The 288,358-nt window shown below is 40.9% G+C and overlaps 2 protein-coding genes and 2 long non-coding RNA genes across 7 annotated transcripts; 3 read left to right on the top strand and 1 right to left on the bottom strand.

Annotated features, from left to right (window-relative positions):
- Positions 1–43,123: 43,123 nt before the first annotated feature.
- On the bottom strand, positions 43,124–178,393 carry LOC134542646 (Golgi-specific brefeldin A-resistance guanine nucleotide exchange factor 1). 4 transcript variants are annotated; one of them, XM_063387052.1, is made up of 34 exons: positions 178,189–178,393; positions 174,702–174,801; positions 173,165–173,263; positions 169,840–169,958; positions 168,598–168,706; positions 162,375–162,481; positions 153,660–153,792; positions 150,136–150,285; positions 148,394–148,543; positions 147,464–147,696; positions 145,287–145,464; positions 143,365–143,480; positions 141,478–141,589; positions 135,608–135,741; positions 134,962–135,164; positions 132,146–132,269; positions 126,978–127,186; positions 125,296–125,532; positions 121,774–122,050; positions 119,176–119,296; positions 118,962–119,104; positions 117,823–117,938; positions 115,469–115,628; positions 108,439–108,658; positions 108,111–108,286; positions 89,951–90,164; positions 84,644–84,816; positions 82,462–82,620; positions 81,180–81,377; positions 72,716–72,829; positions 66,506–66,674; positions 65,653–65,801; positions 60,117–60,236; positions 43,124–48,564 (listed from the first exon to the last, which is right to left on the bottom strand). In XM_063387052.1, exons 1-34 carry the CDS (start codon positions 178,285–178,287, stop codon positions 48,457–48,459), a joined length of 5,229 nt encoding a protein of 1,742 aa, XP_063243122.1. In that variant the 5' UTR covers positions 178,288–178,393; the 3' UTR covers positions 43,124–48,456. The 4 variants fall into 4 exon arrangements, with proteins under 4 accessions (XP_063243122.1, XP_063243123.1, XP_063243124.1 ...); XM_063387053.1 differs by lacking the exon at positions 43,124–48,564 and having other exon boundaries at positions 60,123–60,236; positions 65,636–65,801; positions 148,394–148,561; XM_063387054.1 differs by lacking the exon at positions 43,124–48,564 and having other exon boundaries at positions 60,128–60,236; positions 65,653–65,747; positions 66,506–66,711; positions 148,394–148,561.
- A 31,063-nt stretch (positions 178,394–209,456) lies between these two features.
- Positions 209,457–212,211, top strand: LOC134542625 (uncharacterized). The gene is made up of 2 exons (XR_010076831.1): positions 209,457–210,220; positions 211,304–212,211. It is a non-coding gene; the product is annotated as an uncharacterized LOC134542625 (long non-coding RNA).
- Positions 212,212–216,564: 4,353 nt separating this feature from the next.
- LOC134542690 (uncharacterized) lies at positions 216,565–226,925 on the top strand. Its single transcript, XM_063387154.1, has 2 exons — positions 216,565–217,066; positions 217,190–226,925. The coding sequence occupies exon 2, from the start codon at positions 217,664–217,666 to the stop codon at positions 219,269–219,271; it is 1,608 nt and encodes a 535-aa protein (XP_063243224.1). The 5' UTR covers positions 216,565–217,066; positions 217,190–217,663; the 3' UTR covers positions 219,272–226,925.
- A 25,113-nt stretch (positions 226,926–252,038) lies between these two features.
- LOC134542575 (uncharacterized) lies at positions 252,039–254,880 on the top strand. Its single transcript, XR_010076818.1, has 2 exons — positions 252,039–252,620; positions 253,265–254,880. It is a non-coding gene; the product is annotated as an uncharacterized LOC134542575 (long non-coding RNA).
- Positions 254,881–288,358: the final 33,478 nt, after the last annotated feature.

A 288,358-nucleotide genomic window follows, 5' to 3' on the forward strand; every position in this document is an offset into this window, starting at 1 on the left:
TTTGGCACATGCACAGAAAAACATTGCATAAGCCTAATAGGCTACTTTAGGTGACTTCTTTTCCGACAGATGTGCGAGCGTGCATTGGCAATATTGAAAAATTACAACTCCCTAAACGATAAGATGTAACGAGTGCCATTAGAATATTTAATTTTCATTCTTTGTACATGTGTTAATTTTAGCGCTATAGCAATAATTGTTTGTTAAGTGGCCTTACATACAACGATATTGCCTAAGCTTGAAAACAATTTACACTTACCTAAATCATAGCTATTTATTATTTGTAATTACACTAATTTCTTACAATAACTGGAAAATAAATATTTATATTTGTTTTCTTACATGTTAAATAAACATTCATAGCATTCATTTACTTTTTTTTATCAAATGTCGGTCAATATGGAATTCCTACACTTTCGTCAGGTAATATGGAATAGAAAGTATTCCATATTACCCGACTCGCCTTGTTTAAAATTTGACGTTCTCCTATCTTTATATATACATATATATATTTCTTGTGTGCGTGTGTATGTCACTGAACTCCTCCTAGACGGCTGAACCGATTTTGATGAAATTTTTTGTGTGAGTTCACGGGGATTCGAGGATGGTTTAGATTCACAATTGGATATTTTATCTCGATTCTGAGTTAAGAAAAAATTTGAAAAACACGCTTTAAAAGCAAAAACACTAAGCATTGTTGATAATTAGCCTCCATGGCAACGGGCTTTTGCATTGTTGTTGCCTTCTGCGTAACCATGGGAAAGGTTTTTGGTAACGGCAGTGGCGTGCCCAAGAGGAGGGGTATGTATAATGAGAAGATACAAAATGTCCAGCGTAGAAATACTTACCGCCATATCCATATCTCACAAAAAGTACATTTGGGCAGGACAATGTCTGTCGGGTCCGCTAGAAAGATATATAGAGATATATATGCAGAAAGTTATATAGAGAGATAGAGATATAAATAGAAAGATAGAGAGAGTTATAGAGATATACATAGAGAGATAGAGAATTAGAGAGATAAAGAGAAATGCTTAGTATACGTTAAAAAAATTAAAAAATTGATTGAGGCATTGCAACGCATGCAGGGCATTATATATATATATATATATATATATATATATATATATATATATATATATATATATATATATATATATATATATAAATTCAATACTAATATTATAAATGCGAAAGTAACTCTGTCTGTCTGTCTGTCTGTATGTCTGTTTGTTTGTTACCTTTTCCCGGGTGAACGGCTGAACGGATCGAAATGAAATTTGGCAAGGAGATAGATTATATTCTAGGGATGGACATAGGCTATCTTTTGTCTAAAAAATAATCTTTAAACGGGTTAAAAAATATATTTTAATTTTATGTAATGTGTGTATAGATATACAAACTGTTAGTGTCATTTCTCTATGTCTGCCGAGCAATAGCTTTCAAGCCATTACGTTACGTTTTTCTATTGTAAGGAACTAAGTAGAGAGTAAGAAAAATATAAAGATCTTGACAGTTTGTAGTGTCGCCATTTTTGTTTAAATTTTAAATACCGTTTTTTTATATTACAATTTAAATTGCAGAAAAAAATCATTATTCATAGGTAGGTAATAAGTTTTTCTATTTGTCAATATTGTTATTATGGTATATAGGAGTACAGTAAATGCCTACATTCTTATATTACTTTATATCTCTTTCGATTTGGTGTGTTTCCGTGCCATTCGGGGTCCCTTCCCCCCCCCCCCCCCCCAGGTGGTTAAAGCCCCAAAATTTCGAAAGTTTAAAATTTTTTAAAAATCTTTCTCTTTCGATTTTAAGTTTTTTCGAGCCATTCAGGGTCCTCGAATTCCCCCCCCCCCCCCTCTGGGAAAAAGCCCCAAAATTTCGATAATTTTAGGAATTTCAAATATCATTTCTTTCGAGATGGAGTGTTCCGAAACATTCCAGGTCCTTAACCTCCACCCCCTCCCCTTCCACAAAAGTGAAAGCCACAAAATTTCGAAAAATTGGAGGAAATTGTATTAAAATTAAGTCATTACGAACAAAAGTGTCTGGGGCATGGTGGAACTTTTACCCAAAGTCGACTTCCCATCCAATTTTGATGGAGGGGGGGGAGTGCAAAACCCCAAAATTACGAAAACTTTCAAAAATTTCTTAAATTTAAGTATACTTTTTTACTGTGTGGAGTGTTTCCGAGCCATTCGGGGTCCTCAAACTACCCTCCCCCCACAAGGAGTCAAAGACCCAATAATACAATTTTTTTCCAAAATTTCGGTCCTCAACATAACCCCCTCCCCCCTTCTCAGGGGTGAAAGCCCCAAAATTTAGAAAATTTCAAAAATCATTCTCTTTCGATTTTTAGTGTTTCCCTGCCATTCAGGGTCCTTAAAATCACCCCTCCCCCTCTGGGAACAAAGCCCCAAAATCTCGAAAATTTCAGGAATTTCAAATATCATTTCATTAGAGATGGAGTGTTCCAAACCATTCGAGGTCCTGAACATCCACTTTCCGCAAAAGTGAAAGCCCCAAAATTTCGAAATATAAGAATAAATATAATTGGATGTTGGCACGTATGACGTCGATAAACTCTTACACCGTTTGACCGATCGCCATGAAAGTTGGCACATGAATGTTTTTATCATGAAGAAGGTTTTTATGCTATCCATTTTTTTGTAACTCGCCGCTAGATGGCGCTGTAGCGCATCAACTTATAAACCTATCAACCGATCGCCATGGGTAAACAGAAAATCATAGGTCACAGATACACAAACAGTAATTATGTGTCATTTCTTAATGTCCAACACACTGGACATATCGCTATCCATTTTGCTGTAACTCGCGGACAATATATCACCCGGTGTTCAGCCCGGGCAAAGCTAGTACTATATGAAAATGAAAGACTACATTCTTGGAAATAACACTGCGGTCTCTTACTCTTAATCATACATCATGATTAACAGTGTTAAGAAACTTCTAAATACTGTTAACATGTTTGAAACATTCACCTGCACAAACTTTCCAATTGCAAAAACCAAACAATTGATTATAAAACTGCCCATACACGACCGACGTTCATGCGACTGAATTCATAGCCTCTAGCGAGCACAGGGATGTAGTTCGACCGCTCTCTCACAGGTTTCAGCACCTTACAGCTGAGATATACACCTATTCCATATTACCCGCCTACTCCATAATACCCTCCCTCGGAACCAGACGGCACCACTGTCGTTTTTATTTTCTCCAAAATCTCTCTCAGCCAAGGATAAGGACCGAACCCGAGATCATCAGATGGTAGACCAAAGATAGTTTCCGTGTTGTTTATTGATGTTATGTTTACAGTTGGTTTTATGTATTCAGTTAGGTATTGGATACTGATACTGATACTGTTAGTTCTTTATTAGGGAAATTTACCTATCACCTAAGTAAAATATAGTTAAACAAGTCTTACTCATGTTACCGGTATTTATTAATTTATTCTGTTTCACTCAACTCGAACCACACAATTGTGATAAGGACAGTATGACAAGACACTCACATAAAACATGTGGTGCACATTATTGTTTTTTTCCAGGGACTGGGTATTTTTTAAACGAATTAACCAGAAAATAAAATAATCATACAATAATTTCGCTTATTAAAATAACTGCCAGAGAAGCAATATGTAAAAAACAAGCAAACAAAAAACTTGCTAACAGAAAAGTTCAACAGTGTTTAATCAGCTAAACAAACTTATTTTAAGTTTTCTAGCCATGTTTAATGTTCGAAGAGTGTGGTAGATAGATAGAGATAGAGAGAGCTAAATTTGCAAGCACTTCCTATTTCCAAAAATAAAGTTATTTTATACCAAATGACCAAAAATTGTTTGGCCTAAAATCATTTGACCTAAAATAATTTCGCCTAAAGGCGTTTGGCATAAAGTGACATAAAATAATTTTCTGAAACTTATTTGATCTAAAATTATTTGGCCTAAAGATGTTTGGCCTAAATGTATTTGGCCTAAAGCCATTTTACATAAATTTGTTTGACTTAAAGTCATTTGACCTAAATTTATTTCGCCTAAAGTCGTTTGGCATAAAGATATTTGACCTAAAGTCATTTGACCTAATATTGTTTGGCATAAAGTCACATGGCCTAAAAATATATAGCCTAATTTTAGGCCAAATTATTTTAGGCCTACTGGCGGGTACCCAAAAATTACGTTATATGATAATGCAGGGAGTCGTATATTATATTTGTCTTTCAATTAATCTCAGACGTCATATATCTTTACTAATAATAAAACTGTTCTAGGCAAAATGTCTGTACATAAGATGAAATGATGGAAAACTATTGTAAATAGCTTTTTACATTGTCTATAACTCACAAAATATGTATTTTTTATATGTTGTCTGTTTAATCAAGCATCAAAAGAAAACTACTTTACCTACTTTATTATGTTTTTATTAGAAAGATTTCTCTTAATTAAAAACTAGGATAAATTAAAATACAGATTTTCACCTCCAAAAGGATAGAAAAGGCATAAATTAGGTTTTAATATAATTAAATAAAATATTAAATAAAATATACAATAACCAACATTAACAAACAACTAAAAATAATTTTTATGTGGTGAAAAGGAGTAATAATGATTATAGCTTAATAATTATAGTTGTATATGATAGTATGTCCTGACACAGGCGTCAGGCGGTGGTGGTGGTGTTTTTCCGCCATTTATGATTGTGACGTCACGGCAGCCATCTTGGATGGCCTTGAACTTTGACCTTTACCTTGACCTTTGACCTTCCAAATTTGCCTATATTGGTCACAATTTGCCAAAATTTGGCTACAATTCGCCAAAATTCACAAAAATTTCCAGTTTACTGGAAAAAAAAATCCGCCAAAAAAATCTCAAAATTTTTGAAAAATTATAAATTTCTATTTTAGAGGGAAAAATTCCCGTTTCGAGGGAAAATTTACCGTTTTTAGTCCTTAAAAATCCCAGTGGCTATAATGTCCATATTGAGGCTTAAGCGTCCATGTATACAGCCTCCGATAAGCCTACGACGTCATTATGGAATATGTCATCATGGAATATGACGTCATCGTTGCAATTTCCGTTACGGCCGCCATCTTGAAAATCTTTATTTACTATCCGATTTTAATGAAATAATTTAAAAATTATAAAAAAATAATTTTATTAGATTTTAATAAAAAATATTTTTAAAAAACATGTACCTACGACATGGAGCTCGGTGTCCTCGGTTCGAACCCGGTGAGGCAAAAACAAATTGGCGAACGATCCTTCCTTCATGTTGGCAGCAGGCATACTGACCCCCCCCCCCCCCCACTTATGTCAAGGTATATATATCGTCAGCTAGTATGACGTCATGTCCGCCATCATGAAAATCCGTTATTTTAATGATAGAAAATTAGAAATAAATTTAAAATTAATAAGAAGTTAATTAAATAAATTTTAATAAAAAAATCTTTAAAACTCCGTTGCACTTTTGTTACGGCCACCATCATGGAAAACCGTAATTTTTATGGTAGAAATTTGGAAACAATTTCAAATATTATTATAAAATATTAATAATTAGTTCTGACGATGTGAAGCAAACTGTTAAAGACGGTATCCAGAAACTCTCTCAAGAAGAGGAGGACTATGTCAGTAAAGGTTCTGGATGGTCTCTGTCTAGTATAAACTGGTTGGAGCTAAGAATTAGTTATTTCATGTCTATGCAGGCCTAAATGTTTATAAGATTGCTGGCTTTCGCAAGTGTTCCTGTAGTAGAATAGAAATAAAGTAATAAATATTACGTTTGTAAAAGAACTTGTGGTGTTTTATTTCTCGAACCTGTCACTTTTGTGCTATTTTTGCATTAATTTTTTTTTGCATCGACCATGGATCGAACCAAGTACAGGAACTGATCGAATCAATAAGTAAAATAATAAGTTTTTTTTTTAATTTTGAGCTTTTTCCCGAATTTCTAGCTAAATAATTACGAATTTCCAATATGGTGCCCAAATGTCAAGATGGCGGGTGCCACAATAATAAAAAATTATTGCTTCACTCTAGCAGGTTAATTTTTAACTAATATGAAGGTAGTGCACACTAGGAGCCGAAAACAAGATGGTAGTCTCTAGCAGACGAAAACAATATGGCTGACATGATGTCATATCAGCTGATAATATATCTATACCTTGGTATTGGTGGTGGGAGGTCAGTCGACAGGTGGCTCCTATGGAAGAAAGATGTATACCGAATTTTTTTTTATTTTTGATTATACCGGATTCGAACCAAGGACTTCATGATGTAAGTGCGTTTTTAAATAGTATTTTATTAAAATGTGATTATTAAAATTTTACTATAATTTTTGAAATTTTTTCCAAATTTCTACCATAAAAATTACGGTTTTCCAAGATGGTGGCAGTAACGAAAAGTGCAATGGAGTTTTAAAGATTTTTTATTAAAAATTTTTATGATTAACTTTTTGTTATTTTTTTAATTATTCCTCATTTTCTATCATTAAAATTACGGATTTTCACAATGGCATACTAGCTGACGATATATAGGTAGCCTATACCTTGACATAAGTGGGAAGGGGGGGGGGGTCAGTATGCCTGTAGCCACCATGAAGGAAGGATCGGTCGCCATTTTTATTGTTTTTTGTACTCACCGGGTTCGGACCGAGGACTCCGAGCTCCATGTCGTAGGTGTATGTTTTTTTTAATATTACGAAAGTTTTTTTCCCTATCCTGGATACTTTGATTCAAGGTATTGATCAACGGTTTAGTCAAGAAACAACTGCGATCGTCACAACGGTAGGAAATGTGTTTAAACTGGACATAAACAAAGGCGAAATCGCTATTCTGTCGAAGAAATTTGATCTTTCTCCAGATGAATTGGAAGGAGAAAAAAGACTACTAAAAGCACGTGAAAGTGACACAGACAAAGCCCTTTCTAAACCATGTTGTAATGAATGGCTATACTGGATGAAACATAATGGTTTAGTAAATGTATTTACACAATTCAAGAAAGTTGCTACTGAGTTTAGTATCATTCCTGTAAGTAGTGCATCCTGTGAACGAACATTTTCCAAATTAGTTCATGTGAAAATCAAACTGAGGTCAACAATGAGCCAAGGATGACTGGACGACCTTATGCTTCCGTTCATTGAAAAACAACTTGCGACAGAGGTAGATATGGACTAAGTTATTGAAGAATTATAAAAGAAATTGTAACCTTTGAGCGTCGATTGTGTCTGTAATTTAGAACTTTGAGTAAAATTGTGCTTAAATTAGCAGTAAGTATTGCCAGATAAATAAAAATGCTTGCCGGTTTGTTTAACTTACAATTGCCTGGATATCATTATATTTCTGTTCATTGGAAAACAACTTAAAATTATGATAGATGGTTCCAAGCTGTTGAGAGAAAGTTACCTTGACTTTTTTGCGTGTTCGTAACAATAACTTTGGGTTAACTTGGACGTAATTAAATACAGTAGAATGTTTCTAAAAATTAATTTTTGTAATCAAAACTGTTCTCAATTTGTTTTGAGTCTATTAAATTTAGTAATTTATTGAAAAAAAGAGGATGCTTTGCAGGTTTTTAATATTTGTGTTTGTGATTGTAATAAGAACTTTGAGATATAACGTTTGCGTTAACGTAATTTCGTAGAATTTATTAAAATGTAAATGAAAAACTTTTGCAGTTTAATTTAAAATGTGTGTTTTTAATAAGAACTTTATGTTAATTTCAACATAAATAAGTAGAATGTATTACCATGTAAATAAGAATATTTTTCAGGTTTGTTAAAATTTGTGTTGGTAATCAGTGCTTTGAGTTAACTTGAAAATACTTGAGTACAATATATCACCACATAAATCAAAATATTTTTTAATGTTTTTAAAAGTTGATGGATTGAACAATCATTCATTGTAAAACAAGGTCAGTTGAAAATTCAAGCTATTTTGTTTTAAAAAACATGTACCTTTTGAGTGTCCTTTGTGTCATCTAGAATTTTTATTTAATTTTTTTTACGATGATGTATGTATCTCAAAGCAAAAAAAAATTGAGAGGTTTGTTAAAGTTCTGTTGTCTGAATTGCTGTTTTTGCATTCACTAAAAATAAATTTATTTCAAGGTAGATATGGACCAAGCTATTGGAAAATTCGAGGGGTAAAATGTGTAAGTACCCTTTAAACATTGTCTATAAAAAACATATTTTCAAGATTGTTAAAATAATACGGATAAAAATATTAACTAGTAAACATATCTCGTTGATACTGCACAAAAATATAAACAAGTCAATGAGTGAATGTATTTTGGCTATTTAACATTCTAAATTCAGCTTCTGATTAAAAAATTTAGCAGCCCCCCCCCCCCCTTAATGGAAATGTCAAGGGCACGCCTATGAATGTAAATAGCCAACCCTATATTATCGTATCCTAGTGATGAGATCGTATCCTACTGAGTAAAATTTTCAAAAGAAGCTGCGTCTTTTTTGTTATGTCCTTCCTTTTTGTCTATTGTGCTTCTAAATGTGCTTCCTTTTTTACTAATGTGCTTCTTTTTTGTCGATTGTTTTTCAATTGTGATTCTTTTTCGTTGATTGTGATTCCGATTATTATTTGCTTAACTTTCTATTTAATATCCATCCATAAGTCTGTAGTTAGGCCATTATTGTCCTCGTGGTTCCTAACATTGTACATGACCTGTTTATAATGTAGGTAGAGTTTCAACAAAAATATCTCTTTGTTCGGAGAAACTTGGCCAATGTAGTGACCGGGTGTTTCTGACCTCCTACTGAATGCGCCTGGCTACCAACTGAAGATGGTCTGGCAGCTACTGGACATGCGTTCCTGGCTACAGCATGGATGCGATGTCAGGCCACCGACTGACATGCATAGCCTACATCAAGACGTCACTGACCACTGAATAGACATGCCTAACCACCAGCCAGTTGTTCCTAGCCACCTACTGGAGGTGCTCTCCTGGCCACTGAATACAAGTGCCTAGACAACCAACTGTATGTGACTGGCCACTGAATAGACATGCCTAACCACCAGCCAGTTGTTCCTAGCCACCTACTGGAGGTGCTCTCCTGGCCACTGAATACAAGTGCCTAGACAACCAACTGTATGTGACTGGCCACTGAATAGACATGCCTAACCACCAGCCAGTTGTTCCTAGCCACCTACTGGAGGTGCTCTCCTGGCCACTGAATACAAGTGCCTAGACAACCAACTGTATGTGACTGGCCACTGAATAGACATGCCTAACCACCAGCCAGTTGTTCCTAGCCACCTACTGGAGGTGCTCTCCTGGCCACTGAATACAAGTGCCTAGACAACCAACTGTATGTGACTGGCCACTGAATAGACATGCCTAACCACCAGCCAGTTGTTCCTAGCCACCTACTGGAGGTGCTCTCCTGGCCACTGAATACAAGTGCCTAGACAACCAACTGTATGTGACTGGCCACTGAATAGACATGCCTAACCACCAGCCAGTTGTTCCTAGCCACCTACTGGAGGTGCTCTCCTGGCCACTGAATACAAGTGCCTAGACAACCAACTGTATGTGACTGGCCACTGAATAGACATGCCTAACCACCAGCCAGTTGTTCCTAGCCACCTACTGGAGGTGCTCTCCTGGCCACTGAATACAAGTGCCTAGATAACCAACTGTATGTGACTGGCCACTGAATAGACATGCCTAACCACCAGCCAGTTGTTCCTAGCCACCTACTGGAGGTGCTCTCCTGGCCACTGAATACAAGTGCCTAGACAACCAACTGTATGTGACTGGCCACTGAATAGACATGCCTAACCACCAGCCAGTTGTTCCTAGCCACCTACTGGAGGTGCTCTCCTGGCCACTGAATACAAGTGCCTAGACAACCAACTGTATGTGACTGGCCACTGAATAGACATGCCTAACCACCAGCCAGTTGTTCCTAGCCACCTACTGGAGGTGCTCTCCTGGCCACTGAATACAAGTGCCTAGACAACCAACTGTATGTGACTGGCCACTGAATAGACATGCCTAACCACCAGCCAGTTGTTCCTAGCCACCTACTGGAGGTGCTCTCCTGGCCACTGAATACAAGTGCCTAGACAACCAACTGTATGTGACTGGCCACTGAATAGACATGCCTAACCACCAGCCAGTTGTTCCTAGCCACCTACTGGAGGTGCTCTCCTGGCCACTGAATACAAGTGCCTAGACAACCAACTGTATGTGACTGGCCACTGAATAGACATGCCTAACCACCAGCCAGTTGTTCCTAGCCACCTACTGGAGGTGCTCTCCTGGCCACTGAATACAAGTGCCTAGACAACCAACTGTATGTGACTGGCCACTGAATAGACATGCCTAACCACCAGCCAGTAGTTCCTAGCCACCTACTGGAGGTGCTCTCCTGGCCACTGAATACAAGTGCCTAGACAACCAACTGTATGTGACTGGCCACTGAATAGACATGCCTAACCACCAGCCAGTTGTTCCTAGCCACCTACTGGAGGTGCTCTCCTGGCCACTGAATACAAGTGCCTAGACAACCAACTGTATGTGACTGGCCACTGAATAGACATGCCTAACCACCAGCCAGTTGTTCCTAGCCACCTACTGGAGGTGCTCTCCTGGCCACTGAATACAAGTGCCTAGACAACCAACTGTATGTGACTGGCCACTGAATAGACATGCCTAAACACCAGCCAGTTGTTCCTAGCCACCTACTGGAGGTGCTCTCCTGGCCACTGAATACAAGTGCCTAGACAACCAACTGTATGTGACTGGCCACTGAATAGACATGCCTAACCACCAGCCAGTTGTTCCTAGCCACCTACTGGAGGTGCTCTCCTGGCCACTGAATACAAGTGCCTAGACAACCAACTGTATGTGACTGGCCACTGAATAGACATGCCTAACCACCAGCCAGTTGTTCCTAGCCACCTACTGGAGGTGCTCTCCTGGCCACTGAATACAAGTGCCTAGACAACCAACTGTATGTGACTGGCCACTGAATAGACATGCCTAACCACCAGCCAGTTGTTCCTAGCCACCTACTGGAGGTGCTCTCCTGGCCACTGAATACAAGTGCCTAGACAACCAACTGTATGTGACTGGCCACTGAATAGACATGCCTAACCACCAGCCAGTTGTTCCTAGCCACCTACTGGAGGTGCTCTCCTGGCCACTGAATACAAGTGCCTAGACAACCAACTGTATGTGACTGGCCACTGAATAGACATGCCTAACCACCAGCCAGTTGTTCCTAGCCACCTACTGGAGGTGCTCTCCTGGCCACTGAATACAAGTGCCTAGACAACCAACTGTATGTGACTGGCCACTGAATAGACATGCCTAACCACCAGCCAGTTGTTCCTAGCCACCTACTGGAGGTGCTCTCCTGGCCACTGAATACAAGTGCCTAGACAACCAACTGTATGTGACTGGCCACTGAATAGACATGCCTAACCACCAGCCAGTTGTTCCTAGCCACCTACTGGAGGTGCTCTCCTGGCCACTGAATACAAGTGCCTAGACAACCAACTGTATGTGACTGGCCACTGAATAGACATGCCTAACCACCAGCCAGTTGTTCCTAGCCACCTACTGGAGGTGCTCTCCTGGCCACTGAATACAAGTGCCTAGACAACCAACTGTATGTGACTGGCCACTGAATAGACATGCCTAACCACCAGCCAGTTGTTCCTAGCCACCTACTGGAGGTGCTCTCCTGGCCACTGAATACAAGTGCCTAGACAACCAACTGTATGTGACTGGCCACTGAATAGACATGCCTAACCACCAGCCAGTTGTTCCTAGCCACCTACTGGAGGTGCTCTCCTGGCCACTGAATACAAGTGCCTAGACAACCAACTGTATGTGACTGGCCACTGAATAGACATGCCTAACCACCAGCCAGTTGTTCCTAGCCACCTACTGGAGGTGCTCTCCTGGCCACTGAATACAAGTGCCTAGACAACCAACTGTATGTGACTGGCCACTGAATAGACATGCCTAACCACCAGCCAGTTGTTCCTAGCCACCTACTGGAGGTGCTCTCCTGGCCACTGAATACAAGTGCCTAGACAACCAACTGTATGTGACTGGCCACTGAATAGACATGCCTAACCACCAGCCAGTTGTTCCAACCACCTACTGGAGGTGCTCTCCTGGCCACTGAATACAAGCGCCTAGACAACCAACTGTATGTGACTGGCCACTGAATAGACATGCCTAACCACCAGCCAGTTGTTCCTAGCCACCTACTGGAGGTGCTCTCCTGGCCACTGAATACAAGTGCCTAGACAACCAACTGTATGTGACTGGCCACTGAATAGACATGCCTAACCACCAGCCAGTTGTTCCTAGCCACCTACTGGAGGTGCTCTCCTGGCCACTGAATACAAGTGCCTAGACAACCAACTGTATGTGACTGGCCACTGAATAGACATGCCTAACCACCAGCCAGTTGTTCCTAGCCACCTACTGGAGGTGCTCTCCTGGCCACTGAATACAAGTGCCTAGACAACCAACTGTATGTGACTGGCCACTGAATAGACATGCCTAACCACCAGCCAGTTGTTCCTAGCCACCTACTGGAGGTGCTCTCCTGGCCACTGAATACAAGTGCCTAGATAACCAACTGTATGTGACTGGCCACTGAATAGACATGCCTAACCACCAGCCAGTTGTTCCTAGCCACCTACTGGAGGTGCTCTCCTGGCCACTGAATACAAGTGCCTAGACAACCAACTGTATGTGACTGGCCACTGAATAGACATGCCTAACCACCAGCCAGTTGTTCCTAACCACCTACTGGAGGTGCTCTCCTGGCCACTGAATACAAGTGCCTAGACAACCAACTGTATGTGACTGGCCACTGAATAGACATGCCTAACCACCAGCCAGTTGTTCCTAGCCACCTACTGGAGGTGCTCTCCTGGCCACTGAATACAAGTGCCTAGACAACCAACTGTATGTGACTGGCCACTGAATAGACATGCCTAACCACCAGCCAGTTGTTCCTAGCCACCTACTGGAGGTGCTCTCCTGGCCACTGAATACAAGTGCCTAGACAACCAACTGTATGTGACTGGCCACTGAATAGACATGCCTAACCACCAGCCAGTTGTTCCTAGCCACCTACTGGAGGTGCTCTCCTGGCCACTGAATACAAGTGCCTAGACAACCAACTGTATGTGACTGGCCACTGAATAGACATGCCTAACCACCAGCCAGTTGTTCCTAGCCACCTACTGGAGGTGCTCTCCTGGCCACTGAATACAAGTGCCTAGACAACCAACTGTATGTGACTGGCCACTGAATAGACATGCCTAACCACCAGCCAGTAGTTCCTAGCCACCTACTGGAGGTGCTCTCCTGGCCACTGAATACAAGTGCCTAGACAACCAACTGTATGTGACTGGCCACTGAATAGACATGCCTAACCACCAGCCAGTTGTTCCTAGCCACCTACTGGAGGTGCTCTCCTGGCCACTGAATACAAGTGCCTAGACAACCAACTGTATGTGACTGGCCACTGAATAGACATGCCTAACCACCAGCCAGTTGTTCCTAGCCACCTACTGGAGGTGCTCTCCTGGCCACTGAATACAAGTGCCTAGACAACCAACTGTATGTGACTGGCCACTGAATAGACATGCCTAACCACCAGCCAGTTGTTCCTAGCCACCTACTGGAGGTGCTCTCCTGGCCACTGAATACAAGTGCCTAGACAACCAACTGTGTGTGACTGGCCACTGAATAGACATGCCTAACCACCAGCCAGTTGTTCCTAGCCACCTACTGGAGGTGCTCTCCTGGCCACTGAATACAAGTGCCTAGACAACCAACTGTATGTGACTGGCCACTGAATAGACATGCCTAACCACCAGCCAGTTGTTCCTAGCCACCTACTGGAGGTGCTCTCCTGGCCACTGAATACAAGTGCCTAGACAACCAACTGTATGTGACTGGCCACTGAATAGACATGCCTAACCACCAGCCAGTTGTTCCTAGCCACCTACTGGAGGTGCTCTCCTGGCCACTGAATACAAGTGCCTAGACAACCAACTGTATGTGACTGGCCACTGAATAGACATGCCTAACCACCAGCCAGTTGTTCCTAGCCACCTACTGGAGGTGCTCTCCTGGCCACTGAATACAAGTGCCTAGATAACCAACTGTATGTGACTGGCCACTGAATAGACATGCCTAACCACCAGCCAGTTGTTCCTAGCCACCTACTGGAGGTGCTCTCCTGGCCACTGAATACAAGTGCCTAGACAACCAACTGTATGTGACTGGCCACTGAATAGACATGCCTAACCACCAGCCAGTTGTTCCTAGCCACCTACTGGAGGTGCTCTCCTGGCCACTGAATACAAGTGCCTAGACAACCAACTGTATGTGACTGGCCACTGAATAGACATGCCTAACCACCAGCCAGTTGTTCCTAGCCACCTACTGGAGGTGCTCTCCTGGCCACTGAATACAAGTGCCTAGACAACCAACTGTATGTGACTGGCCACTGAATAGACATGCCTAACCACCAGCCAGTTGTTCCTAGCCACCTACTGGAGGTGCTCTCCTGGCCACTGAATACAAGTGCCTAGACAACCAACTGTATGTGACTGGCCACTGAATAGACATGCCTAACCACCAGCCAGTTGTTCCTAGCCACCTACTGGAGGTGCTCTCCTGGCCACTGAATACAAGTGCCTAGACAACCAACTGTATGTGACTGGCCACTGAATAGACATGCCTAACCACCAGCCAGTTGTTCCTAGCCACCTACTGGAGGTGCTCTCCTGGCCACTGAATACAAGTGCCTAGACAACCAACTGTATGTGACTGGCCACTGAATAGACATGCCTAACCACCAGCCAGTTGTTCCTAGCCACCTACTGGAGGTGCTCTCCTGGCCACTGAATACAAGTGCCTAGACAACCAACTGTATGTGACTGGCCACTGAATAGACATGCCTAACCACCAGCCAGTTGTTCCTAGCCACCTACTGGAGGTGCTCTCCTGGCCACTGAATACAAGTGCCTAGACAACCAACTGTATGTGACTGGCCACTGAATAGACATGCCTAACCACCAGCCAGTTGTTCCTAGCCACCTACTGGAGGTGCTCTCCTGGCCACTGAATACAAGTGCCTAGACAACCAACTGTATGTGACTGGCCACTGAATAGACATGCCTAACCACCAGCCAGTTGTTCCAACCACCTACTGGAGGTGCTCTCCTGGCCACTGAATACAAGTGCCTAGACAACCAACTGTATGTGACTGGCCACTGAATAGACATGCCTAACCACCAGCCAGTTGTTCCTAGCCACCTACTGGAGGTGCTCTCCTGGCCACTGAATACAAGTGCCTAGACAACCAACTGTATGTGACTGGCCACTGAATAGACATGCCTAACCACCAGCCAGTTGTTCCTAGCCACCTACTGGAGGTGCTCTCCTGGCCACTGAATACAAGTGCCTAGACAACCAACTGTATGTGACTGGCCACTGAATAGACATGCCTAACCACCAGCCAGTTGTTCCTAGCCACCTACTGGAGGTGCTCTCCTGGCCACTGAATACAAGTGCCTAGACAACCAACTGTATGTGACTGGCCACTGAATAGACATGCCTAACCACCAGCCAGTTGTTCCTAGCCACCTACTGGAGGTGCTCTCCTGGCCACTGAATACAAGTGCCTAGATAACCAACTGTATGTGACTGGCCACTGAATAGACATGCCTAACCACCAGCCAGTTGTTCCTAGCCACCTACTGGAGGTGCTCTCCTGGCCACTGAATACAAGTGCCTAGACAACCAACTGTATGTGACTGGCCACTGAATAGACATGCCTAACCACCAGCCAGTTGTTCCTAGCCACCTACTGGAGGTGCTCTCCTGGCCACTGAATACAAGTGCCTAGACAACCAACTGTATGTGACTGGCCACTGAATAGACATGCCTAACCACCAGCCAGTTGTTCCTAGCCACCTACTGGAGGTGCTCTCCTGGCCACTGAATACAAGTGCCTAGACAACCAACTGTATGTGACTGGCCACTGAATAGACATGCCTAACCACCAGCCAGTTGTTCCTAGCCACCTACTGGAGGTGCTCTCCTGGCCACTGAATACAAGTGCCTAGACAACCAACTGTATGTGACTGGCCACTGAATAGACATGCCTAACCACCAGCCAGTTGTTCCTAGCCACCTACTGGAGGTGCTCTCCTGGCCACTGAATACAAGTGCCTAGACAACCAACTGTATGTGACTGGCCACTGAATAGACATGCCTAACCACCAGCCAGTTGTTCCTAGCCACCTACTGGAGGTGCTCTCCTGGCCACTGAATACAAGTGCCTAGACAACCAACTGTATGTGACTGGCCACTGAATAGACATGCCTAACCACCAGCCAGTTGTTCCTAGCCACCTACTGGAGGTGCTCTCCTGGCCACTGAATACAAGTGCCTAGACAACCAACTGTATGTGACTGGCCACTGAATAGACATGCCTAACCACCAGCCAGTTGTTCCTAGCCACCTACTGGAGGTGCTCTCCTGGCCACTGAATACAAGTGCCTAGACAACCAACTGTATATGACTGGCCACTGAATAGACATGCCTAACCACCAGCCAGTTGTTCCTAGCCACCTACTGGAGGTGCTCTCCTGGCCACTGAATACAAGTGCCTAGACAACCAACTGTATGTGACTGGCCACTGAATAGACATGCCTAACCACCAGCCAGTTGTTCCAACCACCTACTGGAGGTGCTCTCCTGGCCACTGAATACAAGTGCCTAGACAACCAACTGTATGTGACTGGCCACTGAATAGACATGCCTAACCACCAGCCAGTTGTTCCTAGCCACCTACTGGAGGTGCTCTCCTGGCCACTGAATACAAGTGCCTAGACAACCAACTGTATGTGACTGGCCACTGAATAGACATGCCTAACCACCAGCCAGTTGTTCCTAGCCACCTACTGGAGGTGCTCTCCTGGCCACTGAATACAAGTGCCTAGACAACCAACTGTATGTGACTGGCCACTGAATAGACATGCCTAACCACCAGCCAGTTGTTCCTAGCCACCTACTGGAGGTGCTCTCCTGGCCACTGAATACAAGTGCCTAGACAACCAACTGTATGTGACTGGCCACTGAATAGACATGCCTAACCACCAGCCAGTTGTTCCTAGCCACCTACTGGAGGTGCTCTCCTGGCCACTGAATACAAGTGCCTAGACAACCAACTGGGTTTACCTGGACATGGCTGGTTAATCGACTGGCATGTAGAACTGCCCTGAAAACCCATGTCAAGTCATGCAAAGAACTCGCTTCGCCTTCTAAGAAGACTGTAGTCATCGAGAAACGCTTGTAATTTGATTGTTTTTTATATACTTATATAACGTCTGTAATAATTTTTTTGTTTGAATTATGGTTATATTAATTTCTCGTAGGCCTAACTGATTTTTTTTTTGGTAATTTTAATTAACTTATCTTTTATTGCATCAAGCAAGGATCAAACCAAGGTCGGATATCAAACGAATCAAAAATTGTTTTAACAAGGGAATTTTTTATAATTTTGGGAATTTTTCTCGAATTTCTAGCTTAAAATTTATAAAATATCTATATAGTGGCCAAGATAGCTGCAATATAGCGCCTTGGTAATAAATACCACTGCACTCTATGAGGCAAAAATTAAACTAATATGGCGAAAGCGCCCTCTAGCAGACGAAAATGAGATGGCGACCTCCAACAGACGTCAACAAGTTGGCGGATCCAAAATGGCTGTTATGACGTCATACTGACTGTCGTAATATCTGCTTTGGCACCAGAGGTTGTGGGAGGTCAGGCTGCCGGCGGCTTTAAGGTAGGTAGGATCTGTCGCCATTTTTAATCGAATGTCCTCATCGGATTAGAACCAAGCACTCCATGAAGCAAGTAAATATTTATTAAAATTTAATAAATAACATTTTTATAAATTTGAATATATTTTCTGTTAAGATCTTATAATGTTAATGAAATGTCAATATTTCTGATGAATTTCAAACTGGCGGAAGTTCTTTTATTTATAATTAAATTACATAATATTTTTAATTTTTACCATTTTTTTAGCTTAAGTATTAGATTTTCAAGATGGCGGCCATACCTAACAAAAATTGTAACCAGGACCGCAACTAGGGGGGCGCAAGCGGGCCATACGCCCCGGGCGCAAAGCTGTGGGGGCGCCGAAATCGCCGGCTTGCATTGTAATTTCTACTACAACTGGTAGTGGGTTCATACATGGAAGTTACAGTAGCACAGAAACTGTTATATGTAGGTATGGCAAATGCTTAACTAACACAATGTTTCCGTGAGAGGGCCCCCGGACCCCCCCCCCCCCCCGCTTTATTGGTGTGGTATGTGCAAAAAAAGTGGGGTGGGGGGGGCCGCAAGAATCCATTCATGCCCCGGGTGCCAGAGACCCTAGTTGCGGCCCTGGTTGTAACGATGGTGGCCGAGGTCTAGGTCAAGGTCGAAACTTCCCCACCAGAGGCTTATTGGAGGCTTGTAAATGGGGAATTCAAGCCTCAATGGGGACATTTTTAGCCTCCGGCATTTTTGAGGAATATAATGGGAAATTTTCCCTCAAAAACGGCGGTTTTAATTTTAAATGAAAAATTTTGAGGAATTTTGACACCAAAAATGTCCGCCACGACTTCACAATCCTCATGGGCTCAGGCTAGTCTAGGGTTGCCAACCGACCCGTATTGTACGGGATTTCCCGTATTCTGTGACTAAAAGAATTATCCCGTACGTAGGCAGGACGGGACGTGATATTTCCCGTATCTTGTTTAAAGTTCAATTCACACACCTGCATAAAATTGAAAAAGTATTTTCCCGCCTGCGCCGCACCACTTGTTATATGTATTGCGACAATGCGAGGCTCCGTTTACTCCGCAGTTCACTGGCCACCAAATAGTTCATGTTGACGCCGACAGGTGGCATCTCTCGTCCGCGCTTAGGCTGTTATGTTTATGTTGATATTGTGTCGAGTTTAAAACGGATAAAGTTGAGTAAATCGGGTAAAGTTGAGTTGAAAAAAATGTGCGATTCGCCACCGCGAAAAAAAGAAAAGGCTGTGCGTTTATTTAGTTCGATGGGAACATAACTATAAGTGACTAACATGTACTGATAATAGTTACAAAGCCAAATGTGTACTTTGCAAAAGAGAGTTTGCAAAAGCACACGGTGGCGAATACGACGTAAGGCCGGGTTTATAGAAAACTCAAGAACGCAGAAACGCAAGAAACGCAACTACGGTAAAAGTCCAACCTTAACTCTTCTACCAGCACGTTTATAAAAAACACAAGACACGCAAGAACGCAAGAACGCAACGCAGAAGTTGTTCAACTTTCTACTTCTTGCGTTTTCTCCTTGCGTTTCGGCCTTCTATACTGTAGAGGTGGGTTGTTACAGCAATTTTCGGTATCTGTCCCAACCTGATACTGATACAGTAATGTATCAAGTTACAAGTATCTGATATTTTTGTATCAGAGCAGTAGCGGCATAGGCGTGCGCACGGTAGGTGCCACAGGTGCCTTGGCACCACCATTAGGGTTAACGTTATTTTATTTTTTACAAGCAGAAATAATACGTACTTACAAAAAACCGTATTATTTCTAAAAAAAAAATATGTTTTCCAATCGTGTCAAGTTACAGATATGTGCTCATAACACTATCAGTATATCAATTATCAATCGAACCAACTATACACACGGAAACAAGCCAGGTGCAATTACTTGTGTTGTACACGCGGGCCGCAGCTACGAAACTTCTTAAATGTAAATACTTCTCCTAGTTCTCCTCGAATTACATAGAATGCGCGCTCGGTGTCCACTGTTCACTACACTCGGCAGGCACACGGAATAATAGCCGCCATCCGCCAGGTAGCACTACTGTGTAGTGTTTACTCTTACTGTTTACTCATCAGTTTACTGTTCTAATGAGTACACGAGTACAGCCTGTGTTTGTTACGTGGATCACTCATTAATTAATTATCATTTTGTTTTCACTAGTGGACAGTTTTTATGGTTCGTTAATTGCTGTATATATATATATATATATCTGTCTGCATTATGTATAAATGGGTGATTAAAATTAAAAATCCCGATCCCGAAAAGAATTACTCTATGACTTATATGCAGTCGCCGACAAAACATTTTTGTTGTATTCCAAAAGTTAAAACTTTTGCCCACTCTTATTTGTGTATTTTCATTATTTTAATATTTTACTTATTTGAGGTATGTTACAAAAAGTCCCTTGATTTGTTGATTTTAAAACTTAACATTTGAAAATGTTAATTTCTAGCATTTATTTGGCGTCTTCAGAAAACATGTAAGTACGGTTTTTCAAAGCCACCAGCATGAATTCCGTGCAAACAATTTGTGCAACTTACTTTATGGCTCAACAAAGCTTAAAACTGTAAATAGTTTAGTAGTTTTCCTGGCGATTATAACGTTCAAAGCCATAATTTGTCACAAAAAATGTTAAATTTTTTACATCTGTGTATTTAATGTTTTTGTTCGGCAACACCTTAAATAGCACCATTTTGCGCTTTCAAATCCCAATTTTTCCGGGGGAGGACCCCCGGACCCCCCTCTTTAGGCTCGGGGTCCGTGAATGATAGGGCTGTTGTGTAATCTGGCACCACCACTACTGAAGTCCTACGCACGCCTATGAGTAGCGGTCCCAGGAAGCGACAAGGTATCAGCATTCTCGTTACAGGGTAAACATCCTCCGTGCCGTCATCACCAGCGTAAAAAGGTATCGGTGTCTCTGATACATTATTCATCACGCCCGGTAATTCTCTACCTCTGTTACTCTCATGCCCGCCTGATACAGCCAGTATCAATCAGTTCAACATTCACTGCAGTTCGTCCTGGCCGTGTATTAATTACCACCATGTACATTGTTGCGGGCTGTCATGTTTTGTAGTTAGTATCTTTATAGTGAAATAAGGAATGGATAAGTGCAGGAAAAAGATTTCATTTGTGTGGATTTTTTTACGGAAAATAATGAGTTTGCTAATTGTAATTTGTGTAAACAAAAACTGAGTTATAAATCATCATCGACTAATCTAAAGAAACATTTGAAACGTAAACATTGATATAGTATGCTCACTAATGTACGTATCTGTTTTTTTTTATTTTTAATTTTTGATAAAATCGTAATCTTTTAATGTATGAAAACACTGGTTACTAATTGTTTTCGGGAAAAAAAGTTTATATGTTGATTACATCTGTTATTAGTGTCAACTGAGAATTTATTTGCATTTTCATAGCTGTTAGGTGCACAAATATAAATATTATATCTTGTATTAATGTACTTTTTTAATATTAAAATTTCATTAGTTTTATTATTGAACGATACTGTGCACGCACTGCGCACTGAGCGTACTTTGATGTGGGACAATAACCAAACGACTCGTAACAATTTCGCTTTGCGCCTCTCCTTCAACGCCTTCCCCTGCGCTTCCTCCCCTACATTATTTCCCTTCTTTATCCCTTATTCGTCGTTCCTGCTCCCTCCCTTTTCACAAGCTCCGCCCAAGTGACCGTCATCTGCGATCGGGTTCTGCGCACATTGGCCGTGGTGTTGTTCCAGGCGGATTCTGAACTGATACTAAAGTTCCTGATACTTTTCAAGTGTACTCGTTTGCAGTGGCGTAGCCAGGATTTGTGAATGGGGGGTGTTAATAAGCATGGCCCCCCCCCCTCCGTATTAAAGCGGGGGGTCTGGGGGTCCTCCCCCGGGAAAATTTTGGATTTTAAGGTGTAAAATAGTGCTATTTAAGCAGTTTTCGGTACTTAAATTTAAATATTGTAATGGTAAAAATTTTATTAATTTTAATATGAAATTTGTTTGAGTGATGAATAAGAAATTAATTAAAGATTTGGTGCTAAAGGGGGGGGGGGGGTTTGAACCCCTAACCCCCCCCCCCCTCCCTGGCTACGCCCCTGCTCGTTTGCCGTCCCTGATACAGGCGCGTATCAGTGACAAAGTATCAGGTTGATACTTTTCGACCCACCTCTACTATACTGGTTGTTTTAGTATGTGGAAACTGAAACTGTCATGTAATGCATATAGAAGGCTCTGCGATTGTAATCGTTACGCTTGTGTTTATTTATTTATGTTTTCGGCTGGCATTCTTCTAGTGAATACAGCGCAATGGAGGAAGCTGATGAATTTCTTGTTCAGCTTATCCAAAATTTTCCCTGCCTGTATGATAAGTACAACAAAAATTTTAACAATAATCATGACTTATTCCTGAAATTTTATTTTTTGACGTTGGCGATGGCCGGCGTCCTTGCGTTTTTTTATAAACGACTGTGAATTTCTTGCGGTTGTCGCTTCCTGAGTTCTTGCGTTTCTGCGTTCTTGCGTTTTCTATAAACCCGGCCTAAAACAGCATGCTTCAACATTGTTACATATAAACACGGTTCGACAAGCAAATGCAAGTGAAAAAACTAAGATAAATAGTTATTTCGTAAAACAGGGCACTAGCGATCAAAATTCTGTTGTAGCATCTGAACTAGCTCTATGTTATCACAATACGAAGCATGGTTTAAGTTATAACAGTTTCGATTGTAATACAAAATTGATACGGCATGTTGTTAAGTTTTTTTGTGAAACATTGTTTATTGTGTCTTGCATCTTGTATATTGTGTACTTTATACCCGAGATGACATTTAATTTAAAGTTGGGTTTGTTTGGTGAAATGAAAAATGAGAAAATATATCTTAGGCATGCAATTATTAAAATATATTTTTTTAAGTTGCTTGTTATGGTGTCCCTAGAGGTGGTTCTAATCTAAGGGGGGCGGGCGAAGGGCTAAGTGGCTTTAGCAACCTCCCTTTTCCGCACTTTTTTCCTGATCACATTTTGCATTGGAGAGAATTGAAGTTAGTTTACCATTGTTCAATCACACATGAGTTGTCTGGAATTTTTATACTTTGTTAACTAAAAATATCTTTATGTATTAAATTCATCACTCAAAAAAATTATTAGGCCAATACAAAAAAATTTAATATTTCAACCAGGTGCATAATTTATTTTCAGATACAAAAACTGCTAAAATAGCACCAATTTGAATCTAGAAATTCAAATTTTTTCCTGGGGAGGACCCCCGGACCCCCCGCTCTATTAGGTGGGATTCAGTGTCCCTTATGGTCAGGGTTGAATAGTTGGTAACCCAAGGCTCGTCGACCCAGACCCAGACCCTGTCCCCGGAACCCCTGTCTCCTACTACTGACGGCAGTTGTGGTTTACAAAACAATGTTTATACATGCACCATTCCCTGTCAGCACAGCCTGCAGGAGTACCTACCTATTTCTTATGGAATATTCTGAAAAATTCTAGAAACATTCGTAACAATATACCAAGATGATATATTAGATACTAGCTGAGGATAACCCGCTTCGCTGTGTTATCATCTGTGATGTACAACTGTGCATTTAATTCCAAATGTACAACAAATGATAATGACGTAATAACATCTAACTAAATTCGAAAGTAATCTACTTTTGACGAATGAAATAAACAAAAAAATTACCCAATTCTAGAAAAAATATATTTAATAACCTAACCCAAAAACTTAAAGTTAATTGTATTTCTCGAAGAACATTAATTAAATAAACAAAAAATCGTGTGAGCAAATCGAATTGTAATAAATTTGCAGTGAATAATAATGAATTTGAAGCGGAAATATTCATTATTCGCATGCGTGTGGCCCAGTCGTCTGCCCTCACGTGTCTGCCCGCTCGGGTGAGCACACTTAGGCATACTTCCCCACCTCCACCGCGCCGTACCACGTCGCGCTACAACACCCCCCTTCCCCCCTCTCCATATGCTGCACAGCGCTCATTGTGTACGGCGCAGTGCTTGGCAAGTTAACTTCAGTTCCACATTTTGTAATGACCCCGTAAATGTTACATCAGAATAGCTCTAATACTTTGCCTCTTGTCGCAAACTTATAAAACATTCACATAAACCTTACATATTTCCATACAAACTTTCATCCCCTATTCCCTATTGTCATTTTACACTCTTGTGGGTAAAACTTTTACACACTTTAAATGTCATATTTATTTATATCGGATCAACAGCCTAAAAAATAAGTTTCAAGTTTCTAGCTCTAAAAATGACAATACGTCCATACAACCTTTCATCCCCTTACAACCCTTTTTCGCATTAATTTCATTTAAATCGTTTCTGTAATTTTGGCTTGAAAGCGCTACAGAAAGACACACAGACAGACAGAGTTACTTTCGCATTTATAATATTAGTAAGGAAGTAAGGATTAACTTACATTCCATTTAGCGAAAATACTTTGAATGTTTTGATTCAAATTATTCAGCATTTAAAAAAATTAGAACTAATTAGAACTAATTAGAACTATAACTACTACGAATTTGAGGTGTCCATATCAAGAAATATTTTGTTTTAAAATCTAAACTCCTGTATTCAAACCCCTTGCAGCTTAATCTCACCTCATTAAACTTTTATTTTTAAAAAAGTTTTAGATACATTTTTAGAACGTCTAAAATAAATAAGAACGGATCCGATAGTGTATATGGCACAGAAGACGTGAATTTGTTTCAGATGAAAGTTTCTGATACTATCTAGAAGATTTACAATAATTTTTTATAGGTTTGATAATTGACCTTATAAGGAAGTTATGATTTTTTTTGTCCTTTAAACTCTGTTTTACACCCTTTGCAATAATGCCTGGTTGCATCAAAATTAATTTCATATAAAAGGTTTTAGATAATATTTAAATGTTTCAGAATAAATATCAACAAATTTGATACTGTACCTACTAAGGGAGTTATAGGCTAAATATTTTTGTCCTTCAATTCCTGATTTTTCCAACCCTTGCAGTGAAGGTTGGTCGTATTACCAATTATTTCAGCCGAATGTTGTAAATAATATTAGGTAAGCAGTTTTACAATAAATAAGAACGGATTTTATTGTGTACATGGTATAGAAATTAGTTTTTTTTTTTTTCAGTTTAAACTCCTATTTTTTCAACCTCTTGCAGACTTGGTTCGTATAATCGAAAAATATTTCAGACCGAAGTTTTAGATAATATTTATGTGATTTACAGACAGTTTGAACGGATTCGTTGGTGCGCCTACTGAGGCAGCTGTGAAGTGTTCGTCCTCGGACTCAATTTCATTCCAACCCCCCAACCCCCCTTGCAGTTATAGTTAGTTGTATGAAAAATTTATAACAAGATTTTTTTTCGTATTCATCCAACAAAATATAATATTTCCATGGGTGCGAAAATTGTTATATTCAGTGAGTTTTAGCGATTTTTAAATTTTTCAAATAAACCATCTGCATGTTTATCCCACTGGTTTGTCTTTTTTCCCATTAGCAAACTTTACCGAAGATATTCATTATATTTTATGTATCAGTTTGGGAGTTATTCGTTCAAAATTATGTTTATTATCGTGTGCATAAAATGCCATGTATATATAAACTTTTGATTAGACAATGTTTCTTGGGGTCTATGGACCACGAAACAGAAACTATGTAACCATGGTAACGACCACAATAGCAACCATGCCTAAGCTGTAGTCTACTCACCCTCCAGCAGTCACGTGACATCTCCCAGGCGTTCGGCGGCGGACTGCGGCCCTGCGCTCCAAGGTCACGAGAACTACCCCTCCCCCACCCCTCACACGACCCCCGTGGGGTGGAGATATGCACACTCACAAATAACACGCGTTTCCTTAGGCACACTTATGAGTTTCATTTCACCGATAAAGTAAGGCCACACAACTAGTTTGTTACATGTCCACCAACAGTGGTGGGCACGACATATAAGAGTACATAGTCATCACTAATAGTATAAAGAACCCCCCCCCCCCACGACGGCTTCATAGCTGGCTACATAACCGCATATGATCAACATACCGCACACTTTCAGTGATAAAACAATGTAAACAGTTACAATACAGTAATCAAGAAAAAACCAGACGAAGTTGACAGAAATACATAAATTACAAAATTACACAAAGTTAAATACGTGGGGAAAAAAAAAAAAAGGACACAGTACTAAGGACAGATACAAACAAATACCACAATAAATATAATTAATAAAATTAAGAATTTAACGAGCGAATTATGAAAAAAATACAAGTTTATTAAATTTGTTGACTAATAGTTGAAAAATATTGTTAATCATGGCATTAGAATACTTCCGAGTAACATAAGGAAATACAAAATTTAAATTAGTAAATTTTGTTGAAGCATAATATATATGAGAAGTTTATGTAATGACAGAAGATAATATTTTTTTTAAGAATAGTCTTGTTGCTGTTTGGTGGTAAGGGACTCTCATACTTGTTGAAATGGGTAATAAGTTTCTAAATGATATCATTGTTTTTATAATAGTGAATGATTACAACTTATAAATGAGGGAATTTTGATGGCTGTTGTTTCAAAAATATGAGGACAGTTTATATTTAATGTATAGCAATATGTATCAATATTGCATCTAAATATTTTTGAAGTTATACTTCTTTAGGCGCGTTATGAAAAAATGATGAGAGTGAAATTTTAAGATGCGCGCGCATCACTGTAATACAAAATTAACAGGTTGAAGCTGCCCGCTAAATCGCTCATTAAGTCTCGAAAAAAAACTACCAACAAAATAGAAATAGAACCTCTATTAGTCGCGCATATTGGCACACTCGTCGCCTCTGATCACTGTTTTCATATTTATAATATTTATCCACATGTTTCTAGTTTCTACATTCACAACACGTGTTTTAGTTTCTTACAAGTGCGAATCATATATGCGCTAATAAATTATATTTAATACCTAGTGATTAAAATTGATTATTTTGATTAATATTATTTAATATTAGTAAATATTAGTAAAAAAATTGTGCCTTTATACTTTTTCAAGTGCTCCAATATAATTGAGGTTAACTATCCGTATGTATTATTTATTTATATTAATTAAATTATTATTATTATTTAATATAATTAATACCATATATTATTAAATTTTTTATGTTACATATATATTATTGGTTATTTAATATTTACAAAATAAAGAAATAAATTTAATAAAACATTTAATAAAAAATTGTGATAAAAATTAAAAATGAACATCAAATTAAAATATTAATTTTTAATATTTATAATTAAATTGAATAAATAACAAATATTTATAAAAATAAAGGAACAAATTAAATTAAAACTTTTTGATGAAAAATGAATAGTGAATATTAAATTAAGAAAATAATAAATATTTAAAAAATGAATAAACAAAAATTATTTTTTTTAAATTTATTTATTTTCTTTTAAAATATTAAATAATCAATAATAAATATTTAAAATTAAGAATCTTATAATATTTAGTACAAATTATGTCATATATTTATTATTACCTATCTAAAATTATTTATTTAATTTTTCAAAATAAACTGAACTTTATTTACTGTGTTGACTATATTTTTCCAGCCCTTTTACTATTTTATTGTAATTAATTATTTGCATGCAATTAAAAATTATTTTTTAATGATGCCAAAGAAGTATACATTCTCACGCGCGTACATAAGTACACGTATCCATTTTTTCTCTCTGCAAGAGCACCTAGACGGGATAAAATATATAGTATACATAGGTTTATTTAATTTACGAAATATGAAATTCTTTAAAATAGTTTGAATTCTGTTTAGTTTGTCAATAACTGTGTTAGTAATGTTTTTCAAGATTATTGATCAGTATTCAAGTTTAGACCTGATCAGATCAGTACATAGAGATAGAATGGAATCTTCAGTGGTATCATGATACGAAATAAATTTTATAAGACCAAGTATTCTGTTCGAATTACTCAAAAGTGAACCCATATGTAAGTGGAAAATAGCTTGGACTTTGAGATAGGTATATTTTCAAGAATATATATGAAAAAGATTGGGTGGACGTTTCTAGAGAATGTTATTATAGTAATATATCGCTGTTTATACTAACCAAATTTAAAATATAACAGTTAGCAACAGTTAGCAACCGCGGGGATATCACATTGGAGTAAATAGCGATCATGATAAGATAATATTGTGACGGATTATTAAAATGAAATAAAATATTAATCGTCGTGGGAAAAACTACAGGGGTTGTAAATGGATAGCCCAATTAAAGATTTTACTACACAGTTTTATTTATTGCCAATAACAACAAATAATCTTCTAAAATTCCTAGTAATCAATTACACTTATAAATGTCTATTCCCCAGTCACTCGGTTCTTACACACCGCACACCTCGCTGGGCCGCACCTCTGGCGCAACTCTCGCCGCAGCACCCCTCGTGGACCTCCGTCGCCGCCGCACTTCCCTTCGCCGAGGATCCGCTCGACGCTTCGCTCGGAACTGAACTCACCCGCCGAGGAACTCCGCCGCACCCGCGGCACTATCGCCGCGGGAAAAAACTGAACTGCCCTCTCGAAGGCCGGCGTCCTGGGCTTATATAGTATAATTAGACAGGTTAATTCTCGAAATGTTATTCCAGAAGCATTTTAATTCTGCGAATGTACTTTGAAAATGTTTATTAAAAGTTGTAAGCGGCAGATGTTTTCAGAATGACGTAGGTGCGTGCAATGAGAAGTCCCACTGAAGGACGTGACAGGTCGAACATGGCCGACCCCAGGGTTGTTTGTCGCGTGAGCTGAAGCTGAGGTCGAGTTTCTGGCTGTTGAGATAAGCAGTCCCTCCAGAGAACCATGTTGTTTATTTGCTGGGTAGGTCTGTCTGTTTTCAAAGACGCTGTCTGTTCTTCGGCAGTTCACACGTATGAGAATATTCCTTGTGTTCCAGAACAGGGCCGAGCCGGAACGTGTGGTTTATGAGCCAATACCCGTCCACCAGTCGCCTTCTAAATGAGGGAGGCGTGTGACGTCACCAAGAGAGGTTCTGTCTCACCCCCCCCCCCCCTCTACATCCCCCCCCCCCCCCCATCCAGGGCGAGGAGGGACACAAGGCCAAGAGGACACACGTGTTTCTTCCCTCCTGTAGCTCAGCAGATGTCACTTTTTGTCGTGATTTATTATTGAACGGTATTTCGATAATTCACCTCGTGTTCAGGCACATATTAGGTTTTCCTTCAAACGAGTATGGAAGAAGACTATGGTTGTGCGAAATTCGCCGTGCCAAATTCAAATCATAGAATTCTTCCAGGATCTATTAATTTAAAAAATATATATATATTTTACGTATTTAGAGAAAATTTTAATCAAAACCAGTTTTCGGGGATTCTAACTATGCACATTTTAATTTCCTAGTGGTTTAAAAACATAATCTCTCATTAACATTGAACAGATTTTTCGCCGATGCATTTCTTATGCCAAAGGTTGCTCTATTGTCTCATTTGGTAGGTTTTTACGACAAAATATGCTTAGATGCTTCTCCATTACTTTGCAAAAGTTCTTGTTAAAATAAAATATATATATATACAATACAGACTGTTAGAATTACATAAAACTCTCCTGCAATAGATATTAGAAGTATGAGTTCTAACACTTAGGCTATAAAAATATATATTCATTCTCATACTTTTAAGAAAATAATAACTTATACTAAACTATTTTTAAACATGCAAGATTAGGCCTTCAGAAAAATAATCTATTCCTGGAATATAAAAATTGAATTGAAATATAATCTGTGAAGGAATTAAAAGTAAACCAAAGAAAGACCAAATTTCAATTTCATACTTGTTATACATAAAAATTTTGACGATAAATACACAAAATATTCTACACATCCATTTTATAAATATTAACGGGCAATATAATGCATGGCGCAAGCGAACATAGTTTGTTAAGTGATTATATTAACGCTACAACTTGAGACAGGTTTAGATGTCTGTAAACTACTCGCCATGGGCACTGCTTCCACCCGCCAGCCAAGCGACCTCGAAGTAGGATTTTAGTCATTCGAATGTGTATTTAGCTACGAAGAGGGGCCGTTTGGACAAATCATTTGGTTGGGAGGAGAGGAATGTATCTCATTTGACGGTACTGAATGTTTTTTTATATAATCTTTTCAACATATTTCTCAATAATTGTTACATATCATAACGCTCATTATAAAAATTACATAATTTCCTTAGAAATATTACATTTTATATCATTTAACGAGAGTGTTAAACACACGATTAATTTCTCTATTTGAAGTTCCTCTTCTTCCACATATTCAGAAAAATTGGAATATCACACTTCGTTAGTAACAGCATCGCGTGACATGCAATAACACCCAGAAGCTCTGCATGCGTGCACACTGCTCTGAGCAACAAGTGTAGGGACAAACATGCACAAAGGATTGTTCAAGCTTCAGCAAAAGAACACATGCTAACACTTTTATATCAGCAGAAAAACTTTACTGTTGATCGCCTTATTAAAATTGTAGGATAACCCTGTTACAATTATAAATCTCGGAAACAATTGACACCTCCTCTGACCCACAAAATATTAAGAGATGACGCATTACAGCAAATAATTCCCAAATCAGCACAGTGTAAAATACCTGAAAGGAAAAATAAATTTGTATGTGAAATGATTGACGCAACTGTTTGCGAACAATAACACTTTAAAAAAAAGATAATTAATTCATTGTCGAACTAACTTAAATAAAGGGGAAAAAAGAACGCATATCAAATTCATTTCGGACGGTCTGAGAAAAGGAATATTTAACCATATTTGCAAACATAGCAGTAGTGTATACATGTAGGTCCCGCACCAGGAGACAGTGCTTAAATTAAAGATTGTCGATCGCCATCTTGAATTATGATGTCACGGAGGTGATCTTGGATGACGACCTTTGGCCTTGACCTTGACCTTTAACCTTGACACTTACTCTACTATCAGCTTGGACTCTGTATTCTGTCACAGGCGCCATCTTGTTTTATTCCTGCTAGAGGTCTCTATTTTGGATGTCATAAAGTCCGCCATCTCTGTTTCTGTACTCCAACATCGATCTGCCTCATGCATGTAAAGTCTATGTTCTTTTACCTAGCAGTGTTTTATGTCCCTTATAGACATATCAATTTTTATTTATTTTTTTATACAAAACACATTGGAAGCGAAGTGATTCGAACCATGACAGCTCTGACCTCTGTAATGGAAAATATACAACTTTTACCACACTTACAGACTGAGAATTAAATACGATATAAGTAAAAAAATAACACATTTTTGGAATTGTAATTTCTTTAATATGAGGAATATTAGCGAGACCATTTAGAAGACCTTGCCGCCATCTTTATTTCAAGATGTGGTATTAGGACCATTATTGTAATGTAGTACACACATCGTCTGCTAGACTGCGATACCACCATATTGTTTTTTTACCTGCTGAGTGCAGTAGTATTTATTACCAGACAAGCCTAGCATATACCATCTTGTCGGCCATATTGACCACCATCTTGAAAATTTGTAATTATTAACCAAAAATTCGGAAAAAATTCCAAAAATCGTTTTAAAATATCAGCAATTAATGTAATGATTGATTCTATATTCCTGTATTTGGTTCGATTCTTTAACAATGGAAAAAAATAGATTCAAAATATTTATTTCATTAAATAACACTTTATTTTAACATTTACCCATAAAATTGACTCGTAAAGAAATAAAATAGCACAGTTTCACAAATCAAAATCGATTACATAAATTCTACACTAATACAAGTACACACAAAAAATTAATAATATATTTTAGTATTTCTCGTTTCCTGAATCTGCTACCCAAGAATTAAAGCAAAGTGGGAGGCCCACCACTTGACAAAGGAGCGTTCATTTCTTCGTTTGAAAATATTCCGCGATACATCGTAAGCTAAATCTCTTCTGCATATAAGCCACGGCGAATATGCAAATGCTTCAATCTTCAAGGTAGTATCCAACCACTTTTAATTTAGGTAAATATTTACAATCGCGGTAGATGCCAAACAAAAAATTCTAAAAATATGAAAATACTTTTATTCTGTGCCCTTTCACTTCCTCTTTTCAAAACAACCGGCGGAGGTAAGAAATTCCAAATACTTTAGGAGATATAGAATTTTTTAATTTCATGATATGTAGAGTCGCGGTATATGCCAAAAAAAATGCTAAACATCTGAAAATACCTTTATTATATGCTCTTCAACTTCCTCTTTTCATTAAAAGCGGCGGAGATTAGAAATTCCAAATACTTTAGGAGATATCGAATTTTTAAATTTCAGCACAAAACCAGCGCATTCCTGTGGCGTGCGTGCACCATTGTTTCTTGTTTACGTACGAGTATCTATTTTTTTATTGGATAATGATGTCACGTGATTGTTCGTGATAGGCCAGAATTCAAATGAACTAATACGTGATTATTTAGTTCAATTATTGTTTAAAACGGTGTTTAATTACCGCCTCCAACTTACGTGAGTTTTTAACGTTTCTAATTTTAAAGTCTTATTTGTTATTTTGATATTGTTGCGCAAGTAATAAGTAACAAAAAAAAATTTTTTACGTGAGTTGTTACTGTACATCCTTTGTTACGGGTTTGTTAGGTAAGGTCAGTTACATTATAAATAATTTAAAACTACAGAATAATTAAAATTAATTCACATTATTTTTAATATCACCTTAGTTTGAAAGTATTTATAATGTAACTGACCTGACCTAATCGACCATTTTAGTTTACTGTTCACCCTCTGTCCGGGTTTGTTTGGTCAGGTCAGTTACATTATAAATATTTTAAAACTAAACAGCCATTAAAATTAATTCACAAAATAATTTTTAATGTCGGCTTAGTTTGAAAGTATTAATAATGTAACTGACCTGACCTAATCAACCATTTTATTAATTACGCATTCACGATTCACGTATTGACGAACACACGGCAAAATAACAAAAATGGCGCCGCTCGAATGGTTCCACAGGTCTTGTATTGCAAAATTAAAAAATTCAATATCTCCTAAAGTATTTGGAATTTCTTATCTCCGCCGCTTTTAATGAAAAGAGGAAGTTGAAGAGCATGTGATAAAGGTATTTTAGGATTTTTTACATTTTTTTTGGCATCTACCGCGACTCTACATATCATGAAATTAAAAAATTCGTTATCTCCTAAAGTATTTGGAATTTCTTATCTCCGCCGGTTGATTTGAAAAGAGGAAGTGAAAGAGCATAGAATAAAAGTATTTTCGGATTTTTAGCATTTTTTTTGGCATCTACCGCGATTGTAAATATTTACCTTAATTTACATTAGCCATGAACAGACACCACATCTTAGTGCGCAATGTTCTCTTAAAACTTTCGACTACATAAGCATTAACATTAATAAATGGAGTAAAGTTTGATGTCAAACTTCTTCATAAAAACCTTGAAGGTCGCATTGTAGAAATCTATGCCGGTATCAATTTGAAGGTGCGATAGTAATGTTACAAGCGCGGGAGGCACGGCCTGTGACGTCACGCGTTCATTCCTTCATGGCTGACAGTGGGACGGCCTCGCCACCCCTTTCCCCCTCCTTCCGCGGCGCTGTTACCTATTCCCTGGCGGCCTGGGGGTTCCGCGTGGAGTGGCGAGAATAAGCGTCGTTATTCTGGATGCTTCGAGCATCAGGTCAGCCCAGGATGACGCGACATGTCACAACCACTCCAGTCGGTTCCAGGATGACTCCAAGGGTATAAAAGCGGCGAAGCTGGCCTCCGCAGGAGTTCCGAGAGTTCGTACAGGTGAGTTGAGTGAAGTACGACTTCAGAGAGGACGAGAGACACCCCCCCCCCCTCCCTCCTTGCCAGCGGCGAGACCGTGCGAGTGCGACTGTGTGTGTGTGTGTGTGGACATGTGTGTGGACATGTGTGTGGACATGTGTGAGGTGAGGGGTTGAGCCTAGCTCCAATGAACAGTGTGAACTGAGGACTTGACATATATCTAGAGATTCGTGAACAGACATTTTTTAGTGTGAGTTATTTGTGAACAGACATTAAGTGTGGTGATTTACTTAGTAATGTAAAAATTAGTAGTAAATAAAAATATATAAAAATTAATTGTGCTATCCCCTTATGAGCCTGTTTTCCAGCTTGTAATATTTGTTGTCAGAAATGGGATAGCCCCAATTAAATTTTTTACGAATAATTAATATTGATTTTAAAAACAACACTAATAAAAGGTTAAAACACATTATAATTTAGATTTTCTAGATTAAAATTGGTCTTTTGATCTGTAGGGAGTGGCAAGTATAGTAAAGTTAGCGTAAGTTTTGAGTAGAAGTTTAGATTAGCCATATTTAAAGTTACAGCATAGTAATAGTACACTAGTGATAGTGACAGTTTAATAGTGTAGGTACGTGGATAAGGATGATGCCGATGAACTTAATAACACAATGGCTTTCTTGGCCGAAACGTGCAATAACTAAGAAGAAATAATGAATATAATGAAGAACTAACAAGAAGAGATAAATAATGCCTGAAAACAAAAATCGTTGACATTAAGAGGAGTCAGGAAGATATGTGTAATGAACTCGTGGCAGCCCAAGAAGAATTAAAAAACGAGATGGTTGAAACCAATATTCAGTTGGACGGCAAAGTACAGTGTTTGGAGAAACATCTAGCAGAAAATGAAGAACTGACTGCACAAGCTAGCTCAACTCGAAAAGGCCACCGAACAGCGAGTAGCAGCTGTAACTGGAGAATGCCGACAAATGATCAAGGAAGCTACAGTTGCTACGATATGGAGAAATTCTACAGGGGAAGTGAAGGTGAAGTAGATACAAACGCAGCTACCCACGCAGCTACCCAAATTCCAAGTGCCACAGCTTTGATCGAGTGACAGTTCGAGGCAGCTGCTGAAGGGGAGGAAAGAACACTCGTCTTGGCCCTGCAAAGATCTCCACTAGAGCTGCTGCAGACCATACCAGTTACAGACCAGTAAGAATATGGGTATTAGTAGAGGCCCTTGAGCTGAGGTATGGTGACCGACCCATGGGCGAGGTGTACAGAACAGCCCTGAATACACGTCAACAGAGATCTTCGGAAACCCTTCAAGAGTTCGAAGCCGACATCGAGCGACTCGTGCATCTCGCCTACCCAGAAGCACCAACAGAGTTCCGCCAGCAGCTAGCCACTAGTGCTTTTATAGACGGGCTCCGAGATGCGGAGGTTCAGCAAACTCTTCGTTTGGCCCGACACAAGAAGAGCTGCGAGGCCTTGGTTCATGCTCTGGAAATCGAGGCAGCTCGCAGTGCCGTAGAAACACAAGCATCAGGACAAGGAGAGTGGTACTGGAGATATACAATGGAGCAAATTCCAGGTAAACCACAAATTAAGGAGATATTACCAAGGCATTGAACAAGTAGTAATGGTACAGCCGCCCTCGCTTCAAACACCGCGTGGCGCGGACATCTTCCCCCTCCCACCCCTTCAGAGCCACACCTCCCCCTCCTGTGTCGCCTGGTTTCCCTCCTGCTCGGCGCATGCGCGCTGGCTTTTGTTTCTCTGCTTTTAAATAGGCTCGCAGGAGCTAGCTCGCCCTTCTTAAGACTATTTATGACCATGAGATAGAACCTGACCAGTTACTTAAATCTCCTTCCTTAGTTTCTACTTGTAACTTCACTTGTCCTGGTCAGACAACATGTAGCTTCATAATTTCTACTTTAAATATTTTCTGATGAAGTGTGAAACGCGAACGACTGGCTAGACATGAAAGGTAAATTGTAATTGTGTTGGTTTGTAGCTTCACTGACAGTGGTGGCTCTGTATTGTGTTTCTATTTCATCAAAATTAAAGTTTTGATCAGCCACTGTAAATTTTGTTCTGGTAGTATTCTGTTTTATTTACCGAATCGATAAAGTGGCCTGTTCACGTTTGTCATGTCCCGTCGTCTCGGGGTTTTTCTTCCACAGTTTACCATTTCATTTAAATTAGATTGTCGACTTAATGTTAACATGTGCTATAACTGCACTCGTTCTTTGTCTTCGATTATGGTTTATATTCCGCCAGGTATTCTGAGCGTGAACACGCACTAGCTGCACACTTTGTTTCTTGTCCCTGTTTCACGGCTTTGTTTGAATTTGACTTATCATGGCTAGCATTGCCTTGCGTCTTAAATTGCGTTCATGCGTGAACGAATGTTTCCCCGGGATTATACTGTGCTCCAGCATTTGTATATCCTTCTTGCATACCTATTTATTTATGGAATATTGATATTTATGGAATATGAAATTGTATTTACAACCGCACTTGCTATAGTTTTGAAGTGTAAATTTGAGCAGTTATATGTGTTTCGGACCGGCGTACGGGCACACCTCGGGCGCCACCACGTGGATGGGCACGTGGACCCGGCTACCGTGACGTGACCCGTGTGGAGCTAGCATTCACCTGCTTGCTCTCAGTGGCAGCACGCTATGTCACTGCTCGTGGCGAGGTGAAGACAAGCACCGAACACGCGCGGCTGCCGCGGATGCTTCCATAAATTAGGATATTTAGGAATTTAGAAAGTATAACAATTTCTACTAGATACAAAGACTGCCTAATTACTGGTTAAGATAAAAAATTTACTAGCCGACTACATTTTCGAACGACGACCGACTGAAGTCTTGCTGTGTGCTGGCCGAGGATCCGAGGTGGTCAGTCTGCTAGCGCGGCGCGGAATCCCTTTGCGGCGGCGGGAGCTACTCTTAATTAAAAAGGCGCTTGCTTTCGAAAGAAAGGGGGGGACTTCTGCTTCCGGACCGAAAGGTTCTGAATATTTTTGAGAGGGTGGTCTAGAAATACTGACTTCGATATTTCGACGTTGGTGTTAGTGGCCGAACGCAGCGCGACCTACTAAGTGGCCGAACCAAAAAAAAAAAAAATCGACTCGCACGAGGTGAATTCGAAAGCATGGGGCTTATGGGGGAGACTAGTGCAGCGCTCTGGAGGCTTACAGGGCACTGCTTGTGGCGTGAGTCGCCAGGGGACAGGCGTTCAAACACCCACGGGAAATAACACGTAAATCCGCCGCTAGAGGGCAGAGGCGATATTTTTGGAGACAGATGGCTATCCTTGATTAGGCCTGGGTTTAGTGGCCAGAAGTTCTCTGGGCAGTGTTGCCAGGAAAGGCTGGAGAAAGAGGGGGAGGTGGAAACTGCACGACGGTGGTAAATTAGCTCTATATGGGGCCACAGAAGTGCCGGGTCGTTGGGTAAAACGACTCGTGATCATGTCTTGTAGAGCTCGCGTCAGGCGGACTCTTAGGACCGAGCTGGTCTGACAGCTTGCAGGGCATAGCAGTTCTTGTCACGGCTGCAGGGGAACTACAGGCGACGGGCATGCCTCGAAGCGGGGATAAGACGAGACACATGCTGGCTCGCAAAGACTCGGCAAAAATCATATCTGGCCCTGGGAACAGATTGGGGAGGCTAGCCTTACAAAGATTAAGTGGGAGTGTGCAGAGAGCGGAAAAAGTTTAAGTTTTAGTTATAAAATTACTGGTAAAATTATGGTAAAAAGCAAATTTAAAATTGTGCCAAAAATGCTAATTGGCGGCACAGTTTTTATGCTAATTCTACATTTTTAGTGCCTAAGAAGTCCCATGGGAAATATTTTTTGTTTGGTGAATTTAGGAAATTGATATCTAATATTGTTTTCATTCCATACCTCATTCTTATGATTGATTTAGTTTTTCAGTATGTCAGCCAAGCCAAGTACTTTACGATTTTTGATTTCAACTCTGCATTTCATCAGTGTGAAATCCATGCGGATTCTCGTGAAACATTACCTTTTTTAACTCCATGGGGTTGGACTAGGTTATATATGGAAGTAATTTGTGGTCCTCAAGCAATGTCCAGAATATTGTATAAGGTGTTAGAAACGTTTGTACATGGTTTTGTATTCATCGGTATTGATGATGTGTGGATCTACATTACAACTTTTGAGAAACATATTAATCATATCGGTCAAGTACTCGAAGCTTTGCAGGAGGCAGGATTGACTGTCAATCCAAACAAAGTTGCTTGGGCAGAAAACCATGTTCGTTATCTAGGATTTATTATTTCTAATGGCGAGTTAAGGACTGATCCTGACAAGGTCAAATCAATGTGATATTTCCCTTGAAGTTGAAAGGATTCAGACTTTTTTGGGGATGGCTACCTTTAATGCTAAATTTATTCCAAATTTTCTCAGCTAGTAGAGCCTTTGAATTATTTAAAGAGGAAATATGTATTTCAGTGGAAAGCTCAACAGTAACAGGCTTTTGTTAAACTAAAGAATGATCTTATTCAACCTCCTGTTTTACAACTTCTCAATTTCAAAAATTAATTAGTGTTGCATGTAGATGCTAGTTCCAATGCTCAAGGTGCAGTGCTAAGTCACATAATACATTGTCATATTGCACCAGTTGCTTTTGCTAGTCTTCTTTTGACTCAGAGTGAATGGAAATGCACCATTTATGAGGAGTATTTGTCATGTATGTTTGGGATGGATCATTTTTCGGAATACCTTGAAATTTTCCCTTCTCTGTTGTATATAGACAATCAATCCTTAAGCTGGCTCCTTGCTTCGAAGAAACCAGTTGGTAGATTAGCACGTGGGTTGGTTCGATTGTCTGCATTTAATTATGAGGTGCATCATGTCCAGGGAACTGAGAACCTAGTGGCTGATGCGGTCTCATGTATGTGTTGTGAGAATGAATTTTTAAAAAATAATGTTTCAATGATTTGTCAACTTGATTCTATGTTGAATACTGTTGAGGGAAGTTTTGTGTCGGTATTACAGCATTTCCCAAAGTAATTTGTAAACATCAAGGAATATCAGTAGAGGGATAAGGAGTGTCAGAATATTTTGGGTACCATTGTGAAAGGAATATCTGAGGATGGTTTAAATAAAAGTTTAATAATACTAACTTCCAAAATAGGCAATTTTAGTATTTTTAGTCCAGTAGAGGTTCATATGGTATTTTTTTTATTATTATCTAAATTCATTTTTGGTGGTCATGTAGGGCATGAAAAAACCATAGTTCGGATTAATGAATTGTTTGCTTGGCCAGGTCTGTGTAAGGAGGTAGAGAATAAAGTTAATACCTGCGTAAATTTCCAGGAGGCAAAATCGCATAATGTTCACAGTGAAGGTAAATATATGGCAAACATAGCTAATTATCCTTGGAAATGTTTGCATTTGGATGTTGTTGTTCTTTGCCACGAACCACCTCAGGTTATACAGTCATCATAGTATGTGTAGACAACTATACTCTGGGAAACATTAAGGCTATTTAAATATGTGGGCACCTGGGACAGTTTTTGTTTCCCAAATTTAGATCACCTGTTTCCATAGTATGTGATAACACCGCCTATTTCTTATCAGTAGAGCTGAAAAATATATTGTTTACATTGGGAAGTACGCAAGTACACACTAACCAATACCATACCCAAGGTAACATCGTGGAAAGATATATCAGGACTTTGAAGATACCTACCTCTTTGGATGCTCTTAGATGATTCACAGCGCAAGTGGGACGAATCCATGTATTAATCGGCATTATGTTTTGATAGGTAATGTAGTAATTGATACTACAAATCATACTCCCACATAGCTGTTTCTAGGGAGATTCCTGTTTCACCCCTTGGTGAATATGTGGTCCTTGAACACACTTGTGTGGGATTCAGAAAGTCTGTAAAAGATTTGAGGATATTTGGTGTGAGGTCGCTAAGAATTCAACAAAGTACCACAATAACCTAGTATTGAAATACAATGTAAACATGCGAGAATCATGTGATTTTCGTATTTTTTTTTTAACTTCTAAAGTGTGACCTCTATTGGCACCGGGTGTGTGGGAAGTTCATCAGCCTGACCCCGGTGGTAGAGGCCAGGGCCATGACAGTACAATGCTGGTGTTAGGTACACACCAGCACGTGTGGTGCCACTGTAGTGCGCCTGCCAGTACCTAAGTGTGGGCTCGCATCTCTCATCAGCTGCGGTGATGGCAGTGTGTACGGGGTCGTGCTGACCACACGTGGTGATGCCGAGTGCCGCCGTCTGTCGGCGTGGTCGGTGTGGGCGAGCCTCCGGCGGGGTGAAGGTGGGAGGAGAGACAGAGGAGGCACTGGGAGGGGAAGCTCACGGGGGATGAAATTGGGGATCTCCGGGAATTGAGGTAACAGCGAGCATTATATACGAATATGTCCAGTGGAACAGTGTTCAGGTAAACGAACAGGCATCAGTGGGTGGGAGGGGAGAGGTAGCTTGGATTCATAACATGACGAGGAGCAATAGAGGCAATATGGGTCCCTCCAATTGTCCTGGCTGGTGTACGTACACTTTTCTGCAACGTCCGCACAGTTCTGTTGGCACACTTAGTTTTCCCGTAGAGTTCTGATATTCGCCACACGTACAGGCCTTAAATGCCTTCACTCACGGTTTCACAGCTGAAACCCAGGGTGAGCTTAGTGGGTGCTCGAGTGAAATTATGTTATTCGTCTGGGAGGGCACCAGGCTAGCTCTCGTATCCAACTACTGATGCGGAGTGGGTCGTGGGCCCTAGTGTGGTCCACTGGTCCACTAGGCGCGGGTGCTGTTGGAGGTTGCGGAACGAGTTTACCAACTATGAGAACAGGTACACACTCACTAACAGCATAGAGGACTGATTCCTGCATATATTAGGTTGCACATACTAAAATAAAGATGTATTAAAAAATAATTTGTTTTAATAACACATGAAGTTTTGAACAGTTTAAGAATTGTCCTGCGGTAGTCTCGTTATGAAAATGATGTTTTGGAGTGAAATGCTCTGCTTCATGAGCCGTGAGTCCTATAGTAAATGGCTGAAGAGAAGTTGCATTTGATGCCAGCAGGTTTACGTGTGACTTCATGAAGTAAGGTTCTGTTCTCTTGAGTTGGCCAGTGCCATAAGCAAGAAAACACATGACAAAGAGGTCACGTGGCAGGTACGTTGAAAGTGGCTGGGTTATGCCCTGCACTATAAAAATTATCCGAGGACAAGTAGGGAGTGAAAATCAAAAGGTTTAAGTTTGATGAAGCATATTTACCAGAATGACAAATGGTTGCCACGGGATCGTGACCTGATCAAGACTGCCAGAGAAGAATGATAGAGCAGCCTGCAACAGGTGATGCTATTATTCCTTTATTTTAAAACATTGCATGTCCGAATATGTGTTTTTAAAAACCTTATTTAGTTCTCGTCTGAAAGACGTTTCAGGATGGAAATAACTATGTACAAATAAACGACAACTATCCACTGTGCGCTTAAGCCTCAATACCAGCCTGAGTCGCCTTCCTGGTTCCTTGCATGTACCTCGCTTCCAAAATATTTGGTTGAAAATTTTTAATGTTTAATGTTCATATGGGTCATAACAAATCACTGGTAAGAAAAGTAACACGGACCTTGTGTGCATAAGACAAGGCGATGGTGGAGGTCAGCATTAGCATGATGTATTGTCCGCCATCTTTCTTACCGCTGGATTAGGAAAACTTACGATATTGCAGTTCTTTGTTCCCTTTGGGCGGCCTCCTTTGACTCGTACCTCTGGTATAGAAAACATACACCTTCACCACATGGCCATAGAGACATTTACCAGATTTCACAATGAAGCATGCAGAGGCGCACACACAACACATATTTCCTAAAGGTCGATAACCGCACGGGCGGCCATTGCACTAGGCTGCCTCAAGGGCACGTTCGTAGCACACACTCATCTGAGGCACAAGGCATAACAGTCTGTGCAACCAGACAACCTGGCAACAGAGGCCTCACTCGACCGAGATGCTGTGTCTGAATAGCAGCCTCGTCCTAGATGGCAGGATCCAGCAAAGGAAAACAAGATGCCGGCTGTGATGGAATTGAAGATGACAGCCGGGGCCAAGGTCGTGATATCACGTAGCAGAGAGTGAATGCGGCCTTGGCGTGGTTAAAGCCACGTTGGGCAGAGGCGTCCCACCTGTAGTGACATAAGGGTGACAGCAGGTTGGTCAGTGTAAAACCATCAGCCAGTTGATGCTGTAGCCGCTTGCACATCCGTGGCACTTCGGCAGTCGGCATCAAATGAAATAAACTTGATATTGATAAAAATTAAATGATCCAACATATTTATTGGATTGTCAAAAATATGAATAATACTTTTGTGTTTGTGCCAAACAGCAATTCTATCGATTGCTACAGTAGTAGAAAAAAAACATAAATTTCAGACTTAATTGTCCGCTGAATTAAAAATCTATCAAGTCCAGGCGACCATTCCAAAATGGCATCTGCTCCAGTTTTTTGAGACGTGGATAAATGGTTTTATTTCTCGGGCAGTGTAATTTTGTAAAATTAAGTCTACTGTAAGAAAACTGTGAGAATGTAAATAAAATATATAGCTGTGAAGTGATTGCAATAAATGGTACATGTTTTTATGCTTGTTGCACATGTCATCAGAAAGTGAAATTTGAGCTGAGTCGAGCTTCAGCTACTCGCTCGACTTGGCTCGAGTTTGCGAGTGTCGGCCCATCCTTGCCAAACAGCTCATCAGAGCATTCAGGCTGGTCTGCACCCAGGACACTGCCAATACTGGTGGCCTGCAATCACCCTTTTATTACTCACTTGTCATGTTTTTGTTTTATAATTTAAAAGTAATTTAATCCAATTTCAATGAGAATATCAAAGGGTTTGAAAATAAGTTAGCAAAACCGTAGTCTGTGTGGGCTATTTCATACCCCCAATTCCCCTATTAAAAACAAGTGTAAGAAAAGGCGTACTGCCTTAACTTCGCCACCAATAAAGTCTTGCTACATAAATAAATGTCAGGCCTCTTAACAAAACATAAGCGACCTTGCATAGTCTACGCCCACTGCTCACCCATGAACTGGGGATAAAAGAATACTCTTGGCTTAACATCCTTTAAAAGATATTTGTTAGAAATTTGTGCTGGTAAAAATTGTTCATTTTAATATTGCTACATTTGAATAATATTGAGTGTGACTTTATCCCCAAAAAGGCACATTCCTCCGTGTGCTATTCAGGTGCAGACGTGAGTAGCCATGAGTAGCCACTGTGCTGCCGTTCAGGCGCGGCTTACACTGAACAACGAACCAGCAGCACTGATGTCATGATGCTCATGTGAAAACAGTTGTGGATTAACTTAATGCAAGGTTATCTTCCCAATAAGTACTCATTATGTTTATGTACAAAAATTACAGCCACAATTTATTTGGTACAGAACACAACAGTTTAAGTATTTATAAACATCCAGCCAGCCAACAGCTTCCACACACAATGGAACACAGTTAACCTTCCACATGATCACACAGACTTGTTCCCTTTGGTATGTACATCTATACAACCTACCCCAATTTCCCCTTTACACATATACATCGTAATAACAACAATAAAAAACAAAATAAAACCTAATTAATTCTAACACATTACCAATAATTTTAATAATTTCCATTTCAAACAGTGTTTAAAACACACAAAGTTTTCATCCACAACCATTTGCAAAACAAAATATAAAAAAAAAACTAAAAAGCTTCAAGAAATTATCACAGTTATGTACCGTAAACTCTCAATGATATGGGCCCGGGCTATAATGTTTTTGGGGTTTAATTATCAGTTTCTTGCATTATAAAACTGTTAAAAAAAAAGGGTTGTCTGTAAAGTCGGTTTCAGACAATAATTTTACGTGATAACGTCATATAAAAATTTTTTAAATTGCTGCTTTTAAAAAGCCTGCTTTAACCTGTTTGATATTATAGAAGATTTCTCGCACGGTGGTTGGCCTGTTCTTGCACGCTCTGCTCAGGCGGAACGTGACAATTAGTCATGCTTTTTCGTGCGTGCAGCCGGCATTCATAGATTTCTATGACGTTATCACGTCAAAAAATTTCACTGCTCCGGCAAACAAAACTGTTAACCACCCTATCAATGTGTCAGAAAGCTGTTAAATTAAACCATTTGGGTCTCCCATCCCTCTGATGCAACACTTGTCACACTTTAAACCCGACTGCTGCTTCACGGGTCCGCCCGGGGAGTACCTATGTCGCTGTCTACCACACAGGTGCTCAGCTGGAGCAAGGGACACTGGGGAAATATAACATAAACCAGCCAGAATTAGCGTGGGCGATCATGTCCTGAGCAGGGGTGAGTTAGCTTTCTCTCTACGGCCGTTGTAACTGCCTGCGAACTAGCGACGTACATGCAAGCAATATCAACTTGTCCCTGACGAAAACTGTGCCTCAACAATATAGTTTTAACTTTATATTTATTTCCCACCCTTTTAATTGCAATTCTCATAATGAACATGCAACCATCAGTCTGAAAGTTGAACACATATTGCAGCGTCCATCAAACTTTTGTGTGTTTAGTCTGTGGAAAGCACGCCTCTAAGAATTGATGTTATGAAGAGCGAGTTTATATTCTTACAGCCAGCCCAGGTTTCTCGTTGACTGTAATGTACGTGCTAGTTTTATAGGTTTTATACAAGGAACTGACATAGACTAACAAGCTGCCTAAGGGTAGAAAAATTAAACAGTACTTTAGACAGAAGTAGAAGTGTGCCGTGCCTGTGATTGCAAGCCCGAGAGCCTGCAAACCTCCTCGGTCTTGTAGAAGAAGGGGGGGGGGGGGGGGGATTGGGCAACTGCCACCCCTTCCCTCCCGCAGCAACGAAGTACGACACAGTGCCGTATTGTTTACATTCCAATAAGCTGAAACCCTGTTTACTAAGTCTTCATTCGCATTCACAGTCTACTGACTACTGACAACCAATATACAGTACGATCCATATCCGAGGGCAACCCTTAACTAAAATGTTATATTTTTATGCCCAGAATATAGATGCCACCCATTTGCAGGGGCTACCTTCATTTTTAAGTGGTAAAATGGATTACTCAGCTTTTTATGGAATTACAGTTATCAGGAAATTGGTTGGTTCCAATTAACATGGATAATTGAGAGTTTACAGTATTTTCAAAAAAAGTATTTATTTAACATGTACAAAACAGATAGAAACCAAGTGTCTCGGAAACAAAATCCGCACTTACCAGAATCTTAGACAAAGGTATGAAGTGATTAGAGATATGTGATATATAAACTGTTAAAATGAATGTATAAACACATGACTGTTAAGTAAATGAAATGAATATGGGAAAACTGACAGTGATGGTAAAGAACACAACAGGAATGCATGGGAACTTAGAAGACAGAATGTATGTGGATCAGAAACACAATTTCTACTATGGTGCATCACACCCAAATTTATGAACAAAATATATTTAGCATAAAAGGTGTTCCAAACTTCAAAAAACTCAAAGTCAAATCGAAGCATGCCATTTTTAGTTTAAGTTGACACCAATAATTCTTTTCAAAGGAATCACTGAGCTGAATTCTTGTAGCTTCAATGAATAATGGCATAAAAATGATTGATGTAAATAAATATCACTTTATTATACATAATAAAAGTAATTACTGTATTTTTTTAAAATTTGAAACAAAAAAAATTAAAAACATTCATAATACAGTTTACAGTGATATTCAGCATCAGCAACCTGATGTTTATGCCAAGGAGTGACAATTTATGAACTTAAAAAAAATTGGTCATTTGCACTTTGCAAAATAGTAAACAATTACAGTAGAACCCTGTTATAATGTTCCTGCATATAATGTTTTCCTGCTTATAATGTCATATTTTTAAAGTCCCAATATTTCCCCCATAAGGACAATGTATTTATTTCCTGCATATAACGTTCATAAATAGTGTAATTTCCTGCTTATAATGTTTTCTTTCTAACATTCAATAAATGGGGAAAAAATGTTTTAAAACCAAATCATTCCAACACTTAAGATAAAAAGTTTCCTTTATGTATGTTTATGTTTACAATCACTGCCATACAATACATGAAGTTTGTTAAAATACAATTTTATGCAATATACTGAAGGTACACAATGTTCATAGTTACGTGTCAGTTGGCACCCTTAGTCAACTCTTCTCTTCCTTGCCATTCCAGTGGGTATTCAGATGCACGTACATAGTCCTGCGATATTTAAGTTGCCAACCATTGAGCGAGGGCATAACTAAAAATGTTTTTCATTGCTTACAAATAATTTTTTTTTCATTCATACGTAGGAATCCCAAAATTAAACATTTTCAGGTGGCGAAGGAGTAGACGTTCTCACTCCTAATGTTGTCATCATGAATTGTGAGACAATTTTACAAAAAATGTGGCAGTGTATCTTTAAAGACAAACAAAATTTAACCAGGGAACAAGACAAAGTTGAAAAATTGTTGGCTTGTTTCAGAAAATTCATGTATCAAGTATACTATCTTTGGTTTTAACATTAAAGTTGTTTACATAGCTTGGTGAGTCCATTGGTACAAAGCTCGAACATTGTTAAGTGCTAAATTGAGATTTCCTGCTTATAACGTTTTCCTGCTTATAATGTTTTTTTCTTGTGCTCCCTTGAAAAACATTATAACAGGGTTCTACTGTATTAGCGAAAAAATTTATTTACCTAATCATGACCAAATAACAATTTAGGCTAGCATTACTTACAACAGTCAAAGTATGTTTGTAAATTATTCATCTACTTTTGAACTATAAGTACATCTGAATTACCCGTTTTATAGCATAATCATTGCACATTTTATGCTGAAATTAAGTTTGAAAAGTAGGGGTACGACTTTAATGCGAGAAAAGTATTTTTTTCTTATGTAAAGTTTTTCATATAAACAAAACATATTGCATGGAATGTACGTATAAAAAAAAGCATGCAATCGGCAAGCTATCAATATTGATATTCGACTACGTGCCCGCACTCTATATGAGCATCAACGTAAACAACCACAAATGATGTCAACTAGCACTGGATACACTTTTATGTGCACTACACAGCGGCGACGAACAGATAAAGGCTATAACGTTTGAAAAGTCTAGAAAATGTACACATCAGACATCTTTGTATTTCTTCTAATTAAAGAAGTAAGCAGTAATATCCTATGATAATGAATTTCAACTTCAAAATAAGTCATTTTATACAGGAATATAAGTTTATGGCAACATTTTACAGGGGAAAAATTACTGTCCACATTCATGGAGATACAGACGACAGACGAGACCAAAAAAATTTGCTGTATTGGATAGAAAAACTGTGTACTGCACTGTCATTACTGTACTTCCCCATTACAACTATCACAATAGCTGACAGAAACTTTAAAAATGATTATTGTTGCATGGTGCTTTGTCCTGTGATATTTGGCAAGATCATGTTTACTACCTGCACAAAATGCTCGGAATATAAAAGCGAAACCAAAAACATCATTGACTTTACCACTTTTTTTTTTATTCTTCAAATATTGATGGCCTAGAATAACAGTGTGACAATTATGCGAATGTGACGATTATGCGATAAAACACGGTACTTCAAATACAGTAGTTGGCATACCCTGGTAGCATTAACAGTTTAAGTGTTGCCTTTGTTTCCATGAATGTATCTAAATTTATTAATCAACTTTAAAATACATAAAAATTAACTTCAGTTTAAAAGTTATAAATTTTAGAATGATTAGATGATAATGCTGTATTGACAGTGTTAAAAGGCAAAAGTTTATTGTATTTCAAAAATAAATACATCAAAGTTAGTAGGTTAAGGAAATGGTAAAAAATTGTTTGTAAAGTTCTTCATACAAGGTTAGGGGTCACTCTAAAAAACTGAAATAAAATTTTTCAAAATGTGGTTTTCTTGTTTTAACTCATGAATTTCTACTGCGTACATCGAAACTGGTAAGTAAACATTTTTCTGTTAGCATTTGTTTAAAATTGAATCACACAAAATGGCATGAGTTTCTTTCCTGTATGTATACTAGTCACAGTTTGCTTCTTATATATAATATATAAATCCATACAATAGGCAAAATTATTCTGATTAGATGCATATGAATAACTAGTTACAATGGACATAATAAATACCAGTTGCAAGCAAGTGTCATTGTAATTAAGATCTTCATGATATTCCCAGTATTTACAAACAGTTTCAAAGAGTACGCCAGTGAATAATTTGCATTTATTTTTCGGTGGGGCTGAAGATTAAAAAAAAACTTGATATCTGCAACACTTACGGAAAGTTCCTAAAAAGAAGTGTGTTATTATGTTTATTCATTCAATGTAGGCATTATTTTACCAACATGTACCATTTTAATCATCTTTTTATATATTCATAATGCAGTATTGCCTAGCCTTTTTTCGTTTAAGTTTGTACAGATGGCTTTCAAAAAGGTTAATCGATTTTTTTTTTTTTTTTTTACTTTTCTGGCAGTAAAATCAAGAATTTTTTTTAAAAGGCTAAAGACACTGAATGAACAGCACCTTCCAGTTAGCAATATGGAACCGCTATGTTTGATACATTAAAAACACTGTCGAACCATAGATATTGTGTATTACGCCAGAGTGTTGACGGAACCGGGTCCAAGAGTCGGCGCTCAGCGCTCGGAGCTCGGCGACAGGAGGGGCAGCGCGGCGACGCTGGCACCCGGGTCCAGAAGCAGCACGCTCTGTGCGGGCGCAGCCTCCGGGAACAAGTGCTGCTGCTGCAACACCAGCCCGGCTCTGCAAGTCTCCTGCCCCTCTGCCTGCCTTCACAACTGGACATTCCACCGCATCCACGTGTTGCAATCGTGTCTCACATTTACATCTCAACTAATTTTTTTTTTTAAATTGTGAAGGACGTCATGACATACTAAAGAGGCTGTGAAGATAAAATAATACGTTCACACTTTTAAAGAGATTGCAGAACATTTACCACACTATGCAAGAGTTCACACAATTTTCAAACTATGATTGTTCCAGTAACTAAGAGAAGAAATAAAAATCATGAAATGTTAACATTTATACCCAGAACTGTGATTATCGTTATTATTGTTGTTATAGGTATTGTTATCTTCCTGCACGCTGAGAGTGGAGCTGTAGCAGCCAACAGATATGCAATGAGTGTGTGTGCGCCACGCACGTGAGCTTAACATAACACGCGAATTTCTGCTGTACCCACGTGCGAAGTCATCCAGGTAGCAGCGACTGCGTGTGGCGACATTAACCAGTATACATCCACTTATGTTTTTAAAATTTATTTATTTAAATTTGAAAGAGACCCACCAACAGAGGGCAGGGCATACAAACAGATACATGTGACGTGGTCCCTACAGGCATGCATGCTCCAGACCCAGGCAGGCACTAAGTGCAGACAGCCATCTGACATACCTGCAGGGACTACAGCACACAAGACAAACACTAAGAAAATACAATATAAAAAAAGACAACACTAGAACAAGCAAATAGATACAGAAATTATAAAATAAAAAAAAATGAGGATTTATCAAAAAATAACAAGAGCATAAGTATTGGAACCTCAAGTTTAATGATTATGAAGCGGATACCATCTTATACAAAAATTGTGGTAAGAAATAAAAAGTAGTTAGTTATGTACTTCCTAATAAACAAAAACTGATTGCAATTTGGTATTTAAGTTAACAAATTTCATAACTTTTTAAAGCCAAATTTTCTGTCAAAAAGATTGGCGTGTTTGTCTATGTCATTGAAGTTATTAATTAACCTGCATAAAATATCATTAAAATTGTTCAGGCAACAAAGTAATGTTCGAGAGCTACTATTAAATTAAGGTACGCTGAGCCCAGAGTTTTCAAGGAAAAAATAACAGTTTATTTTAGAACTATAGCAGTTACGGAAAACGAGATGGGTCTAATAGCTTTCTGCGGTCTACTAAGGGAAGTAAAGTAGATTTTAAAAGATGCTTTTGTTTAGTAATTTTAAGTAATTTAGATTGTATATATTTGAGTTGATTACTATCGAAGGAAATGATGTTCCAGATCATAAAGCTATATAACTAAACTCTACTATATAACTATATACATATTTGATACTATATTTGTTCCTAATATTACTGAAAGTATTGTACTACGGGGTATTAGGGCTTCAAAATCTTCTAGATCAGCCGGTCTTGACGGGATTCCCAATTTCATTCTAAAATGTCATTCTCATTTCGTAGCCTCTCTTTTAAGACATATATACATTTATAGTCTAAAATCTAAGGTTTTTCCTTGTAAATAGAAAATTGCAAAAAAAATGGTTCTACATTATCTATTTAAAATTAAGGCCTGATCTTTTTGTTTAATGGTTTATCAACAGTTTTCGAAAAAAAATTACCATATTTAAATTCTTAAATGTTTAACTCAGTAATAAAATATCAAGTATTCAATATGGTTTCAGGCCTGGAGCTCTTCTAATCTAATTACATTTCTAAATCCCATCCGTAGTGAGGTTATAAACAGAGGTCATTAAAAAAATAATCACAGGCAGATTCGGGAAACCGTTGGAGCTGCACTTAAAACCAAGGCCACAATTTTGAATCAACTTTATTCACGGAGGTGTGTTGGTTACTGGGGATACAGAAACCGGGACCACAGCCGTACCACCGGTCTGATGTCATGGTGGTAGGGTTTAACAGAGCCCTAAATCAACACATCTAATTATTCCTGGTGGCATAATGGTCTGCTATCATGACTCCACTGGGCAGTATTGTGTTTGCCCTGTGATAACAAGTTTGGCCGTCCTTCCAACAGCCGACCAGCGACACGGACTATGTCAATATTCTGGAGGAGCGCATGGCACTCATACACGACCAAGCTCGTAAAAACCTTTTATTAGCAACAAAAAAGATGAAGATGAGGTACGACCTGAAGGCTAATTGACCGGATTTCAGGAAGGCGATTTGGTGTGGTTGTACAACCCGCAAGCTTCAAGCACTGCAGAAAGACACATTTGAAGAGTATAAATGGCTAAATGTGGTCTACTGCATTCCAGAGGAAAGAGAGGATGAATGAAAGTGGAACATTTGGCCCGACTGAGGGAATACGCCAGGAGAGATAGCAAGGGGGCAGTGTCACGAACACACTGGAGGCAGGGTCGTGAGACAGGCCAGTGGCCCCGGGCGGGACGCGGCGCATTCCCTGTCGGATTAACAAAATACTCGCCATCCCCTCTACCCTTGATCCTCCCTTCCTTCCTTGGTGCTTTCTCTTCGATCCCTCAGTCCCTCTGGAGAACTCTGCAGGCTCCCAGAGTCCATCACGTGGAGTGGCATACTGTGCTGGGAGCTTCGAGTTCCAAACAATTCCATAAGGTGGCTGAGGGCTATAAATATGGCCATGCCAACCTCCGAGGCAGTGAAATGAAGATGCTGAGTGAACACGGACGGTGTGCGGAAACTGGAACATCAGGACACAGACGAGTGTGTGAGGCAGTGTGTTAGAGAGAAGTGCACGGTAAGAGACCAGCTATAGGGAGAGCGACTGTCGAGTCGAGTCGAGCTCTAGTGAGGAGAGTAGACTGTGAACCAAACTGAAGAGTGTATCCTCCCCGGAGACAGGCTGCAGGTACACGGGCAGGAGTGACTGCTCTACAGGAGTTAGTGGTGCTACTCACTGCGCCCGGGGGGTCCTGGCTGAAGTAGTGGGCGGGGATTACCACACCGGGGGGCGGAGCCTCCTCCCCAGAGACAGGCTGCAGGTACACTGGCATGAGTGACTGCTGTACAGGAGTTAGTGGTGCTACTCACTGCGCCCGGGGGGTCCTGGCTGAAGTAGTGGGCGGGGATTACCACACCGGGGGGCGGAGCCTCCTCCCCAGAGACAGGCTGCAGGTACACTGGCAGGAGTGACTGCTGTACAGGAGTTAGTGGTGCTACTCACTGCGCCTGGGGGGTCCTGGCTGAAGTAGTGGGCGGGGATTACCACACCGGGGGGCGGAGCCTCCTCCCCGGAGACAGGCTGCAGGTACACTGGCAGGAGTGACTGCTGTACAGGAGTTAGTGGTGCTACTCACTGCGCCTGGGGGGTCCTGGCTGAAGTAGTGGGCGGGGATTACCACACCGGGGGGCGGAGCCTCCTCCCCGGAGACAGGCTGCAGGTACACTGGCATGAGTGACTGCTGTACAGGAGTTAGTGGTGATACTCACAGCGCCCGGGGGGTCCTGGCTGAAGTAGTGGGCGGGGATTACCACACCGGGGGGCGGAGCCTCCTCCCCGGAGACAGGCTGCAGGTACACTGGCATGAGTGACTGCTGTACAGGAGTTAGTGGTGCTACTCACTGCGCCTGGGGGGTCCTGGCTGAAGTAGTGGGCGGGGATTACCACACCGGGGGGCAGAGCCTCCTCCCCAGAGACAGGCTGCAGGTACACTGGCATGTGTGACTGCTGTACAGGAGTTAGTGGTGCTACTCACTGCGCCCGGGGGGTCCTGGCTGAAGTCGTGGGCGGGGATTACCACACTGGGGGGCGGAGCCTCCTCCCCAGAGACAGGCTGCAGGTACACTGGCATGAGTGACTGCTGTACAGGAGTTAGTGGTGCTACTCACAGCGCCCGGGGGGTCCTGGCTGAAGTCGTGGGCGGGGATTACCACACTGGGGGGCGGAGCCTCCTCCCCAGAGACAGGCTGCAGGTACACTGGCATGAGTGACTGCTGTACAGGAGTTAGTGGTGCTACTCACAGCGCCCGGGGGGTCCTGGCTGAAGTCGTGGGCGGGGATTACCACACCGGGGGGCGGAGCCTCCTCCCCAGAGACAGGCTGCAGGTACACTGGCATGAGTGACTGCTGTACAGGAGTTAGTGGTGCTACTCACAGCGCCCGGGGGGTCCTGGCTGAAGTCGTGGGCGGGGATTACCACACTGGGGGGCGGAGCCTCCTCCCCAGAGACAGGCTGCAGGTACACTGGCATGAGTGACTGCTGTACAGGAGTTAGTGGTGCTACTCACAGCGCCCGGGGGGTCCTGGCTGAAGTCGTGGGCGGGGATTACCACACTGGGGGGCGGAGCCTCCTCCCCAGAGACAGGCTGCAGGTACACTGGCATGAGTGACTGCTGTACAGGAGTTAGTGGTGCTACTCACAGCGCCCGGGGGGTCCTGGCTGAAGTCGTGGGCGGGGATTACCACACTGGGGGGCGGAGCCTCCTCCCCAGAGACAGGCTGCAGGTACACTGGCATGAGTGACTGCTGTACAGGAGTTAGTGGTGCTACTCACAGCGCCCGGGGGGTCCTGGCTGAAGTAGTGGGCGGGGATTACCACACTGGGGGGCGGAGCCTCCTCCCCAGAGACAGGCTGCAGGTACACTGGCATGAGTGACTGCTGTACAGGAGTTAGTGGTGCTACTCACAGCGCCCGGGGGGTCCTGGCTGAAGTCGTGGGCGGGGATTACCACACTGGGGGGCGGAGCCTCCTCCCCAGAGACAGGCTGCAGGTACACTGGCAGGAGTGACTGCTGTACAGGAGTTAGTGGTGCTACTCACAGCGCCCGGGGGGTCCTGGCTGAAGTCGTGGGCGGGGATTACCACACTGGGGGGCGGAGCCTCCTCCCCAGAGACAGGCTGCAGGTACACTGGCATGAGTGACTGCTGTACAGGAGTTAGTGGTGCTACTCACAGCGCCCGGGGGGTCCTGGCTGAAGTAGTGGGCGGGGATTACCACACTGGGGGGCGGAGCCTCCTCCCCAGAGACAGGCTGCAGGTACACTGGCATGAGTGACTGCTGTACAGGAGTTAGTGGTGCTACTCACTGCGCCTGGGGGGTCCTGGCTGAAGTAGTGGGCGGGGATTACCACACCGGGGGGCAGAGCCTCCTCCCCAGACACAGGCTGCAGGTACACTGGCATGTGTGACTGCTGTACAGGAGTTAGTGGTGCTACTCACAGCGCCCGGGGGGTCCTGGCTGAAGTCGTGGGCGGGGATTACCACACTGGGGGGCGGAGCCTCCTCCCCAGAGACAGGCTGCAGGTACACTGGCATGAGTGACTGCTGTACAGGAGTTAGTGGTGCTACTCACAGCGCCCGGGGGGTCCTGGCTGAAGTCGTGGGCGGGGATTACCACACTGGGGGGCGGAGCCTCCTCCCCAGAGACAGGCTGCAGGTACACTGGCATGAGTGACTGCTGTACAGGAGTTAGTGGTGCTACTCACAGCGCCCGGGGGGTCCTGGCTGAAGTCGTGGGCGGGGATTACCACACTGGGGGGCGGAGCCTCCTCCCCAGAGACAGGCTGCAGGTACACTGGCATGAGTGACTGCTGTACAGGAGTTAGTGGTGCTACTCACAGCGCCCGGGGGGTCCTGGCTGAAGTCGTGGGCGGGGATTACCACACTGGGGGGCGGAGCCTCCTCCCCAGAGACAGGCTGCAGGTACACTGGCATGAGTGACTGCTGTACAGGAGTTAGTGGTGCTACTCACAGCGCCCGGGGGGTCCTGGCTGAAGTCGTGGGCGAGGATTACCACACCGGGGGGCGGAGCCTCCTCCCCAGAGACAGGCTGCAGGTACACTGGCATGAGTGACTGCTGTACAGGAGTTAGTGGTGCTACTCACAGCGCCCGGGGGGTCCTGGCTGAAGTCGTGGGCGGGGATTACCACACTGGGGGGCGGAGCCTCCTCCCCAGAGACAGGCTGCAGGTACACTGGCATGAGTGACTGCTGTACAGGAGTTAGTGGTGCTACTCACAGCGCCCGGGGGGTCCTGGCTGAAGTCGTGGGCGGGGATTACCACACTGGGGGGCGGAGCCTCCTCCCCAGAGACAGGCTGCAGGTACACTGGCATGAGTGACTGCTGTACAGGAGTTAGTGGTGCTACTCACAGCGCCCGGGGGGTCCTGGCTGAAGTCGTGGGCGGGGATAACCACACTGGGGGGCGGAGCCTCCTCCCCAGAGACAGGCTGCAGGTACACTGGCATGAGTGACTGCTGTACAGGAGTTAGTGGTGCTACTCACTGCGCCCGGGGGGTCCTGGCTGAAGTCGTGGGCGGGGATTACCACACTGGGGGGCGGAGCCTCCTCCCCAGAGACAGGCTGCAGGTACACTGGCATGAGTGACTGCTGTACAGGAGTTAGTGGTGCTACTCACAGCGCCCGGGGGGTCCTGGCTGAAGTCGTGGGCGGGGATTACCACACCGGGGGGCGGAGCCTCCTCCCCAGAGACAGGCTGCAGGTACACTGGCATGAGTGACTGCTGTACAGGAGTTAGTGGTGCTACTCACAGCGCCCGGGGGGTCCTGGCTGAAGTCGTGGGCGGGGATTACCACACTGGGGGGCGGAGCCTCCTCCCCAGAGACAGGCTGCAGGTACACTGGCATGAGTGACTGCTGTACAGGAGTTAGTGGTGCTACTCACAGCGCCCGGGGGGTCCTGGCTGAAGTCGTGGGCGGGGATTACCACACTGGGGGGCGGAGCCTCCTCCCCAGAGACAGGCTGCAGGTACACTGGCATGAGTGACTGCTGTACAGGAGTTAGTGGTGCTACTCACAGCGCCCGGGGGGTCCTGGCTGAAGTCGTGGGCGGGGATTACCACACTGGGGGGCGGAGCCTCCTCCCCAGAGACAGGCTGCAGGTACACTGGCATGAGTGACTGCTGTACAGGAGTTAGTGGTGCTACTCACAGCGCCCGGGGGGTCCTGGCTGATGTCGTGGGCGGGGATTACCACACTGGGGGGCGGAGCCTCCTCCCCAGAGACAGGCTGCAGGTACACTGGCATGAGTGACTGCTGTACAGGAGTTAGTGGTGCTACTCACAGCGCCCGGGGGGTCCTGGCTGAAGTAGTGGGCGGGGATTACCACACTGGGGGGCGGAGCCTCCTCCCCAGAGACAGGCTGCAGGTACACTGGCATGAGTGACTGCTGTACAGGAGTTAGTGGTGCTACTCACTGCGCCTGGGGGGTCCTGGCTGAAGTAGTGGGCGGGGATTACCACACCGGGGGGCAGAGCCTCCTCCCCAGAGACAGGCTGCAGGTACACTGGCATGTGTGACTGCTGTACAGGAGTTAGTGGTGCTACTCACAGCGCCCGGGGGGTCCTGGCTGAAGTCGTGGGCGGGGATTACCACACTGGGGGGCGGAGCCTCCTCCCCAGAGACAGGCTGCAGGTACACTGGCATGAGTGACTGCTGTACAGGAGTTAGTGGTGCTACTCACAGCGCCCGGGGGGTCCTGGCTGAAGTCGTGGGCGGGGATTACCACACTGGGGGGCGGAGCCTCCTCCCCAGAGACAGGCTGCAGGTACACTGGCATGAGTGACTGCTGTACAGGAGTTAGTGGTGCTACTCACAGCGCCCGGGGGGTCCTGGCTGAAGTCGTGGGCGGGGATTACCACACCGGGGGGCGGAGCCTCCTCCCCAGAGACAGGCTGCAGGTACACTGGCATGAGTGACTGCTGTACAGGAGTTAGTGGTGCTACTCACAGCGCCCGGGGGGTCCTGGCTGAAATCGTGGGCGGGGATTACCACACTGGGGGGCGGAGCCTCCTCCCCAGAGACAGGATGCAGGTACACTGGCATGAGTGACTGCTGTACAGGAGTTAGTGGTGCTACTCACTGCGCCTGGGGGGTCCTGGCTGAAGTAGTGGGCGGGGATTACCACACCGGGGGGCGGAGCCTCCTCCCCAGAGACAGGCTGCAGGTACACTGGCATGAGTGACTGCTGTACAGGAGTTAGTGGTGCTACTCACAGCGCCCGGGGGGTCCTGGCTGAAGTAGTGGGCGGGGATTACCACACTGGGGGGCGGAGCCTCCTCCCCAGAGACAGGCTGCAGGTACACTGGCATGAGTGACTGCTGTACAGGAGTTAGTGGTGCTACTCACAGCGCCCGGGGGGTCCTGGCTGAAGTCGTAGGCGGGGATTACCACACTGGGGGGCGGAGCCTCCTCCCCAGAGACAGGCTGCAGGTACACTGGCATGAGTGACTGCTGTACAGGAGTTAGTGGTGCTACTCACTGCGCCTGGGGGGTCCTGGCTGAAGTAGTGGGCGGGGATTACCACACCGGGGGGCGGAGCCTCCTCCCCAGAGACAGGCTGCAGGTACACTGGCATGAGTGACTGCTGTACAGGAGTTAGTGGTGCTACTCACAGCGCCCGGGGGGTCCTGGCTGATGTCGTGGGCGGGGATTACCACACTGGGGGGCCGAGCCTCCTCCCCAGAAACAGGCTGCAGGTACACTGGCATGAGTGACTGCTGTACAGGAGTTAGTGGTGCTACTCACAGCGCCCGGGGGGTCCTGGCTGAAGTCGTGGGCGGGGATTACCACACTGGGGGGCGGAGCCTCCTCCCCAGAGACAGGCTGCAGGTACACTGGCATGAGTGACTGCTGTACAGGAGTTAGTGGTGCTACTCACAGCGCCCGGGGGGTCCTGGCTGAAGTCGTGGGCGGGGATTACCACACTGGGGGGCGGAGCCTCCTCCCCAGAGACCGGCTGCAGGAACACTGGCATGAGTGACTGCTGTACAGGAGGGAGTGGTGCTACTCACAGCGCCCGGGGGGTCCTGGCTGAAGTCGTGGGCGGGGATTACCACACTGGGGGGCGGAGCCTCCTCCCCAGAGACAGGCTGCAGGTACACTGGCATGAGTGACTGCTGTACAGGAGTTAGTGGTGCTACTCACAGCGCCCGGGGGGTCCTGGCTGAAGTCGTGGGCGGGGATTACCACACTGGGGGGCGGAGCCTCCTCCCCAGAGACAGGCTGCAGGTACACTGGCATGAGTGACTGCTGTACAGGAGTTAGTGGTGCTACTCACAGCGCCCGGGGGGTCCTGGCTGAAGTCGTGGGCGGGGATTACCACACTGGGGGGCGGAGCCTCCTCCCCAGAGACAGGCTGCAGGTACACTGGCATGAGTGACTGCTGTACAGGAGTTAGTGGTGCTACTCACTGCGCCTGGGGGGTCCTGGCTGAAGTAGTGGGCGGGGATTACCACACCGGGGGGCGGAGCCTCCTCCCCAGAGACAGGCTGCAGGTACACTGGCATGAGTGACTGCTGTACAGGAGTTAGTGGTGCTACTCACAGCGCCCGGGGGGTCCTGGCTGAAGTCGTGGGCGGGGATTACCACACTGGGGGGCGGAGCCTCCTCCCCAGAGACAGGCTGCAGGTACACTGGCATGAGTGACTGCTGTACAGGAGTTAGTGGTGCTACTCACTGCGCCTGGGGGGTCCTGGCTGAAGTAGTGGGCGGGGATTACCACACCGGGGGGCGGAGCCTCCTCCCCAGAGACAGGCTGCAGGTACACTGGCATGAGTGACTGCTGTACAGGAGTTAGTGGTGCTACTCACTGCGCCCGGGGGGTCCTGGCTGAAGTAGTGGGCGGGGATTACCACACCGGGGGGCGGAGCCTCCTCCCCAGGGACAGGCTGCAGGTACACTGGCATGTGTGACTGCTGTACAGGAGTTAGTGGTGCTACTCACTGCGCCTGGGGGGTCCTGGCTGAAGTAGTGGGCGGGGATTACCACACCAGGGGGCGGAGCCTCCTCCCCAGGGACAGGCTGCAGGTACACTGGCATGTGTGACTGCTGTACAGGAGTTAGTGGTGCTACTCACTGCGCCTGGGGGGTCCTGGCTGAAGTCGTGGGCGGGGATTACCACACCGGGGGGCGGAGTCTCCTCCCCAGAGACAGGCTGCAGGTACACTGGCATGTGTGACTGCTGTACAGGAGTTAGTGGTGCTACTCACTGCGCCTGGGGGGTCCTGGCTGAAGTAGTGGGCGGGGATTACCACACCGGGGGGCGGAGCCTCCTCCCCAGAGACAGGCTGCAGGTACACTGGCATGAGTGACTGCTGTACAGGAGTTAGTGGTGCTACTCACTGCGCCTGGGGGGTCCTGGCTGAAGTAGTGGGCGGGGATTACCACACCGGGGGGCGGAGTCTCCTCCCCAGAGACAGGCTGCAGGTACACTGGCATGAGTGACTGCTGTACAGGAGTAAGTGGTGCTACTCACTGCACCTGGGGGGTCCTGGCTGAAGTAGTGGGCGGGGATTACCACACCGGGGGGCGGAGCCTCCTCCCCAGAGACTGGCTGCAGGTACACTGGCATGAGTGACTGCTGTACAGGAGTTAGTGGTGCTACTCACTGCGCCTGGGGGGTCCTGGCTGAAGTAGTGGGCGGGGATTACCACACCGGGGGGCGGAGCCTCCTCCCCAGAGACAGGCTGCAGGTACACTGGCATGAGTGACTGCTGTACAGGAGTTAGTGGTGCTACTCACTGCGCCTGGGGGGTCCTGGCTGAAGTAGTGGGCGGGGATTACCACACCGGGGGGCGGAGCCTCCTCCCCAGAGACAGGCTGCAGGTACACTGGCATGAGTGACTGCTGTACAGGAGTTAGTGGTGCTACTCACTGCGCCTGGGGGGTCCTGGCTGAAGTAGTGGGCGGGGATTACCACACCGGGGGGCGGAGCCTCCTCCCCAGGGACAGGCTGCAGGTACACTGGCATGTGTGACTGCTGTACAGGAGTTAGTGGTGCTACTCACTGCGCCTGGGGGGTCCTGGCTGAAGTAGTGGGCGGGGATTACCACACCGGGGGGCGGAGCCTCCTCCCCAGGGACAGGCTGCAGGTACACTGGCATGTGTGACTGCTGTACAGGAGTTAGTGCTGCTACTCACTGCGCCTGGGGGGTCCTGGCTGAAGTAGTGGGCGGGGATTACCACACCGGGGGGCGGAGCCTCCTCCCCAGGGACAGGCTGCAGGTACACTGGCATGTGTGACTGCTGTACAGGAGTAGTGGTGCTACTCACTGCGCCTGGGGGGTCCTGGCTGAAGTAGTGGGCGGGGATTACCACACCGGGGGGCGGAGCCTCCTCCCCAGAGACAGGCTGCAGGTACACTGGCATGAGTGACTGCTGTACAGGAGTTAGTGGTGCTAGTCACTGCGCCTGGGGGGTCCTGGCTGAAGTAGTGGGCGGGGATTACCACACTGGGGGGCGGAGCCTCCTCCCCAGAGACAGGCTGCAGGTACACTGGCATGAGTGACTGCTGTACAGGAGTTAGTGGTGCTACTCACTGCGCCCGGGGGGTCCTGGCTGAAGTAGTGGGCGGGGATTACCACACCGGGGGGCGGAGCCTCCTCCCCAGAGACAGGCTGCAGGTACACTGGCATGTGTGACTGCTGTACAGGAGTTAGTGGTGCTACTCACTGCGCCTGGGGGGTCCTGGCTGAAGTAGTGGGCTGGGATTACCACACTGGGGGGCGGAGCCTCCTCCCCAGAGACAGGCTGCAGGTACACTGGCATGTGTGACTGCTGTACAGGAGTTAGTGGTGCTACTCACTGCGCCCGGGGGGTCCTGGCTGAAGTAGTGGGCGGGGATTACCACACCGGGGGGCGGAGCCTCCTCCCCAGAGACAGGATGCAGGTACAAGGGCTGCACACTAATGCTGGCAGCAGCTGGCTGCAACATATGTGAACAAAGTTCCCTCTCACATTCGCAATTACTAACATGCATGATCGTGGCTTTCATAAAGTATCAGTACGGTGCACACGGGATTTATAAACAAAATACCAATTTCAATCATAAATAAAAAAAGTTAACACCCAGGTAAAAATTTATTATTATTTACATCCCTAATTGGAGGAATGATATTTTCTTTAATAACTATACTGAACTATCTATATGGTATGTAATTCAATGCATAGTAATGAAAACATCTTGATAAACAACATTACCTGCCAGGTTTTTTGTTTACATAAATATTATATTTATATGGTTTATTCAAAGCAATTGACAATGTTGTTGTAGTTCTTTTTTATAGGCTTTATGATAAAAAGGTATTGTTCGTTTGCATTAATCATGGGTAGGGCGGGGGGGGGGGGGGTTGAAATGAACTGAAAATTTCGGAAAACATCTATTACGACCCCCCCTCTATTACAACCCTATTCCTGGGAACCGTGAGGGGTCGTTTCAGAGAGGTTTGACTGTAGTTAACTCGGCACTCAACAGAGAGCGTGCGTCGCATGCAATCGGCAATATATCGATATTCGACTACGTTTGCTGGCTACTACAAACATGTGTTTGGTTGTGACGGGCACTCAGAGAGTAAACAACAGACCACTGGGAGAACTGTGTCGAATGAAGGGGAAAGATGGATCAAGGAGATAATGCGATGAGACAGACGACAGCAGCTTTGTAATTAAGTTTTGTCCTGAAAACTTGGCAAAATGCTAGTTGTGTTTGAACGCAGTAAAATTGAAATGAATCTACGAGTTGCAAGAAAAATACATGCTGTTCTCAAGAAACAGAAAGAAATTGCAGTTCGTACTCGATTCATTATATCTGCAATCTATTTCTTCATTTTTGATAGGATTTCAAATGCCAGAATCAAGAGAAATTTGAACGTAATTGCCTCAATTGGAACAAGCTAAAGCTCAAAAAAGTAGAGCCAAAAAGGCCAGAATACGGAGACCACACTGCACCTGTCTCTCTGAAGTACGCAAAGTGAGGGGACAGACATACCACCAACACTAACACAGCAATTCACTAGAAGCAATTCCCAATGTGTGAAATGTTATCTTTAATTGGCAAAGCAATGCATCTTCAGTTAAGCAGTTATAAATAGCTTTAAATGTGAGTTTTCATTGACATGTGTTGCACACAAGTATATAAGTTGACTACCGTATTGGTCCAAATACAAGGCGACCATTTTTACATAAACGAGAGATGCAAAAATTGGAAGTCGCCTTATTTTCGCACCCAAGACGTCAGAACCGCAAACATTAGTTCCAAGCTGAAAGCTACAGTAGAAACATTGTTAAACAAAATGTTCACGATTTTTTATATTAACTAAAACTTCGTTACCTCACACGGGGAAAACGTTAAATCCACCCAATATTGCAGTAATTCACAATTGTTTAAAGTTGAAGATTAAAATATTTTTTCTTCAGTAAAAATGTGAATGTTGAAGCATCTCAAAATGGCAACCTTTTATTACACAATTCATATTTGTACTTTGTGTACAATCGCGTGTTAACATTTACGGTAATTTATCTTCAGATTTTTACCGGAAATATTTGTACTAAAATATCACAGCTATTTTCAGAACGATTGTTTACATTTACAAACATTTCGGATGTAATGTTTGGAAATTCACGGCTGCCAACTGTCTTTTCAAAATATTTCTTTGTTGTAAAACGAACATTGCAGAACACACACAAAGATGCCATATTAAAAGGAATTTAGTACATTGCTTCAAAAGCTATTTAAATATTCCACTCTTTATTTATGTAAAAACCTTTCAAACAACATAATTATCTTAAATTATTCTTTAAAATTAATATGACAGAGACTCTCTGTTAGTGAGTAATATGGACAAATATTCGCGGTCATGTCACCGAAGTTATTCATGGCCGTATGCTTCACCATGGCAGCTAGCCACTTGTTTTGTTCCGGTTAGCTGCATTCTTTGTTTGCTTTGTTACGTTTAACACACTACTAAATAGTAATACGCCTTGTTCTGTGGTAATACCATACCTGCCAACTTTGGCCAGGCCAAAAGCGGGAGGTTTTTTAGTGGAGTAAATACTTGTTCCCCGCAATAAAGCGGGGGGCCCGGAATTTTTTATTTTTATTTTGTAAATTTTGAACATTTTTTTAAAGAGTAAACCAGCATGATCAGCACAAGCAATGGGCAAATTGTGTTCCAAAATAAAATACCGTAATCGCTCGCGTAATGTCCGCAGTAATTTGACCACATTTTTGGCCAAAAAAATGGGGTGCGGACATTATGCGAGGAAAAATACAAAAATAAAAAATTTTGTGTTCTATTCAAGTTGTGCGTCTTTGTTCCAATGAGGTAGGCGGGGGAGGCAGCGACGCGGCAGGAGGGAGAGAGAGAGGCAACGACTCCGCAGGGGGGAGTGGCAGCGCTAAGACAGGGGGGAGAGAGGCAGAGGCATGGCTTAACCTCCCTCCTGCCAGCTAGCCAGCCAACCAGACAAAGGAGTGTTAGAATCCTTGACCCACTTCCCTTCCTCCTTCACTTCCCCTCTCCTTCTCCGACAACACTCCACATCAACACAGCGCGCGAGTCCAGCTTTCTTTATCTTTGGGCGCGGTTACACGGGACCCTGAACTACTTCAGGTGAACATGTTTAAGTAAACACGTTTACAAACGCGAAAGTGTGCGGTTACACGGTAGTTGCTGAAAAGTGTGTTTAGCTCTAAAACCGATTGTCTACTGTCAACGAATGACTGTGTTGTTGATCTCTATTTTTTAATTGCATCCAGAAAACGCGGGATTTTCTCACTTGTTTATACAGAATTATCAGCAGAAATGAAATGTGTTTACATATTGCTCAATATTTTTTTACAAATCGGGAATTCAAACATGCACAGTAAAATTTTTAAACTTATTTTTTATTACTTTCTGAGCGAGAGTACGTATCTCAGTTTTAAGAAAATTAAGGTCAGGATAAATTAAAAAATATGTATAATTATCTGTTGGTTTTTTTGTTGCATTCGGTAAAATATTACTCGAACTTGTGCCAGAAACACTTTCCATCTAGAATTTCTGCAAAAGACTGTTTATATTCTAACCAGCCAATCGGAGGCTAATGTAGAAGATATGTCGATCTGAACTACTTTGCCAACCTGTTTAAGTTAAATGAGAAATGGCCTCGAACGAAACATGTTCAGACTGTGTGTAACCGCACTCAACAGCTGAACATGTTCACCTGAAGTAGTTCAGACTCCCGTGTAACCGCGCCCTTTATGTCGTTTGAGATAGGACTAACTGCTTACGTCTGGCATGCCTCACGACGGTCATACTGAGAACGGACAAACTATTAATACCAGTCTCTGTATCACTGCCGCTTCCAAAATCACCTCCCGCCGCTCACAATACATGGCTTGTTGTTTGATGCATGCCAAGCTGCCCTGCCCTCAGATAAACCCAGAAAAACACGTTTTTACATTTTTTCTCAAAAATGTTTACAAAACAAGGAGGGGGGCTTATACGCGGGCGGGGCCTTTACGCACTCATGCCTTGAACGTGCGTGCGTGTTGGTCATTGGTCAGCTGTGTTTACCGTTACCGTGCTTTGTTCAGTTCAACGAATTTCCCCACCCTTTCAGAACAGGAGAGAAAGGACAGCTCAAGGTCACGGCTTTGTTTACAGAGCCGTCAACTTTCCATTCGTACTGCGTCCTTTAGGGGTGGCCAAAGTTGTGTTGCCCATCGTAGACGACTGGTGCGGACATTATGCGAATTTTTAATTTTTTCTTTTAAGGATATATAAATAAAGGGTGCGGACATTACGCGAGTGAATACGGTACGTTAACAAACACTCTGCTTTTGTCACACTATCTTCTTTCCGACTTGTGTCACGAAAAACGTCTAATTTCTGATTTGATGTCATAGCATTGACGGCATGTTTCTTCGTATTTATATGCTTCACAATGTCGCCCTTTCCGGCATGCGAGGCGGAAAAATCACGACACAAAGAACAAAATGCAGCATGTTCACCTTTATTCAATTGCAAAATGCACGGAAATTCGTCACTAAATGTCTTCTTGTACACAGCAAGATACTTTACTGTAGGCTTACTTAGCGCAATTTCTATTAAATCCCTATTGCACAGTAGGCCTACAACTAAACAACGCGTACAAAATACTCATCACGCAACTGCTTCCACAAAATAATATTTTTATGAATACATCGTTGAATAAATTCGAAGACTGTACTATAATGCTACCTCTACACTTCATCTGTGAGCACAGACGCGAACAAAGGCGAATTTGTTCGGGGACGAACAAACAATTCACACATAGCCGGCTTACAAACCGAAGCGAATTTGGGCACGAATGTAAACAGTGGTATCATAAACTCATTATTAATCCACTCCGTCTTTAGTTCAAACCAACACCACCGAAAACACAGTTTACAATGTTGACAAAACACGACATCTTGGAAAACATATGAATCCTTTTTCTGGTTGGCTAATAAACACCAATGACAAACGTGTACCAAAACAGCTCCCATAATTATCGTAAATAACTACGTTTCTTTCTTAGATGTACGCTTAACCTAGCGTTTTAGCCGACAATTGTGGGCATTTAGGCTATTAAAATAACTACACGTTATGGTACGAACCGTAGTTACTATACGATTGTACGGAATAATGGTACAAAAACATTAATTCTATAAATTTATTGCATTTAAAAACTTCAAGAGAAACAGAACCAAAAAATGGGAGATTTGAATGACAAATCGGGAGGGCGGGAGAAAGGGTATAAAATCGGGAGTCTCCCGCCTAAAGCGGGAGGGTTGGCAGGTCTGTAATACGTAGCTTAAGTGAAACGGAAAGTTAAATGCTGTATTTTAAGAGTGATTAATAGCAATTGTAAAATTGTAAAAATTTTAAATTCATAGATTCATAGATAAATATGAACAATCGCACATCGGTGGAACGGCAGGGAATGAGCTCTAGACAAATAAACAGCTCTGAAGATGACAATCACGCAGCTTCATTAGAGTAAAGATACGAAAAAATTTCTAGTGTAATACGAAAATGTAAATATTTTCTAATTGTTTTCTTTTTACTTTTAGGGTAGGCCATTCAAACTTTTTTTTAAATAAGTAATGTGATTAATATAAATTAATTGTTATACATAAATGCAAAAAGGATTGATCAACACAAAATGTATGTCTAATGAATTTTCACATTAATTTCTACCAAAATTATTTTTACATTTGTTTGGCCTCCTGAAACTGCAGGTCGCCTTATATTCGGGCCAAAACGGTAGTATTTCACATTAAAGTGTCTGGTCGACACGTGTGTTGAACAACAGAAATACCAGCGGAGCGGGGTCACCTGGGGTGCGATGTGAGGGTAGACGACCGGCTGCTGAGCGGGTGCTCGGGGCGCGCTCGGCTCTCCCGAGACCAGCCCCTCGGCCCGGGCCTCCGCTGCAACACGCGCGCCATCACCGTCCTTGCCCGCTGCTTCGTGCTTCTTGGCATCTGGCACACCAAGGTTTACTCAAGCATCATTAACATTAGTACTTTGCAACTGATTTAACCAAACACCAAAAAATTACATAATTTCATTTCAAGGTATTGTTTTCCTTCACACCCCTACCTTTTAGCACTACTGCAGTTTAAATTATCTTTGAGACTGCAATCACGAATGGCAACATTCAACTACAATCAGTGGAAAAAAAAACTCCTGGTAACCAAATAAAAAACTCAGGAACAAAAACAATGTTTGTACAAAATAAATATTTACATTGAGAGAAAAGGGTTTTAATTTGATTTCCACATTAAATAGAGGTATTTACAATAACTTTTTCAGTGAGTAGAGAATATATCCATTTGCTATAAACTGTCGGTACCTCTAAGTAAGTTAGCATGGGAATGCAATAACCTTACACAATAAACAAAATAAAGTATAGTACATCGACAGTGTAGAAGTTAAACCTAAACATCTGGAATGGCAGGTCACGTGGCAGCCAAAGCATTCACAAACAAGAGAAAGAAATAAAGCAATTCTGCTAAATTCTAAATAACCGTGGAATGGTACGCGGAAAAAACAAATATTTCAGAGGCTAACCGCAAATGTATAGTTGAGAAAATGGACATCGTCGGTGGTGTTTCGAAGCACAGAAAAGCATAAAGTGGTCCCATGAAAGAGATGGAGGGTAGGACTGAAGGAGCCGCGGCCAGACCTGAGAGGCGCGACTTGAAGAGCTCCTGCCGCAGGTCGGGCAGGAAGCTGCCGATACGGTCCCAGGTGATGGTCCAGAGCTGCGACTGGCCGCCGTCCCCGCACGAGAACACCTCCGCCGCGTCCATCACCAGGATGATGTTCTTCAGGGACTCCGGGATGGCCTCCAGCTGCGGCAGGAGCACGGCTACTGAGGCCCGCCCGACACTATACACAGACACCGTGCACCGTGCTCCATGCAATATACACTGTGCACTATGCAGTGTGCACTATGTACAGTCATATGAACATGTGCCACTACGGCAGTTCAAAGTATTAAAACCAAACCTATTCAAGGAAAGTACATTCACTTAAAAAGTAGAGTATACAAAAGCACGCCAAACAATTTAAATTAATAAGTCATGCAAAAACAAATTATTCTGTTCAACTTTAAATAGGAAAACCAAAACTGCGACGCAAACGTGTGTCGGAGTGCATAATTATCGTCGACGAGAAAGCGTGAGCTATCAAATGTAGTTAACTCGGAACTAGATAGAGCGCGCGCGTTGCATGCAATCGATGAGCTATCTGTATCGATATTCGACTACGTACGCGCGCTCTATACGGGAATCAACACAACCAAACATAAATGATACCAACTAGCACTGGCTACATTTTTATAAGCAGTACACAGCTGTGATGAAGATGTTTGAAAAGTCTTTAAAAGAAAATTTACACACCAACAAACTTTGTATTTCTGTTAATTAAATAATTAAGCGGTAATATCTGAATGAATATTAGATTTCAACTTTAAAATACATTGTTTCATACAAGAAAACTACCTACACAAAGCGCTCGGAATCTAAATAATCATGCAACGTTCATGCAAGAAATTTTTTTCTCCATATTTTTATTATTACGGGATAAAACACTGTAACCTGTTTTTCAGCACAAGAGTCAAGGACTACACAATTATATACATGCAATGCCAGATTGAATTTGCACTAATTCAATTTGTGGTTCCACATACCCCAGTATAACTACATTAATTATATGAATTTATTTTAAAGCATTTTTTTAAAATACAATTAAAATATGACTAAGGTTTGTTGCGACATTTGTTTAGACATAAATTTAGGAAACTTTTTTGTAACACCTACAATGAAAAGCCTGATGCTGTGGCCCCAACTTATTCTTGTAAAAATTACAATATTTTTCTTTAGAAGTAATAATAAAGCACAAACATGCTGTGTTTTTTATGTACGAATATTTTTCTTTCATCCTGAGGGAATTATATTATTATGAAACTTAATTAATGAATTTAAAGTATTTAAACATGTAAAATCAATTAATTAAACTTTATCAATTCACAGTTTTAAAGATTATATCATGACATATGAGCCATAGAAGGTTGCTCATATTCAATTTATAAAATTAATACAAATGGAAGTTACATGATTATCGAAAATTTTGGTAACGAGATTAACGAGATTAATTTCATTTTCAGTATTTTAACATGTTTTTCAGTATTTTTTGAAGGTGTAGTGGTATTTTTGTAGTTTTAAATGTGTTTGGGCTGTCCGAGGTTATTACCTAATCATTACTTTTTTATTTAGTGTTTTTCTGTAGACGGGTCTGCACGGCAAACAAGGCTTAATGAAATTTTTTTGGCACTAGGCCAATTTTTTTTCTCTTCTGGCACTCTCACCTGCAGCACTGCAGCATCAAGTGTTCATGTTCAAGTGCTGTTGACATAGTGGTCACGTAATCAATAGAGTTCATGTACGTTTGTATACTATGATTTAATTCCATTACTAAACATGTTGGTTAAACCACATTTGAGATAGATAAAAGCAGCTGATCATGTTTCAGTAATACTCTATAAAGTTTGCACTATGATAAAATTTTTCAATACAGATTATTTGGATGTTTTAGGCTACTTCAAGTTATTATATGTAAACATTAATAATCACAAAAATTGAAGAAATAACACTTTTCTCATCTGTTTTGACAGATAGTGCCTTGCTAATAGCAGGTCTTGTATCACTTCAATAATGCAGAAAAGAATGAGCAATATGTGGCCTAAGTCCAACGTAATTATTGAGCAGTTTCCTGTATATTTAGTTTTGCATGTTTTACATTGAGGCAGCAAGGAAGTAAGGAATTAATCTTAATTTTTTTTAGGCAACAGGCAATTCTGCCGAGGTCCCCCCCCCCCTCCCGGCCACTCTTGCCCCTCAATCTTGATGTGTATTGTTTGTACCAATGTACTGCTACCAACGCATGGCAATTCAAGGTTCTAGGTTTGTTAAAGGCAAGTTTTATAATTGAAGGAACAATAATGTTATGTTTAAAATGAAACTACATACTGAGGGAACACCAGTTGGAAATTTTTACATGAATCTTTAAAATTTTGAAAAGTTCACAGAAAGGTAAACCATTAATTAAGAATGTTTTGTGAATGTTTGTAACAGATAAATATATAAAAATAATTATGATGTGAAATGTTTTTTTTATTATTATTATTTGTATTTGTGGCACTGAAAGCAAAAGTACATTATTTGAGTTTTTCATACTATACCCTAAGAGTCATGAAGTATTACTAAGCATTGGTTTGAAAAATATTCATCAATTAAGTAATTTTTTGTTGCTGTTAATAAAATTTTAAGTACATAATTTTATCTTTCAGTTAATCAATTTCATTATTAATGTAGTGCTATGATACACTGCCCACATGAAGTTAAATATAAAAAATATCTTTAAAAACACAAACATTATGAATTGTCACCTCCCGTAATCATATCTGCCTTGAAATATGATCCATTGTTTCATTGTTAACATATTGAGAGCATTCTACTTGTTCCTACTCCATGGACAGTTTCAAATAACCAGAAGTGGGGTTACACTCCTGTAATCCGGAAGCAGTGGGAAGTATTTTCATGTTCATTATCAAGTGCATTTTTATTAAACTTTTTATGATACGTCAGTAATTACTTCGTATGAACCACCACGTAACTATTTTTTATGGATTGTTTATTGCTATTGTTACGTTAGGCGCTAAATCTGGACCAATCCGAGCAAGGCGCCGGTATGTGAACGCCAGATCCTGTTTCTTCTGGGAGTTCCTCGTGCCTCCAAGGACTGAACCTGCGGCACTCGGCGGTATATTTGGGCGCCAATTTGGACTTTATGAACTTTTTGAAATAGTAACTGCCTTAATTGTAGGCCTAGGGACGAACAGCATCTTATAGATAGGATAGGCCAGGCTGCGTTAAAGGACTGCGTGTGAAGAGTGCGATGCAACAATATACGTAAGTCGCTACACCGGCCGTCCTTCTCGTGTTCCCAATGCTGGCAGCTGTTTCCACCACGGCGCACCGCAGGTAACAATTCCTTGATATGCCACTGGAGGTCATAAACAATAGAAACACAACCATCTAATTTCTAGAGATGTACGAACCTGCAAATTTTTAAGTCAAGTCGAGTCGAATTTTACAATAATTAGTTCGAGTCGATTCGAGTTGAGTTTGTAGATCATAAATTCAAGTCGAGTCGATTCGAGTCTGAATTTTTATTTGAATCTTTGACACTTAAGTCGAGCTTGAATATTTGCACTTTATTGCTAAGAGTCCTTAGATGGTTGTCTTGTTATATCATGGCCCACTTAATCAAATATATTTAAAATACAAGTATTAATACAAATAATTCATTTAGGTTAAATTCTTAACTGATATAATACAATTCAATAACTGAGGTATAGAGCATAGAATAAAAGTATTTTCGAAATTTTTAAATTTTATTTAACAAATATCGCCCAACTGTGAAAATTAAAAAATTCGATATCTCCTAAAGTATTTGAAATTTCTTATATCCGCCGGCTTTAATGAAAAGAGGAATTTAAAGAGCAAATAATAAAAGTATTTTCAGATTTTTAACATTTTTTTTTTTCGCAAATACCGCTCAACTACATATTTACCTTATTTTGAACCGAACGAGTTAGCTGCGGCCTGTAGCATTCACGAGTCAATAAAAAACATTGAATATAATTTAGGCTTGTTGGCGCGAAGGTTAGGGTAAGTTTCACACAATCATTAGAACATTTTTGAAAACTTTCACTTATGGGAATTGGCGCAACATTACAATAAACGTTCCCATAACAAATATACCTAATACATTTAAAGATTATTGCTACAACACTAACGCCGTTACGTTGCCGGCCAATCGCAAGCTGGCACTTCCAACCAATACATGCTTTTGTATTTGTATTGATATTGAATAGTTACACTTTATAAAATACTTTATACTTCATAATTAATTTTAACTTGCCACTTAACTTGGATAGCAAACAATTATACAAAACGCAATCTCGCCGAACGTAATAGTGTAAAAACAAACACGGAAAAAAAATTCATGTTCGCCAACCTATACTTCCTAAAATTAGTGGAGCAAAGTTTTTTTTAAATGCCATTTCGTGATTGGTGACGTATCAGTCGCAAACATGCGCACAAATATAACGCTACCGTTAATTTATTATTGTAACGTTGCACCGATTGTAGCACGGATTTACTAAAAAAAAAAGTAATATTTCTGCCGATATTATGATTATAAAATTTAATTCGTGTTTTGTTTATTAAAAATGTGTTCGTCTTCTTTGCTATGTGGTCACACCTGTTAAGTTGGCAATATGTAAAACTAAAATATAAATAATATGGCCGATTGTCGTCATTGTTTGTAAGTAAGTGTTTCGGTCTTACGTACGTAATTTTTAGTGTCGGCCGAAGTCACGTAAGGAGATATTAAGAATTTATTGTAATTCAATTTTATTATATTTTATCATAGAGTTTTACCCGAATTTCCTTTCGAGTTTCGCCCCGTCGAGTAAAATAAACTCGAATGCCGAGCCGAGCCGAGCTGATGCTACTCACTCGACTCGACTCGAATTTTCGAGTCTCGGCCCATCACTACTAATTTCACCTAACGACAAGCTGTATTCAATTGACATTTTGTACACAAGCTACTGTTCGCCATCACTGTGAATATCAGTTTAGTTTCGCCCAGTGGTCCTTTGAATAGATTTAGTGCCTACCACTAGGTTACTGCTAGCCGGCAAAATTTATAATATCAAAAACTATAACCTTGAGAAACTATTGTAACATGAAAACTATAGTTTTGTGATGATACTGTATTGTGAGAGTGTCTGACTTAACTTCCAGCTTTTAATCTGCATTTGTCTGATCCAGACTACTTATCCTTGTTTTATTGAAGGACTGAACCATTGTGTTTAGTTTACAGTCTGGGTAATCCTTGTTTACACTGTTAGCTGTCAACTATCCATTATTATTGATTTGTCAGTCATAGGTTTGGTATTTGATAGCTTGGGTATTTGTTTACATTGGAAAAGTATAAATCTGGAGCAATATAAAAAAAAACAAATATTCAAAAAACATCAGTATTTTTTTCATTTTAGATAAGCATCCCCATCTCACTCTTAAGGTTTCGTCACAAGCTATAAGCAAGTGTGTGTTGTTTTTGTTGATTATTGTTGCTATTGCAGTGCTTGTGTTTCACGTGGCTGAAGTGGGTTGACTGCTGGATCAGAATCCAGTATGCTACCGATACCACAAAACAAACGCAGTATGCACAATGCTACCACGAGTGTATTGTGCAACACAGCACCCACACTACAGTGGCAGGCAGCATACACCACCATATATAACATAATAACACGCTGCTACCACCTCAACACAAGCACTACACACAATGTTAGATGTAAAATTGTAAAGTCATTTCTAAGTTGGACTAAGTTGCATTTATAGACACTTTGCCCCCAGAGATGAAGTGAAATAAAATTTATCTGATACTGCAATATTCTGTATTTGTTTTTAATAAGTTCATAAAAAGAGATTCATTGTGGTGTGATATGTTTAAATAAGTGCACTATTTTCTGATACTGTGTTATGTTCGGGTATTTATTTTTTTGTTAATTATTGTTTGACAAATTTTTTTTTTAATATATTTAAAATAATTTTATTCTGGTTTTCCATACTTAACATTACTTTAATGTCTCAGAAAGAGAAAAAGAAAGAAAGACACCAAGATTCCAGTTATATGGGCAACACAAATAACATAAAAATAGGGACAAAAAAAATTGGACATTATAATTTTTCAGAGTAAAAATAGTAAATAATTTAAAAACTAATAAGTGTAGAAGCAGTAGCGGAGGGTTGCCTACCAGCAGGTCGCTGTTGTCCACTCGCATGTACTTGTCCATGAAGTCCAGGATGGTGAGCCACAGAGCGGTGAAGGTGGGCAGCGACAGCAGCGGCGTCAGGTGGTGCAGGAACACCTGCAACATGCCGAGAGAGAGCGAGTGGCAGCGCAACAACAACACAGCCACCGAGCGGCGACTGCGGGTAGCCCCGGCCGAGGTGTGGCGTGGTGAAGGAACACTAACAGCACGGGAGAGACAACACACTCGGAGAAGGAGGAGCTGTGAAGGTAAGCAGCGACAGCAGAGGCATTAGATAGTGAAAGAACACCTGACACAAGCACTGAGGCACTGAGTGGTCAAGATGAAAAATGACAGCAGAGTTCTTGGTTTGTACGAACTCTTAATAGTGTGCCTGAATGGTTCATATTTTCTTTTTTATGTCGCAAGACAGGGTTTCCCAATCTTTTTCAGTCCGCGGCGCACATACATGTTTACTATTTTGTCTCGGCGCCCTAACCCATTTTGCTCGTCGAAATAGATAGGTACAATGATACTAGTGAGGTAGATAAGCACAAAAATTAAAATATCCACATTATGAATCTGAACTGTATATTTATATTTATAAGAATATAAAACTTACACAAAAACATTCAAGGGAGACTTAAGAAAAACAAAAATAAAATACAATAGCTACCTAGGCTAGTCAATGTGATGGGTGAGCTCTACTTGCTGTCCCGCCCGCGAAATGAGTTCCGACTCTTGAGGCGGACTAGGGGAAGGGAGGGGATAGTGTTGCGGAGGGAGGGGTCCGTCTGACCTTGGGTAGCTCACATTTTTACCAAGACCACAGTTGTCTCGGGCGTGTAGTAGATCAGTATCTGTGAGTGCGCAAATAAGCGTAGCACTACGCGAGCGCTAGAAATTAAATTGTTTATTTTGTACCCGCGAACACTTAAGTTGAGGTTTCGGAGAATGGTAAAGAGAATCGCTTCACGGCGCCCTTCTTAACTTTCTGCGGCGCACCAGGGCGCAGCGGCGCACACTTTGGCAACCCCTGTTGTAAGATGATAAATTATCTTGTGTGTTATTTAAATACAGCATAAACGTTATTATTTTTAGCCTCGTATTAATTGTTAAAGACACGTCATATGCCAGAATGCCATTTGGCGAAGGAAAAGAAAAAACAAGTCTTCAATAATATAGTTTTTAAAAAAACACAGACACAGCGCTCATGGTCAAGATGGTTACATATCTTCCATTAACAGTCAAAGTGAGAAGCTTTGTACGGGGCTGGATATAACACTGTATGAAAACATTCACCACAAACACTTCACAATTCAATATCCATATAACATAGAATCATCATAACTTAGACAATCCTAACTTAGAAACACACAATGCCAAACCACATAACTTAGAACTATCATAACTTAGAAATACACAATTTAGAACAGTCATAACACAGAAACTCTTAACTTAGAACATGTATAACTTGGGAAATTCTATCATGTGTGTTTCTAGGTTATGACAGCACTCCACCACAGGATGGTTAGATGGGTAGTGCAGGAACACCTGAGACAAGCACAGACATTAGAACATTAACAGTGACATCCGGGGCGTCAGATGGGCAGGAACACCTGAAACAAACACACAGTTCACTTCGCCTCGCTCACGTGTTTCGCTGCCTACTAAACTCCCTGGGACCCTGTGAACTTTTATGAATCCATCCCATTTGCATAAAAGAGTAAAGTGTAATTACTTAGTTATACCAAACACATAATGCTGGGATTTAAACACACACAAATATATAAGATTAGGTTTTCTTATTCTCCGTTCACTCTTACCTGAGTTTTGGAATAAACAAAGCCTCTTGTAAACAAACATTTTCATTGGCTGCCGGCCGCCGCGCACATTATTCGTGCGCAAGAAATAGTCCCTTGGTTACGTACCATTTGTAAGTATTTTTACACGGTCTTTTTTATAACAATTGTTGATATATAGCATTATAGCGATTCATCATTAATTTCCAATACAGTTTAATGTGTCAGCAAGTATGTACTTACAATTATGTTAGCAGACGCCGTGTGTACAGTGGCATAAACAAAGGTACTGTACAGTGTACAGTTGATGCCCGGCGCAACAGTTGCATTTCGGATTCGCGCGCGCACGGTTTGTTATCAGTAGCGGATCCAGAGGGGGGGCTAAGGGGCTCAAGCCCCCTCCAAAAGCATCTGGTTCCACTATTGTTTTAGTGTTTGCCTTGATAAAGCCTAGCCTCAGCTGGGTCAAGCCCCTCCCAAACCAAAATCCTGGATCCGCCACTGTTTGTTATGGCTGACGTCGGACCGAGTTTTGTAAAACACAGAACGGGAAAGCCTTTGAAAAGTGCACAGAAAACTATTGTGTTGAATGTTTTTAAAACATTTTCAGACAAATATCCGGATTGTCAAGTGAACAATATCGCGAGTTTAACTGCGGAATTTAGGCGTGTTTCGAAGAGCAGTGTGCTTCGTGCAAGGAAAGAATTACAGGACACCGGGGCATTAACATCTTCCGGGAAGAAAAGGAAACTTGAGTATCCTGTTATAACAACTTGTGATGATTTTGTGAAGACGGTTATTAGGCGTAAAGTGCATAGTTTTTTCTTCGCAAATGAACCACCTACGCTGAACAAAGTGCTACGGTGCTTCCTGTTATATTACGTCTCCGTTATTTTATTAGCACCGACTGTACTGAAGTGTGTGTTGCAACTAGTGCTTAGCGGGCCAGATGAATTCAGCCTATCACTTGCTGACGCGGCGCAGTGATACGGCGGTGTTTGTTTATTTCAGAACTCAGCTAAGAGTGAACGGAGAATAGTAAAAAGTGTTTTCCTACAAACCATTTTACAGCAAGTTTATACACAATTATACTACTCAGGTTTATACAAGATTCTTTTTAGCGAGGTAATAGTGCATTTATAAGTCCGATTACCACTTTGCTGCACTTATGTAATGTCTCCCTTTCACCTACCAGACTACTGGCTAATATTATTATTATTTTTTACTGTGTAGGCTTTTTAAGTAACATGTTTCTGAATAATGGAAACAGACTTGTTGTATCTAGTTTGCAAATTAGTTGTCTAGAAATAAGACTAACTGGATTACAGAGTTGATATTTGATGGGATTTAACACAAAGCAATGCAAGTGGCTACTGACGGTGAGCGGTTGTTAAGTAAGCTGCTGTATTACTGCTTCAGCCCTGCCTCAATGAGCAGGCTGGTCTCTCAGCTACTCCGTTCTGCTCAGGTGCGTAGTGGCAAGTGGCCTGGTCTGGGTTCCCAGGTCCACTGAGGCCACTCACATATTCACCCCCAGCGCTGGTACGCAACGTCTTGACGTGTCAGCCTGTCTATCTCTTTAAACATGACTGAAAAACCCTTAAATGCGTTAGTTGTCATGTCCAGCCTCCTTTATATTATGTAAGTCCATTGATTACTTCTGCATCACTATGGGCATCAACATAAACTCACTTACATCTTCAACAGCATACTTTGCAAACAAGGTCCCTTCATAATTGTTTTGTCTCGGGGCCCATTAACTGTTGTGATTTGTAGGACCAAATAATTAAAAAAAAAACTTTTTTAATTACAACATTTAATGTGCACTCTCACGCATACGAAAAAATATAAAATACACATAGACAAAACTAGTGGAGCACACACACAGAAAATATTAAAGGTAACATTAAAATTAAACAAAGAATAACCCAATAAGTCTGTTCTTATTCACATCAGTTACTTGTGTTCCTGTAATATTGCATATCCTTTTAATATTTCACATCTTTCTAACCATAAAGTTTTACTTCTCAGGACACGTAAATATGTGTTTCTGCAAAATTTGATTTTTCTTTTTGTATTCACTAAAATAGAATTTTAGGTCTTATCATTCTTTATACAAAAGAATAAATTTCTTAAAGCATAAGTGAATTGAAAATTTCTAATATAATTTTTCAAAGTGGGAAAATTGACCTCCACCTTAGCTAGCTGTATTTTCATTAGTAAAAATTTAACACCTACTTTTGAGAAATAAAACACACAATACAGCCATAAATAACTAACCTTAAGAGAAAATAATTGCCTACGTTGTACAGAAAATTTAGTGTTAAAATCTAAATAAATTTATTTGTTTGAACAATGTTTTAATTTCTCCTGAACTCATAAATCATTTTAATGCAAACCGCAATTTCATTTTATTCTTCTAAGTTAAGCTCGATCATCTATGCCATAATTATGTAATAGCATTATCGCTCATGTCCTACACCTAAATAATATAAATGTGATAGTTTGAATATTTGTAACTAAATTGAATCTAAATATAAAACTGCAATGGATAAAATTTACATAAGAGTTATCTCACAAACTCTATTACCACTCAGTTTATGTATCATTATGGAATGCCAAACCTAAGAGAGTGAAAATATGATAGGTTTAGATCTAAAATTAAACTTTCAAGTCCTGAATCCCATGAGAATTAACTGGAAGTTAGGAAACTAAACAAAAATTACATACATAAAAATTCATGTACCTTTTAAATTTGTTGGAAATCCTACCGCAAAAGGGGGGAAAATATAGAAGTTTAGTTTTATAATATATATCATATTTAAAGGTGTATGAAAAGAGCATTTAAAAATTTAATTTATAGCATCTATTATGTGATTTTTAGCATTTTATAGCATTTTCCATTTTGTGATTTTTAGCACTTTGTAGCATTTAAAAAAATTGTTTACTCGCATTTATTTTTGTTGATTTTGTTGTTGTAAATAATTAAAGCATATGTACAACGGCTACTTAATACAGTCTTTAATGCCTACAACACTACTTATCTTAGCTTATAACTTATAACTATTAAGTAATGACGAGTGAATTTTAAAATGGAGCTCGCGGTTTTTGGGGATTTCAGTTGCATGTTTTGAAATTATTTAATAAATGTTGAAGTTTCGCAAATAATCGTGGTAGTTGAAAAATTTCGCATCTATTTAGGATTTATCGTAATTGCGAATTTCATACACCTCTAATCATATAACTGGAGATAATTATTTGGGAGGTAAGATGAATGGCATACTCACTACATACAAGGAACTATCGACTGTTCTCTACTACTTTCTGAAAGACCACCGAAAGGAGTGAACCTGGTATTTGGGGGTGGAGAGGGGATATGGAGTTTGTTTCTGAAATAAAAAGCATATCTCCAAATTGAAACAAGCTAAGGTTAACTATTTGGAATTAATATGAACACACTAAAATAATGCAAAACTATCCTTACCATTTTCTTAAATCGCAAGCCTAAGGGGGTGATAAATTGGTATATTTATTAAAAAGAAATATTCTCTTATCGCATAATCGTCGCACTCGCATAATCGTCGCACCTATATTTTAGGCTGTCAAAATTGGGATAAAAAAACTTCTTGCGTAAACATCGCATGTTGTTTTTGGTCCCGCTATTGGATGCAGAGCGCTTTGTGTAGGTATCTTTTCCGTATAAAACAATGTATTTTAAAATTTAAATCTAATATTTATTCGGACATTACCACTTACTTATTTAATTAACAGAAATACGAAGTTGTCTGACGTGTAAATTATCTTTCAAAGGCGTTTTTAAATGTTATTACCTTAAACTGTTCGTTTGCATCATCGAGATGTACCATTTACAATAAGCGCTAGTTGGCATCATTCGTGTTTGGTTATGTTGCTTTCCGTATAGAGCGCGCACACGTAGTCGAATATCGATATATCGCCAATTATTGCAACACGCGCTCTGTATCATGTGCCGAGTTAACTACAGTTGATAACCCACACTCTTTCGGGGTGAGTGTGTGTTACGACGACTATAGTTACACGTTAGTTCACGTCACAGATTTAAGTGGCTTGCATTCGTGTCACAGTTTTTTTTTTCTATTTAAAGTTGAAAGGTTTTTGTTGCACAACTTATTAATTTAAATTGTTTGGCGTGCTCTTTTAAATTTCACTATTTAAATAAACATACTTTCTATGAATAGGTATTGTTTTTATAAATAACTTTATCTAACAAAATTTTTTTATTTCTCGCGTAATCTTCGCACATTTTATTCTAAAATCAAGTTTGAAAACTTCGCACCCCTAGTTTTCAAACTTGATTTTAGAATAAAATGTGCGAAGATTATGCGAGAAAACACAGTATTCATTTGACCAAATCATAGAAGGGTAAAGAGGTGAAGAAAGATACTGAACATGACTAAGAAAGACTGAGTAACATTGTGTGTCCACATTTTTAACATTCAAACACAGTACTTATTGAGGTATGCTGTCTTAAAAAAAATTAAAAAAATTAATATCTCTGAAGCTTATCGAGTGGTGTTAAAATATTGGATATAAATAATAAATTTAATTCATTCAATATATAATTTGAAGTTTTGGATGTCTAGATCTTTGTCATTTCATTTTGTATTCATTACTGAAAAAAGTTAGACAAATTTATGGGAAAGATGTAGAACAAATGTTTCATTAAAAAAGTTACTTATAGTACCGTAAAAACCATGGTTTCTTCAGGCGTATGAATTAAAATCAATTTATAAAAACTATATATATAACTCAGGGTGACCCAGGCCAAAATAGCATGTGGGAAGTGAGTACATATTTATTTATTTATTTATTTATTTATGTAGCTTACAGACTATGTTTAAAGTATTAATAAATATTGTATGAGTTGTTATTATGTTTAGATGTTATATTAAGAAAATGACAATTTCGAAAACTTTTATATTTGCATTCCACTATATGGTGATAATACGGTGGGTAACAGTCAATTTTGTAGTGATATACATATATACAGAGCTGAGAGAATCATCATTGTTTGTGATGAAACAGATATCTAGCCCTTGTATGGTTACACGTTTATTAGATGATGATAAAACTACTTTTGTAGTGTCCACTTGGTAAACAAATATGTAATGATCATCTTATGACACGTGCCAGTGCGGTATTTGTTGATGTCCATGCTGTATGTTCCTAACCTCTGTTGCAGGGTCAATGGGATAAGAGTGACTTATAGAACATCTGAAATGTTAATGTTAATAACAAAACAAAAACAAAACACAAATCAGTTAAAATAGAGAAACACTTCTATGATGAAAATATTTATGATAGTAAAATAAAAACACACAATACAGTTATGACATTAACAGGTGCAATACACATAAAATAATCCAGAACACAATAATCATTATATATATTACACAATAAATAATATATATTAATATATATTACACTATAATAAATCTGCTATGTCAATATATTAAAAAATAATTACGTGAGATTTTCTGAATATGCTATAGTAAGTATGTAATTAGGCAGCACAAATAACTAGACAAGGATCCTTGTGAGATAGTTTCAAGATGGCACAATACCACAAATTAGAAATTTATGTAGTAATGAAAAACTTTTCTCAGGGATAAAATGTATATTTTCCTAATTTTCGCTTGGCTAAAACTCCACTCAATACAACACTGAGCTCTCGACACTCCGGACTTCTGAGCTATTCTACGGCCACCATGCATTACATACCTTAAAGCCCTGATTATATGGCAATCATAAAACAGTAATATGAACTCATCAAATATATGTTGCTAATCCTTAGGTAATATCAGTACTACTGATTTAAAACTCACAATATAAATTCATTATGGCATATGATTTCACTAATGCATAGCTTCTCACTGAATGTTAACTACTAATAAAACAATTTCAACGTGTCCTCAGACATGAAATTATTACTAACTAGCAACTGGAGACTCGTTGATTCATCTAAGACTAGACAAACAGAGATTTCCAATGCTATTTAGCAACACTTATAACAACATTATGTCTACCGTATTGCTTTAGAGTCACCCTCTTAATCTCCACCTCCATGTTCATGAAATTAAAATTAAAATATTTAGCTTTAGAAAGATGTAAATTTGAAGTTTAGACACACTTAAATATAGTGCAGAGAACGTCAAATATAATTGGCACGTGTTACAAAGAATGAGATTCCAATATTTAAAAATTGGTTCAAAATAAAATCAATTGTATTATACTAGTGTTTGGATTTCACAAGTCCCTAAATTTAACATTTCGAGTAGCAAAACGACATGTCACAATAGAAATTCAAAAAGATAAACAATGGGTTAAGTGCACTGACGCAATCCCAAAAAATTTCAAACTAGGCGCTCACATATTTTGGCTGCTTTGTAATATTCACAAACAAGTCCGTTGGGTCTGTACATAAAATGGATAAAAATATATAATTTAATTTTGCAGCATGCCGTGTATGATAGGCTAGCATACACCCTCATTGACGTATACAATAGCCAGTTTTAAAGAATTTCTTTAGATTATAAATCAAAGACTCTACACACATACGTATGTGTATTCGAAGATGGAGGAAGAGGGGCAGAGAGGGGGCAGAGAGGTGCAGAGAAGGGCAGCACCTTGGACAGCAGCGTGGCGGCTCGAATGCGGGTCTCCTCCATGCCAGCCGGGTCCTGGCCGCAGGCTGGCTCCAGCAGCTGGGACAGCAGCGGGAACAGCACCTGGCTGAAGCACGCCTCCCACTCGTCAGCAGTCAACATCTGCAGGTCGTGCACCAGCAGAGCCCTCTGCAGGTACATGAGCGCGCTGACTCGCACCTGCCACACAGCACCACGCGGTCAGCCAGCATTACCTCTCTGTCTGTTCAGCAGTGTGACGTGACATGCAGGCATACATGAGCTGCAAGGAAGGCAGACTCCACACCGTGAGCAGGCAGACACCTCATGCTGGCAGGCACCACAAGCAAGCAGGCAGGCGCTACACGCTGGCAGGCACCACACCACATGAAGTGGGGCAGCTCGCTTGGCTGCGACATGTGGTACGGTGGGAGAGTGCAGCGGGAGGAATAAGAAGTGTTGGGGTGGTCAGGCTGGTTTCTGACTTCATAAATATCTCAGATGATTGAACAGTGAGTTCCACTTTATCTGCATTCCCTAGTCACATCATTTAAGTCATTTGTGTGCACTTTAGCATTGAGTCATAACCCGATTTCACCGACACAAGGCCACAAATCAATGCAAATAAATAAGCACTTTTTTACTCAGATCTCCTATTGCTGTGTGTGCAAGATCAGACACACATGCATTCCTAAGGTTTGATAACAATTAATGTGATGTTACTTCCAGGTGTTCTAATGTGGTGGCCCCTTGCACATATATAAATGTATATGTTTATAATTACAACAACCAAAATGTTAATTTTAATGAACAAGGAACATTACATCTGTGGTATTTTTTGATAAAAATAACATATTTTTGTTTACAAGTAGTTAATTTATTTCCATGCATAGCGAAATTAAAGATAGTCCGATTAAAGATACTCCTGTAATCTAAATCCGTGCTCTTTGTTTAAAATGTGAGACAGGCCAACAGAACTATTATTTAACAATTAGGGCCAAAACATAATTTTAAAAAAAGTAAATGACAGAAGCAAAAATATGTGTTAATATAAAAAAAAAATATCATCAAGCAAAAGTTATATTGTGTCACACTACATAATATGGGGTTTGAGAAAATTTGGAAGTGTTTTAAAGAATATAAATAAACATAATTAAATATATAGTAAAAAAAGGGTCACCAAAAAAATTTTAAATGTACAAAACTCACTGTTAAGTATGATGTGAGATTACCAGAATCAAACAACAAACACGGTGGCACTAATGATGGTGAGGACAGTGCGTACCTCGTTGCGAGCGTCGCAGCACAAGCGTGCGATACCCTGCAGCAGCGGACACCAGCCGTGCTCCCACAGGGACACGGGCTCAGTGCCTGCCATCTCCTCCTGCCACCAGCTGAAGATGTGCGCAGTGCGTGTGTGCAGCGTGTGCATCAGGTCCAGCAGCTGCAACACAGCACGGCACAACTTCCACCTCTCGCCTCCCCGCCACCGCTATACCTCTCACCCGACCATCACGCCACGCTGCGTGACAACATGACACACTGCCTGTTGCATCACCATAATGTCTAGATGCATCACCTCACACTACCTATCAATAGACTGCAATGGCACGTAACACCTTTTGTGCTACGTACCTGATGCTTGGCTACAGGACAACACCACAAAACAAATTTGGATTACTAAATGCCACGGTACCAGACTACACCACGCACAGTCACAAGGCAATGCGTCTTCACTACACTACACAGCAATAGTCTAATGCCAAGATGCCAGGTATCCTACCACAACACACAACATCTTTTAATGTCTCTACTATTGAATCATGACAAAATTTATTTTATAATTTATGATGGAAACATTTTTTTTTTATCAAAATTTATATATTTTTGTAACTACGAATTTCCAAAGAATATATAATTCAAAGGGAAAAAAAAGAAACTTAATTGGCTGAATATAAAAAGTTAAAGTTAAAGGATCAAAATGAAGACATTGTGTACAGCTGTCGTAGCAAAACCATGTTCACGAGGCTCACACAGACTTAGATTTAATGAGACATCATTTCATAGGAAGAACCAAAGTTGAAAATGTTAACCAAAACTCTAAAATCACCCAAAAATAAAAGCTCTTGGAAAAAAAGGTTGCAAATACACAATTAATTAAAATAAACAAAAACAGGAAACAGAAATTGAAGTCATTTTGAATCACTAAATAGATTCGCCTCTCTATAGTGTTATATAACAAGCAGGAACAGCCCAAAACAACATGAGCAACCTCCATGTGGAGGAATGCCTCGGACAACGGGCGCGGCGTGGGCCCTCGGGCAGGTATGCTGAAGGAAGTCGGGCGAAGAAGCGAGGCGGAACTACAGGTAACTGCTAGCAACCACGTGGGCATCTTGTCTAAGGCTGGCACAGAACATCTGGTGAACAGCAGAAAGGTTAACTCACTGGAAGCATTATAAACTGCTTAAAATTGTTCCCTAAAAAAAGTCAATAAAAAATTAATGATAGTAAATAAAGATAATTCTCAGAAAAGCAAATTTTTAATTTAAAAAGCCAGTAAAAATTATGAAAACCTTTCACAACTAAATTTAAAACAAAAATTTGCCAGGCAAAATTAATTTTTAAACATTTCTGCCAGAGCTAGAAACTGCACAACTCTTAATTTTTCCCTTCTACATTGTCTATTTTCCTCCCTCTCCTTTTCCCCCTCATGCAATATCCTTTCACCCTCTACACTCATTTTTCCTTTCTTACACTTTCCTTTCAGTGCCCTTTCTCCACCATCTTCCCTCTCTCCACCACTCCATCAACCACCTCGACCTTTCTCTACCACTCCACCTCTCCCCTTCCCGCCTTCTTCCATCCTCCTCTTGGATGTTCTCCTCACTCCTTATCCTGTTCCCTCTCCATTCCCCTTTCCTCTCCCAGCTCTTCTCTCACACACATCCTCCCATCCTCTCATTTCACTTTAATCGGATTTTCCTTTAACTCCTCATAAAACGTGTCTATGGCCTCTTACCACCCAAATGTCCCACAGTGAGTGTTATGATTAAATGTTTCGAAAAACGTAGTTAGAGAAGTATCTTGATTTTAAATAAATAGTCATCTCTGTTATTTCTGAATTTTCATAAAGATCGCAGGCTTTCACTGCCATTGTCTGCATTTTCTTGGCTTCTGGTACGCTGGCTCCTGATTGGCTGTCATTGGCCGACTGGCCCAGCCAACCAGACACCAGGGTATAAATTATAAAAGGACCTGCATCCTCTGCACCAGTCAGTCAGACTTGGTCTACCTGATGATGGCAGCTGCAATGACTGCCCAAACGTCGCAAGACAATTACCTGGCACGGCCTACACCCAGAAGCCAAGAAATTTCTGAATTTTCATTTAATGTTTCCCCAACTTTCGAACCATCCAACACCATGAAGAGGTCACCGATGCCGCCAGCAATGAGGATAGAGTTACCAGCTTAAACACCTGGTGGTAGCCACTGGGCACCTCCTCCGGGTCGCTCTCATCCGCGTCGTACGGGTTGGTCGCCAGCTGCTTCTTGCGCGCCGCGTCGCCTTCGTCCCTGCGTCGCGCGGGCCCCTTCCTGCGCATCTTCGCCTCCTTCGCCCTCCGGTCCCGGGGCTTGCCTGCACCACACACAACACGCCCGCCGCCAGTGCTGGCTTGGCTCGTCATCCGCCCAGTCCAGCTCTGCTCACACACGTCTCGAGCCTGACAGCCGCGACCCCAGCACGACACAGTGGGACACTCGTCAAGTACAAACAAGGACGAGTGATGGTTGCATCGGACCGGTGTCACGCCAGTATTAAGTACTTACACAGGGTGAATAAGGTTAACAGATTGAACAATATTATAAAGGGCAATGCTACATGCCACCGTGCATGAACTCTGGAATACGCACGGCGTACTGCCACACTCACTCCAGGAGACAGGGTGCTGCTGTAACTTACACACACACACAAGCTATGCTATGCTATGCTTGTGCTGGCTCCAAGTTACGTGTTTCTAATGTGTAGAACTGTTCAAAGTTTTGACAGCTCCAAGTTATAATTTTATAAGTTATTTACATTTCAAAGTAGTGAGGTATTTGGTTTTGTTTGTGGCGAATGTTTTCATACTTTCGTGTATTCAGGCGTTGTGTGATATAATCAAAGGTGTGGGCGAAGTAGCAACTAATAAACCAGGGCATACGATTTTATTTGTATTTGTTTATTTCAACATCCTAAGTGTGACGGCGTGTGGGACGCCATAAGAGCCCACTGCGTAGGTGGAGAGCGTACCCGACGCTAAGAGCTGACCAGTGGCGAGAACTACGATTGGCTTGGTGTTGAGTTGCACCATAGTGGTTTCTAAAAACTACAGAAGATAATAAACTAGATGTTTTCTGCAAGAAGATTAGCCTTCATTTCACCCATAGGGGGTTTCACGTTCACACCCAAACAATAGATGTTTAGGAAATACTTCTTGTTTGTGGATTTAACATCAGCTGCAGTTTGTCATCTGATCTCTGGAGGTGCCAGACCCATGATGTGGTACATGAAGCTGACATGTTAGAGCTACATTGACCTGCCCAGCAAGGCTAGACTTCTGCCGAGTGTAGCTGCACAATCAGCGGTGGAGAAGCACAGCCTTCAGTGCAGTGAGGAGGAAATGTCTCACACTGTTGCCACAATGATACTACCAGCTTGATCATTGGTTTCATTATTATTTTTAATTTTACTATGTGTTGAATTTTCTAAAACAAAAAAAAAGTCTTTTGACATCATTATTTTAGTTGCATAAACATATATATATATATATATGTGTGTGTGTGTGTGTGTGTGTGTGTGTGTGTGTGTGTGTATGTATATATGTATGCATGTATGTATGTATGTGTATGTGTGTGTATCGAAACAGCAACTATTATTTCACAGGAGTGACTGTATATAGCAGTGGGTAAAATAACAAGGAATTCCATTAATTAAATGCAAAGGTCAAACAGAGCCAAAATGATTAATATTAAATGATATAAAAACATTTGATGACAAAAACCACTGAAACTAAGGTGGCGTATTTCAAATGCATTTCCTTTTATCAAATTATTCTCCTAATGAAATACAAGAAGAAAATGTATTTCCAAAATTTTCATACAAAATTAGAATTTTTTAGCACATTTAAAAATGTTTCATTTCATTATAAAGTTGTGTCTAAAACATTTGTGCTTTTTGGGTATATCTGGCAATGGAGCACAAAGAAACAAGATCAGCGATAATCACAAGATATCGTGCACTGAACAGAGAGAGAAAATGCCCATTCAAATCCTCACTGCAAATTACGGATGAGACACGCTATAGTGAGAAAGTTTTCGGATAATAATGTTTCTCACAAAACCTTTAAGTTTCGTGTCCTTGCTGGGGTTCTTGGAAGTAAAGATGCCATCCAGCTTCACACCTGGATACGTGGAAGCATTCCATCCAAATAACACTTAGGTTCCTCATGGATACTCAGTACCTTGAACGGCATGTACAATGGTGTACATTCCAGGTGGTTCTAGTCAGGAAGTACTTTAATGCCAGTTGTAAGTTTTGATTTCACCTTCTCAAATGTTTTGCCTTGACAGTCATCACTGTATCATTAGCAGGAGGCCACTTCCTACATCCCACGTCCACCTTTCTTTCATTCAAGGTGACGAGGTATCGTTTGTTTTGCAATGAGCACCAGGATGACTGTATCAAAAGGTAATCGCTAGATGCTCCATACACAACACAGGTCAGATAACAGCTTGATGTGGCTGACAGCTGACAGTGTCCCTCCTCTATATGCTGTGCCAGATAACTTGCCTATCTGTGCGATTGAGAATCACTCTCTCCCTAACTTAACGTTACTAAAGTTACGTTACTAACTTTCACGTGAATTTGTTCGTAACCGAGGTTAGATGTTACACATCACTGGCGAGTACTGGAAGATTCAATCACTTTTTTGAAGTGAAAACTTCTATAGGCAGGTTTGGATAGGGAGTAAATTCATGTAAGTCGTCACAGACCTGGTCACGTGACGTGAATGTGTGTGTGTGTGTGTGTATGTGTGTGTGTATGTATGTATGTATGTATGTATGTATATATAGACACACACACACACACACACACTCAGTGGTACGCACGCAGCCAGTACGCGTCTTCAGTCCCTGAACATCAGTGGTGTGCATATGTGAATCAAATGTGTGTATACAGTGTTCAAATTGTGTTTTTGTTCAATATTTATTTTAAATCTTAAGTATATGATTACTGTGCAGTAATAAGTGAGTATAAAATATATTAATATTCTCATACAGATATATTCGTAGTTTGAATAACGAAGAAAACGGAGTCTTTGTAGCAATATGACCTAAAAATTAAGAACATCATTATCTATTTTTTTAATACCTACAATTACTATGCAATGCGTATTTTATAGTATGTTAGGAGTTATTTTACTAAGGTGATAAAACAAATTTGTTGTGTGATAATTAATTTGGATATCTGAAAATAACAACTGTTTGTTTATACAGTAAAACCTTTTTGTTGTGACCCCATTTATTGCGACCACCTCTCTATTACAACCCGATTTCGAGGAACCGTGAAAAATTGCCGAAAATCCGACGAAAATCGGACAGAAAATAAGTTTCTTGTGGTGAGTAGTGTGTTACTGCGTTTCTCTTGCCGAGTGCTGTACTGCCGTAGGCAGCGCATATCTAAAAATAGATACCACTTCCTGTCGACTGCTGTCAGCGCTTGACAACCCCCATTCCACGTCCCTTTGCCGGCAGGGTGCAGATAAAGGTTTTTGTGGCAACGTGTTTACGTTTAGCTTTTTGCGAGTGTCTAGTGTGGTACGCAGTTAAGGCAAAGAAAGCTACCTGCTGGATTTCTCTTGATTTGGATTACTATCGGTTGACAATACACAGCGACCGACTGGATGCACGCCCGCCTTGACTTGTTTTAACTGCCGCAGCTATGTTTATTTTGACAGCTCAAGCAATTATCTTTTCCCGTGGGTTGATAGAAAAAGGTCACTTCACCCAGCATAAAAAAAAAAAGACTACGCCACTTATTGCCCACGCAGGAAACACACTGGCTGCCGTCTGTCTCCCTCGCATTTATCTTTCTTCGAACATTCCACGTCTCACCTCTCGCGTGAGCAATGATGAAGCGACCACGCATTGGGCCGTTTTATGCTTTCTTTGGTGACAGCAGATTGATTTTATTCGGTATATTCATTTTCATAGGACCCTTGCTATTAAAATACATTTATATTTAAGTTTGAAAGCTTGTAAATTCCTTGCCAGAGATAACTGAACTCGAACTTGGTGTCAAAAGTGACATATTTTGACCCCTCCCTCGCCACTTTAGTACCCCATTCATAATAGCCCAATTTTACGAGAGAAGGGAGGGTGAAATGAGCATTTTCTCACTGAAGGTTTTTCAAAGGAAGCGAAGTTGGGGTGTTAAGGGAGGACACTAGATGGTTTGTGTGTCTGGGAGGGTTGAGCTAGCCTTGAAGAATGTTAACGAGCTTAGTGTGCGCCCACTCGCCTTGCAGAAACTACAGCTGTAATAATAATGTTCTAAGTTTTAATGTCTATATGAACATTTTAGGCTAAATTTAAAACTAAAACTTTGGAGGCAGATAAAGGCTAGAATTTTTGAAGCAAATAACATCTGTAGAGGTAAGCAGTTGGGTGTAATTCATTTATACATGTTGAATGGATTGTGAGGTTAAATACAATGTATACTAGGATGATCTCAGCTGCAGAATAAAATAATGTATGTAGGTTTGAGAAAATTAACACTTTCTAATTTGATTGTTTCTTCTCTATATTCTGACAAACAATTTGTTTTAACAAAAAAGTGGGAAAATAAGTGAGTCTTAAACATGCTACTTTTTTTTTTTCTATCTGGTATATATGGGCAGTGATAGGGGTTACTGTTTTCGTTGCCTTGCAAAGAGACCATTTCTTGTAAACCCGCTGGAAAAGATAATTGCCTAAGTTGTCAAGATAAATTACCCCAGTCCCCTACCCACTTGCCATGCGTTAAAACACAAGTTTCTTTGCCCACAATTTGAATGAAACTCACCACTGGGTGGGCACTGAGGCATCTGCTGTGTTCAACTGCATTTTCAATGGACATTTATGTCATATATCTGAAGAAAGTATATGACACTGTTTTAGACTTGAAATATATTCAAATGGTATTCAAGCCAGTGATACATGCCTGAGAGTTAATCAAACAGAATGTTGTTAACCTGTTAATACTATATACTGTAACAAGTGTCAGATGCAAAAAAAAAAAAAAAAAAAAACCTACAAGATAAAATTGCAGATTGATGAACTGCATGAAAATAAAGAGTATACAAGAAGAGAAACACAAAATGATAAGCAAATGTTACTAAAAAATCCTTCGGGAATTGTAGAATTAAAGAATAAAAAACAATTGTAGGTGATAAATTTATTGGGTAATACAAATAGTTATACCTCAGTACTGCCTCTGCTATCGGCTCACAACTCACCTGGATGACGTTGGGCCAACAAGAAACACCCCACCAAAGCTTTATCGAATCACAGGCTGCTACGTTGGGACGTCTCACGAGACAGCAGCCAATGAGTGGGTGATATTTGACCGAGTGTACATAGAACTACGGAGTTAGGTAATCCTGGAGGTCATCGAACCCGCAAATTTTTCCGGTCCCTAATCATTACACATCAATAATGAACATCCATGAGCAGCGAGGGCGAGGCGGTACCTGTGACGAGCGTGGCGTCCACGAAGGTGCGGATGCAGTGGACGCAGTGGTCGAAGTTGTAGGGCGTGATGTGGGCCACGTCGCGCACCAGGAAGGCCAGGCTCTCGCAGCACTTGACCAGGGCAGCCATGCTGTGAGGCTGCAGCTCCTGTGGGGCCTGGGGCAGCGGCCTGGCGCGGGGGTGCAGCGGCGCGATGTCTCCCTCCCGCCCCACCTGCGCACGCCGTCACGCCCTCGTCCACAACCACAGGCCACCGTCTTGATGGTCGTTCACAAGTTGTTAAAACTGAAAATGCCGGCCTCTGATTGGCCGGAGGTCCGCGCAGATAAACGTCTTCAGATCGCGCTGACGCAAAACAACAAAGTAAAAAAAATGGGATGAAAATTTGTAAAGTCACTACATATTTAAATTGTAAAACACTTGTAAAATATGATAATCTTTGACAATACAATATTTATCTAGTTCGTTGACGGCATTAACTGGTCCTCAGATGTAACACTGGCCTGTCTCGTACTATAACAAATGGCCATCTTCAGTTTTTCAGGCGAGGTTTCGGAAAAGCAAAGTAAACTAAAACTAACACAGCCTAACCCAGGTTCCAACTGCTGGCCATCGGGAATGCAAGTTGAAGTGCCACTCTGTTTGTTGAAATCGTGAATTATTAAATACGTAACTTTTTTTTTTTGGGAATGTAAAAATAAAAATAATTTCAGTGGCACAGATTTAACATTACATATTAAAACATTAGTTACCAGATGAAACTTCTCTTCTTTGCTTGCTACTAACTAAACAAACTGCCTTTACAACAGCCTTTATTTCACTTCCTGGGAAGTACATCAAATTTAATTCTAATAACTGGCATTACATAAACTAACAGTCTCTTTACGACTTTGCCTCGTGCAGATCCCAATGTCATCAAGCAATGCGTGGAGTCAAGTGGAGAGGTTCTGTTTCCATCGACCACTCAAGCAGGGGCTTCGATGCTCTTTACACGTTTACACAATATAGTGGCAAGTGACTGGCCCGTAACTTCAGTTTACAAAGTGTTTCATTTATTCATACACACATTTTATAGCTCGCCCTTTCATATCACCAGTGCACTACAACAAATCTACTTTTTTTTAATTATGTATCTAATTTTATGTTTTGTTTGTACGTAAATACATGAAGAATGTGATTGGGAATCACTTTTACTTTGGCATCAATGTGAGGTAAAAATATGAAGTACGGATGATACATCCTTATAAAAACAAGACTGTCACAGTGTACAATGGTGTGAATGGTTTAAAATGAAAATTAAAAAAAGACACTTCTAAATTACATATAATGTTGCTGAATGAAAAATTATTGTAACAGTAGTTTGCAAATCATAAGTTTAGGTAGTTTTTGCAGAAGGTAAGGTACTGAAATTTGAGGGTGGTTAGAAATTTCATTTCCCAAAAACTGCTATGCCTCGCTTCAATGAAGACGAGACAACACAATCCGGACACACCACCAGGAGTAATCCAAGCAACACAAAAAAAATTAGACCAAAAATCAAAACTGCTTAACCAATTAATTATTAACTCGTGATTCGTGAGATGCCGTTTCATAAAAACTAAAAACAAACAGATGGATTACACGTAGGTTTGCCCCAAAAATTATAGACATGATCAAAAAAGAATAATTAATTTTTTTTTTTTTTCAAAACTTGCAGAACATTTGATGCTGGTAAAGAATTTACAATTTGCTACACTAGAGTCCCGTTATAGCGAGGTGTCACGGTTCCGGGTTTGATCCTCGCTATAACCGTGTCCTCGCTATAACCGAATTGGACAAATTTTGGCCCCCAAAAAATAAAAATTAATAGAAAATAGCATAAAAATTGTGTTTAAACCTGTATAATTGGAAAATAACAGGTTATATTAACGAAATCTTAATTTCTGTGAGAAGATGTGTGTATTCTCTTTAAAACGATACCCCATAAGTACGGATGCGATCACCGATTGCGTCAAAATAACCAGAATACCCTGCCACGCCACGTAAGTATAGCATCTTGGCCTGCTATCTATTGACGCGGGCTGTCTGTTAGCGGCCATGTTGGTTCGGGATGTAGCTAACAGGTGGTGCTAGTGTAGCGCGACGATTTAATTCCTTACAAAAAAAGCAGGAGTGCGGCTGCGGCAACGCACGTACGCCTCAAAAGTAATAGTCGCTGGAAGACTATACTTTTTTCATTTAAAGAAACCTGTCAACTTTTTTAGAAAATAAATTTGGGATTAAACTCAAACCATCACCACCCCTTTCCCGGACAGATACCACAACTGACCGAAACAAAAGTTACAAGAAAACTTCCCTAGCGATTCGGAAATAAATACGGTAGTGCCTACTAGAGGTGTAAAAGTAACGAAAAAATGTGTACCCGTATGTATTCGTTACTATAACAATTAGTACTTGTTACTATCGTTACGTTACTTGTTACTTCTGATACCGCATAAGGCATAACATGCTATGTTATGTTGCAGCAACGAATCCAGTCGTATTGCGTACGCGTACAGTATGACGTCGCGTAAATAATAATAAATAGAATATAAACAAATAACAATATTTGATAATTAATAGTTTTTGTTAACCATGAAGCAATTAAATCTCATTAGAGTGGCTTTTTAATATTATCTCTTTTAAGATAACAACCAAAAAAACGTGAAAATACGCGATTATAAAAACAAAAACATACATATTTCTAATTTGTAAAAAATACTTTCTTACGTTATTTCTGTTCCAATCTCAAACTTTGTCTACACACGGCACAGGTAACTAACGGAAGTTTGATAAAAGAAAGAAAGGATGGGATTCTATTTTTAAAGCCACGCACTTAGGTGGCGACTGCACGGCTGAAGAATGTGACAGGCGTCAACGGCAAGATGTCTAGGGGCGAGCGAGAGGGGTGGAGATAAAGCAGACAAATAACAAAAGCGCGCTTCAAGCGATCACGCCGTAAATTCCTCAAAAATACCTCGTTATAGCCGTGTTCTCGCTATTACCGTGCTCGCTATAACGAGATTCTACTGTATATGCTCATAACTTTACATACCAACATAAAAAATGTCAATACTATAGCCTAATTAAATTTTCTACCACCCTTGTACGTAACTTTTTTGCATGAATAACAAAACAAATTAATTTACAAAACTTTACAAAAACATAAAACCAAAATTAGGGATGGGGCGAATCCTGATTTCCTCGAATCCGAATCCTAACTCGAATCCTCGACTGGAATTGCCGAATCTCGAACCCAAACCCGAATCTTTTAATAGATGATGTCCACATATCTAATGTAAGTGAGATGTATTCTGCTTGCACTAAAAGTCCCTTGACTTTATCACATGTAGATTGGTACATTTCTGGTATAAGTGTATATAAAGACAACAATTTTTTCTTGAGAAATTTCAGTTTTAGTACAGATTAGCAGTTAGGATTTTTTCTATAAATAAGCTAGAGGTCTGGGAGCCTAAGAATTTTACTTCGAGCCGAGCTCGAGCTTTTGTGGTACAGTTACACTTTTGGGAAATTATTTTTATCTTAAACTTAATATCATGTTTGAATAAAGTATTAAAATGAAGTGGGCTTATTAATTTTGGGTAACTATTTACAGAGTGTGTTTACATTTTGCACTGCTAGAAAAAAAATAACATTTTTTTTCATTGAATCTTACCTGTTTCCATTGGTTCATTAGTAACTGATATCATCCAACTAACATAACCAAGTATATGTTTGTGTAAATGTAACATATCTTTGGAAAAATTTCACCCTTGTCCATTTTTCTGGAGTCCTTACTGAGCTTCAACAAACTTAGCACCAAAAATCATGTTGTTTGAAAAGTACATTCACATTGTTTCAACATTTCCACTTTTCAGCACAATAATTCTGAGAGAGATTGTCACAGAGTATTAAATTCTGTTCTTTAATCTATCATTCAGAACAATAATTTGTTCTGCACGTTCAGGAGTTAAATTAGCTCTACGATTGGAGATAGTGTTTCCAGCAAAAGAGAAGCGTCTCTCGCTGGCAACCTGCTTGGCTGGAATGCTTTAGTAAAATTCCTTAACCTCAAAATTAGTGTCATAAATATCTGTAACTAGTCATTAAAGTTTATTCAATTGAAAGTAATAAAAATAAAAACATTTTACTTCATTCAATTTACACTTGCAAAAAAAAACATACACACAATAAACCTACATGGAAATTAAAGTCTTTTTCAATATCCTGAAGTCTGAAATATGTTTACTCATGTCATTAAATGTAGAGCTGTATTGAAGAAGCTGATTTTGCCAATATTTAGTTGAATCGGCATTTCTGCCGACTTCCGATACAGTACGCTCGTTAATTTTCGGCCGATATTACTGAAAAACGAAAGAGACTGCCATAACCTAAAAATCCACGAGTACCATTTTCACTTTTCGTAGTAGTACTGCATTCTTTCAGATCGCATTATTTCTTAGCAACATGTGCCAACCGTACATATCAAAGTTTAACATCCTTTTTTTTTTTTAACAATGTTCTTTAATTTAATATGTCATAAATAAATAATACATTACTATCACGGTAAATATACATCTCAGTTGTTACGGTAACTATAGTGCAAATATGGTAGCTATCATGCTTCTGTAGTAATTATGGTATTCTACAAAGAATCTTTAGTTCTTATTGTGGTATTTATCTTAAAATAACTACATATTGGGTTTGTACTGTAGTTATGGTACATCATCCATATTCTTCGTATGTTGTTCATTTGTCTTTTCTTTATATTTACGTGAGCCCTTATTTGAGACTAGGGATGCAACATCGCTCTTAAAAACATCGATATCACGAACATCGATGTTCAAACGAAAAAGCATCGATGTCAAAAAACATCGTTCTGACAACCGATACATCGATGTTTTAACCGATATTTTTAAATATCAGGAGAAACATGCCAAAATGATTTAAACTATAGTATGTAGCCAAAAACCATACCTACTACAGATTCATGACCACAATATCCACAACTTAATTACAGTCGAGTCTCGTGCATAACAAAAACATGTATTAAAAGCAAATTCTGCTACCAAAAACTTAAAAATCCGCATGAACTACTTGACCAGCTCTCAGTAAACTTCAGAGTTGTGGACAAATTTAAATGACTACAACTTCACAACATTAGCAGAAGTAAAGGTAAACATTAAAGGGCATGTCCATAATGTAAATGTATGTAAAGCTGGCCGTCTGTTCGGGGTTTATGTGTGTCAGTGAAGCGGGATGATAAGCACGACGCTTGCTGGTGCTTCTAGCGCAGTGTCTCCTCTGGACTGGCGTGCGGTCTTCTCCTCGTCACAGGATAACTGAGAGAACTGAGCGGTGACCGTGACATTATATGGCCGAGAAATGAAGATAAAGGTGTACTGCACTGCCCTTAAGTGGTTTCAAGATTCTGTATCGGTTGTTTTATCCCTAAAAATTACTCCGAAAACACGCCTTTTAGCCATTTTCACTCTACTAAAAACACATTTTAAAAACTTAATCCGAATTCAAAAGTACCTTTCGGCATTCAGCAAACACTTAAATGCTTTTTGTAAACAGACCCCACTCCTATATCTTGAGTAGTTTTCAAATTGCGTTGTTTTTCCTGAAGCTCTGCGCACCGTATGTGTGCCCGGGTAGAATGTGGCCTTAAGACACAGGCTTACTTAAAATAAAATTACCCTAGTTTTTTTATGTTTTTAGTTATCATTTCGTGAATATATTGTAAATAGTACAGATCATGAGATATCTATTTATCCAAAAACCATTGCAATACGACATTTAGTTTTCAAGAAACGTTTTTTTTTTTACTTTCGATACTTATAAAACTTACATTTTTAAGTATAAATAAAAGTAGGTAAATGCTAAACCATTTTGGTTGGTATCCTTATCATTTTTTCCCAGTATTTTAAGAAGTCCAAAATCATTTAAAAAATAAATAATTTTCTACACAATTTATTTTTAATTAAAAAAATAGGGAAAAAGCATGAAGTGTATGTGCAGGTTTAAAATGTAACATTAATTTTCTCGATAGAGCTAGTGAGACCATATCAGTACCAGTGGCGTAGCCAGGATTTGTGTATGGGGGTGTTAAGAAGCATGCCGCCCCCCCCCCCCCCACTCACCCGTATTAAAACGGGCGGTCCGGGGGTCCTCCCCCGAGAAAATTTGGATTTTAAGGTGTAAAATAGTGCTATTTTAACAGTTTTCGGTTCTTAAATTTGAATATTGTAATGGTAAAATTTTTATTAATTTTAATATGAAATTTGTTTGAGTGATGGATAAGAAATTAATTAAAGATTTGTTGCTAGGGGGGGGGGGGAGGTTTGAACCCCTAACCCCCCCCCCCCCCCTCCCTGGCTATGCCACTGATCAGTACCAATCAATAGCTTGTATTTACAACAAGCTATGAAATTGTCCATAAAGTCTCGCTGCTTTTCCCCTATATTTCTCAAACTTTTAAAGAAAATTCTTATGTAAACAAATTTTTTTAACCGTATTCATTTTTTCCAAATGATTTTACACATCTTAAAGTACTGGGAAAAATTTATACTGAAATCAACCAAATAGTTCAGTATTTACAACATTTATGATACCTACCTACTTAAAAATGTAGGTTTTTATAGTAAGTATAGAAAGTTTAAAAAATTGTATCTTAAAAACTAAATGTCGTATCGTAATGTTATTTTATATATTCAATAAATATTCATGAAATGATAGCCAAAATATTATAAAAAACTAAGGCAATTTTAATGATGAACGATGTCGATATTTTTGGACTTTTACGTCGATGCATCGGCGATGTATCGCTCTTCAAAACATCGATGCTAACATCGATGTTTCATGAACGATACATCGATGTTTTCAAAACATCGATGTATCGTTTGCATCCCTATTTGAGACAGGAAGTTTCAGAAAAAATGTTAACGGACTTTATATCACACATTTAATGGCGTAAATGATGAGACCTCGGGCAATTTAAACGCTTTATACGGAAAAACCTACCATGCGGGACCTCGTAAGCGAGTTTTACTGTATTTTTTTCCCGTAAATAGTAAAAACCGAATCCTTTGAGGAATCCTATACCAGACCCGCCGAACCTTCGAATCCCTAGGATTCGGCGGATTCGGCGGATATTGGATTCGGTCGCCCCATCCCTAACCAAAATGCATAAGGTCAAAATGAATAAACTTAATGTTTTCAAGTCAGTGTTTTTTGTTGTGAGGTTTTGTCTAAGCATGGCTTCTTACTGAAGCAGCTCGACGGCTGTTCCCCCCCTCCGGATACTCATCATGTACACTTAGCGATAACACCTCATACCACAAAATAAAACCAACTAATCTTCCAAACAAACAAAATACAACAGTCGTTACATTTTTCACAATCAGTTTTTCACATGAATACCTTCAGATGCACAGTACATCCTGTGCATTTAGAGTACCTCTATCCTCACTGCAACTGGACAACTGATTGCACTAAATACTAAAATGTTCACATGCAGCACTTGATCTCCCATCATTCTATTCTTCCGCTCCTTCCCTCCCCCCGTTTCCCTCCGTGATGATTTCCCCTCCTCCGTGTGTTTCAGCGTCTGCTGGTAGGGTTCGACAGCTGCTCAGGATCAGGGCACCGACCCTTGCCGAGCATTCCTTCTGTTATTTTGTTCAGTTTATTTCTCTATTGTAAAGTCTCACTGCCATGCTTGTTCCACTTTGATTGCGTTCTTTACTTGTTCCTTTAAAAAGTAAAACAAATGTAAATTTTTGTTTTTGTTTTTTAATAACAAACTGTATAAAGTGCATTTATGAACTACATTTAACATTCACCTTGATTTGGTCAAAAAATTTTAAATTGTGTTATTAGTAATGTAACACCCCTCGTGCCTCAAAATAGAATTATTTGGAATTAATTAAAAGAGCCTTGGAAACAAGCTGGAAAAAAAAATACGTTAAATGAAATGATTTACCAGAGGCGACACGAGGTGGGAACAAACACAATTTAGGAACTTCCAGTAACAAGCAAAGGGGAAGTTGTAGGATCGTTATAATCAATAAAATAAAAAGTACACGATTAACTTGATCTATAGTTTCCCTGTTTTATTTGCCCTGATTCATTATCATGTTTCCATTATTTTAACATACACGCAAAAGGTTTTAACAATTTTCAAAGATTAACAAAAGGAAAACGAAAATAGGGGGCCGGCCCGCGAATCTTTAAATAAGTTACATTCTTAGTTTGACATCTAAACATTTGCATAATAAGATGATTATATTGATAATTAGTTCTATTTGTTTTACATTTTCTTGAGAAAAACACTGGTCGCTGGTGGGTTGGTCATCCGGTGAAGATAGTTCGTAGTTAGGTAAGGGGGAAATGTTGAATTTACATTACCACTCCGGGGTCTTTAAACGATCACTTCGGGTGGTAGAAAAGTTTCTTCTAATGTTTCTTCCCACGGAACAGGGAAAGGGGGGGGAGGCCACGAGATGAGAGCCTCAATCTCTCCCGGTCATCGAACCCTGTCTGCAACAGTCCAAATCAAAACTGATTAGAACTGGTATACAGGCAGTCTATGGGGCAGAAAATGCCCGGAAAAAAATTTAAAGGGAAAAAGGAGGGTTCGCGAATTATCACTCACCAAAACAGGGGAGTTGCCCAGCACGCTGCAGTCGTGGAGTCAGCCAGGCTCGGAAGCTCGCGAATTGCGCGGCAGGACGCGGATGATTTCTTCATAATAATAAATTTCAAAGAGAAAAATTTCTAAGGCAAATAACTAAACTATGCAGACAGACTAAGCTACTAGAATTAACTGGAGGGATAGCATCCCTTATACGAAGCGACTACATAGTCGTTAGCGGTCGGATTAAGTCTCGCCGATTCGCCGATACTCGATGGAGGACTGTCTGCAGACGCGACGCGAGTTGGTCTGTGTCGCTGGAAGTTGCGTCCCGTAATTAAAAATGCCCACCGGCTCTAACAGGTGGAAGAGGGGGGTGTCTGGGCCGCCGAAAAATACCGAAGTTGCCCGAATGCGGGCGGAAAAAAAACTCTAGCAGGAGTCTTGAAGTTGGCCACACTGGGCGACCGTAGCGATCTCTGTCGGAGGGGGTCTGAGTTGAAAACAATCGACTCGACCACGGCGTCCATATAACACAAGGCAAAGCAGGTGCTGCTCCCTGGCGGCCTACAGGGCAAGTTGGCTGGGTGGTTAGCGAGTTTGCCGCTAGGTGTCGCGGGGTGGTCCATCCTGGCACACACATTTTTTTTATGCAAGGCATCCTGGGAGACGGTCGCTGTTGTCCAGGGGGTTACGACCGGTCATTGGTCTTACTTGGAACTGTGAGGGGGGGGGGGGGGGGGGTAAAATGCAACGTTGGTGGGAAACTACGCCCCGTCGTGGCTACCGAGGGGCGAATATAACACTACGACGTGATGAAAAAGGCGGATCTCAGCTCGTCTCTGCGAACTGGTCGCCTGCAAGCTACAGCCTTGCCTATGCAGTTAGAGTCACGAAGGGAAATAATATAACTGGCTTGAGGCGTGACTGAAGGCGGGGGAAATGGTAAGCGGGCTGCCAGTCAGTGATTAGACCAGCAGAATATCCGATACGCCGATGGGAAAGGGGCTCCAGAGCACTGAGACAAAGTTTAACTCAGAGGAGTACACCGGACTAACAAATTAAAATTACACTATAGTAGGGCAAATAAAATTTCTACACAAAAATTTAAAATCATAATAAAATTTTAAAATATATCGTGTCGAATTTACAAATTAACGGCACATACTTCCCCCCTGAAAGACGGAGTCAGGGTGGCCCACTTGAGCCACCAAAAACCTGGGTTCCAGAAACTTACCCTGTACCAGGATCTACTGTAGTAAACTACTTACAATGGCTAACAATTCTTAAGTGTCTAAATAACGGCTAAAACTTACAGATAACTTATTGAATTAGGGGCGCCCCTATAAACTAGACAACTTAATGTAACACTTCTTAACATAAATTTTTTATAAACTAGTACCATGGATTTTTTTATTTTACTTATGATTATTACCTAGGTTTTTTGTTATATCAACACGTTGGTTGAGTATGGCATGCCGTAGTAGGAAAGCTGTTCCTTGTATAAAGAAACACAGTGAAGAGTGCCCTCATTTTAGGTTGGGGTGTACTTTCTTCAACTGAGAAATGTGCGCGCGCGCGCGATATTCGCCGGAGCTGGGGTCGGCTAACGCGACCGTGACTGGCGTGAGGTATCGCTGGATCTGCCAGGGGCCATTCCAACAATATGAAAGCTTGGCTGACCTCTTTTCGATCGCCTTGCTGAGTGTGTGTGCTCTGCACAACACTAAATCTCCTACTCTGTAGGGATTGGGATAGCGTTTCTTGTTATATTTTTGCCTGCTTGCCTCGTGGGCCAAGTTCAGGTTTTTACGAGCTCTACTCCAGACTTCCTTAATGTTCCTGGGGTCGTCTGGTAGTAACTCTTTTAACGTCCATTGATTAGAGAGTGGGGTGTTGGGCTGGTACGTAAACATGAGTTCAAACGGTGTTGTTTTGTGACTTTCATGTCTGGCGGAATTGAAAGCCATTTGCAACCACACGAGATTGGAATCCCACCTATCCTGCGAGTTCGCATGGAATGCTATCAAGGCAGACCGGAGGTTTCGGTTGAAACGCTCCGCATGCGAAGGCTGGGGGTAGTAGGGAGTCGTGGTCACGTGCTGAATGCCGTGTGAAAAACACATGTTTTTGAACTGAGTCGATTTAAAGTTTGTGGCATTATCGGAGACAATAATGGAAGGTACTCCGGATATTTTGAAAATATAATTTTGGAGGGCTCGAATGGTGATTTCGGCCGTGGCTCTTCTAACAGGGATTAGCCACACAAATTTTGAGAATGCATCTACGCATACTAGAAGCATCGAATTTCCGTCTTTTGACCTTGGGAAGGGTCCCACAAAATCTATGAAAAGCTTTTGCGTGGGCCTTTCGGCCACGTCAGAACTTAAATAGCCGAACTGGGTCTGCTGCGCAGGCTTACTCAATGCACATAATTTGCACAATTTCACCCTTTGCGTTATATCCTTGTGCATTCCGTCCCAGATAAAATTCCTGCGAATGTTTTCAATTGTTTTGAAAATTCCTAAGTGTGCGCCCAAAGGTGACGAGTGGTAATATTGAAAAACCATGTCCCTGAGATTCTGAGGTAGGGCTATTCTGAAATTTTTTGCTTGTTGTGTCCTTCGGTAAAGTATGCCTTTTGAAAGTTTGTAATATTTTGGAGGTGAGCCTGATTTTATTTGGTTAATTATGTCGGACAATTGTGGGTCAGAATTTTGATTTGATTGTATGTCGGAAAATGCTAGAGGAAAATCTGTTAACAATGCGTGGCAGGCAATAGGATTGTTTTCCTGAATCTCGCAGTTGGAAGGATTCTCGAACATTCGAGAAAGAGTATCTGCCACGATGTTCTGTGAACCACGAATGTGTTGGATTTGAAATTTCAGAGAAGCTATCTTGACAATCCAGCGTCCTAATTTGCCTAATTGCTTGGGGTGAGCCAAAAGCCAAGCAAGGGCCTGATTATCGGTTTCCAGCAGAAATTCTTTGTGTTCCAAATAGGGCCGGAACTTATCTATGCCGAAAACTACAGCAAGGCACTCAAGTTCGTATACCGAGGAGGCTTTCCTCTCCTGGTGTGTTAGGGTGCGGGAGGCGAAAGCTATTGGTTGCCTGCAGCCATCGAATTCTTGTGACAACACGGCCCCAATGGCCACACTGGATGCATCGGTTTGCAAAATAAAAGGTTTACTGAAATCAGCCATTCTAAGTACTGGAGGGCTAGCTATTGCATGTTTTAGAAAATTAAAAGCTTTGTCCTGTTCTGGACCCCAATTGAAAACGGAATTTTTTTTACGTAGAGCATTCAGTGGTGCTGCATGCTCAGCAAAATTGGGTATGAATTTGGCGTAAAAATTTGCCATGCCAATATACCTGGAAATGCCCTTAGCATCTTTAGGGGGTTGGAAATCCTTTATCGCTTGTGTGCGATTAGGGTCAATGGTTACTCCTCGACTTGAAATCAGGTGTCCGAGGAAAGAAATTTCCTGCACTGCAAATTTCACCTTCTTTGTATTAACAGTGAGTCCGGATTTACGTAGGCGCTTAAGGACTTCTTGCAAATGAGCCATATGCTCTTCAAAAGATTCTGAATAAACAACAACGTCATCAAGATAATTAAACACAAATTTGAATTTCAGATCGCCGAAAATTTGGTCTAGAAGGCGTGTTAACACTTGGGCGCCTGTGGCTAGGCCAAAGGGTACTACCTTGTATTGATACAGATTCCACGGGACGCAGAAACTTGTGACGTGTTTTGACTCTGGTGTTAGTGGTATTTGATGATAGGCCGAATTTAGGTCAAAGACGCTGAAAAATTTGGCTTTACTGAACCAGTGACATGCCGAATTTAGGTCTGGTAATGGCGTCATCTCTACTTCAATTTGCCGATTTACGCGGCGGAAATCGACCACCATGCGGTGACCTTGGCCTTGGTCCTTGGGTACTAAAAATGCCGGGGAGGCGAAACTGGAAGTGGAAGGTTCGATAACATCTTTGTCCAATGAATTTTGTATGTGATCCCGCATTATCTGCATTTTAGGTCCTAATAATTGGTAAGGGTGACACCTAACTGGGGTTTTGTGCAAAAGCTTAATTTCATATTGGGTGAGATGGGTACGCCCTAATTTTTCACTCAAAACGTCGGGAAAGTTACTGCATAACTTCTCTATTTCTCGTTTCTGTTCAAAGTTAAGATGGGTTAGTGAAATGTTATTATCCCCTTTAGCCTCTGTGTGAATGGCCTTTACTTTGCTCTGACATTTTGCGTCCGGTGACACAAAAGAAACAAAAACTTGGTTGTTAAATTTAAAGTGAATTCTTCGTGCTTTCAAATCAATTATCATGCCTGTTTTTGCAATAAAATCGGAACCAAAAATTAAATCTGTGGCCAAATCATCTGCTACTAAGAATGGGAAAGACCAAGAAAACAAATCGATTTTTACTTTAACAAAAACAATACGATTTACCTTCAAAGGCTGTTCAGCAGCTGTAAAACACTTTATTTTTATTGGCTCTATCTTTTGAATCAAACGGTCTTGTTGTAATTTCCTGAATAGCTGGCCTGACACGAATGATCGCACGGATCCGGTATCTATTAGGCCTGGAACTTCTTGTTTTCCAATTACTGTGTTGGCGTAGGGCAAAACTGTGGGTATATTAGCTAGAATATTATGACATGTTCTCTTGTCCGTGCTTCGCGGACAATTACATTGTCTGCACATAGGCCTAAACGTGTTACAGTTTTCCGTTTGCTTGTCTTGACGAGCTTTCTCTTTCTTAGCTCGCCTTTGTTTCTGTTTTCTTCTTTTATTTTTTCCTCTGTGTGGGGAAGCGGTGTTCTGTTGAAATTTTTGGTCGGGTTTGGCATTAGGTTCGGTGTGAAAAGAAAAATTTCTAACTGTTGTTTGGGCGGCTGGCTCAGAAAGAATTCTTTCTGGCCAGCGATTTACACGTTTTTTGAATCACGCGAATTTTGAAAGTTTGGGCGATAGTTTTTTGCGCGACACTGTTCAATGTAGTGCCCGGGTCTTTTGCAGTACCTGCAGACAGGTATCCGTTCCTCTTTATTTTGAGGCTTAGCGGCTTGTTCATTGCTGTTTTTATGTTGCAAATTTTTGTTATAATACTGCTGTTTATTTTCTGTTACTCTGGTATTGTTGTGTGCGTAGAAATTAGCTTCTCTGTTTCGCTGGTGGTCTGCGTATTCTACATTCGTGTTGGAGATGCAAAAGCGATCAAGCTCGGCAAAATTTTGTGGTCGGGCCTGAAAAACTGCTTGCGATCGTTCCTGCGGGTTAATTCCATCTAGGATGTTTGAGACTATCTCACTCTCAGATACTCGCAACCGAAGAATTTGAGCGGCTAGTTTGATGTCTGCTATGTAATTAGGCAAGGCTTCATTTCGGTGTTGTAGCCTGTTGTACCATTCCAATCTGATGTTGGTCATCAAACGGGCTGGAATAAAATAATTTAGAATGTCCTCATGAAATTGGTCAAAAGAATAATTTTGCTCAATGGCGAGCGTCACTCGCTCGCTCAAGGGTGGTTGTGTGAAGGGGAAAATAACTTCTAGGAGTTCCCTGTCTGGAAGGTTTGCCTTTTGTTTAATTTTGAACAAATTCTTTAGGAAGTCGATTAGACTCTTGGGCTCCAACCCTGTGGTTTCCTGAAAATTAGCCAGCAGTCTTTCGACGGGATTAGGTATCTTGCATAAAAACTACCTCCAGTTGTTTGATTGAAGGTGGGAACCACAGGTACTGGGTTCGGTGCAAGATTAGAGGCGTGAGGTGTGACTGGCGGAGGTTGAGTTTGGTTTTGAAGTTGGTATACCTGCGGGCCCAATGGCAGGTATGTGGTGGCGGGGCTGGGGTAAGGAAGTTGTGATTCAATCCTGCCACCAGGGTGCACAGGGGCTGGTTGTGGTAGCGTAGCTGCCAGGGTGGAAGGAAAGGCTGTCAGTGGCGAAACTGACCTTCCACTGGCCGAGGAGGTTGGAAGGGCTTCCGGGGAGGTATGGAGGGATGTGAAGGCTGACCGGAATTCATGATAGGGGTTGAAAATGGCGGGTGAGGTGGAGGGTAGGTATATGGGTTGGGGCATGTAAACAGGATGAGCTGAGAGCGAATGCGTAGGATAGGCGAAGGTGACATTGGTGCTCGGGTGAGTACTCGTCGCCATGACAGTCGCAGATGGAAAATGAGATGGTGTGAATGTCGAAGTCAATGCCCGGCGACGTGATGTCAAGGGGGGGTGAGGGTGGTGGGGAGGGTGAAAGAGGTGGGGTAGGGACTGGGCTGCCTCCAGTGTGCATTTGTTTTAGGGGTTCCTGTACTTGACTGACAGTTACTCCTCCTGCCACTGCCTCTACGGGTTCAAGTGTTCTTTGGTCGATTGTGGCTAGTTTGCTCCGCAATTGGAAATTTAGACCAGGAATCTGTTGCCTACATTTCTCGATCTCCTTTTGGTAGATCCCATTTAATTTTTTGGTGGCTAGTATTGTGAGGTTGGTAAATCTCGTGCCAATATGACTCAAGCGAGTTAGCGCACGTAAGATGTTGTTTCTATTTGTCTCGTTTCGTACAGAATTAGTATAACTGTGGAGTTCCTGAAATTTACTGCAAACACAGTTAAATTCCTCCAAAGAGTCCAAGTCAGCGAGATTAGTGACTTGTGGTTGAATTTCCTCGGCACACGCAGCTCGGAATCTTTTCCGGAGCGTGGCCACGTCACCGAGGCTTGACAAACCTCGAAATCGGAGTTCGTACTCCAGCTCGTCACGGAGGAGATACTCCGGCGTGAGCATTGTGTCCCTTTCGTAGGTGGAGCTTGGTCCAGTCTTACGAGGACAGCAGAACATATACACAAAATTTACGTTGATTGGCCAACCAACAAAGACTTAAAACTATGGTTGAAACAGTACAGTTAAATTCTACACAAGACACTCTTAATTTAACTTAGCTTAATAATATCGTAGTTCCTGCGACGGGTCGGAAGTATGTGCCCAGAATAATGAAAAATATATTAGTTTTGTCAACATTAATTTGGTACTTCTGCTGCTCGAGAAAAGAAAGAACAAGGCCACGGCGGGCAGACAGTGGTCTGTGAAGGTCGTGCAGAACGCACGGGGCGGTGAACTGAACTCGACGCGACCACACGCGCCGTGAGAGATAAGCAGCGCGCAGTGACGGGGGAGGGGTGGCTACGACCTTGTCAACAGCACGTTCCGGGACTCGCGGTGGGGGGGGACAGCTGGCTGGCTGCCGGACGTCTCGCGCGCTCGGCGCTAGCTAAGTCCGCACGGGAATTTAAAACTCAATATAACTTAAAAAAAATTTATCTCATTATAACTAGGGGGTGTACCAGCGATCAGTTTACAATATCATTACAAAATTGTTTTTATCAAAAATTAATTTAAAAAAATTTTTGTACTTTTAATTTTAGTTTAGGTATGCTTATATTATTCAGGTATGCCTATAGACCAAGGAAACCATGCTCTGCTACCAAGTTGTAACACCCCTCGTGCCTCAAAATAGAATTATTTGGAATTAATTAAAAGAGCCTTGGAAACAAGCTGGAAAAAAAAATACGTTAAATGAAATGATTTACCAGAGGCGACACGAGGTGGGAACAAACACAATTTAGGAACTTCCAGTAACAAGCAAAGGGGAAGTTGTAGGATCGTTATAATCAATAAAATAAAAAGTACACGATTAACTTGATCTATAGTTTCCCTGTTTTATTTGCCCTGATTCATTATCATGTTTCCATTATTTTAACATACACGCAAAAGGTTTTAACAATTTTCAAAGATTAACAAAAGGAAAACGAAAATAGGGGGCCGGCCCGCGAATCTTTAAATAAGTTACATTCTTAGTTTGACATCTAAACATTTGCATAATAAGATGATTATATTGATAATTAGTTCTATTTGTTTTACATTTTCTTGAGAAAAACACTGGTCGCTGGTGGGTTGGTCATCCGGTGAAGATAGTTCGTAGTTAGGTAAGGGGGAAATGTTGAATTTACATTACCACTCCGGGGTCTTTAAACGATCACTTCGGGTGGTAGAAAAGTTTCTTCTAATGTTTCTTCCCACGGAACAGGGAAAGGGGGGGGAGGCCACGAGATGAGAGCCTCAATCTCTCCCGGTCATCGAACCCTGTCTGCAACAGTCCAAATCAAAACTGATTAGAACTGGTATACAGGCAGTCTATGGGGCAGAAAATGCCCGGAAAAAAATTTAAAGGGAAAAAGGAGGGTTCGCGAATTATCACTCACCAAAACAGGGGAGTTGCCCAGCACGCTGCAGTCGTGGAGTCAGCCAGGCTCGGAAGCTCGCGAATTGCGCGGCAGGACGCGGATGATTTCTTCATAATAATAAATTTCAAAGAGAAAAATTTCTAAGGCAAATAACTAAACTATGCAGACAGACTAAGCTACTAGAATTAACTGGAGGGATAGCATCCCTTATACGAAGCGACTACATAGTCGTTAGCGGTCGGATGAAGTCTCGCCGATTCGCCGATACTCGATGGAGGACTGTCTGCAGACGCGACGCGAGTTGGTCTGTGTCGCTGGAAGTTGCGTCCCGTAATTAAAAATGCCCACCGGCTCTAACAGGTGGAAGAGGGGGGTGTCTGGGCCGCCGAAAAATACCGAAGTTGCCCGAATGCGGGCAGAAAAAAAACTCTAGCAGGAGTCTTGAAGTTGGCCACACTGGGCGACCGTAGCGATCTCTGTCGGAGGGGGTCTGAGTTGAAAACAATCGACTCGACCACGGCGTCCATATAACACAAGGCAAAGCAGGTGCTGCTCCCTGGCGGCCTACAGGGCAAGTTGGCTGGGTGGTTAGCGAGTTTGCCACTAGGTGTCGCGGGGTGGTCCATCCTGGCACACACATTTTTTTTATGCAAGGCATCCTGGGAGACGGTCGCTGTTGTCCAGGGGGTTACGACCGGTCATTGGTCTTACTTGGAACTGAGAGAGGGGGGGGGGGGGGGTAAAATGCAACGTTGGTGGGAAACTACGCCCCGTCGTGGCTACCGAGGGGCGAATATAACACTACGACGTGATGAAAAAGGCGGATCTCAGCTCGTCTCTGCGAACTGGTCGCCTGCAAGCTACAGCCTTGCCTATGCAGTTAGAGTCACGAAGGGAAATAATATAACTGGCTTGAGGCATGACTGAAGGCGGGGGAAATGGTAAGCGGGCTGCCAGTCAGTGATTAGACCAGCAGAATATCCGATACGCCGATGGGAAAGGGGCTCCAGAGCACTGAGACAAAGTTTAACTCAGAGGAGTACACCGGACTAACAAATTAAAATTACACTATAGTAGGGCAAATAAAATTTCTACACAAAAATTTAAAATCATAATAAAAATTTAAAATATATCGTTTCGAATTTACAAATTAACGGCACAGTAACAAACATAAATTTTAAAAACTACCGACAGATACTGAAGTGGAGAGAAATAAAGAACGGTGTGCAGAGGAGACTCACCAGGATCCAGCCGCAGCCTGCGAGAGGCGGGGACATCTCGGGGCTGGACGACAGACTGCTATCAGCGTGCTGCTGCCTGATGCCCGATTTGGACAGCTCCGAGTCCGACGTGTAGCCCCTCTCGTTGCCCAAGCCACTGTCGTATTCCCGCTGCAGCTCGCCGTCCGACTTGGCCCCTGCCACATCCACCGACAAACCTCGCGTCGCCCCGCCGGTCACACACTCCGACGACACCCGCCAGCGGTCGTACGCTGTGTTCGTCACAATAACCACATGGACTTAGCCCCTCCACAGCCCCCGCAGCGAGGAGGAGTGAGCAGAGACCCACCGTGCTGCTGGGAGCAGCCGGCCTCGCTGACCAGCCGCGGCGGGGGGGCGCCCGCTCCCACACACTCCAGCAGGGTGAAGATGACGGCCCAGCCCTCCTGGGAGTGGATGTTGGCAGCGCTGGTCTTCAGCAGCTCGTACAGGCCGTAGGCCACCTGGTGGGACACGCGGGCCAGAGCGCCCTGCCGCAGCAGCAGCAGCATGCGCAGCGACTGCAGCACCTGAGCACACCACCGCTACACCACTACACCACTCCACCACACATGGACCATCTGTGGCTATAAGCCTGTTTGATGAACAGACCAGTGTGTCAGACGAGTTAACTCTGAATACATATAGTTCATTCTTAGTTTCTTACCTCTAGAGCTAATATATTAGGAATATATATATATATATATATATATATATATATATTTTTTTTTTTTACCATACTTACCCTTTATACTCCCCTTAGTATATACGAATTACAAAAAAAAATGGTTAAAAAGGGGTTGGTAATCTTTGTATATATAATATTCACACCCAATGTGTATGTTTTTTTTTTTTTTTTTTTTCATTCTTCATTATATAAAGGGCAACCTTAATTAAATATATGTATGTCATGTTTATTTTAATATTGTTTAATATCATTGATGTGTTAGTTATAATTTGTGTATTATCATCGATCTCTATCGTTTAAAATTTATAACCTATGCTGTAGTCTAGTACTGTATATTTTATCTTTGTAAAAATAATGGAGAAATAATAAGAATTTTGGCAGAGCCATTAGCTTGTGAAAGGGATTTCATGAATAAATGTCAAGTCTGAGGTCAGTAATACTAAATGTTCGTAAGTTACTGAAGTTGCATCATAAAATTATTTAGTAGAATTATAGAAATATACTATAAAATTACTTCAGTATTTTGAGTGAACTCTCAAGATTACTCTATACTATTGTTGTGGATGGATTCATCCATGTCGGTACGATTGATTTGTCACGCTAAAGAAGAAACTACCGACTTTACAAGTGAATTAATTGTGCAATTATACATACCAAGAGACGCACTATTAAAATTTGATCTACCTTAACATGAGAGTCTGTGAGTACTGATGGTTAGAGGCACTGGAAAATAGCGTTTATAATTGCTGTTCGTAGCATTTATATTTTGCCATATAGCATTTATATAGCTTTAATTTTAATAGACTAGAAAATTCTTACGTGATTCTATTATTCATTATTCAATTATTCCATATTTTCAAAACGGTTTTGAAAATTTTCTATGTACACAATTCACGATGGTATAGCTATCCATATTTTATTTTATATTATAAAATAAAATTGCCCCATAATAACATGTAACATAAAAGTTTAAATATTACATTTGTAAAGTACCTACATCAAATTAACACTGAAAATAAAAATTTGCAATTGAGATGTTAAAATATCAATGCAAAAAACAGTCAATGTTGTTCAAGTAACAAAAATAAGTGTCAAAAATCACTTTCACAAAGCCGAATATCAAAAATAATTTTCACATAGTTCTTAAATAAAATGTAACTTTACCAAAGACATTAGCCACTAAAAAAATTAAAAGACAGCATTGAGCATGTTTCAACGGTCTTCTCAGTCATGCTGGTACTTCTATCCCTGACATTTAAATTATATTTGCTAAAAAAAAAAAAACATTCAGCATCAAGCAACACTGGTTAATAACCTTTTATTTATTGTGAATAGCAGCGCAATATTTTAGTTTCACAGATTACCGTTTGTTTTTCGGGTTAGGAAATTAGGAAAACACTAGGTACGTTCAACAAATGAGCGACAAAAGCATAGAGCTACATTGCTGCCATTTTTTTTTCGTTAAAGTGCTAACGAATTTGACTGAAGTAGAGTTTCGTATTTTTTTTGTAGTTGCTAAATATAAGCTGCGTGTGTTGTAAACTTAAATTATGCATTTTTATATTTTAGTTGTCATTGAACAGTAATTAATTTGATTGCTTGTGTTTATATCACGCACGCACGCACACGTTGGCAAATATGGCCGCTTCAATGTTTTCACTTTCTTTCCCGTGAAAATATTCATGCACGTAAATAAACGTCTCTCTTTAATCGTTTACATTTGTTGGGTCGTACGTTACGTTTGCCGTTAACTAAGTTTCCACGCGAGCCTATGCGTATTTAAATTGTGTTTCGTGTTATTTACAAGATTCATAGATCGTGTTGATTGTTTACATGGCTCGCCATCGTCACCGGTTATTAGGTAATCTTCAAACACGGCAATAAGATGCATAAAATAAAGAATGTTCTTTATTGTATGAGGTTAGGCCGTTAACAATAACAAATGGTTTATTTAAAAATATTAGGTAAACCTAAAATTTACTGGAAATTTTATATTACTTGAAATTGTAATAATTACTTTTAAAAACGGGATTGTAGCGTTTATTCGTCGGTAAACCATTTTGTCGCTTTTATTCGCGCCTATATCGTTTTTACGATTTTCCAGTGCCTCTACTGATGGTGTGCGTGTAATCACTTCAAGAACCGCACCTTTACCATTATATGAATCAAAGGAAGAGTCTCCGAACCAGCACCAGTCCTTCGAAAACTACGACCACCAACCTATAGAAGCTGGATTCGAGCATCATCCGTGTTAAAGATCATCAAACTGTGATAGACGACGCAAGTTACGTTGATTTTTGGTGACATCGGCGATTAGATTGTCCGAAACGAATATACAGACTGCGGTATTGATATGCGGTAAATGCAACATGTAAATACCAGAAGACGGAACATGTTCGAGGTTCTAACCCCGGGAATATCAAGAGGAAACTACGACCGATACAGAGACTAAAACTTCAACGATTGTGCGAACGCTGGACATCCTTGAACTAGAGATTATTTTTTTCATAATCCTGAAGTAATATTGAAAAGATATGAACTGAGTAAGTAATTAATTTTAAGTCTAGAGTCTTGTTAATATTGAGTTCAAATTATAAATAAGCCTAACTTCTCGAACTCTAATGATTTAAGAATTTGTTAAAGTACAGAACCTAGCTTCTAAAATTCGCCCACGAATACCCTGCTCTTTAACTGGCCGATGGCAGATATAATTATATCTATAGGAATATTTACAGACTGAGTTTAAAATTTTCAAATAGTTATGTAGATAAACAACTCTCAACAAATTACTCGTTACAATTAACTTTGGATATATAATTATTTTAATACAATATTTACCCTTTTTTTTCTCCACCTTAGGGGTGGAATTCTGAAATAAAAAATTTCATTAAAAATCTGTTTGTAGATTCCAACTAACGTGTGAACAAACACACGAACTAATACACAAACCGTTTTATTATTAGTATATATAGATTAGTCCCTTTGAATTGTTTCCCCCCTCCTTCATTTTTCAGCTTCCCCACCGATGCTCCGACCGCAGCGCGCTGTATGCGAGGCTTTATAAGCAGCCGTCAGCTGTGCCTCGGCCTCTTTAGCTTAGCATACTTTGAGCTGTGATAAGCATGTGATCAGTTAGTTTGTTAGGCAGTGATGGCACCGAGGGAGAGACTGCTGTGGTTTGATTTTGGTTTGCTCGCACGAGATGGCCGTGTGGTAAAGTAGCTACAGTTTGCTCCGAGGATCCCAGCGTTTAAAGTAAGGTAATTGTTTCCCATCATGCAGGTTTGACTTTGTATAGCTGCTGGGACCTCGATGGTTCGCCTATTCCAGGTTCTTTTCTCTCTTTCATGCCGCGGTTTGCATGGCCGTCCGTTCATGCCTATTGTCTCCTGATGTCGTCCCTTATTTTTTTAAGCACCATAAGTGCCGGTGTCGTGAGTTGCCTGCCTGAGTGACTTTGCCTTGCTGTTGTCTTTCCTCTCTGTTTCTCGCCACGTCTAGGGTAAGTGCTCCCTCGGGCTGTGCACTTGTTACGTGTGGAGAGCTCGTGGTTCGTAGGAACCTGTAAATGGCCATGCCGGCCTTGATATCTAGTCTACATATCTTCTTTAAATATTAAATTTTTTTAAAATATTTTCTTTTGTAACTTGCTGTTTTAGCTCCGCGCGGAGCACATTGATACTCTATGTAATATTTTGTTAAATGCTCGTACAATTTCTAAAGTAAACCTAAATTTCTGTCCTGTATCATGTATGGGTGCTTCATATGCACGTAGAGATAGTATTCATTATTGGGCAACGCACACGTTCGTTGTATTTATACAAGAACATGTTATTATTTAACGCAAATTGTTGCATAAAGTGAATGACAGTTTAAGCTCATGAGAATTGAGGTCGCATCACGAATTTGTAACATACTAAATGAACTTTGGCTGCTGCCTTAATGGAGAATATGTTGGTGAAGCAATTGTCTGAATTATTGTCCTCTTTTTGTGTCCTTGTGGACTGGCATAATCTCATTTTGTATTTTGCATGATTTTGTGAACGTTTATGGAAAACATTATTAAAAAGAAGACAATTCTAAATGTATTATTCTTGTTCTAAATTAATACTATATATTGTTTTTACAAGACACTCTCTGCTAGGTACCCTTAATAGAAAGGGTGAATACATACACTCCATTACTCATATGAGCACCGAAGTGTAACTTGGTGTGAATAGTTTGGTGTTTTGTAATTTTCTTCGTTCACACCACGTTCCACAATGTAGTAAATACAACCACTTATTAAAATATTATATACGCATCGACATACCTAATTATTTACATTAAGATGATAAAGTTTCAGACAAGAGGAACACCTTCACAGTGACTTCAACAAAAAAAATACGAGTAAAAACACTAGATGTTCTAATAATTTCCCAGCATCGTTCCACAAAACTTATGACGTTCCAGGACTAAAGGCTCGGTCACAAGTCACGTTGGTTGTAGTGATGGGTCGATTCCGATTCCGGAATCGGTCGGTCCCACCGATTCCAGTATAATCGTGGGATTCAGAATACAATGGTTTTGGAATCGACCATGACCGATTCCTGCATTGTTTTTAAGTTTGCAAAATACATCTCCTACGCAACGTAAGAAAATACTAAAATGAATGCAAATATAATTTTTAAACTACATAATACAATCTTTTTTACGGAACTGATTTACGAATTACGGTAATTAACGTATTTATTTACTTGCGCTGCCATTTTCCCTATAGTACAAATGCAGTATCTACTTTCCTGCTTTAAACAAAAGCATTTTTCGGAAATTACGTTGCAGCAGCACTGCATTTAATAGTAAACCTTCAAAAATAACTAGACAAAACCATAAATGTGTAAAGAAAATTATGTAAATGTAAACGGCAAGTAAAATAACGTAAACGTTAACTATTTGATCATGGCAGCTACATTTGCCATTGTAAACAACCTAATTTTTTGTTTGTGCTACCGGCCATGGTAAACCATACGGCCATGAACCAAATCTTTGGTGACGTGAACGTGAAAATTAAGATGTTTCACATCTCTGCACTTTAAACTTTTTTGAGTCCGGAAACATAGCTCTATACAAATTACCCGAATGATCGGCTACTGCTATCGGTAAATTGTGTTCTACCAGAAAACTTGTAAACAATAACTCTGCGTTTGTTACTTTCGTTTCTTCAGATGTAGCGAAAAACGACGATATAGATTTATTGCTCGTCACGGCTTTAAAATGTTCTGCATGTTTCTTTGATTAAATATGCCGTCTACAGTCATCCCTTCCACCATGTGCAATCGAAAAGTCACACGTGCATACATTACAAAACGCGTGGCGTTCCAAAACATTTGAAGGTGAAAAGCATGGCCATTCTTTTGAATAGTTTGGTCGAACGTTCTGAAGAATAACGTTATTTTTTTTTGGCCCCAGATACACATTGTTCTGTCACACGCTTCATTTCTACAACCGGCACTGAAGAACACATACTATCGAACAACATAAAATGGTTTCACGTCTGTAGACACAACAAAAACACTTTGATGAAAAAAATGGCTTTCAAGAATGTAATTAACACAACACAGGTTAGCCAAAGTACCGTAAAAAAATTATCGTGATGTAAGTAGCTAACAAACGAAAAGTCCGAGAATATGTACTAGTTGTATCGTACAACGGACGTAATACCGTACCATTTCTATTACAAAACACAAGAATTAATCTACTTATTTCGACAGTACATGCGCACATTTATTAGTTCCGTTATCTGCACAACCACGTGATGTATTCAAACTGCGTTCACGAAACACGCACACCAGAAACGGAATTTTTTTTCTGTTACCTAGCAGCACAAAGCCTCGTTTCCGTAATAAACCAGCGATGTTCCGTAATTCCGTAATTCTGTGTTAAATCCGTAATAATTACAAAAAATCCGTAATGGTTAGCAGCTCTGCGGAAATATACATGACACAAAAAATTCCCGGTTATTAAAAAAATTCCCTGAAATTTCCCTGATAATTCCCGATCAACGTGATTTCCCTGATAAATCCCGGTTTTCCCGGTTTTCCCGGTGAGTGGCCACTTTGTAACATTATTTACCAAATACGTCATAAACTCATAAGACATCTTTGATTATTGGCAGTGTTTGAACCCATGTTTCGTCTAACTATATGCAAGGTTAAAAGGCCAAATTGTGCTAGAAATTCAAGGTAGCATAACTTGATGGTAATGAACATACTTTTTAACATTATATAAGCTGTATATAATGTTAATTTCTGCACAGAAAATGAAACACAATGCAATTATATTTTTAAAATCATAAACAACCTTTTTTTTCTGAGTATATTACTCTGTTGAACATTGTCAGCTAAAAATTAAGGAATAGGAATCGGATTCGAAGAATCGACCCTTTAATTTAAGAATCGAAAATGGAATCGGAATCGGTATATTTTAGGAATCGGCCCAACACTAGTTGGTTGTTTCATTGCATTATTACTCTCATCCTGTAAATTAATCAATCACAAAAAAAAAAATTTTTTTTCAATTTAAATTTTGTCTTGGATAATACCTAAGTAAACCTTATTTAAGAACAGACAGATGATATATGAACGTGTGATAGGAGGACAGCGACGAGACGCACCACGGGGCTCATGTCCTCGCGTCTCACGAGCCGGACGGCCAGACGCAGCAGGCCCACCACGACGCGCTCCACCAGGAAGTGTTGTTCCGCTGGCGCCGCGCCCAGCAGCAGCCCGTACAGGTGGGCGTGCACTCCGGCCCACAGCGGGCCCGCCCGGTCCCTGCAGCACACACCGCGCCCGCTCTCTGCATGCGCTTCCTGGCGACTCGCTCCCGCTCCCTCCCCTCCACCTTCTGTGGTCACTGGCCCATGTCGGGCCCTGCTCAGCAAGTGCGGCAATGCTGCCTGATGCCGTCCATCGGAACTGTATGTTAGCAACCGTTTAAGAGACGTGTGCTTGATTCCGTGTGTGCGCTCGGAGTTCTAGCACATGACTGATGAGCCCGTGCTCAACTTCATTAGTTCAGTGGTGGCGTTTGCTAACATTTAACATGCTTTTCTTGGGTAGTTTTCATTTCCGGAACACACCCGCTATTTTAAAAAAAATTATTTTTGGGTTTGAATACTTGTAAATTTCCTTCCAGAGACAACTGAACATGGATTTGGTCGGAAAAATGGCATCATCTGACGTAAAGGTTTTGTGTTTATTACAACTCCCCCTCCTTTATTTACAGCTGCAACATTATGACATTTCATAACAACAGGGTTTTACTGTAGTGTATGTCTCAAGAATGAGACCCCAGTGTTTTCTAAATATTTTAAATTACAGCCCCCAAGCTGTAGGCCATGAAAGTTATTGTAAGCAACATACTACGAGAACGTGTCATCACGTCCTGTCTCCGATTACAGGACACCCACCTTCTTGGTTCTTAGGACCCTACAGAATTTAGATAGGTACTAAATATTCAGCGCATGAACCAAAAGATTGTGGACAATTGTTTACCCTTGCCCATGGGTGAGAGCGCTCGGCAACATCTTGGGAAGGGAAAATTAGTTTCTGTGACTGATCCTAACGCCAGTTTTCACTAATGTTTGTTGCATCCTGACTGCCGCTCTTATACTGCATTTTTCACCCCTTGGGGTCGGTTCCAGTTTATTGCGTTCCATTGGCTGTCAGGTGTGGCAGACAAGCTTTACAACGTTCCGGGAGAAATTAAATTTAACTTTGTTTTCAATTACACAGACAATATAATTGTATACAGTGCTAACTTTTAAGAACATCTGGACCATTTGCGAGAGGTGTTTAACTGCCCTAAGTCCACTGGACTAAACAAAAAGCCCATATTACTGTGAGCAAAGATCAAAGATCAAGTGAGGTTTTTAGACTTAATTATTTCCCAGGACTTGCCTCTGATGGACCCCAACAGGATTGTCCACATTGTGAGTTTTCCGCACCAAAAAATTATTAGAGAGATTCCATGTTTCTAGGGACGATATTACGTGCGGTTTGTGCCCAAGTTTGTGTCAGTTTGGGCTCCCTTGAATCGCTTCTGAGAATATAACTTGACATTGTTCCGGATTGCGCCCTTCTGAGCCCGATGTACCACCATCTCTCCCCTTACACGCTGCGAGCCCCCTACTTCCACCCCCACCCTCTGCGACCGCCCGCCAAAATGACGTCAGTGCTCCGCTCCCGAGAGTTGCCGAGCGAGGACGAGCAGGCAGTGAGTCGCGAGCGCTAAGAGAGGAAGGAGCTTCATGCACCTGTCATCGTTCTCGGAGGTTATGAGTGAGACAGGGGGGAAACGGGCCTCGCCACACACGGGCTACGTCACGGCCCTGGGAACAGAGTAGTTGGGTCCACATGCCCGTTATACATGTGGTGGCGCCCTAGGATTCAACAAACTCTTCAACCCCCATTGCGGTAGCAAACTCAAGAGTTTTTTTTGGAAAAGGCTTTTGTCACTCTGAAGAGATTGTTGCCCACATCATTTGATGCTGAGACACAATTTTCCCTTCAGGTTGATGCTTCAAGGACTGGGCCGCTCGGAAGACCGACTGCACTCACCACTCCCACCCTGACGGACACCAAGCATCGCCCGGGTGCATTTCAAAAGGAAATTCTGGTGACAGATACGTAATTGTACTCTCTCTAATGTTAAAACTTCTCCAAGAAACAGTATGTTTGTGCTGTGTTCACCTGTGGCTAATAAAGAACAGCACAAACATGCATACTAAGCATCGTGAACAGACAGCAGCTATTGTGGGGAATTGAATGTGACTGAAAGCACATTAATGCCAACTGCTTGTATAAAAATAGCTATTTTTTTGTAAATAAAACTTGCTTTTAAGAACTAGTATCCACGACCAGTTATGCTGGTCCTCACTGGCCACTGCTAGTCGAGATGACCACAGTGGTCGGTGTAAGTCGTAAGTTGACGGGGTTCGTTTACGGAGTGAAGTGGAACACGTACTTATTCTGGATGATGACCTTGAGCAGTAGCTCCAGGAAGAAGATGGCTGCATCCTCATCGTACACGAGTCCAGAGGATGCGTGGGCATCTGGCCCCTGGGACGCTATCATCAGAGCCTGCAACCACACGCACACCACGCTTCAAGCACCACACACGGACAGCATGCCAAGCTTTAGATGAATACTTAAAGACAGTGAGGCATTGCTGTCACCAGTCATCATAATCCACTTCGGTTACCAGATCATAGAAACTTTGCAGCCCTGTAAGTTCAAGCATGCCAGCTTTAGCACAAAAGATTTTTGAGTTTAAATGCAGAATAATTAAGTTTACAAAAGCTCACTGTTTTACTAAATTCTAGTGTTATGGTGTGTTTCAGCCTTAGTGTGCAGAGCACAATTTAATTGGCAATTACTTCCATTTTGAATACCCATTTTAGGCTATTAATGCCTGCTGTCCTTGTTTCGTTGTGCTATGTTAACAGATGCATACCATAGGCACACAAGTTTAGACACAACTTTGCTGTATTAAAAGAAAATTACAGATGTTTAAGTAAGGTCATGAAAAATATTTAAGTACATCCAAAACATTGTAGGCGGTAAAGGAAAATTTTAGAAGTATACGAAGCTATGAAAAATCAAAGTTGAATCCAAGACTAATTTTCTTAGACTTTGACCAAATTCCAAAACTTTGAGAATTCCGAAGATATTAACTGTGTTTACAAATACCTGGTGTACCAATTTTAGGACTTTATAACACCAAAGGGTCACATATACATATGTAATAAGCAATTTTACACATAGTAAAAATTACAAATAGGTAGAATTGTACAAAAAGGTACAATAGTTCCGAGAGTTCTGAGAGTTCCGAGAGCGAAGGTAAGTGTGACACCGGCGAAGAGGGTGAGAGACCCACCCAGGACAAATGCTTTTAGGGCAAATAATGCACCCCCATACGTATGTGATAAATACACACATGTCGGAATCACAAACACAATATAACGTAACTTTTAACATATTAAGGGATTACCAAAATTTTCATTTCTAGGATTAAATACAGAAAAATTTGAGAAATGGAAAGAAGACAACACTAAAAACACGAGAAAAACAGTTAGTTACGTACACAGACAACGAAGGCCTGACCTTGACCAGCTCCTGCAGGGAGTCGAGGCGCAGGAACTTGGACTCTGTGACCAGGTGCTCCAGGTGACAGTCTCGCACGCACTGGCGCGCCTGCTGCACCCTCTCCTGGTCCTCCGGCGAGACCAGCTTCTGGGCCGACGGCTCTGCAACACCCCCCGCGGTCAGCTCTCGTGTCCCGACCCCTGATCCCCCCTCCACCAGGTCCCCCACCCACCTGCCGCCCCCAGCGCGATGTACGAGTACAAGGAGCTGAGCAGGCCGGGCTCCGCCTTCCGCGAGGGCAGCTCCTCCCGCTGCAGCGAGATCTTCCCGCTCATGTCCACGAAGTCCTCCGCCTGCCGACACACACACACGCCAGTCCACGTCACCTCGTGCCATTCTGCACAACTGCACCACGCGCCACAAACTGATCACATGTAGATTGCACAGTAGGTTAGTGATGCCCTGGTATTGCAATAATATGCTCCTAGAACAACTGTACACGTGCCACAAAGGTGCTGGGATGAAAGTTTTATACTATGCGAGCAATGCTGTTCAACTTGTTTATATTCGACGGCATTAGTTAGGTATTAAATTTTTTTTCAAAAGGTTAATATTTCTGTTTTTTTGGTAGCTTAAAGTTTTTTTTTTTTTCCCTTATTTCTTTGGGGCATATTTAATATTTTAAGGGGTTCTTTTCATTTTAATTTAGCTGTGCCACTTGCCTGATAAGTTTTCTTTGTCTGCATTGCCATCTGTTTATATTTTATACATCTATTGAAAGGGTAATGGGAAAAAAATGAAGGTGGAAAATCTAATTTTTTTTTCAACTTTAAGAGAAAATACACAAATCTTGTAGAGGTAAAACGCATTAAGATAGAGATGTTTCAAAGTATGTAAAATTAAAGTCAGCAAGAAAGATTGGCTAGTTTGGATGCTACAACACGCATCAAAATGAGGTACTAATTTTTTACCCGAGGAATGAATAAATATTAAAATTTGTTGTTTCATTGTATCCTTGAGAGGAAAATTTGTGAGTCGCTGTTGAACATGCAGGTCCCATTGTTTGGGTGCTGTAGGTTAGGTTTGTTGAGGTAATTTGTAAGGTGTTCTCATTATTATTGGCCACTTCAATGAGAAGTACAGAACTGGTAGCAACAGGTGTTTGCTCCACGGTTTCCTCTTTGGATAGCACGTTGCTGCGAGGAAGCACAACCGGTAGTTGCTCTGTGGATACCCCGTGGCGGGAAGCATCTGCTGGTGACGTCACAGTTTTTTTCGTTAAGGTTGAAAGTTGGTGTAACTGATGTGAGGATTTAATTATAAAAATCTCCATCGCAGTGGCTCCTGCCCGGACTAAGACACATGAGTCGGTGGGCAGAGACTGGCACCAGGATAGCAGCTCAGGTGGGATATATTGAAATAAATAAGGAAAATATAGTATGTTCATTCAAAGTGACATGTGATATTTATGAAGTACATATAACTGTCCATAAAATTTGTTATAGTAATATATATTGTTATAAGAAAGTGCTAGCTCTGGCTTACTTATAGAAATACAGTAGAACACCCCTTTTTTTACACTATTGAAGGGGGTGTCTGAAAATGTTGTAAAATGCAGGATTGTGTAAAATAAGGGAAATTTATGAAAAAAAAAATTTTTTTTTTTCAGAGAACTGTGATATTATATGACCTAAACATATCATACTGCGATATACACATAATTATTCATTATGAGTGTCTGAAGAATATCTAAAAAGAATAATTATATACTTAAGACCCATACTTAAATTCTGTAGAGTGTATAAGTAAGCATACAGTCTATGTACATACTTTCATACTTATATTAGCAATTCATAATAACATGACATTTACAGGTTACGAATATTACCAAAAATATCACAAAACAAAAGGGAAATGTACTAAAGCCAAAGTTAAATTTATCAACAACAAAAAATACAGCAAGGTTTCTCAAAAAAATTAAAAAAATATATTCAGTCCATCTACACATATATAGATACTAGGTTAAGTCACTACTACATACGTTTAATAACCAGTTTTCAATTACTAAAATACAGGTTGTGAAAAAGAGGTAAAAATTAATTTAAGTAATTGCAAATACCTAAGTACAGGTACAAAAAGCAACTTACAATTTACTGTGTGATCTTAAAAGTAACAAACCAAAGATTATAATTTTTCCTTGTAGTTCTAATTCATTAAAAAGGTAATTCATGAGAAAAAGAGTGAAACCATCGCTCAATATTCACCATAACAGTGTGCTAAACAGACATTTTTAATGTCCTTGATTACTACACCGGCTGAGTTGCGGCTCTTTGTGCAGTGTAAAATGATTACTTTATTTTAGGCTCGTATTGCTGACCATACAACAGATAAGAATGAAAATAAACTATACATGTCAGGAAATTTCACACATACGGATTGCTTTACACGAATCTGTGGTCGGAAAAGAGTAGAAAATATTCTTTGGTAAGAAATACATATCTGGTATTTTACACCAAAGAGGTTACAGGCAGCTAGTCCCAATAGTAGACTCTAGAGTGTAGACTCATGGAGTGAATGAGCTGAGGTTTTTATTTTTATATAAATATATCTGTGTGTCTCTGTGTGTGTGTGTGTGTGTGTCTGTGTGTGTCTGTATGCGTGCGTGTGCGTGTGTGTGTGTGTGTGTGTGTGTGTATATAAACACTTTTCCCTTATAAGATGTGATAAAGAGGTAACGTATACAAGGAGAGATAATGGGCAAGAAAATAAGTACACAGTGAATTTGTAAAGCAATTGAACTAAACAGAGGACTTGAGATGAAGTGCGGTACCTCGGTGAGGGCCTTGGGCAGCAGCTTGCAGCGGTACAGCACCAGCACGCACTCCAGCACGTTCCTCCAGCCGTCGCGCAGGATGTCGCCGTGCCGCAGCGCCAGCCCGAACACGGTGCGCGCCGCCAGCTGCGCCTTGGCGTTGCCCCCCAGCGACACGGTCAGGGCCTCCGCGCCCTCCGCGCCGCTCAGCAGCGTTGTGAACTTGCACAGCGAGATCACCAGGTTGTCCAGGTCGCTGCTCATGCCGTAGTGCCCCGAGATCATGGCGCACTTCCTGCGCACGCACGCACCGGCATCCGTCAGCGGCCGTGCTCTCCTGCACGCTTCTCTTCCATGAGCCATAGCTACCATCTGAGGTCGACAGTGCCGTGTTTACCCGCACACGGGTCTGTCTTCATATAATCCACGGCTCAGCTTATTGAAGTATAAGAAATAAGGCCCTGGTGCCTTCTTTGTCTGTCAACTATCACGGGTGTGAGCTGCTTCTCTCTGCATGGGCGTCGCAACCGGGGTGGGACGGGGGGGGACGGGGGCCACGTCCCCCCCAATAAGTAAAGTCTTCAATTTCGTCCACTCCAATAATATATTAAGTTTCGAAGTTAGTATATTAAAAATATGATTTCTGTGATACAACCCATATGGTGCATTTAGTCCAATCGTGGTAATGTGAGCACTGTGTTTTTACAAATTTGTTCTCTGAAAATATGTTTTTTTAAAAATAAATTATATATTGCAACCCACTATAATTAGAATATTTAGGAAAGAAATATGCCTAAAAACCACCTTTTTGCACCTTCAAACCCCAAATTTTCCCCCGCTTTTTTTTAGGGCTGGGCCGATCACTAAATTTGCCGATCATTCCGATACCGATCATTTGTGCCGATGACCGGCGCCGATCATTGCCGATCAGACAAATTAAGAATTATATTGCTTTTTTGATGTTAAAAATAAAAATCTAAAAAAAAAATTAATGAACAAGATACCTTACGGTAACTTACCATTTATTTAACACTTCTGACAAGACAATTTGTTCATTGGTTTTTAAAAATGAACAATAATATAATGTAAGCTAAGTATTTCCTATTTCTAGACCTTCCCACCCCACAAACCTAAGTACCCATACGACACCTTTCACAGGTCTTGAAAATAAGTGCTTTATAATATCTACAAAAGATTTTCCAAATAAATAACTAAACACTACTGCAATACTAAGAGTGCAACACAATATGCAATACACAAATTCAGTGACACACATGGTAATTCTTGATGAATTGTTTTGAAAATAAACAGTATATCATGTGTTGATATTTAAGATTTACTTTGTTAACCAATGCACACAAAACACTTGACAACTCTTTGTGGGTTAGTTTCAAAATAAATATTAAGTTTTTGTCTAAATAATGCAGTGCAGATCTTGCAGCATTTAAAAGCACCAAGCCTAAATTAAAAAATAAAAAAAATTAGGCTATTGTAAAAAAAAATAAGAAATTTTTGTTTGTTTGTTTTATTTTACAAACAACTGTATGCAACAGAACAATTTTCAATAAAATTTTAACTTGAGAAACGTAAAATACAAAACAATCCGATCGTAAGAAAACAATAACAAACAGGTATATTCAGTTCAAAGATTAATGAATGCACAAAATATGAGATCCGTGCCTTGGTAAAGCGCGTGCACCATTTTCATTGCTAGTTTGCGCCACTAGTCTCACTTGATGCTGGCCATAGATGCTACTAGCGAAGTGCACAGTCTTCCTTATCCTATCCATATCTATGGTGCGATAAAGTTATTTTCTTACTTTGGCAAAGGTAAACAATGAACGTTTTTCAAAATAAATGGAAATTAAAACGTAGTTTATAAGGAGGAATATAAAAAACATGTGTGAATTTTAGGCCTTTTCCGCTTCGTAAAAACGTATGAAAAAGGAAATTAATGATTTTATAAGTGTATGTTCCGGGAAAGTAAACCATTGTAAATATAGTGCTTTTGTGGGACCAAAATTAATCGGCGTATGACATGGGAAAATGTATGAAACGGGAACGTATCATCGAGGTTCTATTGTAGTATGTAATGATCGGAGTTTGGTGATTGGTAAATAATTTTCAGATCGGTACCGATGCCGATGTGTTAAACACGGCCGATTATTGTGATCGGTGATCGGTGATCGGCATCGGCCCACCCCTACTTTTTTTTCCAGGGGATGGATATTCCTCAACAACTAAATCAATTGCAGCCCCCCCAAAAAAGATATCCTTGCGACGCCCATGCTCTCTATTACCCCCCCCCCCCCGCCCACATATTTACGATCCTTTAATTCTCCGCATTTTACCCAAAGCCTAATTGTCGGGTGCTCTGCCACAATGTCGACCGGCTAGAAGCAGCTCAGGGAAACAACACCAACACCTCTGTTCTTGACCCGTCCGGAAATTCCCAAAACAAAATTTTGCAGAGCATGAAAATGTAGGAGATGAGTTGGAAAAATGTTATGAATTGTCTCTAAATTATTTTTGTTTATCTCAGACTTTTCGTAAAGAGTCATACATTTTAGGATTAAGCATGGCAAAACAAGTACGCAGTAAATAGAAAAATAACCATACTAAAAAATTACTCATTGTATTGGTGCTCTTTATAAATGCTTTACAATATGAAAAACAAAAAAAAAATGACAATAAAATCTATGTTCACTAAGATGACAAGATATCACAAGTTTCAGGTTTATCACAAAAAAAAATTATATTCATAAAAAAAATTAATATGCCCTAATTTTAAGCACATAAATACATAAATAATAACCTCAAAAACAAACTTTTTTACCAACCAGTTAAAAACCACTAAAAAAAACCTTGTACTATAACAACAGTATAGTCATAATTTTTTAAAGAGAAATTCTCGGGGATTTACCAAAATAGTTTTATTTTATTTTGTTTGTCTGCAAATTATGTATTCAAATAGTTACTAACTGAAATATTGTGAAATTCACAATTTCTGCAATTAAACTCATCAGGGAAAAATTGTGTGACTTTATAATTAGAAAAAAGGTTAGTAAATATGTGGGAAAAAATTTATTGACCAAATAGTGAAAGCAAAAGAGGCAATGTGACCAATTGTAAGAGCCCTTAAAAAAAGAGTAATGATAAAACTAATTAACAAACACTCACAGAGTGTAACATCATACCTGAAGACCAAATTTAAAAATATGAATGGTAAAAAAAAAAATCTTTGAAACTGTTGTGCTGAATTTTTTGGGTTTAGTATTTTTGTGCGGTCATCATTTGTGGGGGTTTTTTCGTTTTATTAGTCCATTTTTGTTTTTCTTTGTTTGTTAACAATATTCCTATTGTGGAGTATTGTGTGGTGTTCATATCCTGACAAGAGCAATTTTTTGCTTCATTTGTGTTTTTGTCATTGGTGTTTTTTGTAGTTTTCTTCTACAGACATACATGTGCATAGCAATGGCGTATGTCCAAAAGCTTACATTAAGTAAAAAAAAAAGAAATTTGTAAAACGTACAGACATACCTGAACCCAGAGATGGCCTTCTGGTAGACGGGCACCTGGTTGCTCTTGTCGAACACGAAGCTGAGGGCAGCGACGGTGGGCCCCCAGACGAGCGAGAACAGGTCGTGGTCGAACAGGCCGTTGGGGGCGTGGATGTAGACCCCGCTCCTGCCGCTGCCTCGCCGCAGCAGCACCTTCCACAGGTAGTTCTCCTTCACCAGGCCCGTCTGCTCGGCCGGCATCACGATCTCCTCCGACCTGCGACCACCCCCGTGCAACACCGGTGACCGTGTTCCCCCATTCAGCTCCACCGACACCCTCACGCTGCCCGTGCAGTGCGTCAACCTACGGGTTGACTATTGCACAAGCGATGGTCGACTCATTGGGTTTTGGTAATTTTTGTGTGTTGCTGTTAATGAAAAAAAAAGCGCAATGAACCAGTCATTTAATGATCCCAAATGCTTAGGTCAGTTAACATCGTACACTCCTTTTCACAACATGGCTTGATTCAAACTCCTGTTCGAGATTTGTTTGCGCATGAAAACCATCCCTGTTGGCGAGCAGTCAAGTCTCAACATTCTCCGGGCTAGACGAGTGACGTTCCGCTGGATCTCTTCCGTCATCTTGCCGCAACCATCACAGCACCGGTAGTTGTTTCACAAGCGCTTCCTTCTGGGCTCAGCTGCTGGCCCCTCCGATAACCATCGCTTAACCTAATATTCGAACCTGCTAAGGGTTTACTACCCCACAACGTGTCGTCCTTCGTCCGGACTTCACATCCGGACTTCACCTTAGCAGGTTCTCGTAACGAGAAATCGTAATAACCGAACATAAAAAATTATAATTAAGTTAGATTCTGGACCATCCATAGTCTTAATTTCACACCGTAACTTGAAAATGGTGCAATACAGGGAAAAACGTATTGAATAAAATTTGTAGCAAATTAAATTATGAATAGAAAGTGTCTGTATGGAATTTTTGTATCTACAATGTTTTTTTTTATTTAATCGCGAATGAAATGGCCTGATACAAAGACCGACGCCATTCATGGTCACGGAGGAAAGGAAGCGAAGGAAGAAATGAAGGGTGTCGGCTGGTCTATTTTTAGATTTACCCCTCCACCAACTTAGGAGGGGAAGCAACTGGCGCCGCCAAGAGATGAGAGGGAGGGAAAGAGAGAGAGCGCATGTTGTTTGTCACCAGTCCTTCCTCCCCTGATCCTTGCTTGTACCTGCTAAGGACCCAACTGGCGTAGCCACGCAGCTGTCTGTGTTTACTGCCTGAACGTTATTGTTTTAACTGATGGTGTTTTTCCTTTTTTGAAGATGCCATTAAAATCACTCGTACTTACGAAAGGGCCAACAAGGAGGCACTTAGACTGGTTTAATTTAGTATGATTTACGTAGTCAAACTGACGGTGCATTACAAAACTGTCGTAACAACGAAGGTCTCGCAGTATCCCGTACTCGTAATAATGAGCTTCCACTGTATCATGTATTGTGAGTGATGATGTTGGTACAGTGCTGCTCTAGACGCCTGATGAGACATGAAGCAACTGTGCTACCCAGAGGCTAGACGACTTGTTTGTGGCCAGATTAAGTAAAGTGACACTGAACAATTAAACATGACATTTATTTGTACATACTGTATGTTTGGTGTGACTGGGAAATGTGGAGTGTGGAGGGCTGTGGCGAGGCACTCACTTGATGGCGTTGTAGATCTCGACCAACATCTCCTGGTCGAAGTCCTCGCCCCCGTTCACCTTCTTGAGGTTGCGCTTGAAGGCCTCCGCCGTCATGGGCGTGTTCTGGCGCTTCACGTTGTGGTTGTGCTGGTCCACGTTCAGCATGATGATGGCGTACGCCAGCGTGAAGGCCGCGTCTGCGTTCGCGAACGGCTCTCCGTTGCACCTCTGCAACAGGCATGCGGCTGCCACGAGGTGCCGGGACCACGCTTGAAGCATCACAACACACGTGTCACAGTGCCAAGACCACGCTGAGCGTGTGTATCCATTTACAGCATCACAACTCATGAATCACTAATTATGAATATTAAAAATACTAACTACCTATTTTCAATGGAATAGCTAATATGTACTATGTACAGCAAAAGATTATATTGTTGATGATGATACAGGAAAATGTAAACATAATTTTTCTTACGTCCTTTTTCGAACGAACAGCAAAAAAAAAATAACGTTTAGTGTTGGATCAATTTTGATAATGGAGTTAGAATGACTCCAATGGTATCAAAGGATTCAGAATTCAATTGCTTATGGACCCAAGTTGATCAGTTCTGCTACAATATCATCATCTTGAATTTTGGAATAACATGTTATTCCAACAGTATCATCAAAGTCAATAAATGTTTCGGTACCTTAAATGGATTTTAATACAAAAATCTATAGGGAGATGCATTTGAGTTTATATATCATGGCACAAAGCGTCATTCTGCTTGGTGATTTATAAAGTCTTAACCAATTTTCACAAAAATACTTAAATTACTAAATATGCTTAAATACTAGATATTAAATATCAATACAATAATGTAATTCACATAACACTACATTTTATCACTAGTACCAGCAGTACAAGATAAGGTACTGCCAAAGAAATTATATTTATAAATATATATATATATATATATATATATATATATATATATATATATATATATATATATATTAATTAGTGATGGCCCGATATCCAAAAACCCGATACCGATACCGATTCCGATATTTCCAAATTTACCGATCCAATAACCGATACCCGATATTCCGATATTCTGATAATAGGCCTATCTCATTTCTAACACTGATTCTATAAAATTGTGGTTCTGGAGTATTGTTAGAGAGACAATAATGAAAAATGTTAAATATTAATAAAACATACATATGTGAATGTATATTATTTTTATTAATTGTAAAATATAGTAAATTCACATTAAATGAAAGCTAATAATGAATTTATCATAATGGCCTACAAATAAGCTCTCTAAATACAAGGTCTTAAAAATTTAAATTGTTTTTCAAGGCCAGATAAAGCAATATTCTGGTGTAAGTATTACCTACAGTATGCAAAAAACATATTGTAACTACAAGGAAACAAATTTCAGATTTTTGTGGAGAAATGTTGAGAAATATTGTTGCTGTCCGGTATTAGTCTAGTCCTAGTGTATTTGCTTATAATTAGGGATGGGATTTTCGAATCTTGGATTCGTCGAATATACCGAATCCTATGGATTCGAGGATTCGTAGGATCCGAGGTGGAATTCGAGGTAGGATTCGAGGTGGGTTTTTAAGAGTTTTAGGTAGTAATTGAAAATTGTAGTGCTGGGCGAAGTTAGAAAACTTCGAACCGAACCATTACGTTCGGTTCGGTTCGAAACCTCTTAAAATATATTCGTAAAACCGAACGTTCGTTTAAAAAAAATTACGTTTTTCTAATTTTCTAACCCCCATTTGAGACCATTCACAAAACAGCACAACAAAATTCCATTACTTGTAATATTCCGACTTTTATCGCATTATCGTCGCCTCAACAGTTTCAATCGCAGACAAAATAAAATAAAAATTTATTAATCGTCGCATAACTCCCATAGCATTTTTTCATATAGGCGCGCTTTGTTTTTTGTTTACTTTAGAGAATTTTGTATGCATTTCTCGTACTACGTAATATAAACTATCGTACAAATGCCAAAGTTATTGTATATTATACCTTTAACTATAGTGCGTGTACGAGAAGTGTTGTAAAATCACCAAAGATTGCGTACCCCATACGTTAAACTAAAGCGCATGTACGAGAACTCTCGTATTTTGGCAAAACTAACGTGATCAAGTTAATACAAGACAAATGCGGTAGGAAATGATTACGTAAATTACGTATTTTAAATTACTGGGATGTATTTATTTTCTTTGGCCTTTTTGGTTATAACTAGCAGGTACTGAAAATATTAATTTAATCTTCTGTATTAAAAGTACTGGTCCAGTAAATTTTACAGTAGGGTACTAAGGTGACTAGCGTAGTCGCGGCAACCATCATTATTTCTCGTGTTTTCTTTTTTCCGACGCAAATTTCTATAACCACACTTCTTACGTTACGTTTACAATATTATTGTTCTTGAGGTGATTTGCGATTAGCAGGCTTACGTCGTTTAAGTTTTCCAATTGAAGAAAAGATAATGACGACCCAGATGACCCAGAACCACCCCAAAACATGTCTAAAGTTTCTTCTGACGAGCAGCATTCTTCCAAGAAAACAGCAACTGCAGTCAGCGGGTTTTGTAACGTAGATAGGTAACTTAATTCACATTCGACTTTTTTTTAATGTCCTATTAAAAAGTTTTACTTATTAAAAATGTTAGGTTATGTTAACCACAAAAAATATGTTATGTGGCCTTATGCTGAATGCTCGTCATCTTTACAATATTATATTTTTTTAAATGAAGGTTAGTGTACACTGAAAAAGGAAGATAGTTTTTTTTTTAATTTAGATGAAACTTCTTCATGAATTAAAAGTGTGTGTGTGTATAATTAAATGCAAAATGATTTTCTCTAAATTGTTTTCTTTCCTTCATTATTTATTGCATAAACTTAACTTATAAAATGTATTTGCAATGTTTTAATAAAGCTAAGTAAGCTATATAATGTTTTAATTTTACATATGGCTGGAGAACCTTTATTTCTCACCATTCTGTTTAAGACCAAAATGCTGGTTTCGGTTCATTTTAATTCAAAACAATTATTTCTGTATGAGGTTCGGTTCGGCTCGGTTCGAAACCAGAGAACTGAGGTTCGTCCAGCTCTAGAAAATTGTATACCTAAACTATATTATAAAGGTAACGGAAATAGCACAAACATAAGATAAACTACGCTGCATTTTGTCAATTAGCATAACTACTCGATCATTTCCAACCTTCAATAATATAACATTTTGCAGAAAAAAACATAACTTTTTTTAAATGGTGTCTGTTATACAAACATATTTTATTGAAAACATAGGAAGGATAAATTTAACAGTGAATTAGACAGATGCAAACTTACGTGTGTGGTTTTTGAGGTTATTTGTCTCTATTTTATATCAGGTGTATACACTATGCACTTATTTTATAATTTTATAAATACACATGTGATTTTTTTAATACATAGGCCTATGTAATGTATTAAAATAAATGTATGATTTTTTTTAATAACATGTGGTGAAGTTTAGTGTAGGACTGGGATTCGAGATTCGATGACAAACACTGAGGATTCGAACAAGGATTCGGATTCGACCAAAATGTGGATTCGTCCCATCCCTACTTATAATGTATGAATTACAAGCCACTGCATGTACTGAGTCCAGTGTCTCAACTGTAATCTACGAAAAATACCGTCCGAAAAACGGGAAGCCCACAACTCAAGTAGTTTCGGTTCCCTGCAAGAATTTTCGAAGATTTCCAAAGTTTATTAACGCCACTTCAGCCGCTAAATCAGAAGTTCAAGCATGTTGTGACTGACCTAACCTAACCTAACACTTCGATTTTTTTTAATTTCAATTTTTGAGAGAAATCCGAAGTTGCACGAACTTGGTAGGGAACCTAAACTACGTGAGTTGTAGGCTACCGCAGAAAAACATCAAACTTTTGTACCCTTTGTAAAATTTCATCACGGTAAACGACACGCTAGAAAGGAAGGTCTTCAAGTAGTAAATTTTGTGACCATTGTTCAAGTGTATCACTCCATTTATTGGTGCGAAAACACGTTAAAAATACGTGAAAAGTTATTTCAATACAACTTTGAAACGTACTGCAGAGTTTATAAAACCACACATCTTTATTTATGTTGTTTTCAATGCACTCAATATAGCCAACATAATACCTTTGCTGCAACTTGCCCTACTTAAACACATTTCATATTTTAGCTTTTGTAAAAACTTACGTAATGTTTTTGTATAGAACAGCAGTTGGCGACCATGAAACGACACGGAAAGAAAATGTCTGTCATATCAAGCAGCAACTTTAATTCTTCTTCATGTTTACTTACGGCTACACCACTTATTAAATTAAATATCGTAATTATTTTCGTTTATGTTTTCAATTTATGTACACATAGTGAACTTCGAAAATTCATCAAGCGAAAACATTTTGCGAATATCTGAAACGAATAAATATGCACTAATGACTGGGATTTGTGTACACATGGAAGAATTGTACCGTCGGGATGCATTGCAGTATCAGAAAGAAGAAATAGGCTTGAAATTGTTTCAGTGGAAAATATGCTTGGAATTACTAGGTAATATGGTGACGTGAAGAAAGATAAATTACGCCCGCGGAAAATAAGCTTGGAATTACGGTTAATGTTATGTGAGAAGTATTATTGGCGAGAGCAAACATCGGTTATCAAAATATATCAAGTATTTACCGATGTCCGATATTGAAAAATGTGCCGATATTACCGATCTCCGATATCGGATATCGAATATCGGGCCATCACTAATATATATATATATATATATATATATTTATTTATTTATATATTTATATATTTATTTATTTATATATTTATTTATTTGTAATTTGTCACATGCCCACCAACAGTCGTAGACTTTAGTGGTGGGCACTACATGTAATAACAGGAACACAGTTATCACTACCAGTGTCTGGACTCACACCTCTGTCGCTACCATAGGAGGAAACATCTAAGATGCCCAGCAAACGAGAGCAAGAGTACCACACACTAGCAGTGATACATAATAACAAAACAGACAAAACAAATATAGACATATAAACTAAAAACCAAAAAAATGACCAAACTGTTAACTTTCATACAAATTATTAAGTTTGATACAGTGAGCTGAGTGCGGGTGTGATGACCCCGGTAGCGGGCACTCACGTGCCAGTGCTCGGCGAAGTGCTCCATGAGCTGCGAGATGAGGGGCGACTCCCCCGGCAGCCGGAACGTCTCCAGGTACAGCCGCAGGGCCTCGTCGATGCGCATCTCCGTGAAGTCAAACGACCTGCCACCAACCAGCGCACCTACACTCGCTTCCCAGCTTCCCAGTCCAGTTCAATTAACAGCTTTATAATGGATTATGCTGCAAAAGTGTAGAAATAAATGCATGCTGAAACTCACTATTAAAACCATAATTATAATTCATCATTTAATAATATATTACAACCACATAAAAATTTTTAAATATATTAAGTTCACAATCTTAACATACTTCAATATTTGTTATGTTAACTGTCACTTGTGGAAAAATTTTTAAACACTATTCTATAGACTTCTAAAAAAAATTACCACAAAAAATATAATCATTGAAATTAAAAGTGTAAAAAACTAGAAGAAAGATGAATTATGTATGTGTAATTTTTATTTCTGCAGTTTTCTGCTTAACAGTGATTATTCCCACTTTAAAAATAAACAAAAAAGTCATGAAAAGTTATTTTTACATAAAACTTAGTATAAAATATGTACATGATACCATATTGATCAGGTACATACTCAAATATATGGACACAAGCGGTATCACTTGTGTTGCTATGTTTGTGCCGAACATCAGTAAAAATCAATTGACACTATAATAGTAAAAAAAAGTACATTTGTGACAAAATATTTTTTTTTATGTTAGTTTCCTGTGTTATAAAAACTAACGTTTTTCAATGTTTGAAAACATATTTCATGGGACACACATTTTCTGGGCAAAGTAATTATGTAAAATAATCCATAATTTCAGAAAATAGTTTAAATTGTGAAGTTTCTCAGACAAAGTTTACAAAATAGAGGCATCCACATGTCAATCATGTATTGAGTTCTTAGAAAAATTAGTCAAGACACATGATATATTTTAAATGATTTTCGAGCCTAACTGAGCTGAAGCTACTTGCTGGACTCTGATGTGTTTCCGAGCGTCGGTCCCGCTCTATCCACCGCCTCAAAGCTTCACATCAGTCACATGAGCCATTTCAAGTGAAGCCCCACTGCTATTCAAACACTGTGTTCAAATATATCAAAATCCTTTTCAACCCTTCCAACATTTCATTAGGATAGTGACAAATTAATGGCTCCAGGATAAAAACGTTTAAAAAACTCTCTCTTGATTTCTATTTCTTTATTCACTGAGGAACAGTGTACAACTTGACCCTCAGGTGACAACATTCACACAGCCAGGGTCTGGCCGGTGCCAGAACCAGCCCCACCCACAAGTCACACAGCCAGAACCCTCCAGGCACCTTATCAAGATGTCACTCCCCAGGTTTCAATTTAGCACTACCTTTTCATAATTTCTGCTAATTTTCAAAAATTCTTTGCTTTTGGTTACATGGCCTACTTTGGTTCTTTACTTTGATTAAGTTTATTGCAAATTTTCTTCTTAAAAGTAAGTAAGGTTACTTGCGAGCCCGACACAAAACAAACAAGGAAATGTACGCATGTTGCTGTTGCTGGAGGTGGCCGGTAGCAGCGCTGGTAGCACTGGTAGCACTGCGGTGAAGAACAAGTGGCTGTGGGCAAGTGACCTTTAGGGCAGGGCGCCGGGAAACTTCTGCACGGCGAAGGAGTAGGGTCTTGGCCGCCTGACACGGCGCTAAGCTGTTGGGGTTAGCTGCCAACTGCTGCAGACAGAGCAACGCGGCGCAGCAAGTAGTGATCCAGTTTGGTATGGGTAGCGAAGCCCCGGGAATTACTGTTAACTGTACCTAACCCTTCTGCAGTCTGACTAGGAAAGTGTGTGTGGTAAACAATGGTATGGGGAATTTTACCGGAGACATTACGTCGCAGTAACAGTGTTGAGCTACTTGACTTTGTGGGAGCTCAAGGTTCAAGCGGGAACGATCGGCGATGAGAAACTGGGCACGAATCTGGTTGATGGCGGTTTTAATGATTTGCATTGCCTTTTGGAGTACTGTCTCAGTATTTTTGGAAACACAACATTTACATCAAGGTATTAGCCGGAGTGATAAAAATATTTAGCGATGAGTGACGATGCAAACTATTTTCTTCTTCATTAACTTTGTCCCCTCGGTACTTGGGCGAAGTTTGACGCGGCCGATAAGAGAAAAATAATCATCGGCGATAAAACTTTTACTGAGTTTGGCAAAATAATTTTTGTTTATAGTGAGCAATGAAGGACAGTGATATTTTTTATTTGGTTCTGCTTACTGTTTTTGTGGAATGAACTACAACAAACCAAAAAAGGTTAGAAACATTTACTTAGGTTAAGAAATCTGATGTAACTTTTTGGAATTATGATTTTGTTTTGTACATCATTGGCTTCTAAGCTTCTACATGACTTAAGGTTAGTTAATCCTCTTCATAAAATGCGGATCAAACACTGTAATTTAATTGATATATTTTTTCGCTTTGTGCTGAGCTGGGCATTAAATCATTCAGATTTAGAACTTATGTGGAATTGTAGATTTAAGGTAAAATATTTAGTTAAGTGACTTATTAGTGATTATTTTGGAGCAAAGTATGATTACACATTTTTTTTTATAAACAATAATTTTATTGATACAAACACCCAATTGCCGTTGCCTATTGTTTTGCTTTACGAACCCTTGTAAAAAATTAAGATTGTAAGGATTGGGGGTGCATGTGGAAGCAGTGCCTTGCTTATGTTTGTACCTGCACAATCCACCCGGCCGAGTGCAGGGCCCTGAGAAGGGCAGCCAATGAGTGCAAGCAGGTGGCAAGTGGTGGCCACTCACTTGACGAAGCAGTCGAGCACGTGCAGGTTGGCGCGGTTGCTGATGTACTCGCCGATCATCTTCTTGTCGAGGCGCGGGTTCTCCCGCAGGAAGGCGGCCACCTCGGCCGGGTCCAGCGGCTCCGACAGCAGCCCCTGCTCCTGCAGGAACTGCACGCCCTTCTTGGGCTTGCTGTTGAAGTGCTCCGTGCCCGTCGACAGCAGCTGCGCACACACGCGCGCACGCTCGCCCAGTCCCGGCCGGGAACATTACTTCCTATAGTTTGGATGTGTGAAACACAACTTGCGAGAGCTGAACATCATATATCTGGACACTCCCTAGACAATGTGGGTACACACACACACAGCACAGCACACGTGGAGAAGACACACTTCACCAAGATGGATATGCAACATCCTAGCTGGCACAACATCCCAGATTCTTGAAGTGTCAACCCGGATTACTGCCTGGACTATGAGGGTACGCACATAAAATATAACACATGAAGAAGACACACTTCTACTTATGCTTTTAGTGTGAACCATTTTTCCTTAATGAAATGAATTGATTTGAATTTACATGTCATACTTCTAGTCAATGTAAGTTTGAAGTTTGTAAAATGAAGTGAGACAGCGTCAAGAAGTGGTCACCAGTGCCACAGAGCTACCTTCTTCTTGCGCTTGATGGCCATGAGCTGCTCGTGTGACGGGATGTTCTGCGACACCTTCTGGCGGTCGCTGCGGAACGCGTGGCGAGTCCCGGCACTCTCCGCCGGCGGCACGCCCCCCATCGGCTTGCTGTCTGCGCACACATGCAGTCCCCGAGGCCACATCATCCTGCAGCCAGTGCAGCCAGCGTAGCCAAACTGTTCAAACAACTCACAATCCGCCAACGCATTCACTAGCAACTTGACTCCAACCTTTCAGTAATACAGTAAAATGCAGAACTTTAAAGTAACAACACGGATCACAATTACTACAGCACCGGGAAATATTCGCAATATCACCAGTTAAGACTGCAAACTTCTATTAACTTAGCATTGTTTTGTTAAAAGGTTGACCATTGTTTCGCCACTTCCCTCTACAGCTGTGGACCAGTCAACAACTGGCTAGCAGTTGACAGACTGTATCACATTGACCCACTCAAAAGAAAGGGGAGGTTCTACAGTAATATTTTAGCCAATAGGAAAGAATATGAGGATAAAGAATGCAATGGCGCGTGCGGCCGTAATGGCCGATTGGGGCTCAGTGAGCAAGTCTGTGTGATGTGGTCGAGCCTAGCCCTGGGTCAGTGGATATGTCCGAGGCCCAGGCGCTAACAAAACATTCTCAAACACTCGACAGTACATGGAACAGTCCACGCTGAGGGAACATACAGAGCCAGAGGCAACTGTTGTCACTCTACTTGGATCTCGAGTCGAGGAGCTACATCATGTCACACACCTGCCGCTGTAACTTGGTGCAGGGCTACCACTCAAGTTAGATGTAAATTTCACATTTCAATACTAAACTTCAATGATAAAAAAAATATTTAATCATTCACTTGAATTACAAAAAGAAACCATCAGTACACATTGACATGGTGTTTCGATGCAGCCAGAGATGGATGGAGCAGTGGCTGACCACGCTTACCTCCGGGGAAACCCCTTTGCAAAACAGGTAACACTCGTCCATCCCCCTTTCACTACCCCTACCACTAACAGTATATTAGTGGGTCTCGGGGCAACTCTCGTCTCGTCTCTACGGGTCCCGAGAGCACCGTCGCATGAAGTGGCACACTAGGACTCCAGTCGGGGGACCTTGATGACGCAACACTTGGGAGGAATAAGAGACCTTTCCACGGGTGATGCAGAAGCATAACAGAGGAGAGCGTGGGAGAGGGAGGGCTGATGGCCCCTCGACAAGCGATACCGGGCTTCGAGTGCGAAGATCACAGCATCGGGAACAGGAGCAGCCGGGACGGTGCTGAGTGCAGGGCGGACGAGCGAGTAGTTTAAGGCAGTGGGTTGAGACAGAAGTACTGTGACACTTTTAGGTCATTTATGGCACTTTTTCAATTTTTTTTCTTTTTTTTGATATTTAAGTTACTAATATAGATTTATTCAAGGGAATTTTTATTTTCAGATATTTATATAGTTTTCTCAAGCCTTTCTGCTCGGCATCTTCAACATCCTGTCGCCAAGCGGCAGTGTTCTTGATTTGTTCTTTTAGTGCTGTTCACAGCATTCGCTGTATCCCGTGCAAAAGCGCACCACGCCACTCTAACACCCTCTCCCCTCCTTCCTTCCAACGCGGTCTCGGCAGTGTCCTGGCCTGCCCAGTTTCAGCCTTCCATGAACTACTTATTGTGAAGTCCCAGGTTTGACCCGCCCCGACCTCTCGCACAACTTTCGTTCCCTGCGCACTGATACAACAGATTCTCCATGTCCCTCGGCTCTCCCCACGACGTAAGAGAGACTCTTGCGCACCAACATCCATAACATCCACATTCGTCTGAGTTTTACTTCACGTTTATACTTGTTTGTTGTTTCAAGTTTATACTACTTCTACTATTTCAACCAATGGCTTCACCTGTTTCAAAATGTGACTCAACCTTACCATGCCAAATTATTCCCATGTCGAATATAAAATATTTGTTACACGTTATATTATTATGCTCAGTATTGTGTAAAGTTATTAAATTCTGATCGAATTCATCACACTCCCGTAACGAAAACAATAAATTATTGAAACTGTTTTTCAATTTAGCATTATTTTTAAAACTGCTAGCCAAACGATTACCCATTACAAATTTTTTAGGATGAGATGTTCCTGCCAATAACTCTACGTCCAAATGCGGAGCTTGACTTAGAAAATCGGCCACTAGATTTTCTTAACCCTTAATGTGGCAGATTTCGATGTCAAATTCCTGTATCAGTAAGCACCATCTCGTGACGTGACTCCCAAATGCCTTACCTACCTTCAAACATGTTAATGCTTGGTGGTCGGTGAGTAGCTTTAGCTTCTCCCCTAGAAATAGATCTCCAAATTTCTGTAAGTCTCTCCTTTTATGTTACTGTATATGTAGTTCTTTTTGGCTGGCCATAGCTGCCATCTTTTCAAAACCTCTATTATCTAACTGTGCTAGTTTAGATGCTGACACATTTGCGGATGCATCTGTTTACAGATGAAACACACGACCTGGCATGGGATGATAAATAAACACAGCTTTTAAATTTTCAAATGCATTCTGCTTTTCGTCCCTCCAGTTCCACACTCGGTCGTTTTTAAGTAATTCGAACAAGGTAAAGCTAACTTGGCTATCTGATTACTGTAATTCCTATAGAATACAATCACCCCAAGAAAAGCTTTTAATTGCCTAACCTTTTTTAGGAACTAGAAAATTTAATATTACTTGTAACCTTTCAGGAACTGTTCTTATGCCTTAAGGTGTCAACACGTGACCTGAAAATGGTAGTTCTTGCCTACAAAACCTTGTTTTTTTTTAAGTTTCATGGTCATCCCAGCATCTCTCAATTTGGATAACACACAATGTGTTTGTGTTCAATATGTTCATCATACATTTCAGATGTAATTAGTATGTCATCGACATAGGCCTGCGCAAATGACTTACATTCGGTGGCCTATGTTTTGTTCAAACATCAAGTGAACTCGGCTACAAAGTTGCACAGGGCGAATGGTATAACCTGAAAAACGTATTGGTAGTTCCTGAACAGAACCACTGTATACTGTTTTGAATCTTCACGTGATGGGATTTGCCAATATCCCGCCGACAAATCAAAGGTGGTCAGAAATTTGACTCCTTGCTACAATCGCAAGGTGTCGCTGGTGGAATGTAGACTTTCACTGTCTTTTAAAGTGATTCAATTAATATCACGTGCATATAAACATAAACGCACCGAACCATATTTCTTCCTAAAGCACAGGATAGGGTTGGTGTATGGACTAGCCACTCTGGTAATTATTTTCCAATCCAGCATAAGATTTAAGTACTTCTCGGACTACTGAAATATTCAGCTGGTATGGGATATGACATTTTGTGAAATGATTCACCAGGTTTCACTACAATCTTTGCCTGATATAATCTGTTGAGACCTGGTCTATTGGAGAAAATTTCACGGTGACCCATTAACATCGGTAAAAATTTCTTTTTTGACATAGGTTTAACTAAACTGATTTGTTGTACAACTTCAGTTAAGTCCTTTTCAGAAGTTACAGTTTCTATCACAGAACTATTTAAAATACTAAAAGTAGTCATTTGTTTTCTAATAAGCAACACACATTTTTCAGCTATTTGTTATTTTTCTGTCGTTTTAAATGATTGTTTATGATCAGATGTGGTTATCATCCATCCCCCAAAATCTAATACAATATTAAATTTCATAAGGGCATCTATCTACTCCTAATATCACCGGTTTAGCAAGCCCCTTTAATATTCAAGTGGTAATTTGTTTGGAATTACCCAAACCTTCTATTTGTAACAATGCTTGTTTGTTCACAATGGGACTACTATGTGAAGTGACACCCAATATTTTTGGATTTGGTACAGAAAGCGTGTGTAAATTTATTCCAGCATTCTGCATCAAAACACTGCTATCAGTACTAATACACGAAAGCTATGCAACCGCTGTCCCAAAGAACCGGTAATATGATGCCATTAAAACTTACAATAATTTCTGGACATAGTGAATACTGTACTTCTGCAGGTTCGTTCCAAAAATATTCTCTTTCGTTTTCATTTAATACTATAGTATATAAACTAGGCTTATTTATGTGGTTATCCTCCGGACATCTCACTCAGTTGATTCGGCCCCCCTACTTCTCGCACAGTTTAAAGCAAACGGTGTCTGATCGTGGATTATCACAAGTGACCAAGGCGATGCGGAGGTTTTGTTTGGAAACTGTGTGATTACCACTGCTTGTTTTCCCTGACTTCCATTTCCCTGCATGGTTGATATGATGGTGATCTCGTTGTGGTAATTTTCATGAAAACTTAGTCTATTTGTGTTATTAGACGAATAGAATACTTGCTAAGAAAACAGCGGTACTTTTATTTGTGATTGTGCAACCTGTTCCTGTGTTGTAAATAACTGCCCAGTTTGTTCGTGATTAACCAAGCCACAATTAATGTTTCCTTGTGTATCCGTGTGATTTTCATTTTCTGTGTATTCAGCCTGTCCTGTTTTACTTCCTTCATTATTACCCTGATAATATCTGCTGTTATTCCACAAATTACGCCTACTTCTGTAATTTTGGTTATTCTTGTAAGGGTGGTTATTCTTCAAACGTTAGATTGGGATGAACGCTGGTTTCTATTATTTTCATTCTTACAGTTTTGCCAGCTTTCATTCTTAAGGTTTTGCCAAGGCTGATACAAAGGTGCCGGACAATGATTGTAATTCTTTATGTTACTACCTCTCTGAGCATTCGTTTATCTAACTTCTCTAACCGATAAAATACATCAAAAGTTCTTCCTTGAATTCAGCTATCCCCGAATACCGGATAATTGTAAACTGTATCTTACCGGTAACTGCGATAATATCAATGCCACGAATTCTTCGTTCTCCATTTGAAAATCCATATATCGTGTCCGCTCGTAAACCTCACTGTATGTGCCTCAATATTACATCCTTTCTTCAGGTTGGATATTTCAGAATAAAGCTGTTCTCCTAGGTTGTTCCAGATCTGTTGAATAAACAAACTTTGAAACGAGAGGTAATCATGTACAGTCTCTCGTATTATTTCCCACCAATTATACGCAGTTTGTTTAAGACAAATACTAACGAATTTGGCTTTCTCACCATTTGTGAGTGCAACAAGTCTTACAATATTCATCAAACAGTATTAAAAATTTCTTTTGATTCTCAGTACTTTTACCCATGTAAGTCGGTATATCATTAAACCATTTTTTTGTTGGGTGATGTAGTGCTATCAATGGGTCCGTGGCTGTGTTCCTACCCTGCTGCTTTGTGCATTAGCAACACAAATTTCTGAAACATTTTCTACACTAGCACTTGCCGGGAGTTGTGTATTCCTGAATTACTAGTTGTATGAAAGGCATTATGAAACCGTACCTCTTTCTCTACTTCCTGTATTTTTACTTCCAATGTACTTATTTTGATATTTAGCCTTGTACTGGCTTCGGTACAGTTTTTTTCCTGATTGTCAACTTTTGTCAGAGTTTCCTCTATCACAGAACAGTGTCCTCTATGGTTAAAATTCAACCATTTACCAAACTGAATCTATGTTCTGTTCTTGGTTGGTTTGATCTACAATGACCAGCAACCTTTCAGTATCGCAAGCTAACTTAAACTAGGGACGCATTAATTAATTGCATATTCTCCAGTATTTCACGTTTAAAAGTAACTGATGAGACAAGTGAAGATACCTGACTGACTTCAGCAACTGGATACGTTTGTAGCACTTTATGTAGATAAAGCTGCAATAACTGATGAAGTGATGAGACAGAGAGTACCTTACTTCAGTACCAGACTGTGACTGTGGCACTATGCAGTAAGTGATGAGACGGAGAGGGTACCTTGCTGCAGCACGCGGCAGTGACAGTGGGCCTCTATGGCGTCAATGATCGTGAGCAGGGCATCCAGCGACAGAAGGTGAATGCTGTACAGTCCAGCCACTGGGAACGCATTCTGCAACACAATAACAACACCTATATTACAACATTACAACAAACACTTTGAATAGTGACAAAGATCAGAATTAAACAATTCTCTCAGAGTCACTTCCAGCACAAAAGCCAGCAACAATGTAGTATGGTACTTAGTCAATCATGAGACAGTGATTGGTCATCTGGGTGCTATAATAGTTAAAAAATAAATATAGTAGGTATTACAAATTTTTGTTTATTATTGATCAAATTTGAAGTTAGTAATAATGAGAGTCCTATAGTGTAGGTGAGGAGATGCACATGTCAAGAGACAATGGTGGAAATAAAGTTGTTCTTGCACCAAATCACGACATTATCATCAATTGCTTCCAGCCTGTTTTTGTGTCAGCTAAGTAAAATGCCTACAGATCCCTCTGTCACTCCACTATTTAGGGTGCTTGGCAAATGGGGTAACAGAACGGCCACAGAATACAGACTTTGTTGGGGAGAACACACAGAACAAGCTACCTGTAATAGGGTTACCTGGGTGTACTAACCTAGGCCTTGTGTCCCGTGCTTGTGTAGAAGGTGGTCCATAAAATTATCTTTACTGAAAAGACTTAAGGTCAGATTCTGACTGTATGTATATTTATATTTAGGGTTGTTAGGTGAGTGCGAACAAGTCTGTGATTCCAGTGGCCAGTCCTACAAAAGGATACCAAGGTTGATCGTCACACAGTAGTGAAAAAAAAAGTGACAAATCACTGAGATTACGCTGGGATCTTACAGCACAAAACACATGATTCCAACACTTAAAGAAATAAGTACTGAATTACAAGATGAATCTGTGTTTGACCATGTGTAGCGATTTGAAATGCGCGCGTCATCGCGGGCCTCCGGCGCTTCGCTCCCCTCATCCTTCTCCCTCCTTTTCCCCCCCTCCTAGTGTTTGTTCAATTTGTACTCGTTTCCTCCACCCTTTCAATATGCGCATGCGCGCGCTGCGGCGCGAGTTTATAAAACCAGATGCATACATGATGAGGGCCTTCTTCTACTGGTAGCCTTTGTGAGGCTTGGTTGTCAGCAGTAGCTGACCAGTTGTTAATTTCACTAGCATGTAGTCCGAGAGCTTCGACTTAGTCTTCGTGCGTGTGCGACCTCAGGGGAGAAATGTAAGTTGAATCGAGTCGTCAGTGAGGCGGTGGCCCTCACCCTAATGTAGAATCAGTATTGTTTAAATTTGTTCTGTCTAAATTCCTTTTCGGCCGCCACCATCAAAAATTGTTTGGATTTCTGCTTTAAATGTAAATTTAACTTAACCTTCGCTTCCGTTTTTCTGTTTCTACCTGTCTCCCCCTGAGACGTCGTCGCACGTATTTGTTTGGTACTGCTTTTTAAAGAATAATGTAACTTCTTTCTTTCGTGTACCTGCACTTTGCAGTAGTTTTGTAAATGTAACTTTTTTTGTAATATAATTTCAGACAAGGAAATTATGTCCCTTTTTGACGATCGTTGATTGGATCGTTCTCTGTGTAGCCGGCTTACCCATGCAAATTATAATTGTCAACTAACTCGTTTTGTCAGAAATGTTAACGTAATATTTATTTTGAATTAATATTGAATTTGAATAAAATGTCTGTGTACCTGAAACCTTTAACCTTGATTACCCAACTGCTCCAATCACGTAATCCGCAGTCCTAGCCAGGCTCTGGTCTCCCTTCAATCCCTAATAGGCCCCCACCTATTACACATGTTAAGAGCTGAAAGATGGGTTTTACCATGATACTTCACATCCTGAACAGGACGCAGGGCAGGTACCTTGGACAGCAGCTTGGTGATGTCCTCGAACAGGTTGGGGCAGTACAAGTCGCAGTCGTAGTTGAGGTACAGCTCCGTCACCAGCCCGGGTATCCTCCACAGCTGCACCACGCACTCTGCACGCACAGCACGCACCGCGCCGTCACACTCGCTCTGCAACGCTCGGTACGACACAGGCTACCCACCACCTCACCTCGCACCGGGCGCGCTGCTCGCAACTGGCCTGCACAAGCTTCAGTTCCACCTGCCCACCCCCTGCCTCTCCATCATGTCCTCTCAGTCGTGAAGCTCTCAGATCGTTATGATAAGGACTGTCTTAACTGGAGATGGACGAGTATGATGCTGTCGGTTGTACTTGCGGGAATATATTTGACATTAGATACCAAAACAGAAATAACCAGATGATTCACGTGGAAAAGGTTGATAAATGAATGATACAACGAAAAAATATATTTCATAATCATTGGCCTGACAGGACTGGTGTGAACCAGGCGGTGATACGCAAATAAGCACTTCAATTTTGTACATAACCACTTATCTCCCGTTATGCAGTATTGTATTTGTCATACAAAAGATTCATTGGTAGGCTTATGTATATAAATGTTGTGACATATTTACTATTGAGTTTTATTTTACACATTTATATTAGGTAAACAATATATCCCTACACATTTTCGAACACATGAAATAAATATATCTTGCTATATATGTAGACTAATGCTTCAGAATACACGATAGTGAATAACATAAACATTTTTTGGAACACATTAGTCGTGCTAAGTGAGGAATTTGTGTACTGTATCTTTGATGTTTATGAACTACAAACTCACCACATACACAACAAAATAGTTTTAGGACAATTTTTACACCCCTGGTTACCCAGACTTAGAGCACATGGGCCAAACACTGAAAACAGTAGTCCCATTTTCCAGAACTGCCCACCTAATAACATTTGATTTTAATGTATGGTATCAATGTAATAAAATGCACAAACATATAAAAAATTTACTTTTCATATTTACAACATAAAAATGTGGCAAATTAGTGGGTGAAACGACTTTTTTATAATTATTTTCGAACTCAGCACTATCAAAACCATAAAAATAGCGTAAAAGTTGAAAAAGTTTTTTTATTATTGGCCTGTGTAATATGTGTTGTACACATACATATATCCATAAACAAATAAAACCACCAAATACTAGAGATACTGTACCTTTGGTGTGACTGGAAACTGTGTAGTGGTTAACCTACTACCGACCAACAACAACTTAGAACCAATATTTAAGAACCGGAACCAAACCACGAACAGGAAAAACGTAGAACCAACACATCACTAGTCCCAATAATTTTTAAAATCTGAGTGGTGTTCTTCTCTGTCAAATATTGGTGTGGGTGACAGTTACGTTTCCAAACAAGTGTGTTGAAATGAAGAGGACTTTAGGGTCTTTGAGTAGCCAGGTGAAGTGTTAACAAATCTAGAAAATATCTGGAAGTTTATTTTTTCACCCGAGAGAAAAAAACTTTATGATCCTGAAACATTTCCCCGATTTTGGAATTCATTCACTGATTTTCCTCTCCACCTAACTGCTTGTGCGTTGCAAGTGGTTGGAACAGATGTATTCCGACCTTGCGGCCGGCATTTCTCAACGTTCCCCTCCCAATGTGCGCCCTTAAAGGGTAGCGTGGGAGTATCTTCCTGTTCTCTGTTTTAAAACATTCCAGAGCTTTTATGATACAGAACTGTTAGGGATCACTCCCTATCAGAGCTTCGGAGACGACCAGCGGCTGGGGCCACCGCCTCAGCCCCTCTACCGCACTCAGCCGACCAGACAGTTGGCTGTGTCCTGAGCCCTGCTGGTGGTTGGAACGTGCTGCAGACTGCAGCGAGTGGTCGTGTCTGCGACACTCCGCACGGCCCTCACCCAGAGCGATCTCCCGCTGCTCGTAGCCGACGCGGGGCGAGTCAGACACCACGATGTCGACCAGGCGCGTGAGGAACAGCTCCAGCTGGAACTTGAGGTGTGTCCGCAGCGACTCGAACAGCAGGAACGACACCTGCAGGTCCGCGGCGAAGATGGCCGGCCGGTCCGAGCTCAGCAGCTGCCAACACACTCTCTCTCACTGCCTGCCGCACGGCAACACACTCTCTCTCTGCCTGCCGCACGGCAACACACTCTCTCTCTGCCTGCCGCACGGCAACACACCGTCTCTGTTATCAGAGTTAAACTCGTGGAACTAATAATATATATAAAATATAAACAGTCCGATAACAATTAAATTAGTATAAATTAATATAAAGACAATGTAATTCATTTAAAAAATAAAGTCCTTGTCAAGAAAAATTAATTAAGAAAATAAAAATGTATTACTACTCTGAAATACACTGTGTCCATAAAAGAATGCCCCAGTTTACAATAAATTACATCAGATTGAAAGAAAACTAACCTAGTTTTTTTTATTTTTTTTACAAATGTTCAATATGTGCACTTTCAGTTATAAGGCAGGCACACATCCAACCTGAAGTCCAATTCTTCCCACACTTTGGTTAACATGTCCGGAGTAATGCCTCTTAAATTCTGTGTGTCAGCTCTGGGAAATCGTTAGGTAGCAGTGTAACGTAGACACAATCTTTTATAAAGCCCCCCAGGAAATAATCACATTACGGTACGTCAGTTGAACGTGGAGCCCAGCGAAATGGAGCTGTCGTCTCGACCATTACGCCCTATCCGACGGTCAGGGACCTCGGCATTCAAAACCTCTCGCACAAAGAGATTTCAATGGGAAGGGGCTACATCCTGTTGCCAAATAAAGTTTACAGGTTCACCCTCACCCTCTACTAACTGGGGGAAGAACCATTTTTTCGTTCTGCAAGCGAGAAAACAACAAAACAGTATTAGTGTATGTGATTATCTAAAACTGTTACAGTTGCTCATTAATTGTGTCCTTGAACCAACATGCTACAACACTTACAGTTCATAATATGCCATTTTATAACTAGGGCATTCTTTTATGGATAGACTGTATTACCTTTTAGGAAGTCCAGAAAAATATTTAAAAAAAAAAAAAAAAACTTGAAAAAAAAAAGACAATGCTTCCAAGTAAATAAATTAAATAAACAAATAATTTTTTAAAAAAATCACATCACAGCAAATTATGGTAACATCTGAAAGAACATGGTTGAATTATCTTATTTAAAAGACTTGCAAACTGATACAAACATTGAATTAGTGCAAAAATAGTGTTTTTTTAGTCGTGTTTTTAAATATTCTTAACTTTAACCAACTAAAACACCTCCCAGCCTCTAAACATAGTCGCTAAACTATAAAACAATTGTACTAATATTTTAACATTCAACCTACTAATGTACAAAAATAACACACTCTTTGAAAATCTGTATTTCTGTTATTTATCATCCACTTATTGTGATTGTAAATAATGTACCCAAAAATGTATCATTGAAAAACTAGACAAAAGAGCACTGAGTGCTGGCATGTCTACTGAAATTGTGAATGTACCAAAATGTAAAAATGACCAATAAAAACCTATTGAATTGAACTGAATCCACTTATATACGTACAATACTTCCAAAGGAAAGAAAGGGTCCCATAGGGTCGACATAGTCCATCCATTCTTTGTTCTGCAGCAGACATGACAGAAGCTCTCGGAAACAAACAGACCTGCCTGTCTCCCAGATGGAACACTACCCCTCTCGCACGACAGACACTGGGCGAGAAGTGGCGTGGATTCGTAACAGACCACGCCTCCAAATAACTCTGATTGGGTTCATACATAGCACAATGTACTCATGAAATAACTAAATAAAAAATTTAAAAAATAGGGTAATTTTATTTCAAATAAGCCTGTGGTCTTAATCTTTTGTTAGGCACTGTATATGTGTGTGTGTGTGTGCTTTAGGTTCAGCAAAATTGCACTTTTATGTGTATTTTTATTGTAAAAATTGAATATATACTATGCTGAACCACTAATGGTAATAGTTCTTAAGCAATTTCACTGTTGAAATTTTTTTTGTTCAGGATCTTAAACTGTAACCCTGCCTTGAGGCAAAGAAACAGCCAGCATGCAGAGCAGCTGCACTCACGGAGATGACGTTGCGACACAAGCTGTCCGTGACGAGGGCCATGAGCGAGGCGTAGTTGGCAATACTGTCGGCGCCCACCTCCAGGGCGACCGTGAGCAGCGTCAGCCCCATGTGCAACATGGCCTCCGTGTTCTGCTTGTCCAGCGGGTTGCACAGCGAGACGAGGAAGCGCAGCAGCTCGCGAACACACAGCACACCGTACGGGACCAGCGGCTGGGGCCCCGATTCCAAAACTGAAACAAGACGTCGAGTCTCCAGCCTGACAGATGTGACCCATCATCATGTGGCTGAAGTCCCACGGCCAAACACCACATCACACGTCCTGCAGGAAGCCTCTAACCCATCACCCAACATGGCAGTGCGGTGTGCAGCCAGACACAGGCCTCACTTCTACACCACCTCACTAATGTCCTACAGGAGAGCTCTTACACAACACCCAGTACGGCAGTAGGAAGTATGGCCAGGCATGCTACCTATAATTTAGCCGAGACCTCAAGCTAAAAAACCTGCTCTAATGTCCTGCAGGACCGATCTTATCCAATACCCGATAGGTCAGTAGAGTGTGTGTCCAAGGCCCCATAGCTACACCACCTAGTCTAATGTCCGCTATACAGATCTTTACCAACAGCCGACAGGTCAGTAGGTTAACGTACAGACATGCGAGCTATCAATGGCGAGGTACCACTGCTACAACACCTGCTCTAATGTCCTGCAGGGCCGATCCTATCCAATACCTGACATGGCCGGACATGCTAGCTATCATGTGGATGAGGACCCATTACTGCACCGCCTCGTCTAATGTCTGACAGTACAACTACCATCAAACACCCGACACGGAAGTAAGATGTGTGGCCCGACATGCTAGCTACCACGTGTCATGGCTATTGCACGGATGCTGTGTTCGCTGGACCGGCGACGACCGGCACGTACCGGGCAGCTCCTGGTTGACGAAGCGCACGCCCTGGGGGTTCACGTACTCCTTGCTCTCGTCTGCGGCCGTGTGCACGTCCTCCACGGAGCCGGCGCGGCTGGTCGGCTCGGAGGACCTGTCTGCCTCCGCCGCGACCGCTGCCCCCAGAGCTGCCGACACACCCCCGCCTCCAGTGCTTCGTTTATCACGAGTTTCCTTATGTTTTGGTTGCATAGAAACCAGTAACAAAACCACTCAAAAAAATTTTTTTAATGAAAACATAGAGTATCACGTAAAACTGACGCACATACCCACAATAGCCCCTGAATATTAATATGTAAAAAAATTAATGACTTTATTGTCTTTTAAGTCATATTTAAATAAACATTTGTTGAATTTATACCAATTACATTTATTTTATACATTTTAATTTTTCTTAAAAACACAATGAACTAATAACATAAAAATACTAAATGTTGCACTTACTTACATCTAATTGAATAAAATACAAAATCAACATAAACACTGTGATTTTCTTTAAATTACTTCAGACAATTGTTCCAATTAATAACTATATAAATATTATAAATCAAAAAAAAATATCTAAACAAATCAAACTATATCCCTTGTAACAAATATAAAGTGAGAGTCAGGAGCAGATGCTACTCTTAGCAGTGAATCACAGGGTGAATGTGTCTGAGAGAAAGGTTCTTGAGCCAGCCATGAGGGCATTCTCAAACATAAACATACATGGGTAACTTGTCCAAAAAATTGAATTAATAACTATTAGAGTTACTGAAAACAATTTTTTAAACTGTAAAACATTTACAATAGAAACTGCCATTATATATAATTGTAATATAAACACGACGACGGCACGAACAGTGCACATACACAATCTTGGATAACACAGCCACTAACGACACTGAACACTTCCACACACAAGTAGCTCCCGTCCAGGGCACTCCTTGCTGCTGACTGAATTGGGCAGGGAGATTAATGCATTGTAAAAATAAACTTTAGCGACATTTACTTTACTTTTGTTGTGACATTCCATAGTAAGAATACTAAGTGGTAGGTTACAGCTTAACTCCTCTCTGGACATCATGACTAGTGCAAGGCAATGAGGAAGTAGCAGTGGCGAGTTGGTACTTTATAACACTACCACAAGTATAACATAGGACATTAAAAATAGGGTATTTTATCCTCTCAAAAGCATATATGTTGAGAACATATATGGAGTTGTCTGCAAACCACAGCACCAGCTTTATTTTCTAAGCTACCTACTAGAACTAAACAATTATTTGATTATTAGGCCTACATCTCAAATTCCTCAACCGGTATTTTAATTTTAAAAATAAATACCTCACCACTAACCACTTAAATTATAACCAAAAAACTATATGAACCTAGTATCTAAGGAAATTGAAAAAAAAAAAAAAAAAATTTTATCACAACACAACACAAAATTTTATTTCAAAATATATATAAATTACTCAAACGTGTTGAAGGTTAAAACCAATATACTAATTAAAATTTATATTCATTATAAGATTTTTTTTCACACAAACGAAATGAAGCGATCAAGGATCGGTGACTACTTGCCCTGCCGACCACATGACGACACCACCAGCTCAACAGGATGATTACAATGACATCTCCCTCGAGCAGCCTATCAGCCTTTATAACTGGTCACTTCTACTGGAACCACGTACATTCCACAGCGTGTGAACTCTCAAGCCAACTGCAAGTGACTACCCACCTGGGGGATCCTCGTTGGTAGGCGTGCTCTCTGGGGGAGGCGACTCCGGCTGGTGAATGCTGCCCTGCATGTCCAGTATGGTAGCAGCCGGCGCCGTCTGGACGTCAGGGCGGTCTCCGTCCTCCGGGGGCTCTGCCCCGCTCGACCCCGCTGCAACCACGTGCACCGCCCTCTCACAGCATCTCAGGGGAGCTGTACCGTCAGGTGTAGCGTCAGCTGTACCGTCAGGTGTACCAGGAGTTGTAACAGGAGGTAACTCAAGAGATGTACCAACAGTCATTTCAGATCTTGATTCAGATCATTTGCTAGTTTTTAATTCAGTTAATGTTTGATGCACAGTACCTACTGTGCTGCAATTTTCAGCCAATCTTTTGGAGTCGACGATGGGTTAGTTTTCGCGAGGAACGGGGGTCTCCGACTTAACTTCCTCGGAGGAAGAGAATATGGAATTCCAACATTTTTCCGAAACATTAGCAGACATGGAGAAAAAAACATGATTTGTCACAACAAAACCAAATTTACTCACATAAATTAACCAGAGGTTGATTATTTAGTAGTATTAAAATTTCAGGCCTGAAAAAATTCCAAAAACCACGCAGTCCACAGGCACGGACAGAGTATGATTGACTTAAGGCTTAAGTTGCACGAAAAATAAAAGAATACATAATTAAAAATTTGGGAATCTAGTTTCGGAAGTCTCTACACAACCCCGACAAATGTGGCACCTTATGTGCACATTACAAGGGAAAAATAAATTATTCCTACCCTAGTAATTATAACAGAAGTGGACATAAAATTTGCAGCCAACGGAAAGGCAACTACTATAGCCAACATTTTAGAAGAACATTTTCTCCAATGAGGACATCAACGACCCCCATTTTACTAGATCCACCACAGTCGACTACTAGCTGATCTCCCACAGGGAACTACTAGCAATATTAAATCTCAGCCTAACAATAAAATAGGCGGCCCCAGCAGAATAAATTTCCCAGTAATTAAAAAAACTCCCTCTGGAAGCCATAGAGTACCTATTAAAAATCCTCCATGCCATTTTCGAGCAAAAATCCTATCCCACTGCACGGAAAGTAGCTTAATTCATTACAATTTCTAAGCTAGGAGAGGCCAAAACACCACGAGTACAAAGTATCAATCGTTTCTCTTAACAGACTCCAAGAGCACTCAGATGCCAGCAACAATATCCCAAACAACCTGTTCAACTTCCGGAGTGGACAATCCTTTTCCCAAATCTTAATTAAATTAGTTGAAAAAGACACTGACCATTTTAACACAAAATGAAAACAACTCACAGTGGCCATGATGCTAGATGCAGAAAAACCTTTTGGCAAAATTTGAATACCTGGCTTGATTCCAAAACTAATAACATTTAATTTTACCAACTCCTACATACATCTGACGGCCCGTTATTTATCGCAGCAAAGATTTTTGCAATGGGGCAAAGCCAACCATTAGGGACCTCACTCATAGTTACAGAGCCCTTGGCCCTTTTTTTTAAATATTTGCACGACAGACATTTCACTAGCTAATATGCAGACGTCGCCGTTCAGTAGCAGCTCACCTCACTCAAACAGTGGCACATTACAATCAAAGCACGTAAATCTTCCACTGTGTTTCCCACCAAAAAGCACACTGTTCTTGACCGAGATCTCACCATGTGAGATCGGTAAAGTATCAGGGCCTTACTCTAGGCAGAACCATGACATGGAAAGAACAAACCACCAAAACCACAGGAGCTGCTAAACGTGCTCTTAGGTCCTTAAACCCAGTGATTACGGCACAACTTCCTAGGAGTAGGAAACTACAAATATATTCTAATTCTTCAATCACAGTTACTCAATGACTGCGAGATCTGGGGGTATGCAGCAAACATGCCGCATAAATAAGCTCCAAAAAAATTCATAATAAATTCCATCCCATCACAGACTGCGATTGGTTCACGGATACTGCAGAGGTGAACCGTCTCTATGCAGTTGAGTGTTTTCCTGGCTCTATAAGACGACAAAATACCCTCTTTTTGCAGACTACTCCCCATTCATGCCAGTACATTTTTTACACGGGCAATACCCGACTAAGACCCAGATGAGCGCTGACGACTTAAAAAAACTGCAACTTGCCTAAACCAGTGCCAACCTCAGTCCCGTACAAGCAACCACCAACCCTCCGCAGATCTCTGCTAGATGTCCCCCAGAATGTCGTGAAATCCAGGATACAAGAACTGGGACAAAGGTATCACAAAGGAACTGACTATTTTCAGTCTTCCTGAAATGCACCAAGTACCAACTCTCACGATATAATATGATTTGATTTGTTTACCATCAATACATTAATTACTTACATTAATCAATTATGCAACATGTTTATTCTGTTTTCCAACCATCTAAATAAGCACCATACAGCAATTAAAATTAAAATAAAATACAAACAAAAATAATTAAATATATAGTCAGTAACTAAAGGAGAATGTTTGCTAATGTGTCCCGAGTGCGACTGACCACGTATATGGTCAGACTGTCACGAGCAGCCTGCAGCTGTACACTACACTTACACACATCAGTCAGCAACAAACCGAGGGGGAAAGTGACCTCCCCCACTCGACATCTGCATTATTAAAAATAGAGCCAAGCAACATGCGACGGCTTCTTGAAGTGAAACTTCTTTGCTGAGCGTTACGAAAGTTCCGATCGCAAGAGGGGAACAGTCAGGTACGTGGTGGGGGAACCGGGAGAGGAAGAGATGAGCGTCAGCGGTGACGCCACTCTGATGCATGCGCTGTTTATCGATTGGGAAGATGGCAAGGGAGTGTGGCGTGCTATATGCTAGTTGTAACCGCTGGAAGGGGAGACTGCAGAGGAGAATTAGAAATGACGCAGCAGTGATGCCACGGAATTCTTGGATGCTGCTTGTAAGGTAGACTTTAAAAGTGTAATTTATTTTTAGTGTGTCAACACTGATGTGAAATGTTAAAAGGACCTAAGGACTTGTGAGATACACTTTATAAGTGTAATTTATTTTTGAGTAGGGTGTTTTTTATTTAGCTGAAGATCATGATTTACCATCATATCTAAAAATAATGAAAAGGCAGAAGCAGATAAGAGGTATTATCAAAGGCAATGTGGGAATAAACTGCCAAAAGAGCCACCAAAAATTTCTAGTGAATGGATGCAAGACTACAGGATGCAGAAAAGGGCATTTTTTAATTTGAGATCATACCCACACATTCTTACTATTCTCAATAAAAAAACACTAATAATTTATCTCTATCTGTACCAAACTAGCAGGAAGTTTCACTTCTGTCATGCATGGACTCCACGCACACAATTTTTTTTTTACTTATTACTGGAACTAATCTTAAAATCAGCACGCTCGTTACCCGCCGTGTTAAGAGTTGCAGACAGTACTGACTTCCCATGTTGGGAATTAAGAGGAGGATGCCAGGTTCCCTGATGTCACAGTCCCACGCTGCCGGCCAAGGGGCCAGTAACCTTGGTGGGGAGCGAGATGCTGACCTGGCGGGGCGGGCGCGGCGGCCTCGTCGCGCTCCCGGGACTCCGGGGCGGGCCGGGACGCCCTGCGCAGCGACGCACGCCCCTTGCGGGCGCTCCTGCCCGCGTCCACGCCGCCCGGCCGCATCTTCAGCTTCTGCGCACGCACATCGCCGGCGCCTGTGCCTCAGCAGGGCTCACCACACTCTGCACATTGCATCTATTTACATTACAGTGCACTCCCCATTATCCGCGAAATTAAGTGGCAGGGCCACCGCGGATAGTGAAAATCGCGGATGATCCGCAAAAGAGCCAAAAATGGGAAACAAAAAAAAAAGGAAACCTTAATTTCAACTTTAAAATCTAAAAATTTACGTCCAGTAAAAGTTACAATTAACAGAAAAATTTTAAACGATCCTAAATTTTTAGTATTTTACTGAATAATTAACAGACTACACATTTCAGTAATGTAAACATAAAAGTGCTCGGTACTAGCTTCGTAACAAGGATACAGTACTGTACGTACTCAAAGACTTCATTAGACACTGCGCGAGTTCCGAGAAGGCCTGTGCCGTTTTACTGTATACGGCACTCAATACACTCGTCAGTAGAGTTCAAATTTGCTCACTTGTAATAAAATACAGATTTACATATGTGCTGTATTTTTTCGTAGCATATGCAGATAATAGGGAGTTGACTGTATTTAAAACTTAATAACTCAAAAATCACCATTTTATAAATTTTTGTCTTCTTGCAAATTTGTTTTGGATCGCACGAACACTACTACATGCACACAAAGCTAGTAATGCACTAAGTGGTTTATTATAGACAACAATGTACCTCTAAACAGAGACTCATTTAGTGGAGGCAAAACTTGAATGCAGACCTTACTTTTAAAACAGTACATTATTTTTTTATTTGTATAAAATTTACCAGAAAATATTCTATATCACTATCAATGACTTCTCCGAATACAACAAACACACTATCTATATTATATTTACTCATTCAAACTAAAAAAAAAAAAAAAACAGACAGGGCTAATTATTGTTTGTACTTATAAACTGTATAATGATTTAACTGTTTAACTGTTTCTTACAGTTGACAAAGTCATAAAAGAGTAATTCTTTTAACCTATCAACAGTTTAGAATTTTTTGATTATTCATGTTTATTGGGACCTACACATGCCTGGATAGTTAGATTCCAAATAATCTTCCTCGCCAATATAAAAATTGTCTATTCATCCAGAGAAAAGACCCCCTGCATATGGGTCACATCTATATTTCCAGAATAAAAATCTAAAATCATAAGTTAAAAATTTGTCCTTGGATATGGACCATACTATAAATTTGTCACCAGTAGAATTCTATGAATTTGAATGATTCTTTGTAAACAGGGCTACAGCTTATTGGACAATAAACAATACGACACTATGTTGCTCCGTCTGCTCTCTTACTCTATTGCTGCGGGAGAGAAGGGACTGTATAGTTAAGAGTAAAATGCTATTTCCTAGAATTCAATTTAAACCTTTCCAAATTTGTTCAAAATTCCAGATTTAAATGTTAAGTATAAATATTTAAGCATATAATATGACATTAGGAAATAAACTTTTATCCTATCTACCATTATATATATTTTTTCAAGTTCTGTAAATAATTTTCATTAAAAGGTGATGCTTAATCAACAAAAATAATTTTTGTTTCATTTGTACAGAAATGAACAACTACTGTATCATGTGTCATGTCTGTGTGGTTGGAGACAGCCACATGTGGCAGGCGAGGGACGGGAGGTGAGTGGCGTGTGGCGTGATGACTGTGAGCAAGTGGCAGAGGATGAAGAGGGAGTGGTGTGGCGGAAGAGAAAGGAAAAGAGTGGAGTGGGAACAGTCAAAAGGGGATTAGGGGAGAGAGCAAGAGGCAAAGAAGAAGTTGCACAAGGTGAAAGGTAGAGAGAGAGTCAAAAATGGCGAGAGGCAAGGACAGAGTAGCAAATGTAAAAAGGCACAGAAGAAGTGACATGGGGCAAGAGGCAAGGAAAGAGCGTCATGTTGTGAGAGGCAAGGAAGAAGTGGAATGGGGAGAGAAGCAGGGAAGATGTGTAAAGGAGCAAGAGGCAGTGTTTGATCGTGTATATATGTAATTAATGAAATTCAGTGTGTGACTTTTATGGTTCAGTGCGGTATGGTGCTCTGCAAGAAAACTATACTTAAGACTTCCTAGCTATTGATTCACACTAGTGCGTAGACGAGGACATTTCCTGTGTTTTAAATCTCCCGCCCTCACTGCATTCACTGTGTGAGTTGGCAACACATCCGGCTACCAAGTTTCTACAGTTGGTGTCCCTGGCGGCAGGCGGATGTAACCAGTCGTCATCATGGAGTCTGGCCGGTAAGACGTCGTTTCGGGTACACTCGGTACCAATCTGTTTTGCCGTACATGTGATGTTGGTCATCGGTGTAATACAGTCCATTTTTTCGTATGACCAAACATTTTGGTCCTCCGGGCCGGATATTTCCAGTGTTTTTCGTATCGTGCGCAAGTTATTGTGGTGCGTTTTATCGTTTGCCACGCGGGCATTTATTTGTATTATCGGCCCGCTGTTTCGTTAAATTCCGCTTCGTGTAAAGTTGTTTGGTATTCCACGCCGTCTACCGTTCAGATTCTCTGTTATGCTGTGTTAGTGAGGCTAATAATTTGCCGGTGCGTGTCTCGTGAATGAATTAACCTAACAAAGTGCGCGAGTGAGCACGTGTTTTCGAAATGTTGTTCGCATTCGCGGACATCTTGTTAAACATTGCCTAGTAGATTTTCGCCGATTTATTGCCTCGTGGATTGGTTTACTGTACTTAACCTCAATTATGGCTGGTGCTCAGGCGGCAGCATTGCGGTTACGTCTCGCAGAAGGTCGTATGAAACGTGCAAGCGATCTCTCAATTGCCGCGGCAAGTGATGTTTCAAAGGTGAAGTTATTGTTAGCTACCGTCCGGGATTTGCCTGCCGTGAAAACGTCGTATGATGCAGACTACATCACAGTGGAAGCAGCATCGGCTGACCTCGAGGATTATAATGCAGAACTGCACCTGCAGCGTATGATGACGTTTGAAGAGCAATACTACAGTGTGATGGCCGCTGTAGACGCTGTGGACAGTAAACCAGACCTGCTGGAGACCTCCGCTAGCGAGACTTCAAATGGCCGTAAGTTGAATGTTGCTTTGCCGAAGATTCATCTTCCTCATTTTGATGGTACTCCCCAGAAGTGGCCTAATTTTGCAAATTTATTTACGACACTTGTCACGGAGAACTCTCGGTTGTCCTCTGTTGAAAGGTTGGCATATTTAAAGGGTGCTGTCTCTGGTGAACCTCTTGGCATAATTCAGCCTTTAGAATTGTCAGAAGCAAACTTCGAAGTTGCATGGGACTTGCTTGTAAAGAGATATGATAACAAAAGGTTGATTGTGTCCGCTCATGTAGAGGCCCTGTTTAATGCACCTTCAGCATCTGTCGAAACCCCCAAGTCACTTCGCCAGCTACTTAATGTCATCTCAGAAAACCTTGCTGCTTTGAAGGCACTGGGAGCTCCAGTGGAGCATTGGGACATGATCCTTTTACCGATACTGTCAAGGCGGTTGGATCCCAAGTTGCAAGGAGAGTGGGAACTTAGTTTGAGCCATGAGTTTCCTAAACTTGAAAATTTTGAAGCATTCCTTGAAAAACACTGTAGGGCCCAGGAGTTGGTTGGTTCGTCTCGCTCCAAGCCTGTGCGGCCACAGTTACTGAACCAAAGGCCGCAGTCCTCTTCTATGCCTAAGAATCATAATTCATCCAGCTTTGTTGTCAATTCATATATATCACAGTGTTGTTTGTGCAACTCATCACATACCTTGCACCAGTGTCCTGAGTTCGGATGTATGACTCCCAGTGATCGCTTTGAAATAGTAAAGAAACATAGATTGTGTTTGAACTGTCTAGGAAAGTCTCACCAGTCAAAAAACTGCCCATCTACATCATGTCGCACTTGTGGTAAGAAACATCATACCCTGTTACACTTTGTACAGAAGACTTGTTCTGACAAAAATGACGTGTCGGCCACCTCATCACCAGATCAGTGTGTGTCTACTCTTCCAACAGTTATGTCAGCAGTTACTAACTCAGAACACACCATTCTGCTATCAACAGTTCAAGTTGCGGTTTTGGACTCTGCAGGGAATGCATGTACAGTTAGGGCCCTGTTGGATTCCGCTAGCCAAGCTAGTTTCATTTCAGAGAAGTGCATGCAGAGGCTACGTTTACCTCGTATTAAGGCGCACCTCCCAGTCACTGGCTTGTCAAGCACACCTGTCAATATCGCTCGAGCCTTTGCCTCCATTGTTATTGCTCCTGTTGGTGGGGTTGGGCCTCAATATGCCTTGGATGTCTTCGTCTTGCCTCGGATAACTGCGGATCTGCCTTGTGTAAAGTTGTCACCTGAAGTTAGCAGGGCAGTGTCTAACCTGAAACTTGCAGATCCTACGTTTGACACACCTGGCCCTGTCGATTTGCTCATCGGCGCTGACCTTTTTCCCCAACTGCTCACTGGAGGCAAGCTCAGTGGCCCACCTATGGCTCTTGACTCTGTATTCGGTTGGGTTTTAATGGGAAGGGTGCCCTCTGAGCCACCTCAGTGCTCTAAGTCATTTTGTGTTTCACTTTTCACATTATTCCCTCCGTTAGAGGACACCATGAGAAGATTCTGGGAGTTGGAAGAATTTCCGGCCACAAGGCATTGTTCTCCTGATGATGACATCTGTGAAAGGACATTCGTTGACAGCCATACCCGGAATGGCGAGGGTCGTTATACTGTGTGTCTGCCATTTCGTGCCTCGCAGCCGGAATTAGGTACCTCTCGTTCTCAAGCGGTTCGTCGTTTGATTGGGCTCGAAAGACGTCTCAGAGGAGACCCTCAACTGCGGAGCATGTATTTTGAGTTCATGACGGATTATCTGACAGCTGGGCATATGGAAAAGATTCCCCCCGAACAGGTGCATTCGAAACAGGCATACTACATACCGCATCACTCTGTCGTAAAACCAGAGAGCTCAACAACCAAATTACGTGTAGTCTTTGATGCGTCTGCAAAAACGTCCAATGGATTATCCCTGAACGACAACTTGCTGACTGGCCCAAAGTTGCAACGTGATATTGTTGAAATTTTGTCCAACTTCCGACTGCACATGGTTGCCTTTACAGCAGACATAAAACAGATGTACCGCCAAATCGGTGTTTGTATTGAGCATCAAGAGTACCAGCGTATTGTGTGGAGATTTGCTGACACAGACCCTATTGAAGATTATTGGCTGAAGACAGTAACGTTTGGTGTGTCTGCAGCTCCTTACTTGGCCCTTCGCACGTTGAAACAACTAGCTTGTGATGAATCTGTGGCATTTCCTTTGGCGTCTAAAGTTTTGCAGGGAGACATCTATGTTGATGACATCGTGACAGGCTCACAGTCTGTCAGCTCTGCATTGGAAATCCAGCGCGAATTGATTTCATGCCTTGAACGAGGTGGGTTCAGACTGCGAAAGTTTTTGAGTAATCACCCAGCTTTACTTGACTGGTTGCCAGCTGAAGATTTGGAAGTGCCACAGTTGTTTTGTCTTGACCCGGATAGTCAGTTGGCTGTAAAGGTGTTAGGGCTTCAGTGGAACCCAGTCTCTGACATGTTTGTGTACAAGATTAAGAGTAGCTCCATTCGTGCCACCAAACGCACCATATTGTCTACAGTTGCAAAAATCTTTGATCCTCTTGGCTGGCTTAGTCCGCTGTTAATGGTAGCTAAGCATCTGCTGCAAGTCCTGTGGTTGAAAACTGTTGACTGGGATAGTGATCTTCCTGAAGATCTGGCACATCGCTGGAACCTATTTCACAAGGATCTACCCCTGTTGTCATCCATAATGATTCCCAGATGTATAAGAGGGTCAAACTGTTGCCGTTACGAGTTGCATGGTTTTTCAGACAGCTCTGAGCTTGGCTACGCAGCAGTCGTCTACCTGCGTGTTCTTGGCCCTGATGAAGTTAAGATCCATCTGTTGATGGCGAAGTCAAAGGTAGCACCTCTAAAGGTTCAGTCACTCCCAAGATTGGAACTGTGTGGTGCCCTACTCCTTGCCCGGTTACTCAGCCATATCACTCAGAGTTATACAGAAAACATCACTGTGTCCTCGGTGACAGCCTGGACTGATTCGCAGGTAGTGTTGGCATGGGTAAGGTCATCTCCTCACAATTTGAAAACTTTTGTAGCGAATCGAGTGAGCGAACTTCAGAACCTCACTGATGCTGCCTGGTGGAGGCATGTACCGTCAGCGGAAAATCCAGCAGACTGTGCTTCACGAGGTCTACTACCAGCGCAGCTTCTGGAACATCACTTGTGGTGGACAGGCCCGGTGTGGCTGAAAGAGTCTGTTCACCACTGGCCTTCAAGCTCTCCAGGTGCTACTGAAGTGGATCCAGTCCTGCTGGAACAGAAGTCTGTGACCTTCACTACTGTTGCTTCAGGTCTGTCAATTTCTTATTTGCTGCTCCGTGTCAGTCGGTTGATCAAGCTGTTGAGAATCACTTCATTCATCTTTCGTTTCGTATTCAACTGTCGCACCTCCAGACAGAGCCGGATCGTTGATGAGTTTACCCCAAAGGACATGAACAAGGCATTGGAATTTTGGTTATTGTTTGTTCAGGCAAGTTTCTTTAGTAATGATATCATGGCTCTCAAGAAACAGCGTCGCCCTAGTCCTCAGCTTCGAAAGTTGGCCCCCTTCCTTGATGAGCATGGGCTGATAAGGGTGGGCGGCCGGCTGTCTGAGTCAAAGCTTCCCTTTGAGCAAAAGCATCCTGTGTTGTTGCCCAAGTCTAGTGCGTTGACTGACCTCCTTATTACCCACTACCACGAAAAGAATAACCATCCTGGTGTGCAGACGCTTAGAGGCATCCTCAGGGAACAATTTTGGATTCTCGGAGACAAGGATGCCATCACTCGTCGCCTGCGCCACTGTTTCCGTTGCTTCAGACAGAGACCGGCAACTTGGCAACCCCCTATGGGTAATCTTCCTGCTATGAGGGTACAACAAGTCAAGCCATTCGCTCATACCGGGGTGGATTATGCTGGTCCCGTTTTGATCAAAGCGGCTAAAGTCCGGCGGGCACCTGTGGTTAAGGCTTTTCTTTGTATATTCGTATGTTGTGCAACAAAGGCGGTGCATATAGAGTTGGCCTCAGATCTTTCCACTGATGTCTTCCTGGCAGCATATCGCAGGTTCATAGCCAGGCGAGGTAGATCCTCAGACATTTACTCTGACTGTGGTACCAATTTTGTCGGTGCTAATAATCATCTGAAAGAATTGGCCGAACTGTTGTCTTCTGCTGCACACCAACAAACCGTTGCAAACTCTATGTCCCAGTTCGGTGTTCGCTGGCACTTCAATCCCCCTGCGGCTCCTCACTTTGGAGGTCTTTGGGAGGCTGGAGTTAAATCCTTCAAGACACATTTACGACGAGTGATTGGGGAACAGGTACTGACTTTTGAAGAGATGTACACTGTCTTAGTACAGATCGAAGCCACCCTCAATTCAAGACCATTGTGCCCTGTGAGTAGCGATCCTAACGACCTTAATGCGCTAACCCCTGGCCATTTTCTTACTTTGGAGCCTTTAGTTGCCTTACCTGAACCTGATCTGAGAGATGTTCCACTTAATCGTCTACAGAGATGGCAACTAGTCGAGCGTCTCCAGCAGGACTTGTGGCATCGTTGGCATCGTGACTACCTCCATACCCTGCAGCAACGTCAGAAGTGGCATGAGCCGGGAAATGGTCCTGCTCTCGACCAGCTCGTACTGCTTAAAGAAGAAAGACTCCCACCCCTTCAGTGGCGTCTGGGGCGTGTCACGGAACTGCACCCTGGAAGGGACGGAGTGGTGAGAGTCGCTACTGTGCGCACGTCTAGCGGGCCAATCAAGCGTGCATTGGTAAAATTGTGCCCACTCCCATACATGTGTTGAAATGGATTATTTCAAGGTGGGCGGAAATGTTTGATCGTGTATATATGTAATTAATGAAATTCAGTGTGTGACTTTTATGGTTCAGTGCGGTATGGTGCTCTGCAAGAAAACTATACTTAAGACTTCCTAGCTATTGATTCACACTAGTGCGTAGACGAGGACATTTCCTGTGTTTTAAATCTCCCGCCCTCACTGCATTCACTGTGTGAGTTGGCAACACATCCGGCTACCAAGTTTCTACAGTTGGTGTCCCTGGCGGCAGGCGGATGTAACCAGTCGTCATCATGGAGTCTGGCCGGTAAGACGTCGTTTCGGGTACACTCGGTACCAATCTGTTTTGCCGTACATGTGATGTTGGTCATCGGTGTAATACAGTCCATTTTTTCGTATGACCAAACAGGCAGGGAGGGAGTGGAATAGAGAGAGGGGCATTAACTGGAGAAAGGAGCAATGGGAAAGTAGCACTGGTAGCGAGGCAAGGGGAGAGTAACATGGGGCATGTGGCAAAGGGCGAATAGCAAGAGGTGAGTGTCATGGAACGAATAAGGCCACGGGCGACAGAAGTGCTGGTGGAGCGAGGGGCAAGGAGAGAGTGGTAAGGGGCAAGGGGGAGGAGTGAGAGGCGAGGGGCATGAGGTGAAGGGCAAGGGGCGAGTGGCATGGGGCAAGGGACGATGGGAGTAAGGAGCGGAGTTAGGGGCGAGGGGCCCACCTTGATGGAGGAGACGGCCCGCGTGTCCTCCTGGAACTGCGGCAGGCGAGAGAACAGCACCTGCACCATCTCCCTGAGACACTGCTCGGCCGCGCGACGCAGCAGCTCTGCAACAGCCCTCGGCCCTCAGCACACAGTCCCTCGGCCCAGCACTCCCGACCCCTCAGCGACAAACATCCCGACAACCACCATCGGGGCATTACTTCATTACATTATGTGATTAAAAAATGAAGGTACTCTACATTTCCTGGGTGTTCTTGTCAGCAGAAGTGGAAGTACACTAAAACACTAAGTGAAAAGACTCGCACCCAGGTCTACTGTACTTCATGCCCGCGACATCTAGCGAGAGCGGCCAGAACTAACGGGCAGCTTCTCTCCGCCAGAGGGCAGTACGGCCCTTGCCCCTCCGAGCCAGCCGTAAGGGATCGACTCGGCTCCAACTCGAGAGGTCGTTCCCCACTCGTCGTTACTCGCGACTCGCCAGGGCGAGGTAGCGGGAGGCGCCATTACCCCCCCCCCCCCCCTCCTTGGATAGGCGCAGTAACCTTCTTTAATTAGGCGCACCGACGCCATTTTTGGAAATTCGGCGGGCAGCAACTGAACAGTACGGACCACGCGTCGCGATTCGTGGGAGTCTGCCACTGTATTATTTCCAAGACTCTGCACTACGGCATGTAGTCTCGAACGTCAAGGCATAGATGCCTTAATATTCTTATTTTTAAAATTGGCTGCCCGTACTAGTTTTTTTTGTATCTTAATTTTTTTTACTTTTCTCGTCATGGCTAACGCGGACTTCCGCGCCGGGAGTTGCCAACGTGACTTCACCCCGCTGTTTTGGGTAAGTGATTGTCATATCTTCCCCCCCCCCCCCTCTTTTTTGCCTTTCCCTGGGTGTAGTCTTACCCAGCTTTAGCTGCCTGTTAACCAGTCTAAGCAATTTAGGACTTTGGTTACAGGCAGGGTCCAAGAATTATATCCAAGAATTAGATCTAAAGATTAAATGCAAGCGTCATGGATACCAAAATTAAAATTTCAAGAATTAAGACGGAACTTCTCTGCCAAAATTAGCAGTCCGTGATTGGGCTCGTGGAGTCACAAGATTTCTCCCTACTCCGGTCGACATACAAGTTACTACATAAATTGGCTTCCTCTGGACTTTAATCTACAGAAACATCTGGTGCCAGGACCGCCAGTTTTCAGGACATCGTAGTTGGTTAAATTCATTTTAAAAGCAAATTAAAAATGTAATTGTCTTTCTTTTGAGCCTGCGAGCTCTAGTAAGAACAGGGTCAAGTTTAAGAGGTATGGTTGTTTTTCTTTTTATATGTATTTTTCGCCCCGGGGCTCCCTTCTGTTTGTAATTAATGTATTTTAAAACATGTGTGCTTAAAGATTGAAAAAGAAAAAAAAAAAGCTAAGTAAATAATGTTAGTAAAAGGGCAGTTATATAAATCAAACCAGCATTTTTTATTTCATTATTCATTATTCATCCTCGATCCACATAGCCTCCTAGAGTTCCTAGTAGGTTATAAGTAAATTCCTTTGTACGACGTCTGGGCACCTCTGTGATAATTGTTTTGTGTTTTTTTTTTTTTGGGGGGGGGCGGGGGGGGGGGGGCTGACACTTCCAAGGCCTTATTTTTAATTATTGATTTATTGAGTGTTTCTCTGAAGCCCAGCGTACATTACAGAACTTATCAAATAAATTTCTTGTTTTGCATCTAATATGTCTTTGGTTGGATCCAAATTACAATATATTTCATTATCTGGAACAATTTAAGTAATTCTAACAGTCTCAAAATTGACATAATTCAAACCAAATTAATTCACATATAAAAACGAAAATTTCCAAATTGTAAAATAGATGTACAATCTGTACTACTAGAATGTTTAAGAACAAGAAACAAAATTTTAGATGCAAAATTTGTAAGCAACTGCTTGAAATACAATTTAGATTGTAATTATTTGATTGAAAATAATGTCACTAAAGTTCCTACTTTTAATAAACTCTATCATCATCTATTGTATTATATTAGCAAAATTAACTATATTTATTATGAATTAGTAAGTAATTTTAACCAATTTAATAATATTTTCCATATTCGAAAAAGAAGTAATGTTTGTTCATCACATGCTACCAATAATCTACTTTAGATACTACTTAACAATAGATATTAATTTTATATATTTAACACAACTTCAAGGTATCTTTTATAACTTGTGTACTGTCCAGTAATTATCTTCATAGTTGTTGAATGTGTAAAAGAAAATGCATTGTATTGTACTGAAATGAATTATGTTTCTTACTGTCTATTAACTTATGATTTAATTTTTAAATTCTTGTTTTACTTTATTTTGTAAGTTAAGTCTTTTTTGTCTTTGTTTCTCTGTTTTGTCGTATTTTTTGTACTTGTTTGTTTATATGTATGGTGTCTACTACTTTGGCCTAACATTGTGGGTAGACATGTCACAACTTATAAATTAAATACGGTAAATAAAAACTTGCAAATGCAACAAATTCAATAGAGCTGATGTGATAAATTTAAAGAATTGCCCTTGAATATCAGGAAACAATACAGTAACACAACCAACATTTTATGTGAGACTCAGCAGAAAAGCAATACAGGAGAGGTATTTTTTATCCTTGGTCTTCACAGACATATTTTTTTTATAATACTGTTTTCTTATTTATTTCGACAATGTATTTGGTATAAAGGAACAAGAACATATAGCATACATAAAATGTATGAAATGAAAACTTCCATAAATGGACAGTAGGCAGGCAGTATAATGAACACTATAGAGTGCATTCACGTGATGGAGGCAAGGTGTTAGAGCAATAGGATCAGTCGCCTCGCTCCGTGGCTATAAAGGTCCAGTTTCCCCCAATAGGGGTGCTCCCTATTGCTCCCTATCACTTTTCTCCACCCACTTGTTACTTACTTCACGCTGAAATGTTGCCCACCTTTCAAGAAATGCACTGTAAGGTGTTTGAAATATATGTTTTCACACAAAACGAATACACAAACTTACGATCCATTTTTGCATCATAAGAAAAATCTTTTGACCATGCCGGATGAATACTTAGAAAATATTTAGTGTTTGGTAAATATTTATTGAGCACCCTAGAAAATGACCAAAGTGAGTATTTCCACAAACTGCAACTGAACATGTGCACATTGTCACCATCTGCGTCTCATGGGATCCAGGAGCGACTGGGCACGAGGTGCACGCCTCCTGTTTCTACCAGGCCAGGTGGCCAGGTGGCCAGGTGGCGACCACTGCATTCTGGGCAAGACAGGCCACTGTCACAACTATATAACATAAGTACATTCCAGTTCTATCTGCACAGTAGAACCTGAAACATTTCCAAGAGGTACCGGCTGGTGGCCCCAACTGCCAATTATGTGTAACTGTTTGTGATTGATAGTATTTTTTGTTACGTTTGTCATAATAATTTGATGTTCTCTCCTCTCTTCTATCGCACCGAGCCCTCTTGACAGAGAGCCAGCAGGGGTGGAGAAGGTCCAACTGCTGGTCTTGCGGCAGGATTCACAGTTGGCTGGTGAAGGCGAATAGCTAATGGGGTGAGGGATAGGGGCTAAGCTATTCATTGAAAAATAATGTCGGTATTTTACACGGAACTTTTATTGACCTGAATTGTCCGAACAGTTCAATTTGTCGCCTGCGTCGGCTTTCACTACATACACAGAATTTATACATGGTACACCCTATCGTCCATAAAGGGGGGGGGGGGGAAGGGAGACAAATTCCCTAGGCCGAGATAGGTCCTCGGATGGCCTAACTCGCGAAGGAGGGGAGCGAGCAGCAGAAAACGGATAGCCAGTCGTTCTGCTGCTCCCCCTATGATCGTCCTATGGTCAGTGGGCGGAATCCAGCCTCACTGGCCGTCGGGCCGATCAACAGACTTTCAGGTGGATGACCTCGCCTTTATATAGGGAGAAATGCGCGGGAACGAAGAAAAAGAAGGGAGGGGCAAACTAACTCCTCTTTGGAAGGGATGAGATGCGCGCGCATGAATCTCGCCGAAATTTCCCTGCCCTGGTGGTGGAAACCTAAACTAGATATTAATAATTAGAAAGAAAAGATAAACTTGACATAAATAATTATATGTACATACATATATATTCAATCCTATGTATTAAAAAGTATTTAAACTTGCTATCACAACTTAATTAGTTAAATTTATACTATTATAAAATATAAATACAGTTGGTAGATCACCGGTCACAAGATGGCGTCACAATGTACATGTTTAGCTGTGGCAAGAGAAAAATATACATTTGTTTACACAACTCGTTCATATTTACTTTTATATTCTGAAGTGCATTAATATGTGTGGTTATAGCGACGTAAAAAATAAAGGACGAAGATGGTTGGTTGCTTTAATGAATTATTCTATTGTTCGTCGCTTTGTTTATAACCTACGACGTTGCACAGATTCGTCGCCGCATATTACGTGAGTAGGCCTACTGCCGAAATACATTTTTCCCTGAATTGCTTCTGAACTTATTAAAACACGTTTTGGGTTCATTTATAAAACGTAAAGTAACGTGATATTTAATACGTATAGGAAGGGCGGGCACGCGTCAAATTTCATACGCAGCAAGAGAGAGCATTTTTAAATAGTTAAGAATTAAAAATGAGCTAACCTATTTGCCAATTTAATTGAAGTCCATGTTAAATTGTTGCTTGTATCTTCAACTGTGTTAAATATCCCAACTTATGCATCCATGCATGAAAATACTTGTAAGCCTTCATTTTATCAGATTGTGCAATCGATAACTACAAGAAACCACAAACAGTGCCATTCAACTGAATCATACACAAACTGGTAGAAATCAATGACAATACAGTCATAAAACCATTGATGGCAATGATTATAACAGGAAAAAAATTGTATACACCAATCCCTCACTTAGCATGACTAATGCATTCAAAAAAAGATTTGTGTTATTAGAAATTGCTGATTCTGAAGCAATAGTCTCCATAAATAGCAAGGCTAATTTACTTAATGTGTTCCAAAATATGTAGGTAAATATCTTTTACGTAATATCAATGTGCAGAATAACACTCAACGATAAATATGTCACACCATTCATCTTTAAATTGTACCATTGAATACTTTGTATGACAAATACGACGCTAAGTAACTGGAGATATGTGGCTTGGTACTTATCGTCAGTTGGTTGGTTTGCCCGCCCAGGCGTGACCTTCACTCACATCGCGTACCTTTCCAAGAAAATTCCAAACCATCCTTTACTGGCAGTAATGTCCACACATTTACATTTTAATTTTTCAATCCTGTCAGGCCCGTGATTTTTTTTCATTGCACCATTAATTTAACAACCTTTTCCGTGTGAATCATCTGTTCATTTCTGTTCCGATATCTAATTTCAAATATACATATTCCCGCTAGTACAACCAACAGCATCAGACTTATATAAACATTTGGTAGAGTCCTTATTTTGTACGATTGTGCGCACAGTTGACTTGCTTAAAACTAAAGTGCGACCAACATAAGCGTGGCCTTCATGACTTTCTGCTCACCATCATACTTCTAGTTTTGTCTCAAATACTTGAACACGATGCATTATGCTCTCAACTTGAAAGCAATGATTCCAACCACAGGTGCTTGCGCATGTACAGTTACTGGCAGACGAATGGACAGACTGCTTTGTGTTTGTGCAAGTTCCCTGCCACTGGCTAGACCGAGTTCGTCACGGCCCGGTCTGTGGCCGGGCGACAACGGTACAGCACAGAGGCATACACGTGGACCAAAAAACATTTGGTCCCTTATACTCCATGCCGCAACTGAACTTGCCACAGCTGATGTTTGCACAACAGCCGATAGCGTAGTCAGACCGGCACCCCTTATGGAGCTAACTGTATGCCATGGTGCATCTGTTGTTAACCGAGTTGAAGCAGACTTTGTGGCGTCATGCCCGACATTTTTTTGGCTGTGGCGATTTCGTGCTAACTGAAATTTACAGACATGCTATTCAAGACTGTGGCAATAAAATTAACATTGCGTTAAATAAATTCACACAGTTTGAAGACGTGCTAAGTGAGGGACTCGTGTAAGCATATCATATAACTGAAAATAATGATATTATGAAATTGCAAAATATGAAGAGAAAATAACCTAATTAATTGAGGTTTCTTTGACTAAAGGATAGGGACATTAGTGATGGAGGCTCACCGCTGAGTCGCGTCTCGAAGCAGATCCTGAAGCAGCTCAGCAGGATCTCGCACACACTCTCGTTGGTCAGCATGGCTCCCTCCGAGGACGACACCAGCAGCCGCAGCACCTGCGACAGCACGACAGCACGACAGCAGATGCCTCAGCCCACGCTGCACCAACCCTTCCTCAGACAAGCACCAAAATATTATTTTGCATTTCAACATTTTTTCCATAATTTTTTATTTTATTTTCAGTCAATAATTAGAAAATTTTACCAAGTTAAATATATTTATAATTATATATATAAGATATTATTTGTATGTCTGGAGATATAATGCCAATTTGTCTAGAAAACACATTTTTATTAATATTTATTATAACAGACACAATACCAATTTCTGCAACAAAAAAACATTTTAATGATCAAAATAATATGGACATTACATCTAAAATATCATGGTAGACACTTAAAGTATAGCCAAAAAAATTCTGATAATAGTTTTAGTCATTGGATATATGATGTTTTGAACAGTTTATACGTTGTTCAAGATTTTACAAAATATGATTCAAATTCTTTTGACAGTTACAACTGCTTACAACTAAAACATTAAAAACATTACACTATTATATAAAATCAATTTTGGTTTTATTCCACTACCTTTTTGTTGCTAACTTTCATTTGTGTAACTTCAGGTATACACATTACTTTTACTGTAGTACTTATTCTGTAGTTAAAGAATCCTAATTTTATTGTGTTGTTTTAAACCTTCCAATAAGAAAAATAACTGTGTTAAATTGTGATGCCTTCATAAAAAAAATATTCAAAGTTTGAAATAATATTGTTGTATCCTTTAAAACAAATCTATATTTTCATTGAAATTAACTTAAAGCTTGAGAACATTGTATTCCGGAAACAAACAAACATGACTCAATATAATATGATCACAAGAACATGAACAATTTATAACGTGGACACAAATGAATTTCTGAACACAGACGTCTGCTTTAAGTACAATTACTCCCACAAACACAAAACATACGCTGTTCGTTAGAAAATAACATTTTCATAAGCTTTCATTGTGAATTTTTAAAAAAAAAAAATAGTACTGAAAATATAAAACTTTCCGTACTTGGGCAAACAATAATAACACTATAAAAAATATTTAAAAAAATTCTAAATGAGTGCAAAGTAATTAGTAACGGAGATATTGTCATACTCCCCCCCCCCCCCCGACACTGGCGGGTGTGTGGCCGGCCTACCTGCAGGATCTTGAGCAGCACGACTCCGTCGCTGGCCTGGTCCGTGCCCACGAACCTGGCGTGCGTCACCGCGTCCGCTATGTTCTCCACCGTGGTGGGGACGCACTTGCTGGTCGGAGCTACGCACACACGCACACGCTGTGCACACAACAGTACTGCGAGCAGCTTAGCTTCCGGGCTGCAGCCGTGTCCTCTGCAGATAATCCACCGACGTTTCGGTCCACATTGCAGTCGCCATCATCAGGGAGCAGTTTACCTACAGTTAAGTAGGTACAGTCAGTAGGTAAACTGCTCCCTGATGGTGACTGCAATGTCGACCGAAAACGTCGGTGAATTATTCGCCCGAGGACGCTGCTACAGCCCAGCAGCCAAGCCACTTCAGACAATGGCCATGAAAGCCTGCGAACATTATTAACAATACTGTAAATTTATCTGAACGCTACAGAAACACACAATGATTCTCCCACGAACCAACTAAAACCACTAGTACTTTAATTCTTACACTAATACAGTCGAATGGCAACAATCTGATCCTGTTACATACACTGTCTCTAGTACTCTAGTAATCACTTGTACAGTTTGGTGGGCACTCAAAATAAAAATGTTTTTAATTTACAAATTATTACTGTCATTGGTTTGGCTAGAGAATTTTCATGATTTTTTTGCAAAATTAAACAGAAGTTGAAAATGAAATTTTGTTCATTAATTCTTTTTTTAACCAAAATTACATGGTGACAACACAGTTCCAGACAAAAATGTAACCTCACCAAGACAGTTTTTCACTTGGAAAAAACTTTCAATATATTCCAATTGACTTTACTTTACAATTAGAAACTATGCTATTGTTCTCGTGGTACAGATAGAGTGAGAATGCCATTGTTCTCGGATGAAGGCAAAAGCCTACATTGCCATCTGCCGTCAAAATATTCATGTCTAATAAATTACTGAGAATATTCTGTAATGGCAACATTGTGAAATTCAAAGTTTTATTATCGGCAACTAAAATAAATATTAGGTTATGTTAGGTTTGTAGGACAATCAAGAAAAAAAACATGACATGTAAACTGACATGTAAACCCTACTCTTTTCTGATAATTTTTTCATGAATAGTAGCTACTCTAGGAAATAACTTTTACATCAAAATTCTCATACCTATTTATGGTCATTCAATTGGCCAATTTAGACCCTAAAATGGCATTTCCTAGCACATAAGTCAGCTTTTTAAGGATGGAGACAAAAACAAATGTTCATTTAAACATTATTTGAATCCCTAATGGGTACAAAAATATTAGCAGTACATCTACTATCATTCAATTATAAAAAGTTATCATTTGTTTTGGAAAGTTAACATTTTTCATGTCAAGCATATAGAACAACCACGGACCCTGACACAAATATGTTCATGTGTCAAACTTGCCCGTGTTAAAACCCATTTCTGCCTTACCTGCAATTAAATAAACATGAATTCAAGCTAATGTTTTAACATCTTCATTAGATGCCCAATTTTTTCTTAAGCATTGTTTTAGTTAGTTTTAACTGAATTATAATTGTCAAAATTTATCAATGGGGGAAAAAAAAAAGTCTGAGAAACATATTTAAACAGCAACACATTAAAATGCTTGAAAAATTTATAACTGCTAATAAACACTGTAAACCATAAAGCATATGCTATAACATAAATTTATAAATGCCATGTTCCATAATCTCTAACGATAACATACATAGTTATCATACACTATGTCCATAAAAGAAAGTCTCAGTTATAAATTTTAATAGTATCAACTGTAAGCATTGTAGTTTTCGTTCAAGATCACAATTAAAGAGTATCTCAAACAGTTTTAGATAAGCACATTCGCGAGTATTGCTTTGTCGTCTTCTCGCTCGCAGCGCCACCTGCGCAACATGGCGACTCCTGAGCGTGAAGCCTTTTAAGTTCTGCAAATTGCTACGAGTGAATCTGTAATTTCAGGTCAGCCTGTGTATCGTGACCTAACATGTGGCAATAACATCCCCTCCACCGATGGTCGCAATAACAGAGCTCTTTTCGCTGGCCTCATCGTTCATCTAACACAACACCATACCATGTTTTCCTTTGTGGCTTCATGAAAGATAGTGTCTACGTTCCGCCGCTACCTAACGATTGTCCAGACTTGAGGCACGGAATTAAAGAGGCTATTGCTTCCATTACTCCGAACGTGTTGGAAAGAATTGGACTTCAGGTTGGATGTGTGCAGTATAGCTAAAGGTGCACATATTGAAAACTTGTAGGAAAAACTAGGTTAGTTTACTTTCAATTTGATGTATGATTTGTTGTAAATAGTCTAAATTAAACTGTTATATTATACCATTGAAAGTGGGACATTCTTTTATGGACACCCAGTACAATAGTGTTGTTAAATAACACTTTTAATCACCTTACACAGAAGTAGAAGCTAGGATACAACAACATCATGTATTATGATTCCCAGCAGAACTAGGCCTGTCTGACTACTTCGAGTGTTTTAAAGGATGTGTTCACTGTTTAAGTGTGGATATTTGCAAATAGTTAACATGTAAATAAATGCTACATACAAACATATATTTACAGCTGTAAAGTCCCAATCTTTCGTGCCCAATCACCACTCACATACAGACTTCTATGTTTTCATACAAGTGCAGGACTAAATGAATTGACAGTGTCCAAGATGTTTTCGCTAAACGTGGTGTGGCGCCGACACGAGCGTAAGAGCCGTTCTCGGTCGACCAGCTACTGAGACCGGGAGTAAGTGAAGCAGTTCCGCAAAGCAACGTCGGAGCACCAACACGTTCCAGTCAAGTGTTTCAGAGGGAATTTGAGACTGAAACTTCCTTTCGTCAAAAACCTTTTTTTATTGTAAAAGAGACAGTACCTAAAACTGTACGTAGAAAATAATGGTATGATAAAAAAAATTGAGCATTATTATACACAACTGTAGTAGAAGTAAATGCTACATACTACTGATTGACAACCGGGGATCCGCGAGCATTCTAAATAGGTATTTCAGATGTACAGGAATAATTTGATAATCCATTCAACAATGCAAATTGAATAATTCAATTTTTTAATAAATCATTACCAATAGATACACCAAGTGAGACTTAATAACAAAATATTTTTAATTTAAAGAAATGTAACATAAATGAAGCTGAGATTCATTGTGAAACTTGTATTCTGCAATATAGACAATATAGTAGTATATAGAACCATTTAAAACGTAACAAATAATCTTGGCCTATGATTAAAAGAACTGTTTTAAGCACATGATCAATGGGACAGTGAACGGAAGCAGCTGCGACGGAGGCTCACCGATGAGGCCGTAGCTCAGGAACTTGTGCACGGCGGCCAGCGCGAGACTCGTCACCGGGCCTGTCGTCTCCTCCGAGCGGATCACCTCCAGGAACGGACCTGCCCCACCACAACCACCGTACAGCACAACTGGATCAACTGTCACCGACACAACTCTTTTTTTTAATTTAGCTATTATGTAGCGGTCAGGTCCGCGACCATCAAACTTCGTGCGTCTGCGCGGGCGTCTGTGCACCTTCCCCCCCCCCCCCCTCCTAGTGTTGTGTATTGCTTCTCCTCGCCTCCCCTCCTGGGGTTGGCGCATGCGCGCTGTGATGTGCCGATTTAATATAAGCTGCTGTCAGGTTGTAATTCGGTCTTGTTAGCTTGGTTTGCTTGTCTCGCCTCGTCTGGTGTATTTCAGTAGCTTGAGTAGCTACATTGTCTGTTTAATTCGGCATGTAGTCTGTTAGTCTCTAATTGTAACGACCTGCGAGAGCGATCTCGGGGGAAAAGAATGTAAGTGTTATTCTTTGCGAGTGAGGCGGTGGCCCTTGCCCTAATGTAACGTAAAATAATAGGCTGTCTTGTTTAAATTCCCTTTCGGCCGCCACCTAGAAAATTATGTTTGGATTAACTGAATTAACTTAACGAACTTAACTTTCAACTTGTAGTAACTGTTCTCCCCTGAGGCGTAGACGTACGTAAAGTAAATTATTGTAACATCATGTAACTCTCTTGCGCGCAATATTTTGTTGTTCACGTATTTTTGCCTTTGAATTCTCATTTGATGTAACATTTCTGTATTTGAGGCGTCTGTCTTGTGTGGACACAACGCCCCTTTCGATGGTCCGTGTAGGGACCACGCACTGTTAAGTAGGTGTCACTTGCGTTTTTCTTGGGCTTGATAGATGGCTCGTCTACCTGAATAATTCGTCGTGTATGATCCTTGTCAATTATTAATGTCACTAATTAATTGAAACCTAATTGTAAAAATAGTCTGTCTTGCTTTCTTACCATTCATCAGTATTTATATTTGGCCTAATTATATGCAAACATAAAACGTAAACTGATATGTTTTTCAAGTAATTAAACCTGCTCCCAAACACCTTTCCGCAGTACCAGCCATGTTATGGCCCTCCCTCCTCGCCACTAAGCTTATAGGCTTTCAATTACATTAACTTGAAAGTTACCAGGAACACTATGAAGCACTACTTGATACATTCACAAAAAAACTACACAGAAAGTTACCCCAAACAACTTAATAAGTATATTTAATTGTTATGTGCACAGAGCTCTACGTACTGTAGACTCGAGGCAGACTACACTAGGCACAAACACTTCATACCGACTCTGCGCTCCAACTACGCCATTGGCTGGCGTTCCACAGAACTATGCCACGGATGTCGGAGACCGACACAAGTGATACAGCGTTCAACGACATGGAGTTAACAAATTTGCACGAAAACCTGCTTCCCAACAAAAAAAAAAAATAAGGCAATAAATGAATTTCACGCTTCCAGAATCCAACGGAGGGAAGGCGGTGCGGAACACGCACTCAGGTAATGGCTGGAGTCCAGCTCGCGCAGGTCTGCGATCTGGTTCAGCACGTCCTTGAGGTCCAGGAAGCTGCGGGTCAGCGCGTCCTGCTCCTCCTCCTGCGCACACGGCACGCCCGGACTACAAGCCACTCTGCTGCGCCACTGCTCCTCGGCAGGCCAGCGTTCCCGCGCACAGGACACAGGACTCCATTACAACAGTTGGTTCGGTTCAACTACAATATTAATTGGTAATATACATCAATAATAAAACTGTTAAAGAGTTAAAATGTCACTGGATGAAATTTCGAAAAAAAAACTATTGGAAACGGTAACATTATTATTCATTCAAATACATTTCTTCAAAAACTTTTGTCTGTTCCGGCATCAAGCAAAACTACTTGACCGATTTTGATGAGAAATTTTTTTTTATTAATATGGTGATTGACTAACTTAAACACTAAGCCATATATAATTACACAATTCCACCCCTAAGGGGGTGAAAAGGGGGTGAATATGGTTTTGTGATAATTAATTATGTCTCCGAAGCTAACAACGAATAATAAACTGTACCATGTACCAATAATATTCATACCAAAAAAACTAACCACTATTTTACCATTTTGCAAAATTCAAACCCTTAAGGGGTAAAAATGGGCAAATATGATTTTAAGATAATTAATTATATCTCCAAATATAATAAAGCATAAGAATGGATGTTGTTTACTAAGAATAAGCATAGGAAAGCTACCAACTACAATTTTACCAATTTTGTAAAGTTCAAACCCTATAGGATGAAAAAAGGGGGTATATGAGTTTAAGATAAATTAATATATCTCCGAAGCTAATCAATCTTAGAAAAGATATTGGTTACTAACAATAAACATACGAAACCACAAACTACAATTTTACCATTTTGCAAAATTCAACCACTAACTGTAAAAAAAGGGATAAATATAGTTTTAAGATATATCTCTTAATCTAATCAATCATAATAAAATATATTGGGTTACAAAAATAAATTTACATGAATTAAATGAAGAATTTGTTTAAATAAGAAGTTTTTTAGTTAATTTACAAAATTTACAAAAAAAAACCTAAATTTTGCATACTTTTGATCTACAAATATATTTTTGGCATTCGGGAACGGTTCATGTCAGAAAGCTTAAATTGATTCGTTTTGTAAGTTTTTTAGTGGGCTTCCATATTACACAACTTCATAGCAATTCCTTCATTAATACATATTTGCATATTCAATAATATTGAAAATAATTCACTTTAACTGGGAAACAAATTAAGACTAGTGTGGAAATCAGATTACGGTGGAAAACAGTCTTGGCTCTGGCTCTAACATATTGTTACACATATAATGTGGGGAGAACTACTGGGTTTGTAAGGGATAGCCCAATTAATTAGTAAAGTTTTATTTATAACTAATGTCTACACTATAAATTTAATTACTTCAATCAAGAATTCTATCCACAACAATTAGTCTTGCACTGGCCACTGAAACACCAACACTTTCCACTGTAGCTTGGCTGGACAGTGGCTCGCTCTTCTGTCCGCCTCTGCCCGCTTGCTTCGCACACTCGCCCACACCGCGCAGCAGTGCAGTCCCCGACTATCGCTCGCCAGGCCTTCACTCGCAGGCATCGCCTCCCGATAGGCCCGGCCACCTGCCCTCTTCACCTCTCGCTGGTGGCACGGGTGTCGCCAGTGTCACTCCTCAAGGGGGAGACTCTCTCCCCTACCCTCAGAACCCTCACGAAGGCTGGCGGCGTCACTTATATACCCGTGGCACGGGTCAAGTTCAAAGTACGATATTGGCCTTACTATTGGTCAGAAATAAAGTAGGGGAAATGTACGATGTCGTGAAAGTTGGAAAATGATAAATTGTATTGCAAAACGAAGGCACATATCATGTGCAATATTGGCAACAGCAAAATCCCAGGTCACACCAATATTTGGTAGCGCCGTAAAAAAATGTTACTGTGAGTTTTGGAGCGATCGTAGAATGAGGAAGAATGAATTAATAAGTAGAATTAATGATTTTTATGTTGTTAAAATATAAGTACACAATAAATACTAAGTAGGTAGTAAGAAATATATTAGATATGTCTACAAATAAGTGTATGAGTCACTAGGTAGTAAGAAATTTATTGGATATGTGTATAAATAAGTGTAGTAGTCATGACAGAAGAGCAAGCTCATGTTTATTTATAATAAATTAGTATAACAGAAGAAAGAGAATGTATGATTGTAGTCAACAGGGAAGCAACGGTTCGTGTTTCGCGACATAGAAAAAATTAAATGGAGAAAAGGCAATTGTTTTGGCTTAAAATTTAATATCTACTAGAGAAATATTGACAGCAGACAATTATTGACATAAAGCCAAGAAAGGAAAGTGGTTTTTAAAGGCTGTTAAATATTTGTGATATGTAGTTTTTTTGTGTGCATTTCTTTAGATGTTTTAGGTGAGAGTTGTGTTTTGTACGTTTCATTTGCAATGTTATGTGAAATAGTTTATTAGGATAGGTGAATCATAAAATGTAGACGGTAATATTAAAAAGGCTCATTTTTCTGCAGGTTATTTTTGCAATCATTGAAGTGATAAAAATAAAGAAAAAGTTTTCGTGGGTAGTGTCAGCTAATAAAAATATATATATATACTTTTACATCACTACAGGTATGGAATATATTTTCTGTGTCATGTTCTGTAGTTATAATATAAATTGCGTTATTGCAAAATATACTAAACAGGGCTGGATTACATACTTGAATAGGTAGACCTGAAATATAGAACACAATACTGTGGGAAATATTAATTTGGTTTTGTGACCTAAACTAGAATAGTTAGGGCTGAAGTAAAGAACATGATACCAAAAAAATAATACTTCAGTATCATGTATGAGAGTAGATTAGGTAGGTAGGAATGAAGTACAGAACACAATACCGTGTCCTATACTAGAATAGGTAGGGCTCTATATTCCCACGCTTGCCCCGTACAAAGTAGGGGTGGTAATGATGTCACAGCTGCCATGTTGATGACATCATCTATATTGTTTTGGTATCGGGATCTAGACTTCTCCCAGTGGCAGCTACTATCAAGCAAATAGTACGGCGGTAACAACAATCAGGCCAATCTCTCGTTGAAAAGTCTTGGCTACGCTGTTAAAGCACTGCATGATGACAGGAGTGTCAATGCACAAGACACCACTGCACCTATAAACGTGTTTTTCTAAGAAACACCTATGAAAATTCAAATGCTGTTTTAGGGTTACACAGAGGAACTTCTGCAGTGTTCGAAAACACCATTTTCGCAATTTAATTACTTAATCTCTACAAAAAATCCGCTACTCTAGAAATTTACCAGAGCATTCGCACTATTTTTTAATGTTTCATGTTAGTGAAGGACACGTCCTAACATATGAAAACAACGAATGTTTCTTACAGAACATTCTGTTAAACGTTGACTTGCCCATAAAAACATGACAATCCTTCACCCACCTGGTGCGAATGTGATGACCACCTCACCCTTCTCAATGCTGTGAGAAGTGTGTTCATCTCCCCTTGGAGCACGTAAATGCCACTTCCAGGGCACGCCATTGTTACCGTTTTTTGGTCTCTAACACTTCTAGATCATTGATAATAATTTACTAACTTCTAGGTTCATAAACAAACAGCCATGTCAAAGGACAACAAATGAACCATTCTGTATCGCTGTATCTGACATAGAAAACAATACGTATATGTGGGTAACTCTCATGTGATCTTTGCCAGGGCATAAAGCGCTTACAGTGATTGAAAATGAACTAATTCTAAAATAGTATTCTAGGCGTGATTTTCAAAATGTTATTTGCCAAATTTATTGGTTCCTTATATTTACTAAACTACTGCACATATTCGATAAAGCTTTTTGGTGTTATTATTTTTTTTTATTTTTTTTTATTTTTTTTCTTAGCACCCAATAGATTCAGTTGATGAGCAGTGGCTCTCTGAATATAGGGCTTGTCAACATGGTTACAAAATGTATGATATACATGTAGGTTATGATTACATACACCATTTCTAATATATATATATATATATATATATATATATATATATATATATATATTACCTAGCATTAAAGTTATATTACAAATTTCTAATAATGAATATTATGTTCAACAATTAAAATATGTATTAATGAGCAGAGTTTGTTAAACACAACGACAGGTCGTTGGTTAAACATTAGAATTAGATCCAAAGACTATATAATGGAAAGACTGGTAAGTCAATGCTGTCTCTATGTTCCACGATTGACAGCGCGACTACGCTCCCATCTGGCGGATTTCAAATTAAGTTCTTGCAACTAGCGCATCCTAGCAACGACTATTGGAACTACATACTAGGACGACAGCGTAGCGGGCTTTTCAAAATTGAGCGGCAAATTTAAATTTATGCTACAGTAAAACTGCAATTGTAAAACAAGTGTATCAATGTTGCAACACAAAGTACTGACCATTGAAGGTACTTAAGAATACGTTTTAAGGGTCTAAAATAAATCTGAATATGACTATTGATGGAGAAACGTTTATGTAAGATTTCATTATCCTACCTTTCTTCACGCACAGGAAATCTGAAAACCGTAGCCTCAGGATTGACAAAAATGTTGTTTGGACATGCCGGCACAATACAACGATGAGCATTTTTTGCCATGATAATGACAGTTTTAATTAGAGATGAGCGGTATTACCGATAACCTGTAAAAAAACGGTTACGAAAAAATAACCGTTACGTTACGTTCCTGGATCTCTGATAACCGGTTACCAAGAACGAGCAACGAGAGAATATAAACTGAGCGTGGTTGAACACATCGTCCGATCTAGCGACGAAATACAATACTATGATTCTAGCTTTTGTGTAGTAGCTAGCAAGGAGGAGGCTAGATGTCGCCATATGTGCATTTATATTGCGTAAAACCTGCTGAAACGAAGTTTTTTCATATTAAGAGTTATGATGATTGGACATAATAACACTAATCAGAGTTTTGTTTATTAATTTACGATACCATGTCGAGTAATCAAAACTCATTTGCTATAGTTAATAACGAATATTTAAAAGTCTTTCTTGGAAAACGTTCATATAAAGATCTCATACCGTTATATCGATTTTAACGAAAATGTCGATACCATATTTTACCTAACAGTTCTCGGTATTTAATAACCGTTTAGCGTTTAGAAGTTCTTGGGAATTGTTCAACATACACAGTTCTTGCTATCGATAGTATCGATTTTCAGACAGCTACAAGTATTTAAATTAACTGTCTAATATACATTATCTATTCACATTTCTCGGTTATACAATATTCGTTTAGCAGTTTATTTTTTATCTTCTTCAAATAGTTAAGTTCCAGTTACAAACTGCCTTCAGTTTTTTTTAAAGTATTATTATTTTCGGTAATGTACTAACGTGATGTTTTAAAGAGCTTGACGCCGACCGCCAATGCTCCTCTATGTCGCATAGACCGCTATGCCTCATCAACGTCTCCTAGAAGCGTGTGCACCGAACGCGCCCGTGCGCGCAGCTAAGTGCAGTTCGTGCGACGAGGCGAACGCCATACAACGAGTGCTACACCAGCGCAAGGATCCGGCCGGGTGTGGCATATCCTTCCGCCGCACTACAACAAATTGTTATAATTATGTTTTTCCACAGGATTTTATTGAACATTATTTTTTATTAATTAATAATTAAGTCTTTGCAAAATCATGTTTCACGGTGCAATTTGTCCCGAACCTGGCCGGTTCAGTTTCCCGCGAAATTCACACGTTTCCGCGGGAGGGCTGGCGGGGGAGGGGGGTCGTGCGCGGCGACACCGCCAGTGTCCTTCGAGAGCTCAACCAGGCCGGCAGCCTGCGCGCAACGCGGAACCTTCAACCTTTGCATTCACCGACATGTAGTTTTCCATAGTGTAATTTCTTTTCAACCTTTTGTACAGTTCCGCGGTCGGCCTAAATTTACCATGAGGTACTTAACTTAATTCAATCAGTGCTCCGAGATGAGTGTTCCACGTCATACGTAAGTACTGTGGGGAGAGTATGTGGTTTTACGTCGGCGCTTCACGCCCAACCTAGCCTACAGGCTACTTAGTTTTGGCCCGCACGGGGCAGCCAGCAGGCGACACGTGCCATCAAACTTAATAACGATTCAGTCCCTGGGACACACCTAGACACCACGTAGAGTCGCCGGATACACGGGCCTACGTGTTGCTAGCCCAGTTTATCAAGTGTAATGTGTTAGTGGAATAGTTGTTCGCCTAAGTGTAATTCGTCATGTCAGGGCAAAGTATCACCGTCGTACGGCAGTGCGCCACCAAACTTAATAACGATTCGGTCCCTGGGACACACCTAGTCACCACGTAGAGTCGCCGGAGACACGGGCCTACGTGTTGCTAGCCCAGTTTATCAAGTGTAATGTGTTAGTGGAATAGTTGTTCGCCTAAGTGTAATTCGTCATGTCAGGGCTTATGTATCACCGTCGTACGGCAGTGCGCCACCAAACTTAATAACGATTCAGTCCCTGGGACACACCTAGTCACCACGTAGAGTCGCCGGAGACACGGGCCTACGTGTTGCTAGCCCAGTTTATCCAGAGCTAGGTATTAGTGTAGTGTATTGTGCTTCAAAATATCGTGTGCCATGTCAGTGTCTTTTGTAACTTTCGCGTCACGTATACGAGTCTGCCCCTCACGCGCATAAGAATCGTGAGCCGCCACTGAGGAAGTGAGCTGCGCGTGTGACTAGTCGCGTCGGGCAAACCGTTACGGCCAGAACGGGCAGCACCATGTATTGGGCTGTGCTGTATTAAATTCACCAACTATCTGAAGAGGTTTTGTGTTATTATTCAGGCGTCCCGAGTGGCCTCAACAGCTCGGGGGGCCCTACTGCGTTGACCCCTACCTCTAGCCACAAGGCCGAACCTTCCCTGAGAACACGAACCTAACAAAATCACGTCTATATAATCGGAGGTAGCGGGGACGGCGTCAAGCTTTTGAGACAACCATACAATGAATACTAAATAAAACAGACGGAAAACAAGTAACATTTGGAACTTTTTTATTCCGGTTAGTACTGAGCATGCACTGTGCAAAATTTGTAAGCATGAGTTGCGTTACAAAAGCACAACAAATAATTTACGAAAACACTATCGTCTGAAACATATCGTAATTTTACCAGTGAGCAGACCTACTTCAACTATCAGCACTGAAAATGTAACAATTATTAATCCAGCGAATGTAAGTAATAATTATTTTTGAAATTAAAATTACAAGTGTTAGATTCCAGGGGCCCTATTCTTGACGCTGCTGGAAGAATTCCGCTAGCGGAATTACTTGATTCCACCAGAGATTTGCTAAACCCTATTCTTGAACACTCGCTAGCGGAATTGTGTATCGGAATTACGTCACAAACTACCGGAATTATTCCGCCACCTCGTGAGCTGGCGGAATCACAATTCCGGTAGAGATTTAAACGTTGTTTGTTATTTGAAACCATGATTTGTCCAAAATGGAGTCTCTGGTATGGTTCTGAAATTTTTTTAAATCGTTTGTATGTTTGGTTAGTTTAGGTTAGCTACATTTAAATCTCGTTTAATAATGCGTGTGTTTATATACTTATATTATTTTACTTCATTTAAAACCAGAAATAACTTATTCGTCTTATTATGTTATGTGATTATTCAGATACGCCATGTGATGCTTTCAACCTTCAAAATTCGTGTGTGCGTGGCGAGAAAACTTTTGTAACAATTTAACTAATATTTAATGTTTTAAGTATTACATTTTTGTTTGTGTGATTTGCAATGGCAGGTATTTAAATATTACTTTACGAAAGTTATATTTACCATCTTCCATTAAGTACTTAATATTGTACCTACTTAGCATAAAAAACTTTGAAATTTTTGCTGTGTATAAATTTGTGGCTTATTTGACGTGTATTGTGATAAATACAATACCGGTAACGTAGTTTCCATATTACGTAATTCGTTTTTGACACCAAATATTGCAATCGTGTGTCATGTTTTGATGGAACAAAACTATAGTGGTAGTTAGATTATGCACATGTATTCGTTAAAAGTACATCCATCCCGGAATTGAAAAGTACTCGAAATGAGTCCATTTATATATGAATTTCCCACAGTGATAAGTGATTGTGAAAATAAAGGTTATCCTATTTACCCTTCCCTATCTTGCAAACAGAGCCAACATTCCTACCACGCAAATAATATGATTGAAAACAACACACACCGATGAAAACCCACACAAGTATTATTAAATAAATGATGAAAGAAGATATAGTTGAAAGATTATGTTAATAAATTCATAAGATTGTTTTCAAGAAGCCCCTACACCAAACAATTACAAACTTTGGTAAAAGTTCCGTTTTGCTTATACAGGTGTATCCAGATATACCTTTGATTCTAATGGCATAATCCTGTACACCTGATCCTGTGTTCTATGATGCTTATCTTTTTTTATCAGTTGGAATAACTTCAGATTTCGCGCTGTCGAGCGAAATGCGTCGGCGCTACTCGCCTGCCCACTGCTAAAAAAATAAGCATTATGTACCACAGGATCAGGTGTACAGGATCATGCCAACAGGATCACAGGTTAACTTGGATACACAATACGGAACTTTTAAGCCCGGGCTACATTCGCAATAGCACGCAAACAGCACAGACGCACAGAAGTTCAACATACACTATTAGATATGAGCTGCTACATTGGCAAATAGCACGCGCACAGAAAAATAGCACAGGATCGGCGCACAGAAAGTTCGTTAACTTTTAACTTTTAGGTTATTTTCTGTGCGCGACCCTGGTGGTAGCCAATCAGCAAACAGTTTAAGTACTACTCTAGTGGGCTTATAAAAGAACAATTGTCACGAAAGTATTGGTGCTGTTGACTTGAGTAGTTTGTTATTGTTTTCAAACGCACGATTACATAAAAATGGAAGGCTCATTTGATAGCTGTAATAGAAAGTAGAAATATTTTGTATGACAGGGGATACGCAGGATACAAAAAATGAAGACGCTAAATTAAATGCTTGGAAGTCCGTGTATGAATGTGTTATAGAAGCCGGATTTGAAATAAACAGTGATATGTATTTTTGAATGCTCATGGTTTTTTGTATGTAAACTTTGAAGTACTTAAAATATTTCTTGGTTTAACGAAAACCGTACCACAATAACAACACACGAATCTAAACAAACGTCACTTATTCCAACTTCAGTGATCAAAATTGTTAACGGAAGTTATACATTTAAAAAACTTTTTTGAATGCTTCCGGTATTCTTTTGTGTTGTGTTGTGCGCGAATGTAGCATCAAGCTCTGTGCTATCTCTGTGCGTGTGTGCTATCTGTGTGCTGTTTGCGTGCTATTGCGAATGTAGCCCGGCCTACCCATTTCCCCCCGCACCATGAGATAATTGCCAGATGATGTTCATAAAATGTTATCATTTTGTATTGACTTGCAGTTATAAAAATCTTAATGTACACATTCACAATTGTTTGCTGAATCAAGAAACACCGCATAAAATTTGTTTTCACCTCAAATTTTACACTAACATAAAAAGTTGCGGCAAAGTAAGCAGAAACAAACTAAGAAACGATTACTTTTAAGTGATAAGAATTTTAAATTCTATCAAGTAAGCAGAAACAATAAACTAAAAAACGAGTACTTTTAAGGGATAAGAAGTGTAAATTTTAATAAAATTCTTGCCACAAACTATCAGCACGTTTCTTGGTACAACTGTAATGCTATTACCTGTGAAACTTATTATATTTGTATGAATTGTGTTATAAAAAATTATGTGTCATATTATGCCAAAACAGAGCTATGCTCTCCGGAACATTGTAAAAATAAATAAATAAATAAATAAATTTTCCTCTGGACAAAGAATCATTTTTTTCCATGAATTATAGCAAAATTTCCCGTTGTTCGGCCGTAACTTTACAGCTCATTTCAATTTGATAAGTAGATCTTCAACCTACACCCCTACACCAACAAAGGATATTTGCAAAGAGTAAACAAAACAAAACATTCAGTATTCACCCACTTTCACGGGAAATTTACCTTTCCTCATTGTGATTGGCCTTCTACCAGTGACGTCAACAGTTAAAGCAACGTTGCCACACTTCCGTAAAGACTTTTCGTTGACCCGACAATGTTGATTCCGGTAGCCACTACAGCAATTTCAAGAATTGGTTTTTTACTCTCTACCGGAATGAAACTCGCGGATTAATCCGGTAGCGGAATTATTCCGGTAGCGTCAAGAATCGGCCCCCAGTGTTATAAACCGAACAGAGCTATCTGCTATTATTTGAAGTAAACATTTTTGTACTTGCAATCACATAAACAGTTATAATTTCGAGATCGACAGATCAGTTCTCGATTCGCGATCGACCGAAACAGTTCTCTATTCGCGATCGAGAGAAACAGTTATTTATTCCCAATAGCCCGAAAGAGTTCTTTATTCGCGATCCACCGAAACAGTTCTTATTTCCCGATAGCCCGAAACAGTTCTTTATTCCCGATGGCCCGAAACAGTTCTTTATTCCCGAAACCCCGAAACAGTTCTTTATTCGCGATCAATCGAAACAGTTATTTATTCCCAGTAGCCCGAAAGAGTTCTTTATTCGCGATCCACCGAAACAGTTCTTATTTCCCGATAGCCCGAATTAGTTCTTTATTCGCGATCGAATGAGTTATCTGCTCGCGGTCGACATTTTAAACCAATTCTTGATTATCTAACACTATTAGGAAGTGGCAGGTAGGTTAAAATAAAGCATATACACATCAAATTTTAGCGAAATATGAGCTAAATTTTGTCAAAGGTTTCAATCATTGTCACTCTGACAATACTTCATAATCATGCAAATAATCAATGTGTTTGAATCAAATTGTATATAATTTCATATACAATCGTAACTAAAATTATCATTAAGAAAATAAAATTACCATAATTTGATGAATTAGCGTGGGATGGAAGACAGATTATTACGTTTAATAACTGGTAACGATAACCATTTAAATAACCGGTTATTGAGATGGAACCGTAACTGCCATTACCGGTATTGAAAAGTAACGATTTCACTCATCTCTAGTTTTAATGATACTAGATCAATATATCTGATTCGAGCAATACCAGCAAATACAGTTATATTTGACACCAACAGCAAACAGAAAAACACGCCATTAACAAAGTACATAGGAGTCAAAGCTGAGGTAAAAAGGCCAACTTTCATATTTTTTTTTTTTTTAATGGGGGACCCACCCAGGGGGGTCCACCCCGCCAAAAAGTGACTCTTTTATTAATAAGAGTGGTACATAAAAACATGGAGGGTGACACTTGATCAGTACAAAAGAAAAACAAAAGAATTATATATATACATATTTACAATATCCCTTCCGACAAAAAGTCCTTGGAGATGAATTGTTTGTGTTTTGCGATGTTCTGATGCCGTGCTGGTTATAATGTTGGTCTCGTTGCGAGGTTAGCCGTTTGGCTCGGCCCAACCTTGTTGATTCGGTGATCTGATCGGGTGGTGTGGTTGGCGGTACTGTTGCGGGTAGGGTGGCGGCAGGTGGTGCTTCGTGGGGCAGTGTTACCGGTAGACGTGCGGGCCACCGATGTTATCCGCCGACCCCTCCAGCATCGGCGGCTTCATCTCCGTCTGAGGCGTCACCCGGGAGGAGGTGGGTTGGGGTAAAGAGGGGGCGTCTGGGGTGTGGGGCTGTGGGGGGAGGTTCTGCTATTTGTCGGATGAGGGGGTTCAGGTTGGTGGAACAGTTTCTCAAGAATTTTTCTGTGGCAGAGGAGATGGTGTTATGGATGTGGGGGAGTCTAGTTTGGTCAAGGAGGTGTTGTCGGTTGGTGGCGCGTGGGAGGCCAAGGATGAGACGGGTGCTGAGAAAGAATGTGCGGGTGATCGGTCGGAGATCGAAGAGGGAGGAGTGTGCCCAGGTTGGGCATGCATAGGTGAGATGGGATATGACGTGGGATCTGTATACAGTGATGCGGTTAGGGAGTGAGGTGCCTGAGTTTGGTCGAAGGACTGGGGCTAGTTGCCCCATGACTGCACGGGCTTTGGAGCGTATGGATTCCAGGTGCGGGAGTAAGGTAAAATTTCAAAAGTATAAACTTTCAAAACAAGAAAATAATGTGTGTAGAATTAAACTTCTTTACAAGTGTATTTACTCGAACATTATTCTATTAACAAGTGATACTTTGACTGAATTTGAGCTACGCTGCTGCCATCTACCAGATTTCAAAAGAGGCTCACCAAGGAACTAGTCTGGCTATACAAGTTACACCACCCTGGACTGAAGTGTAGAGCTGTAGCAAACCTTTTTGTCTATGCCGTATGTATTCGTTACTGAGTAACGGGAGCTACATCTAGTAACGAGTAACGAAACGTTACACACGAATGCATTTCGTTACTCGCATTTTTCGTATGTTTTACGCAAGCGCGCGCTTATTCGTTACAAAGAAAAATGTTTGTTTATTAAGGAAAGTATAATTTGGAAATTCGTAGTCCAAGTTTTTTACTATTTATTAAAGGTATTGTGTGTGTAGACAAAGTTTGAGATTGGAACAGAGACAACGTAAGAAAGTATTTTTTACAAATTATAAATATGTATGTTTTTGTTTTTTATTATCGCGTATTTTCACGTTTTTTGTTCTTATCTTAAAAGAGATATTATAATAAAGCTGCTCTAATGAGATTTTATTGTTTCTTGGTTAACAAAAGCTGTTAATTATCAAATACTTTTAATTGTTTATATTCGATTTATTATTATTCACGCGACGTCATACTGTACGCGTATGAAATACGACTAGATTCGTTGCTGTTACATAACATAGCATGTTATGCGGTATCAGAAGTAACGAGTAACGATACGAAAGTAACGAGTACTAATTATTATAGTAACGAATACATACGGGTACACTTTTTTTAGTTACTTTTACACCTCTACTGAAGTGCCAAGGAGTTGGTCGAAAAGGGGTAGGAGAAAATGCTGTGTCGTTGCGGGAAGTAGATAACACTTCTACGTGCGAGATACGTGGGTGGCCGAGCGGGCGGGCTGGTAGTATTGCATCACCGCGCGGAGAGCAGCGGAGAGCAGGAAGCGTCCCTCATGATGTATGATAAGATAAGGCGGTGAACGTGTAGCTTACGCTACATAGCATAAATTAACTACCGAAGAAAACAAAGAATTATAAACGAATTATAAACGGTGTTTTGGTTAAAATAAAGATTTACGGTCATTGTAAACGACGTTATTGTGAATCGGTGACAACTTAAATTGAAACATGAGTACTCAAACATTAGCGACGTTATTCCGAAACGACGTAAATCGGTACGACGTAAATAGAGGACTTACTATACAGACAAAAAAAAATAAAAACAAACCCGAACATGTACGAACCAGCCCGAAGGGCATGTCGATCTATGGGGGTGAATCTTCGGGAATGCGAATATTAATCGATTTTATTGAACAAATGAACCTCGACAATCTCCAGTTGCAGCCACGGCCGTAGTTGTTACTAGTACTTTATTTACTCTATGGTTACTTTGTTTTTAGCCGTGAGTTGTGAGGTTATGCCATATTACCTCTATGTGGGAAACAGACAAAAAAAATGCGAGACATGTTGTTCAGCGAACCTGGCGGCGTGACCGTGGTCAAGTAAATGCGCTGGACAGCAACAGCAAAACATGGCGCCATTCTGTATGGGAGGGAATTCTACTACACACGCTGAAAACATCCCTTTTTTAACATAATTTAACGAAAATAAAAGCATATAAAAGAAAGAAAAATGTATGAAATATACAACATAACAAAATATATGTACCATAATATAAACAAAAAAAGTTTTAAACAATAAAAAACTTAAATTGTTAAAATATCAAGATAAACACAGCCCATATATTTTACAAATTTCTTTATATTTAAACGTCTCCAGGACTCATGCCATGTATTGGCCGAACATCAGCCATGTACCAAATGAAAGCTGTCACCTTACTTAACAAAATATACTCATCAGAATTTTAGTCTGGGCCGACACTTTTAATGCCGACGGACAGCAACAAGATCGCGCGCCCAGTTTCACTTGCAGGCAATAGCTTCACCCGCCCATTACAGGCCTTGAAAAAACCATTTTACTTCTCTGTTAAAAAGTGAAATATGAAAATTCAACAACGAGGTCCTAAGCACAAGATATAAGGCTTTTTATTTAACCTAAAAAATTTGTCATTTAAAAACATTTTTTAAAATTATTTAAGGTCAAACAAAGTTCATATTTCAGAAAATGGCATTATATTATAACGACTCCAGGACTCATACCATGTATTGGCCGAACATCAGCCATATACCAACAGAAAGCTATCACCTTACTTAACAAAATATACTGTTCAGAATTTTTGTCTGGGCCGACACTTTTAATGCCGACGGACAGCAACAAGATCGCGCGCCCAGTTTTACTTGCAGGCAATAGCTTCACCCGCCCATTACAGGCCTTGAAAAAACCATTTTACTTCTCTGTTAAAATGTGAAAAATGAAAATCCAACAACGAGGTCCTAAACACAAGATGTGAGGCTTTTTATTTAAACTAAAAAATTTGTATTTTTAAAAACATTATTTAAAGTTATTTAAGGTAAAACAAAGTACATATTTCAAAAACTTGCATTATATTAAAACGACTCCAGGACTCGTACCAAGTATTGGCCGAACATCAGCCATATACCAAATGAAAGCTGTCACCTTACTTAACAAAATATACTGTTCAGAATTTTTGTCTGGGCCGACACTTTTAATGCCGACGGACAGCAACAAGATCGCGCGCCCAGTTTCACTTGCAGGCAATAGCTTCACCCGCCCATTACAGGCCTTGAAAAAACCATTTTACTTCTCCGTTAAAAAGTGAAATATGAAAATTCAACAACGAGGTCCTAAACACAAGATATAAGGCTTTTTATTTAACCTAAAAAATTTGTAATTTAAAAACATTTTTTAAAATTATTTAAGGTCAAACAAAGTTCATATTTCAGAAAATGGCATTATATTATAACGACTCCAGGACTCATTCCATGTATTGGCCGAACATCAGCCATATACCAACTGAAAGCTGTCACCTTACTTAACAAAATATACTGTTCAGAATTTTTGTCTGGGCCGACACTTTTAATGCCGACGGACAGCAACAAGATCGCGCGCCCAGTTTTACTTGCAGGCAATAGCTTCACCCGCCCATTACAGGCCTTGAAAAACCCATTTTACTTCTCTGTTAAAATGTGAAAAATGAAAATCCAACAACGAGGTCCTAAACACAAGATATAAGGCTTTTTATTTAACCTAAAAAATTTGTAATTTCAAAACATTTTTTAAAATTATTTAAGGTCAAACAAAGTTCATATTTCAGAAAATGGCATTATATTATAACGACTCCAGGACTCATTCCATGTATTGGCCGAACATCAGCCATATACCAACTGAAAGCTGTCACCTTACTTAACAAAATATACTGTTCAGAATTTTTGTCTGGGCCGACACTTTTAATGCCGACGGACAGCAACAAGATCGCGAGCCCAGTTTTACTTGCAGGCAATAGCTTCACCCGCCCATTACAGGCCTTGAAAAAACCAGTTTACTTCTCTGTTAAAATGTGAAAAATGAAAATCCAACAACGAGGTCCTAAACACAATATGTGATGCTTTTTATTTAAACTAAAAAATTTGTATTTTTAAAAACATTATTTAAAGTTATTTAAGGTAAAACAAAGTACATATTTCAAAAACTTGCATTATATTAAAACGACTCCAGTACTCGTACCAAGTATTGGCCGAACATCAGCCATATACCAAATGAAAGCTGTCACCTTACTTAACAAAATATACTGTTCAGAATTTTTGTCTGGGCCGACACTTTTAATGACGACGGACAGCAACAAGATCGCGCGCCCAGTTTTACTTGCAGGCAATAGCTTCATGCGCCCATTACAGGACCTGAAAAAAAACATTTTATTTCTCTGTTTTAAACTGAAATATAAAAATCCACCTACAAGGTCCTAAACGCAAGATATGGCGCTTTGTATTTAATTTAAAAACTTAGTATTTGTTAATAGTATTATTAAAATTATTTAAGGTCAAATAAGGTACATATTTCAAATACTTGCATTATATTAAAACGACTCCAGTACTCATACCAAGTATTGGCCGAACATCAGCCATATACCAAATGAAAGCTGTCACCTTACTTAACAAAATATACTGTTCAGAATTTTTGTCTGGGCCGACAGTTTTAATGCCGACGGACAGCAACAAGATCGCGCGCCCAGTTTTACTTGCAGGCAATAGCTTCATGCACCCATTACAGGACCTGAAAAAACCATTTTATTTCTCTGTTTTAAACTGAAATATAAACATCCACCTACAAGGTCCTAAACGCAAGATATGGCGCTTTGTATTTAATTTAAAAACTTAGTATTTGTTAATAGTATTATTAAAATTATTTAAGGTCAAATAAGGTACATATTTCAAATACTTGCATTATATTAAAACGACTCCAGTACTCATACCAAGTATTGGCCGAACATCAGCCATATACCAACTGAAAGCTGTCACCTTACTTAACAAAATATACTGTTCAGAATTTTTGTCTGGACCGACACTTTTAATGCCGACGGACAGCAACAAGATCGCGCGCCCAGTTTTACTTGCAGGCAATAGCTTCACCCGCCCATTACAGGCCTTGAAAAAACCATTTTACTTCTCTGTTAAAATGTGAAAAATGAAAATCCAACAACGAGGTCCTAAACACAAGATGTGAGGCTTTTCATTTAAACTAAAAAATTTGTATTTTTAAAAACATTATTTAAAGTTATTTAAGGTAAAACAAAGTACATATTTCAAAAACTTGCATTATATTAAAACGACTCCAGGACTCGTACCAAGTATTGGCCGAACATCAGCCATATACCAAATGAAAGCTGTCACCTTACTTAACAAAATATACTGTTCAGAATTTTTGTCTGGGCCGACACTTTTAATGCTGACGGACAGCAACAAGATCGCGCGCCCAGTTTCACTTGCAGGCAATAGCTTCACCCGCCCATTACAGGCCTCTAAAAAACCATTTTACTTCTCCGTTAAAAAGTGAAATATGAAAATTCAACAACGAGGTCCTAAACACAAAATATAAGGCTTTTTATTTAACCTAAAAAATTTGTAATTTAAAAACATTTTTTAAAATTATTATAGGTCAAACAAAGTTCATATTTCAGAAAATGGCGTTATATTATAACGACTCCAGGACTCATACCAAGTATTGGCCGAACATCAGCCATATACCAAATGAAAGCTGTCACCTTACTTAACAAAATATACTGTTCAGAATTTTAGTCTGGGCCGACACTTTTAATGCTGATGGACAGCAACAAGATCGCGCGCCCAGTTTTACTTGCAGGCAATAGCTTCACCCGCCCATTACAGGACCTGAAAAAACCATTTTATTTCTCTGTTTTAAACTGAATTATAAAAATCCACCTACAAGGTCCTAAACGCAAGATATGGCGCATTGTATTTAATTTAAAAACTTAGTATTTGTTAATAGTATTATTAAAATTATTTAAGGTCAAAAAAGGTACATATTTCAAAAACTTGCATTATATTAAAACGACTCCAGTACTCATACCAAGTATTGGCCGAACATCAGCCATATACCAAATGAAAGCTGTCACCTTACTTAACAAAATATACTGTTCAGAATTTTTGTCTGGGTCGACACTTTTAATGCCGACGGACAGCAACAAGATTGCGCGCCCAGTTTTATTTGCAGGCAATAGCTTCACCCGCCCATTACAGGCCTTGAAAAAACCAGTTTACTTCTCTGTTAAAATGTGAAAAATGAAAATCCAACAACGAGGTCCTAAACACAATATGTGAGGCTTTTTATTTAAACTAAAAAATTTGTATTTTTAAAAACATTATTTAAAGTTATTTAAGGTAAAACAAAGTACATATTTCAAAAACTTGCATTATATTAAAACGACTCCAGTACTCGTACCAAGTATTGGCCGAACATCAGCCATATACCAAATGAAAGCTGTCACCTTACTTAACAAAATATACTGTTCAGAATTTTTGTCTGGGCCGACACTTTTAATGCCGACGGACAGCAACAAGATCGCGCGCCCAGTTTTACTTGCAGGCAATAGCTTCATGCGCCCATTACAGGACCTGAAAAAACCATTTTATTTCTCTGTTTTAAACTGAAATATAAAAATCCACCTACAAGGTCCTAAACGCAAGATGTGAGGCTTTTTATTAAACTAAAAAATTTGTATTTTTAAAAACATTATTGAAAGTTATTTAAGGTAAAACAAAGTACATATTTCAGAAAATGGCATTATATTATAACGACTCCAGGACTCATACCATGTATTGGCCGAACATCAGCCATATACCAACTGAAAGCTGTCACCTTACTTAACAAAATATACTGTTCAGAATTTTTGTCTGGGCCGACAGTTTTAATGCCGACGGACAGCAACAAGATCGCGCGCCCAGTTTTACTTGCAGGCAATAGCTTCATGCGCCCATTACAGGACCTGAAAAAACCATTTTATTTCTCTGTTTTAAACTGAAATATAAAAATCCACCTACAAGGTCCTAAACGCAAGATATGGCGCTTTGTATTTAATTTAAAAACTTAGTATGTGTTAATAGTATTATTAAAATTATTTAAGGTCAAATAAGGTACATATTTCAAATACTTGCATTATATTAAAACGACTCCAGTACTCATACCAAGTATTGGCCGAACATCAGCCATATACCAAATGAAAGCTGTCACCTTACTTAACAAAATATACTGTTCAGAATTTTTGTCTGGGCCGACAGTTTTAATGCCGACGGACAGCAACAAGATCGCGCGCCCAGTTTTACTTGCAGGCAATAGCTTCACCCGCCCATTACAGGACCTGAAAAAACCATTTTTTTCTCCGTTCAGAAACTGAAATAAAAAATTCCAACTACGGGATCCTAAACTAAATGTGTAAGGCTTGTTATTTAACTAATTGTATTAGTATCCTTAACAGTATTTTTTTATATATTTAAGGTCTAACAAGGTACATATTTCAAAAACTGGCATTATATGATAACGAGTCTAGGACTGATAGCAAGTATTGGTCGAACATCAGCCATGTATCAAATGAATGCTGAAATCTTTCTTAACAAAATATTCCTATCATAATTTTTTACTTGGCCGACACTTTTAATGCCGACGGTCCTCAACAAGTTCTTACGCCCTGTTTTCCTTGCAGGCAATAGCTTCACCCGACAAATATGTTGATATTTTTATTTATTTCATTATATTTGAACCACTATTATAGATTTTATTATTTATTGCATACTTAATTATTGTATATAAGTTTTTGATATGTCTTACTAATACTGCAAGGGGTGGAAAATTTTCAATCTGCGCTGCCATCGGAAGAGGACGTGTTGTGGAGCTGCTCCAAGGGTTTATGACGAGCGCAACGACCCGACCTTTCAAAGTATAAAGAAAGGTTTCCTTTCTGCTAAGACGCTCAGGCTATAAAAGTGTCAACTCATCTATAAACTTATAGTCACCCGACTTGGCTACACCCGGGAAGCTAACATCCCTATAGCCTTCTTGTCGTCGGGCGTACATTCGCTAGCTCCGCTCGCGCGTGCTGTCGGCCGGGAGTGCCCTGCGTCCTTTGGGAATCACCTAAGGCGTGCAGTTCACCGAAGGGGAGTTGATGCGGGAACCGTAGCGTTTACTCACGGCATGCGCGGGGTGTGTCGCCCTGCCCAGGCCCTTGTCTAGGAAATACAAAAAGAATCACAAATCTGTGAAAAATTTGTCCATAGCTGAATTTCTGCCAATTGTTAGAGTTGACTATGCTTAATAACATACCTGAAGTTTACCGTTGTAGACCTTATGCGTATCACCGAAAACGTGCAGTTAAGTCCTAGAAGTTAGAGTCTTACAGCAGTCCATTAAAATGATTCCCGTTTACGCAGTTAATAACGTAGACTCTCTGTAAGTGCATAAAAATAATCCAGATACACTATTCAACACGATCACGTTAAAAAAATTCAATGTTGAATAAAAAGTTGAAACAAAGTCGATAACGTTATTGATTTTTTATGAAGTTTTTTTTTTAAACATTCATTGAAATAAAAGTATGATTTACATACAAAACAAGGGTCGGCGTGTGTGCCGTCCTGCGGCGGTGCTTTGGTCGCAGCAAGCCGGCGCGACGAGCGTTGCACGCGACCTTCATGGCCAAGTTTCAAAGTTCCGAAGATTTAGTTTAGGGATTGCTGCAGATATGTTACGTTTATTCGATTTAACAAAAAATCAGTTAAATTATCGCAAATAAGATAATAATCTAATATTTTTTCTTAAGTTATGATGGCTCCATAAAGTTGCAATAAACAATTTTGTTAGAACTTGTCAACAGGAACACCCAAAAATACCAAGTTTAACAATTATGTATACAAATATCTAAAAAAAATTGGGAAAGCTTTCCTTCTCATAAAGAACGATTTAAGCTTTTATTTTTTATTTGACTAAATCTGTTTGAAATGGGAAAATCGAAACACTAATGAACTTTAAAGTAATAACTCTAGGCATCGGACGCATGACGTCACATTTGAGATGAGGCACAATATCAATATTTGAGAGCATGTTTTCAGTTCGTAAACTTAAAAAAAAATGCTTTAGTAAAGACTGAAAAACCAGATTAGAAAAACTAAGTAAAGAATTCAAAATTAATACCAATACTAATCAACAAATAAATATATGATAGTTATTGTCTTATTCTATTACTTCAGTAACGTAATCTATTTTTTATCCAGGCTTCATGGTCTATTAGAAACAAAACATTTACAGTTTTCATAGCGCCCATAAAGGTTTGTGGTTTTTATCTTAGGTAAATATTTTCATTCTGATGTATTGTAATAAAATCAAATAAACTTTTGCATCTACTTACATTAGTTAATTGGAGGAATTTACTAGCGATTTTTATCTTTATTTTTAATATCTTTGTTGCCTGTGACTAAAACACTCCAACACAAACGACTTTAGCATGAAGCCTAGAGCAGTACACATTGCGACGCTCTAACGGCTCTAGCGACCCAATAGGTTATTGTAGACAACTAAATATATACCATTTAAAAACTAATAAATATCAAGAAACTTAATTTAAAAGACTTTCAAGTTCCTGTAGTTTATATATATATATATATATATATATATTAATTCCTGCGATTTTGTAAAAAAAAAAAACATTTCGCAAAATTTTGTTGATACAACTTTCTTATTTTGCATTATATATATATATATATATATTAATTCCTGCGATTTTGTAAAAATTTGTGTATATATATATACACACACACACACTTCTAAACTTTCAAAAGTATAAAAGATTTTGAAAACTAATTTTATGTGATAACTGAGAAGATACAATAATAAAAACGTTTGTAGAATTCATATTTGTAGAGCGCAACAAGGAGCTAAGATTTAGGACATAACCGCTAGTTTTCTGAGTGATGCACAAGGTATGGGGCGATAAACTGTTGATATGTTACTACAGAACGTTGATTCTAACTCTACTAAATAAATTCAGCGTTTATGTTTTTTTTATATTAAAAGTGTTAGTTTCCTAAGAGCTAAATTCACCGCAGCCCAAGTGACTTCAGCACCTCCCGCAGTAGAATAGGCCTACACATTACGCCGCTCGGAACGCTTCAGCGCCAGCGGGCAGATCAATGGAGTCACACTCTTAAGCAATATACCATTTGTTAAAGCTTAAAAAATATGCAACTTCGTTGGTTTAAATGAATTTTACGTGGGGCCTTTCATGTTTATGTAATTGTATTTTTATTTTCTTAAATTAAAAAAAAATTGGTTGTCTGTAAAGTCGGTTTATGGACGATAGTTTAACGTGACGTCATAACAAAATATTGATGAAATGATTGCATACTTTTATGAATAAAATTGAATCAATTTTATTGAATTATCACTATTTTGTATTGATACAAAGAAGGAGTGAAATGAAATCTACTACCTATTTAATGAAAATATATTTAATCTTTATAAATGTGTTTGTTTTTAACAATTGAAGTTAAGTTCCTAGAACATTTTGGGCTTCATTATGAGATTATACTATAGAAATTGCATTTACAAAATTTATTTTTGTGGGTCAATGCAAGAAATTGTAACTTAGGCCTTAACTGCACGATTTTGGTACAACGCACAGGGTTTGCAGCGGTAAACTTTTGATATGTTACTAAGAAATATTGATACTGCTGCTGTACAAAATTTCAGGTTTTATGTAATTTTCCATATGTTAAAAAACTTTGTTTCCTAAGACCAAAATTTGTTCCGACCCGAGCGACTTAAGTACCCACACGGTAGGATACACACTACGACGCTCGGAACCTTTCAGAGGCCCGGTCAGTTGAGTCAGAGAATTAACCAATATACCATTTTAAAGCTTTAAAAATATGCAACAACTTTTGTAAAAGTGATTATTACGGCGGACCATATATCTTTATGTTAATCGTGTTTTTAATTCTTTCGTTGTGAATAAAAGACACTTCTTATTACTTCATCGATTAATATCGTACCTTTAGTATTAACATTTTGAAAATGTTTTAACATAAATGTGTAAAATGGTGTTTCTAGATTATTTGGATGCATTTACGGAGAGTCTACGTTAATAACTGCGTATACGCGAATCATTTTAATGAACTGCTGTAAGTCGCTGCCATCTAGGACTTAACTGCACGTTTTCGGTGATACGTACAAGGTCTACAGCAGTAAACTTTCGGTATGTTATTAAGCATAGTAGGCTCTACCACTGTGCAAAAATTCAGCTTTGGGCAAATTTTTCACAGATTGAAAGCTTTGTTTCGTGGACGACTCGGGGTGCTCGCCTCGCAACAAGAACCGGGGGCGACAGCTGCAGGCACTCTGGAGCCGGGGCGCCCGCCCGGGCTGTGTGCCTGCGGGGAGGGCGTAGAGGCAGTCAGTCACGCCCTGGAGGTTTCCAATACAGGAGCTCTTTGTTGGGAATATAGTGAATACCAACTCGCGGACAATTCGGCGGAAGTCGCTGTTGTATCGTCGGCCCTGAGAAGATCAGTGGAAGCCGATTTTTCAAGTCGATAATGGGAAAGGAACGAGAATATTATAATAATACAAATTTGACAAAAAGTTGCGTGTAAAATGTTACACTACCAAAGCGTTGTGCTCTTATTTATGACAACTTGGTATTGTTCTACGTGGTGAGAACAAAACATGCAACAAGCTTTGTTGCTGGTAAGACGAGAGTCGTAGCGCCAAGGTGCCATCCTTAAGGACGCGGTTCAGGTGTATAATACATTTTCTGCCATTGCGATAGTTCACTGTTATTCTATTTGAAAACGGGAAAACTTCTATTGCTGCCTATTCGAAGACTTAACTTTGCTATTGCAATTAAAGCTAACGATAATTAGATAAAATAACTTTTAACTCTAAAAATAGGAGCTAGAGTATGAGTCAAAATGCTGTCAATCAGTGTTGTTATGTAACAGATACCTAACATTTTATTCATACATGATAATCAAAATATGTAGTTTCATTGTTTTTCTAAAGTATTATCCCTAAAGTCTCCTACAGATACAATTGGATCATAGTGCTCCATTAATGAGGAAATAATTATTTTCTTTATTTTGGTGAATACATGTGATGACAAAATTAAAATTTTTAAGTGAAATAAGTATAAATACTGCTAAGAGTAAAAGAAGTTTTATGGATTACTTAGATGCTTTGTGCGTTTCCTTTTTTTTCTTAACCTAACTAAAACCAAATGTATTTGGGAGGGGTCTGGGTTAGGGAGAGACCTAGGTCCGTCTCAGGCCGAAGCCTATACGCTCTAATCATGCAGGGGTTAGCCATGCAGGAGAGGTCGCATGCATCATGTGCTAGGAGGGAATTGGTCAGCCATGGCCACCATTAGTGCCATGACAAACTCCCCTCACTGACTACTCTAGACTAACACTAGATAAGGTGGGCCCAGGTGAAGCCTCTATTGACAGAGGGAAAACCCTGGGTTCATTCATGCTGGATGCAAAATTAATGTATTAATTAACAAGCAGGTTGGTTACGGGAACAGAAGGGTTGTTCTGGAAGAAGAGTTGGACAGAGTAAAAAAGCACTACTAAGCGAAGGTGGTGAGCTTGGACTGTTTGGTCCGTGTTCCCGCCATGATGCCAGCCAGCACACAGTTGAAGTGGTCGGTGCGCGTCACTTGAACTTCGCGCCGCGCGGCGGACTTCGGCGCTCCTTCCCTTCCTACCTTCCCCCCCCCCTCTCTGCGTCCAGTGCTGTGTTTTGACTTCCCCTCGTGAGGTGTCCGCGCATGCGCGTGGCGCCCTCTTGCTTAATTAAAACTAGGTGTAATGCCATGAAGGCTCTTCTTGTTCGTTAGCAGTCAGTCGGTGCTGGTCGTGAATTAAGCATGTAGTCTGATACTTGCTTTAGAGAGAGAGTGTGTGACAGCGGGGAGAATGCACGTAAGTGTTGTAAGGTGGTGACCCTTACAGTAATGTAAACGGTACTTGGTAATAGCTGTATTATAAATTCTTATTTCGGCCGTCACCGTCTAAATTCTATTTGGCATTAATTGTTTTCCTTGATCGTTTTTGTATTAATACCATGCATAGTTTGTTTGACGTTTCTCCCCGTCTGGTCTACAGTCTTCGTTAGGACATGTTTTTACGTAATGTATTTAATGTATTAATTTGTGAGTTTTCTTTTTATATCTTGCTTTATCATGCTTTACAGTAAGCTTATACCGCCTAGTGTAGGTCAGGCCGCGGTCGCCTGCATGTTCATTTGACGTTTTTTGTATTCTCTAATGAGGCATGTCTGTGTTCACGACATTGTGTAAGCGTTAATACTTAATTGTAATATTTCTATCCATCAAGTATCTATCAAGTTTCTATTATGTATTAAGTATTTAATCCTAAAGAAAACATGGATATGTGTTCACGTATTTTGCCGTGGCATTTGTACCGCTAATTTTTCTTGCTATCAGTATTATTAAAAACCCAGTATTACTCTTGTATGTGAAAGAATGTTTTACGTGAGGCTTTTGCCCAGGATTAAACGACATGTATGTAAATTCATTCTTGCTATTTAAACCTTTGCATCCATCCTTGGCTATAATTGTTAGATTACCTCTTTGAAAACCTTTTATTCAACATAATTTATTCAGTATTTTTAGGATAGTGTTACACGCAGTTGAAGGTTCACGTGAATGTACTTCACCTGTTTACACTGTCCCATGAAGCTCATGGAAGCCTTCAACTGCGCAACTCTGCTGTGTTATGCTGACTATTAACGTTTTTGTTTTTCTCTTTTGTCTTGCATGCACCATGGGGTCACCGGTCACGGGATGGGTGTATCGTCTGCGCCGTGACGAGCTGGTTCAAATCCTCTCCGAGGAGGGCGTTTCCTTCGAGGAGGGCGCTACTGTTGCTGTTTTGAGGAGCCTACTCGTCCAGCATGTTCGTAACTCCTGGGAATCAGCTGATGAGGTACCGTCTCGGCAGTTCCCACCCCCTTCTGGCCCCGCCTTGAACTCAAAATTTAACACAAAATTATTTTTTTCTAACCTTAAGCTTCTTCCTCGGCTTGATAGCTGCGAGCCACGAGCTGTTTTGGATTTTTTAAGTGCGGCATCACGTCTTGAAGGGCTGAAATTAGTTAGTGAGGCAGAATTGTTAAAGGCCCTGCTGAGTCTCTGTGGAGCCGCATTTTTGCAATTACTTACTGACGCAATTACTCAGAATCTTTCTTTTGCTCAGTTCAAAAGCTCAGTTTTGCAATTTGCCTGTCCTCCACGTGTGCTTGAGAGCTGTAAACGTGACTTAGTATTTAGGTTTCAATTGCCTAACGAGCCCACTCTTCAGTTCATTAATTCCGTGGCCAATTATGCGGCCGTTCTTAATTTAAACCTCACAGAAACTGAGTTAGTACAAACTATATTAGGGAATGTCTCTCCGCTTGTGCTTCAACATAGCGCCATGCTTAGTCCTCCCACAACTTTGAATGCTTTACGCAAGTGGAGCTCTGAAGTGGAGAATCGCTTGCTCGCTGTTAGAAAATATAAGGAGGAATTCCCCATTTCATCTACATCGCGGTTTTATAAGCCCAAAAACTTAGAATTTCAGCCTGCTGTGAATGTTTATTCTCAGTCCGCTCGTGCTACGCGCGCGCCGCAGCTCGTTGATTGTGCGGCTAGTGTAACCGAGCCCCTTGTCGGCTCCGGCCGCGCTACCGACAGGCGCCCCCCTCCCACTAATGCGCCCGGCCGTAAGGCCAGCCGGTCTAGGTGTGCCAACTGCGGAAAGTTCGGTCACGCGGTGTCTGAGTGCACGCAGCCCGCTGTGAGCCGCGATTTACGCAAATGCTTTAGGTGCAACCGCGCAGGGCACTATAGGGATCAGTGTCCGGGAAACGGGCCCCGATCAGGGCGTATGAGCGGTCGCCGCGATCGTCGTCAGAGAAAAGCCGCCTTTCATAAATTTTACAATTTTGTTCATGTTAATTTGTTTAGTGATATTGTCCCGGCTTTAGTGGATTCCGGAGCCACTCGTTCTTTGTTGAGTGCTGATTTTTTTGATTCCTTATGTAATAAATTTCCTGCATTGCAGAGCCGTGTGACTACGTGCCCTGACGTCATTATTTGTGTAGCTAACGGAGAAGTAGTACGCGCTAACAGGACAGTTGAGCTTCACATTAAAATTGCCGGATTTTCCTGGAACTGGCATTTTTACATTATTCCTGGTTTGTGTCATTCACTTATCCTTGGTCTGGATTTTCTGGGGAAAACTCGTTGTTTGATTGACGTGGCTAATCAGCATCTTGTTTTTGGCTTTCGCCCTTCATTAAAAATTAAATTAATTCCGCAGAATGCCGCCCCTGAAGTCATGTCTTGTCCTGACATGAGTGACGTGACCTTCAGAGACTCTCTGATTTCGGACGTTTTCAGTCGTTATCCTGACGTAATAAATAGTCGTATAGGTAGGTGTGATGTATTGCCCTATAAGTTTTATTTAAAGGATCGCACGCCTGTTAAGGCCAAAGGCCACAGAGTATCACCCCCTAAACTACAAAAAATGAAGATTATTGTCGATCGCCTCATGGAAGCTGGGGTCATTGCCCCATCTATTTCTGATTTTAGCTCGCCTACTTTTCTAGTTCCTAAAAAGGAGGCTGGAGAATTTCGCTTGGTTCACAACTTCAAATCTCTAAATGATAAGGTCATTCAGGACTCTTACGAATTACCGACGGTAGAGAGCGCTCTACAACACCTAGGAGAGGCAGCCATTTTTTCCGTCATCGATTTGAACGCCAGTTTCCATCAAATCCTCTTGCATCCTGATTGCCGTAAATACACCGCATTTTCTACCCCTTGGGGACAATTTCAGTTCAATAGGGTGCCCATGGGAGTTTCATTTGGTAGTCAGGCCATGAGCCGCGTGCTGGACCATATTCTTTCTGATTTAAAGTATAAATTTGTCTTTAACTATATTGATGATATTATTGTTTATAGCGCTAGCTTAGAAGAGCACAAACAACATCTAACTCAAGTGTTTGACCGTCTTCGAGCGGCTGGGTTAACTGTTAATCCTGACAAACTTCGTTTGGCCCAGGACCATGTTAAGTTCCTTGGTTACATTATTTCTAAGGGAAAGCTCATTATGGACCCTGACAAGGTTTTACCCATAGTTAATTTTCCGCCCCCTAAAAACGTCAAGGGAATTCAGAGATTTCTAGGCATGACAGGTTACTATGCACGCTTTATACCGGACTATGCTGCGGTTTGTGGTCCGTTGAATAAGTTGCGCAAGAAAAACACAGCCTTTGAATGGGGTGACGCGCAACAGAAAGCCTTTGATAATCTTAAGGCCCTTGTCTCTTCTCCTCCCGTTTTGATCCTTCCGGATTTTCAGCGTAGGTTCGCACTTCAGGTCGATGCGTCTAGTATTGCTCTAGGAGCCGTCCTAGGTCACCTCGAAAATGATAGATTACGTCCCATAGCTTATGCTAGCCGATCGTTGACAGACGGAGAAAGGCGTCTCGGCGTGTATGAGAAGGAGGCGCTTGCATGCTTGTTCGGCGTTGAGAAGTTCGCCTCGTACCTGGACTGTCAGGAATTTGACCTGTACACTGACAATCAGGCACTTAGCTGGTTATTTAACCACCCTAACCAGCTAGGGAAATTAGGGCGCTGGGTGTTACGGCTGTCCCGCTTTAACTTTAAGCTACACCATCTTAAGGGTAGTGACAATGTGGTCGCTGACACGTTGTCACGGATGTTTACCCCTGAGGAGTTTGACACCAGTGCCTTGCCAGTATCTTGTTCTGAGCCGATTAGTGCCGCGGTGTGCAAGGTCTTCCCAGAGTCTTTTCTTAGTATCCGTGATTGTCAGAAGGATGACCCGCTGTGTGTTCACATACGCAGGGATTTGCATCATGGCACTGTTACGCCCTACGTAGAGGAACAAGGTGTAATTTATTACACAGGGAAGTCTGGCAAGCAGAGGAAGGCAGTGGTCCCTGCCTCCCTTCGTCCGATGGTTCTTAAGTACTTTCATGACTCATTGTTGGGTGCTCACTTGGGTATCGAAAAAACGTTCCGCCGCATCAGCGCGCATCTGGCATGGCCCGAACTACGTGCAGACGTGCGTCACCACGTGAGGTCCTGTGTAGACTGTCAGGTTTCTAAACCCCCGCAATGTGCCAAGGTTGGCCTGTATTGTGCGGATCCCCCGGTTGCTCCATGGCACGTTCTGCATATGGATATTTTTGGCCCCCTTACACGCTCCAAAAAGGGAAATATTTGCATTCTAGTGGTTCTGGACATCTTTTCCAAATTTGTGTTACTACTCCCCTTAAAAAATATGAAGGCGACTAGTATTGTTAAAGCCTTAAGAGAGCAAGTGTGGAAATTTTTTGGTGCTCCTGCTATGATAACCTGTGATAATGCCCGTTACTTCCGGTCTGTATTATTTAAGGATATGTGTTTTGAATGGGCTATTAAACCCATTTACAGTAGTCCCTATTGCCCCCAGGGTAATCAGTCTGAACGTGTAAACAAGGTGCTTAAAGCCACTCTAACTGCTTATTACAGGGATGACCAGTCATTGTGGGACAGTGACCTTGAATTCATCAACGTGGCGTTTAATTCTGCTGTCCATATGGCGACAGGGTTTCCCCCTTCCATCCCCTTCATGGGCCGTGAGTTGACCCATCCTTTGCTTAACTCCTGGGGACTGCCGCCTCTGGAACTCGCGTCTGACAGTGATTCCCTGGAGGCCATGCTTGACGATGTGAGTTGTAATCTTAAGAAGGCCCGCGAGGCTGTAGCCGCCTCTTATAACGCTACGCGGAGACCTCATGGTTTTGCTGTTAATGACTTGGTTCTCTTAAAGAATTTTAAATTGCCAAAACTGGCTGATAATGTTAATTCAAAATTGATTTCTGCTTTTGTTGGGCCATTTGTGATTGATAAATTTTTGGGAGACAACACGGTCCTATTGCGTAACCCTTCTGGTTCTAGAAAATATAAAAAGGCCCATGTGGGTCAATTAAAGAAATTTCATCAATAATTTTTTTTTCCCTTTTTTGGACTTAGTTTTTTTTGTTGTTGTTTGGGTGTTCGTGTTTCCTTCTCTTTTTTTTTTCCTTTCCTCCCACCGATGCTCCCGCCACGCCCAGAAGAGGACTTCGCGCCGCAGCGCACCCGACGCTCCTCGCCCTGCCCGAGATAGCGTGACCGCAGCCGCCCGCCGGGTTCGTCGTGTCTGCAAGGTCACTTGCTTGCTGGGACGTTGGTCGCCGTCACGTCACCGATGAGGAGCGGTGGCATGGAGTCGCCGCCGTCTCCTGCCCGTGAGGGGCCGTGACGCGTGCGTGACTCTCCTGCAGCGGCCGCTTCGGATGGCCCTGCCTGCCAGGCGTCGAGCGTGGGCAGGCGGTGGGGACGCCCGCCGTTCTTGCCCTGGGTTCGCGCTGGGTGAAGGCATGCTGTTCCTGCTACTCTGGGATGAAGAAGATGCTGTCCGATATTGAATTTATTAGGGACGTCCCGTACTCTAAACTTTCTCTTCAGCGCTGAAGAGTCTTTATTTCGGTGGAAACGCTGAAGAGTCTTTATTTCAGTGGAAACGCTGAAGACTCTTTGTTTCTGTGGATACACTGAGAATCCTTGCTAGGTGTCCTACACGGAAAATTATGCCAGTCATGAACTCATTTCAAGAAATTGTTATCTAGAAACATTGGTTGTATTTGTATACACATAGACATGTGTTGAACTCACTTCAAGAAATTGCTAGTTAGAAACATTGTTTGTATTCGTATACACAGAGAAATGTGTTGAACTCACTTCAAGAAATCGTCAGTTAGATATCAAGAAATTGTTATTTAGAAACATTTGTTTGTATTTGTACACACATAGAATTGTGTTGACTTGACATTTGAGTTACTTCAAGAGTTGTGACCGGACCTGCAGTTCCTCGTGTCCTTGTGACTTGGTTGGCGAGGCTCGCGGTTGCGTTCGTCAAGGGTGGGGGAGTTGAAGTGGTCGGTGCGCGTCACTTGAACTTCGCGCCGCGCGGCGGACTTCGGCGCTCCTTCCCTTCATACCTTCCCCCCCCTCTCTGCGTCCAGTGCTGTGTTTTGACTTCCCCTCGTGAGGTGTCCGCGCATGCGCGTGGCGCCCTCTTGCTTAATTAAAACTAGGTGTAATGCCATGAAGGCTCTTCTTGTTCGTTAGCAGTCAGTCGGTGCTGGTCGTGAATTAAGCATGTAGTCTGATACTTGCTTTAGAGAGAGTGTGTGACAGCGGGGAGAATGCACGTAAGTGTTGTAAGGTGGTGACCCTTACAGTAATGTAAACGGTACTTGGTAATAGCTGTATTATAAATTCTTATTTCGGCCGTCACCGTCTAAATTCTATTTGGCATTAATTGTTTTCCTTGATCGTTTTTGTATTAATACCATGCATAGTTTGTTTGACGTTTCTCCCCGTCTGGTCTAGTCTTCGTTAGGACATGTTTTTACGTAATGTATTTAATGTATTAATTTGTGAGTTTTCTTTTTATATCTTGCTTTATCATGCTTTACAGTAAGCTTATACCGCCTAGTGTAGGTCAGGCCGCGGTCGCCTGCATGTTCATTTGACGTTTTTTGTATTCTCTAATGAGGCATGTCTGTGTTCACGACATTGTGTAAGCGTTAATACTTAATTGTAATATTTCTATCCATCAAGTATCTATCAAGTTTCTATTATGTATTAAGTATTTAATCCTAAAGAAAACATGGATATGTGTTCACGTATTTTGCCGTGGCATTTGTACCGCTAATTTTTCTTGCTATCAGTATTATTAAAAACCCAGTATTACTCTTGTATGTGAAAGAATGTTTTACGTGAGGCTTTTGCCCAGGATTAAACGACATGTATGTAAATTCATTCTTGCTATTTAAACCTTTGCATCCATCCTTGGCTATAATTGTTAGATTACCTCTTTGAAAACCTTTTATTCAACATAATTTATTCAGTATTTTTAGGATAGTGTTACACGCAGTTGAAGGTTCACGTGAATGTACTTCACCTGTTTACACTGTCCCATGAAGCTCATGGAAGCCTTCACATTCTTAAACTAGAAATATCAGTATGAATGTGTACATGTGTATGGGATTATTCTTGGGCGCTTCGCCATTCAAGGTCTCAGGAGACCAAAAAAGTGGAAAATCAGACGATAATTCGAGCCCTGCTGGGCCGAAACACGACAGTATTTTTCGCCTACACGGAAGGACCTACAGGGAGGGCTGCGTCGGTGTTGGGCGTTGTATGTCAATTAGAACCATATTATACTTAATAATACTTAATACTATGAGCTGCCAGCTTAGGATTGCAAGAACTGTGCTTTTTCGCTCCGCGCGCATTGGCTGGCAGTCTGCGCGGCCAATCACGCGCGACTATGGCGGCCGGTGGGCAAGGAGCGATTTCGGCCGCTTATATTTTTGTCTTACGTCCGGATCAAAATTTCCGAGCGATAAAACATGTGGGTTTTAACTATTTACGCATTTATCGTAAAATGTTTCTGGGGTTCGAATGTAAAAGTCTTGCAAAGTTTCCGTGTCCGTTTCACAATGCAAGGCTTCTGTAGGGTAATACATTGGAGCGTCTGTAGCTATTCGAATACATTTATTCTGAATTCACTGCAGCTTTAATAAATGTGTTTTCGCAGTGGTTGCCCAGACTGGGGTGAATCAGTGTTTTGTAGAGCACAGTAAACCGTTCGTTACTGTGCCTCCACATCGCCTGCTCATTACTGGATATAGTGAGCTTAGTCTAACCTCAGCTTGAATTCTCTAGGCATCTATATGATGGTGCCAGAGAAGCTTCCTGTCCATGTGGACGCCTAGATATTTTACGACGTCCTTGTGTGGGATTTGTTCGCCAAACAAACGTATTTATGGCCTGTGTTCTACAGGTGGAAGATTTCCGCGAGTAAACACAATAGCTTCGGACATCGTTGTGTTCACTTTGCTAAGCCAGGTCGTACACCATTGCTAGCACACAGCTAATGCATCCGTTTTTTTTCCTAGCCTAATTTAATCTAAGCTAATGCAGTCTGGTAGTGGCTAGGTGAAGTGTGTATGATCTGCTATACAGAAACGTGTCGTTTGCATAGCACATAGCAGCCTAACTTCACTAGGCGGTGTTCGGGGCGTGGCAAATCTCTAGAAGGCTATATATGTTAAATAGAACAGGGCCTAGAATACTGCCCTGTGGTACGCCTGCTCTTATTTGTTTGATGTCAGACATAGTTCTTTAAGTTGATACTGTAAACGTTCTGTCTTCTAGGTAGGACGCGACTAGCTTGGTATAGCAGACCAGGAAATTTGTTTGATATAGTTTGTATAGATTAGCCCCGCGTTATAAACTCTGTCGAAGGCTTTTTCTACGTCTAAAAACGTCGCAACTACATAATCTTTTACGTTGAAGGCGCTTGTTATCTCTTCAGTGAGGCGTATGAGTTGGTGCACTGTCAAGTGATTACTGCGAAAAATCGAATGGCCTAAGTGTACAGGCCTGCCCGATCCGCGGACGAATATTTTCACGTTCTGCGCGCATACTTTTCGTTGGTGATACTGCCTACGAGCGCGGGTTTGAATGGTAGTTTGATGATATGAATTGACAAACTGCTAGACTGTGTGTAATATAGTTACCCAAATAACACTAAAACAACAAAAATGAATTAAATAATAAATAACCATCTCTTTTAAAACTATAACGTGTCAGAACTGAGTGTTATTGTGCAAACAAAGACTAATTTTAGCAAAGATTATTGCACGAAGTAAGGGAGGTAGGGTTATATGAATGGTCAAAATAAGTTTTTATAGCAACTGATCTTGAGAAAATGATTTTTTTGTTTGTGTAGGCCTCAACTTTGACAGCTGAGTAAAGTTTATTTAAACAAAGGCACAGCATTTCAATAAGTGTTTTATTTTTTAATGAATTTCTGAATTATAACCTTGTCACAAATTTTTATGTAGGATACATACAGATGCAAGTTTATTATAAACTGAACTATTAGTATTAATGTTTATACGTTTCATTTAGAAAATAAATTTAGCTCATATTGTTACATGAATTAATATATCTGATACGCTTACTTGCGTTATTAAAATAACTTGCATTAACTTCGGAACAATTGTAACGTGTCCCAAATTTTCGGTTGTAAACGCAAACCAAATATTTTCATTTAATTATATTATTAATTGATGTCATGTTATGTTGATAGAACTAACAAAAAACGGCGAAATATAAATTCAAATTTTTGATATTCGTGCTTTATTGTTTGGCTATTTATTTTGGCAATTTTTCATAGTTTAAGCACTTATGAAAATATTTACATAAAATTCTTATAAATGTTTTTTGAGATTCTTTAATTATGTGTGATGATTCTGCTAATATTTGTTGAGATAATTGAGTTAGATTACCGGTATTTTACCATTGGTTTTGTATTTTGTATTACGTTAGCTACTTTTAAAATACTTTTAAGTCATTTGGATGGTTGGTTAAGTTTTGTTAGCTTAATTTAAAACATTGTTTAATCGTGTGAATGGCTGGAGGGATAAGGTAATTTAATTTCGAACACTGTTCAATTATTTGAATGATTGGTTGTATACAATATTCATTTAAAATACTGTATATTGGTGTAAATGTTTGGGTAAGTTACGTTAGCCACATTAAAAATACTTAACGGCGTTCTTCGGGATAGGTGTTATTCAAAAAACCATTAAATGTTCTTAATGGAGAACCTTCTCTAGAAAATTAGCATTACTTGAAATAGGGATAACAATCTGCAGGTAGAGAAGTAAAGATTGTGTTAGGTAAGTTCCGGGAAGAGGAGTGGCAGATTTAGCATTTAAAACTGCAGAATAAAAAGTACGAATTTTTGAAAAATTTAAATATTTAAGCTTTGTGAAACGATTAATAACCATGCAACATTTTTAAATAATCAATATTAATATTACAAGAGTGACATATTTTTAATTATATAATCTTGATTTTTGAAATAAATGCTTTTTTTTTCGGATGAGGTTGTACTAACCAGCGAAATGATTTTTTTTTCCGTATCTAAACTACCGCGTTATTATTTTCCTGCCTAGTATTTTGTTAGTACAATATATAGTACACAATATATAGTGCACAAAATAATTTATTACGGTTGTGGCAAACAACAGTTAACTGGTGTCACTGCTACAAAAGTTTAACATTATTTAGCCAAACTTGTGTTGTGAATGTATTACACTGAAATAAATAATAAAATCACTTCAGGCTATATAAAAAAAAAGATTGTCAAAATTAAATGATATCGTAGCTTTCGTCCATTCGAAACCTAAATTGGGCGGAGACAAAACAAAATACAGAAAAAAACTTATTTTGTAATAAATGAGGCAATAAAATTAGTTATAGGTATCTAATTTCTTAATTTATTTACTTGAATGAAAATAAATTTGCCATTAGAATCATCATTTGTTGATAACCGCCGTTCTAACAAAATGTAAAACTCAGATTAACGTATATTTCCGTATACATAGCCTACTTTAGCAAAATATCTCCAGAGTGACGTCACAAATTGCTAGCCAGTGAAAGAGAAAGGTGCGCAAAAGGATACATATATAACTTCACGATGATTCACCCGTTATGTTCACAGTTGACAGAACAGAAGAACGAATGAATATCAAGCAATGATTTGTGTAACATTTTCTTAAGTGTTATGAGTACGTAATAAATATTCTCGCAGAAACTGTATGGTGTTATGTAGGCTGAAGTATCTATTTATTCGATTTTTTATTTATTAGAAAACAATTTGATCCGATTTCCGCATAGGTAGTTGAGAAGTGTAATTAGGATAAGAAATTTTAAGCTCAATATTGTGCTAAAACAGATTAAGATAAATTGTAATTGGAACCGAATTAGGGGTTCATATGTAAAAATACAAATGTTTGTTAAGTGACACAATATTTCTGTAAACCTTTGTGTTCTGTACCATTACAAGAAGGAACAACCATATTTCTATACATTTGAGAATAATAACAGTAGTATTACAGAATTATTTTTATTTGGTTTTATATAGAACTTCTATAAGCACTCGAACTATGGTCAATGGACTGGGAATGTTGCGTTTAATGCCGATTATAATTTGTTGTGTTTGTTGCCAGCCAAACTTGTTTAACTATATGATAGAACCTTACACTTAGTACGTGTGGTTTCCAAGTGATGTTATGTTTTCTGGATTATGTAATTACAGTTTCCCTTATACGAATGTACCGAACAAATATAAAGTGTTGTGGTGTATACCACCATTGAAATATAAGAAACCTCTTAGTTAACACTAGGAAAATAACAAATGCAAGTGACAAGTAGCTCATTTGACATTGAACAAGAGGATCGTTCCAAAGAGAGGTTGCACCCTCCTTCCTGAGCGAGCCTTTTGTGACGTTGCAAGTTGTTTCTTGTTTCATTACAAAGAAAAATTGAAAAAGTAAGCCATAAATTGCACCATTTTAAAACATATTTGCAACATTGCAAATAATTGCTTGAATATCTTTCACACTTGGGGTTGGCTAATGACTAAATTTCGAATAAAATTTTCTATTTACTCATTGATATAACGTTACGTTAACCATGCAAGCACATTTGTTGAAATGCAGCATGTACTTTGTATGGTGTATTGTATGGTGTACAATTAACAGCATCTTTCATGTACTTTATTTTAATAATTCTTGGGAATTTTTTTTCCAGAACTAATTGATATGTTCTCGCCCCTTAAATACAGGTAACGAGATGCTGGCCCGTTACCATCACATGCAAGGTCTCAATAGTATATAAACAACATTATTCTAATGTATTGTTATTGTGGTGACTAGCGAATGAATGCAGCAGATTCCAACTCTTCAGAATTGTTTCCAGTAGACGCAGCGTCGCACTGCGTGGCTGCGACTGGTTGATAATCGCTGGCTCCTCTGTGACATTGTGGGCATTGGTGAATCAAGCTTGTCGTGAATGTCAGTGCGCTTGCAAACTGACTCCCCTGCTGCAGCTCATACACCGGTCGTCACTGGATTCTGATGTACTTTGTAATAATTAAGATAGTTTCTGAACCAGAACAGTTGATAAGCTATGGTCCTGAATCAAAAAAGGTAAATTTAAAATGTGTCGTAACTTTATCTTTGAGCCTCATTTAGAAAATGTTAACATACTCACCTTTCATTGTTAGGTACATATTTTTTTACACAATCCCGCATAACCCTGCAAGTTATAAAAATTCTTCCAATGTATGAATTTCCCAATTACATACATATTGATAATGCCGAATGTGGACTTTATATATATACACACATGCATACTTACACATATATGTATAATAATTGAAAGAAAATGTTTGCTTCAATGTCTCCCCTATAAATAATAAATGAATTACCTATATGATTAAATATCCGTGTTCTTAGTGGATATAACTAGGAAAATCTGCATAATTTGTATGTATTTTGGTAGTTATTAAAAAAGTACAATTAAACTTACAATATTATGAATTGTCATACCTCTAATGTTAAATTTTACTCTTGTACCGATAGCACACTGTATCTAAGTAACATAATTAAGATGTCACAGATATAATATTTAATACTTACTAATTTTATTCGACAATGTGTTTCCGATTCATTTGACTTCTTGCAAATGGGTTATAAATTAAGTATAACTCCAGAGACGTACCAAATTAGGTTACCTTGAGAAACTCATGACGTCAGCGTGTATGGTTTATGTGTTAGGGAAAATTTATTCAAATACTGTGTATTAAAAAAGTGCATGACATGGTATATTATTGTTTTATTTTGAAACAATTAACCCCAATTATTGCGAACGCCATGGTAATATGCTTAAAAAATGTGTGAACTCTGGAGTGTATGAGAAGTTATTTCCAGGCCGGCCGTCGAATCGTCCGGTTTTAGGATCGAGTATAAATGACAGAACTTCGACTATCATCCCTTTTCTACGTGTGTCTAAAGCCAGTCAGGAGCGTGGAAAACCCCCCCTGAAAAGCCTGACTCGAATGACAATTGAAATGTTTTCCTAACTTAAATTAAACTAAGCTAAAGTGTGTGGGAAAGGGGCCAATTTAAGGTAGGACCTAGGCGTGTCTCAGGGCAAACCCTATACACTAGAATAAATACCAATTATTTAAGTTAAATACAAAGCGCCATATATTGCGTTTAGGACCTTGTAGTTGGATTTTTATATTTCAGTTTTAAACGGAGAAATAAAATGGTTTTTTCAGGGCCTGTAATGGGCGAGTGAAGCTATTGCCTGCAAGGAAAACAGGGCACGCGATCTTGTTGCTGTCCGTCGGCATTAAAAGTGTCGGCCCAGACAAAAATTCTGAAAAGTATATTTTGTTAAGAAACGTTACAGCTTTCACTTGGTACATGGCTGATATTCGGCCAATACTTGGTATGAGTCCTGGAGTCGTTTTTATAAAATGCAAGTTTTTGAAATATGTACCTTCTTTGACCTTATATATTTTAAAGAATACTATTAATAAATACTATTTTTTTTTAGTTAAATACAAAGCGTCATATCTTGCGTTTAGGACCTTGTAGTTGGATTTTTATATTTCAGTTTTAAACGGAGAAATAAAATGGTTTTTTCAGGTCCTGTAATGGGCGGGTGAAGCTATTGCCTGCAAGGAAAACAGGGCACGCGATCTTGTTGCTGTCCGTCGGCATTAAAAGTGTCGGCCCAGACAAAAATTCTGAAAAGTATATTTTGTTAAGAAACGTTACAGCTTTCACTTGGTACATGGCTGATATTCGGCCAATACTTGGTATGAGTCCTGGAGTCGTTTTAATATAAAGTAAGTTTTTGAAATATGTACCTTTTTCGACCTTAAATAATTTTAATAATACTATTAACAAATACTAAGTTTTTAAATTAAATACAAAGCGCCATATCTTTCGTTTAGTATCTTGTAGGTGGATTTTTAAATTTCAGTTTTAAACAGATAAATAAAATGGTTTTTTCAGGTCCTGTAATGGGCGGGTGAAGTTATTGCCTGCAAGTAAAACTGGGCGCGCGATCTTGTTGCTGTCCGTCGGCATTAAAAGTGTCGGCCCAGACAAAAATTCTGAACAGTATATTTTGTTAAGTAAGGTGACAGCTTTCATTTGGTACATGGCTGATGTTCGGCCAATACTTGGTATGAGTCCTGGAGTCGTTTTTATAAAATGCAGGTTTTTGAAATATGTACCATCTTTGACCTTATATAATTTAAAGAATACTATTAATAAATACTATTTTTTTTAGTTAAATACAAAGCATCTTATCTTGCGTTTAGGACCTTGTAGGTCGAATTTTATATTTCAGTTTTAAACAGAGAAATAAAATGTTTTTTTCAGGTCCTGTAATGGGCGGGTGAAGCTATTGCCTGCAAGTAAATCTAAGCGCGCGAACTTGTTGCTGTCCGTCTGCATTAAAACTGTCAGCCCAGACAAAAATTCTGAACAGTATATTTTGTTAAGAAATGTTACAGCTTTCATTTGGTATATGGCTGATATTCGGCCAATACTTGGTATGAGTCCTGGAGTCGTTTTTATAAAATGCAAATTTTTGAAATATGTACCTTCTTTGACCTTATATAAATTAAAGAATACTATTGATAAATACTATTTTTTTTAGTTAAATACAAAGCATATTATCTTTCGTTTAGGACCTTGTAGTTGTATTTATATATTTCAGTTTTAAACGGAGAAATAAAATGGTTTTTTTAGGTCCTGTAATGGGCGGGTGAAGCTATTGCCTGTAAGTAAAACTGGGCGCGCGAACTTGTTGCTGTCCGTCGGCATTAAAAGTGTCGGCCCAGACAAAAATTCTGAACAGTATATTTTGTTAAGTAAGGTGACAGCTTTTATTTGGTACATGGCTGATGTTCGGCCAATACTTGGTATGAGTCCTGGAGTCGTTTTTATAAAATGCAGGTTTTTGAAATATGTACCTTCTTTGACCTTATATAATTTAAAGAATACTATTAATAAATACTATTTTTTTTAGTTAAATACAAAGCATCTTATCTTGCGTTTTGGACCTTGTAGGTCGAATTTTATATTTCAGTTTTAAACAGAGAAATAAAATGGTTTTTTCAGGTCCTGTAATGGGCGGGTGAAGCTATTGCCTGCAAGTAAATCTAAGCGCGCGAACTTGTTGCTGTCCGTCGGTATTAAAACTGTCGGCCCAGACAAAAATTCTGAACAGTATATTTTGTTAAGAAATGTTACAGCTTTCATTTGGTATATGGCTGATATTCGGCCAATACTTGGTATGAGTCCTGGAGTCGTTTTTATAAAATGCAAATTTTTGAAATATGTACCTTCTTTGACCTTATATAAATTAAAGAATACTATTGATAAATACTATTTTTTTTAGTTAAATACAAAGCATATTATCTTTCGTTTAGGACCTTGTAGTTGTATTTATATATTTCAGTTTTAAACGGAGAAATAAAATGGTTTTTTTTAGGTCCTGTAATGGGCGGGTGAAGCTATTGCCTGTAAGTAAAACTGGGCGCGCGAACTTGTTGCTGTCCGTCGGCATTAAAAGTGTCGGCCCAGACAAAAATTCTGAACAGTATATTTTGTTAAGTAAGGTGACAGCTTTTATTTGGTACATGGCTGATGTTCGGCCAATACTTGGTATGAGTCCTGGAGTCGTTTTTATAAAATGCAGGTTTTTGAAATATGTACCTTCTTTGATCTTATATAAATTAAAGAATACTATTGATAAATACTATTTTTTTAGTTAAATACAAAGCATATTATCTTTCGTTTAGGACCTTGTAGTTGTATTTATATATTTCAGTTTTAAACGGAGAAATAAAATGGTTTTTTTTAGGTCCTGTAATGGGCGGGTGAAGCTATTGCCTGTAAGTAAAACTGGGCGCGCGAACTTGTTGCTGTCCGTCGGCATTAAAAGTGTTGGCCCAGAAAAAAATTCTGAACAGTATATTTTGTTAAGTAAGGTGACAGCTTTCATTTGGTACATGGCTGATGTTCGGCCAATACTTGGTATGAGTCCTGGAGTCGTTTTAATATAAAGTAAGTTTTTGAAATATGTACCTTTTTCGACCTTAAATAATTTTAATAATACTATTAACAAATACTAAGTTTTTAAATTAAATACAAAGCGCCATATCTTTCGTTTAGTATATTGTAGGTGGATTTTTAAATTTCAGTTTTAAACAGATAAATAAAATGGTTTTTTCAGGTCCTGTAATGGGCGGGTGAAGTTATTGCCTGCAAGTAAAACTGGGCGCGCGATCTTGTTGCTGTCCGTCGGCATTAAAAGTGTCGGCCCAGACAAAAATTCTGAACAGTATATTTTGTTAAGTAAGGTGACAGCTTTCATTTGGTATATGGCTGATGTTCGGCCAATACTTGGTATGAGTTCTGGAGTCATTTTAATATAATGCAAGTTTTTGAAATATGTAACTTATTTGACCTTAAATAATTTTAATAATATTATTAACAAATACTAAGTTTTTAAATTAAATACAAAGCGCCATATCTTGCGTTTTGGACCTTGTAGGTCGAATTTTATATTTCAGTTTTAAACAGAGAAATAAAATGGTTTTTTCAGGTCCTGTAATGGGCGGGTGAAGCTATTGCCTGCAAGTAAAACTAAGCGCGCGAACTTGTTGCTGTCCGTCGGCATTAAAAGTGTCGGCCCAGACAAAAATTCTGAACAGTATATTTTGTTAAGTAAGGTGACAGCTTTCATTTGGTACATGGCTGATGTTCGGCCAATACTTGGTATGAGTCCTGGAGTCGTTTTTATAAAATGCAGGTTTTTGAAATATGTACCTTCTTTGATCTTATATAATTTAAAGAATACTATTAATAAATACTATTTTTTTTAGTTAAATACACAGCATCTTATCTTGCGTTTAGGACCTTGTAGTTGGATTTATATATTTCAGTTTTAAACGGAGAAATAAAATTGTTTTTTTCAGGTCCTGTAATGGGCGGGTGAAGTTATTGCCTGCAAGGAAAACAGGGCGCGCGATCTTGTTGCTGTCCGTCGGCATTAAAAGTGTCGGCCCAGACAAAAATTCTGAACAGTATATTTTGTTAAGAAATGTTACAGCTTTCATTTGGTACATGGCTGATGTTCGGCCAATACTTGGTATTGGTCCTGGAGTTGTTATAATATAATGCCAGTTTTTGAAATATATATCATGTTTGACTTTTAAATAATTTTAACATTACGTTTAAAAATGCATTTTTTTAAAATATTATTAACTAGCCTTACGTTTTGCCTTTATGACTTCGTAGTTGTATTTTGGCTTACATTTTGTCTATTTTATTTTTGGGTAAATGTTTTTGAAACGTGAAAACTGTCATGGCCACAATGTATGTGTGTGTATGTTGCTGTTGCTGTCCAAATGCATAATTTTGACTCCGGTGGCGGCGTGGACTGAACCTACGCTTTGGAAACGGCGGTAAAAGGCATTGAAGTGTGTTTGGTGCTATAAGATGATGGTTCTATTTGCGAATAAATAAACACATTATTATGTAAACAGTAATTCAGAATGGCCGGAAATATTTGTGCGGTGTTTGGCTGCAAAAATTACAACGTTACTAACAGCTGAAAGTCTTTTTTCAGATTTCCAGCGGACCCAACGCAGTAAGTGTTTCGCGTTTCGCGCATTCACAATTTTAACCCCTTTGTTTTATATTTTTGTCTCTTATTATAAAGTAATTATTTATTATAATTCCTTACCATTCTTGTAACATGATTTGTTTGCAGCAGTTTCTCCCGGTTTAATTAAGGATTTTTATTTAAAATGCAGTCACATTTTCAGGTGAGAAACTAATTTTATACATACAATTTACTTCCGTTACTAAAACTAGTTCTTGTTTCCTTAAAAATAAAACAGCTGGAAAACCAATTAGATACTACATAGGCCTACTACTTGTTCAGTTATTTTGATAGATTATATTTTGCACATAATTACATATCTATCTTTGACACATACCTTTAAATAAAGCCTGAGAACAGTTCTGTATGAATAATAGCATTAAATGTGTTTGAATTTCTAGTTTTGGTAAAAAACAGCACTTAATTGTGTAAACATGTTGCCTTTAATATGCACGTAAAATTGAATTACGCGGGGCTTTCTTCAGTCCACGCCGCTAGAATGCGCTGCAGTCTGGTGTCTCGCGCTTCGCCAATGCTAATTGGCCGGAGTTTCCCATATTATCCTATTACAATATTTGGGTTATGTCAAAGGACGATATAAGGTTATGTCCAAAAAGAACAAGCATTGTCAGCAGCACTGCGGTCATGTATGGGAGTAATTATTTAAATAGATCAGAATTCGATACACTTGGAGATAAAGAATGGTCTGATGCAGCTATTGATGCATGCTTGGCTTTAGTTTTGAGTGATGCGAAATCAGATGTGGTTTATTTTCCAAGTAACTTATTTAAGCAGCTATCAGACTACCCGGAATCACGCCAAGACCAAAGTAATTTCTTAAACACAGTACAGCTTTGTGGTAAACAGTTAGTGTTCATACCTGTCCATGTTTCTGGAAACCACTGGACTCTGATTGTAGCAAATTTTGTGCAAAAAGGTTTCCTATATCTTAATTATTTCGGCTACAAAAAAAATTTAGGACAACTACTTTTCATGGAATTTATAAACATCATGTGTGAACATCAGATTCACACAGATGACTTCATTGATTTGGATGGGTGGAAATTCCTTAACCCTCCAGACCATCCTATAGAAAATGATTATAACTGTGGGATATTCATCATTTTTTTCATGAAAAGGTTGGCGGAAAATATGTGTTTGACTGTTAAATTTGATGTAAATGCTTTTCGCAAAACTTTAAAGGAAAAGATTAGTGAATTGTCAAAGACAACAGGCAAAATTGAAGAATGGAATGAGATTAGCAATTGTGGTTACCTTCATGAAAAGGCTATGAGTAATGGCTTATTTCTAAATTCATGTTATTTTAGCGTAGAGGAAGAAATCGTCCTTAGTTGCTTTGAGATTGGCAGTTTTATAACTAAACTTAGATGCAATCACTACTCCACATACATGGCTGACAGCTTATTGTCTCAAAATGCAGTAGATGCTGGAATTGCAGTGTTCTTGAGGTTATTGCGACAACTAAATGGGGTAATTTATGAGAGGATTTGTTTCATGCCAATATATGTGGGCTACCTTTGTTTGGAAAGACCAAATAATTGGAACCGGGAGTGGTATGAAGATGTTTTTGGAAATCTGCATACCAAGGAATGGCCAATAATGCCTTACATAAAGCATAATAATCATTGGAGCTTACTAATTGCCAATATTCAAAAGAAAGTAGTACACCATCTGGATTCGCTGGGTGAGTTAACAAACAAATTGTGCACAAATAAATTTTTAAAATTTCTGAAGGTAAGAAATAAAATGACAAAAAATGAAATTGAAGTGAGCCACTGGAAAGATGAAAACATGCGCACTCAAATACCACTGCAAAGTGATGGAGTAAGCTGTGGTTTGTTTGTAGTTTTCTATGTAGCATGTTTCTCAGAAACATTTGCACCCAAGGTTGAAAGAGCGTGGCTGCAACAGTCAGTTCTAAAACATTCTGACAGTATGGTGAATATATGTTTGCAATGTGGAAACAAGGAGAATAGAAAGAGCGATATGGAAAAGTGGGTAATGTGTCATAATATGTGTGGCAGATGGGCTCATTTCAGACCATGTTTAAGACATATAAATGAGAGATGGGAGGTCATCAACTCTAATGACTATTCATTTATTTGTGCACTTTGTCAGTTAAACTCCCCAGTCACACACCAGAGGCAATTAACTTTTGAAACATACTAAGCATTCAGCATACATACTCTTAGTTAAAAAATAATAAACTAAGAGTTTTTGAAAACGTTCATAATGTCATTAACGGTTGTCGCAAAAGTTTCAAGTAACACTATCTTAAAAAACTAGCCTTAGAAGTAGTTGGAAATGCTACAATGAGCCCCAATTAAAAAAAAAATTCTAGGTACCAGGATATCTGGTTTCCAATAAGTTTGCTTCAAGTAAAATTGTTGCTTTTACCTATAATAATGCTATAAATGATAACTAAATAAACAATGATTGTAGGCTCTGTGCAGGCTGGTTTGGCCCCACCTGGCAGAGGGTTCTGTCGCCTGCTCAGTTTGTAACGTAAATACAAATGACAACGGCCAAGAAGGCTGGCCAGGAGACAAAGAGGTTCATTTTCGCTCATGACCTCTGCTTTGAAATAATTAGATTTAAGTTCTGTACTGAGAACAAAATTTATATTGAATAATATAAACCCTAGGCAGGATGAAAAAACCTTTTTTTGGAAGGATGAAAAACCCTGGGTTGGAAGAAAACCCCTTAGAAAATGACAACCACCTGATGTGATGTTAAAACACCTAATGTGACAAGAAACACCTGATGTGACGACAAAATTCCTTTCATTGCATAATTAATTATTAGTCTAAACAACCAGAATTTTAACTTTCAATGTGCAAACAATAAAGAAACTATGCATGGAAATGTAAATAGTGAACATTAGCACATAGTGTACTAACATTGTGAATATTTTATTTTGTATATAGTATAGCCCATGAAGTTTATTTATTTATGTATTTATTTATTTTTATTGTGTCATTGTTATTTAAATTAAACTGTGCATATGTAATAATATATTATGTAAATCGCCTCATGCAACCAGATTATATATTTACTTAATCGAGGGTATTTGTAAATAGGGCAAGTTGGGGCAAGAATGGAAGGAGGCGGTGGTGGTACCGATATACAAGAAGGGGGGTAGCAAAGAGGACCCAGCCAGCTATAGACCTGTTAGTATCACGTCGGCGGTGGGCAAGGTGATGGAGAGGCTAGTGCACAGGCATGTGGTAGGGGTGCTGGATGGTAGAAAGTGGATTGACAGGAGACAGCATGGATTTCGAAGGGGATATTCATGTGAAACTCAGCTGGCTGGCCTGTTGGAGGAGCTGGTGGAGGGGGTAGATAAAGGTCTGCAGATTGATGCCTGCTTCATCGATTTTGAAAAAGCATTCGATAAAGTTCCTCATGAGAAAATGATGAAGAAAGTGGAGGGAGCTATAAGTGACAGGAGGGTGGTGGGTTGGAAGCAACCGGACACAGAGGGTACGTGTGGAGGAGGAGATGTCGGAGGAAGGAAGGGTGACGTCAGGGGTGCCGCAGGGCAGTGTGCTCGGCCCACTTCTCTTCACCATAATGATGAATGATATAGGAGAGAAGATACAAGGGCATATTCGGCTTTTTGCAGACGACTGCGTGGTTTACATGGATGCGGAGAGGAATGGGCCACAGGATGATCTATAAAGGCTGGAAGAGTGGGTGGAAAATAATGGCATGAGAATAAATGTGGCTAAGACGAAAGTGGTCAGGTTTACCAGGAAGAGGAAGATTGTCAGGAGGGAATATCGCTGGAGGGGAGACGTGATAAGTGAGGCAGACAGCTATAAATATCTAGGGGTGGTGCTGCAGGGTAACCTGGGGTGGGGGGAGCATGTAGACAAGGTAGTGAAGAAGAGCAGACAGGCACTGGGCATGCTGGGACGAGTGCTCAGGGGGGGAAGCAGCAGCATACGTGACAAGGCCTATAAAACTATGGTCCGCCCCATGCCGGAGTATGCCGCAGCAGTGTGGGACCCATACACGGCAGTACTTGAGAGGGAGCTGGAGGGGGTGCAGAGGAGAGCAGCTAGATGGGTGAAGGGCAAGTGGAGGAGAACGGACAGAGAAGGGAAGGGGGAGTGCAGTACCACAGAGATGATGATAGGATTGAGATGGGAGAGCTTAAAGGACAGAAGACAGAAGGAGAGACTGGTCAAGATGTACCAGGTGCTGAGTGGAGTGGGAGGATGGGGAGAGCTGGGGAGACAAGCCTAGAAGTAGGATGGAAAATACTAGGAAGGTCTTCAAAGAGAGGAGGAGAACAGAAAGGGGAAAGAATGCGATGGTCGTGAGGACGGTAGGGGAATGTAAAAGGCTGGAGGAGGAGTGTGTGTCGGCTGGGAGTGTGGATCAGTTCAGAAGGAGAGTGCGGGGAAAGTAGGGAGAATGCTGGCCACCGGGCACTTCTGTACCCATTTGCAGCTATATATATAATAATAATAAATAGAACCACACAGATTATTTATATACATTGTGGCATTATTCTTTAATTTAAATTTTACGTACATAATATTATATTATATTATAAATGCCCTCGTCCAAACATATCATTTATTTACTAAATTGAGGGTATTTGTAACAAGAACCACACAGGTTATTAATTTACATTGTGGCATTGTTACTCTGTACATACATAATATTAGATTATTATATAAATGTCTTCGTCCAACCAGATTATTTATTTATGTTGTGGAATTGTTACACTGTACATATGTGCTATTATATTATCAAATGCCTCGTCCGACCAGATTATTTATTTACTAAATTGAGGATTTTTGTAAATAGAACACAGATTATTTGTTTTCATTGTGGCATTGTTGTTTAATGTGCACTGTACATAGGTCTACTTTATTTTATATTGTATACATGCAGGGTGTCTACTGACCCTGGAAAACCTGGAAAAATCAGGGAATAATCAGGGAAAAATCAGGGAATTTTTTGAAAAATCAGGGAATTTTTGTTTGGTAGGTTGTAGTTGGCAATACTTTTTTGTTTATTGATCTGCTTGCATTGACGTAGCATCAAGTCTATCGCGTGCCATTTTTGAATGGAAAATAACGAACAGTACCCACGTCCATTTTCTTTTATTTACCATCGGATTCAAAAGTGGCGTTAAATCATGTGATACAAACTGGTTCAATCTGGTCTGTTATCCTGCTAACATACATACTGCAGCATGTGCTTCCCACATTCGGATTATACCGACAGGTGCATTTAATTTTAAGTATCTATGGATGCCCTCAACACAAACTGGGCATTTTTGTTAGCTTTGAAAATACATATCACAGACACTTTTGGTGAAGATTCGCCATCATTGCTAGAAATTGGTAACTGTGGGCTTCATACGGTCCATGGTGCTTTCAAAACTGGAATTTATGCTATACAATTGGACGTTGTTAGTTTTTTTAGGCACAGTTACTATTTGTTTATGCATGTACCTGCATTAGAATAACTGGATCAGAGCTTTTTCCCAAGAAATTTTGTGCAATCAGATGGAATACTGCAGTTGCTGAGCATGCCATGAAAACGTTACCCCACCTAAAGAAATTTGTTAGTGAAGTTTCTATTTCATCTGTGTCTTTCAGTGTAGTGAAAAGTGCTCTTGAAGATAATCTTCTAGAAGTAAAATTGACATTCTTCTACTCTTTGGCATCAGAGCTGGAATTGTTTCTCACAATGTTCCAAAGTGAAGCACCCATGGCACCTTTTCTCTGATTCACTGGTAGACATTTTATTAGCTTTGGCAGGAAAGTTTTTGAAACCAGAGGTACTGAAGAGCTTTAGGGAGAAACGCAATGTATCTCGATTGGATGTAGATAACCAGGAAAATCTATTGACTGCTAACAATATCAAGTTTGGTTATGCAGTACGCCATGCCATCAAGAAAGAGAAAGTACCAGTAAAGTCTGTCCTGTTACTGAAAAATGATGTTAGGACTTGTCTAAAGGTTATGGTAAAAAAACTTCAAGACAAAAGTCCCTGAAGTACAAACTTACCAAGGGAATTTCCTGCTTATGTCCGTCTGTGGCTTTAAATTCGGGTGTGAGGAAACAGCGTGTGAAGTACAGTTTAGAATGTTGTCTTCAAAACAAGTGGCTATAAGGACAAGAAGCTGATAACATTGAGTGATCATATCAGTTGGTATGTTCCTCGCAAGATTCTGAAGCACTGTTCTCGTCTTTTTCTCGAGAAGACTGGCGCCTTGATCACTTGTTGATGCTCATTCTTAAGGCACATACAGTAGCTGCCAAAACAGGCCTTCTAAAGTTTGTGTGGATGATGTTGGTACTTCCCCATGGAAATGCATCATTGGAAAGAGGATTTTCAGTGAATTATAGTCTGCTGACTGAAAACTTGCAGGAAGAAATACTGATCGCACAAAGACAGATGTACGACTTTGTTCAACGTTCTGGAGGTGTAGAGCATGTTGATATCACCAAGTCCATGTTACAGTATGTAAGAAATGCTAGTTGTAGGCGTAAGGAAGCCCTGCAAACAAAACAAAAAGAAAAAGAAGCTACAGACAAGAAGAAGGCAGAAAAAGAAGAGTTGAAGAGGAGATCAAGGCATTGCAGTTGAAGAAGGCTCGAGTGTTGGATTTGGCTTGTTCTGAAGCAAGTGCAATAGACGCAAAAGTTGAGTCACTGCGAAATTGATGGGAGCTTCCTTTTACTTATGTTTTTGCAAAAGTAAGTGTGTGAAATATTTGTAGCAGCATGTTTTTATTTGCCATCAATTGAGTCACTTTGGCCACGTCTGGAAGAAGGTATTTTTTTTACTAATTTAAGTGAGTTGAAATACTTTGAAACCCGTCAATGTACTGTAACGCAGTTTTTTCAGTTTCGTGGAATGTCGTTATTGTGTTACAGAAAACCTGGAAAAGTTCAATTTTAGACCTGGAAAACCTGGAAAAATCAGGGAATTTCATTTACTAGATCTGGTAGACACCCTGTACATGTAATCTTATATTCAAAAAAGATAATTTAGCTATCAACTTTGAGGGGAAAAAATAAAAATTAATTTTAAGTGTTGGAAAACAATGTAAGTAAAGTGATGAAATAATCATTACGTGCATCACTTAGTCATATTTTAGCATACATATGAATGTTTTGTAAGCTCCCAACTCTCCCACCCATCAGAAAAATCTTATTTCCTTATAAAAATGTATCAAGTTTTATTCGTCCAAAGTTCAATATTTTTTTTAACATACTTGATTAAAATTGCAATATTTTTGTTAAAGTATATGGTTTAAAAGCACATACATAATTTTGATTTCTATGTAGCCTTTGTTTATCCCGTCAATGTGTCATGCATGTACATTGTATGCCCATTGGCCTTCAAGGGAAAGACAGTTATCCAGTGTGTGGGGGAACTTTTGAAGCTTTATTTTGTACTAAATAGGCCCCACACACACACTAAAACGTTGGGCTGAATAAAACTGTGTAATAAATTAGATTTCTTGATTGTGTGGCTCTTCACTGGTAAGTCACAATTAGGTGTTACTTGATTGATTTGGAACATACATAAATATACACTGGAGTAGGTGAAATCACAAATGACACAACACAACACTTTGAATATTAAATATAGAATTATTTTATTCCAAGGTAAAACTATTTCAAAATTTCAATCTTATTAATATATTTAATTATTATTCATATCCAAAACAACAACCTAACTTAACGGTGACATCATAGTAATTCAATAAAATTTCAATTACCAGGAGTTATGTTGCGCACATTTAAATATTTTCAAAAGTCTTAATTTGGGTTCGTTGACACTACACAGTTTTTAATTAATGTTTTTAGGGAACTTAAATCAATTTACCTCGGCTAGTTAGGTTCAAACAGTTCATCGGCAGAGCTCAGAGCCTCTCATCTATAGGACCACTGAGTCTGTTAATTAATGTGTAAATTCGTAAAATTTATCTCCAAGTATTATCTAAATCATCTATAAAGTCAATTTAATTCATGAAATCAATGTTTATAATAAGTTTCGGCGACGATGTGACGTAAAAACGGGAGTTTCGTGATTCGTGCATAAGATTAGGGCACAAAAATCTGGGCACTTTTATTACTCACGTTAATCACTCCTATGATATTTATCTTTTTAGATAAATCCTATTTAAATGTTCTGAACTCCCTAATGTACATAATTATCATCCACTATCCGGGATGCCTGATGCTAGATAGCTAATTTTCAGGATTTAAAATCGCCGACGTCACGAAGTTGCCGCTCATTCAGCTGGCCATTGTAGAACTCTCTTTCTTACTAGTTTCCTCAAAATAACCAGTAAGACTCACTTTTAAATGGTGGCCCGTGATTGGCCAAAAGGACCGTTTCAGTCACATAATTTCTTACCGAAAACGTAAACTCCGAACGCAACAATTGCGCGGATAACAAAATTTCACTTAAAATTTAAATACATAAATATTAAAATTATAATTTACATTATAAAATTACGGCGTTAATTTTACCGTTTACAGTTTTCAAGTCCATTAGTCCTTAGAGGGGTATCAACAATACCTCGTTCAAATAGTCCGGTAAAAATCCAAAGAATCACTTTTCCATAGACATACATAACCAAATATTGCCGTTTCTGAAAATAAATGATATTATACATAGAGCGAACAAAAATAAAATAAATCGTAAATAATAATAAATAATTAAACTGTCAAAACAAACATGTTGCAGTACAGATTTTGCCGCCCTTGTCAATTACATTGAACAGTGCTCTTTGACCTGTTCAAAACGGTGCAATGTGATTGGCACTTCCCTTTCTCCGTCGCACAATACACAACACTCTTCGTTGCCTAGCAACGCGCGCACCAAACGACAAACAAAAAAAACAACTTGAGAGAGACTACCTCTCCTCCTCGATTCGTTTTTTACCGTTGCGCGCCTGAAAATCGCGCCTTTTTAAACACTTTTTGTCGGGTCGTCGCTGCTAACAGACCTGCGCGAAGAAGTTCACTGATTTTGCAGTGCAAAATCTTCGAAGGCTGGAACTGCTGCTGCTCTCCGACAGCTTCTGCCTTGAGCCGCTCCTGTTGAGAAGGACTCGGGAGGACTTACTTACTGTGAGTATGATTCACTAAAAGGATTCGAAGGGGTGCAATGTACACGCGAGTCAACAATAGGACGTTCTCCAGGTCACGTCACGGCAGTGGGTCAACGTCCACCTGCGGTGATTACTGCATCCTGGCTGCGACTCCTCCTTCCTGCAGCGGACAGCGGCGTCGAGACGGCGCCTGTCCTCAAAACGACCAACAAACCTGGCCTGGTTCACCACGCGTCGACGGGGTCTGGCGTGGGGCGATGATGCTGTACCAAACAGCACGGCATCTGGCACTGCAGCTGACGTCATCAACTGCTGATGTGGCAGCATCCAGCCGCCCTGCCTCACGACTACGCGCGAGACGGCGTCGTGGCGTCTGCGGTGCTGATTGCGTGGGGCGAGGTCACCACTTCCCACAAGGAAGCACTCGTCTATTCCCATCACTGTTAGGTACACAATCGTTGCGAACCGCACTATGTCTAGCTCACTCTGGTGTAACCTTCGCACCTGACTTAAGTATAGGTGTCCGGGTCTTAATCGATAACTTAATCACTATGTGCGTACTTGTACTCTTGCAAATACAAGTGTCTGCAGGCAATACAACTTGTGTACTTGCCGCGGAACACTATGACGTCACCGTTAAAACAAAAATATCTTAAATTAATCTTAAAATTCCTAGCTTAACATATAACATTCACATTATTAACATCATTGTTAGAAAAAAATAAATACAATTAATTATTAAATCTCAATTCTTGCATAACAATGTATGGTTCTCAATAAACAATAAATTCAATATTAGTACTTTGCTTGCTACTAACATATCACATTGTTAGTTCGTACTTGATTAATATGCATCACAGTGCATTTGCTTGTTTGTGTTCTCATTTCATGAGATTTCATACATTTCACAAAACATATCATTATAGCATATCATTATTGAATATCAAACATCACATGTTTTGTTTTTCATAATAACATATTGATAGCTAACATAATTTATATTCATTACTCAATATTTGTAACTCACATGTTTACATTTCATTATTAAAAATATTTGTATTTAATTATAGCATCTTTAGCTTGCAATTTACATTTGCATTTCATCACGCTTGTTAACATTTCATCCAAGAATATATATCAGATCATGTACATACTGACAATTAATAGTTCATTATTATGTTTGCATAGTACATATTAGCAATTGATCATATAACATAACATTTGCATATAATTAGATATATAATAACATTTACATATCATAACATTAACATTTCATTATGTTTACAGGTTATACAATTCAAAATTTCATAGTGTCTTTACTCATTGTTTACATTATCATCTCACATACAGAGAAGTCGTTGGTTTACACAATTACCAACTTCGTAACTTTTTCAATTTCAGTCTGCTGTGTTCAGCTCAACAGCTGTAGAGGCTTTATATTCCTCTTCTCATCTTTCATTAATGTTGTTTTCATCCCGTAGCGGTCTCGCTGGGTTGAGTAACGTTCATATTCCATCTCATCTTGGTTACTATCAGTAACATGAGTCTTGTAATCTACTGAGGCTCCTGGCTTCAGTGTAGCTAAGGTTCCTTTTTACCAATCAGCTGTTTCACAAACATGCTGTATCAGGATAGCATTCAACATATGGTATCACATGTTCAATATTTTCTGATTTCATTTGAAGTAAAACTTTCTTGCTTTTCTAATTTTAAAACTTCTGTTAGGCGAAGTTGCTTGTGGACACTTGTTTGCCGGAGTATCTTCACTTCTCGCGACAAAGGGCTTAGATCCTGAGTTTTTCAGATCCACAGTCTTCGCTATTCTTCACATCATTCGAAGAATACTATTCAAACAACTATGACAGTGCTGCGAGTGAATAGTGTTGAGACGACGTAATTTTCTTGTATAGGGGCTTCTCCCAATAAATCCTTAAAAATCATCGATTTCAAATTTCAGTGTTTTCATTTCATAAAATGTCAATACCTTGACATCCAAAGTTTAATAAACTAAAAGTTTCAGCTAAATCTGATTGGATTTGTATGCGAAATGAGTGCATACTTTTCTAATCTGCATTCTGGGTAGAATGCAATCCTAAAGATCATTCTTTTCCCTAAATTCATCCCAGAAATGGTAACAAAATAGTGAAGTTTTTTTTTTAAAAATTTTAGTGAGTTCTTCTATAAATATTAGAAAATTCAGTGATCTTCTATTTTCCATCATCAACATAACGACGCCTATTGGATTACTCAGCACCATCAATAAATCAAGGTAACCTGCATTATATTATTCTGCTTGTAGTTGCGAAGTGTTATGTGCTTTTAGAGATGCTTTGCATGCCAGTGTTTACATATGTTTACACAGCAGGATGGGGTATCATACCACATAGTTACATCGACACTAAATAAGCTTAATTTCTTCTCGTTTGTTAGTACACAGTACATACAGCTTCACATAGGTATAGGCTAGTCTAGCGTTAAATATATATGTCTTAGTGACATTTGAGTTCATACTCATACGAGGAATTGTGCAAGCCAACTGATACATAAATACAATACACATTGTACACTGGTAGCTTCACAGGCTACAATAACATCTGTATGGGTGGCATTTCACTTCACCTCAAATACAGCAATATAGCGGGAATTACACTTCCGCATAACCACAGGGTAAATATCTGCATAGGTGGCATTTCACTTCACCTTTACGCAGAAACAAGCGGGAATTACACCTCCGCTTAACATTACGAAATACAGTGGCTGCACTACGCCTCACATGGCGTACTAGATCACATAATCACAGTGACATACACTTACTCCTCTGTACAGTTCAGATCCCTGGTCTGAAACTCACACTTAGACTGCTCTCAGCTGTTTATGGTACTACACCTTGTACCATCACGAGGCATTCACAGCTTAGGTCGGTACTGCTTACATAGTAGTAGGGCTCTTGTATTCCCTTAACTGCGTTATATTATAACGGCCTACTGGTCGGCCTGTTGCTGGCTCTGCTAGTGCATAGCAATTCTCTTGTACTATGTCTGTGATGACATAAGGACCTTCAAATAACAAAAACAATTTCTTGGTTACATGTTCCCAGGCCTTGCTTACTGGAGTTGTTTTCTTCAGTACCTGGTCTCCAATTTTAAATTTTGCTAATTTTGATGCTGGTTTCCTCTTGCGTCTGATGTCAGCTTCTGCTGTCAACTTCCTCTTCACTAGAGCTTCTACCTCTTCTCCTGTAGGTAGTTTTTCTTCATTAGGGGTTTGTTCACATCGGGGTAAATACTTCGGGTTGATCGCCACCGATCTATTCAGGCTCATGGCTTCTCCAGGGGTAACTCCAATAGAACCATGTACAGTATGGTTAATAATGCACTCTACATATGGCAACTTATCTCGCCATGATTGCTGCGAGTTATGGCATAGCGTACGTAACAGACTCCCTATTGACCTCATGAGTCTCTCCACAGGGTTACTTTGTGGATGTCGTACACTGATGGTTGTAGGTATTGCACCTAATTTCCTGACTCCTGTTTGCCACAAATCACTGGTGAACTGGGTACCTCTGTCTGACAATACCACTTTAGGTAAACCAATTTCTTCAACGAAAGTTTTTAATTTTTGCATAACTGCTTTTGCAGTTGGGTTCACAATTGCATACAATTTTGTGAATTTTGTGAAAACATCTTGCATCACAAAAACATACTTAACACCTCCCTTTGACTGTGGTAGGGGGCCAAATAAATCAACTGATAATAATTCCAATGGTGCTGTTGGAATGATGGGCTGCAATTCTCCATGCAGGTGTTGTCCAGGTGGTTTCACCTTCTGACATAGGTCACAGGCACTTGTGACCTTACTTACATAGCGTGACATGTTAGGCCAATACACTTGCCTCTTTAATGCTTCAATGAGCTTCTTGCTCCCTACATGTCCCAAGGCTACATGTAGTTCCCAGGTGATTGGTTGCCTCAAATCAGCTGGTATCACTGGTTTCCAGTGATCTTCGAAAATGCCTCTCTTCCTTGACTGGGCAAACAAAACATTTTCTGCTGATAAACAAAAATGTTGGTGAATTTTATTATCAGCTGACTGCTTCTGCAGCTGGTTGATAGTGTTTTTGCAGTACTCATCTGCCTGTTGTTTACATTTTATATCCTTCAGGATATCTCGGAGTTTAGGGTTGGTTTTGAATATCTCTGGATACTGGTGCCACTAAAAATTCCTTCTGTCGTTTTGATGTAGATGGTGAACTTTCTTGTAGTTCATGCAGGCGACTTAGATAATCTGCAGTGGTGTTGGCAGATCCCTTGATATGATGTATATGAATATCATATTCCTGCAGTAGCAAAAACCATCTCGTAAGGCGGCTACCAAATAACTTGCCTGCCTTAAGGCATGTTAACGCCTGGTGATCTGTTAACAATTTCACTGTTTCTCCAAGTAGCAGGTCCCTGTACTTCTGGAGTGCCCATATAATGGCCAGAGCCTCTCGCTCTGTAACAGTGTAATTTCTCTCGGCTTGGTTGAGAGTACGACTAGCCATTGCTACAGTCTTTTCAATTCCATTTTCCTCCTGTGCAAGCTTACATCCTAGGGCTGTGTCAGAGGCATCTGTGTATAACAGAAATTCCTTCCCTTGGGTTGGATGGTAGATGACGTGTTCAGTCAGGAACAAGTTCTTCAGGCTGAGGAAGGCTTGCTCATGCTCTTCACTCCACATCCATGCCTGACCTTTCTTCAATAGGCTGAACAGTGGAACTGCACACTGTGCAACTTGGTTGGAGTATATCCTGTAAAACCCAATTACTCCAAGAAACGCTCTCAGCTGTTTCACGTTCCTCGGTGTAGGAAATTCCTGAATGTTCTGCAGCTTGTCTGGAGCTGTCTTGATGCCTTCAGGTGTGAGGATGTGACCTAGAAAGGGTAATTCCTCTCTGCAGAATACCGATTTTCTAATTTTCACAGTCATGCCTGCCTCTTGCAGTTTGTGCAGTACAGTGGCAACATGCTGCATGTGCTCTTCAAAATTTGATGATGTTATTAATATGTCATCGACATACGCCCTTGCAAATCCCTGACACTCGGGTCCTAAGGTTGCGCCTAGACATCTCGTAAAGTCAGCCACTGCGTTACACAGTCCAAATGGCATAACTGTAAACACATACTGTTGATTCCTGAACAGAAATGATGTATATTGGCAGGAATTAGGCTCTAATGGTATCTGCCAATAGCCTGACGACAGATCCATGGTTGTGAGATACTTCACGCCTTGATACAATCTTAAAATTTCTGCCGTTTGTATGGGACTTTCCCTGTCCTTGACTGTAATTTTGTTGAGCTCCCTAGCATCGAGACACAGTCTTACTGTCCCGTCTCGTTTACTCACACAAACAATGGGGTTAGCATAGGGGCTTGCTTCTCTCCTGATTACATTCCAATCGATCATAAGTTGTAGGTAGGCTGTGGCTTCCTGAACGTACTTCACCGGAATGGGATAGCATTTGCGGTGGTACGGTGCCTCCTCATTTATCTTGATTTTAGCTTGGTAGAATCTGTTTCTGCCTGGCTTGTCAGAGAATACTGACTGAAAGTTGGCCAGTACACCAAACAGTTGTTGCAGCTGACTGGGTGATACACTCTTCACCTCCTGTAGTGACTGTCTTATGTCTTCAAGTGATGCCTGAAGTTGCTCACTTGCTTGTGCATTGTATATGTGCCTGTGCATAGGTTCACTGTACAATATTCCCACGAAATTTTCTCTCACATGCCACTTGCCTGTGAGTGTGACTGGGGTTTCACAGTCATTTGAATGAATTTCACATAGTTTAAAATCTATCACTATACCAAATTGCGATAGAAAGTCAGTACCTATTATTAGCGGTTTTGCTAGGCCTTTCACAACTAGTGCAGTCATGTCTTTTGGTCTGCCTAGGCCGTGTACTGTTATCAGTACCTGTCTGTTTACAATAGGGCTTGCCCTTGATGTCACTCCAATTATCTTGAGTGCTGGTACTGGTATCTTGGGTAGTATTATGCCCTGGTGTTCGAGGTAGTTCACCAACTCCTCACTGATACACGTGACTTCAGCGCCACTGTCAATTAATGCATCCACATTGCATTCTTCAATTTTTAATGTCACATGTGGACAAACTGTACAAACTTGATGAACCCTATTTTCATCATTTTCATTATATAGAAAGTCTCTTTCACTTTCTCTTAGCATAACAGTGCATATAAATTTATCGTAACTGATGCAGCTGTAGATTGGAGATTTGTCGTTTTGTACCCCTGAGCCTGAATAGTGGGTTTCTGTTCGGGGCGATCCAACTGAAACCCGTTCTAGTTTAACGTGCCCTGGTTGGCACGTCCACCTGGAACACGTTGTTGTTGTTCGTTGTGGTTCCAATTACTGGGTCCTGCGACGCTGGACACTGCAGCCTTGAACTCGGCTGCTACCGGGTTCACTTCCCCTCTCTGGTAGTATGCAGCTTGATGTCCTGGATGCTGCGCCTGGAATGGTGGCGGAAACGTTGCGTTCTGGTAGCGTTTGTTTCCAGAGAACTGGCTATTCTGGGCATTGCCGCCATGATTCTCTGTCGTCTGGGGGGAATAATGGTGGGGTGGCATTCGGGTTTCTTCGTGCCGGCCCTGGTATCGAGGTTCCTCCGTCTTGCGGTACTTCCTCGCGTACTCTCTCTCGTCTTCAGACGAGGATCTTGGGCGTCGGTCACGGGACTCCCTGGGAGGCCGTACTTCAGGCGAGTAGGAGCGGCGGCGGTTGTCGTTGCGGTCGTCCTTCCTCTTGCGCTGGTACATCTCTTCATCGCTATGGTAGTTCCTCGCATTTGACCACCAGGTCTTCCTCTTGTTGTAGGGGCCTTTGCGTTGGCTCATAGCGTAACGGCCATACGAGCTTTGCTCCCTGCCCTTGGGTTGCCACGTCATAGTGTGGACAGCTGCCTGACGGTTGTCCCTTGGCTTGTTGTCCCTGTTTTGCCAGTAGTTATTCAGGGGTGGCTGGCGGTTTTGCTGAGGCACCCTCTCGTGGTCCTCCTTAGGTCCTGGCGTCCTGTCCATTTTCTCCAGCTTGTCGTAGTTCAGGAGCCTCTCTCTGAACTCTGTGACGTCTCGGTACGTCAGGCCGGACAACTGCTTTTGGTAACGCAGCGGCAACTGAGTGAGTATTGCCGCTACGAACTCCTCATCCGTCATGGGCAAATCGAGATACCTAGTTTTTTCAAACATTGTGGAGAGGTGGGCTTCCAGCGTTGTGCCCTTCCTGGGGTCATACCTCTCAGTATGGAGCTGGGCACGCAGATTGCTCTGAATGCGCAGACTCCAATACTGCTGGCGGAACATGGCTTGGAAGTGGCTGTAGCTACTGGTGGTTGCACTCAGCATTTCCCACCAGTAGAAAGCCTGCCCTTTCAAAGCACTGTTGAGGCACTTTAGTACCTCAGCCTCGCTGAGATTGAATGTGGCCGCATATTCCTCAAAACGTTTCAGGAACCGTATAGGGTTCTCAGTAACCCTTCCTGAAAACGTGGGCATGGCCTCTGCCCAATGCTTGGCCGGGTGGTGGATCAGAGTAGCAGGGTCCATACTCGACGTGTTTACAAACGTCCTGCTACTTGGTCGGTGAGTGATGGGGGTCACGTGTGGCTGTTCCTGGGGCTGGTGCTTGGTGTAGCACTCGGTGCCGCCCTGTTGCTTGCTTGTGGTGGGCAGTGTTGGAACAGTAGGTCCATGGCACTCGCTTGCCTGGGCCTGGCCTATACTACCAGCTGATGCAGCTGTAGGACTTGGTTGAACAGACAGATTTTCAAACCTGTCCCTCAGTGTAGCTGTGGCCACCTCAATATCGCTGAGCCTGCTCTCTAGGTGTTGGATGTGCTCACGCACCTCTTCCCTGGCATTGGCCTGTCCTCGGTGCTCGTTAGCCATCATGTTCCTTAGGGAAGTGACATGGGACTCCAACCCATCTACCCTGCTGTTGTACTGGGAGACCTGTTCGGCTATCTGCTGAATCTCCTCGTGTTGTTGTACGAGTCTAACCTCGATGCTGTGCTCGAGATTCCTTAGGCTGGCATTGTTCTGTTCCAATCCGGCCCTCAACTCAGCCGTGAGATTGGTGTTGTTTTGCTCTAGTTTCGAATCAGTCTGCTTCATTTGAGCACTAGTCTGCAGCAAGATCTGCATCAGTGACTCTAGTGTCACTGGTGGTGGAGTAGGAGTGCTATCCTGGGGTGCAGCTGTGTGTAGGACTGTGTCATTCATGTTTGCCTGCTCTATGATTAGGGGAGATGTGGGCCGCCCTAACCTTTCCTCACAGGTGACTACTGGTGAATTCCCTGCAGATGATGTATGATGCGACTCACTGCTTGAGGTTTGTGCAGTAGCATACTCCTCGCCTACACTTCGTGATCTTTCTCTAAGAAAGTATTTGTTTTGCTCATCTGCCATAGTGGTGTGCAATGAAACAATTGACCAGATAATATTTTACACAAATAGTGCACTTGCACACAGTACTTGGCTGGTACAGAATTTACACAAAAAAAAATGTTGAGGTGTCCCTTAACCTCAAAATCGGCCCCACCGTATGGGCTCCAAATAAATATGTGGGGGAACTTTTGAAGCTTTATTTTGTACTAAATAGGCCCCACACACACACTAAAACGTTGGGCTGAATAAAACTGTGTAATAAATTAGATTTCTTGATTGTGTGGCTCTTCACTGGTAATGTGGATATAAGGTAAGTCACAATTAGGTGTTACTTGATTGATTTGGAACATACATAAATATACACTGGAGTAGGTGAAATCACAAATGACACAACACAACACTTTGAATATTAAATATAGAATTATTTTATTCCAAGGTAAAACTATTTCAAAATTTCAATCTTATTAATATATTTAATTATTATTCATATCCAAAACAACAACCTAACTTAACGGTGACATCATAGTAATTCAATAAAATTTCAATTACCAGGAGTTATGTTGCGCACATTTAAATATTTTCAAAAGTCTTAATTTGGGTTCGTTGACACTACACAGTTTTTAATTAATGTTTTTAGGGAACTTAAATCAATTTACCTCGGCTAGTTAGGTTCAAACAGTTCATCGGCAGAGCTCAGAGCCTCTCATCTATAGGACCACTGAGTCTGTTAATTAATGTGTAAATTCGTAAAATTTATCTCCAAGTATTATCTAAATCATCTATAAAGTCAATTTAATTCATGAAATCAATGTTTATAATAAGTTTCGGCGACGATGTGACGTAAAAACGGGAGTTTCGTGATTCGTGCATAAGATTAGGGCACAAAAATCTGGGCACTTTTATTACTCACGTTAATCACTCCTATGATATTTATCTTTTTAGATAAATCCTATTTAAATGTTCTGAACTCCCTAATGTACATAATTATCATCCACTATCCGGGATGCCTGATGCTAGATAGCTAATTTTCAGGATTTAAAATCGCCGACGTCACGAAGTTGCCGCTCATTCAGCTGGCCATTGTAGAACTCTCTTTCTTACTAGTTTCCTCAAAATAACCAGTAAGACTCACTTTTAAATGGTGGCCCGTGATTGGCCAAAAGGACCGTTTCAGTCACATAATTTCTTACCGAAAACGTAAACTCCGAACGCAACAATTGCGCGGATAACAAAATTTCACTTAAAATTTAAATACATAAATATTAAAATTATAATTTACATTATAAAATTACGGCGTTAATTTTACCGTTTACAGTTTTCAAGTCCATTAGTCCTTAGAGGGGTATCAACAATACCTCGTTCAAATAGTCCGGTAAAAATCCAAAGAATCACTTTTCCATAGACATACATAACCAAATATTGCCGTTTCTGAAAATAAATGATATTATACATAGAGCGAACAAAAATAAAATAAATCGTAAATAATAATAAATAATTAAACTGTCAAAACAAACATGTTGCAGTACAAGTGTTTTTTTTACTTAACCTTAACGAATGGATGTGTGTGTACTAACCATATTTTCTGTTCCAGGTCTAAGTTGATGAAAGTTGAGTGCAGGGCCGCAACTAGAGTCTCTGGCACCCGGGGCATGAATGGATTCATGCGCCCCCCTCCCCCCCTCCTCTTTTTTGCACATACCACACCAATAAAGCGGTGGGGGGGGGGGGGGGGGTCCGGGGGCCCTCCCATGGAAAAATGGTTCTATTTAAGGGCCCCGCCTACCAAACAACGCGATTTCAAAACTACTCAAGATATCCGAGTGGGGTCTGCTCGCGAAAAGCATTTAAGAGTTCGCTGAGGGCCGAAAAGTACTTTTGATTCCGGATTAAGTTTTTAAACTGTAGTTTATGAAGAGTTAAAATGGCTAAAACACATGTTTTCAGAGTAATTTATAGGCGTAAAACAACCGGTACAGATTCTTAAAAGCACTTAAGGGACATGCATTACCCCCTTTATCTTCATTTATCGGCCATATAATGTTACGGTTACTGCTCAAGTTTCTCAGTTATCCTGTGACGACGAGAAGACTGCGCGCCAGTTCAGAGCCTTGCGCTTAGAGGCTATACCGCGCTAGAAGCACCAGAGAGTGTCGCGCTTATCATCCTGCCTCACTAACACACACATAATCCTGACGAGGCGGGCCCCTTAAGCATTTTCCATACCTACATGTAACAGTTTCTGTGCTACTGTAACTTCCATGCATGAACCCACTATGTCCATAAAGTAATCCGTATAATCACTAGACTTGTTAATTAAATTGTCGTCATTGGATGAAAGTACTATATTGTATTGTAGTCTACAATTTGTAGATGCTATAATGTTTCTGGCAAAACAGGGAAGCCCTCTAAGGGGATCACAAGAACAGTTTGACTTTGGTGATCCCAGGAGTGGAAAATTTCTGAATACAATTCACCTATTATCTCACTACAATGCAAATTTGCGTGAACACATAGAGACATAACAAAGGGCAATTAAGTTATTTCTCATGGAAAGTTCAAAATGAATTCTTAGATATTATAGCAAGTAAAATAAGACAAGATATTCTGAATGATGTTAGAAATGCGAAGAATTTTGCCTTGATCTTCGACTCAACCCCTGATATCAGTCACAAAGATCAAATGACAGAAATAATTCGCTATGTGAAAATGACAGAGAGTGGTGGAGAGAGCGGTGCGCCACTGCTTCACACAGCCAGTGGTACCACCCTCTCTGACAACATTGTACTGTATTCGATCGTATTGAGGACGCATTAAAACTTTCTAACTTCTCCCTTTACAATTTTTTATGTTAATGATGAACTTAACATTTTTCTCAGAGTATTTTAAAATAAATATGTTGAGACGTTATATTGTAAATCAGATTAGACATTCCTGGCATGCAAGTTAAAAAACTTTTTACCAGTACCAGTTGTAGTAGGAATTACAATGCAAGCGATTTCGGCGCCCCCACAGCTTTGCGCCCGGGGCGTATGCCCCGCTTGCTCCCCCCTAGTTGCGGCCCTGGTTGAGTGCCTAATGTACAACTGATGGCTCTGCCCCAATTTTGTGTTTGGAAGGCAACGATTTTCAGTCCATTAGGCAGCCATATGTGTACTTGTTCGTAGTGATTTCTCATTTAATGAGAATGACCACAGGATAAAACATGTGTGTAAGCATAAGGTATATTTCACAGGTGTTATATGTACCTACATATGGGCTAATAACCCATTAATGTGACAACTGCATTTCGTCCAAGCAACCTGCACTGCTGTACACAACATGCCGCACTCAAGATAAGACACCATTGGAAATACATCACACTTACAAGCCGTGAGGCTCACAAATGCCTTACTTACATGACATCAGTTAGAACCTACTCACAACCAAAACAATATTGTGCACAGCTTTCCACACATACAATGTACTGTAGCATATAAATTGTTTGTATTCCTTCTTATCCAAGCCATGCAACTCGTACTCAAACCAAGTGGTTCGAAGAATATGTCAGGTGAATCTGCAATCATGTGCTCAGAATAAGTTGTAGAAATTGAGTGCTACTCTCACTCTCACACTCACACTCACTGAATGCCCCAAGTGGCAGTACGATGGTACAGTAGTGTTTCATTCCAATCCTGTGGTTTATTCCCACCAGTATACATGATCACCTACAGCTATGTAGGTGATGCCTGCCAACCTAATAACAATAAATACCACACCATTGTCAGTACACAACAGGTAGGCACATACACACAGATTAATGTGTTATATTAGTTTCCAAATTATACTTTTAAACCAATCATTTTTAAAATTACTACACGCCAAGCCTTCTGTGGTCCCGAGGAGGGGAGTGACGGGAGCACTGGTGTCGCAGGGAGAGAGGGGTGGGCAGTAGGGGAATACCATTAGCTGTGGAAGCAAGACATATACACATGCGTTCATAAGTGTACGTAACATGTAAGCATGATTACCTGGATGAAACGATGGCCATGAAGCGCAGTCGTGCAGTAAGAAATGTTGTGATAAGCTTAAGGTACAGTCGTATGAAACAGCAACACACAGTGTCTACGAAGATGTCACAGTGTGTACCAAAGTGTGTCACAGCATCACATCGTACCGTTTGTGTTATAATAATTATTTCACTCAGCACCATATTTAACATACATGTCGGTATACATTTGCCTATAATCAAAGAAAATATTGTTTTTGTGATTAATTAATGAAAAAAATGCAAGAAACATTTCAACACAGTTTCGTGCATAGTGCATAAACAAACGCACACTCAGCCACATAGTTCTTCAATTCCTGATATGTTACCATTGGAATATGTGCTGCTGTTGTCCGAAAAGTCCCATTCACTGTCTGAGCTGGACTTGCCAAAGTTAACAACAATTTTCTCAATTTCGTGCTCCATTAGACAGTATGTTTTACATGTAAAATAGCATTTTGCCATTCTTCTTTGGTGACGCTATTGATTGCTTCAGTTGTGATGTTTTCAATGGTACGTGATGATTGAGCGACATTTTTTTCAGCAACACATGATTTCACAATGTTCCATACATACTCAATAGCATTAAGCTCACAGTGGTATGGTGGTAATCTTATTACTTCATGCCCATGTTCTTCTAACATCTCATCTATGCGAAAACTGGGAGGTGGACGTCGACCACGAACGAGCTGGAGGAGTTCACATTTTGTCATATTGTCATGCGGAATGTTGTTGTTCTGTAACCATTGGATGATATCTTGTTTTCTTGTACCGGCTGTTGGTGGCTTATTTAACTGAACGGAATGATAAGGGGCATTATCCATTACAACCAACGAATTAGCAGGCAGATTTGGAATAAGCTTGTCTTGCACCCATCTGGAAAAGTAACCGGCTATGTAACTGGCTATGTATAGTTTTGTGTTTTGTTGTACTGCCCGATGCCATTTGTCAATACACGTTATATTACAGTCACGCACGCTTCGAAACCTTGCTCCGCTTTCAAAGGATCCGTGAAATACTTGAACAGCGATACTCCCGTATCCGCGCACTGTGTCGTGACTTATGGTAACAACTCTACTTGCCCTCCCACCCGCGACATGACGCGCTTCGACCCTTGGGGAGGGAGGGGACAGTGGCGGAAGGGATGACGGCGGAGGGAGGGGTCCGTCTGACCTTGGGTAGTTCACATTTTTCCCGGGACCATAGTTGGCTTGGGCGTGTAGTAAAATACTTAGTATTCTCATATGTGGATTTTGTTACTATACTCACGTGAACGAAATGAAGTAGTTCTTGAGGTCTGTGTGGCTGAGGAACATATTAAGCTTCCCAACCATTTGGATCACAAACAACCCCAGTAATGTGACCACCGCATGCATCTAGTATAGTGTTCCAAGCCTGGAGTAACACAGAGGACTGGCAAATGTGATGTTAATTATAACTGGACTGCTAATTGAATGTTGATTGTGCATTTGGAGTTGAGTCTTGGTTGCAGGGTTGGTGTGCGAATATAACTTTCAGAAATGGATTCAACTGGAGGTGCAGGTATACAGCTATCTTTTGTTCAGTACCGGGTAGCAGAAACAGGTGGGTAAGTCTGGATCATGGTTTGACATGATGTTGTTTTGGGATAAAACACAGGGCTCTCAGTGTAGGGGATGCTCATTTGAATTTTGCTCAGGCAATTTTTTTCTGTGGTTGCTTACAATAGGCTATGGCCAACATTCTTGTTCTATGTTGTGTGCGATTGTCTGTGATGTTAAGTAAGTATAACATAAGGTGTGGTGTAAAGTTAGAATAGGAAACATACATGCATTTCGGTCATTATTCCTTAGTTCTTATGTTAAGTTACTAATGGAGAAATTTTCAATTGAATCAGTTTCATGGCATTGAGCAATATATTTCTAGCATGAATATGAACCTATACTGGTATTAATTTAAGTAGTGAGTCATGTTAAAAGACCTCCAAATTGAAGGGTATCAAATTATAGGGGAAAAAATTGTTACATTTGGTGCCTTCCCAGTATAGTTATTTGTTTTATATTCAGTCACGTAAACTTACAGAACTGTAAAGCCTGTAAAATAGATTATTGCTGAAATGCCAGTAAAGTAAAACCTGAAATTCAGGTTGGTGTAGTTATGTTGAATTTGTAGTTTGTGAAGGATGTTCCATCACATGGGTGTCCAAGTGAAGTGATTGATTTCGCTACGAAGAGGCTTTCAGAAACACTCAAACTACAGGTAAAATGTTTCGGTCAGGTTTTACACCAATGAATACAATTTAAAGCAAATATAAGTGTTCAAATGTGTCACGTCAGCGGTGACATGATTGTCATAACATGGAATCTGTGAACATTAATTTTCCCCATTTTTGGCAAATTGAGCATCTAAGATGTTGTCTAGTAATGTTACCATTATAATTCAAGGGGGAAAGGATTAAGCAGGCCTTAGACGTGACACGAAACCCCGCTACCTCCGTGTGAAATTAGGAGTATTATGTAATGTCCGGAATCTCGGGGTAGGTTCGGCCTTGTGGCGGGAGGCAGAGGTTTGACGCAGCAGGGCCCCCCGAGCTGTTTAGTCCACTCGGGACGCCTGGTAAGTCCAAGAAAACACCATGTATAACTTATTAATTTAATCTGGCACAGCCCTTTACAAGGTGCTACCCCTCCTGGCCGTAACGGTTGTCCCGAAACGAATTTTCACACGCGCGGGCACTCCCTCAGTGGCGGCTCGTGAATTTAATACACGGTAAGGTCATTCAGTTCTGACACGACACGCTGATTACATATACGCACTCTAAACATGACACAACTAGAACCCTAAGCAAGATCACACTTCACATAACATTACGTATTACACTAGGCTAGGACCGTGTAGGCCCGCTACTCCGGTGACGCTAAGTGAGTCCTGGAACTGTCCCGGATACTGATGCGTTAGAAAGTTGGTTACGTGGTGCCTACTGGCTGCCTCGTGCAGGCTAAAACTAAGTAACCGACTGGCTAAGATATCGCGTGAGGTGCCGACGGACCATCTGACAGTCCTTACACAGTACTTGCATATGTCGTAGCACGCTCGTCTTGGAGCACTAATTAACTAAGTCACATACCACACGGTAAATCGAGACTGACCACGGGACTGAAGGAAAAGGTTTTAAGAACTGCTTAACTATGGTAAACTACATGTCGGTGAGAATAAAGAAAATGCTGGTACCGTGACGCGCGCAGGCTGCCGGCCTCTGTGAGCTCCGGAAGGATACTGCCGCTCTCGCCGCGCGCGACCCCCCTCCACGCCAGCCCTCCCGCGCAAAACGTGTTTCGCGGGAAACTGAACCGGCCAGGTTCGGGACAAGGCGCACGGTGAAACATAATTTTGGAAAATATAAAATATCAAACAATGAAAATAAAGTCTAATATGTTCCTGTGGAAAAAATACATAAACACTCTTGTAGTTCGGCGGAGGGATATGCCACACCCGGCCGGCCTCCTCCGCCGACGTGGCACTAATTGCATGGCGTTCACCCCGTTGTACTTCTTACACCCCGGTGCGCGCCCGAGCACATTCGGTGCACACGCTTTCCTGAGACGTTGATGAGGCATAGCTGTCTATGCGACATAGAGTAGCATTGGCGGTCGGTGTCAGATGGTTCATCGTTAGATCAAAAGATTGTCACTCGATTGATGCACGCTACAATCTACGCTTAAATCTCAATCCCCTTAGAAATTATGTGTTGGAGTTTCCATATCGAAGTTAGTATTCATTTTGCTGCGAGAGTTTTGTAAAGTGATTGTGAAATTGTGCTTTTTTGTGTAGCAACGTTTTTGAGACTATTCATTCTCATGACGCAAACTTTTTGACGTGACAACGTCTAATAAATCGATGAACGCCGGCTGCACGCACGAAAAAGTGTCCCACTACAGATGTCCCACTACGCATGTGTTCTGTTTGCTCATTGTACGCATGCGTGGAATCTCTCTTCCACTCGATTGGAACAACCATCGATTTGACTTTTCAATCATATTTTCGTCGTTTGAATTATTAATATTATGTAATTTAACGATCGTCCACCGATTTTCAGCACAATCGGTATGGTTATTTAAAAGTAATGTTGAAAATTCAAATACGTTTTGAACCAACAATGGTGTTTTACAATTACACATAATAATTCAAATTACACCCGGACGATTTGACTTTTCAATCATATTTTCGTCGTTTGAATTATTAATATTATGTAATTTAACGATCGTCCACCGATTTTCAGCACAATCGGTATGGTTATTCAAAAGTAATGTTGAAAATTCAAATACGTTTTGAACCAACAATGGTGTTTTACAATTACACATAATAATTCAAATTACACCCGGAATCTTTTGCACAATGTTTTAAAAAATATTGTAACACATTATAAATAAGTTTGGTGTATTTGGGATGCGTATTTGTTATAAAATCGTGTTAATATTATACCCCTACCGAGAACAAAGTTTTTATAAATATATATATATAACATTTGAAACTACATTACCTTAGTATGGCCTCGTGGGCGTGTGGTTAGCGTAATTAACTCTTAAACTAAAGGTTGTCGGTTCGAAACCCGGCAGCTGCAAAAATTTTTTTTGTACTTGTAAAAATAAATATGGCGCACACAACGTTTCAAAAGTAATAAATATATTTGAATTAATGAATGCAAATAAAAGTAAATTTATTAATTCAATTGCACATTTCATTTCACTCATTTGTATCCATACAAAATAGTGATAATTCAATAAAAATGATTCAATTGTATTCATAAAAGTATGCAGAGGTAGATTTTATCATGCAAATGATTGAAAAATTAAAAAAAAAAATTCTTCCTCAAAGAATATAATATTTTTAATGCCTAAAGGGTTTGGTTGCAAAAACCTATTACGGCTCAGTCTCAGGCCGAATATGATATTTCCTTTTCTTATGGATCAATCATTTCATCCCTAAACCGACTTTACAGACAACCAATTTTTTTTGTTCAAGCTGTTAACCGGTTAGGACCTGCTTTAGAATTATTTTTTTTTTCTTTTAAATCAAAAATGGTCAGTAATTTTCGTATTTTATACATCAAACATCATGTCTGCAAATTGCAGCAAAAAGTACCAAAATCCTGCTTTATGAGATGGGAAAGGATCATGTACAACTATGGGGAAGGGGGGGGGGGGGGTTAAGAAAAGCATGTAGGCATTTACTGTCTTTTCTCTCATTTTGAAAGTGAAGTGTTAAAAGTTTTATTAATTTGTACCCCAATTTTGTTATAGACATATAAACGATTTGAGAACACTTTTACGAAAATATATGCAAACCACAAATTTTTCAATTACACAGAATGTTAAGTGTTGTAGAAATTTTATCGAGTACGGTAGTAAATTTTATTTTATTTTATGATGAAAAGGATTTGCAGAGGATTTACAAATTAAAATTTGAGCAAGAGGATGAGGATTGATTAGATTCTAATTTTTGTGTATGCACACATTTATTTTGAACAAGTATTGATATTTTACCAAGTAGTATCACAATTGTACTGTTAGAAGTGTATGGGGATGAATTTTTTTGGTTACATTAGATTCATCCAATAATTTATTTCCTAATGTTTTTTGTCCAGTTTGCAACATTTTTCATTAAAATGAAACAATATTTTGATATACGGGGTAGGAATGATAGATAGGGGTGGTTTTTTTAATATTTTGTTACAAGAACAGCAGTACTAAATGAATCTTGACAATTGTGTTTGTAAGATATTTTTAAAGTGGTGATTAGTTTTTTTCTTGACTATTAATGCTTATTAAGTAAAGGTATAGCTATAGCTTTCCGTACCGATACGCTTGGTATATATCCCCAAATTTTTTAGAAACCAAATATATACATGTTTATGACCCCACACGCTGTCTGCTATCTGGAAAATTCAAAGTCTTAAGAGCATGCACATTACAAACATCTTGTAAAACATAAATCCTCAAGTTTGTTACAGGAAAATATCCAACATGCCGTAAAGTAATTTATTACTAAACATCTGAATACATATAAAAGCTGCATTATTGCTACTTTCATCATGATACATTACTGTTTTTTAGGGTTTTGTGTGTTCTATAAGAATATGTATTTTCAATTTTTGGTGAGCAGCAGTGAATAAGAAACCAAACCTGAGATGTTCTTTTATAACTGCAGTTTGGATGCCAAAAAGAGATCAAGTTTTGAACTCTCAAGATTAAACTTACCATTTGGATGTTATATATGTATATACATAAATTCAATTCGACACTGTGCTAACAATTATTGAATGTTTATTGCGTGCTACCTGTTGCAGTTCTTATGCATCAACTATTTCTGTAGAACAAACTTGTGCTAAGTAAATATCATAGTGCTGGATGAAAATTGTCTAATGAAATCATGTATAATTAAATATATCTGCAGTGCACTGAACAAGCCAGATGACAAGGTGATTGTTAAACAACTCTTAAAGAATACTTATCTTGTTTAATGACATGACTCACAAGTCATGGTTGTACACAACATAATTATGTAAACATTAAAAATTATTGAGTAGTTAATTTTAGTGTAATGTTTATAATTGCAACTGTAAAGAAGTAAATAGGTTAATAATTTTGTTAACACATTAAAATGTTCAATGTGCCTGGGTTTTTGATGTGTGTAAAATACAGGGTAATTACAAAGTCCGTGAAACATTTCATAAAATCGGTACAGCGAAATATAAAAGAATAACGTAACAAATTATATACCGCGTGAAAGAACAACTCTCAAAGTTTTTTTGAATGTAGCGCCAAAAAGCTATTTTAAAAAACCACAGACAGGGGAGCTAGTGCATGTAGTTGCTGAAAATGGCTGCGAACCAGGCAGAGAAAGCCTTTTGTGTGCTTGAATACGCCCGTAGCGAATCGGTAGTGAGTGTCCAAAGAGCTTTCCGTGGCAAGTTTAACAAAACACCACCAGTTTACAGTAGCATGATGAAGTGGTACAAGAAATGCGAGGAAGACGGCTGTTTGTGCGACGCAAAACGGTCAGGTTAGCCAGGCGTGTCACAACAAACAGTGGATTGTGTACGGGACGCGATGGTGCGGAGTCCCAAGAAGTCAACTTATCGGGCTAGTGCAGAATTGAACATCCCTCAGCCAACAGTGTGGAAAATTCTTCGTAAGCGATTAAGAGTGAATCCGTACAAATTGCAGCTCCTGCAAGCCATCAGCCACGATGACAAATTGCTCTGACTGCAGTTCTGCATTGCCATGCAGAACCGTCTTGAAGACTATGACTTTGCAAGCAAATTAATCTTCAGTGACGAAGCCACTTTTCATGGCCCCTTCTTCTTCGCTGAGAGAACTGTCACTGGTATCACCTACCTCGACATGAAGCAATTGTGGCTTATGCCACAACTTGAAGCTGATAGCAGGGACTTCATCTTCCAACAAGATGGTGCTCCACCTCATTACCACAATGTGGTACGAGATTATCTGAATGAGACGTTGCCACATCGCTGGATGGGCCGTGGGGCGGCCGCTGACCAAGTGCTACTCCTGTGGCCACCACGATCACCGGACTTGACACCTTGCGACTTTTTCTTGTGGGGATACATCAAGGATAGTGTTTATGTTCCACCTCTACCACAGAACCTTGACGAATTGAGACACCGCATCGTAGCAGCTGCTCTTACCATCCCTCCTGATTTCTGGGTCGGGTATGGGCAGAATTGGACTATCAATTAGATGTGTGTCGTGTGATGCAAGGTGGACACATAGAACATTTATAACTAGTGAAAAAAAAACTTTGAGAGTTTTTCTTTCACGTGGTATATAATTTGTTACATAATTCTTAGCCATTTCACTGTACCGATTTTTTGAAATGTTTCACGTACTTTATAATTATCCTGTATATATTTTAATATCATTTAAGAAACTGTACAGTTAAGTGAAAACAAAACTTTGAGGTATGTGAATCGCTTTGTTGCTTGTGTGTAAAAGGAATGAATTGTTTCTTTCATGTACTATATTCAAAGTTTGTAATTTATTAAAATTGCTTATATCACTAAACTACTGATTTTAATTTAAATAAAAGTGCATATTTTATTAAATAATTAATAATGTATGTTAAAATATTAATATTGTAAAATATTATAGTGTACCTACCTACTTTGAAATGTATGTATATGCTTAAGATAAATGATGTGCATTTACGTACCCCAGCATACAATTTTTTTCTAATTAAATATTTCTTCCTTATTAAAAGTTTCGTAATGACGTAGTGTTTGCAATCTTAAATTCACTTGTGTATTGCAAGATGAAGAATAGTTTAAAGTTAATTTTTAACACGGACAATGAATTTAATAATATTGAGTTGTATAGTAAGCTAAATATTCAACTCAAATTTTTCAGCCAAGTGAGTAAAACAAAATATTATTCCTGGATCTATTGTTACCATTGACCAAAGACCCCGAAATAATCATTTTTGTGAAATACACAACAAAACACAACACTTTGGTGGCTTTCATAGTCCCTGGGACAACCTGTACGTTGGCTTACACAGTAAATTTAATTTTTATTTATAGTAAACAGATGTATGTAGGTCACCTTGTAACTGCTTTAATGTCATGACTGCTCATTCTCTTGTAAAAAAATTAAAACTTTGATGGTACCTAATTGCCGTATTTGCGTGGAATGACTTAGGCTGTTGTTGTCCCAAGCACTCAGTCCCGGGCGGCCGGATAGAGCCGCAGGATAGAGCTAAGTTCTGCTCAGTTACTCGGAGGCACACAAGGGAGAAGCATTTTAAAAAAAGAATTATGTAGTTCTCATAATAGGAACTAGGAAAGTGGATCGTATTTGAAGTGAATAAATATATAAAGTTTGCTTAAAGCTTGTCCTTTTTATTCTTAATTTATATTTCCATTATTTTCTTTTGATAATCTTAGAAAATACAAAATTACAATAATCAGATTGAAAGATTTGGGGGAGGGGTCATTAGAAGTTATCATTTAAAAATAGATTATACATTTTACAAATTTAACAATCATGTTTCACAAAAAAACATAAATAAATATAATAAGTTGAAACATTTATTAGCCCTACCAGTGCGGGACTGTATGTATTTTGATTTCACAATATGTAATTGTTGACTGTTCACTGGCGGTGACTAGAAGTGGGAGGTACTCGCAGCATTCACTCCGGAGGGACAGGCGTAAATTTAGTAGACTTCAGGGACAGGCTTGAGCCGGAGAAAAACCTGTGCTCTAGCACCATCTCTTCAACTAATTCTTGCACAATTCTTAAATTAAATATTGGGATAATTCTCGCATCAAATCTTGGATGAAATGCTGGACCAAATCTTGCACCCCACTGGAACAAAAAAAAAAAGGATCCAGTGGTCAATAATAGAAAATAAATTGAGAAGTTAGGGCAAAAGGTTAAATGGGGAGGCAACTTTAGCCAAAAGGAATTTGAATGTTCCACTTACCAGTCTTAGGGGTGGAATGAAGAGGATCACTCCCTCGGAATAGGCTGCACAAGTGCTCGCAGTAGTTCGGCGTGAGACATGGTACGAGATTAACTACTAGTCTGAACTAATGTTGTCCAGCCAACTAGAAAATTAAAAGAAAATAAAAATGTTAGGGAACAGTCCCGAATCTTAGGTATCACATCCGTTAATTTAGTCGCGGCGAGATAGCTTGCGAATAAAGTCGCGGGCAATAAGCTCCGGCGATATGCTACTGCGGTGAATGTAGATAAAAGTTGGCCCAGAGGCTTAGGGAGTGCAGGAACTGGCCTCTGATTGGTTGGACATAGTGCGCAGAGGGCTCGTTCCGCCTACCAAAAGAAAAAATAACGAAGGTTAATCGCGCTCTGAAAACAGTGTGCTCTGTCGGGGAACAGGTGGAACCGACTTGGTGTTAGTACGCAGGAGTCCCGCGAGGGGGACTAGCATAAGCCTGGTCCTTATACGACCAATTGGTGCGTGTTCTGTTGGGCTAAAAATTAACTATGGAGAAGGGAGGTGACGGCCGCTAGAGTTTGCGGAACTAAAGTTAAGTATTGGTCGTTTTCACCACAAGATGGCGGAAGCATCCCTTTCGCCGGCGAGCGAGGTAAGCGACCCAATGAGGAAGAAAGGCCATAGAGGTAAACATATACTTATTATTATGTCAATAGCTTAACTGAGCTATTTCATATTTAAGTTAACTTACATTCTGAAGTAGGTGGTAGTAATTTACCAACAAGCTTAATAACTAAGTGGTGCCACTTAAAACTTGAATCTTACTATAGAACATAGAAGTAGGTATTTTAAATCATCTAAATATAAACCTGTTATCGTAACAAGGTGTCCTCGAGGAGGTGAGGTTAATGGCTCGGGTCGTTGCTCTGGGTGGTGTTCTGGGAAAAGTGTAGGGATGGGGTACGCTAGCTCGTGAGAAATCTTTTATGTCGGATGCCGATACGTGCCCAACAGCACTGGAACATTAGAATGGGGCATGACTGGAGCTGCTAACCTAAGCCGAGCTCTAGGAAGTGGGCAGTCCCGAGACGATGCTGAGACCTGCTGTAAGAAAGTAAAATAATTGGCTGTGCATCAAATGTAAACAAACTATTTCTTTAGCAAAGTGCAAAGGAAAAGAAACACGAGGGGGGACGTGTGGCCAGGAGCTAGACCCGTCCAGGGAGGCTCCTGGGAGAGGCGGTGTCGAGAGCCCCCAGCCGACAACGCCCAAGGGAGCAGCTCAGTAGCTGCCACCCGAGGAGCCGTCCTCCTGTGTGTCATCAACCAGGGTGTCTTCGTGCCTGGTCCTCCCGTACTCCGTTATCTGTTGTTGCCTTCGAAGAGCAGAAGACGTCTACAGCATCGACAACTGCATTGTACAGTGCGGGAACTCGCGGTGATGTTCAATACTACTGTCAAAAATGTGCAGCACAGGAGCAAGGAGTAAAGAACAACCTTTTATAATAAAATTAGGTGTGTCATCTGGTCCTGTTGAAAAAGTTATTTTAGAGTTTTAATACGCCAGAGAACCATCTGTCAGATTATTTTGGCACCGCCTTAGTAGTTGCTCCAGATTCGGGTTCAGTGTTTGCGCATCATGTCTAACAGGTGAGGAAGATTCGCATATGCCTATCCAAGAGACTGGTTCGCAGCTAGCTATTGGGTCCCCTGGTTTAAGGGCCTTTGTTCTAGTCAAGGTTGGCCACCCTGACTGGTACAACCTCGCCGCATCTTGCAATGCTTCGAGCGACCAGGAGTGTCTTCAATCCTAACTTCATATCTGGCTCTATCAGGTAGCTCATGTTGCCCCTAGGGTCTCCCGTAATCCTAGCTGTTATTATCTTCTCATGATTTGCTGGAATTGAAACAGTTTCGCTAACTACCACTTGCATTACAGGAACTTCTAGTTGGTCGGGAGTAAACAAAGCCACCTCTTCATCTTTAATATGCAGTACCTGTCCTTCCATGTCAATAACGAATCCATATCGATTCATGATGTCTACTCCTAATATTACCTCATCGGTGATATCAGCAACAAGAAAGGTCTGCGATAAGGTCCAAATTCCAATCCTTAAATCCAGATCCAACTGTCCATGCTCAGGTGAGGTGTCGCCGGTTGCTGTTTTGAGTCTATGGAATGGGTGTTCTCTTCAGTTTTTCTCTATATACAATATCTGTGCGAATAATAGATGCCGATACTCCTGTGTCAACACACTCTGTCATTGATCCATCCATTGAGCAACAAACTGTTTTGGCCTCTATGGAATACAGATACAGGAAAAACCCTAGGGGCTACCATTTCCTGTAGAGCTGGCATGCGCCCCCTCATACCAGCTATTGCTCGTTTCCCTGTTGGTCTTCTTGTATGTCTTCCTGTTGTGTTGTCTTCCTGCGTGTCGAACAGTCCCTCTTGATGTGTCCTAGTTCATTGCAGATGAAGCACCGCGGGCGTCGTCCTGCTCTTTTGATCTGGTTACCTGGAGTATCATTCAGCAGCTTCTTCAATGCTCTTAGAATATGTACTTCATTAGTGGTATTTCTATCATTTGCTGCATTGAAGGACTCCAGGCCAGTTCTCCTTGTCTTGATGCTTGTGTTTCTTGAGGCACTGAGTGCTGCCTTGATTTCCAGGGCATGAACCAAGGCCTCACAGCTCTTCTTGTGTCGGGCCAAACAAAGAGTTTGCTGAACCTCCGCATCTCGGAGCCCGTATATAAAAGCACTAGTGGCTAGCTGCTGACGGAACTCTGTTGGTGCTTCTGGGTAGGCGAGGTGCACGAGTCGCTCGATGTCGGCTTCGAACTCTTGGAGGGTTTCCGAAGATCTCTGTTGACGTGTCTTCATGGCTGTTCTGTACACCTCGCCCATGTGTCGGTCACCATACCTCAACTCAAGGGCCTCTACTAATACCCCATATTCTTCCTGCTCTGTAACTGGTATGGTCTGCAGCAGCTATAGTGGAGATCTTCGCAGGGCTAAGACGAGTGCCGTAGTCTTTTCTTCATCGTCCCAGCCATTCACTTCAGCAGCTGCCTCAAACTGTCGCCTGTAGACAGCCCATGACGACTGGCCATCAAAGGTGGGTGGCTAGAATTTTGGGTGACAGGTTGCGCCTTCCACCTTCACATCTCCAGAATAACTGCTTCTTTTCGTAGCCGATGCAGCTTCCTTGATCATCCGACGGCACTCTTCAGTTACAGCTGCTACTTGCTGCTCGGTGGTCCGCTTGAGCTGTTCTGTGGTGTGCTCGAGTTGGGCCAGCTGTTGCGCCACTAGTTCTTCTTGTTCTGCAAGATGCTGCTCCAAACACTGCACTTTGCCATCCAAATGGATGCTGATTTCATCGATCTTCTTTTCATTTCTTCTTGTGCAGCAACTATTTCGTTTCGCATCTCTTCTTGGTTTTTCTTGATGTCTTCTATCTCTGTTTTCATAGCATTCTTCATATCCTCTTGGCAGTTATCAATTTTATTATTCATCTCGTCCAGCCTATTCTACATTTTCTCCTGGCAGTTATCATTTTATTCTTCATTTCTTCCTGGCCGCTCTTCATTTCTTCCTGGCTATTCTTCATCTCGTCCAGCCTATTTTCCATTTTCTCCTGGTTATTCTTCATTCCTTCTCTCATTTCAGACAGGAATGCCATTAAATTATTTTGCTCGTCGGCAGTCATCTTCCTTGTCCACATATACTACAAGCCTAACACTAATGTCTTATGACGACAATGTAATTTCCTCTACGAACTAACCATAACCCCTACTAAACACCAACACTAATCTCCAAACTACCACACTGAAAACTAACTACAGTCCCTAACACTTGTAGCAATCTCGAAAATCTAAATAAATTTAAATGCACTATAAACTAATCCTAAATTCTTTAATTTAAGGCTATCCCACTTCTGACACCAAAATGTTACGATTCACTGCGGGCAGGGGGTGGCAACTCTAATAGGCCATTATGTACCCAGATACTATTTTTAATCTGCACAACAGATAGCGCTAGTAGATTGACCTAGTTCTTTTGTAAATTCATAGGTAGCGTTAGTGTTCATAATCAAATGTCAATTGAATGTTTATAAGAAACTAAATTTATGCAATAAATACTAATAATGCAATAAATATAGTGTAATATTAATTTATTTTGATTTCAAAAACAGTTGATTTGTAAAAATTGTTTTTTTTTTTGCAGTAATATTCGTTTACAGATTGATTTGAGCATTATAGTCGCTCTTTTTTTTTTCGGTTTGTAGTAGATTTTGGTCGAGTGAAAGATGGATTTTACAATGGAGTTTGATTTATCATTTTGAATTATTTTCCTATATGATTGTGAATTAAGAAGCCGATGAAGATGCCTGTGAATACACATCAATGTTTTGTGTCTTCGTGCAGGAACAGTATTACTGTTAATCCTGATGTGACAACATTCAGATTTCCATGAAGCCGAAGCAAGTGAGTACTGATGTTTATATTAAAAAAATTACAATAAGTGGTTTAACATGTTAAGGGTTAGGCATTTATGTTAAGGCTTATTATACAGGATTTATAGAGCGATATTATCGAGACCTGAATTTGCGCACATAATAATTTTGTAATTACGTAGTATAATCATTTATTTATTTTTAATAACCCACACACACACATATATATACACATACATATATATATATATATACATACACACACATATGTATACACATATATATACATATACCCATTTGGGGATAGTATGGGCTTAGTAAAATTACCATAAATCAGTAATTTAAATGTAATGATTTGTGATATGAACCCTAAAAATCGTTTTGTGTTACTGAATTTATATTATTTATACAATATGTGATTCAATGAAAATTAATATATCGTAATTAAGAGAAACCCACCAAATTTATTACACTCTACAGCACTTTAATAATAAAACATTACCTCTGAAATATATACGTTCATTGAATGGTAATGCTAAACTAAATACACATAATTAAATACATGTATGTTTATACCTTATATTTATAGTATGCTACATGCTAGCTAATAATCTGGAAATACTGATTTAAGTATGTACTAGCTCACACTATAAAATTTTTTTGTTTTGTTTCCAGGTTATTGAAGTGGATTGCTGCAATTGGCTATGACCTTGATGCCAGTAATGCTGAAACATTTAAAACTAAATATGTATGTTCCGAACATTTTGATATTGGAGCTTTCACTACATGTGACTGCATCAAATTGAATCGTGGTGCTGCTACAACATATTTTAATTCTGTGGACAGTGAAGTATGGATCTATTGTTATAATTTATTATGTCTAGAATGCTGCCAAATATAGGTGAAATGTTTATGTTACATAACATAACTTGTAAGATCTACTTGTGCAGATATATATTTTCACCTGCCTCTAAGGTCCTTTGTTATTCACAGGTAGCATTTACATGTGATGAAGCAGTATTTAACATTATTGGTCAACATGCAGTCCATCATTACAACCTTTGTACAGGCGCATACAAACATATATGTGTGGGGTATTTCACACTTTTTATTTGATGTTAAAGATTGGTATGGTGACCGGGATACTTTTTTTTATTAAACCTCCTACACAGTTCTCTACTGTTTCCCTTATCTGTTGCCTTAACATTTTTTTCCGATCAGTCCAATTCCTTGAATCACATTGCAAAAAAAGTCACAATACATGGGATTGGGCCACTCTCTTCAAAGAATTGTAATTCGAGTTTAAACATAGCAAGGCTGACCATAAATTGTAGAGGAAAATTTAAAATGTTGATCTTCAACATATTTATAACCTATGCTCATGTGATGTATATACAGCTAGTTAGAAAGTAAGTTGTAGTATAGTATGCAATTGAACCTTCAATAAGTTCTACATCCACACTTAAAAACTTATTTTACTTGATGTTTTATGTTCAATAACTATTCAGTATAAAGGTTTTTTTTTACATTATAAACTACAAAAGTATTCCGATTTGTAAATGTAATGAAATTCCACTGAGCCCTCTACCTTTTTTTTAACTACCATTTCTGCCGTGTGGCCTTTTTTTTCTTACTTTTGTGTTCATTATAAGTTACAACCACTCATTTGATTTATTGTGTTAAATTAAATGATATTTAAAATTGGATGTCACTTCATAAGAACATTCAGGATTACCTGTATTCACAGCGCACAATTATACAAAAGTTTTTTATGTATGTAAAAGTGTTTTACGTAAGCCAGTGGACACATACATGTATTGAGTAACATGAGAAAATTGAAATATCTAAAATAAAATTAAAAGGTTACAAGCTTTTATATACATGCAGCTCCCAAAAAAGTCTGCATACTAAAAAATAACACATGCTTTTAAATGAATTCTTACCATCTTATAAACTAGTAGTATTTTGTTATTTGATTTCAAATGAATTGTTTTTGGTTAATTTATTTGACTGTAGGGATTAAATATCATTTGTAGAATAAAGTGTGAAAAGTAGTATTGATCAATTTAACTGTAAGTACTAAATATGTGTTACATTTCTTGTAAGTTAAAATTGTTCAGGTATTATAAATTAGCTGAAAAAAGCAAACTCATGACTAGAATAAATTGTACTGTTAGGTATGTTTCGAAGAAAGACTACCTGTTGCAGTCGTTACCATGTGTATGTACCACATTTTTATTGTCATTATAACTGCCATAATTTTGTACAAATAAATCACTTAATACATAAAATATGGTTATGGAAATTCTCAGTTGAGTTTGTTAATGGATATAGGCCAACAAAAGGGGTATAAATGGGGAAGATTTTTTGAAAAACATTTAAATCACTTCAACTCCCATAACATGAAACATATCACATCTGTTTGAACATATTATAACTTAAAGGAGTATTACCAAAAATTTTGTCTACATACTTGAATATGACCAGCCATAACTGTTAAGGGGTGGGAAAAAACAAGGGTTTGAGGACAAAAAACTCCTAACTATCTTAGTAGGCACACCATAGAATCTGTTCAAATTTGTTGTCAATTTTAAAAAATTTTATAACCACCTGATAACCACCAAGGGTGCTGTGGGTAAAATAATGAGGGGTTAATGGACAAACAAATATTCTTAATTACTCTATTAAGTTAACTATAAAATCTATAACAATTATTGCAATTCTTCTAAAACTTGTATAAAACTTTGATCTGAAACAATTTTTTTAGGATTAACCAGTGCTGCAAGAAGTTGAAAATACCAGTGGGTGGAAATTTAAAAAAATAATAATAAAACTTCTGTACAGTGTACACTATCGCATCCATTCTTATTTATTTAAAACTTTCTAAATATCTTTTGAAACTTTAATGTAACCAAACATTACTGCAATGAGTGAAAATAATATATTCAGAGACAAAAAATGATAACTTTAATTATTGCACTTGCTCTCTGTATGCTGACTGCATTGCTAAAATGCACATAGACCTCCAATTAAATTAATAAAATAAAGTATTCTGCAAAATGTTGATAGCGAAACAATTAAAATTGTGCCAATCTCACCTGTGTACATGAAAATCTATATTATGCTTCAAATAGGCTATTTTATAAACCAGAAAATGAAATTACCTATTTAGGACTTTCCATTACCCTTAGCATTCCTTTACTGCATCTTATTTTTTTGTTCAGTTATAATTAAATTTTGGTATCTTCTTGTTATACGTGGGTAATTGTTCCTTATCACGTACTCAAGTTTAAGCCTTGATCCTGTATGATTGATCCTGTGGTACATGATGCTTGCTGTCTTAATTTAGTACATCAAAGATCCTGGACATAACAAAAATATTACAATAAAAATAATTTTAGGAAGTAAAAAAAAAATTACTTTCAGATTTTTATTTGATGTGATAATACCATCAGAATTCATTGTTACATCACCCCATTATTGTATCCAGGATCTTTCTATGTACTAAATTAAAACAGCAAGCATCATGTACCACAGGATCAATATATTCAGGATCATGCCATTAGGATCAAGGGATAGGCTTGGATACGCTGTGCGGAACATTTACCCACATTGTGTTTAAATATAAATTGTTTCATCTTGTGGGTGAAGAGAAAGAAGGTATCCTCAGTCCAATTCTTTCATCTACTCCATAGTACATATGTTTCTAAGAGCTATACAGTTGGTTTTAGATTTATTTAGCAGTAGTTAGCTTCAAACCAGAAATTATATTAGGTCTTTACAGCATTATTTATACTATTTTCCTTCACAAAAATTTATGAACCATCAGAAAAGTGTGGTGTGCTACCTTGTGTAATGTGAGAAAGCTGGTATACTTGAAACACGAGTGGGCCAAGGAAACTCATTCTGAGAACTATATATGATTTTATTTGTACACTTTAAAGTTGTGTAAGTGAGATACAATTACTAGGTCTTTTACTTTACTTTTGATCTTGAATTAACAACTTTTGAAGAAAATATTTATGATTTATGAGGTCTAAAGGTTTAGACTTAACACAAAAATAATTCATGCTGAATTTTAACTCAAAATTTCAAGGCTTGACTAGTAAACTTTAATATTGTATTTACTGTTGACTTTTTGTAAGTCACAATGTCATTTTTTTAATGTAAATTTTGAATGCAACAATATACAATATTATTCTTAAAAGTGAATTAGATAATAGGGTCATTCAAATATAAACCGGAATATTTTTATACAGATTTATTGGTGATATACGAAAACTACAAGTGGAATGCCTTTTTTTTCTACATAGTTTCCTTAAGCATATATACTTCCCCCCCCCCTCCCATTTTTGATCCCTCCATGAAAAGAAGACTGGTGCTCCAGCAGCCAACTGCACATGTACTGTTTGACTGCAGCATTGTCTTCAAATCATTACCCTCCTAATGCCTCTTTCAGTGGACCAAACATACAGCCTGAATATTGCCTTCATTGATGCTGGTTGCCGGATGCAATATGTGGCATCGATTTCCCACTTTCAAAACTTATGGCCCAATGGAACACTTGTGCATGCCTAGGTATCTCCTCCCCATTCTCCCGCCACCGATTCCCCAGCGGACTGCACCACTCAAGTCGCTACTTGAGTCGAAAGAACAAAATTCTGTGGACAGTGAAGGATGGATGTATTGAACTTTAAAAATAGCCTTTTTAGTGTTGTTTCAACCTTGCCATATTATGGTTTACATAGTTGTGTGAGATGCACTATGTACACAAAACTTAGTTTTTTAGTTTATTTAAATTGTGAAATCATCAAATGTTATATTCATGTTCCTTTTTTTTTTCTTGGGTTATGTTTGTAACTTTGACTCTTTTTGTTTATTCATCCCGCTAGGTTAAATGGGTTTTTAATGATTTTCCATTTGAAAAAGAAAAATGTAGTGCCCAAACGTGACTTGAAAGAATTGAGTTACCACCTGATCGTGTCTGTGATAACTAAGGAGAATTTTAATTAGCAGATCTCATTTAGTCCAAAGTTTAAATTTAAAAAAAAAAATGAACAGTTTTTTTAACACAGGATCACTTTCAGCACATTGAAATTGTATCGAGCATCCTGCAAATAAGATTATGAAACAAATTCAAAAGGCTATTATTATTATTAATATTATTATTATACGACGGAAAATAGCCAGTTCGATAGCTCGAAACACGTTGCTAATCGATTTGTATTATACATATCGATTTATATCGTTAACGCACTTTCGATCACGGTATTTCATTTGTAGATTCATAGATGGCAGCGTAATCGGCGATTGTTTGTAGGTACAGAAAAACAGCGTTGAGTTTCCGGTCTTTATGATATATGGTCGTTGACTGCGGGTTCGTAAAGGATAGCCCAATTAAAGATTTTTTATCACCCAGTTTTATTTATTGTCACTATTTACATTACTAGCTAATAATTGTGCCGGAAATTAGGCATTTCGTCACTTTTTTTTAATTTTTTCTATAATTTTAAAATTTTTCGGGGTTACTATTTTTTTTTAAATTTATCTGGTTGTTAATGGGGGTGATTTACTTTTTGTTAGGCCGGTGTACGCCACGGATTTAAACTTTGTGCCAGTGGACCGAAGCCCCTTCCCAGGGGGCCAATCTGATATTTTGCTGTCTAATGTGGACATGGTCAGCCCGGTTGAAATTTCTCTCGCCTGCAGTCACGTCCCGAGTTTGTAATTTTAATTCCCTGCATGACCAAAACTGCTTTGAGCAGCTCCTGGGCTGCAAGCTGCTACCTTGTAGAGGCCTGCTGAGAAAAGCATGTCTCGTCACGAAGCAGTCTCCAGTGGAGCTGCGTTCCCACCTTAGTGGCTATTTCTGCCCCCCTTCCTCTCTCTCCTCCTCACTTCAGTTCTGAGAAATTAAGCTAAGAGCAGTGACCGGACGGGACGATGACCTGATGCAAAAACCTTCTCCCGGGTCCGACAGACACATCCCTGACATCTAGCGGCAAAAAAAAGTAACCGCGGGCCTGGTCGCCAGCGTGCAGAGCTTACCCTCATGACACCTGGTGGCAAGTCTGCTCACCACCTCAAGTAGTTCCCCCTTACGCCGCTAGAAGGCAGCGTCGCGGTGCCATAAGGCACTATGCTTTCCTCTCGCGGCCCGGAGAAGTCGATTGTTCTTTGTTTTCGTTTCGGTCCGGTAGAGAGCGCGCATGTCGTGTTGTTGCCACGACCGCCTCGGACTCCTTCGGATATTTTCGGCTTAGAACCGAACCTACCCCCTCCTTTGACCCGGGGCCTTACCGCCCGATTTAATTAGGGGTTTTGGCCGATTGCGGGGACTCAGCCCTCTGACCTCGGCTACTGACCTCGTCTCATCTACGTCCTCTGCGCTAAGAGGCTTTTTGCGGGAACGGTGATTTTCGCGTGCACGAGAATGTAGTCAGTTTGCTTAAGGGATGTGATCCCGTTTGTACAGTAGCCAAGCAGAGGTAGTTTTTAGAAAAGTCATGCGTAGTTAAATTTTTATTTCTTCTTATTTAATTCTAAAAATTCCGGTTTCATCCGCGCATCCTGATTTCTCGGTCCGCGGCATCCTGATGTCGGCGCGAGACACCTAGTGAGCTCCGAACTCTACACCCTGGTTGGTGAGTAATTTTTTTTCTTTCCCCCCCATTCCCGTTTGTTGGCCTTTTGCGCCGACGGTATAGGACTGTCTGGAAGCAAGTCTAATTCGTTTTGAATTTGATTTGGGTTTCAGACAGGGTCGAAGTGCTGGAGAGAGAAATCGCTCCCAGCTCGTGGTCCTGCACCTCCACTGCGGGTCACGTTAGAAGAGAGGTTTCCGCGACCCGACGTTATTTTTTGAAGACCCGGGTGGTAATGTGAAATCAACATCCCCCCCCCACCCCACTTTCTAGCTACGAACTACATAAATCGAATGAATAGCCTACCAGCGAACAGTGCTTTCCTCAAGAATATGTAGAATCAATAAAACTAATCAGCGATGTAATTGTTGGGACATTCAAATTTGGTGCAATTTTAAAATTGTAATTATGTAATAATTTTTGCTAAGGTGTAACATGTACTGTTTTAATTACTCCTGGGGCGCCCCCTTTAACTTTGTTATTAACTAAGATTTTTATTGTCAGGTTTGAATAATACGAACACAAAATTCCTTAATAATAAAACAGGGAACCTATAGACCAAGCTACTTGTGTAGTGTTAATTTATTTATGATATACCTTGTTCCCTTAAAAGATCCACCAGCTCCCCAGTTGCTTGTGTCAGGGAGATCCAAATTATCTTGTTCTCCACCTCGTGCCACCTCTGGTCAATAACTTAATTTCTCTTTTTTTTTTTACCCAGCCGTTTCCAAGGCTCCTTTTAATTAATTTAAAATAATCTAATTTTGAGGCACGAGGGGCGTTACAATTGGTAGCAGAGCATGGTTAGGTCTATAGGCATACCTAAATAAAGTAGGCATACCTAAAATAAAATATAAAAAAAAACTAAAAAAAAAAAAATTAATTAATTTTTTGTGAAAACAATTTTGTATTTTTAACATTGTAAACTGATCGCTGGTACACCCGGTAGTTATATTGCTTTTGTATTTTAAAGTTATGATTGAGTTTTAAAGTGCCGTGCGGACTTAGTCTGCGCGCGGCGCAAGAAGTCGCGGCGTCCTGTCCGCTAGCGGGCCGCAGCGAGACGTGGCTTATCTCTCGCCTCAGCTGGCGTCCCCCCCCCCCCCCCCCACCCCAGCCCGCTCGAGCCAGCGACACGCCCGTAATCTGAGGGCGACGACACGGACCTGTTCCTCCCGCACATCCCTCTCCCTCTGTCCGTCGTGGCAGACGACCTTGCGAGTGGCAGGTCAATCCCCTAGTGGACATATACAGGTGGTGCAGGTCAAGCTGACAGGGGACGTTCGCGCAGTTGTCAGAGTAGTACGGCAACTTTATACGCAAATAAGTTTGGGCACATACCCCCCCACCTTGAAAGTGTGACTTACTCCCCGCGCATTGAGGCTAGTTGGTATTTGATATTAATATAGGAAGCCTTATGAGGTATTTAAAATTAAGATAGTTGTTAAGAGAGGAGTATTTATGGTGTATGTTTGAATCGTACATGTGTGTTAAATTTTTGTTTTAATTAGCAGTAATTTACGTCCGAGCAGTATGTTTAAGCCGGAGTTATTGCTGTCAGACGAGCTGACCTATGAGTTACAGCTACGCAATTTGCCCTCCAGTGGCAATGTCCAAGTCCTCAGGAAGAGGCTCAGGGCCGCCCTTCATGATGGTGTGCCCACTAGTGTATCGAATTTGGATTTAGATGTAACTGAAGAATTCAACCTTGCTTGCGCCAAGTTTTATGATATATCGGCTTTCGTAAGCTATCTAGATGTGGAGGAAAATTTACCCAATGTCGAGCGACATATAGTCAGGCTAAAACATGTTACCCGACGTTTGCAAAACCTGAAACAGCTTTCGGCAGACCTTCTCCATGGAATTTATATAAAAGAGGTAGAACGATGTTTGCAACAGACGGCAGGTTTCCATTCAAAATTGGCGGCGAGAGCAGCCGTTTTGGAAGACACACGACGCGGTCAGCATTATGTGGCTGAGGCACAGGCTTTAGGCATCGATTGTCCCGCCTTCCCGGAAGGGGACGCTCCTAGCTTGCCCCTGGGAGTAGAGCAACCCGACACGCGACAATCAGAAGTACGGGCGACGGTAAACAGACAGGAGACGGAAACGAGCAGATTACCATACGCAGCCCCTGACTCACAGCCACTAACGTCGCTTCCAAACCAACCGATACACGTATCTACCACTCATTCAAAGCCGCTTGTGCAGTCGACGACAGCGGCGACACACATTACAACGAGTCATGTGACAACCCACCCCGTCACTAGCGTGACATTTTCACAGGGATTACCAACCATGGCACACCACATGACGCAACCATACCCACCAAACATGTTTTTCCCGTATCCGATCGCTCAGGGCTATTTTAATCCTTATGCTCAATTTCAGCCACAGTTTCCTTCATGGCAAACCACCCCACTTCCGAGTGCTGGTATTCTGCAGCCGCCACTCACTACGCCCCAGCTCACTCCACCACAAATCAGCCCCTTGGGTGCGACTCGGGAACAGACTCAGTCGCACCCGGTGTCACACCAGCCTTCACCTCAGCCGGCAGGAGCCGCGGCTCAGCCCCACGACTCAGTATTGCGGAGCACGACAGCCCCAGAAACTGGCTACAGTTTCTACGGAAAAATCACCCATCCTGTAGAAAGGTTACTCAAGGATTTGCCAGAGGCGTCGGGTCTGGACGCACACAAACTAATTGATTTCCTTCGAGTCTTATTAAAGCTGCGACAAAAGGGAGGGATTCCCGACAAACAAATTTTTGAAATTGTTTACCCATACACCCAAGCTCCCTTAAGTGAGCGGATCATGGCAGCCATTGAGAATGACCTCACTTTTGATGAGTTTCATGAAGACGTGTTAAATTTTTGTATACCGAGTAGGCTACTCACAAACATTCGGTTGGAGTGGTTTAACCGCCTGCAGCAGCGTAATGAAGCCTTGCCAAATTACGTGGCTGACATACGCGAAGCCAACCAGGTACTCAGGTTAAAGGTTTCCGAGAGAGAGGTCGTGAGTACGATTCTAGACGGTTTGAACCCAGCGGAGCGCTCGCGCTCAGTGTTCCAGGCACGCCCCCAAAATTATGCTGAACTAGACAAACTTTGCGTACACGCCACAAACATAGAATACGCTGATTTTCAGCGAAATAAACAAGCCACATTCGCTAGTCAACAAGGTAGCAGCGCGGGAACGGAGCGCAGTAATTCGCAACATAAGAATGCAGCACAGAAACATCAGGGCAATACATTTTTCTCTTCAAGGCCACAAGGGAGATATCAACAAAATGCACATTGTACTTTCTGTAAAAGAGACGGACATTCCCTGTCCCAGTGTTACCACAAAAACAACAAACAAAATGGCGACACTCCAAAAAACGCATAACGCGGTGGCCTGAACAACCTTATTCAGGGCCACCGAAAAATTCAAGTGTTAAAAATTCTTCTTATAAGTGGGAAGTTCAACTTGAGCCAAGTAATGGCCGTACACAAGAAACACCAGTACACAAAAACAATTATCCTAACAACAAGGAGTCCAGGAATAAAAGTAACAAGCGAGGTCACAAACATAAACAAAGAAAGCACAATAGCAGGAGAAATAACAAAAATAAGGGAAATGGTAATTCAACGCACACGTACTCATGTAAAACGTGTGTTGATCCTACAAATAAGGGCAAGAGAAAGTGCCACCAAATTTTTGGTAATATTTCTACAGTAATTCCGTATGCAGTAACAACGATTGGCGAACACACTGTACCGGGACTAATTGATACGGGATCAGCGCGGAGCCTGATTTCGGGGCAGTTATTTAACAAGTTAAAACAGAGCAAATTAATTCTAAAGACTGAGACCACTAAGTTACAATGTTTCACAGCTTCAGAGCAGCCATTAAATATTACGTTAGCAGTTGTGATCAAGGTGAAGATTGATTTATATTCATGGAATTTCCCATTTTTGGTGTCTGATCAACTTGCCACAGACCTAATCTACGGGTCTGATTTCATCGTCAAGACAGGTCTAATCATTAATCTTCAGGCGAAGAATTTCGTTTTCAAATTCAACATGGGTAATCCTATTCCTTGTGGGACCCCTGAACAAATAGTTTCAGTTCCGGCCGAGCCAACGGCAGCCATCTTGGATCAGGGTAACACCACTTCACACGAGCACCTTAATACACAGCAGCGGGCCGCCATTGATAAATTATGCAGTAGTTTTCCAGATGTCTTGAGTAGTAAACTAGGTCGCACAAATTTAGTCGAGTACCAAATTGAGTTAGCGGATAAAATACCAGTGAGATCTCACCCTTATCAATTTTTAGGCCCTAAGATGCAGACGATGCGCAATCATGTTCAGGAGCTTTTAGAAAAAGGGGTAATCGAACCCTCGACCTCCGCCTACAGTTCCCCAGCTTTCCTGGTGCCTAAGGGCAAGGATCAACAACGATGTGTAATTGATTACAGAAAAGTTAATGAGAAAATAGTGATACAAAACATACCTTTGCCAGACCTAAACACTGCTTTTCATTGGTTCAGTAAAGCCAAATATTTTAGTGTGTTTGATCTAAATTCTGCCTACCACCAAATTCCCCTTACTGCGGATTCAAAACCCATCACAGCCTTCTGTGTCCCTTGGAACTTGTACCAATACACAGTAGTACCTTTCGGACTTGCCACGGGAGCCCAAGTACTAACTCGACTCCTGGATCAGATACTAGGAGATCTAAAATTCAAAACAGTGTACAACTACCTAGACGATGTCGTCGTATATTCAGAAACATTTGAAGAACACATCAAACATTTAGAGGAAGTCCTAAGTAGATTTCGTAAAGCGGGGTTAACTGTCAACACAAAAAAGGTTAAGTTTGCAGTCCAAGAACTGTCTTTTCTAGGACACCTGGTTTCTAGCAAGGGAGTCACCATTGATCCTTCACGTACACAAGCCATTCGTGATTTTCCGCCTCCCACAAACCCTAAGGGTATTTCACGTTTTATTGGGATGGCAAATTTTTACTCAAAATATATTCCTAATTTCGCTGAGCACGCAGCACCACTAAATACCTTGCGCAAGAAAAACACACCTTTCACATGGGGTCCGGAACAAGAAAAGGCCTTTAATTTCCTGAAACAGGCGATTTCTTCCCCGCCTGTACTCCGCATGGCAGATTTCACCAAACCTTTCATTTTACAGACTGATGCGTCCAGTGTGGCTATTGGCGCAGTACTGTCACAGGAAGTCGAAGGCTGCAGACAGCCTATTGCGTTTGCATCGCGGACACTTACCCACGCCGAGAGGAAAGCCTCCTCGATCTACGAATTAGAATGCCTCGCCGTGGTTTTTGGCATTGACAAATTCCGCCAATTTATAGAACACAGGGAATTCCTGTTGGAGACAGATAATCAGGCATTAGCCTGGCTTTTGGCACACCCGAAACAATTAGGGAAACTCGGGCGATGGATTGCAAAAATTTCCTCTTTGAAGTTCAAAATCCAACATATTCGGGGCACACAGAATATAGTAGCGGACACACTGTCTCGCATGTTCGAAAACCCAACTCAGACTCCGCCCGAAGGAACACCACTCTTATGTCAAGCCCTATTGACAGACTTTCCGTTGGCATTTCAGGATTTACAGAGCCAGCAGGAAGCTGACCCACACATTTCCAGTATTATTAAACGTTTTAGTTCAGGAACGGCGCCAAAATACTTTAGGATGTCTAAGGGGCTGTTGCAAAAACGCACCCCCCAATCAAAAACATACAAAATCGTGAGTAGTATGTAAATGGGGCTCTGGAAACAGGCCTCAGACGGTGGATTGAAGATTGTCGACCGCCATCTTGGATTGTGACGTCACGACGGCAAAAATTCCTCAAAATTCCTCAAAAATGACTCAAAATGACTCAAAATTTCCCGTTTTCGAGGGAAAAATTCCCGTTTCGAGGAAAAATTAGGATTTCAAAAAACCACAAATGTCTTTTGCCTTAGAAAGAACACAAATTCCTAAAATAGGCTTAAGCATCCTTAACTCAAGCCTCAGTTAAGCCATTTCTAGGAATAAGGATACCATGACCTTTGACCTTGACCCCGGCGGCCATCTTGGATCCGCCATCTTGGATGGCGTCATTGTGTTCTCGAAAATTTCGGTGACGTGTTTTCCGCCATATTGGACGATGATGTCACCGTTGCAGTTTCCGTTACGGACGCCATCTTTAACTTTTTTATTTATTATCCGATTTTAATGAAAAAAATTCCAAAATTCATCAAAAAATTAACGTATTTGAATTCTGTTTGATTATATCGATGTACGTCCTTGGTTCGATTCCCGGCGAGAGTAAACGGTCGATCCTTCCTCCATGAAAGCTACCTAGACTGATCTACCACCAATACCAAGGTATATATCGTCAACTGGTATGACATCATGTCCGCCATCTTGTCTTCATCCACTGGAGACCACCATCTTGTTTTCGTATGCTAGTGTGCCGATACCATGTAGTCTAATTATCTGGTCACCATACTGTTGTCCTCAACTGTTGATATTGAACATTGACCTTGAACTTTGACCTTGACCTTGAAATTTGACCTTGACCTTGAACCTTGACCTAGAAATTTGACCTTGACCATGAAATTTGACCTTGACCTTGAAATTTGACCTTGACCTTGAAATTTGACCTTGACCTTGAAATTTGACATTGACCTTGAAATTTGACATTGACCTTGAAATTTGACCTTGGCCTTGAAATTTGACCTTGGCCTTGAAATTTGACCTTGACATTGAAATTTGACCTTGACCTTGAAATTTGACCTTGACCTTGAAATTTGACCTTGACCTTGAAATTTGACTTTGTCCTTGAAATTTGACTTTGTCCTTGTCGAACATAATGGATCCGACATTTTATGTTCAGTACATGCTACCAGGAGCTACCACCTGCTGGAGTACGCCATATTGTGTGTGTACTTGTATTATAGATTACATTTCCATCTGGATAATTTTATTCTAACCCGCTACAGTGCAGTAATCATTTATTATGGAGGTGCCCCCGCCATCTTGAAATTCGGCCGCCATCTTGAAATCATGTAATAATGTAGCTAGAAAAGCGGGAAAAAATCCAAAATACATTAAATAAATTAGTAATCCATATAATGATTGATTAGATCGACTTAGGTCCTTGGTTCGATCCCTGGCCGATACAAAACAACTTTAATTTAAAAAAATACTAAAAAAGTGTTAGGTTTGAGAAAATAAAAACACCACAAGTTCTTTTAAAAAAAATTTATTACTTAAATTCAATACACTACTACAAGTACAAAATACACTGACAAATTACCAAAGCCTTGTGGATTCCTCGATTAAAACAGTCTTCTTATTGTACGGACTAAGCCTTTTACATGACTTTAAATGTCTATCCGATCCGTTCATCACCACAGCCAGAGACGGACTGAAGTTCATAGCACTTATATAGTCTCATTAGCCGGTACAACACATGAGTCAAATCAATAACCATGTTCATTATACGTCTCGGAGCATTTTTTATAATGACGATGTAAGCTATCGAGACGTGAAATTAGTTTATTGCACTTATTGCACTGAAATTGTATTCTTTGAACATTATTAGAACAACCGCTTCTTTCATGTCTGCAAGCATTTAAGGTGATAGTAAATGATGCACCACAGTTTTTGCACTGATGCGAAGTTCGCTCTTCATTAATTGAAGTATTCAATGCTGATGAAACTTCAGCTGATGGTGGAACAGCACATATCGAAGTCTCCTCCAGTGTTGTCAGAGGCGTTGCCAACGGGATCTGCACCTTCTCCGTCGTAGCTGTCGTAAAGGTTCCCGTAGACGATGGTACAACCTCCGAGTTCGACGTTAAAGTCGGTAAAGATGCCATCGAAGTCTCAAGAACAGGCAATTACGCGATTTATGCACCAGATTAAACAAACTAGGTGATCCTTACACCGCCGACGTCAGTAACAAACTGAGCGTCCTGCTGTCTAGGACTCGCTTATATACATTAACCGGTTTGAATAATACGCTAGTCAAATCAAGAACCATTTACAATAATACTAGAGTCAAAACAACATTAAATATAGAAGCACCATCAACAAAAAAGAAGCACATTTGGAAGCACCATCAAAAAAAAACAATAGGAAGCACCGTCAACGAAAAGGCAGCACCGCTTACGAAAAGGCAGCACATTTGGAAGCATCGCCAACGAAAAGGCAGCACCATCGACGAAATGGAAGCACCAACTACGAAAAGGCAGCACATTTGGAAGCACCGACAAATAAAAGGCAGCACATTTGGCAGCACCGACAACGAAAAGGCAGCACATTTGGAAGCACCGACTACGAAAAGGCAGCACATTTGGCAGCACCGACAACGAAAAGGCAGCACATTTGGAAGCACCGAATACGAAAAGGCAGCACATTTGGAAGCACCGACTACGAAAAGGCAGCACATTTGGCAGCACCGACAACGAAATGGCAGCACATTTGGAAGCACCGACTACGAAAAGGCAGCACATTTGGAAGCACCGTCATCGAAAGGGCAGCACATTTGGAAGCACCGTCATCGAAAAGGCAGCACATTTGGAAGCACCGACTACGAAAAGGCAGCACATTTGGAAGCACCGACTACGAAAAGGCAGCACATTTGGCAGCACCGACTACGAAAAGGCAGCACATTCGGCAGCACCGACTACGAAAAGGCAGCACATTTGGCAGCACCGACAACGAAAAGGCAGCACATTTGGAAGCACCGACAACGAAAAGGCAGAACATTTGGAAGCACCGACAACGAAAAGGCAGCACATTTGGAAGCACCGACAACGAAAAGGCAGCACATTTGGCAGCACCGACAACGAAAAGGCAGCACATTTGGAAGCACCGACAACGAAAAGGCAGCACATTTGGAAGCACCATCATCGAAAAGGCAGCACATTTTTAGAAGCTCCATCAACAAAAAAAAAGGCAAAAAGGAAGCACTGACAACGAAAAGGTAGCACATTTGGAAGCACCGACAACGAAAAGGCAGCACAATTGGAAGCACCGTCATCGAAAAGGCAGCACATTTGGAAGCACCGCCAACCAAAAGGCAGCACATATGGAAGCACCGACAACGAAAAGGCAGCACATTTGGAAGCACCGACAACGAAAAGGCAGCACATTTGGAAGCACCGACAATGAAAAAGCAGCACATTTGGAAGCACCGACAACGAAAAAGCAGCACATTTGGAAGCACCGACAACGAAAAGGCAGCACCATCAACGAAAATGCATCACATTTGTCATTGACTCCAATATTCATTGGCTCGAATATTCATTGGCTCCATTAATTCGCTCGCTCTAATATTACATTGACTCCAATATTCATCGGCTCCAATATTCATGGGCTCCAATATTCATTGGCTCCATCAGTCATTGACACCAACAGTCTTTTGGTTCCAAAAGTCTTTTGGCTCAAAATATATTTGGCTAGAATTCTTAGAGTCTAATAGACTATTAGACCACATGGCTACGAGTCTTAAATGATCTAGCTGGTTACGAGTTATACATGGCTTGCGAGACTACAGAGCTACGAAGCCTCTAGAAAACGAGTTTACGTGACTGCGAGGATAGAGGTCTACAAGTCTGCATGAGTTCTTGACTACGAAGCTACTCGCCTACAAGGCTCCAATTGCCGCATCTGTCTTCGTCGGAATTTTCTCTTTTGCTACATCTGCACCATCAACATTATGTTATAAGATTACAAGGCTACTTGCTTACGTAGCTTCAATTCTACGAGGCTCCAATGCATAATAACTACGAGACTACGAGCAATGAGGTTACGAGACTATGCGATTGCAAGTCTTCAAGGTTACGTGATCGTGAGGCTATAGGACTACGAAGCTTCCATAACGCATGGTTACGAGACTGCATGAATAATTGACCGCGTGGCTACGAAACTTCATGTCTATATCTGACTACAATAGCACTATTCAGTGGTGAGAGTTAATTTATCTCACGCAAAGGTACTTGCTGCAAGTAGTTCCGCTTTTCAACATCAGATGACGTCACGTGTTGCTTGCAGGTAAATAATATTTATTTCTTTTATGCGGGATGCGGGATGCTCACTATCGAACGCATAAGAAGGATGGCTTCGATAGTCTCCAAGGAGAAAAAAGTTCCTCCTTCCTGCTAGTGCTTCTCAGATTTCTCACGGTCCACCATCTTGGATTGCGACGTCACGGCGGCCATCTTGGAGGGGTGTTACCTTGAACTTTGACCAAAAAAACCGCAGGAATGATCGCAAGCACACGGATTAACCATCGAAATATTGATAAGACTAATCAGGAGCACACGGAGAAAACCACCATAATATTGACAAGAATAATCAGAAGCACACGGAGAAAAACGACTAACGTTTTCTTTGATATCATAAAATTACAGGGAAAAATAAATATTTAAAAATAAAAATAATAAAAAAATAAAAAAATACATGAAATAATTCTGCTAGCTTGTAAACTTTTCATTGTTGTGCAATGAAAAAGTTCTAGTACAAGCCAGAATCAGTTCATGTATTTTTTTATTTTTTTTATTATTTTTATTTTTAAATATTTTTTTTCCCCTGTAATTTTATGATATCAAAGAAAACGTTAGTCGTTTTTTCTCCGTGTGCTTCTGATTATTCTTGTCAATATTATGGTGGTTTTCTCCGTGTGCTCCTGATTAGTCTTATCAATATTTCGATGGTTAATCCGTGTGCTTGCGATCATTCCTGCGGTTTTTTTGGTCAAAGTTCAAGGTAACACCCCTCCAAGATGGCCGCCGTGACGTCGCAATCCAAGATGGTGGACCGTGAGAAATCTGAGAAGCACTAGCAGGAAGGAGGAACTTTTTTCTCCTTGGAGACTATCGAAGCCATCCTTCTTATGCGTTCGATAGTGAGCATCCCGCATCCCGCATAAAAGAAATAAATATTATTTACCTGCAAGCAACACGTGACGTCATCTGATGTTGAAAAGCGGAACTACTTGCAGCAAGTACCTTTGCGTGAGATAAATTAACTCTCACCACTGAATAGTGCTATTGTAGTCAGATAGAGACATGAAGTTTCGTAGCCACGCGGTCAATTATTCATGCAGTCTCGTAACCATGCGTTATGGAAGCTTCGTAGTCCTATAGCCTCACGATCACGTAACCTTGAAGACTTGCAATCGCATAGTCTCGTAACCTCATTGCTCGTAGTCTCGTAGTTATTATGCATTGGAGCCTCGTAGAATTGAAGCTACGTAAGCAAGTAGCCTTGTAATCTTATAACATAATGTTGATGGTGCAGATGTAGCAAAAGAGAAAATTCCGACGAAGACAGATGCGGCAATTGGAGCCTTGTAGGCGAGTAGCTTCGTAGTCAAGAACTCATGCAGACTTGTAGACCTCTATCCTCGCAGTCACGTAAACTCGTTTTCTAGAGGCTTCGTAGCTCTGTAGTCTCGCAAGCCATGTATAACTCGTAACCAGCTAGATCATTTAAGACTCGTAGCCATGTGGTCTAATAGTCTATTAGACTCGAAGAATTCTAGCCAAATATATTTTGAGCCAAAAGACTTTTGGAACCAAAAGACTGTTGGTGTCAATGACTGATGGAGCCAATGAATATTGGAGCCCATGAATATTGGAGCCGATGAATATTGGAGTCAATGTAATATTAGAGCGAGCGAATTAATGGAGCCAATGAATATTCGAGCCAATGAATATTGGAGTCAATGACAAATGTGATGCATTTTCGTTGATGGTGCTGCCTTTTCGTTGTCGGTGCTTCCAAATGTGCTGCTTTTTCGTTGTCGGTGCTTCCAAATGTGCTGCTTTTTCATTGTCGGTGCTTCCAAATGTGCTGCCTTTTCGTTGTCGGTGCTTCCAAATGTGCTGCCTTTTCGTTGTCGGTGCTTCCATATGTGCTGCCTTTTGGTTGGCGGTGCTTCCAAATGTGCTGCCTTTTCGATGACGGTGCTTCCAATTGTGCTGCCTTTTCGTTGTCGGTGCTTCCAAATGTGCTGCCTTTTCGTTGTCGGTGCTTCCTTTTTGCCTTTTTTTTTGTTGATGGAGCTTCTAAAAATGTGCTGCCTTTTCGATGATGGTGCTTCCAAATGTGCTGCCTTTTCGTTGTCGGTGCTTCCAAATGTGCTGCCTTTTCGTTGTCGGTGCTGCCAAATGTGCTGCCTTTTCGTTGTCGGTGCTTCCAAATGTGCTGCCTTTTCGTTGTCGGTGCTTCCAAATGTTCTGCCTTTTCGTTGTCGGTGCTTCCAAATGTGCTGCCTTTTCGTTGTCGGTGCTGCCAAATGTGCTGCCTTTTCGTAGTCGGTGCTGCCGAATGTGCTGCCTTTTCGTAGTCGGTGCTGCCAAATGTGCTGCCTTTTCGTAGTCGGTGCTTCCAAATGTGCTGCCTTTTCGTAGTAGGTGCTTCCAAATGTGCTGCCTTTTCGATGACGGTGCTTCCAAATGTGCTGCCTTTTTGTAGTCGGTGCTTCCAAATGTGCTGCCATTTCGTTGTCGGTGCTGCCAAATGTGCTGCCTTTTCGTAGTCGGTGCTTCCAAATGTGCTGCCTTTTCGTATTCGGTGCTTCCAAATGTGCTGCCTTTTCGTTGTCGGTGCTGCCAAATGTGCTGCCTTTTCGTAGTCGGTGCTTCCAAATGTGCTGCCTTTTCGTTGTCGGTGCTGCCAAATGTGCTGCCTTTTCGTTGTCGGTGCTTCCAAATGTGCTGCCTTTTCGTAGTTGGTGCTTCCATTTCGTCGATTGTGCTGCTTTTTCGTTGGAGATGCTTCCAAATGTGCTGCCTTTTCGTAAGCGGTGCTGCCTTTTCGTTGACGGTGCTTCCTATTGTTTTTTTTTTGATGGTGCTTCCAAATGTGCTTCCTTTTTGTTGATGGTGCTTCTATATTTAATGTTGTTTTGACTCTAGTATTATTGTAAATGGTTCTTGATTTGACTAGCGTATTATTCAAACCGGTTAATGTATATAAGCGAGTCCTAGACAGCAGGACGCTCAGTTTGTTACTGACGTCGGCGGTGTAAGGATCACCTAGTTTGTTTAATCTGGTGCATAAATCGCGTAATTGCCTGTTCTTGAGACTTCGATGGCATCTTTACCGACTTTAACGTCGAACTCGGAGGTTGTACCATCGTCTACGGGAACCTTTACGACAGCTACGACGGAGAAGGTGCAGATCCCGTTGGCAACGCCTCTGACAACACTGGAGGAGACTTCGATATGTGCTGTTCCACCATCAGCTGAAGTTTCATCAGCATTGAATACTTCAATTAATGAAGAGCGTACTTCGCATCAGTGCAAAAACTGTGGTGCATCATTTACTATCACCTCAAATGCTTGCAGACATGAAAGAAGCGGTTGTTCTAATAATGTTCAAAGAATACAATTTCAGTGCAATAAGTGCAATAAACTAATTTCACGTCTCGATAGCTTACATCGTCATTATAAAAAATGCTCCGAGACGTATAATGAACATGGTTATTGATTTGACTCATGTGTTGTACCGGCTAATGAGACTATATAAGTGCTATGAACTTCAGTCCGTCTCTGGCTGTGGTGATGAACGGATCGGATAGACATTTAAAGTCATGTAAAAGGCTTAGTCCGTACAATAAGAAGACTGTTTTAATCGAGGAATCCACAAGGCTTTGGTAATTTGTCAGTGTTTTTTGTACTTGTAGTAGTGTATTGAATTTAAGTAATAAATTTTTTTTAAAAGAACTTGTGGTGTTTTTATTTTCTCAAACCTAACACTTTTTTAGTATTTTTTTAAATTAAAGTTGTTTTGTATCGGCCAGGGATCGAACCAAGGACCTAAGTCGATCCAATCAATCATTGTATGGATTACTAATTTATTTAATGTATTTTGGATTTTTTCCCGCTTTTCTAGCTACATTATTACATGATTTCAAGATGGCGGCCGAATTTCAAGATGGCGGGGGGCACCTCCATAATAAATGATTACTGCACTGTAGCGGGTTAGAATAAAATTATCCAGATGGAAATGTACTCTATAATACAAGTACACACACAATATGGCGTACTCCAGCAGGTGGTAGCTCCTGGTAGCATGTACTGAACATAAAATGTCGGATCCATTATGTTCGACAAGGACAAAGTCAAATTTCAAGGACAAAGTCAAATTTCAAGGTCAAGGTCAAATTTCAAGGTCAAGGTCAAATTTCAAGGTCAAGGTCAAATTTCAATGTCAAGGTCAAATTTCAAGGCCAAGGTCAAATTTCAAGGCCAAGGTCAAATTTCAAGGCCAAGGTCAAATTTCAAGGTCAATGTCAAATTTCAAGGTCAATGTCAAATTTCAAGGTCAAGGTCAAATTTCAAGGTCAAGGTCAAATTTCATGGTCAAGGTCAAATTTCTAGGTCAAGGTTCAAGGTCAAGGTCAAATTTCAAGGTCAAGGTCAAAGTTCAAGGTCAATGTTCAATGTCAACAGTTGAGGACAACAGTATGGTGACCAGATAATTAGACTACATGGTATCGGCACACTCTAGCATACGAAAACAAGATGGTGGTCTCCAGTGGATGAAGACAAGATGGCGGACATGATGTCATACCAGTTGACGATATATACCTTGGTATTGGTGGTAGATCAGTCTAGGTAGCTTTCATGGAGGAAGGATCGACCGTTTACTCTCGCCGGGAATCGAACCAAGGACGTACATCGATATAATCAAACAGAATTCAAATACGTTAATTTTTTGATGAATTTTGGAATTTTTTTCATTAAAATCGGATAATAAATAAAAAAGTTAAAGATGGCGTCCGTAACGGAAACTGCAACGGTGACATCATCGTCCAATATGGCGGAAAACACGTCACCGAAATTTTCGAGAACACAATGACGCCATCCAAGATGGCGGATCCAAGATGGCCGCCGGGGTCAAGGTCAAAGGTCATGGTATCCTTATTCCTAGAAATGGCTTAACTGAGGCTTGAGTTAAGGATGCTTAAGCCTATTTTAGGAATTTGTGTTCTTTCTAAGGCAAAAGACATTTGTGGTTTTTTGAAATCCTAATTTTTCCTCGAAACGGGAATTTTTCCCTCGAAAACGGGAAATTTTGAGTCATTTTGAGTCATTTTTGAGGAATTTTGAGGAATTTTTGCCGTCGTGACGTCACAATCCAAGATGGCGGTCGACAATCTTCAATCCACCGTCTGAGGCCTGTTTCCGGAGCCCCATTTACATACTACTATCGTGCTCCCGCAAAATCTACGTAATATGATATTCCATTATTATCACACCTCGCCGGTGGGCGCACACCTCGGTATATATAAGACCATTCAGGGTATCCGACGTCATTTCGTGTGGGACGGCATGCACAAGGACATCACCGAGCAGGTGAAACTATGCAAAATCTGTGCGCTGAGTAAGCCAGCGCAGAACACTCGTTTCGGTTATTTAACTTCAGATGTGGCCGAGCGCCCCATGCAAAAGATGTTTATCGACTTTGTCGGGCCTTTCCCGCGCTCAAAGACAGGAAACACTATGCTGCTGGTGTGTATCGACGCCTTCACAAAATTTGTCTGGCTCATCCCCATGCGAAAAGCCACCGCAGAAAACACTGTATCTGCGCTACGTAATCAGATCTTCAAGACGTCGGGAGTCCCGTCTATAGTAGTGTCAGATAATGCAACCCAGTTCACGGCTAGGATTTTTAAGAACATGTGCTTCTCACATGGCATTCTGCACGTCACAACCTCGCCTTATTATCCACAGCCCTCGCATGCTGAGAGATTCAACCGCAATCTCCGGTCTGCTTTAATAGCTTACCATGCGCAGGAGCAGGATAAATGGGATTCGAATTTGGTGTGGCTGCAAATGGCCTTTAATTATGCACATCATGAAGGACACAAAAGTACTCCTTTCGAACTCATGTTCACTTACCGACCTAATACCCCTCTTTCAAATCTTTGGTCTTTGAATGACCTATTGCCCGATGATCCGAGAGACATCAGGGAGATTTGGAGAAGAGCTCGTAAAAATCTCAACCTGGCTCATGAGAGCAGAAAAAAGAAATACAACGAAAACCGATCTCCTAACCCTTACAGGGTAGGCGATTTTGTGCTTTGTAAGGCACACCCACTCAGCAAGGCAGTGGATAAGTTTTCCGCTAAGCTGGCGTACCGCTGGAGAGGTCCTTTTCAAATACAGCGATTTTTAACGCCAGTGACGGTTAGCCTAGCTGACCCCAGTTCGGGAGAATTCGTGACCAGAGCGCACATCTCCCATCTAAAGAAAACACAGGCTGACTTAAAGTAGATGTGTTTAATTTCTTTACCCTAACATAGGGAACTCTCTAATATTAGGCATGCCAGAAATCCTCGAGGTCTTACAAATCCATGGTACTAGAAATAAGAATGCTAGCTTTACGTTGTATTAGTTTTAAGTGGCCACTTAGTTAATAAGCTCTTAGTTAATAAGTTTGTTTAAGGGTTATCGATATGTTGTGCCTGAGAGGCGGACGCGTCTCAAAGGTGTTAGAATATAAGTAGTAGGATACAGGCGAACCTGGTACTAGTTTTACTGAGCAGTGTAAGTGTTTGTTTTATTTTCCCTATATGCTCCGCATTCAAGCGGGGGAGTATGTGCCGGAAATTAGGCATTTTGACACTTTTTTTTAATTTTTTCTATAATTTTAAAATTTTTCGGGGTTTCTATTTTTTTTAAAATTTATCTGGTTGTTAATGGGGGTGATTTACTTTTTGTTAGGCCGGTGTACGCCACGGATTTAAACTTTGTGCCAGTGGACCGAAGCCCCTTCCCAGGGGGCCAATCTGATATTTTGCTGTCTAATGTGGACATGGTCAGCCCGGTTGAAATTTCTCTCGCCTGCAGTCACGTCCCGAGTTTGTAATTTTAATTCCCTGCATGACCAAAACTGCTTTGAGCAGCTCCTGGGCTGCAAGCTGCTACCTTGTAGAGGCCTGCTGAGAAAAGCATGTCTCGTCACGAAGCAGTCTCCAGTGGAGCTGCGTTCCCACCTTAGTGGCTATTTCTGCCCCCCTTCCTCTCTCTCCTCCTCACTTCAGTTCTGAGAAATTAAGCTAAGAGCAGTGACCGGACGGGACGATGACCTGATGCAAAAACCTTCTCCCGGGTCCGACAGACACATCCCTGACATCTAGCGGCAAAAAAAAGTAACCGCGGGCCTGGTCGCCAGCGTGCAGAGCTTACCCTCATGACACCTGGTGGCAAGTCTGCTCACCACCTCAAGTAGTTTCCCCTTACGCCGCTAGAAGGCAGCGTCGCGGTGCCATAAGGCACTATGCTTTCCTCTCGCGGCCCGGAGAAGTCGATTGTTCTTTGTTTTCGTTTCGGTCCGGTAGAGAGCGCGCATGTCGTGTTGTTGCCACGACCGCCTCGGACTCCTTCGGAAATTTTCGGCTTAGAACCGAACCTACCCCCTCCTTTGACCCGGGGCCTTACCGCCCGATTTAATTAGGGGTTTTGGCCGATTGCGGGGACTCAGCCCTCTGACCTCGGCTACTGACCTCGTCTCATCTACGTCCTCTGCGCTAAGAGGCTTTTTGCGGGAACGGTGATTTTCGCGTGCACGAGAATGTAGTCAGTTTGCTTAAGGGATGTGATCCCGTTTGTACAGTAGCCAGGCAGAGGTAGTTTTTAGAAAAGTCATGCGTAGTTAAATTTTTATTTCTTCTTATTTAATTCTAAAAATTCCGGTTTCATCCGCGCATCCTGATTTCTCGGTCCGCGGCATCCTGATGTCGGCGCGAGACACCTAGTGAGCTCCGAACTCTACACCCTGGTTGGTGAGTAATTTTTTTTCTTTCCCCCCCATTCCCGTTTGTTGGCCTTTTGCGCCGACGGTATAGGACTGTCTGGAAGCAAGTCTAATTCGTTTTGAATTTGATTTGGGTTTCAGACAGGGTCGAAGTGCTGGAGAGAGAAATCGCTCCCAGCTCGTGGTCCTGCACCTCCACTGCGGGTCACGTTAGAAGAGAGGTTTCCGCGACCCGACGTTATTTTTTGAAGACCCGGGTGGTAATGTGAAATCAACATCCCCCCCCCCCCCCACTTTCTAGCTACGAACTACATAAATCGAATGAATAGCCTACCAGCGAACAGTGCTTTCCTCAAGAATATGTAGAATCAATAAAACTAATCAGCGATGTAATTGTTGGGACATTCAAATTTGGTGCAATTTTAAAATTGTAATTATGTAATAATTTTTGCTAAGGTGTAACATGTACTGTTTTAATTACTCCTGGGGCGCCCCCTTTAACTTTGTTATTTACTAAGATTTTTATTGTCAGGTTTGAATAATACGAACACAAAATTCCTTAATAATAAAACAGGGAACCTATAGACCAAGCTACTTGTGTAGTGTTAATTTATTTATGATATACCTTGTTCCCTTAAAAGATCCACCAGCTCCCCAGTTGCTTGTGTCAGGGAGATCCAAATTATCTTGTTCTCCACCTCGTGCCACCTCTGGTCAATAACTTAATTTCTCTTATTTTTTTTTACCCAGCAGTTTCCAAGGCTCCTTTTAATTAATTTAAAATAATCTAATTTTGAGGCACGAGGGGCGTTACATAATTTAAAAATGCCAATTAATCAATTGTACTTTAAAAAAATGTTGTTTCACCAGTCACTCGTTCCATACACCTCGCTGGGCCGCACCTCTGGCGCAACTCTCGCCGCAGCACTCCTCGTGGTCCTCCGTCGCAGGACTCCGTCACCGCACTGCGCCGCCGCCGTCGCACTTCCCCTTCGCCGAGATCCCACTCGACGCCTCGCTCGGAACTCCGCCGCGCCCGCAACACTATCGCCAGGAACAGAACTCTTCGCCCTGGAACCTTCGTCCAGGGACTTCGCCGCTCTATCGCCCGGAAACTCCGCCGCGGGAAAACTCCCGACTTCACTTCTGAACTCCACTGACTCCCTGCCCTGACGTCCTCGGGCATATATCTAGGCCCCGGAACAATTCCAGAACTCACGAGAGGGGCCGGGGCCAGTCGCGTCATTCCGAGCCGTCCCGACGGCAGAAATCTCCCGAAAACACGTGTCGGCGGCTCGCGCAACTCCGCAGCTAGCTGGTTTCGGATGTCAAACTAACAGTGCCGCGCGGGGGGAGCGGAGGGCTGGAGGGAGATAAAGCGGCGACACAGGTGCGCACGGCACATCTCATGTTACGGCGTGCACCTGCGCGTGACGCGGCCTTGCTCACGCTCGTAACAATATGTTAAGAAGTGGGCCATATCCAGTACACCTGCCCAATGCATAGGATGGCTTCGCAAAATGGTCCACACAGCCCAGTGTTCAAGACGAACAGGTTTAAGGAGGAGGCAATGTTACGAACACGGACAGACCAGAACACGATGCCAGGTTTGGAGCTGACTGGTGGCCCTGCACTACTACTGGCGTCATGCGCTGGGTCACATGCTGTCCACTGATGTAAGGCAAGTCACACACGCCTGGCCGGATACAAGGGTCGTTGCTACCTCACTTACCCCTCTGCCCATTCCGCTATTATATATCGCAGAGCAGATTTGCGAATTCCGCAGGCCGCTGCACAGAGTAACATGAACAAGCACCACCTTTTTGGACTTTTTGGGTGTCGGGTCGGCCTGGGATGACGCATCACGTCACAGCTGCTCTTGTCGGTTCAAGAAGGGCATCCCAGGTACGGTACTTAAGATGCAACACTGGCTTCCGAGACAGTGCCGCGCAAGTGCCGAGTCCCGTGATGAGTTCGGGGCGAGTTCCGTGAGTAAAGGGAAGTGCGACATCGGCGAAGAGGGTGAGGGACCCCCTCGAGAGCGGAACGACAAGACCGAGAGTGCGACCGAGTGGTGCGAGACTGTGTGTGTGGACAGGCGCGTGGTAAGGGACGAACTACTGTCCAGCCTAGCTCCAGCGAGGAGGGTGTACTGTGGACTGGACACACATTTCGAGTTGTGTGCGTGTGTAAAAAAAAATTATTGGTGATCGGACATTATTTAAGTACATTTATTTATTAATAAAGTAAATATTAGTAATAAAACTGTAATAAAATTTAATTTGACTAGCCCTTACAGTTCTCCCCACATAGGTCATAACACTATCAACAAATAACTGTTGTTTGTTTATGTTGATATTAAGTTTAGATATTGTGCCACCAATCGTGATTTTTCGGCACAATTTTTAAATTTGAATTTTAAATTATCATCTTAACAGTAATTTCATAGCTTAGAATTAAACTTGTTCCACTCACTGTAACCTTCCACTTAATGTTTGTCGGCTGTTTCCTCGAGTCGTTCCCAGCGCGGTATCTGAGATTTTGCCTCATCTTCACCCCGCCACAGTGCACAACCGGCGCCTGAAATTAGGCCTGTAGTCGAGACCAGGACCGCTTGTACCTGCAGCTTCCCAGGGCAGCTCAATTCTCAGAGCTCGCCTGAGGTGAGCACTTGCAGTCAGGCTCCAGAGTCAGTTTACCTAATGCCCCGGCACGTCTCCAGGCTCAGTAGAGCTCATTTCCCACTGCCCCTGCACATTTCCACCTACCCCCTCTAGACATATTCTCGAAGGCGCTCCAGTGCAATGACCGTTGCTTAACCCCGGCGAACAATGGACTTTCTCAAGGACTGGCCACTGGTCTTCGAACGTACCGCCCCTGACATCTAAAGGCGAAATTGTCTCTTACTTCCCCTGGGTGTTTGAGTTCTTGCTAAACGTCACTGCCCTCTAGCGACCCACGCAGCAAATGTTTTCCTGTCATTCTCTTCTGAGCCACCAGAATGCCCCACCTGTTTCCCCCATAAGCCCCTTGCTTTTGAAGTAATCTTGTTTGAGATGTGCAAATCGACTTCCCATCTGCTTCGGCCACTCCACAGTAGATCGCGCTGCGATCGGGTACCGACGGCAGTGTCGAGCTCTCGAAGCCTGTATTTCTCGAACCCTCCCTCGGACGTCTTAGGAACTTTTCGGCCCTGTAGCCTAAGTATCCCCCTCCTTCTTCCAAAGTGAAGCGCCAAATTTAATTAAGCGACACAGGTGCCATACCAGGGACTTCTCGGCGCGACTTCTGTCTGACTGCATCATTCTCTGCCGTTCCCTCCTTGAGAGGCCAGCACTCCGCGAGATTCGCCTCCAAGATTTACATTAAGATATAGTCACCTCGTCAAGGGATGTTTTCCCAAATATCATATTAAGTTACCTTTTGTTAACAGTCAGTCAGTGTTTATAGTCCATAGGCTACCTAGTTTGTTGATTTTTTTAAATTATGAGTGCTTTCGCGTCCACCGCGCTATTTTCATGCCAAGTTTCATGGGCACCTCGGCAAGACATCTCCTGATTTAAGGAGCCACACCCTGTTTTGATGAGTTGTCGATACCCATTCTCTTTCCAGATAATTCCTTTTTTTATTGCGGGAATTTGAACCCATTTAAAGGCTGTCTGCGGACCAGGTCTAATTCCTTTGGATTTGGCTTGTTCGCAGACAGGGTCCAAGAACCGGAGTCGAGATTGCGGCCAAATGGTCTTCCTGGCATCATAAAAAATAACCACTCAAAACCCACAGGCTACGGTTTATAATTACTCATGTAACAAACAAAAGTGCCAGTGTGTAGATCCTATATGTACATATTGTATTATGTTTTACTTTTAATTAGGACTTAATGCATTTGTGTAATCATTTTTGGGCCGGCCCTATTATAAATTTAACCTTGTCATAAACTTAACTCATTTAGATTATTATTATAATAAAGTTACTCTATTATAAAGTTAACTTCTTATTATTCAGTTAACCATTTAATTCAATTCTTCAATGATCAAAATGATGTTTGTTTACTTTTGTAACAATTCAGACATATGACGTTAAATAAATCAAAGTATGCCTATAGACGAAACTGCATTTTTTATTTATTAATATAGTTACAGATCCACAGGTTCCACACTGCTTTCAGGGAGGCATTATTTTTTTTGTTTGGCCTTTAGTGTTGCCTCTGAGGTCCCATGTTTATCATTCTGTTTCCTTTTTAAATCCCAGCTACTACCAAGGTAAACTATTTTTATTTTTTTTTACTAAATATGCAAGACAACAAAGGCCAAAACAATATCCACACTTCTTTCTTAAAGTCTGGTTTTCTGGCACTCAAATTTTAAATAAATTAGCTCGGTTATTTAAAATAACTGAGAGTTTTAAGTTCTTTTGTCAATATTAGAAAACACAATATGTATAGAACACTAGCAGAGTATAACCTGACTCGCCGAGATTTTTTTATTGATACATCTGTGCAGTTCATTCTGAGTACTGACGTCAGCCGGGGCTACGCCCCATGAGACTAGTCAGTCTCCGTTTCCTCAACATTCCTCTCCCCTTCCCCGGCATTTGTACCGCCATGTACGTAGTCGTGTGTTTGAATTGCGCGCCACGAACTACCACAAGAGGGCGCTTAGAAGCAGTGCGGCGATCCCTAAAATTGCTATGTTAATATTAATTGTAAGCCTTTTTGTTGTTTTCATCCATCTTCGCCCCAGTGCTGTGTAGTTTACTTGTGTTTCTTTAATTTAAATAAGTTACCTTAAATAACTATAGACGTTGCCCGGGCGGACCCGAACAGGCACGGACTTGGACGAGGATAGGAATGCTTTTATATGAATTATCATTAAATAAGTAAATAGTAACAAACTTTCCATTGTCAGTAATTTTTATATATTTTTAATGTTTATCTGTAATTTACTCAACTTTCGCCGGGGCACGGAGTCGTAGAATACAGTAACGGTAATTGTGTTGGCGCGAAGGGCGCCATGTTGCCACCTGCGAGCGATGAGCTCAGCCCAGTCGATCTTCATCACTGACCGAGAGCAGACGCGCCAGCACCCCGGGGACTTCAACCTTTGTTCTGCACTGACCAAGTAATTCTGTCTCGTTAAGTATTTCTGAATCTCTTTCGCTCGTCATCCTCGGGGCAGCTCTCGGTCAGCGGACTGTTTAATTAATTAATTGTCTCAGTCGAGTTTCTTTCATCACCGTGTAATAAGTAAACTTTGCAGCATGGCCACGTGTGTGGACCATGCCTTCACCTAAACCGATTCGTGCCTCAGGCTTTTTAACCGTGTAATGTGTAACGTGTAACGGGCGTGTAGAGAGACGTGTTAGTGAAATTAAATCTGGAGAATAAATATAAAGTGAGTACTTATTTAATCACGTGGTGAGTGAGTCTAGGAGTGTGGCGTGCCCGACGCCTAGAGCGGGCCAGGTCTGGGTAGCTAGGATAGAAAGGGCTGGTAACTCGTCCCCACTTGGGCTACGTCACGCCCTGAGCGAGAGACTCCGCCGGGTCCACGTGCCCTTCCACGTGGTGGCGCCCATAGTTAACATCTCGAAATCACCGGCAATGCGCGATCAGCCCTCAAATGGCGCCCAAGAGCGTGGGGCGAGTTACATCTTCCGCGAAAACCAGACCTGTACGAGCGTGTGAGATAGGCGGTTGTTACGCGGAGCGCGCGGAACTAAAGTTCGCGCTGGAACTATTGTTCGCGCGGAGCGCATAGCGGGACTCTGGCGCGCCGGCCACGTGACCAGCCGGGCGCGCGCTTCCAGGAATTCGCTGCGAGCAGCCAGGTGGCCGCATTCCTCGCGACAACAGCAGCCGGGCCAGGTCAGTGTGTGTGTGTACCGCCATCCGCGTCGCGTCGCGTAGCGAAGGGAAGAGGGGCAATCGACCGGCCTCACCACCACACGACCATGTCGGACAACCACGGACTTGACAAAAATCCGGGCGCGATTAAGGCAAGTGAGTTGTTTCAAAAGAATAGCTTATATTGTGTTATGTGCGCGCGACCGCGCCAGGTGAGCGGGACGGCGATTTCTTCGTGGACGGACACGTGCGTGTGCGTAGGACAGTATGAAGCGCAGCCGAACCACGAGCAGGCAGAACGGGCGGATCAGTTTGAGGCGGGACACGGGAAGTGCACGGATGCGGAGTGTGAGGGCAAGACGCGGGAGGGAGGCTGGTGCCGGAACTGTCGCGCGTTCAAGCACACGGCGTGTTTCGCGAAGTCCGAAATAATCTCCTTTCAAGACGGGTGGTACACGTGCCAGTGGTGCCACCACGTGAGAATAGCGGGCCCGTCAGGCCGCAGCCCGGTGAGAGACGCCGCCGACACACCACGGAGCAGGGTACCTCTCATAGGACACGTGGAGCTACCGGAATTTGCGGGCAGAACCAGCGACGATCCGCGGAGATTTGTACACGCGTGTCGGGAACGCCTGAATCGCTACGGAGTGCCGGAGTGTGAGTGGGCGAACAGGGTGAGCACCGCGCTCAAAGGCGACGCCAAGACGTGGTGGCAGATCGTCCAGGAGTATGACATGCCGTGGACCGAGTTCGCGAGATTGTTCGAGGCCAGATTCGCGGACGTGAAGACAGAGATGAGAGTGCGGACGGAGCTGTATTGTCTCGAGCAAGGCGCGACGGAGGCGGCGGAGGCGTTTATCATGAAAAAAATACGTCTGTACAAGCGGCTGTTTCCCGGAGAAGAACCTACCGGAGTGCTGGAGCGGGTAGTTGAGCTGATGCGCCCGGAATTTCGCCCGTATTTACGCCCGATGACGCGGCGTCCGGCAGAGGAGTTCGTCCAACAGGCGCGCGTCTTAGAGCAGGACCTACGAGCTGTCAGACCGACCAGGATCCACGCCACCCTGAGCACCAAGCAGGAAGACACGACGCCCGCCGACACCAAGGCGCTGGTGCCCTACACGGCGCCCACCCGAGACCAAGCTAGGCGCGACGAACCCGGACCGAGCGGCCACGCGCAGCTGACATGGCGGAGACGGACTACCGGCGGCAGCCCACCACCTCAGTGCCACACGTGTCCACCAGGCACGTTCCATTGGCACGAGAACTGCCCGGTGAGGAACAAGTTCCGGCCTGACTTCGCGGCGCAGCAGCCGTCGGGAAACGGACGGCAGGGGGCGGCGCGCTAAGACAGCCCACCTCCCCCGCCTCACCTAACAACAACAGACCTACGGCGGCGGGGCCTCTCCTGGGTCACGTGGGAGCGGCGGAGGCCGACCTGTTGCGCATTCCGGTGGTTGTCAACGGGCGCGCAGTCCACGCGCTTGTTGACACCGCCGCCAGCCACAACTGTGTGGCGGCACGCGTGATTGGCCGTGACAACTTCGAGTACCACCCGGGCCAACTCCAGCTGGCTACCACGGGGGACGCCTGCTACACCCAGGGCGTCGCGACGCTGGAGGTGGACGTGCGGGACCAACGGTCCGTCACGACGGCGCTGGTGGTGGAGCAGTTACGTGATGACGTCATTCTGGGGCTACCCTGGCTCTACGAGCAGCACGCAGCCATCGACATCCGGGCCGGCTGCGTCCACGTCGGCACCCAGGGGCGGCGGACCATCCACGGGCTGGGTAAGCCTACTCCACCAGCAGTAAACCAGGTCAGTCTCGACGAGTTCCAGCACGGAGTTCCCCCCGAGTTTCGTGCTACCATCCAGCAGGTCCTCGATCATCAGTGTAATGTGTTTGCGTCCGCGGACCCGCTGAAACGTACCACCATAGCTGAGCATGCCATCCCGACCCATCCTCACGAGCCAATGTTTATCCCACCCGGTAGCTACGGCCACGTTGGTAAACAGACCATCCTAGACCAGGTTCAGGACATGTTGCATGACGGGATAATTGAGCCTAGCGAAAGTCCGTATAATTTCCAGGTCGTGTTGGCAGAAAAAAAAGACGGGAAACTACGCTTCTGTGTCAATTTCAAACCTATCAATAGAGTGACAATTAATGCCCCACCCCCCCTGCTGAACATAGCCGACACACTTTCAGGCCTGGGTAACGCCAAGATATTTTCTTCCCTCGACCTAAAATCTGGGTATTGGCAGGTGCCGATACGTCCGGCGGACCGACCCAAGACGGCGTTCACAGCCCCAGACGGGCGGAGATTTCAGTTTTGCGCGATGCCATTCGGCCTACAGGACGCCCCCGCTACCTTCCAAGGGATGATGACACGGGTCTTAGACAACTACTCGGGCAAGTTTGCGGCCGCGTATCTGGACGACATAATTGTTTGGTCTCAGACGTGGGAAGAACATGCGCATCATTTAGCATTAGTCTTGGAACGCCTGGCGAGCCATGGTCTGACATGCAATCGCGAAAAATGCCACCTGGGGACCACAGAACTAGATTTCCTGGGCTTAGTGGTTAACGCGGACGGAAACCGACCCACGGAAAAACAGCTGAGTGTAATTATCAACAAGGAGCCCCCACGCATGCGCAAGCAACTGCAAAAGTTCTTGGGGCTAGCTAACTGGCTGCGAGCCTTCGTCCCAGAGTTCTCGGTAGTAGCGGCGCCGATGACAGAACAGCTGTCACCCAAACGTCCGTTCAGGTGGACCGTGGAAGCCCAGAACGCTTTTGACGAGCTAAAACGCAGATTTCAACAGTGCCACTTACTCGCGCGGCTGGACCCAGGCAGACCCCTGATCGTACAAACAGACGCGAGCGAGAAGGGCATCGGGGCCATCCTGTTACAACTCGGCGACGACGGCGAGCCTCGGGTGATTGAATATGCAAGCGCCAAGTTCGGCGACGTCGAGCAGCGGTATAGCGTGAACGAGCGTGAGTGTCTAGGCGTAGTTTGGGCCCTCAGACGCTACCGCCCACACCTGGAGGGGCAGAAATTCGTACTGAGAACTGACAGCCAATGTCTCAAATGGCTGGCCACGATGCAGGGGCGACGTTCGAAGCTGACGCGTTGGGCCATGCTTCTACAGGCCTTAGATTTCGAAGTCGAGCATGTACCGGGAAAACAGAACGAACTAGCGGACGAGCTGTCGCGAGATCCGGACGTCACCGTCACAGCCTGTGACGATGCGGAGTGGGAGGAGCTTTTGCCACCACCCAGCGGGCGCATACCCAGGACCCCGCGCACCCCGACAACCCAAGCCGCATTGTGTGCCCTAAACCTTAACGTCACACCGACATTACCGCCAGGCGCGGAGCTTGATGACTTAGACGCCTACGTGCGAGCGGCCCAACTCACGGACACAGACACACAGGAGATCGTGCGCCGTTGCGGGAGCGGAGAATGTGAAGGCTACCGTGTATTGGACGGGACACTGCAGGCGCGACCTAAGGGGACAGCTGGCCAATGGCGGACGTTCGCGCCAGCCGCCACCCGCCGGGAGGTGTTTGACATGTATCACGTGAACAGGCTAGCCGGACACCCCGGCGCAGACCAGACGCGACGCGATCTGCGGGAACAGTTCTACTGGCCAGGGGTAAACAAGTTTGTACGGGACTGCGTGAGGAGATGTAAACATTGCCAGAGGCACAAGGCGCGCCGCACCGACGGGACAGCCCAGCAGGTACCCAGGCAGCCCACCGAGCCATTCCATACAGTCGCCATAGACCTAATGGGACCATATCCCCGCACGCCCCGAGGGAAAAGATTTTTGTTGGTGGTGACAGACTGCTACACGCGTTGGGTGGAGGCCTACCCCCTGGCGAACATCCGCGCCGGCACCATTGCACGCAGCCTGGAAACGGAGTTTTTTCCTAGGTGGGGGTACCCCCGGGTCCTGTTGTCGGACAATGCCACCCAATTTGTCGGGCGCCGGTGGGCGCAGCTGGGGAGAAAATGGCGGGTAATCCTACACACCACCCCCGTGTACCACCCCCGCGCGAACCCCACGGAACGACGCAACCAAGAGGTGAAGGTTCAACTGCGGTTGAGGCTCGCGGATGACCACGCCCAATGGGACACGCACATCCCGGACGTTCTGTACTGCATCCGGCGACGGGTGAACGCGGCAACCGGCGAAACACCAGCCACCATGGTCCAGGGGCGGAACCTCACCCTCCCCGGGGAATATCACGTGCGGCAACAACAAACGGACCCGGACGTAGAGAGCCCCGAAGGACGCCTGAGGCGATTGGCCGAGACGCACGATAGGGCGCGACGTAACCAGGCAGCTTACCAAGCACATCGCACACCCGAGACGACCCGCCCGCCCCCTGAACTGAAACCAGGCCAGCTGGTTTACGCGAGGCTCCACCCCCTCTCCTCCGGCCGACGCAACTTCTGCGCCGGCCTGGCGCCAAAGTGGTTTGGCCCGGTGGCGGTGGTCAAGGCGGGGCCCACGGCGGTCGTGATAAAGTTACCCTCAGGCCGGGCCGCGAAATATCACCGGGACGATGTGCGCTGGGCACAGGAGGAGACGGAGGCGGCGGACGAGGCGGAGACGGGGCAGGAAGAGACGGAGGCGGCGGACGGGGCGGAAGAGACGGAAACGAGACGTGACGGAGCAGGGACGCGGCAGGAAGAGACGGAGGCGGCGGACGAGGCGGAGACGGGGCAGGAAGAGACGGAGGCGGCGGGCGGGGCGGAAGAGACGGGAACGAGACGTGACGGAGCAGGGACGCGGCAGAGAGAGACGGAGGCGGCGGACGAGACAGACGGGAGGGCGGCCGCACAGCTGGTCACGTCCACCCCAACAGACGGGGGCGGGTTCAGAGGCTTCCCGGACCTGGGGGCGGGACAGGCGACGCCCCTCGCAGTCACAGACGTCCGGCCGAGGCGGCTGTTCGAAGACTCGGGGAGTGACGTCTCGCCTTTCAGGGGATTTCTCAGGGACACGCCCGGAGTGACGGAGGGCCAGTCGACATCCCAACCACTGATAAGGTGGCCGGAGGAAGTAGAGAGTAGGCCGGGTTCGCCGGACGAGCCATTATGGCCGCTGCATTACTCGTTGGCAGACTCCACGTTCAGGGTGACAGTAACCGAACCGCAGGAAGACGAAACACCGCGGGAAGAGAGGGGAGACCGGGCGTCACAAGACCCAGTTCCGGCTCCGCGATACACGCTACGACCCCGAGGGATCGCGAGGAAGCACAGCTGTTGTTGATAAGGGGGCGACCACGCCCACAGGCGACCCAGCGGAAACGTCGACATGACCGGCTATTCGAGGGGGGGGCAATTGACGTCAGCCGGGGCTACGCCCCATGAGCCTAGTCAGTCTCCGTTTCCTCAACATTCCTCTCCCCTTCCCCGGCATTTGTACCGCCATGTACGTAGTCGTGTGTTTGAATTGCGCGCCACGAACTAC

This window comes from Bacillus rossius, assembly GCF_032445375.1.
Source record: "Bacillus rossius redtenbacheri isolate Brsri chromosome 9 unlocalized genomic scaffold, Brsri_v3 Brsri_v3_scf9_1, whole genome shotgun sequence".
Lineage (NCBI taxonomy): Eukaryota > Metazoa > Arthropoda > Insecta > Phasmatodea > Bacillidae > Bacillus > Bacillus rossius.

Excerpts from the sequence above, each read along its gene's own strand:
- LOC134542646 (XM_063387052.1), bottom strand. The coding sequence starts at position 178,287 with ATGGCGTGCCCTGGAAGTGGCATTTACGTGCTCCAAGGGGAGATGAAC. Across the intron at positions 84,817-89,950 it reads GGACGCCACGCTCGTCACAG|GCAAGCCCCGGGACCGGAGG; the intron begins GTACCGCCTCGC and ends TGTGTGGTGCAG. Across the intron at positions 65,802-66,505 it reads CTTCAAGTCGCGCCTCTCAG|ATGCCAAGAAGCACGAAGCA; the intron begins GTCTGGCCGCGG and ends TTGGTGTGCCAG.
- LOC134542690 (XM_063387154.1), top strand. The coding sequence starts at position 217,664 with ATGTCAAAGGACGATATAAGGTTATGTCCAAAAAGAACAAGCATTGTC.